General features: G+C 51.9%; 15 protein-coding genes across 55 annotated transcripts in view; 6 read left to right on the top strand and 9 right to left on the bottom strand.

The window, feature by feature from the left end:
- Positions 1-501, bottom strand: part of ANHX (anomalous homeobox) — a gene marked incomplete at its 5' end in the record, with an annotated part of 8,682 nt that extends 8,181 nt beyond the window's left edge. Inside the window, one exon of the mRNA XM_081122786.1 lies at positions 253-501. Coding sequence (XP_080978912.1) covers positions 253-501 — 249 coding nt within the window. The remainder of the gene's footprint in view (positions 1-252) is intronic.
- Positions 502-5,861: 5,360 nt separating this feature from the next.
- Positions 5,862-16,518, bottom strand: LOC308550079 (uncharacterized protein). 3 transcript variants are annotated; one of them, XM_081123464.1, is made up of 5 exons: positions 15,854-16,518; positions 14,806-15,006; positions 12,344-12,470; positions 11,938-12,030; positions 5,862-8,755 (listed from the first exon to the last, which is right to left on the bottom strand). In XM_081123464.1, exons 2-5 carry the CDS (start codon positions 14,839-14,841, stop codon positions 6,300-6,302), a joined length of 2,712 nt encoding a protein of 903 aa, XP_080979590.1. In that variant the 5' UTR covers positions 14,842-15,006; positions 15,854-16,518; the 3' UTR covers positions 5,862-6,299. The 3 variants fall into 3 exon arrangements, with proteins under 3 accessions (XP_080979590.1, XP_080979589.1, XP_080979591.1); XM_081123463.1 differs by having other exon boundaries at positions 16,047-16,518; XM_081123465.1 differs by lacking the exons at positions 12,344-12,470; positions 14,806-15,006; positions 15,854-16,518 and having other exon boundaries at positions 5,862-8,751; positions 11,938-12,018.
- Positions 16,519-17,750: 1,232 nt separating this feature from the next.
- Positions 17,751-42,806, bottom strand: LOC308549597 (uncharacterized protein). 11 transcript variants are annotated; one of them, XM_081122423.1, is made up of 13 exons: positions 42,662-42,806; positions 42,305-42,359; positions 41,929-42,051; positions 40,605-40,731; positions 39,896-39,991; positions 34,996-37,721; positions 34,674-34,761; positions 25,267-25,376; positions 24,457-24,546; positions 22,399-22,525; positions 21,947-22,042; positions 20,303-20,480; positions 17,751-19,900 (listed from the first exon to the last, which is right to left on the bottom strand). In XM_081122423.1, the coding sequence occupies exons 9-13, from the start codon at positions 24,487-24,489 to the stop codon at positions 19,024-19,026; spliced, it is 1,311 nt and encodes a 436-aa protein (XP_080978549.1). In that variant the 5' UTR covers positions 24,490-24,546; positions 25,267-25,376; positions 34,674-34,761; positions 34,996-37,721; positions 39,896-39,991; positions 40,605-40,731; positions 41,929-42,051; positions 42,305-42,359; positions 42,662-42,806; the 3' UTR covers positions 17,751-19,023. The 11 variants fall into 11 exon arrangements, with proteins under 11 accessions (XP_080978549.1, XP_080978548.1, XP_080978545.1 ...); XM_081122422.1 differs by having other exon boundaries at positions 41,929-42,000; XM_081122419.1 differs by lacking the exon at positions 41,929-42,051.
- Positions 42,807-45,115: 2,309 nt separating this feature from the next.
- ZNF84 (zinc finger protein 84) lies at positions 45,116-55,657 on the bottom strand. 5 transcript variants are annotated; one of them, XM_081123454.1, is made up of 6 exons: positions 55,594-55,657; positions 54,290-54,534; positions 53,169-53,363; positions 50,455-50,581; positions 49,680-49,775; positions 45,116-47,774 (listed from the first exon to the last, which is right to left on the bottom strand). In XM_081123454.1, the coding sequence occupies exons 3-6, from the start codon at positions 53,181-53,183 to the stop codon at positions 45,793-45,795; spliced, it is 2,220 nt and encodes a 739-aa protein (XP_080979580.1). In that variant the 5' UTR covers positions 53,184-53,363; positions 54,290-54,534; positions 55,594-55,657; the 3' UTR covers positions 45,116-45,792. The 5 variants fall into 5 exon arrangements, with proteins under 5 accessions (XP_080979580.1, XP_080979581.1, XP_080979584.1 ...); XM_081123455.1 differs by having other exon boundaries at positions 53,169-53,356; positions 55,554-55,652; XM_081123458.1 differs by having other exon boundaries at positions 53,169-53,356; positions 55,594-55,646.
- A 4,555-nt stretch (positions 55,658-60,212) lies between these two features.
- Positions 60,213-66,835, bottom strand: ZNF26 (zinc finger protein 26). Of its 4 annotated transcripts, none has more exons than XM_081123461.1 (5): positions 66,636-66,835; positions 66,421-66,473; positions 65,433-65,559; positions 65,078-65,173; positions 60,213-62,378 (listed from the first exon to the last, which is right to left on the bottom strand). In XM_081123461.1, the coding sequence occupies exons 2-5, from the start codon at positions 66,451-66,453 to the stop codon at positions 61,027-61,029; spliced, it is 1,608 nt and encodes a 535-aa protein (XP_080979587.1). In that variant the 5' UTR covers positions 66,454-66,473; positions 66,636-66,835; the 3' UTR covers positions 60,213-61,026. The 4 variants fall into 4 exon arrangements, with proteins under 4 accessions (XP_080979587.1, XP_080979585.1, XP_080979586.1 ...); XM_081123459.1 differs by having other exon boundaries at positions 60,213-62,375; positions 66,636-66,736; XM_081123460.1 differs by having other exon boundaries at positions 65,433-65,541; positions 66,636-66,719.
- A 1,932-nt stretch (positions 66,836-68,767) lies between these two features.
- ZNF605 (zinc finger protein 605) lies at positions 68,768-81,901 on the top strand. 4 transcript variants are annotated; one of them, XM_081123245.1, is made up of 7 exons: positions 68,768-68,961; positions 69,930-70,048; positions 71,895-72,064; positions 73,918-74,038; positions 74,265-74,354; positions 76,062-77,702; positions 79,919-81,901. In XM_081123245.1, exons 3-7 carry the CDS (start codon positions 72,050-72,052, stop codon positions 79,993-79,995), a joined length of 1,944 nt encoding a protein of 647 aa, XP_080979371.1. In that variant the 5' UTR covers positions 68,768-68,961; positions 69,930-70,048; positions 71,895-72,049; the 3' UTR covers positions 79,996-81,901. The 4 variants fall into 4 exon arrangements, with proteins under 4 accessions (XP_080979371.1, XP_080979372.1, XP_080979369.1 ...); XM_081123246.1 differs by having other exon boundaries at positions 69,999-70,048; positions 79,919-81,900; XM_081123243.1 differs by lacking the exon at positions 79,919-81,901 and having other exon boundaries at positions 68,777-68,961; positions 76,062-79,834.
- A 3,174-nt stretch (positions 81,902-85,075) lies between these two features.
- Positions 85,076-102,905, top strand: CHFR (checkpoint with forkhead and ring finger domains). Its single transcript, XM_081123169.1, has 17 exons — positions 85,076-85,314; positions 87,346-87,445; positions 88,655-88,764; positions 89,585-89,644; positions 89,766-89,972; positions 92,725-92,892; positions 94,290-94,449; positions 95,298-95,452; positions 95,541-95,703; positions 96,282-96,424; positions 96,631-96,747; positions 97,152-97,235; positions 97,738-97,808; positions 98,739-98,826; positions 99,780-99,887; positions 100,322-100,394; positions 101,677-102,905. Exons 1-17 carry the CDS (start codon positions 85,182-85,184, stop codon positions 101,717-101,719), a joined length of 1,983 nt encoding a protein of 660 aa, XP_080979295.1. The 5' UTR covers positions 85,076-85,181; the 3' UTR covers positions 101,720-102,905.
- Positions 102,906-104,189: 1,284 nt separating this feature from the next.
- On the top strand, positions 104,190-131,889 carry GOLGA3 (golgin A3). 2 transcript variants are annotated; one of them, XM_081122907.1, is made up of 24 exons: positions 104,190-104,274; positions 107,231-107,532; positions 108,764-108,922; positions 111,133-111,245; positions 112,247-112,902; positions 113,284-113,395; positions 113,686-113,992; positions 115,259-115,461; positions 117,254-117,391; positions 117,996-118,157; positions 118,460-118,828; positions 120,106-120,183; positions 121,348-121,611; positions 122,379-122,473; positions 122,819-123,035; positions 123,489-123,632; positions 124,150-124,347; positions 125,000-125,116; positions 125,354-125,493; positions 126,025-126,157; positions 126,365-126,487; positions 127,142-127,306; positions 128,071-128,234; positions 128,764-131,889. In XM_081122907.1, exons 2-24 carry the CDS (start codon positions 107,400-107,402, stop codon positions 128,981-128,983), a joined length of 4,410 nt encoding a protein of 1,469 aa, XP_080979033.1. In that variant the 5' UTR covers positions 104,190-104,274; positions 107,231-107,399; the 3' UTR covers positions 128,984-131,889. The 2 variants fall into 2 exon arrangements, with proteins under 2 accessions (XP_080979033.1, XP_080979032.1); XM_081122906.1 differs by having other exon boundaries at positions 108,764-109,042.
- A 2,024-nt stretch (positions 131,890-133,913) lies between these two features.
- Positions 133,914-148,607, top strand: ANKLE2 (ankyrin repeat and LEM domain containing 2). 2 transcript variants are annotated; one of them, XM_081122530.1, is made up of 13 exons: positions 133,914-134,143; positions 135,246-135,722; positions 137,190-137,393; positions 138,903-139,102; positions 139,182-139,370; positions 140,938-141,060; positions 141,181-141,247; positions 142,659-142,831; positions 143,747-143,853; positions 144,656-144,846; positions 145,244-145,865; positions 146,525-146,656; positions 147,040-148,607. In XM_081122530.1, exons 1-13 carry the CDS (start codon positions 133,957-133,959, stop codon positions 147,260-147,262), a joined length of 2,895 nt encoding a protein of 964 aa, XP_080978656.1. In that variant the 5' UTR covers positions 133,914-133,956; the 3' UTR covers positions 147,263-148,607. The 2 variants fall into 2 exon arrangements, with proteins under 2 accessions (XP_080978656.1, XP_080978655.1); XM_081122529.1 differs by having other exon boundaries at positions 137,187-137,393.
- Positions 148,608-150,043: 1,436 nt separating this feature from the next.
- PGAM5 (PGAM family member 5, mitochondrial serine/threonine protein phosphatase) lies at positions 150,044-156,346 on the bottom strand. Of its 2 annotated transcripts, none has more exons than XM_081123516.1 (6): positions 155,943-156,346; positions 153,654-153,832; positions 152,897-153,022; positions 152,727-152,815; positions 152,465-152,598; positions 150,044-151,068 (listed from the first exon to the last, which is right to left on the bottom strand). In XM_081123516.1, the coding sequence occupies exons 1-6, from the start codon at positions 156,131-156,133 to the stop codon at positions 150,918-150,920; spliced, it is 870 nt and encodes a 289-aa protein (XP_080979642.1). In that variant the 5' UTR covers positions 156,134-156,346; the 3' UTR covers positions 150,044-150,917. The 2 variants fall into 2 exon arrangements, with proteins under 2 accessions (XP_080979642.1, XP_080979641.1); XM_081123515.1 differs by having other exon boundaries at positions 152,465-152,595; positions 155,943-156,229.
- Positions 156,347-156,788: 442 nt separating this feature from the next.
- On the bottom strand, positions 156,789-163,959 carry PXMP2 (peroxisomal membrane protein 2). Of its 7 annotated transcripts, none has more exons than XM_081123517.1 (5): positions 163,792-163,958; positions 162,436-162,549; positions 160,917-161,115; positions 159,275-159,394; positions 156,789-156,997 (listed from the first exon to the last, which is right to left on the bottom strand). In XM_081123517.1, the coding sequence occupies exons 1-5, from the start codon at positions 163,911-163,913 to the stop codon at positions 156,872-156,874; spliced, it is 681 nt and encodes a 226-aa protein (XP_080979643.1). In that variant the 5' UTR covers positions 163,914-163,958; the 3' UTR covers positions 156,789-156,871. The 7 variants fall into 7 exon arrangements, with proteins under 7 accessions (XP_080979643.1, XP_080979644.1, XP_080979647.1 ...); XM_081123518.1 differs by having other exon boundaries at positions 160,956-161,115; positions 163,792-163,957; XM_081123519.1 differs by lacking the exon at positions 156,789-156,997 and adding an exon at positions 157,972-158,290 and having other exon boundaries at positions 163,792-163,957.
- A 335-nt stretch (positions 163,960-164,294) lies between these two features.
- POLE (DNA polymerase epsilon, catalytic subunit) lies at positions 164,295-200,657 on the top strand. Of its 2 annotated transcripts, XM_081123514.1 has the most exons (49): positions 164,295-164,440; positions 165,152-165,287; positions 165,774-165,854; positions 166,241-166,285; positions 166,437-166,529; positions 166,828-166,982; positions 168,212-168,353; positions 168,464-168,544; positions 169,401-169,508; positions 169,833-169,943; positions 170,211-170,296; positions 170,563-170,682; positions 171,325-171,457; positions 171,553-171,666; positions 171,752-171,964; positions 172,183-172,290; positions 173,533-173,661; positions 173,737-173,839; positions 173,931-174,077; positions 174,411-174,556; positions 176,344-176,492; positions 177,532-177,624; positions 177,781-177,925; positions 179,789-179,946; positions 180,290-180,485; positions 181,383-181,597; positions 183,626-183,728; positions 184,074-184,159; positions 184,270-184,387; positions 185,095-185,307; positions 185,567-185,773; positions 186,016-186,159; positions 187,115-187,255; positions 187,466-187,619; positions 187,694-187,800; positions 187,992-188,168; positions 188,248-188,471; positions 188,634-188,854; positions 189,125-189,329; positions 190,408-190,581; positions 191,165-191,290; positions 192,265-192,397; positions 193,420-193,591; positions 194,306-194,437; positions 194,599-194,792; positions 197,659-197,859; positions 198,163-198,288; positions 198,872-198,961; positions 199,080-200,657. In XM_081123514.1, the coding sequence occupies exons 1-49, from the start codon at positions 164,379-164,381 to the stop codon at positions 199,191-199,193; spliced, it is 6,831 nt and encodes a 2,276-aa protein (XP_080979640.1). In that variant the 5' UTR covers positions 164,295-164,378; the 3' UTR covers positions 199,194-200,657. The 2 variants fall into 2 exon arrangements, with proteins under 2 accessions (XP_080979640.1, XP_080979639.1); XM_081123513.1 differs by lacking the exon at positions 166,437-166,529 and having other exon boundaries at positions 164,310-164,440.
- Positions 200,658-202,067: 1,410 nt separating this feature from the next.
- Positions 202,068-205,101, bottom strand: P2RX2 (purinergic receptor P2X 2; the record flags this gene model as incomplete). 3 transcript variants are annotated; one of them, XM_081122814.1, is made up of 12 exons in its annotated part: positions 202,070-202,473; positions 202,657-202,734; positions 202,831-202,896; positions 203,021-203,111; positions 203,344-203,474; positions 203,790-203,928; positions 204,000-204,080; positions 204,200-204,296; positions 204,377-204,452; positions 204,531-204,602; positions 204,691-204,826; positions 204,926-205,101. In XM_081122814.1, the coding sequence occupies 12 exons, from the start codon at positions 205,099-205,101 to the stop codon at positions 202,369-202,371; spliced, it is 1,248 nt and encodes a 415-aa protein (XP_080978940.1). In that variant the 3' UTR covers positions 202,070-202,368. The 3 variants fall into 3 exon arrangements, with proteins under 3 accessions (XP_080978939.1, XP_080978941.1, XP_080978940.1); XM_081122813.1 differs by having other exon boundaries at positions 202,068-202,734; XM_081122815.1 differs by lacking the exons at positions 204,377-204,452; positions 204,531-204,602 and having other exon boundaries at positions 202,068-202,734; positions 204,994-205,101.
- A 2,429-nt stretch (positions 205,102-207,530) lies between these two features.
- On the top strand, positions 207,531-213,371 carry LRCOL1 (leucine rich colipase like 1). Of its 2 annotated transcripts, XM_081122726.1 has the most exons (6): positions 207,778-207,840; positions 210,149-210,263; positions 211,669-211,794; positions 211,913-212,038; positions 212,140-212,262; positions 213,207-213,370. In XM_081122726.1, exons 2-6 carry the CDS (start codon positions 210,162-210,164, stop codon positions 213,207-213,209), a joined length of 480 nt encoding a protein of 159 aa, XP_080978852.1. In that variant the 5' UTR covers positions 207,778-207,840; positions 210,149-210,161; the 3' UTR covers positions 213,210-213,370. The 2 variants fall into 2 exon arrangements, with proteins under 2 accessions (XP_080978851.1, XP_080978852.1); XM_081122725.1 differs by having other exon boundaries at positions 207,531-207,840; positions 211,669-212,038; positions 213,207-213,371.
- Positions 213,372-214,793: 1,422 nt separating this feature from the next.
- FBRSL1 (fibrosin like 1) lies at positions 214,794-255,947 on the bottom strand. Of its 6 annotated transcripts, none has more exons than XM_081122999.1 (20): positions 255,580-255,943; positions 248,169-248,366; positions 242,132-242,236; positions 240,197-240,232; positions 231,060-231,089; positions 225,262-225,307; positions 224,110-224,446; positions 223,659-223,873; positions 222,975-223,043; positions 222,590-222,804; positions 221,857-221,907; positions 221,559-221,654; positions 221,023-221,091; positions 220,881-220,910; positions 220,635-220,706; positions 219,971-220,103; positions 218,100-218,177; positions 217,809-217,892; positions 217,378-217,582; positions 214,794-216,881 (listed from the first exon to the last, which is right to left on the bottom strand). In XM_081122999.1, exons 1-20 carry the CDS (start codon positions 255,856-255,858, stop codon positions 216,032-216,034), a joined length of 3,198 nt encoding a protein of 1,065 aa, XP_080979125.1. In that variant the 5' UTR covers positions 255,859-255,943; the 3' UTR covers positions 214,794-216,031. The 6 variants fall into 6 exon arrangements, with proteins under 6 accessions (XP_080979125.1, XP_080979127.1, XP_080979126.1 ...); XM_081123001.1 differs by having other exon boundaries at positions 219,971-220,100; XM_081123000.1 differs by having other exon boundaries at positions 223,659-223,870.
- Between the last annotated feature and the right edge of the window lie 20,046 nt (positions 255,948-275,993).

Below are 275,993 nucleotides of genomic sequence, written 5' to 3'. Positions count from 1 at the left end.
TCCAGTGCTCATTGATTGCTATGCCGGCCCTCCAAGCCAGGACCAACACTCAGTAAGGATTTGATAAATGGATCATTTTTTTTCTCAGATTACCATGCTATTTAGAACCTAGTAAAGTGAGAGTGGACCATCCTGGCTTGTTAATAGCACCTCTCCCCAGGCTCTTGCTGACTTGTGGGTTTTCCGCCTTGTTCAGGATGCTAGTGGCTGCTGCCCCTCTCTCTGCGCCCTGACCCCCCAGACCAGTCCTACCTCCAACAGCCGGCAGGCGGCCTGGTGCTCCTCCTGTTGGGCCAGCATACGGGCACACACCAGGGCCACGTCCTTGTTGTCCAGGAGGTACAGGCGGAGCTGGCTCTCCAGCACAGCCGTGACCAAGGGCTGCACCTGGGTGAGGTCATCCTGGAGGTCCCGGCACAGCCTGCCAGCCAGGCTCACTAGCTCCTCCAAGGGTGGGCTGGCACCTCCACTCTCCCTTAGCAACTTCAGGAAGCTCTGCATCCTGTGTTGGGTTGTACCCCTCTGCCAACAAGGTAACAGTCATGACAATGGCCAGTGCTGACCGTGGGCTGGTTGTACATCAACCCTCAGACCAACTCTCAGAGGCCCCTCCTGCCACGAGCACTTGTAAGATAGCAATAATGAGAAATTACCTGAGAAAAGGTAGGGAGACTAGACGACCATGGTATTTCCTTTTAGTCCCCCCAAATCAGGTTCGCCCCAGGCTGTGCACCAGCACGGAGCTAGGGGCTGCCGCTCCCACCCTGCGCCTTCCACCACCGTGTCCTCTAACCCTCCTGTTTCCACCTGCCCTTATACCGTGTTAGTTATGTTTTGTTTCACTCCTCTGGGCTCAGTGGGTCATCAGACTTCCCCAACATCTGCCAGATGGATGCCGAGGCCTCTCCCAGCCGCGGGGAGGTAACCTGGGCCGGGGGCTGGGCAGACGCCATTTACATGCCTATGGGGGAGCCATGGGGCCCGTAGGAGCACCGTCTGGTTTTAACTATTTTGACTTTGGGGAAGAAAAAAAATCTGAAACTTATCATTTGAAACGCACAAACATTTAAACGTTGCCCTAGTCACACAAATTAAAAACCACCACCCAGCACCACGGAATGAACCCCTGACGCGCCTCCCGCCGCTCCCGCGCCTGCGGGGCTGTCCAGCGGCGGCGCCGAGAGGACGCGGCTGGGACGCCCGAGGGGACTGACCGCCGTCCCAGAGCGGGGGTCGGCGCCCAAGCAGAGGACTTGCCCGTTACACCCCGAGCCCACGCAGCTCCCCAAAGCACATAGCAAGTGGACGCGAAGGCGCTGTGAGTCTCTTTTTTATCCAAATCTGTGCACACACGCACCTGCTCTTAGCGGCACCGAGGATGCGATCGCGGCTAGAGCCACGGGCCCCCTGGCGCCTGTGCGCGGGGTGCGCGGGACCCCAAGAGGACGGCTGTCCCGTGTTGAAACGCCTCCCGCCCGTGGGCGTTTAGGCAACTTGCTAGTGACCGCTTTTCAAAGACAGTACCTTTGAACCGGTCTATGGGCCGGACGCCCGCGGGCGAAGGTACCGCGCGGAGCTGCGGGACGTGGTCTGCGCCGCGGCCGAGCGTCCACCTGCCCGGCCCGGCCGGCTCCCGGCCCGCGCCCCGCCCGGGGACGCGCGCTCCTCTGCGCTGCCCCTTCGCCCTGTCCTGACGCGGCCCCGCATCCTCCCGGTCGCGATGGGCAGGCGGCCCCGGACCCCGCGTCCCCGAGGGAGCCGAGGCTCCAGGGCCTCGAGGGGGCGGGACCGGGAGAGATCCGCTCAGGACCCGGGTTTCTTCGCGCGCCGACCCCACGGGCTCCGGGAGAGGCGGGGGAGAGGCTAAAGGCTGGGCTCATGCGGGCGGAACCCCAGACACTGAGGGGACACGGCCCTGGCGGGGGTGGAGGGGACGGGAGGGGGGCAGGTGGCTTTGTCGGGCGGCCTGACCCCTCCACCCCCCAGGCCGTAGCCGGAAACCGAGTACCTTTCACGGCCGTGCTGCTCCCCGCGGAGGCCGAGTCCCGTCCGGCCGGATCCGCTTAGGGGCCGCGGGGGACCCCCACCCCCACTTCCGTGCCCGCCCTGCGCGCACGTGCTCAGCCCGCACCTCCGGGGAGGAGGCGCCGCAGTGGCGGCAGCCGCGCAGCGCGCAGGGCGCGGTCGCTACAAAGTATCGAGGCCCCAGCCAATCCGCGCGAAGGCGCCGCCCGATGCCCCCCGTGCCTGCCTTGGTGCCCCTGTGTCCCCTGCGCTCGGGGCCGTGCAGTGCGGGGTGCGCGGGGAGGTCCTGGGGTTCCGAGGTCAAGCCTGGCTCTGCGAGCCTTCAGTCCCTGGACGGAGCGGGTGGGTCCCGGGGAGAGTGGCCTGCTGGGGGGGAGCGGGCGCCACCCCCCACTCCCCTGAGGCGGGGGCGGGAGGAGGGGGTGACCCTTGGTTGACCCGAGGCCACCGGCCCGGGCGGACCGCGGAGCCGAGACCTGCGAGGGTCGCAGCCTGGGGCAGACGCCCGGGACTCGCGTGCCTTCTGCGCCCCGCACCCGGTCCCTGGCCCCCAGGGCGACTGCACCTTTCAAACCCAGAGCCCAAGGACACAGGGTGGGAGCAGGCCTTGCAGGGACACACGGTTCAGGAGGGGGCTCCCCTACGCCGGGCCTGAGGAGCACACTGGGGACAGCCCCCGGCGACACTGGCCCGGGCTGACCTCCGCGCGACCCCGAGCGTGGGCAGCGCGCTTTGAGGACACCTTCACGGGCGAGGAGGGCGCGGGGGTCCTGGGCTCTCGCGGCCCCTGGTCACGAGGGGTGGGAATCACAGCGCCAGCGTCCTGCTCGGACCGGCCCTCCGGCGGCGCGCGCCTGGAGAGCTGCGCCGCCCAGCACGAGGGAGGGTGCTGCAGGAGGGAGACCAAGGCTGCAAGTTGGTTCCTAAAGAGTCAAGGTCTTGCTAGAAAGAAAGAAAAAGTTCTCTGACTTCCAAGCTTACGCAAAAGGCTTTGACACAAACACAAACATTTCAGCGTTTGTTCAAGTGAAAAAGCTGGAAACCAAGCAGTTGGTGGAAGCTTTGCTGAATCATCACACCTAAGGGTCCCAGGTCCCCGCGGGGTGGCCCAGCGGGTTGGACCAGTCTCCTGGACAGCAGGAGGCTGCAGGCTCGATCCCGCTCAGGACACATACCTAGCCTGCGAGTTCCATCCCTGGTCGGTGTTTCTCTCTCTTCCTCTAAGAAATCAATAAGCTTATCCTCAGGCGGGGATAAATATTAGTAATTATGCTGAGGAAGGGTGCTTGCTGAGGCAACGGGACGGTGACACATTGTACAATACAAATGGCAGTTACAAGGCAGACTGAGGCCATGAGCCCATTTGAAAAGTGCAGACGTAAGTGCTAAATCCTGGTTGCCCCCGGGGTTTGTTTCCCTTTTTTCTTCTAGTTTCTAAGGTAGTTTACTGAGTGAGCTTCATTCTTTTCTCATAGTTAATGCTACATATTGACCTGTAAGCTCTGCTTTTTCAGCTCATAATACTTTCTTTAAATTTCTGACTTGTGGATTACTTCAAATTGTATTAACTTCCAAGTGTTGATACGTATTCTTTTTACTATTGGTTTCTTGTTAACTTGCATTACAGACTGAAGACATTTTTTATTTCAATTACTTTTTTTAAAATTTAAGATTTTATGACCCAGGACATGGCCTATGCATATAGGTGAATGATTCGTGTGCAATGGGAATGTGCAATCTGCTGTTGGACGTTCTAGAAATGTCTTAGCTCTTCTCTGTTGATGGCCTTAATCAGTTCTTCCATAGCCTTACTGATGCCTGCTCTCCAAGTTATTGAAAAATAAACGTGTCGTGTCCAACTAAAATAGAAAGCGTTTCTTTCAGCTGTTTTTTGCATGATTTTGAAGCTTCATAGTTAAGTGCATGCACACTTAGGATTGTATTTTGGTGAAATAATGCTTTTATAATTATATATTTCTTTATTCACAATGATTTCCTTTGCCCTGGGTATATACTTATTTCCATAAAAGGGTACATATTTTCAAATGTCAGCTGTGAAATTGGACATTGGGCGAGACTGAATCAATCTGACCTGTTAAGCTGGAACGGACTTTGTTGCAGTTTTAGGTTAGATTTAGTTCGCAGCTTCTTTCAACTATTTTGAGGGCAGGATCAGAATGTTTCCCTCAGCAGGGCCTGGGATCTGAACCTAGAAATGTTTGAGATCTGTCTGTGCTCACAGACGACGGGTGATAGTGTGAAATATCCCCTTGCTTTACAGCCCGAGTGCTTTCTTGGATCCTGAGGTCCCTTTGCTTCCCGGTTCTGACTTCTGAACTCCCAGCCCTATGAAGGCCTAGAATGCATTGGAGGAATCTGTCTCAGTGCTCCTGAACCTTCTCCCATGTTTTGTAGTAGAAAGTCCAGGGTGCCTTGGGATGGTTTTCACGTATGTGGGGCGTCACAGGGAAGGGATGGCATGTTCTCTAGGTTCTTTACCCATCCCTCAGACTATAAGTACTGATTGCCTCTAACGGATCTTTCCAATGCTGCACTGTCCTTCCCCACAGTATCTGATGACTGTCTTCAAGGTTGCATGTGCATTTGCTTCACACAATACAGCGACTTTTAAACCCTGACTGACCCTGGGTAGTAGTAAACTGAGTTTAGACTTTCCCTTACATGCTTATTCTTACTCTGTGTATACTCATTGGAACATCAATGACAAAGTACATATTTATGGTATCTTCCAGATTTAGGGGATATCCTTTAGCAAATATCTAAAATTCTTTCTTTATCCAAGTTTTCTCTTTCCTTCTGTGAATCATCATTCTTCATCCCAGGTATCCTGAGATTGTATCCCGTATAATGAGCTAAACACAATAAGGATTAGTCATTCAGAAATTATTACATACCGCCTTTAAGGAAAGAACAGTTTTTTCAGGGGTAAGAGATGAATTCTCTCCTGAAGTAAAGAATACAAAGTGGAGCTCGGCTGGCATGGCTCAGCGGCTGAGCATCGACCTAGGATCCAGGAGATAGCAGTTTGATTCCCAGTCAGGGCACATGCCCGGGTTGCGGGCTTGATCCCCAGTCAGGGGCCTGCAGGAGGCAGCCGATCAATGATTCTCTCATCACGTTTCTCTCTCTTTCCCTCTCCCTTCCTCTCTCTGAAATTAATAAAGATATATTTAAATAAAATAAAAGCACCCAATTCTTTTTTTTAAAAAAAAAAAGAATACAAAGTGGAGGACGCTTCAGAAATGTTTGTAGTTTTGAACCCTCATATCCCTCCAAGACAGGCCTAATCTGATTGCCAGCGACCCAATTCCTTCCAAGTTAATGCTTATTTGCATAAGGAAACTGTGAAGAAAACGGACTTTGTAAGTAAGGGACTGGCAGAATAATCTCCCAACACCCTGACTCTACAACTATACGTACATGTTTCAGCATCACATACAAAAATACCACATAGCTAAAATAAAGACAAGTGAATTAAAATTAAAAATGACAACGAAAGCTCTACTGGGTAACTGACACAGAAGGAACCAGTAAATAACTGCAAGATGATACTAGAAAACAAGAGCTTTTCTGTACTTTAGGAGTCCATTAAAAATTTAAAGTCTCAAGTACTTCAGCCTACTTAGGTGATAAGGTCAACTCCTTGGCAGGGCACCTTGAATGATGATCCCATCATGAGTGCATATAACGTGAGGAATTACGAATTTAAAGACATCAGAATATTCTAACCAGTTACAAATACAAACCACATTGATGTATATAAATAAAGGTAGATGCCAGGCCTACTTATAAAGAAAAACAAATAATATAAGTGGTTTCTATTATTAAAATGCATTTTTATTAAGTCATTTTATTCTAGTATACATTTGCATGTTAAGAATATTGCAATGCAGAGCAGAACTTTTCTATAATTAAAATCCTAATGTTTAATAAACTATGAATTTCAAAGGAGTGTATTCTATATTAATTTATGGAATTTCCTCTGAGAATTTTATCATGTTTAAACACTGGCTTTCCAACATTCATTTCATTCACATGGCTCTTCACCTGTATAAACTTGCAAAAAGGTATGACTTACAGCTAAAAAGTTTCATAGGGTTCATCAAATTCATGGAGTTCATGTGTGCATATACTGTTTTTTACATGTAAAAACAGCTTTCTGTGCATGCCATTTCACATGCCGTATCTTCATAAGGTTTCCATTCAGTATAAGTTTTCTGGTGCATGGGATGGCTTCACTTACAGTTTCTCTTCTACATGAATTTGCTGGTATTTCCTGTGAATTGACTTTTAAGAGAAAGTTTTGCTTTTAATTCATCAATATGTTTCTCATTTGCATGAGTTCTCTGATGCATAATGAGCTGTGACTTCCAACAAAAGGCTTTCCCACATTCAGTGCACTTACAGGGTTTCTCCCCTGTGTGTGTCCTCTGATGTGCACTGAGAATTGATTTCTGAGAGAAGGTTTTTCCACACTCATCACATCCATAGGGTTTCTCCCCTGAATGAGTTCTGTGATGTACAATGAGTTGAGATTTCCTAATGAAGGCTTTTTCACATTCACTGCATTCATACGGTTTCTCTTTTGCATGCATTCTCTGATGCACAATGAGCCGTAATTTTCCACTGAAGGATTTCTCACATTGACTGCATTTATAAGGGTTTTCCCCTGCATGACTTCGTTCATGTACAGTGAGTAGTGACTTCCAAATGAAGGCTTTCCCACATTCATTACATTCATATGGTTTTTCGCCTGAATGCGTTCTCATGTGTATAACGAGGTATGACTTGCTACTAAAGGCTTTGCCACATTCGCTGCACCCGTAAGGTTTTTCCCCTGCATGAGTTCTCTGATGTGAAATGAGCTGATCTTTCCTATTAAAAGCTTTCCCACAGTCACCGCATTCATAGGGGTTTTCTCCTGTGTGAATTCTCCGATGTACAATGAGTTGTGAATTGAAACTGAAGGATTTCCCACATTCATTGCATTCATGTGGTTTCTCTCCTGTATGAGTCCTCATGTGTATAATGAGGTATGACTTGCTCCTGAAAGCTTTCCCACATTCACTGCATCCATAGGGTTTTAAACCTGTGTGACTTCTCTGGTGTACAATGAGCTGTGACTTCAAACTAAAGGCTTTTCCACACTGGTTACATCCATAGGGTTTTACCCCAGTGTGCGTTCCCTGATGTACAATGAGCTGTGACTTGAAGGTAAAGACTTTCCCACATTCACTACAACCATAGGGTTTCTCCCCTGTATGGATTCTCTGATGTACGATAAGGTTTGACTTAGTAGTAAAGGCTTTCTGACATTCACTGCATTCAAAGGGTTTCTCTCCTGTATGAATTCTTTGATGTATAACAAGCTGTGACTTCAAACCAAAAGTTTTTCCACAGTCACTGCATTCATAGGGCTTCTCCCCTGCATGAGTTCTCTGGTGTGAAATGAGCTGATACTTACGATTGAAAACTTTCCCACATTCATGGCATTCATATGGGCTCTCTCCTGTGTGAATCCTCTGATGTATAATGAGTTGTGAATTAAAACTGAAAGATTTCCCACAGTCACTGCATTCATGAAGTTTCTCTCCTGTATGAGTCCTCATGTGTATAATGAGGTATGACTTGCTCATAAAGGCTTTGTCACATTCATTGCATACATAAGGTTTCATTCCTGTGTGACTTCTCTGATGTACAATAAGCTGTGACTTCAAACTGAAAGCTTTCCCACACTGAATGCACCCAAAATGCTTTATTCCTGTGTGAAGCCCCTGATGGACAATGAGCTGTGACTTGAAAGTAAAAGCTTTCCCACACTCACTACAACCATATGGTTTCTCCCCTGTATGGGTTCGCTGATGTACCAGAAGGTTTGACTTTGTATTAAAGGCTTTCCGACATTCACTGCATTCATAGGGTTTCTCTCCTGTATGAATTCTTTGATGTATAATGAGCTGTGAGTTCAACGAAAAAGCTTTCCCACATTCATTACAACCATAAGGTTTCTGTCCTAAATGAGTTCTCTGGTGAGAAACAAGCTGGTCTTTCCTAATGAAAACTTTTCCACATTCACAGCACTGATAAGGAGTCTCACCTGTGTGAACTGTCTGATGTATAAGGAGTTGTGAATTGAAATGGAAAGTTTTCCCACATTCACTACATTCATATAATTTCTCTCCCATATGACTTCTCTGATGTTCAATGCGGTGGGACCTGCTGTGGAAGTCTTTTTCACATCCATCACATTTGTAGGGCTTCTCCTCTGCATGAGTTCGCTGATGCACTACAAGGTATGACTTACTGCTGAAGACTTTCCTACAGTAACTGCATTCAAAGGGCTTTCCTCCCAAATAGATTTGTTGGCACATGAGTTGTGACTTCTTGTTTACAATTTTTCCAGATTCATTACTTTCATAGTATTTTAATCCAAAAAGAGTTTGTTCATGGTCAGAATGAAGGAATGATTCCCGTTGTGCATAAAATCCATTAGCATTCTTTCCAGCATAATTACTATCCAAGTTTATATATTTCAAACTCTTCCCATGTGTGCCAAATTTATAAAGCTTTTGTCTTGAAGAAACAGAATTTGTAGTAAGAAGACACAGTTTTCCAAATGCAGTACACTCACAGTATTTTGCCATACTTTCCAGCTTGCCTTGATTTTCCTGATACCATTGCTTGTGATTATCAATTTCCCAGACTCTGTCTAGAAATTAAAATATGTTATAAATAATAACATGATCCTGGTATAGCATAAAATTGTCTTAAAAATGCCATGTCATGAGGTCACTGTTTTAATTTCAGATATCACATCTGAAAATAAGTAAAATCTCAAGTATAAATGTCACCAAACTCCTGGGCATTGGAGGAAAAAAAGCAAAACTAAAAATAAAGATAGGCATAGGCAACTGACAATAATTGAAGATTGATTTGAGTTTAAACGGTTTGCATAATGGGTAAACAAGGCAAATAAGGCAAAAGGAAAAATGAGCAAAATATAAAGAGAATGGATGAAATCGTTAACCATGAGAATTATTTAATAAATAATTGTTGAATACTTAGTATGTTGCAAACACTAGAAAGCTCAGGAGAAAAAGCTGGAAACACTGCAAATTAGTTTACAGTCCTCTCAGGAATAAAGTTCCAATGAACACCCATACAAATAGATGAAAATAAACACACAAGAAACATCATCATGATGTTTCAAAATACTGAGGACAGGAAAAAGCTAGTAAAAGTTTCCAGAGAAACAAGAAACAAAAACAAAAACAAAAACAAAACAAGCCCTGGCTGGTGTGGCTCAGTTGGTTGCAGCATTATCCTGTCCACTGAAAAATAAGATTATGGTTGGTATCTCAAGGAAAAGTTCAAAGAATTCAAGAAATCAGAAAAGGGTACCAAAGCCGGTGACTAGAAGACAGGGATTCCTAAGTTTAAAGGTTACTTAAATACGACTGCAAACTACACTAAACATGGCTTGTGGGATGGAGGAAATCCCCAGGAACTCACCCTGCAACAACAACTGATATTCTGAAGCTACAGAAATGTATTCTCCCCAAAGAACACCTGTAGTTTACATACAGAACACAGAGCTAACTAGGCCACGGCAACACCTGAAGTCCTGGCATGGCCATCTGACCAGGGTTTCAATGCCCTGAGAACTCAGGTGGAGATGCCTATGTGCTATTCACTGCTGCTGCTTGCCCAGGGTGGAGATCCTGTTGTTCCTACCTCTACTTCCACCACTCAGTATTTGTCTGTCTGGTTGTATGTGGATGACTTATCTTTGTTTAAACGTGACCAAACCACAAAGAACTACCACCAGGTATGACTGGAAACAAGATCCTAGATTTGTGTTAATATAGTACAAGAATGAAAACGGGCGGCAGAGTAGTTTTGAAAATGGGAAGAAAGGTGTGACCAGATGCTGCCTAGTCAGAGAGGTTGATGAAGATGCACAATGCTCCCCTTCCCTGGCAGAAACCCGATTTGTTTCCCACACTTCAAGCTATGAGCTTCAGTTAGGGAAACAGTGGCCCCTCTCCATCCCCACATCCACCCCCATCCCCAGAAGGTAAAGCTTGATTTATCAGAGCCAACACGGGGGGTCCCTTTCCTGGACAGAGTATTCTTAGACAGGGGTATGTGATAAAAACCTATCCTGCCAAACACAGTAAGTCTGCTGGGGCTTCCCAGGATAGGTTTTACTGTCTGATACTAATTGTGATGTGGGAGGAAACACTTAAGTCTCTCTTATTCCACTGGTCACTGGGATATCTGCATGTGTTGGCAGGAACTGTAACAGCCACTTGACGACAATGAGAGGAGGGAACCTGAGGAAAATGCTAATATACTTGGAACAGCAGGGTAGATGGACCTCTGGTGATTGAGTCACTTAGTTATCCCTAGAGCTGCCCCACTTCAGGACGTTTGTGACCTACGATGATAAATCACTTCTGCTTGAATAGGGTGATTTAGTATTAATCAAAAACTGCAACTGAAACAGTGAGAATGAAACAAAGACTGACTGTTGATTAATCCCTTCCACGCTTGTGACGGAAGCAGCAAGTGCTCAAGGAACCATCTAACAGCAACATCAAGAACTAACAGCCCTGGCCTGTTTGGCTCAGTGGTTAGAGTGTCAGCCCACAGACTGAAGGGTCCCAGATTCGATTCCAGCCAAGGGTATATACTCAGTTGCAGGCTCGATCCCTGGCCCTAGTTGGGGCTCGTGTGGGAGGGAATCAATCGAAGTGTCTGTCTCACATCGATGTCTCTCCCGATCTTTCTCTCCCCCTCCCTACCCCTCATCCCCCCTCCCTTCCATTCTCTCTGAAACAGCAACGGAAACAATGTCCTCAGGTGAGGAAAAAAAGGACTAACATAAAAAGACACAACTGAATACACTTGACTCATCAGCAGAACAATCAAGAAATGAAATAATGTTAGCCTTGTGGGTGGAAACAGACGATTCGGAACTTCTTTTTGAAAGGACCAAAATATTAACAGACCAGAGCAAAACCAGCAAAGAGAACTGCATGTAAAGATGGAAGCTGGCTCCCTGGCACCAAGAAGAAGAATCAGAGCACAGCAGAAGGAACCAACAGCAGTCAGAAAGGTGAGACGTGACACGTGGCTATGGGGCAATGGGAGAGACGATTCCATTTTCCAAAAATTAGACAAGGGAGTGGCATAGGCAGCAAGATGCCCTGTGGACCAATCACATCCAGTAACGAAGGGCAGATGAAAGAGGGATCGACTCTCAATAACCAAGAGAGAATAAAGAGCTTAAATTTTCAGAACAGAAGTCTTTTAAAAGTTACAATAAACAAAGTGGTGAATCTAAAAAGAAAAGGCCTCTGTGGACTCAGAGGGAACAGCAAGAGCAGCCCACAAGCCTCCGCAGGACATTAACGTCGCCGTACAGTGCAGCGAGGTGCAGTGGGACGTCGCCTGACGAAGGGGAAGGGAAGGGTCCAGGCAGGAAACCGAACCCATCCAATACTGCAGGAATGCCCCTGGCAAGCACCGTGAGGACATCGCAGTGGTCAGCATGGAGAAACTTGAAAGGGATGGTTTCAGGGAGAAGGAAGGAAGTTGGTATTGTCGTTGTGGAATGTAAGTTTGTAAGGCACGTAAAATTATTTTAAAAACAGGAAGGAAGTAGAAGGGACATGGACGTCGATGTCCAGGAGACGCTTACTTGGATGCACAATGGAGCGTCTGCTCCGTGGGAAAGTGAGGAGACTGAGACAGCCTGAGAGGAGAGCACCTGGGAGAAAACGGTTGCCAGTGAGACAAGGAGTACAAGCATGAGGTGCACATCGCTTCAGAATTCACAGCAATTCTAAATAAAAATTTAAGAACAGAAATGTCTCAATCAATCACCTGGATGGCCTTGGCTTGGAAGTTGGCCCTGCGTCGTCCACAGCTCTTCTTGTTCCAACTGGAGGATGACATCAGGCTTGGTGTGCTGGTACCCTGTGAATGAAAAATCACCAACAGCCTAGACCACAACCACCCAGGATTCAGAGATGCTGAACAACGGGGAAGTTTCAGTTAAGAGGCAAGAGGGTGAAGCTGCCTTTTTGTACTTTGGCTGAAGACCATTGAACTAGCATATTCTAATGAAAAAGGGAGATTAAGAAAACCTGGCCTTTAAATAGAAGTCTAAAATCACTAAGTATTTTGCAAAAGCCCCACCCCCACCTCCCAGCTTTAAGCAACCAAGAAGCTCACCCTAAGCAAGCAGCCTGGAGATCGCACACACTCCTCCCAGGGCAGCGGCACTTACCCAGGGACACCAAGTTGCTATAGTTTTCCAGCATCACAGTCCTGTACAGATGCTTCTGAGCTGGGTCCAGCATCCGCCACTCTTCCCAGGTAAAGTGCACAAACACATCCATGAATGACAGCGGTCCCTGAAATAGCATATTCCCAGTCAATCTCAGATTATCTTACTGAGTTTGTGGGAAACAGCAGACTGCTTACTTAGGGTTTCCATTAATTGCATTCTACTTTGTGATAAAAGCAAAAAATTATTGAAAACCTTCCCATCAATATGTACTGTATTAGTCAGCCTTTCACTCAACACATAAGAATATCAGGTGCCTGGTCTTCGGCTAGCTGCAGATGATATAACAGCGAGTGATACAAAGTCCTGCCCACAAGTGTTCAACAATGCATAGGAAAGCAAAGTTAAACATGTATAAATGCAACTGGGAGTCAAAGAAGCTAAAACAAAAGAACATACAGAGTACAACAAGGGCACAAAGAAGGAAGCAAGGAATGCTGCTCATGAAACACACACAGGCAGACCTAGGAGATGCTGCAGATCAATTGCAAACTACTGCAATAAAGCGAGTATCAGAAAATAGTCACATACATGTTGTGGTTTACCAGTGCATGTAAAAGTAATGTTTACACCACACTAAAGTCTAAGTGTGCAATAGCATTACGTCAAGCAAAATAAAAAAACAATATACATGCCATAATTTAAAAATACTTTATTCCTAAAAAATAATAAGCAACATCTGAGCTTTCAGCAAGTCATAATCTTTTTCCCGGCAGAGCATCTGGAAAAGAATGCAGCATCTGCCCTGGCTGGTGTGACTCAGTGGTTAGAGTGCTGTCTGGTGCACCAAAGGGTCTCAGGTTTGATTCCCGGTCAGGGCATGTATCCAGATTGCAGGTTTGATCCCCAGGTGGGGCATGTACGGCACACAACCAATCGATGTTTCTCTCTCTCTCTCCCTCTTCCTTTAGAATCAATGAAAAAAGCATATCCTCAGGCGAGGATTAAAAAACAACAAAAAAACAATATCTGCAAAACACAAAAAAGCAAAATACAATAAAACAAAGTATGTCTGTATCTTCAAATGTTTAAGCTATTCTAGGACCCATCTGCACAGGGTAACCAACTATCCCAGGACTGAGGGATTTCCCTAGACTGGGAACTTCAGTGCTAAAGACAGGACAGTTGTAGGCAAACATGGATGGTTGGTCACACTGCTTCTGCAACAGTTATTGACCTGTAGGTGCTTGGTGCTAGGTATTCAACTAGGTGCATGTGATATAAAAATGGATAAAATAGAGTCCTGCTTCCAAGAAGTATTCAGCATTGCAGAGGAAAGGAGAGTTAAATACACACAAATAAAATAGGGTGTCAAAGAAGCTAGGATGAAACAACATACAGAGTACAAGACAGGCACAGAGGAGAGCAATGCTGCTTGAAAATGTCAGGCGGAGTCTGGGAAAAGGTACTAAAGGCAATAGCTTAAGTAGTGGCCAGTTTGTGGGGCAAAATATCTGAACATGAAACTACATGCGTGGGAAATAAGCACTTAAAAGGATGCTCAGCATCGCTTGGCCATTATAGCTTAGTGGTTGAGCATTGACCCATGAACCAAAAGGTCACTGGTTCGATTCCTGGTCAGGGCACATGCCCAGGATGCAGGCTCAATCCCCAGCAAAGGGCATGCAGGCAGCATCCAATGGATGTTTCTTTCTCATTGATGTTTCTATCTTTGTATCCCTCTCTAAAAAAAAAAAAAAAAAAAAAAAATCAATTAAAAAAATATATTAAAAAAGGGGGGAAAAGATGCTCAACATCATATATACCATTAGGGAATTGCAAGATGAAACAATGAGATACCATTACACACCTATTAAAATGGCTAAATTCTTTTTTAATTGCAATGCTAAATTTGTTGAAATAGAATAACATAAATATCAAAGAAGGTCAAAAGGCTACAAAAACCCAGAGATATATTATAATCAAACTTTATAATGGCGAAGCCAATATTGCTGGGAATGTGAGGCATGTGGACGCTCCAACCCTGCTGCCACTAACATAGCAGATAATGCAGGAGCATGAGTGCTTCATGAGACAAGCACTCAATGAAAAATGCAAGTGATACAGCAAGATACGCATGTGCACACAGCACTGACAGGAACTAAAAACACATACACAGCAATAACAATGCATGTTATAAACACATCAGTGAAACAATATCCATTAAAAAAATAATAATTTTAGGGGGGTAAAAAAGGAGATGGAAATGGAGCATGGGGAAATCAGGAAATACATAAATAAAGGTACACAGGAACCTTACAGGAACCATAATGATAAGCAAGCCACAAACTAAGGAGTGATTAACTTAACCCTTCAAGCTAAGAATCACATCTCTCTCCCCACCAAAAAAGTAAATAAATAAAAGTAATAAAGAAGTGGGCATCAATCAACAAGCAACTCACCTGGGACTCGCTGGTTTTCAGTTGCTCCTGGGACATAAACAGCCACTCGAGGACCTGCTCTCTCCTGTGGCTCTTGTGCCTCTGCTGGGGTCCTCCAGAGACAGGCTTCTGGTCAGGGGTCCCTTGACCCACAATGGGTTCCTGACCTTGAAGCTTTCTGATCCTATTGCCTGAGCTGCCTCCTTCCTGGAGGGGTGGGACCTGCAGCCTCAAGAGCAAGCCACAACATTGGCTCCAGTCAGGGGAATGTCTATGGGGGCTCCACGCAAGTGGTACAGGCCAGGTGAGTGCCCCATGCACCCCCAGGCAATAGCACCATGACCGATAAGCTGAGAGCAACACAAGGGAACCTTGAAAACTTCATGCTAAATGAAAGAAGCCAGATACAAAAGGCCGCATTTGGTGTGACTCTGTTTATACAGAAATGTCCAGAATAGGTAAATTCATAAAAACACAAAGTAGATTAATGGTCGCCAGGGACCGGGGAAGGAATGGTGAGTTACTATGGATGGGGACAGGGTTTCTTCCCGGCGTGAGGATAATGTTCTGGAATTAGATGGTGGTGATATTTGCACAACTCTGTGAAGACAGTCGTCAGCCCTCATCGGCTGTTTCACTTTCCAGGGTCAACTACGGTCCAAAAGCATTAAATGGAAAATTCCACAAACTAAGCAGTTCCTAAGTTTTACATTGCACAGTGTTCTGAGAGCATGATGAAATCTCGCGCGGTTCCCCTTTGCCCACCGTACCCCCAGCTGTTATCAGATGGGCTGCAGCGGCAGCGCAGTGATTGTGTTCAATTAGCCCTCCTTTTACTTAATAATGGCCCCAAAGCGCAAGAGCAGCGATGCTAGTGACTCGAATGTGCCACACAGAGGCCACAAAGGGCTTCCTCGGGGTGGAAACAGGTGCACGGACTGGTTGGAGCTCGGGGCGCCCGAGGCTCCGCGCTCCCGGCGTCGGGCACCGCGGGGCTGGGAACGGCGCCCCCGGGGGAGGGGCCACCGCACTGAGGACTGAGGCGAACACTGGACGCGGACGGACTTACGGCATGTGAGCTAGCCCTCAGCAAAGCTTCTACGGAAAGAGTATTTTTCTAACTTCGATGATTTCTAGTAATTGGACGGTTTCGCATCGATCGCGTCCCCCGATCGGGGCATTTCCACCGCCCGGGGGAGGCGGGTGTGCGCCTGACGCCAGGCTCAGGGGCGCTTTTCACAAGCGAGAGGCCGCCCACTCACCCAGACGGCAGCCGTGCGGACCCTGGTGGCCATCCCCACGCCGCCGGTGCGCCCTCGGAGCCGCGGGAGAGGGGACGTGAGGGGAGGTGTCCCCGCCGCCCGCCGCGGACGGAGGCCGGGAGCGCCGACGCCGGCCCCTCCCTCCGGCAGCCGCTGGGCTCGCCACCTCCGCCGCAGCACACGCGGGCCGGAGGGAGCGAGGCCAGGCTCCTCGGGACCTTCCGCCGCCTGGAAATGAGGGGTCCGCGCGCCGGCTCCTCCAAACCCCGAACGGGCAGAGGAGGGTCGGGGGCGACTGGCTGCCGCCACCTCCCGGATCTGCAGCCAGGTCGACTCGACCTCGCTCCGACTTTGAGGTGCCCCCGGGCGCTTGCGCCACGGCCCTCGGGAGGCGACAGCAGCCCACGCCCGCGCGGGTCACCACACCGGGTAACGGCTGCCAGCGCCGGCGCGCAACGACGCTGTCCGGGCCGGGCGGAGCCAATGGCGGCTGACAGAGACGCACAGGAAATGCGTCAGTGAGAGCAAAGGCGGGCGAACTACAACCCCCAGAAGCCCCCGCGGAGTCCCTCCGCGCGGCGCCGCGGCCCGGAAGCGCCGGCTCCCCCCGGGGCCCTGGGAGCCTGCCCTGGAGGCTTCAAGAAGAGTGAGTTAATTGAGTGACAGCACAAACGCGGCAGTGGTGTAGGTCAAGTGTACTAAGTTCCTTGCTTTTGGGTAGAAGTCCTAATTTACACTTTAATAACTCAAAAATGTGTAACACATTAACGTAACATCTCAATGGAAATTAGTTTTCCCCGCCCGGGCCGGCGCCCAGCGGTGAGAGCGCCGGCCTGCGGTCTGAGGGACGCGGGTTCGCTTCCGGCCACGCGCACCTAACGCGGGTGCGGGCTGGCCCGGGACGGGTGGGGCGGCCAATCCGTGTTTCTCTCTCCCCTCTCCCCTCCCCTCCGGAGAAGCAGCGGGGAGAACATCCTCAGGTGAGGGGGAAGTTGGTGGTGTGACCCTCGGCGGGGGCGTTCGCCCGCAGCAGGCACCTGCCCTCGGCCCAGGGGGGCCTGGGACCCTTCAGTCCCCCGCGGAGGCTCATCCACTGAGCCCGACCAGCGGGGAAGCCAACACTGCTCTTTTAAAAAAATTGCTTTGGTTGTCCTAGGTTCTTTAAATCTCTATAAATTTTTGATTAGCTTGTCAAATTCCACACAAGTGCCTCTGAAGCTAAAAATCTGGAGAGAATTGCTGTCCTAACAATATTGAGTTTTCCCATCCTTGACCACAGTGTATTACTCCATTTACCACATCTATGTATTCTTTATATGTCTTTTACAACTTTCACTGCACAGGCCTTGCTCATGCCGTTACCTTTATCTATTTGTGAGTGAGGCTGCATCTCTGGCTTCATTTCCAAATTGTGCACTGCTGGTACATAGAAATGAAATCGGTGATTGTACACTGACCTTCTATTCTGTCACCCTGCCCAGTTCCCTTAAAGTTCTAGCTTATTTGTAGACAAGAACTTTGGAAGAAAAAATATTCCATCACTGATGAGATTGTTTTCCTGATCTTAAAAGTAATATGTATTCTTTGAACAGACTTCAGGAAGAACAGAAAAGTTAAAAAAAAAAAAAAAAGTCAATGCCAAATCCCAATATGTACATTAACTACTACTATTAATCTTCTGAGAAGTTAGAGTTCTGAGCAGGATTCACTTCATTTTGCAGTTCATTTATTTACATATTTGAGTTTATTCCATATTTACATTTGTTATTGTTTCATAACACATGACAGCATCAACATTTTTCCTGTTACCAAACTTTGCATACTTTTAATGTCTGCATATCACTACATGGATACACTATAAATAACCATTTTGTTATTATACATTTTTATATTGCAAATTTTGCACTATCATAAGTAGTGTTTCAGGGATCGTCCATAGACACATCTCCTCCCACATTCCTTAGGATGTTAATAATAGTAATATTATTATTGTTACTAGGCAACACATATAGTGCTTACTATGTGCCAGGCACTGTTTAAAGTACATTATACACATTGTCACACTAATCCACACAACTCTCTGAGGTAGATACTAGTAGTACCTCCGTTATAAGTTGAGAAAAATTAAGCCATAGGTTATCGGAAAGTCTAAGGGGCTCAGTTAAGGGGCTAACTTCGAATTAATGGGAAAGTTTGCTAGTAGATGCTTCTCAAGCTTCCTTGAAGATGAAATAAAGAAACTAAATATCTTTTTAATATTTAAAAATGTTTTCAAAATAACATTAACAATAAACTGTAGAACTTGTTACCCTGTTATCAATCAAGTCAATTCTATTCACTAATCCATATTTTTTCAATTCTTGTCCACATGCAAATATATTTTTAAATGGGTACTACTAATAGTAAATGTATCATTTCTGCTTTGCATTATAAGCATTTTCCTGGCTAACCAAAATGTGATTACATCAGACACATAAAACCGACTAAACAGCATTAAGTATCCGAGAAGAGAGGGACAATCAAGTAAAAATGGTACATTAATTCACTGAAACCTTATTTTCCATCTTGTTACAATAACTATCAATTTTCTGTTCTCATGCAACAACTCTCATTTATCTTTCTGAAGTAGCATTATCATCATTTTTTTGAAGAAGCTAGATCATCTCTCAACAACTCACCTACTTAATGGTTCCTTCTCAAATTTTAGACTTTAAGGCTTGGTCAAGAATGCTCCAGGCCTATGAATTATATGAATCTTTGTGGAAAGAAGAAAATCTAAAGTATTTGTGTACTAAAGTGAAATCTGCGGGGAGGTTTTCCACACTCCCAGACCAATTCTCTAAACATACACACAAAAAATAGTAACAAGGCTGAAAGTTCTTCCACATGGATTATATCTGTATAGCTTCTCTCCAGAAGTTCTCCAAACCTAAATAAAGTTACTGTTCTTTGTGAAAAGTTTTCCATATTCATTATATTAATATGTGTTTTCTCTAATATGACTTGTGTGGTACCTAATAAGGTTAGGGCTATTAACAAGCGCTGTCCCACACCGATTACATGTTAGGAACTGCTCTCCAGTGTGAGCTATCTGATGTACTATAAATGGAGAGTTGTGGCTGAAGGTAACTCCACACCTGTTACATTTATAAGTCTCTTCTCCAATGTGGATCTTCTGGTGCTTAATAAGGTCATTCTTCCGAATGAAGGCTTTCCCACACTGACAACATTCATATGGTTTCTCTCCAGTATGAATTCTCTGATGCACAATGAGGGCAGAACTCTGGCTGAAGGATTTTCCACAATCATGACATTCGTATGGTTTCTCTCCAGTGTGGGTTCTCCGGTGTGAGAAAAGGTGAGAACTTCGACTGAAGCATTTTCCACAATCTTTACACTCAAAGGGTTTTAGTCCAGTGTGAGTTCTATGATGCACAACTAGGTGAGATCTCTGGCTATAAGACTTCCCACATTCATTACATTCATAGGGCCTCACTCGAACGTGAGTTCTCTGATGCAGAATGAGATGTGTGCTCTGTCTGAAAGATTTCCCACATTCAGAACATTCATAAGGTTTCTCTCCAGTGTGAGTTCTCTGGTGCCTAATAAGCCTGGAGCTATGAACAAAAGATTTCCCACACTGATTACACGTGTACAGTTTGTCTCCCGTATGGGTTCTCTGATGGGTAACAAGGTGAGAGAACCAGCTGAAGGACTTTCCACATTCTTTACATTCATAGGGTTCCTCACCAGTGTGAGTCTTTTGATGTCCAATGAGGTGAGAACTCCGGCTGAAAGATTTTCCACATTCTTTACATTCATAAGGTTTCTCTCCGGTATGAATTAGCCGGTGCCTGGTAAGATTAGAACGCCAGCTGAAGAATTTTCCACATTCTTTACATTCATAGGGTTTCTCTCTATGTATACCCTTTGATATACCACGGGATGTGCCATGACTACGGGAGTTATCGTTATTGGGGCATTTGTAGGGTTTACCTCCTGTCTGAGTTTTTGCAAACTGAGAAAGGTGAATGTTCTGACAGAGAGTTTGGCCACATTCACTACTGTTACTTGCACAGCTTTCCTGATGACCATTAAAAACTACATCACCTTTTAAACTTTTAGTACGTGAGTCATGTTTATGAAAATACTCTCTCAGTACTAGTTCAGCAGGAAGAAGACAGTTTCCCCCAAATTTACCATTATCACTGACTCTTTCTGGAGAAAGTACTTTCTTTTGGGTGAATGCCACTTGCCTCAAATGTCTCTCCTGGTTTTTCTGATACTTGTCCAACTGGTCTTCACAATTCCAGACTTCTTCTAGTGACAGATACCAGATATCACTCTTTGCCATTCCTTCCATTTTAATGTCATAGGAATCTAGAGAAATGCTCTTATTGGAAACTGATTTAATTTCAACCGCAGTATTCCAATCTGAAAGAAGACATAAAGAGTTGCTTTCAGACATGGTTCTGTAACCTTGACAGAGAATGAGAAAGAGAAGACTACAGCAGTACATAAAGGAGCAAAAAGAGTAAGGAGATGCCACAGGACTGGGTATGACACATGGGATCAGGATATTTGGGATGGGGGAAGGGGCAATAAAGGAAATCCCACAGAAATAGCTGCACTCCCAATATCTAATCCATCTATTAATGACATAAGAACCTAATGTGTCTTCCTGTTGCCAGGCCCTCCACCTGATATGCATTCTCCACACTACAGCCAACTTAATGTTCCTGAACCATGAATGTAGTCACGTCAGGCAATGCCTTTTATCTACATCACTAAAGCATTACAGCATGAGACACTGGGAAACACCTGACAGGCATAGACATCAGATATCACACAGAAAAGACTGCATGATGCACTGGGCTTGGAAAGCTTACTCGGGTCACTGGCAAGTGTCCTGGCTGTTCTGCCCATGCAAAGTTGGCCATTTGCAGCATGACTCAAACAAGCAACACCCAAGGGGGCTGAGGAGAAAAATGACTGAATACTGAGCTCAGAAAGGAAGAGCAGGGAAAGGATCGCTCACAGGGAATAGAGGAGAAAGACCACTTTCTATTTCTTAACGTAGACGGGAAGAAAGGGAAAAGTGACGTTAGGAAACTACACAATAATTTCATTTTTACGTATAAAGTTTAAAATAAACGAGGTATAAATTTAAAAAACATTAAATAAAGAGCCAGAGTGTGGTGCGAACACAGATGTGTGAGAGCAGCAATTCTGGAGAAGGAGAATGAAGCAGCCAGACAGGCAAGCTCTGTCATCGTTTCCTAAATGGCAGAGACAACTCAGGACAGTGGCAGGTGCTGGAGTCCCACGGCAGAGCCAACACACTGAGGCTGTAGGAAGGAGCCACATGAAAGGGAAAAGACAGGCAAAGACAGAAAAATAATTCTGTAAAAACGTGAGAATGAGGATGCTACACTTGGTGGTAATAAGCAGGTCTCAAACCAAGCATATCAAGAGAAAGGTCGATTTTAATAAATAAGATAGATACCTTTGTCTCTGAATGCTAATGCCAAGGTTGTAGAAAGACTGGAACAGGGAAGTACAAGGTAAATAAACTGAGACTTCCCCTCAGAAATGGGAACTAACGCCCGGCTGGTGTGGCTCAGTTGGTTGAGCATCGTCCCATGCACCAGGAGGTCTCCAGGTTGATTCCCAGTCAGCGCACATGCCGAGGTTGCAGACTTGATCCCCAGTAGGGGGCATGCAGGAGGCAGCAGACTGATGTTTCTCTCTCTCTCTGTCTCTCTCTCCCCCCCCACTTCCTCTCTCTGAAATTAATAAAAACATTTTTTTAAAAATGAGAACTAGTGACCATATCTCCAGGGATGCTAGCACAATGGGTCATCTAGGCTACTGCCTGCAATGCCTCGTCTGATCCTCACCTGGACGGGTATCTTGGTGAATCCCTCTCTCCACCAGCCATGGCTCTTCCCCTTTCTCCAACTGGAGGATTACATCTGGCTTGGGAAGTTGATGTCCTGTTCACAGTAAAAGATAAAGAATTGGGCAAGGGTAGGGGGCCCTTGAGCTGGACACAGAGAAGCATCCCAGATTCAACCTTAACTCCTTACCCCCAGCCCTGGGGAACTCTGAAGGACAGGCAAGGTAAGGCTACATAGGCAGCAAAATGTGCATTTTAAAAAATTCAACAAATCAAAACAATTTTTTCCACAATAGCAGGAGTACAAGAATCCTGTTCTATGCCCCCAAGAAACTAGGTCCCTGAACCCAAGCTCACACTCTGATACATGTTCATGGTCTCCATACCTTTTGATCAATGAAGAACCAAAATCATCGCAGGGAGTGCATCTCCAAAAACGGAAGTTAGTCTTACCCAAGGAAACCAGGTTCTTATAGTTCTCCAGCATCACATCCTTGTACATGATCTGCTGAGCAGCATCCAGGAGCTTCCACTCCTCCCTGGTGAAGTTCACAAGTATATCCTTGAAGGTCACCAGTGTCTACAACATGAAACAAGTTTGTATTAAGCCAGGTGTGTATCTATGCCCTACCTTTCCTGAATACTGGCAGAAACAGAGTTTAGGCAGATAGCACTGGGGTAGGGAAAGAGGATGGGCCAGAATTTATTCCAGGAGTCAGTAGTATTTGAGTTGGACTCTGGTCAAATTCTAAAAGGAAGAGCTATTTGGTGCCTAATGTCCAAAACAAGTTCTGTTACGCTCTAGGTTTGGAAACTGTCAGAAGCATTTTATTTAAACCAAGTTTGCTATAAACAGTTATAGCATGTAGAACCAGAAACCAAAAGTTAATCTATACTTATATTATGTGAAATAGAGAATATAAATCAAGGCAATAAAAGAGGGGAAAACAATCTTGAGTTTAGAACAACTTAATGCTTAAAAGACCAACCTAGCCATGTATTATGACCCAAAATAATTATCTAAAACATTCTGTCTAAACACTTACATGCATAAAAATAGAGATTGTATTTTTATAGTATCAAAACAATACTACAAAAAGACAATAGACACAGAATCGAGGCCTTTATTTGCCTCATCAAGAAGTGATTATGCCCTGGCCAGTGTGGCTCAGTTGGTTGAGTATCATCCTGTGCACCAAAAGGTCAGGGCACATGCCCAAGCTGTGGGTTTGGTCCCTGGTCAGGGTGTGTACCAGAGGCAACCAATTGATGTTTCCCTCTCTCTCCCTTCCTTTCTCTCTAAAATCAATAAAAACGTTTTTAAAAAAAGAAGTGAGAGCCCAGCCGGCGTGGCTCGGGGGTTGAACATTGTCCTAGGATCCAGGAGATCGAGGTTTGATTCCCGGTCAGGGCACATGCCTGGGTTGCAGGCTCGACCCCCCGTAGGAGGCGTGCAGGAGGCAGCCAATCAATGACTCTCTCATCACTGATGTTTCTAGTTCTCTCTCCCCCTCTCCCTTCCTCTCTCTGAAATCAATAAAGATACATTAAAAAAAAAGTGATAATTACATATAAGGGAAAAAAACACTTTAAAGACAGGACTTCTCATCAAAGGCCATGAAGGTTAGATGACAGTGGAATATTTTTTTAATGCTGAAAGATAACAACTGTCAAGCAGAATTTCTATGCACAATGAAAACATCAAGAATGATGCAAAATCCATTTCCATATAAAATAAAACAGCATGTTACCCGCAGACTTGCCCTAAAAGACATACAAAAGGTGGTTCTTCAGGCAGAAGGGAAATAACACCAGAGAGAAACTTTAAAGCTCATAAATAAAGATGAACAACAAAAACAGTAAATATAATAACCTGGTTTTGTTATCTTAAATCCTTTCAAACTATGCAGGACAGTTGAGAGTAAAAACTGTAGCATTTTCTGGTGGTTTCCCATGTATGTGGAGGTAACATGTGAGGGATCCTTGGAGGAAGATGGGTAAGGTGCAGGAAGCCATGTCCCCCTCCAGTCTCACGGAACAGGCTATTCTCAGAGGTTCCATCTTCAGAGCTCTTCCTGCCTTGGTTGCAGTTACCCCGTGATAATCATTACGTGTCCCCAAGTTCCTCCAAACAGCCACCCCCCATGGAGGAGTTAACATAGCCAGAACCACACCCCCCCTGGACAACCAGGGTCTAGAGAAACACTGACAGGCACCAACATTATCAGTTCTTTTGCCTTCTTTGGAGAAGGAAGCTTGCTGTGAGCTCAATTCCTTAGTGTGGACAAAAGTGTTTCATTCCTCAATATTACCTCACCTGATTCCTGCCCACATTACTGATAAACCTGTTTCTTTGATATGAAAGAAAATAAAACTATTTCTACAAATATTTCTCTCCTGGAAGAGAGCATCTGAAATGCAATTTCTGAAGTTCGAGGCAAAGGAACTTCAGAACTTAAGCAGAAAGGGATTCTCAGTTGGAAAATAAAGAAAGAAGGCAGCTCAGCTTACAGGGAACCGGGCAGTTAATGACTTGGCTTCCATGCCCTCCGAGAGCTTGTTGATGCTTCCTTGAGTAATGAGAGGTCCAAGAAGGCAAAGCTGGGAAAAGAAAGAAACAGGAAAGTTTGCTGTGGCTGGGATGCTTCATGAATCCTCAGCCTAGACTCCCTCTTACCAGCAATATACAATGCAAAAACCACCACACAGAGGGACATCCAAGGTATTGCAGAAGTTCCCAGGACTAGGAAGAAAAGAGCTATGTAGGTTGCCTCCCCCCTCTAACCTCCAGAGTTCATTGGAATCACACTGTTCTACCACCACAAATCCTCTTTTTTTGAGGAAATCAAACAAAAAACAAAACTTGACCTGATCTAGCATCCTCACTTTAGAGATAAGAACAGTGTTTTCTCCAGCTGGTCACAGAAGGTAAGTCAAAGATTTGAAGCACAAGAAACGTGAGCATTACTGGCCTCAAGGCAGAAGGTGCCATGTGGCAAGAAGTGTGGGTAGTCTGTATAAGCTAATTGTACCATGCTGACAGCCAGCAAGGAAACAGGGACCTCAGTCCTACAGCCATTTGGAACAGAATCCTGCCAGCAGAGTGAGCTTGGAAGCAGATTCCCCCCACACACACCCTCCAGTTGAGAACTCAGACCCACCAACACCAAGCCACACTGCATCAGATGTATACCTACAGAACTGTGAGCAAGTAAGTGGGTGCTGTCTGAAGCGGCTAAATTTGTGGAAATTTGTTACACAGCGATAAGAAAACTAATGGCTGGCCAATTATCTTTTAAAGGTATTTAAATATACATTTACTTATGTATTTGGCAGTGCCTGTCATTCTTTCTTGTAGACACTGGTTTCCATTTGGTTTCATTTCCATTCTCCCTGAAGGACATCTTTTAACGTTTCTTGCAGTGTGTCTGCTGGTAATAAATTGTTTCAGCTTTTGTAAGTCAAACAAATGTCTTTATTTTGCCTTTGGACCTTTTTAAAACAGCTTTATTGAGATATAACTCACATATACAATTCACCCACTCAAAGTATACAAATTCAGTGGGTTTTGGTATATTACATTATTAATTTTTAAAATTACGATGAAATATATACAACAAAATTTGCCATTTTAACCACTGCTAAGTGTACAATTCAGTGGCATTATACTCACAATGTTGTGCAGCCATCACTGCCAATCCCAAAACTTTTTCCTCCTGCCACATAGAAACTCCTACACATTAATATTCCTCCCTTTAAACCCCAATAACCTCTACTTTGTTTCTATGAATTTGCCTCTTCTAGAAATATCATGTAAACAAAACATACAACATTTGTGCTTTTGTGTCTAGCTTATTTTACTTAGCAAGGTTCACCCATGATGTAGCATGTATAAGAACTTCATTCCTCTTCATGTCTGAGTAATATTTCATTGTATAGCAACCACCTTTGGTGTATCCATTTATCTGGAATGTTCCCATCTATTGACTATTGTGAATGCTGCTGCAATGAGCACTGGCATACGAGAATCTGCTGGAGCACCTGCTTTCAATAACGTTGGGAAAATACCTAGAAGTGGAATTGCTATGTCATATGTTAATTTGGGGGTTTAGCTTTTTGAGGACCCACAAACTTCAACTGCAGCTACATGATTCTACTTTCAGCAATACACAAGGGTTCCAATTTTCCCACAAACTTGCCAACATGAGTTGTTATTCCATTTTAAAAATTATTATAGGCATCCTAGTAGCTGTTAAGTGACATCTCCTTGTGGTTTTAATTTGTGTTACTTTCATGTGCTATTGGCCATTTGTATGACCTTCTTTGGAAGAATGTCTGTTCAAGTTCTCTGCCCATTTTAAAATTGGGTCATTAATATTTTCTCCCATTCTACAAATTGCCTTACCTTTATTGTTAAAATATATTTTTGCAAGTAGACAGTTGTTTTTCCTTTCACTGCATTATAGATACAGCTCACTCCCAATACTCTGGGCATTAGAAGAATTTTCCAGTCTGGCTAGTAGTAACGGGCAGCATTACCCCTGAACGCCAGGCCTGCGCGCTCCGGGTGGGCTCTACGGCCTCCTGGTGTCAGCCTTACCTGTGACATGCCCACTAGCTGTTAGGCGGTACACATATCATCTCTACTTAAGACCTCTAGTGTCAAGGGGAAATAAAATTATTATAATTTATGAGCTGTATCTGAAAAATAAAACTGGGTTAAACACAGACCCCACTAGTTAATCTATTTGAGTTGAAAACAAAACAAAGCTGAAGGCGAGGGGGCTGGGGGCGAGGGATGTGCGTCGTTTCTCACGACCGCGCACAACCCCGCTTGATCGTAACACTGAAGCTACTGATCTGACACTTCCAATGAATATTTTTAGGCTAAACCGAGAAACAGAAATCTGTCGAGCCCTTTCTGCCGCCAAACTCATTAAAGCACATAACCTCCCCAGTATCCTCAGGCAGAACCCAGCAGTGCATACAGGGTGCCCCCCAAAATGAAGCGCACTTTACCAGTCGACAGCGCAGACTCCGTTCCACTTTGGAAATGAAATGTATTTTAGAACGCTGGTTTTGTGATGTGTATACATTTTGGGACACGCTGTATATTTAAAAACCAGTGTAACCACTTCGGATTCCTCCCAGGAAGGTAACTAACCACTAAGAGACGTTCTCATTCTCAGCGGACGCCAGGAAGGCGCCGGCGCAGTAACGCGCTCGTCCCGGGCGGGGGCGGCGCGGGCCGGAGCCGCCTGGTGCCGCAGCACCCAGAACGCGGGCCCGGTCACCACCCGGGACTGTCGTGACTCGGCCCCGGGAACGTCCCCACTCACGCCACGGGAGCGTCAGCGAGCACCGTCCGGGGAGGCGCCGCGCCCTCGAGGGGCGCAGATCCCCGTCTAGAGCCGCGCGCTGACGAAACCGCCGTCTGCTCGGCACGAGGCTCCGAAGCCGCCGTCGCACTGCGGGGGTCCACGCGTGTCCGACTACCAGGCGAACACGCACCCCACTTTCGCGCGTACCTGCGAGAAGCCCTGGAGGCTCGAAGCGGGGCAGTCCTGTCACAGCCGCGGCGGCCCCGGCTCTTCCCGGCGAGCCCGGCCTCGGGGCGCCGCGCGCAGCGGCGTGGGGCCGGGCCGGGCGGTCTGCCCGGGCTCAGCCCCCGCCCCCTCACGCACGCGCCGGGGCCGACACGCGCGTCCTCGCGCCCGGAGCCCTCACGCCCACAACGGCCTCCGGCCCGTCCACCCGCACACCACCCGCGCACCACCCGCGCGCCTCCCGCGCGCCTCGCGCCCACTTCGAGTCGCGCACAGCGGCCCCGCCGCCGAGCGCGGCGCCCGGGACGTGAAGCCCAGAATCCCTCCGCGAGGCGGCGCGGGGGCTCCCGGGAAATGTAGTCCCGGCCCGAGCGCTGCCAGCCCCGCCTTCCCCGGCCGCCTCGGGGCGCCGCGCGCCTCGCCCTTCGCGCGGAGGCCCGGGAGCTCCGGCGCGGGGAGCAGGTGCGCAGACGGCGGGTGAGCGCGGGGAGCCAGCCGGGAGGCCCTGGGAAACGCGGCGAGCGGGAGGGGAGTTGGGGGCGGTCCTCCGAGTTCCGCAGGGCACCCGGGCCCTGCGGGAGAGGCGGCGGACGGGCTGAGGCGGGACGCCCGGCGCGGCGGGCCTGGTCCCAGGACGGCTCTGCGGGACCTACCCGAGCGGCGGGACCGCGCGCGCCGGGCACCGGGGCGGCCCCGGGGAGGCTGGAGCAGGCTGGGTTGTGACGCGGCGCGCCCCGGGTACACGAATTTCTTTATCCAGCTTTCCGGGCGGTCTTAATCCCTTAATCTGTTAATGATGGCGTCACAGTGATATAATTTATCGAAGGCAAACCTTGAAAGACTCGAAATTGAGCAATGAAAAAAATATTGTATGAACCTTATGTGGACCATGAGTGGAAGAAAACTTTTAAAGCATGAGATAAAAATGTTAATGCCTATATATTTGATATTGAGGAATTACTAATTTATTCGGTGTGACAGTGGCCTGGTTATGGTCTTTGAAAGGCCATCATTCAGACACATTGAAACTTGCAGATGTGCCCGTCCCAGGAGCTCCGCAGGCGTGACGGGCAGACGGCCGACACTGCGTTTGTGCCGAGCGTTTCCGCGGCTCCCAGCCCGAGCGCGGCATCAGCCCGGTGCACGGCCGTGTTCAGTGTATTAATACTTCACGTACGGCTTTTTCAGGCTCAGAATTATGATTGCACTTTACTCTTTCTTTGTACGCTCCTTGGTATTGTCCTAGAAGTTTTTACAGGCCTTTCCCTTAAAAGCTTTGGGCTTAAAATCTTCAGGGGTAGATACTGTACTTCTGATCCAATTTTTTACGGTAGTTGACTGATTTATGTTTTGTAGTCTTAGTCAATTTTGGCCACAAGTTTTTCCAGAAAATTTTTCATCTGATCTGAAATTTTAAGTTTGTTTGTATCAAGCTGTTCATGCTATTTTACAATGATTTTTAAAATGACTGCTTTTTAATGATATTTAAAAATCACTAAATGCTGTAATTGTAGCATTTTTAGTATAATATTTATCTGGGTCATCAGTTTTTCTTCCTTGATTCATCCTATAAGATCTGTATCTGCATTATTCTTTCCAAAGCAGCAGATTTGGGTTCATTTTTGTGGTCTGTTCTCTGGTTTTAGCTTATGTCTTTGTATTTTGGTTTTCTGTTCTCTAATTTTTGCTGTCAGTTCTTAAACTTTACTTTGTTGCTATTTTTCTCTTTTTTTTTTTTTAAATATATCTTTATTGATTTCAGAGAGAGGAAAGGAGAGGGAGAGAGAGAGCTAGAAACATCAATGATGAGAGAGTCATTGATCGGCTGCAGCCCGCAACCCGGGCATGTGCCCTGACTGGGAATCGAACCCTGATTGCCTGGATCCTAGGTCGACGCTTAACCGCTGAGCCACGCCTGGCCGGGCTATTTTTCTAATTCTTGATTTGTTTTAAAAATTATTTTCTCAATAATTTCTTTTCCAAGAAATGTGTATATACATTTTTTTAAGTCTCATGTTAAAAGGCACATAATAAAAACAGGAAGCCCTGTTTCTTCTCAGTGCTGGCCCATGTAAAATGCCTTTTGATACATTTTTCCTGAAGGTAAAAACCCATCGTAAAATCTAACCATTTTTCCCTCTTCCTGAACACAATCCCCAGGAGCCTGCCTGCCTTCTACTGTCCAGACCACCGATTGTCAACCTTTCCATCTCATGTCACATAGACTAATTACTAAAAATTCAGCACACCAAAAAATAGGCTTTTTGCTGATCTGACCAAAAAATAGGTATAATGTTGATTCACTCACATCAATGGCTATTGTTGTGTTGCTGCTGCTGTCATCTTATTTAACCATCTAAAGGAAAAGAGGTCCGTGCCCTTGATTAAATAGTCAGGTGTTGCATGTCTTACAAGGCCTGGTGGCACAGTGGCTGAAAATCACTGATGTAGCCTCAGCAGTTCTTTCCTTACCTCATCCAAGGGTATGTTTTTATTGATTTGAGGAAGGGAAAGTGGGGGGAGGGAGAAACACCAATGTGAGAAAGAAACATCAGTCATTTGCCTCCCGTACACCCCGACTGGGGTTGAACCTGCAACCTAGGTATGTGCCCTGGCGGGGAACTGAACCCACCAACTTTTTGGTGTTTGGGGTGATGCTCCAACCGACTGAGCACCCAGCCACAGCTGATCAGTTATCTTTGGGAATGCAGCACGCTGGCCTCCTGGGACTTACCTTACCCTCATCCATTCCCTTGTCTCATCTCTGTGCTGGATCCCTGTTTCCTTTTCCCAGGATTATAATCCTATTACTTTCAGGCAAATCTATTTCTATATAACATACACTAAAGTAACAGTTATATGTGTTTCTGGTTTAAGGACATAAAACCTGTCTAAATTAAAATACTAGTTTTATAATTTTTGTCCATTAAAACTGAACTCTTAAAGTATAATACTGATAAAGGGTTGCATTTGAAGGTTATCATCTAACCTTCAAAAAGTGGGATCTGTAAAAATATTAGCATAATAAATTATCACATGATTTGCTGTGATCCTTAAAGTTTCCAAGCATCCATCTTTTGTATGCTGTTTTGTTTTGTTTTTTACTTTAAAGCTACCGTAAAAATTATTCAGGAAAGTTCTGTACCACCTAATATTGTTCAGGCCTCACTCTCAAAGCTTGGAACATAATTCATGCTTCTTTGTTGCTCCCATTCAAGTTTAACATAGACTAATTAATCAAAAGGAAGTATGGACTTTGGGGAAAGAGATTAAATGGAGATAATCAAATGAATGTTTGTTTCAAAGTTGCATATTTACCTTTATCAGTTCTTAAGGTAACAGCCATATCATCAGTCCTATTAAGCACATGTGAGGTTATTCAGCTCCAAGCTAAATGTAGATATAAATGAATTTATCTAAAAACAGTTGTTTTAAGCAGGAAAATTATTTTTCAATTCCAAAAAAAATAAAAAAGTAACAAAGTATGCATGAAATTTAATTAAACTATGCCTTTTTTTATGGGTTCTCTTTAGCCTTAACTTCTTTGTATTGATGCATGCTCCTTCCACCCAGGGCTGAGAAGCAGTCTGCAGAAGTCAGTATAAGTAACCAAGGTGACAGTTGTAGAGGGTGGCCAAGGGTGACTATTGCAGTAAAGACTTCAGCTGGCCAGACCTTCAGGGAGGGAGGGAGGAGGCTATACTTCGTTACCTTGCCTCTCATGGGCCATTTCCACCGTCTTTTAACTGAACCTGCCTCTTCACTCACAGGGAAGATGCTCAGTGAAATGCAGCCTTGCCCTGATTGGATCAGAGGAACAAGACAAGAAATATTCTGATCTCTTTACCCTATTGTGCTTGCAGATGTTACTTCCAGACTCTTAAGATGGCAGCTGTTGACCTATCCCCCATATGGGCTTTGACTGCCCAGGACTCTGCCTGTTTCTATGTTAGAAATACTGAGGAGGAAAGGATGGTGGCTGGGTTTTCAGGAACCTGGTTACAGGGACCGGTGACCTTTAAAGATGTGGCTGTGGAGTTCACACAGGAGGAGTGGATGATGCTGGACTCTGCTCAGAGAAGTATGTACAGAGATGTGATGTTAGAAAACTACATAAATCTCACCTCAGTCACATGTCAATTATGCAAGTCTTCTGTGATCTCCCAGTTGGGTCAAGATGAGATGAGAGCTATGAAAAGAATGATTCCCAAGGGCACCTATCTAGACTGGGTAAAAATATCCAGTGGTAAAATGGTAAGATTCATGATGGATGATTGGTCTTCCACATTAAGAGAAGACTGGGAATGCCATAAGATGAGAAAACAGCACAAGATCCCAGAGGGTAATTTGAAGCAAATGACATTTACCCAAAAGAAAACAGCGTATCAGGAGAGATTCTATGACTATCATGAATTAGAGGGAAACTCTAAACTTAGATCAAAACTTGTTTTTTCAAAGAGAGTTTCCACCAGCAAACACTGCCATAACTGTTACTTAAGTATTGAGTGCTTGAAGCATAATTCAATCCTAAACAATTATGAGAAAAACTCTGTGAGTGAGAAGCTCTGTGAAAGTCATGAATATGACAGAACTCTGTGGCATCTTGAACAAACTCAAACAGCACAAAAAGAGTACACATGTTCTAAACATGGTATACACTTCAAACATAATATGCTTCCTTTACATAACAATTTTCATTTGGTGGGAAATTCCTATGAATGCAATAAAAACAAAACTTTTTGTCATTCATCCCTTAAACAACAGGAGCAGTCTCCTAATGGAGAGAAACATGAATGTAATCAGTGTGGAAAACCCTTCAAAAGGACTTCTAATCTTATTTTGCACAAGAGAAGTCACATGGGTGAGAAGCAATATGAATGTAAAGAATGTGGGAAAGTCTTCAATGATTCCTCAACCCTAAGGAGACATGTAAGAACTCACACTGGTGAGAAACCCTATGAATGCCATCAGTGTGGGAAAGCGTTCAGTCAAAAAACATCTCTTAAGGCCCATGTGAGAACTCACACTGGAGAGAAACCTTATGAGTGTAATCACTGTGGAAAGTGTTTTGGAACAAGTTCTTATCTTATAGTGCACAAGAGAATACACACTGGAGAGAAACTCTACGAATGCAGTTACTGTGGAAAAGCCTTCAACACAAGCTCTCACCTTAAAGTTCACAAGAAAATACACACTGGAGAAAACCTTTATGAATGCAGTGACTGTGGGAAAGGTTTTAGTGGTCTCTCATCCCTTAGAATGCACATGAGAACTCACACAGGAGAGAAACCCTATGAGTGTGAGGAGTGTAGGAAAACGTTCAGTGCTGCTTCTTCCCTTAGGAGACATGTGAGAACTCACACTGGAGAGAAACCCTATGAGTGTATCCAGTGTGGAAAAGCCTTCAGTCAGAGTTCTTCACTTGTTATACACAAGCGGATTCATACTGGAAGAGAATCCCTGTGTGTTCTGAATGTGAAGTCACCATTTCCAGTGTCCTAAGGTGGACTGCAAATTCATTATTTAGTCTTTGTTCTCTAAAATAAGCATTTATGGCTACATACAGTCTTCTAAACATTCATTTAGCTACGTAACATATCGGTCTATGTTAATTTGTTTAATTCTAAATGTGTATTATGACTTTTTGATCCACAGATATTTAGAATCATGTATTTGTAATATGTGAGGCAAGGTTTTTAGTTACCTTGTTACTGATTTCTAAGTTAGTTGCATTACGTTGAGAGTATTTGGACTATAATACTTTATTGAGAGTTGCTTTCTGATCTGCTGTGGCAGATAGGGCTGTAGCCAATTAAACAAGCTCATCCTTCCCTCCTGGAGTCCTATTTTGGCTCACAATACCAATATGTCCAGTTACAAAGCTCTTCTCAGCCTCCTTGCAGCCAAGTGTAACCATATCCAGATGGTGTCACTAGTGACAGACCTGCCTTTTTTCCCTGTTTGCCTTGTGCATTTTGCCTTTCTGCCTTCCTTTCTTCTCTCTTTGAGTGTCCCGTTCCTACAGCTGAAGGAGAAATCTTGTGACTATGAGAATAATTATGGCCTAAGGATGAATAGAAGATCCTGGTTCCTCAAAGACATCTTTAAATAGTTGTATTAGCACTGCACTGTTATATCTGGACATCTTTTTATGTGGGGAAAAAGAGCTTACTGATTTTCTTAACAGTATATTAGATACAGTAACATTTGTTTTTTTGAAAAACAAAAAAACTGCCAAGATAAGTAGAGTTAAATATTTTATGTTCGGTGTACAATTGTAGTCCTTGCAAAAGAGTACCATAAGTGGTACTCAGAAAGAGTGGTTATGCTCTGCTTGGTTGGGGGTTGAGATTTATGTGCAAGTTTGAGTATACCAAAATCTTGGCAGGCCAGCAGCTGCAGACTCAGGCTCAGTCTCATCCAACACGTCTCAACTGGATTTTATTGCAACAGCCTCATGACTGGTTTCCCTGACTCAAATCTCACTTTGTTCCAATCTGTTTTCTATGCAGCTGCCACAGTATCCTTTTATTATTTTTTATTCTTGGTGTTTCTTAATTATGAAACTAATGCATGCATGTGAGAAAAATATAAACCACCTCTGCTCTACACAAGGGAAATCTTCCCTCCTCAGATTTTACTGACATACAAATGTAACACTGTATATGACTGCATTCTCTCAGACTGTATTCTATGTACATACAGTTTCATCTTGAAAAACAGGTAAATTTTATTATCTTCTACCTTCGGAAAGCACCACAGCTTATAACAAATGATGTGTTAAATATGGAAAGATATAACAGATTTATGTGTAAAATCAAGTGAAAGCAACTATAAACCTTACCAGTACCTTCTTGCAATGACAAATAAAGCACACTGTATAAACAAAAACATCCAATCAATTCATTTTCTTCTTTCAGTGGCAAGAGTGTTTTGACATCTCTTTAACTGTATAATCTAGGAGTTATCTGTATTTTAGGTTAAGTAAAAATAATAGTTCTCACTTTCTAAAATATCCTGCCACAGATTAAGAAGAAGACTTTTTGGATGAGTTATGTAGTTTAAAATGAGGTTGCATGGAGGGAGGAGAAAGTTCTTATTTTTGACAAAATAATTCAGGTAATATATCTGTGAGCTAAACTACCTGTAAAGGCACTGCCTGCAGGATTGCCCTTCACTTACCTGGTCAGAGGCCTGTCTTCACTTTTTTCTCCATCACTCTTTCCCTTGCTCCAATAAGGAGGTCACATTGGTTTAGAAATAGAAAGTCCTGCTTACAAGAGAGAGAAAATAGATACTTCAAAATACAGTTTTTCTCGGCTCCAGACCCAATCTTTTAGTAAAGGGGGAAAAAGCTATTAATTACAAAAACAAGAGCAGGAGGAAAATGCATCCACTTCCCACTTGTGCCCATTTTCAGTCATCTCAAGAACATGGAATAGGAATTCAGCCATGCAGTTTAGAACCCACCCCCTAATATTTCCTATGGAAATAAAAAATATACCTAAGTTCAGATTCTGAATTTGGAGGAATGGTAACCTCCTCAGACAAGGTTCCCATAGTTCTGCAACACTGCATTCCCATATAGACTCTTTTGAATGGGTCCAGTCAGCCCCACCCCTCCTGAGAAGTCTATGGCCACATTCCTGAATGTTACAAACCTCTGAAATGACAAATACATTCTTGGTCACCAGAGGACCCCCCCCCTCCCTAGGGCTGGAGAGAGTAACGATGCTGGCTATACCATAGGAAAGGGAGGATTTGTGCAACAAAACTATTCTATAGTTTGAGGCGTTGGGTAATTCTAGAAAAGTAATTCCTCAGCAGCAGCTACGTGTTCTGTTGCCACACTGAATGGGAAAGACAAATGCTAGCCTCTTGTTTTGTGAATGATTTACATATACATGAGGAACTTATTCAAGTACTAAATTGTATATTATACACACTATATGTGAGGAAAGTTCTTAGAAGAGGCAGTCAGTTGCTTCAAAGATAAACATTTACCTGGGGCATTAAAAAATGGGCAAGTTGTACGTGAAAGTGAACATAATATGATTTATTTTCACAAGTATAGGCTTACAAAATAAATGTTCTCGCTGTAAATGCAACAAAAGAGGAAAACTACCTTAAAAATTTCCTGATATACCTTATTTACATTTATTTCTAAGTCATGTCTAGTCAGATTCAAGGATAAACATGAGTTAACATAACCTTAAATCCAAACACTACCTCAGTTAAAACCATAAGACACCTAAAAATGTTTCTATAATTATGTTTGTATAATGTTTCCACAGAAGCACACTACTCTCGCTGATGTCAATATTGTGATCGTTGCATTTTCAGAATCATATGCTGTGGGGGGAAAACTCAGCAAGTACCAGATTAACTATAAGTCAAAAGATTTATTTATAGCTCTTTTCAGAATTTGCTTTTTTAAAATGACCAAAACAAACATCTCCTCTGTAAAAAAAAACACAAAACTTTCCCACACTGATTCCCTCCGGTATGACTTCTCAGAGCTCTAAGACTTTCCCCCACCCATTACAATGCTACTTTCCCCCCAGTATAATTCTGTACATTTAAAATATTGCAGAAAGCCAACCTATATTCAGTTCATTTACAGGGATGTTTTTTCTCCTTAAAAGAGTATTTTAAATTTTAATAAAGAATGCATGGTCCATGAAGGCATTCCCAAATCACTGTGTTTTTATGTATGACTGCTTCATTATAAATTTTCTGATATCCAGGAAAAAGTGCACCCTTACCCATGCATTCTGTCCTGCTTGAGCAGACAAATGCAAGATGAGAGCTAATCTCTAATTAAAAGCTTCCTCCCTCACATTGAACTTGTACCCCTTTCCTGGTAGGAACCTATCCATGTAAAGGGAACCCTCCAGAAGAAGATTCTTCATGCTGAGTGCACTTCCTGACATTCCAATTCCCACATATTCCTAGGAGTTTTCCTCCAGGTATGGACCACATATTTTCACATTTCAACACATTCACATAAGGCTCTGAAGTCAAAGTAAGGCATTAGCTGCTATATTTTTAAATGCATACATCTTTAGGTTTTCTCAACAGTGAGAATTCCCTGGTGTTCAGTAAGGAATGAGTGGTAATTAAATGAATTTCCATATTCATAGGGGTTCTCTAGATTGTGTGTTCTCTGATGTTTCGCAAGGTTTGAGCTCCAGCTGAAGGATTTATTGCATACCTTACATACATAAGGCTTCTCCCCAGTGTGAGTTATCTGATGTAGAATGAGGGAAAAGCTCCGACTAAAGGCTTTGTCACATTCAGTACAGGCATAGGGTTTCTCTCCAGTATGAACTTTCGTATGTTGTATGAGAGATGCGTGCCAAGTGAAAACTTTGCCACATTCATCACATTCATAGAGCTTTTCTCCAGCATGAATTCTCTGGTGTTTAATAAGGAATGAGTGGCAGCGGAAGGCCTTCCTACACTCTCCACACTCATAGGGGACTCTGGTCGTATGAACGCTCTGGTGTCGAGTCAGGTGAGAAGAGCGGCGAAAGGCCTTCCCGCACTCACTGCACTCGTAAGGTTTCTCTCCAGTGTGCGTAATCTGATGACGGAGAAGTTCTGAGCCACTGCTGAAGGCTTTCCCACATTTCCTACATATATACTGTTTCTTTCCTATGTGAATTCTCTGGTGTCGAGTGAGGTTTGAGGCACGGCTAAAGGCCTTTCCACATTCTGTACATTCATAGGGTTTCTCTCCAGTATGTGTTCTCTGGTGTTCAATGAGGAATGAAAGGTAACTGAATGTTTTACTACAGTCCTTACACTCATGGGGTTTCTTTCCCGTATGTATCATCTGATGTTTCACAAGGTTTGAGATTTGACTAAACGTTTTGCCACATTCCTTACATACATATGGTTTCTCTCCTGTGTGAGTCCTCTGATGTAACACAAGAGAAAAGCGCCGACTGAAAGTTTTTCCACATTCATGGCACCCATAGGGCCTCTCCACAGTATTGACACTATGTTGAGACAGGGCTTCTTGATGAGAGACTGTCACTTGCCTGATACATCCCCGATTTCTTTGTAGCATCTCAGTAACATCCTCACATTTCCAGTCTCCTTTAAAACTGGAATGTTCAGGGTCTTGGCTCAGATCCCTTTCCTTTATCACATACTGGGATAAATCATCTTCATATATGACATTTTTTGGAGAAAACTCTCTGATCTCACCATTTGACTCTGAAACTGAAAAAACAAAGCAATGTTTCTTATTTTCTGTATTGAGTAAAATAAAAGCCATTCTTCCTTTTTTTGAGAGAATTAAAATGGAAAAGAAACTTACTATTTCGTTGCTTTCAAATTTGTCATAAGTGGCTCTGAAATCTAAGCATTCTGCCCAGAAATTCAAAAGACATCAAACAGCAGAGAGATTTAGGTGAAGAGGGAGAAAGATTAAATATAAGTAACTGAAAGTTAGGGGAAAATAGAACTATGAAGAAGGTAAGTAATTGGGAAGGATACGTTGTTAGTCTTGCTCACCTCCATTTATTTGCTGCCAGAATGACATAAAAATGAAATTTTCATAGTGCTAATGAGCTGCAAGTGCTCCTCAGGACCCACAGAGACATCAGACTGTTCACCTAGTGCCTTTGGAATATCTTACAGTAACTTATTCTAAATAAATAAATAAAGGGTTTCCCTGAAGACCAACTTCTATGATGCTCACTCTAACTCTACTTTTCAAACTGATATCTGAAGCTCAACTTTGATATAACAGCCTATCAGATGCTTCTGACAGACCTAGTCCCCAGTTTTCTCCAGGCTAAGTTTTTTGTTGTTGTTGGTTCTCACCCAAGGATATATTTTTCCATTGATTTTGACAGAAAGTGGGAGGGAGGGAGCGGGGAGGGGGAGATAAGGGAGAGAGAAAGAGAGAGTGAGAGAGAGAAAACAAATATCAATGTGAAAGACACATTTCAACTGGTGGCCTCCCACATGCATCCCAACCAGGGCTGGGATCGAACCTGCAGCCCAGGTACGTGCCCTTGACTGTGAATCAAACCCGAGACCCTTTGGTGCGCAGGCTAAGGCTCTAACCACTGAGCAACACCAGCAAGAGCACCAGGCTAAATTAAAAAAAAGACTTTATCATTGGGGGAAATTTTATAATAACATGAAATGTCATTATAAATATAATAAGTATTATTTTAAATATATATTATAAATATTAAATATATATATTCTTTTATATCCTTACTCTTATGAAATATATACAGTTAAAAATCCATGATGTATACAATTTATGCTCAAATGTCTCCAAAAAAAATCATATACCAAATGATTAAAAAAATCGGGCAAAATGTTTGCAAAAGGTGAATAGGAATAAGAATATATGGGTATTCTCTGTACCAGTCTTGCAACTCTTATGACAGTTTAAAATTATTTCCATATTACCCATTAAAAATTTCATTTTCTCTAACATAACTGACAGTTATTTTGTTTGGAGGGAATGCTGCCTTTTATAATCACCAACTGCATGCTTCTAGGGAAAAATAAAAAGACCTCATATTTCTTTAATATATATCTAAGCAGTGATCTTCACAGATGACACTACTGTCTATGCAAAGAATCAGAAAAAAATTTACTAAAAAACTCCTGGAACTAGTAAGTGTGTACAGCGAGATTGTACAATACAAAGTTAACACACAAAAGTCAAAACTTTCCTACATTCTAGCAATACACAAATGGAAGTTGAAATTAAAAACACATTACCATTTATAATTAGCAATCCTCAAACATAAAATACAACCCCCCCAAAAACAAAACATGTACAAGATTTATATGAGGAAAACTATGAAACTCTGATGAAAGGCCTCAACGAAGAACCAAATGGAGACAGTCTCTGTTCATAAACAGGAATACTCAATATTGTCAACAGGTCAGTTCTCCCCCAGCTGATCTATATATTCAGTGAAATCCAAATAAAAAGTATTTCATCTCACCAAACTGATTCTAAGGTTTATATAGAGAAAGAAATGACTATTGCCATAGAACAAAGTCAGAGGACTGAGCTACCTGACTCCAAGGCTTGTTATAAAGCTACAATAATCAAGGCACACAGACCCATGAACCAAGTAGAGAACTCAGAAATATACCGGCATAATTACGGTCAGCTGTGCTTTTACAAAGGAGGAAAGATAATCCTTTCAATAAATAATGCTAACACTGTGCATCCACATGCATAAGAATGAATCCAGACACAAGCCTTACACGCTTCACAAAATTTAATGGATCACAGACCTAAATGTGATACCCATTTAAAGGTAATTTTTTTCCTTTTTCTCTCATCTCCTTGTTGCTTGGCTGCAGAGGCAGACACAGCAGGAAGTACATAACAGAGGAGAAACTAACTCACTCACCTGAAAAGAAATCTGTTTTCACATCTCCTTTCCCCAGCCAGGGCTCTTTCCCTTGCTCCAATAAGGAAACCACATCTGGCTTAGAAATGTTAAAACCTGCTTGCAGAAAATAAATTCAAAGTCAGTTCCTGAATCCTCAGAAAAGAGGTACCATTAAAAGAAATGCCAGATATAAGTATGAAAGGTGTCTAAAGATTAGGTAGAGTTACAATCCCCATCTTAAAAACTAATAAAGCCCAGCCGGCATGGCTCAGCGGTTGAGCACTGACACAGGAAACAGGAGGTCACTGGGTTCTATTCCCAGTCACAGCACATATATGGGTTGCAGGCTCGATCCCCAGTGGGGGGCGTACAGGAGGCAGCCGATGGATGATGTTTCTTTCTCATCGATGTTTCTATCTCTCTATCCCTCTTCCTTCCTCTCTCTCTGAAAATCAATAAAAACATTTAAAAAAACTAATAAAAACCCATAGACACAGACAACAATGTAGTAATGACCAGAGTAAAGGGGAAATGGGGGCTGGGTGGAGGTGGGCAAAGGGGGGAAATTGGGGACATCCGTTATAGTGTCAACAATAAGAATAAAGTTTAAAAAAAGACTAATATTAAAAAAATACCTCCCTTGGGAATATTCAGCCAGATAATCAAGATTCACAACAGCCACACTAGAAGGCGCATTCTAACAGAGGGAGGTGAGGGGGACACTTACCCAGAGAGACCAGGAGGCCATAGTTCTCCAGCGTGACGCGTCTGTACAAGTCTTTCTGAGCAGGCTGAAGCCATTGCCACTCCTCCTGGGAGAAGTCTATGGCCACATCTCTGAATGTCACTGACCCCTGAAATGACATATAGGCATCTGCACAACGAACACCAGTGCTCCCCAAAGCCCTGACGAAGGAATAAAATGACTTGCAGAGAGGAGAGTGGGCAGTGTATATAAGCAGCGGCAATGGGAGTTTTCAGAATTCTGAGTGATTACTGAGAGTATAACTAAAAGTAGAGCTATTTTGTTTTGCTCTATAATGGAAAAAAAGAAGGAAAAATATATGTGACTTGTCCTGAGATGATTTACAATTATGTGAAAGGTTAGAGTGATGCATGTGAACAGCATGAATTTCTGGCTTTGGTTGTAAAAATAAAGACAATTCTTTGTGTTTAATAGGCAATGGGTACTGTCCTTAATACCAGCCTATTTTTATAGGCTTTGGCAAGAATTTCTTCTTGATAACAACTGGCTATAGCAGACAGCAGCGGCACCCTTGCAACGGGGCATGCACTCTTGAGCTTATCACACCATCCCATTCCTGAAGAAATAGCTGTGAAACTCAAAGGCTGTTCTAGCGATGTCACAGAACAAAGACAAGCAGTCAAGTACCAGGACCTCCTGAGGAGGGAAGGGACCACCTCCCTCCAAGGAACCTAACAATTCTTCCCTCAGGGTCAGAGGGAGTAAGCAGCCCCTAGTTTTGAACGGCTTAAGTGACCTATAGAACTGTTAGGCACAAAAAGGAATTTTAAAAGGTCCCAAACTAGTAACGGCCCCAAATGTATGGCAAAGTTATACTTTACAGTTTAAAAAAAATTTTTTTTAATTTATAAAGAGTACTGAGTAACAGAGAAAGAAGCCGTTTTCCTAGAGTAAACAGTGGGATTTGCAACTTGGACTCCTCAGCAAAACTCGGAGAGCTCTGGATTTGTAGACAAGTAAGACAAAAAGTAAGACAGAGAAGTGGAACTAAAAACAGAAGACTAATTTGGAATGGTTGGCCTTCTTATCCACCTCTGAGAAGCAGGAATGCCTGCCTGGTATTTAGCCACAACCGAAACAAAAGTGTTCCTTGCTAAATAAATGTAATGTCATGTCTGGAAAACGAGCTCTGTGAGTTCAGAGATTTTTTTCTGCTCACTGCTACATCCCCAAGACCTGGACTGGGTCGTGCATTAGAATCCCTTGGAGGAGCTGCTAAAACACAGGCTGCTGAACCAGACACCCAGTTTCTGGTTTAGGTGCGGGGTGGGGCTCATGAACATACATTTCTAATGAGTTCTCAGGTGATGCTGATCCTGCTGATCCAGGGATCACCCTCTGAGACCAGGTACAGGTGCTGAAAGTAGATGCTCAATAAAAACACGATGACTACATGAACCAAGGGCAGCTGGAGCACGAGACACAGAGCAAAGCACTTCTCATTCGAGTAACGGCTGGCTCCCTACCTTCAAGCCCTAAGGCGTCCCTGCCCGGTCAGCAGCCCCACCCGCACGGGAACAGCGGCCGGTCGGCCCCTCTCACCCCCCGAGTACCAGGGCCTGCAGGAGAGCAGCGGGGGAGCCCCGAGGCTCTGCGCGGCAGGGAGTCCCGAAGGGCTGGCAGCCACAGCTGCCCCTGGAAGAAAGGGGGCTCCGGCTTACCTGCGACATGGCTCCCGGCAGGGCCAGGCGGGCGGCGCGGCGCCGGCGGGGAGAGCTGGCGGGAGGGGAAGGACCCTGAGCGCGCAGGCCGCGCCTCCCCGCGGGCTCGCGCCGCTCACATCCACCCGCCCCGTCCCATGGCGTCAGGGAACCCCGCGGCCCGGGGGCCCGAGAGCGCCGCCTTCGTGCCAGGAGTCCAGCCTGGCCTGCAACCCAGCACCTCCGCCGTTAACGGGGTCACAGGGCCGCGCGCGTCCTCTGCGGCTCTGGGCGGGTGGACAAGGGTCCGAGCTCCGGACGGCATCGCCGGGCCAGCCGGCGGGGGCCCGGCGCAGAGGGGCGGGTCCCTTTACCTACCTCCGGCCCAGGAACCCCAGACTCTCGGCTCGGCCCCGGCGGGGGAAACGGCGCCTTCCGGAGCCCCGGGCACCGGACCCCACGACCAGGCCGCGGGCCCCGCACAACTGCACTTCCCAGGATCCACCGCGGCCTCGGCGCGCGTGGGAGGAAGGCTCCGGGGCACACACTACAACTCCCAGAATCCCCCACGCCCGCAGAGACAAAAGGCGGGCCTCAGACAACTGCACTTTCGGAGTCGGAGAGCTGTGGGAGGAAGGCTCCCCGTCACAAACTACAACTCCCAGAACCTCCCACGCCCCCAGAGACAGAAACGTGGGGGCCTCAACTACAATTCCCAGGATCCACCGCGTCCTCAGCGCTGTGGAAGGAAGGCTCCGGTCACATACTACAACTCCCAGAATACCCCACGCCCGCAGAGGCCGAAACGGCGTGCGTCAAACAACAGCCCTTGTCCGTCCACCCGCGCCTCAGCACACATCGCACGAGGAAAGAAAGGCTCTCGGTGACGCGCGAAAACACCCAGAAAGCCCCGCGGCGGAACTTACGGCGCCTCCAAAGGCCGTTCTACTCGGGCAACTACAACTCCCAGAACACCCCACGGCCTCAGCCTCCTGAGACCAAAAGCCCCACCCTCGTACAACTACAACTCCCAGAACCGACTGTGGCCCCGGCGCTTCCGTCAAAGACCTGCCCCTTCCGGCCTCTGTGATAACCAGAGTCCCTCGCGGCGAAGGACCTCGGCTCGCAGGGAACCTCGCGCCCGTGGGTCGGCCCCAGCTACCGGCGGCGGAAGCAAGAGGCTGCCGCTCGGCAGAGCTGCGGGCCCGCGACCCCCATTGCGGGAGAACGCGTGGGTCTGGGCGCCGCCGCGCGGAGTCGGGACGGCCCGCGGCCACGCGCAGTGACCCTCCGCGACTGCGAGCGCAAAACCGCCCTGGGCGACGCGCGTCGCTGAGAAGACGGAGCAGGTTTCTGCTTAATCGCAAGCGGCAGGCGCCGCGCGGGAACCGTGCTCCTTCGGCCCCACGGCAGCCGCTGACCTGGGGCCGGGTGTCGCGCGGGCGCGGAGGAAAGCGCGTGGACTCGGGTGACGCTCCCGGGGCTCCTTGGGCCCCCTCGCCCGGTGCGATGGCAAGTGGATGTCAAGTCCGGGACGAGGGGGCCCAGTGGCCCGGACTCAGGAACGAGTCGGGGTCAGTCACTTATGTGTCACTCCCTCCGCAACACTGATCCTCAGTACGCATCGGGCCCCGAACTCCGCCTCAGTATCTGCTTCCAGAGAACCCAGCGTTCGCCTCCTATTAGGAATATTTGGGTTGTAACAAACACGACCTGAACCGGCTGGGCAAACTCGCTGGGTATTTATGAAAGGGTATTGTGACCCTGACAGGACCCGGAGTGGCATGAGAAGGGCAGCGGCGAGGATGCGTATCACGAGCCAGACCTGGGCCTCGGTCAGGGCCGTGCCTGGGCTTCGCTTCCACGGTGGCTTCGCTGTTCTCATTCAGACTCTGCTTCTCCGGGTGCTGAACTCATAGCTACTGATAAGCACTCAGGTTTACATACAAGGCTTCAGTGGCTAAGATTAAGGAACGAGACTGCCCCTGCCAGAGCATCGATGACTTCATTATCCCAGTGACAAACGCACATACAGGGTCACATAGGTTGGATTGGCATGAATAAGAAAGGAGGGCTTTTCAGTGACAGGAGATTTGCAAAAAGCATCCGACAGAATGTAGAAATTTCAAGGAACTGCAAGTAGTTCAAGTTGGCCAAAAAATAGTGTGTAAGAGGGAAGGTAGGGTACTCAAATGATGGACAGGCACGGAGAACTGTCTCCAGGTCAGTGGAGCAACCCAGGTGGGAAAGGAGGAAGGTGAGGCTTCCCATTTTGTCTCCTTAACTATTCTGTCTCAATGTAACTACTGAGCACCACGAAACTAAGTGAATCAGCTCTTAACTTTGATTCACTTTATATCTATTTTACACAGAGGCATCTCACTAAATGAGGGAAAGGTTTTGCATAGCTCTACTGCCATTATGTTGGAAAGCTGAGTAATTTACTTCACATACCTCCTTGCTTTTGCATGCTCAGTATAACATGAGTTTCTACTGCAATTCTGTGGTTCCTGCCTTTGAATACTTATTAACTGGGTTTTATATAAACTGTGTCTCAGATTCTGAGGACACAGAAGGCTTTATATAACTGAAGAGAAAGGTCAGTAACAACAGACCCCTTTTATATGCCAACAGTGAAAAGAGATGTGGTGTGATTACTATTCAGCAGTAAGACATATGAGTTAGTTACCATTTTTATGCGGTGTCTTGACAGACTATCAGAGGCAGAACAAGGCATGTGCATCTCCAATGACATTGTCATCTGCAGTTTCAAAATACAGAACACATTATGTGACAAAAGAAAGGAAGCCATAAATACCACTAAGAAATTACTTAGATTTTTCCAATGATTCAGTTTATTCATATATATTTTAAATGTCATACTTCTGAGTGAAAATCTGTCAACCACGTAGAATGGGGTAATTTTGGTACCCATGTCTATAGCATTATTTCTAGGGGCACATATTTCCAATGTCTTTGTGAGGTTTACTCACAATATGAATTCTCCAAAATACAATGTGGTTGCATTACTTGCTAAAGGCTGTCCCATATTTAGTATTTTCATATAATTTCATTTTTGAGGGTATTTTCTTATGTACAATGAGCTGTAATTTCTTGATGAAAACATTACCTCAAATGCCACATTCATGGATGTTCCCTTCATTCACTGGACTAGGATGCATCCCCAGTGGGAATATTTCTAAGAGCTAATGAGATTTGCCCTCCAGAAGGCTTTCTGATATTCATAGTATTCTCTTTGCTGTTAATTTTCTGTTTAACGTTTGACTATAATTTGAACGGTTTTTAAAACACACTGCATTTCATAGGCTCTATGAATGCTGATATATAAAATTGTTACTCTCCTGAAACTCCCTATATAACCTCACAGTTCCTACCGCCAGAGAGCAGACATATAATGTGATGCATGAATATTATCTGATTTACCATAATGCATTTTATGAAATACAATGAGGCAAGGTCTTTCTCAAAGACTAATATTAACTCCATGTCTATGATTTCTTTACTGTATGCGTTCTCTGGTGATTAATGAGCTGTGACTTTTGGGAGAAAGCTTTCCCACATTCATTGCATTGATAAGGTTTCTCTCCAGTGTGAATTCTCTGATGATTAACAAGCTGTGACTTCTGAGAGAATGCCTTCCTACATTCTGTGCATCCGTATGGTTTCTCTCCTGTATGTGTCCTCTGATGAGGTATCAGGTGTGATTTCCGAGAGAAGGCTTTGCCACATTCATTGCATTCAAAAGGTTTTTCTCCTGTATGTATTCTGTGATGATTGATGAGACTTGATTTCTCCCTGAAGGCTTTTCTACATTCACTGCATTCATAAGGTTTTTCTCCTGTATGAGTTCTCTGGTGCCTAATTAGCTCTGACTTCTCAAAGAAAGCTTTCATACAAAGACTGCATTCATAGGGTTTCTCTCCTGTGTGAATTCTCTGGTGAGTATTGAGCTGTGACTTCTGGGCGAAGGCTTTTTCACAATCCCTGCATTCATAGGGTTTTTCTCCCGTGTGAGTTCTCTGATGAGTTGCAAGACTTGACTTCTCTCCAAAGGCTTTCCCACATTCAGTGCATTCATAGGGTTTCTCTCCTGTGTGTGTCCTCTGATGTGATATGAGATGTGACTTCTGACAAAAGGCTTTCCCACATTCACTGCACACATAGGGTTTTTCTCCTGTGTGAATTCTCTGGTGATTAGTGAGGCTTAATTTCTCACTGAAAGCTTTCCCACATTCACTACATTCATAGGGTTTTTCTCCTGTGTGTGTCCTCTGATGTCTAACAAGCTGGGATTTCCTGCTGAAGGCCCTTCCACATTTACTGCATACAAAGGGTTTCTCTCCTGTGTGTGTCATCTGATGCGATATCAGATGTGACTTCTGGGAGAAGGCTTTTCCACACTGAATGCATCCATGAGGTTTCTCTCCTGTATGGGTTCTCTGATGATTAATGAGACTTGACCTCTCTCTGAATGCTTTCTGACATTCACTGCATTCATAAGGTTTCTCTCCAGTATGAATTGTCTGATGTCTAATAAGCTCAGATTTCTCAAAGAAGGCCTTTCTACAGTCACTGCATCCATAAGGTTTTGTTCCTGTGTGAGTCCTGTGATGTGTAACGAGTTGTGACTTCCTGCTAAAGGCTTTCCTACATTCTCTGCATTCAAAAGGTTTCTCTCCTGTGTGAATTCTCTGATGATTAATAAGATTTGACTTTTCACTAAAGGCCCTCCCACACTCATTGCAAACATAGGGTTTCTCTCCTGTGTGTGTCCTCCAATGTGATATTAGATGTGACTTCCGGGAGAAGGCTTTCCCACATTCACCACATTCATAGGGTTTCTCTCCTGTGTGTGTCCTCTGATGGGATGTAAGTTGTGACTTTTGGGAGAAGGCTTTTCCACACTGGCTACAATTATAAGGTTTTTCTCCTGTATGAGTTCTGTGATGTGTAATAAACACTGACTTCTGGGGAAAAGTTTTGCCACATTTACCACAGCCATAGGCTATGTCTCTTATATGTCTGCTCTGGTGCTTAATGAGACTTGATTTCTTATTGAAGCGTTTCCTACATTCACTGCATTCATAAAGTTTCTCCCCTAAACGAGTTCTATGATATATGATAATCTGTGACTTCTTATAGTTAATGTTATATTTATCACACTCATAGTATTTTAACCAAGTATCAGTTTCCTCAGGCTTGGTATGGAGAAACAATTTATCAAATACATTTAAGTCATTTGGTTCCATTTTTCCATAATCGGCTTTTGGAAGAAGTAAGTCTAAATGATGTTTTAAAATTAATCCATCTACATCACCTTCATTGCTTGATTTCCTTAAAGGAACAAAGTTTATGCTCACATTGAAATTTTTTCCAAATGCATCACATTCATAATCTTGTTTCATATTTTTAGGCTTCTCTTGGTTATCCCGATGCCACATCATGTCACCATTTACTTGCAAGACTTGTTCTATGAAGAAAAGAAAAACCCAGTGAATCCTTCTATGGTTGTGCTGAATAAAAAACTAGAAATGCTATTTGAGAGGATGAATGTTTTTTAAGGCTTAGTTTCCTATTCTGAAGTAAGTCCTATGAATAATGTCTGTACTCTAGTTATCAAAAAGTAAAAGAAATGCTGTAAACAGGAAACATACAGTAGATTAAGTTATCTGTGTTGTTAAATGTTTGTAAAATGGGGAAAGAATGTGAAAATTACACGCAGAGCAATGAGTAAAGACAGAGATTGAAAGGAACATTGATCCAATGTTCTGAGGAAGTAATTTACTCAATACCTACTGAATACATACTATGTTCCAGGTCATACTGGAGACACAAGAGAACAAGCTCCAACCATCATGAAATGTACACTCAGGTGGAAAAGATAATAGATAATATCTTTTAAAAACACAACTGGCCCAGCGGGACATGGCTCAGCAGTTGAGCATCGACCTAGGATCCAGATTGCCATTCAATTCCCAGTCAGCACATGCCTGGGTTGCAGACTCGATCTCCAGTTGGGGGCATGGAGGAGGCAGCCGATCAATAACAACTCTCTCATCATTGATGTTTCTGTCTCTTTCTCCCTCTCCCTCCCTCTCTAAAATCAATAAAGATATATTTTTTAAAAACACAGGTGTATACTGTAGCAAGTACTATAAAGAAAATTAACAGGTTTGACAGAGTAATTGCCTAGCCATTTCAAACTTGAAGTATGAGAAATTTTTTGTGTACTTTACCCCATTCTCAAATTGTGTTAAATTTTCATTTAACCATATTTAGTCTCCCCCGTACTTGTGGGTTCCACCTCTGCAGATCCAACCAACCACAAATTGAAAATATTCACCAAAAAAAATGTTATGTTGTTGCTGCAGTGCACTATGTAATTAGGCCAAACTGGTTGCACTATACTAAATAAGTACAGACTTCCTTCCATGTCATCATTCCATAAACAGTAAAATATGACTATTTACATAGAATTTACATTGTATTGGGTATTTTAAGTAACCTAAAAATGATTTAAAGTTTATGGGAGGCCCAGCCGTGCATGGCTCAGTGGTTGAGCATGGAACTAGGATCCAGGAGGTCATGGTTCAATTCCTGGTCAGGGCACATGCCTGGGTTGTAGGCTCCATCCCCAGTCAGGGGTGTGAGGAGGCAGCAGATCAATGACTCTCATCATTGTTTCTATCTCTCTTCCTCTCCCCTTCCTCTCTCTGAAATCAATAAAGATATATATATTTTTAAAAAGAATCATTTAAAAAAATAAAGTTTATGGAAGGATGTGTGTAGGGTATATGCAAATACTCTGCCATTTTATATAAGGGGCTTGCGCATCCGCAAATTTTGGTATCCCAGGGGTTCCTGGAACCAGTCCTCCATGCACACTGTGGAATGACATTTTCAACACAGCAGAACCTAATCAAAAGGGAAGGAAAACAACAAAGACTTCAGGAGGGAGAGTGACAACATTCCTTAATGGAAGACTGAGCAGAGGGTGGGCTTCTATAGGGTATTTCTCTAGGCATCAGACACTCCCAAAATGAGGAAAAAGATTAAAATCTTAAATGTATAAGCAGAAGTGTCTTTGACCAGAAGGGAAAGGACAGGAGAGTACACGTCAGAGGGAGAAAACCAAAGAGTCAAAGCCCCAGATGTGACAAATGGGGAAGGACATCATGACCCAGACAAGCTGGAAACATTTCACTTTAAGCTACAAGCAAGAAGCCACATGTAAATGTGATTTACTTGAGTGGCTCATGTCAAAGGTTTAGAGATTTTGAAAGGACCTCTCTGCAGCACATTTCAGATATGCCACCCCACTGGCCAGCTGAGATTGTACTGCTTTCTCCCATCTGCCTGGTTCTTACACACTCACCTGGAGAATCTGAACTCGGAATTCCTCCATCTCCTATCCATGGCTCTTCTCCTCGTTCCAACTTGAAGATGACATCAGGTTTCATAAATTCATACCCTGTTCAAAGGAAATCACAAAGGCTTTGGCCCTGAATGTTTGGGCTTTAGGGCCTCTGAGGAATGGACAAGGTTTGGCATCAGAGTTGACCCAGTTAAGTGAACCATTTGTATATCGACAGAGTAAATGACTCTCAAAGAAATGGTAATGGTCTCCCTGGTGGCTAGGAGGGTATAAGAAACTTTGAGTTTTATGATTCACTTACAAAACCATTGAACACTTCAGAGGCTCTGGAGCCAGTCTGCCTGGGTTCAAATCCGTTCACTTCCATTTAATAGCTATCAGTCCTTGAGAAAGTTACTAACCTTTCTTTGCTTCAATATCCTTGGTAGAAAACAAAGGAGAGTAATCATGCCTGTCACACAGGATTGTTCTAATGATTAATGGAGTCAATATATGAACAATATGTGGAATACAGTGAGTTCTCTCCATTAGGTGCTACCACTACCACTGAGCATATTATTAAAGTTTCAGAGGCTGCACAATGAAATTAAGACATCATTATTTGAAGGTGAGATCCAAATACTTTCAAACCTGGTGTCAAAGTCCAAGAAACCTTGATGTCCTGTATTTAGGTACAAAATCATTAACAATTTCAGAAGCCCCACAGCTCTCAGCAACTAAAAAAGAAAAGGTAAGGTACTGGACACAATGAGGTCCTCTGGGAAGCTTTTTTTACCTAGTGCCACTAGGCTGCTATAGTTCTCCAACATGACGTCCTTGTATAAGTCCTTCTGACAGGGGTCCAGCAGTTGCCATTCCTTCTGGGTGAAGTCCACTGATAAATCTTCAAATAAGATTGACTCCTGTAAAAACACAATCCTAGTGAATCTGAAGCACTTATCATTCCGTGAGGTAGAAAAGTATTGGAGCTTGAGCACATTCTTCTTACACTAGCAAGTTATAGAGACCGCCCACTCTGTCCCTACCTTTGTATCATGTTATGGGACAAAATGCCATTATGCATTCTTCCAACCATTCCTTTATACAATACACAAGAATTGGACCATACGACTTTAAATCTTCTAACCACCAACAAAATACTTACTCAACCTCAAATTTGGCACCAGGAGAGGTAGTGGCAAAATAAACATAAAATTTCTCATATTCTGTTACATTAAAATCTATTGTTTTATCTTGTTCTGTGAATGAATTATTTACCCATTAATGATTTTATAACATATGCATTGGGCATGTGGAAAACATTGGTTCCCTGAATTAAAATCTTCTCACACACAAAAATAGGCTTTACCAGTTAATTCTGTAAACATTTAATGCAGAATTAATTCCAATTTTACTGAACTCTTACAGAATATGGGAGCAGGAACATAACCCTAAATTTTTGATACCAGCATAACCTTGGTCACAAGACCCAATAAGGATACTGCAAGAAAGGAAAAGCAAAAGCCAACTCACACATGAACACTGCTGTGAAATTCTTCAACATATTACCAAACTATAGAGAGCAATATATAAAGAATATATTAAGACCAGGTTGGTTTACAATTCTTTTTTAAAATCAATGGTATTCACTATCTTAATAGAGTGAAAAAAATATATAATCACTTCAAGAGATGCAGACAAAGTATATCTGCAAATGGAAGCATGTATATCACAGGAACTGCAAATACAGAAAAACCTAACAGAATTTTAAAAAGCACATTTAAAATTTTCAAAAAAAAAAGGCCCAGATTTCATAAGGAAGAAACAGTATGAAAAAGAACAAGATGAAAAGAAGAACGAAATCAATACACCAAAAATTGAAAAATACTCAACAATTAATCGTTACAAAGTCTCGATAAACTAGGAATTCAGTGGAATTCCTTTTTACTAAAAAAGTATTGCTGCCCTGGACAGTGTGGCTCAGTTGGCTGGAGCATCTTCTCATGAGCCCAAAGATCATGGTTCAATTCCGGGTCAATCCCTGGTTGGGACGCATACAGGAGGCAAAGGATCGATGTATCTCTCACATCGATGTTTTTTTCCTCTCTCTTTCACCCTTCCCCCCTCTCTAAAATCAATTAAAAAAAAAAAAAGTATTGCTGATATTTTTGTGAGCATGGAAAATCTAATCAAATCTAAAGAAAAATTATTAGAATAAGTGGGCTTAAGAAGTTCTTGGACGCAAAGTCAATATGCAAAAATCTATAATATGTCCATGTTTGGCAATAAAAATTTAAAAAAAACAAATTTAAGATACTACTAACTGCAGAAATAGGTAATTGCAGGTCTGGGGCAAAAAAAGAAAAAGTAGAAACAGCCTTGATATATCTTGCCAAGCTAGAAAGTACTCTAGTTCGTAAAGAAGGAATGATGGAAGTAGGATGTTATTATCACTTTGCAACCCCTAATGAAATACTCCATTTGGCAACGATTATCTAAATCTCTGAGCATGATAAAAAGAGAGACAAGTAGGCATCACGAGCCTCCTGAAAGGACTGAAACTCGATCTGATCGAGTCTACATCAGATCTGTCCAACTTTCAAAGGTGATGGAAATATTCTTTATCTGTGCTAATTACCTGAATGGTAATTTCATGCATATTCAAATAATAATTCATGAAACCAGTTTTACCTTTTATGTACTTTTCTGCATGTGATTCTTTTTTTTTCTTTTAATTTTATTCTGAATGTGATCCTGCTTCACAATTAAAGAGGTAAATACATAATTATGGTTACTAAGTTTTGCTTTGTCATTTTTACCTTGGATCACACTCTATGGAAAACTATGAAAAATGGCCATAAGACCTGTGCATTTATTACAGTGCTTCTTTTTAGGACACTACCCACTATTATCATTTATTCAAAGACTTCATCAAGGAATGACCAAGAAATATTTACTCTTTTTTTTTTTATAATATATCTTTATTGATTTCAGAGAGAGGAAGGGAGAGAGACAGAGAGAGAGAAACATCAGTAATGAGAGAGTCACTGATCATCTGCCTCCTGCACGCCCCCAACTGTGGATCAAGCCCAGGACCCAGGCATGTACCCTGACCGGGAATCAAATGGCGATCTCCTGGATCCTAGGTCGATGCTCAACCACTGAGCCATGCCCGGCCAGGTAAGAAATATTTACTTTATATGAAAAATCAACTTGCTTTTCCCTTTAGATAATACAACGCACATAAATGTTCATTTATTACATCTGCCAAAAATTTGAAAACACTGCAGCTCATATTCAGTATTATGGCTTATAAAAATTAAAGCCTTAAGAATGTCTCAAGGCACTATAATTATTGTATTACTGCTTCAATTTTGTCCCAATCCAGATCTTCTCTTCTGAGGCTATTTTCTGCTGATTTCTTAACTATTTGTATTTTTCTTTTTCACTGTAAGACTTACACTCTTCTAATCTCCAGGAAAAATAATGAGAAATAAACAATCCACTCACCTGCAACATGGTCATTTTCTGTTCCTTGCGTGAGATGATTAGCAAGTCTGAGATCTTTCTATCTTGCGTTTCCTCTGCTTATGCCGCAGAGCTCTGGTGTGAGGTCTTGGCTAGGTCTTTTACACAAGGAATGAATTCCTGGCTCCAGGAAGTCCTTTATCTTGCAAGAGCAGACTTATTTGTAGGATCTGTAGACTTAGGAACAAATGCACTTCAACTGGTATATTCACACTGCACCTAAAATATCTTCCTCTTGCTAAGAACTAGGAACTCACAACCATCTAAGCCCAGAGTGTGTTTTCTATATAACTGAAACATTTGAAAGAAAATAAAGCTAGTTATCTATCTCTTACATTACAACAAACTACTTACAGGTGGGTTAGAATTTAAAGTAATGCCAACCACAATGATGCCTGAAGAAAACACAGGTGAATATTTTGGTAATTTGGGGAAAATTTTCCCTACACATGATACAAAGGTAAAAGCAATAGAATTTTTTTTAAACAATCAATAAATATAAACATCAAAAAATGTAAACCCCTCTGTTTGGTTAAGAAAAAATCAATCATAAATCACACACACACACACACACACACACGCACGCACGCCAGGAAAATATTCCCACTACAAGTATGTCACCTCCTTTGAATTACACGTTCAATTTTCATTCATGTGATCAAAACTCTGGCATTGTAAAGAACAGACTAGCTGATCATTGAAACCATTTCCTTAAGCACAAAGCCAAATTCATAATGTGATTTTAAAATGTCCTTTGTACTTGTCAAAGACTTAGTGAAATTTACTTGGGTTTCAGTGAAAACTTGTAAAGAGACTTATGTCGAAAGCACGTAGATTTATTGCAGAGAATATACAGAATTGTGAATTTCAGGTGAACAGGGAGTGATAAGCCATCAGCACAGCAGTTTAAAAATATTTCTGATGAAATTTAAGTTTGTTACTCAGAACGATGAAGATTCACCCTTATTTTACTTGAATTTTTAAAATGGTTTTGGAAGTTGGCCCTTTCCGGAGAAGCCGCCTGAACGCTTACGCTGGGCTCTCCCGTGTCCCCCGCCCAATGGAAACACACGCTCCCCGCTGCTTTCGCTGTTTGTTTTTACCCGGGCAGCTTCCTGTGTGATGGCACGGGCTCCGGGCAGCTTCCTGTGTGACACTACAGGCTCCGGGCAGCTTCCTGTGAGATGGCACGGGCCCCGGGCAGCTTTCTGTGTGACACTACAGGCTCCGGGCAGCTTCCTGTGAGATGGCACAGGCTCCGGGCCGCTCGCACATTTATCCCCAGAAGGAAGCGGCAGCCTTCACCACCACCCCGTGGTGCACTCAGCATCAAGTCCTGAAGGGACTCCTGGGGAAAGGCATCGAATAATTAGAATTAACACATACTTATTAAAAGTCAAAGTTTTCATATGAAAATCGTGAGAGGAGAGAGAAGGATTTCCGGCCAGTGAGGGTGTCCCTGCCACACCAGCAGCTGTCAAAAGTTGGGGGGGCAGGTTGCTTTTTCTTTTCCTTTTTTTTTTTTTTTTTCTTTTAGGAGAGACACCTTTAAAAAAAACTGTTGATAAATGTAAAGCTGAGCTGGGTGAAGTCAGGTTGGAGGGGAGATAACAGGCCCAGCAATCAGTCACCGTCACCACTGGACTAGCCTGGGTGCCACAGACACAATAAACTTTCTGTGCGGCCACAGGGCCCCAGCCCCTCAACGGGACGCGACCCGGGCTCCCAGCCGAGCACATCCAGGGATGCCACGTGCGGGAGACACCGCTTTAAAAAGCCCACCTGGAAGAGAATGTCCAAAAGAGGTAAGGACCCAGGGGACCACGGGGTTCAGTGAAGCCTCGGGGGAGAGAGCCTGCGGGCTTCCCGGAGGCGGCGTGCGGACTCCTCTCGCCGGACTCCCCGCACGCACTCCGCGGGCGCCCTCTCTCCCAGCCCCGTCAGGTCCCGACAGGGCCCCCAACACCTCGGTGAGCCTGGTACTGTGCGCGCAGGTCCTGGCCCTGATTCGAACTCCCCACGCCCTCCGGCCAGGCCCATCAGCTCCGGCGGAACCCCACCTGGGACCCCGGACACCCCGCCGGCCTTGAAACCTGCAGCCCAGCGGCTCCCCGAACCTCCTACCCCGGGACCCAGGGGCCTCACAGGCCCCAGCCGCCGGCCCCACATTGAACCCCAGGCCCGAACCCGCAACAACGCCGACAACGCCCCCCAAGTCTCCGACCTCGGATGCGCTAGACCCGGAACCACGTGACCCGACCGCCGCCCCCAGACTCGCCGCCACCCGGCCCGCGGCCAGCACAACGCCCGCGGCGGGTCCGTGGGATCCCGCAGGCTGCGGCAGCGTGGGTGTCCGCGCGCACTCGCCTCTCATGGGGCAGCGAAGGACAAAGAAAAGGGGCTCTACCCGCAAGCGTCCGTCACCGTGCGAGTGCGCGTGCTCGTGCGCGAGAGGAAGGCGCCTTCGGACTACATTTCCCAGAAGACGCCGCGGCCCCGGCGGCCCCGCAGCCCAGCAGCGCTGGTTGCCTGGAGACGCGGGGGCCGCCGCGGGCGCTGCAGCGATCTGCCCTCGCTTCGGGGAGAGACGTAAATGCGAGGCTTTTAAAAGCTTAGGAATCCAAACCCAGCAGTAGACTGGAAGAAAAAGAGTTGGCTTAAAAATTCAGTTGTAAACAAAAAAGAAGTTAATGCATTTGTGGGAAGCAGATAGGCGTTAATCATCGGGAAAAGGTAAAGCTCATCCGTAATTCCTGAGCTGCGGGGGAAGTTACAAATGTGTTAGTAACTGATCTCATGAAGAGAGAAAAGGGTGGGAGGGAAAAGCAGAAATAATCACAGACACAAAGTAAATTGAATGAGAATCCTCTCAGTGCTAATAAATTTGAAAAATTTTTATGACACATATGTATCAAATTTGACCCAAGAAATGAGAAAACCTAATGAATGGATAAAAATGAAGACGATTCCAGAGATTCTCTGTCAAAAAGCATCAGTCATGGAGCCCTGGGCGGGCAGCTCAGTTGGTTAGGGCGTCGTCCCATGTGATAGGGTTGTGGGTTCGAGGATTCAATGGACGAATCGAGCCACAGGACAGTGATCAGTATTTCTCCCTCCCTCCCTCCAAATCAGTAAGTTTCAAAATAAATAAAAATACGGGGGGGAGGGGGAGGAGGAAAAGCATCAGTCATTGAGTTTCTGGTGAATTCTTTCAACCAGCAGAGAATTATTATATTTAAATAGTTGCAGAGGAATTAGAAGGAACTTTTAAATTTTATTAAATGGACACAAAAACCAACAAATGTTATGACTTGAAAAGGAAGCTTAGACAAAACTTAATTATGACTATTCATGCAAAAACACTGAGATATTCTTAACAAAGAGAAGCTGGCAATACTTTACACACAAAAAAAATGTTGGCGTGGCTCAGCGGCTGAGCGTGGACCTAGGACCCAGGCGATGGGTTGGATTCGGGTCAGGGCACAGCCCCGGGCTGCGGGCTCCAGGCAGCCGCTCAGTGACTCTCATCACTGATGTTTCTCTTTCTCCCTCTCCTTTCCTGTCTCTGAAATCAATAAAGATATATATATATTTTAAAATGCTATAACCAAGTGGATTCTATTCTAGACATACAAAGATGATTAAGCTGTCCATTATTACCTTATCAATAAGTCAAAGGAAAAATATAATCTCAAGATGAAAAGAAAATTTAGACCTGCATTCCAGGTTTTCCAAAAATAAATTATAAAACTTTGCTACCTTAGCACGGTAAAAATATACACTTTATAAAGCCCGTATACTGCTTAATGGTGGAACATTAAAAGTCAGGAACAAGATATGGATCCCCAAGATCAAGATGTTTGAAATTGGATGAAAGTTGAAATACAGAACATATGGATAATGTGTTCCCATGATGTCTGCTGAGGTACACACATTTCTACACCATTTCTGGTTTATTTCATATATTGTCAATTCTCATTTGCCTGTTTTTCTATTGGGCTATTTTTTTCTACTCAATTCATGAATTTGGATGTATATTGTTTACTAATCCTCAATATGCAGTATATGTTTTAATTTTTTCTATCCCTTGTCTTTGAACTTCGTTTATACATTTGTTGGCCTCTTAGTTTGTTCGGTTGTGGTTTTTTTTTAATCCTGACCCAAAGATATTTTTCCCATTGCTTTTCAGAGAGTGGAAGGGGGACAGAGAGAGAGAAACATCCATGTGAGACAGACACATTGACACAGTGCCCCGACAAGGGCCGGGATCGGGCCCACAACCTTGGCTGGGACCAAACCCGGGACCCTTCAGTCCCCCGGCAGACACTCTAACCACTGAGACAAACTGGCTAGGGCTAGTTTTAGTTTTGACATTATAAATTTTATCTAGCTTTTCCTGTATGGTTTTCATGTGTGTCTTAAGAAATCTTTCTCCATCCTGGTATCATATTTCCTCAGATTATCTTCTAATAGTTTAGGCATTTAGCTCTGACATGTACATTTTCATCTATCTGGGTATATTCGTGTGTGAGATATTGATCTAATTTCATTTTGTTTCCACCTGGATAGCCAATTTCCTAATCCCAAGTGTATTCGTTTGCTAAGGCTGCCATAACAAAATAACAGACTGGGTGAGGTAAACAACAGAAAATTTTGTCACAATTTTGGAGACTGGAAGTCTGAGATAAGGTGTCATCTTTCTGAGCGTATGACCTAATCTCTTCTTCTAAGGACACCACTCGTTTTGGGTGGCAGCCATCCAGATAACCTTATTTTACCTTAATTACCTCTTTAAAGTCCCTGTCTCCAAATAGTCACATCCTGACTCTGCTGGGGGTTAGGACTTGAACATACGAATCTAGAGAGGAGATACAATTCAGCCGTAACACCAAGCATCACATACCCCATTCTTTCTTCAATATTTGCAAATTAACCTATTTTGTATCTGAAATTCCTGTATGTTCAAGGGCCCCTTTATGGAATATCTTTTCTGTTGCATTGACCTATTAGTCTATCAATATATAAATACCATATTGTTTTATTAATGTGACATAATAAAATCTCTTGTATCTAGAAGGGAAAATTCCTGTAATAATTGTGCTTGTTAGTTATTGTGTTGGATACTGTGAGACCTGTAAACTTTCGTGTAAATGTGTCACATTTCAAGAAAAATATTTTTATTGGAATTGTACTATATTTTATGCAAAATATTTTTATTATATTGACTCTACTCCAATATATGTTAATTTTCTTTTCAGTTCTTCTGTGAACTTTAATACCATTTTAACATTTTATTCATAAATTCTGTTTATATGAGTTTTTAAGGATTTATTTCTGGATATAATTTTAAGTCCAACATTGTATAAAATGTATTCCCAAGTAGTTTATCATGCCTATTGATATTATGAAGGTAAGTTGTTCTCCCCAGTATATTTTCATATTGGCTATTGTGCTATGAACTGAACGTGTACCTTCAAAATATTTTGTCAAAGTAGAACTTATAGTGAACTGGAATATTTAGCTGAAGAGATTTCCTAGGGCTCTTTGGCTAAATGCTCTGTCCACTGAGCCCACTGGGGTGGCGGCCCTGCCCCCTCTTCTCTGCATGGTAGAGCAGCTCTCTGGAATTTAAAGAGCTTCATCTTCTGGGACCAAGATGGTGGTCCGGCCTCAGGTGCTCTCTCCACAGCATGCTTTCTCATTTCTAGCAATATGAATGAGCTGAGTCTTCCAAATCTTTAAGATCTAATACTCTTCAATTTATCTGTCCTCTTGCATCTTTCTATTAGCAGCAAGCTGCAGCTGGCCTGTGGGCTGTAGTTTGCCAACACGTAGTCTATGTCTTTGAGCAAAGAGTACAGCGCAAAGTATCAGCTTGCTGGGCTGTTCTCTGAGTCCTCTCAGATATCTCTACTCGAATTATCAGGAGACTTTTTCTAGACCAATGCATGTTTACATAAGGGATTAGTGAGCATTTGAGATGGATGACTTTTTAAATTCAGCAAGCCAAATATATATTTGACTTCTACCATCTCAGCCTTACAGCTATGAGAAAGCAATTATTTCAGCAGTCACAGAGAGTTGCCGAGTTAATACTCTGCCTTGAAGTGAGATTTCAGGACTTCAAGTCTGTCAGTGTTGAATTTAAGAGCTGATGTGACCAGAGGTAACCGTCTCATCTCCTGTCCAGATTGCCTCATAAATATAAAATTCTTTTATGGCAATAGTTCCTCAGAGTTCTCAGAATCTTATCAGGGGCCACAAGGTTTTTGGTGTACACAAACAATAACACCATTTCATACTATGGGCTAAAGTTTCCATCTTGGAATAAAATCAAGAATCTGAAAGATTATCTTCATTTCAGGAAAAAACCTAAACCACATACCACACCTTTCTCTATTTTGATACCTACACACTGCTCCAGAGCAACAATTTATCATTTAAAGCCCTGCAGTTACAAGAGTAATTAATTCTCTTTTAGAAAAAAACATTTTTTTAAAAAGATATGAGGAAGCACCCATAAAGCCAGAAATCCAGGTTCAAAAAGGGACAGTATCCAAAGTTATTCTAGGAAATCAATACAGCAGGAAGGGGTTGATTACGTCAATAAAATCTGGGACAAGAACATATGAGTTCCCACATTTCCCTTCTGGTTCATTTCAAATTGAATTAAACACAAAATCCTGGAAAAGAGGCTACCACCACCCAACAATGGGCATAATGCCCACCTGTAGCTAGTGGAAAGGACACGACCTGAAAGACACGACCACAAGGATGCACACTACAGAGAGGTACGTCTCCAGAGAAAACTATGGTGTTCTTATCAATCAATGGAAATGGACAATGAACTGCTACAATATATTCGATGTTCATTACAATGAGTTTTCTTGATCGGCCCTGTAATAACTGCCAGACCCACTTATGTAGACTCCTGAATAAGTGAACTCATTTGGAGAACCATATCCTTCCATTTATTAAAAGTCACGTTTGTATTAGCTATATTGCTAAGAAAAAAATAGACAATACTGATACTTAGCATTTAATATGGAGAATACTGGTGGATGTTACTCCACAAACTATTAAATATATGTATATGTTACATTAAAAAATAAAATACCAAGATTTTTAAAAATGTTTTTCTGGCCCTGGCCGGTGTGGCTCAGTTGTTTGGGCGTCATCTTGTGCACCGAAAGGCTGCAGTTTGATTCCTGGTCAGGGCACATGCCCAGGTTGAGGGCTTGAGCCCAGGGCTCTCATATTAGTGTCTCTCTCAGTTCCTCTCTAAAAATCAATTAAAACATTTTAAATACACTATTCAGTGCTGTTCAGGAAAGTTACCCTAAATATCCTTTAACCTGCAGAATGTCCCATTTTCCTGACATTTTATTTACATATTAAAATAAAAACTTTTATAGTCCACCATGAAAAAGTCTACCATCTATAATTATTTTCTTCACTCTAAAATATAGCATCAAATCTGGAATGTGACTCTCCATGTAACACATTTTCTATGGCAAAATACTTTCCCAATTGATTAAATTTAAAAAGTGTTCCCATTATGAATTCTCCAAATCAAATCTTCATAATGATGCCAGTATATGTGATATAGTTACTGCTAAATTCCTTCAATTATTCTCATCTATAAAGTTTGTAAAAGACTTATTTCTAAAAGCTTTTGCACATTCATCCCAAATACAATTGGTTTCTCTCCTATATGAGTTATTTGATATGAGTGTATTTTTTGGACTTCCGGCTTACATATTCTGTCTGTATTATCATCTGAAATCTCTTAAGGATCAAGTTTTATTAGAATGCTTATAAAATCTACTTCACTCCAATTTCACTTGTGAGTTTTTCGGTGTATACGGAGCCCTGAATTCCAACAGAAGGATTTCCCACATTCAGAACATTTCCATGGTTTCTCTCCTGTATGAACTCTTTGATGTTCACTGAGAGATGACTTCTGAGTGAAGGCTTTCCCACACTCATTACATTTAAAAGGTTTCTCTCCTGAATGAGTTTTCTGGTGTATCTGGAGTGATGCCTTCCTAGGATAGGCCTTCTCACATTCACTGCATTCATAGGGCTTCTCTGTTGAGTGAGTTCTCTGATGTATAATTAGCTGTGACTTCCCACAAAACGCTCTCTCACAGAAACCACATTCATAGGGCCTCTCTCCTGTGTGTGTTCTTCTGTGTATGACAAGGTATGATTTGCTGCTGAAAGCCTTCCCACATTCACTGCATCCATAGGGTTTCTCTCCTGCATGAGCTCTCAGATGTGCAGTGAGCTGTTCCTTCCTCCCAAATGCCTTCCCACACTCACTGCATTGATAAGGATTATTTCCTGTGTGAATTCCCTGATGTACAATGAGCTGTGTCTTCATATTGAAGGCTTTCCCACAGTCACTGCATTGATAGGGTTTCTCTCCTGTATGCATTCTGACATGAACGAGAAGGTATGACTTGCTTCTAAAGGCTTTCCCACACTCGTTGCATTTATGGGGTTTCACTCCTGTGTGAGTTCTCTGGTGTACAACAAATGGTGACTTCAAACTAAAGGCTTTTCCACATTCACTACATTCATAGGGTTTCACTCCTGTGTGACTTCTCTGGTGTAAAATAAGCTGTGACTTCCAGCTGTAGGCTTTCCCACATTCATTGCAACCATAAGGTTTCCCTCCTGTGTGAATTTCCTGATGGACAATGAGCTGTGACCTGAAAGAGAAGACTTTTCCACATTCACTACACGAGTATGGTTTTTCTCCGGTATGAACTCTCTGATGAGCATTAAGGTTTGACTTGGCACTGAAGGCTCTTTCACACTTAGTGCATTCATAAGGTCTCTCTCCTGTATGAATTCTGAGATGTACAATGAGCTGTGATTTGCAACGAAAAGCTTTCCCACATTCACCACATACACAGTTTTTTTCTATACTGTGAGCTCTTTGATGCTTAAGAAAATATGATTGTTCATATCCATGAAACTTATCAGGATTTTTTTTTAGATAGCTTCTGGTTAAACCTGAGTTTTGTGTCAAACTTTTTCCATGTGTATTATACTTATGGACTCTTTGTCTTGAAGAAACGTGAGTTTTGCTCAGATGAAGTTTTCCAAATGAATTACAAGCATAGTTTCTCTCAACCCTTTCAAGTTCATCTTGATTCTTCTGGTACCATTCTTTCTGACCTTCTAGAAAAAAAATATTTTTTAATTATAACATGAACTTGATATGGAATGAAAGAGCTTTAGAACTTGCATATTTTCAGAACTTCCATATAATCCTCTTGGTAACAGGCTTCTGACACTGGTTCAAAGAAATATTGGCCACGTGCATGGGCACCAGGGACCTAAGCATGGGGCAAAGAGAACCAAATCAAACTAAACCAAGCCCCATTATGGAAATGGTAGCAAATTAGCAGTCATCAAAAATGGCTTTTAAAAGGGACATTTTAATAACTTCTAGATTTTAGACTTGAGAAATAGGGGGTCCTGCTCTTTGAAATGGAAAACACGGGGAGAGAGCCATGTTTGGAGGGAAAATAGACTGCTCTGGATCTTATTACATTAGAGATCTCAGTTAAATATTACAGTGAAGAGAGCAAACAGGCAATCAGACCTAAGTGATCAGTAAAATGTAGGAGTCAACAGCATATGAAATGTATTCGATGGCATGCTCTCCTAGGGAATATGTGCCGGAACATCCCTGGAGCAGATGACATTTAGGTTGAACAGAACATACAGAGATAACAGGAAAGTCCTTCTGTGAGGCCCCAACAGTAACACGGCAATGAGAGTGATTGATGAGCAGACAGAGGTTAAAGGGAACAGCAGCAGGTCCAGCTCTGGACAGCTGCTCATCTCACCACAAGATTACTGAGGTGGATCTTCAGCAGCTTCCCACCCTCAAACCTTCTTGCTAAACATCTTCTCAACTGTGGTGGAACAATTCAGGTTACAGTCTGTGCCTGAAAGTGGGGTCACTGAACTCAAGGTTGAGGGGTGAGAACATGAGACCAGTGGCTAGGAGAGAGGATTTCTCAGGCTGAAAGACTATGTCTACACAACTTCAGGATGCTGTTACCGGCTTAACAGAATTAGTCAGAATAAAAGAAAATCAACTGGAAGCCTGTTAAGTTTTGAAGGGAACCCTAAGCCTGGTCTGATAACAGCCTATGAGTCTTCAACCCTAAATGCCCCAAATCTTGCACCAACAGAAGTGGGCTAATGAAACTATAAGTAACCTCCAGAAAGTGCATCTCCCCAAACCTTATTTCATCTGTGGCCAAGGAGGACAGCAGGAAGGAAGACCCTCTTGGAGTGAAGTGCCAGGAACTGTGAAACTGACTAATAATGGAGTTATACCACTCACACCAAAAAGTCTGCCCTCATCTTTTTCTAAAATAAATGAGGTGAGCAGTGGACCAGGGATGAATATTGTCTCCTCTCCTCCCCTTCTGGAAAGAATGGCTTCTATAACAGTGTTGAGGTTCCTTCCCCATCCAATGGCAGACAATTTGCCATTTGAAACTATAAATCCTTATTGATTACTTTGGTTGAACCAGTGGTATAAGATACTTGTTTACATTCTCAGACTAGTGATAGGATGTCTCCAGCAGCAACAGCTAAGGAGATTTGAGTTCTCAAATACAGCTAACATGAATTATCCAAGTATGAGAGAATACTGATCTAGTCTGGGTGAAAATCAAGGAGACAGGAATTATGAAGATATTTCAAAGGATTAAATACCAACAGAAATGAAAGAAGTAGTGAGATTAGCAAAGGAGACAGGAGTCCCAAGGGGAGCTCCAGAGCCAGGATACAAGACTGGAAGTGCAAGAACAGGTATCATAACAACAGGAAAACTGAGGGAGAGTAGTGATTTCAGAAGAAACGACCCTACTTCCAACTAGGAATAAAGGGTGGAAAGCACAGGGGAGCTCTCCTGCAAGTGTATATGACCTGGGACTAAGCTGCAGAAGAAGAGTTGGTGAAACGTCAATTCCGATGTTACAACACTAAGGGGAAAAACTTAAATTTTCAGAATGGAAGAGCCTTTCAATAGTTATAACATAGGAGCAAACAGCCAAATTTGGGAAATAAACCCTTTTGGACAACTCAAAAGGGAAAAGGGGCCATGGAAATGTAAGGTGATAAAATCAATAATACAGGGGAGACCAGGCTAGGTTTCAGAATTGTTAGAAAGTGCCCCGCTGGCCAGAGTGGCTCAGTTAGTTAAGCACTGTCCTGAGCACAGAAAGGCTGCGAGTTCAATTTCTGGTGAGGGCACTTAGGGAAGGCAACCAACCGATGTTTCTCTCTCTCTTTCCCTTCCTCCCTCTAAGCATGTCCTCAGGTGAGGATTAAAAAAAAGGAAAAAGGGAAAAAAAGAGCCCAAGACAGGAACAATTATAACTTCAAAGTGACCAGTGAGAAGAGAGAAGGGGACAATAAAATCTCCAAGACAGTCAAGGCGAGAGAGGGAAGTAAAAGACTGCAGGTAATGTCTAAGGGATTCAACCCTGATGGGAAAGGAGAAAAAGAGATGTCAGGGGAGTGGAGGCATGATTGACCCCAAGGAGAGGCCTGGAAGCCTGCTGCAGGCCATGACCATGGAAAGGAAGGCAGAGATAGAAGGTGCCAGAAGTAAGGAAACTAACCCAGAAAACAACATTTGTGCAGACTGCACAGCCTCTCAGAGGCAGGAGAGGAGAGCCCAAACATGGGCAGAACGACATCCATTTCCTTACCTGAGGAGTTCAACGGCTCCCCACAACCTCCTCCCCAATGTGGTTCAAGGACTCCAGGCAAAAATTTCTACACGCAATGCTGTCTGAGTGCTGCCTGTGTACTCCCACGCCTCCTGTCTTCCTGGTTCCCCACTCACCCACCTGGACAGCTCTGACGAGAAAGTCTGGCGTTTATTATCCATGGCTCTTCTCCTTGCTCCAACTTGAAGATTAAATCAGGTTTGGTACCGTGATACCCTGTTAATGGAAAATCAAAGGATGTGGGCCAAACTGCTGGGGACTGAGGGATCAGGAGCTACAACGTGAAACTGCTCATTTGTACTTGGGGAAAGATTACAATTAGGAGGTGACACCCAAACAGGTGTGAGAGCACTTGACCTCTAAAGTTCAAGCCCATAATCATTAAGTACTTCAGAGACCCCAGAGTAGATCACCAAAAGAAAAGGGAAAGCAACTTATGACCCACAGTCTGAGTTAACAGAGAAGTTGTACCTACCCACAGACACCAGGTTGCGATAGTTTTCCAGTATCACATCCCTGTACAGGTACTTCTGTGCAGAATCCAGTAACTGCCATTCTTCCAAGGTGAAGTCCATAGATATATCTTTGAATGACAATAATCCCTGTAATAATACACACCCCATTCAATCGGACGCAGTTACACTAGGTGATGTCGAAAAAATGCAGAGGTACTGGGGCAGAAAGAATGTTCCTCCACAGATCGCCTCCTCCAGGCCAGCATTCATTTTGAGAGAGTTGTAAAAAGAAAAAAGAAAAAATCATGAGCTTCCACGTGCCAGATGCTCTTTGGGTCCTAAACATTTCAAGATGAATAAAATCCACTTCTACCCTCAGGAAGCTTTCAGCCCCGTAGAGGGAAACACACATCTATACATGCAAATGAAATGGGTGTTTCAAGTCTTTGATAAAAACATATTCAGGGTGGGGGGAAGGGGAGAAAATGGGAGACATCTGTAATGCTGTAAACAATAAAATAAAACAACAACACACGTCCAGGGTATATTTTGCAGGGAGACTGAGAGAACCTGCCAGACCACAGCTCCTCTAAAGCAAGAACTGCACATAATTTATCTCTGCACAGCCAGCCCCAAGGTCCAGCACAGAACACGACAGAAAATAAGCATTTGAACAAACAAATGAACAAAGAAGAGGGTAACTTCCCTAAGGAGGCCCTAAAGGTCTGGATATAAAAACAATTCATTACTTGTGTGTGAAAAACCTGAAATGATAGAGGGTCGTTTCTGCAAGGACCCTCCTTTCCCTCGGAGTTCGGGGTCCGTAGCTCGCAATCAAGTGTAGCTGCGGAAGGCGAGGGCCCTGGACACAAAATGCTGTAAGACGTCGTCTCTGGAGACCCCGGGCCGGGCCGGGGGCAGCCCGCGAGCTCGGGCCCCGGAGGTGACCGTGCAGGGATGACCGTCCACGCCCAGCGCCGTCGGCTCTAAGACGCGGCCCCTACTTACCCAACACGCGGCCGCCGGGATCCTGCTGTCCATCCCGCGCTGCTTCCTGCAGGCTGCGGGGGAGAGAACCGAAGCGTGAGGGTCTCCCTGCCGCGCCCGCCCGCGCCCACCCCGGAGGGACCTCGCGCCGCGCAGACGGAGGGTCCCGGGCTGAGCCCCTCGCAGGGACGCGGCCTCCGCGCCTGGGCAGAGGAACCGGCGAGATGAGTTCATACCGTCCCGCGGCCCGCTGGCCCCGTCCACGCCCCGGACCGACCGTGGAGGGCTCAGCTGGGCAATACCCTGGTCCGCACGGGCGCCGGGCCGGCTGCCCTCCGCGCCTCCGCGGGCCCGCGGCCGCGGCCACTCAGCACGCCCCCCGCCCCCTCGCGTCCACTGACAAGACGCCAGGGAGCACCGCCGCGCTACCCACACCCGCGGCCGCGCGGCGCACGCGGAAGTACGTCATGCGTCCTCGAGCCGGACGCGAGGGCCGCGGAGAAGACTACATCTACCAGAGTCCTCTGCGGAGGCGGCTCCCGTCCCGACCGGCTTCCGGAGGAGGCGGGAGTGGGGAGAGGGGCGGAACCTAAGGGAACGGCGGCGGGCGGGCGGCGGAGAGCCCCGGGTCCGTTCTCCGGGGCACCGCTCTGCCAGCTTCCGCACGGCCCACGCAGCCCGGGAGCAGTGCGGCCTCGGTGGAGGGACAGGCGTGCTCAAGAGTTGATGTGAAACAAGAGAGTTCAGACCGTAGCAGAGGGACCTGCGAGGCAACGGGCTGCAGCTCCCAGGGTAACAAAACAGCCTTGATCATCGGTGCGCCAAGTAATGCAGCCGCCAGCTTCATAAAGGAGAAGCTGCGGTAGATGAGAGAACTACACAGCCGCCGGCAATGGACATGAACATGCCCTCGCCCAGCACCGACACGCGATCCGCTCTCCTAGCAATCCAGTAAAACTATAAATTAACAGCATAATTTTAACAGGCCTTTCCGTCTGAGAATCTTTTTTTAAAAAGTTTTCTACTCAACAAATAGTGAATGAAATTGGAAAATACAAACAAAACTGCAAACAAGAGTATATAAGAATTTATGGGAGAAACAAAGCAATGAAGACATGAAATTTCATAATCTTGAGTAATTATAACAGCAAAAACAAAACACGTATATTAATTCTCAAAAAGTCATTAAAGAACAACAAAGGAAGCCAAAGGAGAAAGCAAAGCAAATTTAAAGATAAAAGCAAACAACTAGACAAAATTAGCAAGAACAGAAAAGATTCAAATAATACTACGAATCCACTCAAAGCAATTGACAGAGAACATGCTACTAAAAGACAATATGCGTAATTTTTATGTGCACATGGGACATTCTCCAGGACAGAGTCTATGGTGGACCACAATAAATTTAAAAGGACTGAAATCATACGTTTTCTGACAAGAGTGGAATTAAAATAGAAATCAACCCCAGAAAAAAATGCAATAAATCTCCAGATATTTGGAAATTAAAAACCACACTTTTAAGTAAGCCCCTTAACTCAAAGACGAAATCACAAGGGAAATTAGAAAATACTTTGAGCTGAATTAAAATGAAAATGCATATATAAGGATCATACACTACCTGTCTTTCTCTGCCGGAATCACTTCCCCTTAGCATAATGTCTCATTTTCCCCGTTTTTGATAAAAATTTATAGTATTTTAAATTTTCTTTTTAAAAACTGGATTTTTAAAGGTTACTTTTTCCTATTTTGATTCCTTAATTTGTTTCTATATTCATTGTTTCTCTTTCCATAATTGCATTTAATTTCTCCCTAAAATTCCTTTTTATTTATTTTCATTCTTTTTATTAGTACTGTTGGATTGGATGAAGTAAAACTTACCTACATTACTTTAACTTTATGAATTAATCTATGATCAAAGATGAAAACGACAGAGACGTTCCCTCCTGGGGACACATTTATGTTGGCTCACACGCTTTTTTAAAAATGCATTTTAAATTGTTTTTTTTTTTTCTTTTAAAGAGAGAGGAAGGGATGGGGGTGGGCTGGAGAGAAACATTGACCTGAGAGCGAAACCTTGATGGTCTGCCTCCCCTACACACCCGACCAGGGACCAAGCCCGCAGCCTGGGCCGGGGACGGGTGCCCGGCCAGCGCCCGACCAGCTGGGCCGCACCGGCCAGGCGGCTCGCACTCGGCTGGAGCCGCGCCACCGGTTTCCCCCATCTCTGAACCTAACATCCCGGGCAGCAGCAGGCGGCCTTCAAACCTCGAGCCCGTCAATCCCGCGAGGCACGCCGCAGAGCGCTCTGGGAAGTGTAGTTCCGGAGCAAGCGGCACTCCGGGAAATGTAGTTCTGCGCAGACACTTCCGCCCTCGGTTGGCGCCGGCGCGGTGCGGCGGCCCCAAGTTGTAAGGCTGTGTGTGGGGCCGCGGCGGGACGCTGAGGTTGCCGGCCCCCGTGACCGCCCAGTCCCTCGGCGACCCTGGCGCGCGCGAACCGACGCCGGAGCCGGTGCCAGGCAGGCCCGGAGGACGGCCCCGCGGCGCGGCGGCTCCCGTCCCGGTGGGTGGGGGCCGCGGGCGTGCGGGGGAGGGAGCGGGAGGCGGCCGCGGTGCGGGACCGGGACGGGTGCGGGGCGGCGGGTGTGGGCCGCAGGGCAGAGATCGGGGAGCTGATTAGTCTGCGGACGCTTGCGGATTAAATCTGTGAAAACCGGTAGCTTGGGGCTTGGCGGGGATGCGTGGTCGCGAAGCCCCTGCGGGGAGTTAATTGGGTGACGGGGCCTCTGGGGTGAACCTCTGGGAGGGGCTCTGCGAGGTCCGCAGACGGGTGGCAGCTGTGGGGGCCCCGGGCAACAGGGGTCGGCAGCGAGGGGGAGCCCCGCCCTGTACCCCGAGCGCCAAGGAGCTCCGGGCCCCTTGGGAGGAGGTGCCTTCTGCGTGTTGCTGGACATTTTCCCTCCGTCAAGCCCCACACCCTTCGCACTGGACTAAGAACAGTCCGGCTTCACTCGAGGAATCTATCCTTGCTGGCTGCGTGGGAGGGCGGCTCCTGAGTGTGTGGTGATGAGAACAGGCCTGTCTGGTCCAAATCCAGCCCTCCCCCAGCTCCGGGGCTGGGTCCTAACTGCCTCTAAGGGTCAGTGTTCTGACTCCGCTCCTGGTAGCTGGCCTGGGGCAAAACCTGGCAGTTTGCTAACACCCGGGTTTAACTTTCTCCCCTCATTTGTGGCAGATGAGTGTACACTTCACCCACCTCTCTCTATACCCATTTATATCCACAGGGTCAGTGAAGACACCTTTCCCCGTTCTTTAGTAAAACAGTGCCTCCAAACAGAGAGCTCTTGCTCTAGCAGGTAGAAGTCTCTCCTTGCTCTGTTTATTTGCTGGAAAGATTCCCACTGACTGTCCACCGTGTTCAGTCTCCCTAGTGAGCTGTCTGCCTGTGGCAGGAGTGCTAGGAAAGGTGGAATTTGTCCCTCCTGTCCCAAAGTTTACCAGGTACTGAGTTTATTGGACATTTCCCTTCAGGTGTGTTCTTATGAAGGAAGGAAATAACCTTGTACGACCTGTGTCCATGAAGTTGTTCTCTGATCCCAGGTCTGGCTGAGTGTAAGTGACTTGGTTGATGAGCAGTGAAGAAAGTCAGTGTAAGTATTTTCATGCATCAAAACGTAGTATTTTTTATTTTACTTGTCTTAAATCTTGGTTTGTCTGTCCCAATTATTCCACCTAAAGTGGTATCTGTTACAGAGTTTGTAATCTTTCAAAGGTAGTAAAAATAGTGGTGGTATTCACTTATCTGGTTATTTCACCTGTTAGGGAAATAATTAAACCGTAATCTGAAAACCCAGAAAACCTCCATAAAAGTAGAAGAGAAAGAAAAACAATTTTATTATTGAGTAGCAATTAAACCAGAATGGGATGAGCATTGCAGGCAGTCCCCTAAAGAGACTGCCAGGAAGGGGAGAAAGCTCACCCTTTTCTGTAGCCAGGTAGATACAACCCACCATACATATGTTCTCAAGGTAAATTATCATTTGTCACACGTAGCCCATACTAAATTTACCTGGTGAGTGGGGTGGTCATCTGTGTTAGCTAATTGCCTTTATCCAAAGAAAAAAACAAACCTTTCATATCTTTATGACGGGAAGTAGTTTTACCACTTGGAGCCTGGTGCTGAAGCCGTGTTGATTAGACTCCTGCCGTCCCAGAGACTGGGAGATGGCTGACCTTCCTGGAGGATTTCAAAGAGATGGCTTCCAGGTCCTTAAGAAAGACATTTTTGGGTTGTTAAACTGGACAAGGCTTATTTAGCTTTAAAAAGAGTAACATATATTTCAAAGGGGCAGAGAAGGAGGTTACAGTTACAGGTTTTCTTAAGTAAATGCTCTTTGAATAGGGGTTGGGAAGTCTCCCTTTTGTGCATGAGGGAGAATTAGTTTTTTTAAATTTATTTTTAGTTTACATTTGCTGTCATAGGACTCTGAGCTCTCTTCCCCTAGAGGTGTTAGCTTCTCTCGGTACAAGCTCTGGTAATTTGCAGCAGGGAAGGGCTGAGGCCAGGCCTCTGAAGAGAGGGAAAGGAACCTGTAGAACCACTGGACAGCGGAGTCCCACCACCTCTCCAAGCAGCTCTTCAGGCCAGGTGTCAGGGACCCTTAGAAGCCCTGGTAGAGCATTTTCCCTGGGGAATGGAGGGGGAGGTAAGAAATAAGTTAACTCCCAAAGGCAGCTGGGCATTGCTTGCCATTTGCATGATTCCTTAATTCAGCAGGAGGTTGATACTCCTCGATTATCCCTGGAAACCTGTGTCCGGGGCTGTTTGTGCTGGTTTCTGAGGGAATAGGTGGGCAGTATCTGCCCCAGTGGGAGCCCAGAAAGCAGCAACATTACAGGTTTCCTTAGGCCTCTTGCTGCCTTCTGCTCTAGGCTGTCACACATGCGATGTATGTCAGCTTCATCATAGCCTGTCTTCCCCATGGTCTCTCTTCTTGTTGCTGTTTCTGTTGGTTCCTCTGATCTGTGCTCTTCTATTGCTCCAGGGCTGAATTTGAAATAGAGAACCAGCATCCTAGGCTACTTCACCATCTTGATCTAAAAGCCAGTTCTATTTACCATCCTGCCCAGAAATGAGTTGCATTTACTATGCAAGTAATTTGATTTAAGTGCCCCCTAGAAATGTTGCTGCAGAATGAGTGAGCCAAGATTGTATGTTCAGACTTTGCTGAGGTCTCTGCTGAGCATTCTGGCGGGCGGCTCTGGGTGTGTTTGGTTGAACAGATGAGTGGCTTCAGTCTGGCATTTCCAGGTGGGAGCCAGGGCTGCTAAGGGCAGTGTAAGCCTCAGCTGAGATCTACTGGTGACTTAGATTTAATCCTGCTTCTGATTGGAGTGCAGTAAACAACTGGTCTGAGATCCCAGTAAGAGAGAACCAAGATTTAGGTTCCCAAATTAATTACACCATCTAAAATAAAATTCCCACTGCATCTCCAGGCCATGGCTCTCAGATACAAGATGGCTCAGGTGAGGTAAGGAAGGCAACGCCTCAGGACTGAAGTACAGTTTACAGCTCTTGACCAGAGGCTGTTCCCAGAGCGTCAGGACAGAGAGAAGGCCCAGAGCAGCAGAATTCCCAAAAGCAACAGAAAATGATCACGTCACAGGTGAGTTATCTGTTTATTCTCCAGAAGTTTTTCTGTGGTTGTGATGAGACTTACGGGAATCTCTACAAGCAACAGGAACAGTATACATACATTTATATCATAACCAGAGAAAACAGGATAAGCTTGGGAAGAATGTTGTTATGCAAAGAGCTGAAATTCTAGAAGACCTCAGCATATTGCTTGCTGGTTCCAAAAAATAACTTGGAGGACTGGCTGTGAAAGACGTGGCTGCAGCTCCTTCCGAGTCTGCCTACCAGGTCTGGTGTCAGGAGGGCAGTGTCCGCTGGAGGCCTGCCAGGTAAAGCCTTTGTCATTGTCTAGTTGGGCCTGAAAAATCCTGGTTTTTAGCCAGGAGCCGGATTCCTCATATGAGTTTTAAAGTGTGTAAATTCATGTAATCAACATCGCAGCCAGGACTTGGCAGGTTCCATTGTACCTTTGTAAAAAATCAATTGAAAATAATTAATGTACACGTCCTACAATTTAATTAAAAGGATGATCATCCCAGCATTATTAATAATAGCAAAAAAATGAAAAGAAGAAAAAAACCAGAACAAACAGAAATAAACTAAAAAAAAATATCCAACCAAAAAAATCAATTGAGCATATTTGTGGGTGTCTGTTCCTAGGCTCTCTGTTCATTCCCCTCATCTGTGTATTTACTCTTTCTCTAATACCACCTTGTTTTAACTCTTATGGTTTTATAGGAAGTCTTGAAATCAGATCATGTGAGTCCTGCAGCACTTTCTTTTTCCAAATTGTTTTTGCTGCCCTAGTTCCTTTGCCTTTCGTCCCCATGCCCTGTATGTCTTTGTTTCATGGCCTCTGTAACATCTTATTGCCTCTGGTCCGAAAAGGCAAAGTATTTGTGAACATGATTTTTTCCTCAATCATCTTTATATTTCTAGCACCTATCACAGTTCCAGGAACCTTATGTGCACAATGTCTGTGTTCTAGAAGATATCAAAGGAACTAACTAGTTGTTCCTACTTGGGAGCAGAACCACCCTGGGGGAAGAGAATGTTTTAGATATGTAGATGGGATTTGGGTTTGAGAGCGACTGAGAAACGGTGCTGTCATTTAGCAGGGAGAGCCCAGGCTTGCTGAAGGTTCTACCACGTGAGGCAGCTGAGCTCAGCTAAGAATTGTTCCCGAGTACCAGTGACACCTTCCTTAAGAAACACTGTGCTTGTTTAAAGACAATCTATTTCAGTTTCTTATTCAATGGATAGATGAATGAATTAATAATGATAAACATTTTAATAACATTTTGTATCTCTCTCAAGGCATAATGCAAGATTAGGATATTCTTTTAGTTGTGATACTGCTGTGTAACAAACTTCCCAAAACTTTAGTGGCTGAAAACATGAAGCATTTATCTCGCAGTTTCTGTGGGTTAAGAATCTGCCAGCTGCTTACCCATTTGGTTTCGTAATCAAGATGTTGAGAAGGGCTGCAGTCATCTCAGGGAGCAATAGGGGGATGATACCCTTCCGAGTTCACTCATGTGGCTGTGGGCAGGCCTCAGCCCCTTGCCTCATGGGCTTCTGCACAGGGCGGCCTCTCAGCATGGCAGCTGGATTCCCCCAGAGAGAGCAAGAGAGGGTTCACAAGATGGAAGTGCATTCGTCTGTAAGCTAATCTTGGAGATGACATCCCATTACTTCTGCCCTGTTCTGTTTAGTGGCAGTGAGTCCAGCCCATATTCAGGAGGGGAGGATTACACAAAAGCATGCATAACAGGAGTTAGAGGTCATTGAGGCCAACGTAGAGGCTGCCTACCTCTATAGAGAAGAAAGCCTGCGTTCTACATGAGAATCACTTCAGATTTAACAGGGATTATGCTTTTCTAGATATCTTTTGAGGATGTGGCTGTGGATTTCACTTTGGAGGAGTGGCGGCTACTAAATCCTACCCAAAAGAACTTGTACAGAGATGTGATGTTGGAGAACTATAGCAATCTGGTATTCTTGGGTAAGACATTTTTATGTAATACAGCGTGTGCCCAATAACTGTTGGGCCTCTCAGATTTTACTGAATTTGGATTTAAAATTTAGATGTCAGTTATTTGATTTATATACCCAACTGAAATATTTTTATTCACTTTATTTTGTAGCCTTTGTAGCAAAATATTTTTCACATTTAAGAGTCCCTTAGCACGAGCAACTGTGACCAAGTCCTCTGTGTTTCCAATTAATAGGTTATCAAATTATCAAACCTGATGGAGTTTTCAAGCTGGAGCAAGAAGAGACCTGGAAAATAAATGAAATCCTAAGTCACAACTTCTCAGGTGAGAGGTAATCTGGTGTAAGTCTCAGGTTTTTAATGATAGGTTGGCACACTTGAAATGTTATGTATAAAACAGTTTAAAGTCTGTCTTTAGAATTGAATCAGGACTGGTAACATAGCTCTGTATCATTTTTAAAGTGCTCTAGATCTTGGTCTCGAAGTTAGAATGTGTCCTCTCTGCATGGAGTTGATGATGAAATGCACCCTTGTCTTACCCATGTTGGTGACCAATCATTTAGGCCCTTGCTTCTGTGGATAAGGTTCTTCCTCCAGCCTCCTCAGTCTTTGTTTCCTTCTTTCCTGCCCTAGAGGCAAACGCCTCTCCTCTTAAAGAATTTGTAGGTTTTCCTCATTTTAGGTGGCACTGATTACGTTTGAGTTCCCTATATTATTTTTCTTTTCTCCCTCTAGTTTGTTAGGTTTCCTTTTAAACCCATAGAGGGTAGATGACTCCGTGACTACAGGACAGAAACTGAATACCTGAAACAGTGAGCTTTGTTTTTCCTGGCCTCCATGCAGAATCGTACATGGCATTCAGGTTCCAGAGCATCTGTTTGGTGCATTTGACCTTTAGCTTCTCTAAAGCTTCTCAATCATCCCATCAAATAGTCTGCTAGGTGTAAGACCCCATTAGTCATTACCTGCTGTGATTTTTCCTTTTTTAGATTTTTTATTGATTTTTAGAGGAAGGGAGACAGAAACATTGATGTGAGAGCAAAACACCAATAGGCTTTCTCCTGCATGCCCCCTACTAGGGGTCGAGCCCACAACCCAGGCATGTGCCCTTCCTGGGAATTGAATTGGCAACTTTTTAGTGCACAGGAAGCCATTCAACCAAGCCACAGCAGCCAGGGCTGTAACTTTCTAAATAAACTTTCTCTTATAATTTTTTTTTTAAATCCCTTTAAAATATTCAATACATGGTTATGTATTGGAAATTACAAACAATTGCACTTATTTTTAATGTTATGCAAAGAATTCTTGTGGTTTGGAATAATTTCCACTGACAGCATTATATATAGATTCAATATGTAGGTTACAGATTCAATTAAAAGGTAAAAAAATCTAAAAATGTTGAAGCTGCGCTCCAGAGAACTCTTGGATAATTCCAAGAAGCAGCTCTAAGGGTGGTGTATTACTGATATCAGTGATTCATACCATGATCTTGAATGAGAATGTTTTTTTAAATGTAATAATAAAGAAAACTAATGTTTCTCATTTTTCAGATGTAAAGTTGATAGCCTCCACTTATTGTGCATTGTATTCAGTAGTACTTCCTTTAAAACATTCAACAGTGTGTATCTTGCTCTTTTATGGATTTGTTATTCTCAGTCTTCCCTATATTGTAAGCCCTCTGATGGAGTACTTATCTGTCTTCTTCTCTGATCTGGTACTAACAAATTTAAGTAAATTAACCAACCCAGTATTTTATTAGAAATTACTTCAGTCTTTTTTATCTCATGATCACTGTTCCTTGAGTATATTTTATCTTTCCTTATTTAAAAGTTTGTGCTTATTATAAACATTTGTAATTTTTAAAACTTGTTTTAATTTTTTAAAAAATTTTAATGGCTAATAAGTAAACATTGTATTTGGGAGATTTGGGGGGGGGAGTACTGGGAACCTAGGCTTCATTTCAGAAGTTTTATATAGTAAGCATAATCATTGAGGGATTTACACAGTATGGTTCGTTTTTTTTCCTTTTTAGGAGCACTCTGGCTAGATGATAATCTCAAAATGTGGTACTACAATAATCAAGACAAGCTTAAAAGTATGGAGAGAGGCCATCAATATGATGTTTTGGGGAAAGTATTTCATTCAAGCATTGACTTTGTTCATTTAGGAATGAGACTCCATAAATGTGGCACAAGCGAAGAAAGTTTGAATCATGCTTTTGATTTTCTTGTTCCAGAAAATAACTGTGGAAGAAAAAAACTTGAGCTCAATAAGAAATTGTTGTTCTATATCAAAACTGACAGAACCCATGGTGAAATAAAATACTGTGATTGCAGTAAATGTAGAAAGTCCAGCAATAAAGAGCCATGGCTCCTTACAAACCATAGAAAACACAGAGGAGTCTACTTATGCATGGGATGTGGTAAAGTTTTTAACAAGAAGTCACAGCTTATTATACATCAGAGAACTCATACAGGAGAGAAGCCTTATGGGTGTAGCGAATGTGGGAAAACCTTCTCACAGAAGTCTTTGCTCACTATTCATCAAAGGACACATTCAGGAGAAAAACCATATGGATGTGGTGAATGTCCGAAAGCTTTCAGTAGGAAGTCACTGCTCATTTTACATCAGAGAACTCATACAGGAGAAAAGCCCTTTGGATGCAGCGAATGTGGAAAAGCCTTCAGCAGGAAGTCACAGCTTAAAAGACATCAGGTAACCCATACAATAGAGAAACCCTATGGTTGCAGTGACTGTGGAAAGTCTTTCTCCCAGAAATTAAAGCTCATTACACATCAGAGAACACATACAGGAGAGAAACCCTATAAATGTAGTGACTGTGGAAAAGCCTTCTTTTGGAGGTCACAGCTCATTACTCATCAGCGGACTCATACAGGGAAGAAACCTTATGCATGTAGCGAGTGTAAAAGAGCCTTCAGCAGGAACTCACTCCTCATTAGGCATCAGAGGATTCACACAGGAGAGAAACCATATGAATGCAGTGAATGTGGTGAAGCCTTCATCAGAAAACCACAACTTATTAGACATCAAATAACTCATACAGGAGAGAAGAACTATCAGTGCAATGATTGTAATGAAGCATTCTTTAAGAAGTCAGAGTTAATCAGACATCAGAAACTTCATTTAGGAGAGAAGCCCTATGGATGTGTTGAATGTGGAAAGACCTTCTTTGGGAAGTCACAGCTCCTCACACATCAGAGAACACACACCGGAGAGAAACCTTTTGAATGCAGTGAATGTGGGAAAGCCTTCACCCAGAAGTCAAGCCTGATATCCCATCAGAGAACTCATACAGGCGAGAAACCCTATGAATGCAGTGAATGTGGGAAAACCTTCAGTGAGAAATCAAGTCTCATTCATCATCAGAGAACCCATACTGGAGAAAAACCCTTTGAATGTAGTGAATGTAGAAAAGCTTTTGCGTGGAAGCCACAGCTTCTTAGGCATCAGAGAATTCATACAGGGGAGAAACCCTATGCGTGCAATGAATGTGAGAAAGCCTTTGTTCAGAAAGTGCAGCTCGTTAAGCATCAGAGAAATCATACAGGAGAGAAAACCTATGGATGCAGTGATTGTACAAAAGCTTTCTTTGAGAAGGCACAGCTGATTATACATCAGAGAATTCATACAGGAGAGAGACCCTATAAATGTGGTGAGTGTGGGAAGTCTTTCACTAGAAAGTCACATCTTATGAGGCATCAGAGAATTCACACAGGTGATAAATACTATGGGTGCAATGAATGTGGGACTACCTTCAACAGGAAGTCACAGCTCGTGATCCACCAGAGAAATCATGTAACATAGAAACCACATGAGAGCAGTGAGTATGGAAAGGCTGCTAGCAGATGTAATGTCTCTTGATACTTCTGAGGACACACACAGGAAAGAAACTATCATTGCAGTGACTTTTGCAAAAAATTGTTATTGGTAAGGCAAGTGTCACTAAACAGAATTAGGGAAGAGAATTTTTAAAAAGTAGACAATATAAGAAAGCCTTCTGGAAGACACAACTTATTGCCCATTGATAGCTCATTTATCAACATTGTGGTAGTACAGAAACTTTTGGTCAAAACTGAAAGCTCATTAGACGTTTAAAGACCTAAACAAGTCATAGCAAGTGAAAAAAAGATTTCATTAAATAAGGGTAACATACAGTACACTAAAGAATACATACATAAGGGAAATACTGAATATGAGAGCTTTCACATGGAATTGTAGTCTTAATAAGTCAAAGAATTTTATAAGCTCCATCCTATTGAAATAATTCAATGATTAAGTTGTGTTTGTTGTACATAAGTTACAAAAGATGGTTATTTTAATTTTTTCTTTTTAATTCTCACCCAAGGATATTTTTTCTGTTCCTCAGAGACAGTGGGGGGGGGGGGAGAGAAACATAGATGTGAGAAAGATACATCTGTTGGTTGCCTGCTGCATGCACCCTGACTGGTGCCAGGGATTGAGCCTGTAACTGAGGTACATGCCCTTGACCGGAATCTATCCCATGGACCAATACTCCAACCGCTGAGCCAAATTGGCTGTGGCAGGATAGTCATTTTAAAGTGGTAGATATATTTTCAGTGTGAAGACATCTGCTTTCTGCTGTGGTGTAAGAACAAGGACCAGGTTAACTTTTCCACCTTAAGTAGCTAAAAACCACAATATGTATGAGGTAATGGTTTTTAGACATATGATAAGCACAAGTTTGTCATCCCTGGCAGAAGGTGGTGGCAGTTAAAAGGCTGTAGTTCAGGGAAGGGAACAAATGAAATCTTGCTGAATTGGCATTTGGGGAGGCCACGGTAGCTAGAATATGCATGGGAATGTGCTTGAGAGGAGGGGGGCTTTTCGGGAGAGGACTGAAGAAATCTACAAGGAGGGACTTAAGTCTTTTGGCTTAGTGCCAACTTGCATATCTGGGAAAAGAAACTTCCTGAGACCAGATAAAGTAGGCTGGAAAGCAGTAGGCTGAACAGTTCCTGGAACTTAGTTCAGGACTTCTAACAGTTCCCACCAGCCACAGTGGAAACAACTTTTAACACATGGGGCATCAAGTAGAATTCCCAGAAGACTGTTGCCTTGGTAGTGATGGTAATTCACTCTAGATTAAAAGCCACTCTGGACCCACAATGCCTGACTTCCAAAAAGCTACTGGCAGGGAAATGAGACTTGTAACCAGTAGGAAAGTAATCAGTAGAAAGAGACCTAGAAGAGACTGACGTGGTTAGAATTGGTCAACAGGATGTTCATGTAGGTGTTACAGAGTGAGGGGAAACAAATTGATGAAACTTGAAGTGGAAGACATATTTTTAAAAGCCCAAATGTTATTTCTCAGGATGAGAACAACTTAAAATTTAAAACCTATCTGGGTGGAATTAATTTCTTAGAGAAGAAAAAATAGTGAACAGTGAGAATAAAAACTATCCAACTATGTACACAGAGAAAAAAGATGGAGGGGAGCAAATGGGGGGTGCGTTACAGTGGTGTAAAATACACATGATTAGAGTTCCAGAAGAGAAGAGAGAAGAGGCAAAAGAAAGTACTTGAATACGTAATTGCTGAAAATTTCCACATACACTGAAAAGTATAACTCCACATATTCAAGCTCAAAGAATCCAAAACAGGAAAAACAAAAGAAAATCATGCCAATGGGTATCATGTCAAATTGATGAAAACCAATGAGAACAACAGTAAAGCAACTGAAGGAAAAAAGACAAAGAATGACAGCACACTTCGGGTCAGAAACTATGCAGGCTAGAGACAATGGAGTACCACCTGTAAATTACCGAAAGGGATAAAAAACCTTCAACCTAGAGTTTACCTATCAAAGCCATCTTTCAAAAATGAAAGCAAAAAAATTTTTTTTTTCAGAAAAACAAAATCAAAGAGAATTTTCATCTGTAGACCTGGCCTTCAGAAGTTTTGGGGCAGCAGGAAAAAAACACTAAGTGGAAATTTGGATCTGCAAGATGAAGACTTCTAGAAATGGTGAATATATGGGTAAATATAAATTTTTCTCATTTTAAAATCTTTTTAAAAGTAATAGCCCTGCTTACAGCCAAAGCAATGACAATGTGTTTTCGGTTATGATCTATTTAGAAGTAAAGTGTATGACGACAATAGTGTGTAAGTATGAATCTAAAAATAGTTGAATAGACTGTGTTATCTGAGTCAAACCTGTTTCCTTGGGGATCAGGATGACTTACATTTGTAACAGCTGCACAGTAGGAGTTGCACATGTGGATCTGTGTGCTGGCTGTTCTCTACATCTCCGTACCTATTTTCCTCCTTTCTCTGCTCTGCATTCCTGGGGCTGTCCAGGGATTATCCTCCAGGGACTGCTAGGGTTTCTGCTTAGTGTGAACGTGGGAGGTCCTTGTGTGAGATGAGTGGATGGGAGGAGAGAAGCTGGAGTATTTACTTGTCTCTCCTGCTGGGCTTTGGTTTGAAGTGTCTTTCCCTGTGTCTCTGCAGCAACTGGGGAGCAGCCCCAACTTTATCTTTTGACATCCCTCTCCTTGCTCTTCAGACTTAAGGGTGATCGCTGCTGCTGGCTGCTTCACCTGATTAGTTTCCTTAATTTGGACCACATATCTGTAAATAGTCCCTTTATCAAATGTTCTTGAGCTAATATTTTGAATGTGCCATATGCTAAGTGATGAGCATCATTTACTGGAACTTGTGTCTCATGGGGCATAGACGGACCTCTATTACAATTTCACATTAAACATCAATATTTTCTTTTTGTGTTTTAACAACTCAGTAGAAATTACAACAAATATCAAAGTTTTTGTGTGTGTGTTTTTGTTTTGCTACAAATGTAAATGCTCAGGAGGCTGTTGCCGTCTGCTACATATGCAAGTGGTCTTGCAGCCATTACTCACCCTTCTTCAGTAATAACACCAAAACATTTATGAAGTCTCATGCTACCTCTGGGTTAGCCAAACAACTTACAAGAAAGCATTGTTATTATGTTAATTATGTGGGCAAGAAAAAAACAATAACCCATTACTGAATGAAGAAAGAAATGAGTGATCGATACTTCCCAGTACTCTCGTTCTTAAAAATTGTGCTGTGTAATTAAAACATCCTCATTCATGTTCTGCTGGTTTTGTGTATAATTCATGTAATCTGTAACCACAGACAAGATTTCTCACCTCTGTAGTCACAATTAGTATAGAGAACCTCTTCAAAGGCTCCACACCAGTTTCCACCACAAACTATGCCAAAAGAGAACCAACTTTTCTAGGATCAAACCAGAGTTGCTGCACTCATAATCTCACGAAGCATAGTAAGTGTAGTCTATGCTAATAAGCTTGTGTGTCACTCTGTCCTGACTTTAAGGAATTAGCTAGCAAGTAAAGTAAGTATTTTGAGACTTGGGCATAATTGGAATATGCACAGTGACAGTTCCCTGTAATAGTTTCCCTAGCAGCAGTGTGATCTATATGTGAAAATAATGTCGTTTCCATTGTCAGGATTCTCCCTGCCCCCTTTTCTTCCACATAGTGAAGGGAAAGGCCATTCTCAGGCGTAAGCAAGTTCCACAGATTTATCCTATTACATATGTTTGTATGAAGCAGAGTGCATCAAGTGATGATGTTTGAGATCTGGGACCAGCCATGCTTCCTGTACGAGAATGGGGTAAATAGCTAAAAACAAAGGTCAGGCTGATGTTCCTTTGGTGAGGCACAGCCTCTGTTTGCTGATGACATTTGCTCCCACTGACAGTGCGTCTACGGGTCAGGGGGCTGCATCAGCTCAGACCTATTGCTGACACTTGCCTCTGTGCTGTATTTGAAAAGAAAATCTCTGTGCCCATATGTTTACTGAGTAAACTGTTTGATGAATTGAAATGTGTAAGTGTGATTATTAGGAACAATAAACTCTGGCTTCCATTCCAGCTCGGTTTCCCAAACCTAATCTGAACTCCTACCAGTTCCCAAAAAGTTGTGATTAGCCACACCTAAAACATCAAGTGAAAAGCACCGCTCAGTTCAGTTGGTGGTGGTGGTAACGCACAGCGAAGTCCTTTGCTCACCTTCGCTCTGGTATCTGCACAGAGGGAGAATGGCTCCTTTTTCGCCAACTAAACTTGGAGACTCCCTCATCCTCTGAGACTTAACAGAGTAGAAGATTCATGGTTTAGCTGTACCAACAACGTAATTCCCAAGAAGAGATGAGGCACAGCGTGTAAGGCTTACCCACATCTTCCCTGTGCCTCCTGATGATGAGGGTCTGGGTAGGACCACAGACAGTTAAAAGTTGGAAACGACATGGATGTCACCAAACCAAATCCCCGTTACACAGATGGCAGTGTCTTGCCAAAGATCACATAGTGGCAGAGTCAGGCCTGATTCCATATCCCCATGTCCAGTGCTTTGCCTAGGGGACACACAGTTGTCCTTGGCTTCCTCTCCAGTCTTACTGTCTTACACCCTGCTGTCGTAGGTACAGCCAGATCCCAGCTTTGATTAGTGCCTGAGTGTAGGTGTTAAATTACACACTTTTGCCTTGTTGAGAGGGTTTCCCCATGGTAGGAATGAGAAACACTAACTAGCATTTGTTAATGCAGTGGCATCTTTGGGGGATATGGGGGGGGGGGTGCTTATGCTATGTAAGCTATGTGCTTAGTGCTTTTTTTAAAAAAAACATTTAGCTCACCACTAACTCTGAGGTACTTTGCTCTACCTAGGTTACTCAGCTACCAGGTGGCAGAGTTGGGTTGGAACCCCTCTATCTCCCTAGAAACAAAGCACTCTTTATGATTAACTACTGTTAATTACTCTGTATTCATATCTGTTTAAAACAGCTAATTTCCTCAAGTAGCTCAAAATCCTTACATTTACTTTATTTCACAGACTAAAGCCAGAAAGACCGAGGGTCTTAAAAAGTCAAGAGCACAAGAGGCATACCTCATTTGCATTATTACCCATTTTACTACTATGTAGTTTTTGACAGATTAAGCTTTTGGGGGCTCAGATTTCCAAATCTGTAAAATTAAAATGGGATTGTAGTGATCTTACAGTGTCTGATCCATCCATGCTGTTCCTGGGCCTGGGGATTGTGGCCCACCCCTCCTTACTGCAACTGTGACTGTCTGACCTATTGACCAAAGCTGCATTCTTTTCTTCTGGACACAGTGACTGTCCAGGTTTTGGGTATGTGCCTCAAGTGTATTTACCAAGATTGTTTAAAATGGATGCTGGGGGGCAGTGGCCTCCCTTTGGGTTTGAAAACTAGAAAGTTCCCTACTCGTACAGGGAACCATATCTTCAGGATAAAGGATTCTGAGACCTAGAGTGAAGCAGAGAGGCAGAAAAGTGAGTGGGTAGAAAAAAAGTCCCAGTGATGTCACTTAAAGTATGACCCATTTGTCCATTTTTCATGACTGTCCATTGACTAGCAAACATATTCTAGCAGATGTTTTCTGATTTTCATATATCAGATGAAGAACAAGACTTCCTTTCAGTTAAATAGATTATGTTTTAAATAAAATTGGTTGCATGTGAAATACAGTCTGAGTAACACCAAGGAAAAGAATTTAGCATGTTTGCTGCACTGCTCTGAGGTCAGATTTCGACGCCACCTGCATCTTCCTTCCTTTGTGGCTGCAATCTCAATTGTCGTTTGAGCCATTTGCCTCTCAGCAATGGGTTTTTTATTTTTGCTTACATTTAACAAAAATATGTTTCCTTATATCATTAGCTAATATTTCCACAAATAGAACAATTGAGGAGTTTTTTTATAGGTATCTATAAAATAATAAAGTTTTATACATGTATAAACTATATTATCACCTTTCCACCTAGTACCTTACTTCCATGTAACAATGGCCAAGTTTATTGGCAAAACTTCCCATGTGTTTTATTTTGAGATGCTCCATTCTGTATGCAGCCAGAGCTGAGGTCCTGATTCCGGACTGGGGAGAGGGAAGCCTGGCTGCTGCTCTGGTTGCACCATTTGCCCATATTGGGAAATTTATAATCTGCACATAGGAAATCCCTTCCAACTACTACCCTTACCCTGTCCTCTTCACCCAGTGAAATTACGTGAACATAAAACATCATTTTTCGTTGATTCATAACTGAGTCACTAATTTTTATTTACTTGTTTAAAATATGTCTATTGATTTCAGAAAGAGAAAGGGAGAGGGAGGGAGAGAAACGTCAATGATGCGATGTGAGTCCTTGATGGGCTGCCTCCCGCACGCCCCCTGCTGGGGAGCCCGCAACCCGGCTCCTGCCCTGACCCGGAATCACACCGAGATCGCGCGGCTCCGAGGTCGGTGCTCAGCCGCGGAGCTACGAGGCTGCGACGTCGCTGGTTTTTAAATTCAGTAATTTCAGCGTTACACGCAGCAAGGCCTTCTACTTTGGAACGCCTTCCTCTCCCCACTCATTGTTTTCTCGAGGTTGAGAAACAGACTAGATAAGCAGGGCTGGGCTGGGCTCACCCCGCTTATGAGAGCCGCGCCCAAGGCTGCGATCAGAGCTGGCAGTGCGTAAAATCGGGAATTTTCCCCGTCACTCCGCGAGTAGATAAGCATTGGCCTGAAATTACGGTAATGGGGTAGAAAAGTATCTCAGATTTTAACACGACTCTCCTGGACTCTCGGAACTGCTGAACGTGTGTGCTCACCTCCACTTCCAACACGGCTTTAAGATTTTGGGTCCGCGCCCAGGGTCCAAATTACTCCGTGCCTTTTGCCCTGACTTAACATGGCGCGGGCGGCAGCTACCGCCAAGACGCAGTCGTCGGGCCAGTATCAAAGATGGCGTCCGGGCCCTCAGCCTCCAGTCTGCGCACGCTCCGCCAGCCCCCACACGCCCACTCCCGTGGCCGCTCTGGGGTCCTCTCTAGCCGCCGCGCTCGGTGGGCGCCGCCGCCAGCCAATGGCAGGGCGAGGACGCCGCGGACCCCGCCTAAGGATCAGCTGAGGGATCCGCGATGTCTGTTGACAGCGGCGGCGGCGGCGCAGCCGGTTCCGGGTTCGGCGCTGGGCGGGGGCTAAGCCGGGCGGGCGGCACGCGGGAGGCGGCGTGGTGGGGGCGCTGAGGCCCGGAGGCCACGGGGAGGAGCCGCGGGCCGCAGCCCGTCCCGCCGTTTCCGGGTGTCGGCAGATGTGAGTCCGATGGAGCAGCCCGGGGAAGGCGAGCAGCCGCCTCAGCGGCCGCCGTGGGGGAGGCTCCTCCGCCTGGGCGCCGAGGAGGGCGAGCCGCAGGTCCTCTTGAGGAAACGAGAGTGGACCATTGGGCGGAGGAGAGGTGCGCCCGGGGCCGGGGAGGGGCCGGGGAGGGCCGGAGGGCCGGGGGAACCGGACAGCGACCGGGGTGGGGACGGGCTGAGGGACCGGGATGGGGCCGCGAGAAGGGGACCGGGGACGGGAGGCGGTGAGGGCCGGGGGCCGCGGCTGGGGCAGGCGGCGGGCGGGGCCGGAGGACGGGGACCCGGGGCCGGCGTGGGGGCCGGAGGGCGGGACCGGCGCCCCGAGGCCCCGGGCGGGGCGCCGTGCGGACCAGCTTTCCCCCGGGAGCCGCCATTTACTCCCTGGGCTGCGCCCCGCGACTTCCGAGGGCCTCCCGCAGGCGGTTCAGCCCGGGACGCCCCAGCCCCGGCGCGGTCTCCGCGGCCCCCCGACGGCGCGGCCCCGGTGGGAGGCGCGAGGAGCCCGCGAGCGGGAGATCGCCGCCAAGGTCGCGGCCATGTGGACATTTAAATGTCGCGCTCTTAGCTCTTCTCCGGTGGGTCGGAGGAGTCACAGGGAAGATGAGTAGAGTGGAAATGTGCCAGAGCCGATGGGATGCAGCCAAAGCAGGGCCTCCAGGGAAATGTGTAGCTGCGGCCCCTTATTGAAGAGACCTCAAGTCCCAGCCCCCACAACCCCCGAAATCCTGGTTGGTCCCGGAAACGAAGCCGGAGGCGCGCAGCTGCCCGAGGTGCCCCTGCTCCCTGCGGGTCAGGCCAAAAACGGCTTCGTTTGTCTGAAAATAATTTATCGCTCTGACTGTATACTTTAAAAAGGAGAGAATGAGAAAGACTACTGTTTAACCTCAATATCAAGTTAATTTTTCTACAACTTTGGACGTGCTTACCTATCATTAGAAATTTTTGAAAAGCAACCTAATTGGCTTTAATTGATGTAATTGGAAGTTTGGTGAAGACCAGAAGCCCTGAAGACAAACTGCTGGGTTTCCACCCGGCATCACCGTGTAATTTGCTTTGCGGTACCTACTTGCCTTTCTGTGAGAAGTCACTGAGAAGGTTAAATGAGATCACCTGTGTGAAGTGCTTAGGCGAGGCCTTAGCATTAGCCACTGTTGTTATGGCACAGTATTATAATTACAGCGTTTTACATGTTAATACAAGGAGCAAAAACGTGTTGGCTTAATCTGCTGCTTAATAGAAGTCATTCCAACATTAACCTTTCCAGCAAAACCTAAATTGCTGTAATGAAAGCTTTTATTCTTTAGATTTAAGGACAGAACAAAGTATTTGAAGGTTTTCTCCTTGCATTTAATGAGGATTGAGGGATTGTGTTTAGCTATAACTGCATCTCCCTTCTGTTTTTAATTTTTTTTTAATATATCTTTATTGATTTCAGAGAGAGGAAGAGAGAGAGACAGAAACATCAATGATGAGAGAGTCATTGATCGGCTGCCTCCCACATGCCCCGACTGGGGATGGAGCCCACAACCCTGGCATGTGCCCTGACCGGGAATGGAACGGTGATCTCTTGGATCCTAGGTCAGTGCTCAAACGCTGAGCCATGCCCGGCCAGGCTGTTTTTAATTTTCTTAAACGTGCCTATAATAATTTTCTCAGTCATATAGTCTGTGACTCTGACATTGCTTCACTTTAGTATGGTTTATGAAACAGGTTACACAGAGAAGAAATTAAAGACTAAGTTAAGGTACTGAAGAATTACATAACTAAACCTCTTAGTATTTTTTAAGTTCTGTAATATTTAGCAGGCTAGCTACAGATGTGTGCGTATTGTAAAATTGTCACCCAGGATCTGTTGCTGTTTAGCTGGAGGTGTTGATGGGGTATCCTATCCCCTAATGGGCAATCAGGAAGGTTCAAGACACAATTCCTGTCCCTTTACATTAGATTAACACTTAAATCCTTTAAACATTTTTCTTTGTACCTTCTTGATTAGGTGTTTTCTCCTTAAGTGCATACAACGTGGGCCCTGATTTCCAGCCACATGCAAACATTCCTCTCTCTGGTTCAGCAAAGGGCAGTATTGTGCACGGTACCCACAGTCATATTCAGGTGTCCCCTCTGTGTTTTAGGTTGTGACCTTTCATTTCCTGGCAATAAACTAGTCTCTGGAGATCACTGTAAAATTATAGTGGATGAAAAATCTGGTCAGGTGTCACTGGAAGACACCAGGTAAGCGCTCTCTGAGCTTTTCCATTTCCTCTTGTAGCGTCAGGAACCTGACTTAAAGCCAGTGACTGTGGAGGAGAAGCGAGGGTTGGTTTTCTGTAACACTGTAGTTAGCAGGCCCTCAAGGTATCAGGAAGTATACCTTCTCTCCAGGATGAGAAGCTCAGTGACACCTGGGTGTCTGTGACCCTTCTTGAATGTACTCAAATTAAAGCAAAAATCTCTCAGAAATAAGACTTAAAAGACAATGATAAATTTTTGGTTCTTGCAAACCTAAAATTACACTTCTTCCCCCAAATAAAATTTTTTAAAAATCTTTTATTATTATTTCTTATACAGCATGTGGACTATGTAAAAGAGAAAAGCTTCCCAAAATCCCACTTACCCGTGAACAATACATATATATTTTGCATTAATGAGATTTTACTACGTGTTGTTGTATCTGCTCTTTTCATTTATAATGTCTCTGGAGTCTTGACGTGTCAGTATGTCTAAATCTGTCTCATCTTTTCCATTATTACTATGTAATAACTGATGGAAATTTATTATTTTGACTTTTCTTATAAGTGACACTGCAGTGATCCTCCAAAAACACTTTGCAGTATTTTATTAGTTTCAGATGTATGTCATAGTGATTCAATATTTATGTGCATTATGATCACCATGACGACTCTTTACCATCTGTCACCATACAAAGCCACTACAGTATTACTGACTGTAGTCCTGTGCTGCACATGACATCCCATGACTCGTTTATTTTATAACTGGAACTTTGTGCCTCTTAGTCCCCTTCACCTATTCCAACCGGCCCCTCAGCCCCTCCCCACTCTAGTAACTGTTCTGTTTGTTTTGTTTTCTAGATTCTACATATAAGTGAAATCTCATGGTATTTGTCTTTCTCTGTCTGACTTATTTTCACTCAGCACAATACCATCTAGGTCCAACCGTGTTGTCGCAAATGGCAATATTTCATTCTTTTTTTGGCCAAGTTGCTTTCCATTGTGTACATGCACCACTTTTTCTTTATCCAGTCATCTATTGATGGGCACTTAGGTTGCTTCCACATCTTGGCTGTTGTGAATGATGCTGCAGTGAACCTATGGGTGCATGTATGAAAGTGCCTATTGAACTGCTTTCCTAATGGTGGAAAAAGAAGTTTTTAACTCCAGGTGGTTTTAAGTAGAATAAATTGCATTTTTGTTGTCTTTGCAGCACCAATGGCACAGTAATTAACAAACTGAAGGTTGTTAAGAAGCAGACTTGTCCTTTGCAGACTGGGGATGTCATCTACCTGGTGTACAGGAAGAATGAGCCGGAGCACAGTAAGGGGGAGACCCTCTGGGTGGACACAGGTGCTGTGCAGTAGGGAAGTCCTGCCATAGCTGGGATGCTTCTTGAAGAGTCCATTGAAGCAGACTTTTCCTGTGGGAACATCCATGTTAGCGACACTCTTCTCACAGTTACGTAGAGTCTGGGTGTGAGTAATGTCTGTCAGGAGTGGGAGCGTTGACCTTGCAGTCTGAGCCCCAGCGCTTCAAAAATAGAACCTTGGTCTTGAGCCGTGAACCTCAGAACGGCAGCCACGGAGAAGCGAGTGGGGATGGGTTAGGTCCTAGTAGAAAAAATCTGTGTTGTGGGAATAAGGCTTAGAATAGGGGACTGGAGGCCCTGGGTAGTCCTGCTTTGGAGACTGTAGGAGACAGCAAAGCTTAGACTGGCTCCCTCAGGGCTTTTCCAGCTCTGAGTGTCTGTCTGTGGAAGAAGGAGGACATGGGGCAGGGAGAGTCAGGGTGAAATAGGAGGGAGGGGGGATATTCCCAGGTTGTCTGCAGCATAATCCCAGCCAGCCCCTGGCCACGCAGGAAGGTCCCAGGTCTGTGCCTTCTGTGAAATGACAGGAAGGCATTGATTCTTTGCCTGGCCAGTGCCTTGCCTCCTGACTCCAGACATGTTTTCCTGGGGCTTATTTTAAAGTTGGTTAAGATGTTTTGGGTCATTTGTGTTAAAATCCCTGAAACTGGTGAATGTTAGTGGCTGACAAGTGAGGACAGTCGACGAGGACAGAGGGACAGAGGGTGGGGGGAGAAAAGTGACCCTGGCTGGTGCACGGCCAACACCGCCCCACGGGGTTGATCCTTGCAGATGTGGCGTACCTCTACGAATCATTGCGTGAAAAGCAAGGAGTGGCACAGGACTCCTTTGGTAAGTGAGATCACAGTAAAAGACTTTAGTGTGACGAGGAAGCCCCTCCATCTGCTTGCTGTGTGGGAAGCAGTGGCACTGTGAGCCCTGACGGCTCCATCTGCCGCTTTTGTGCTTACAGAAGCTAATAAAGAAAACGTGTTCCGTGTGACCAAAGATACCTCAGGTGCAGGGCGAGGGGACGAGCCCCAGGTCCTGCCGTCCTCGCCCACCACTCAGGCATTCTTTGAGGAACCACAGCCATCGACATCGACGTCGGACCTCTTCCCCTCGGCCTCTACCTCTTCCATGGAGCCCCCTGCAGGGCGAGTGCCACCGTCCAGCTCTGGTGAGATGAGGGTCTCAGGTGGTAGGTCCATTAGTTCCTGTTCACTAATCTTGACCTATGTTGTTATGAGACAATAAGCCACTAAGGAATTCAGAGGTGGCATCAGGCTCTCAGTAGCAGGATTTCTGTGTAGTAAATATTCTTGTTCCAGCCCTAGGAGAAATGCTAAAGGTCCAAGACTGGTACCATGGTACTTCTCACAGTTTCATTGGGGTATAATTCACATCCATGAAATCACCTGGAAACTGCTGGTCTGCTCTGTCTTTGGATTTGTCTCTTTGGACTTTTCATATAGAGGGGACTCTTCATCATGTGGCCTGAGTCTGGCTTCTCACTGAGCAGCATGTTTTCATGACTCCTCTGGAGTAGCATATTTCAAACCAGTTTTACTTATTTTGGTCTTTGTAGCATCAATTTTTACTTTCATCCCTGGTTTCTGGGAAAAAATAACTCCCTAGGTGCAGTATGACGTGAGCGTTCCCTGTGGTGGTGTTACGACCTAGAATATGTGTGCATTTGTTCCCTAAATTGGACCGCACTATACATATTAATATTTTTAGCTACTTCCACATTATCTTTAGAATTACCTTTTCAAGTTTTAAAGTCTTTTTGAGATTTTGATTTGGGGAGAGTTGACATTTTTGCTCTACACAGGAAAAATGGCGTTTCCCCCTGCTTATTAAGCTCTCTGGTATTCTTCAGTCAAGTTTTACACCCTCCTCCACCTAGTTATCCCTAGAATACCTGTTCTCACATTCTTACATTATAGCCCAGTCTGCAGATTTTATGGAATAGAGACCCTTTTAAATCTCAGTGAGGGTGTTTGGATGTGAGAAACAGAAAACCTGGCTTCCAGAACAAAGTCAGGGATACACAGCCCACCACAGGCTCATCAGCTGCTGGTGTCACCACCCTCTCTGTCTGCCGCATGCTGCCTCATTGTTCTTCTCTTTTCATCTTGTGGTTGCCAGAGCTCCAGCCATCCCACCCACATTCCAAGGCAGGAACCAGCAGAGCCTCCATATCACTAATAATCAGAGAAATGGAAACTAAAACCACAATGAGATATCACCTCACCCTTGTTAGAATGGCCATCATCAAAAGACAAGAGATAACAAATGATAGTGAGGATTTGGAAAAACAAACCCTTGTGGGATTGTAAACTGGTTCATCCACTATGGAAAACAGTATGAGGTTCCCCCAAAAATTAAAAATAAATCTATCATGTAATCCAGCAATCCCACTTCTGAATATACATCTGAAGGAAATGAAATCATATCTCAAGGAGATATCTGCACTCCCTTGTTTGTTGCAGCGTTATTTACAATAGCCAAGGTGTAGGAACAGCCTAAGTGTCCACTGATGGATGAATGGGTAGAGAGAATGCGGCACAGCCTGGCCAATGTGGCTCAGTAGTTAAAGCATCGGCCTGGAGACTGAAGGGTCCCAGGTTTGGTTCTGGCCAAGGGCAAGTACCTCGGTTTCAGGCTTGATGCCTGGCCCTGGTCAGGGCATGTGTGGGAGGCAACCAACTGACGTGACTCTCTCACATCTCTCTCTCTCTCCCCCCCCCTTTCCCCTTCTACTCTCTGAAAAGCAATGGAAAAAATATCCTTGAGTGAGGATTAAAAAAAAGAAAAACTGGCCTATATTTACACATGCATGTATATAATGGAATTTTCTGCCATAAAAGGCCAATGTATTCATATATTACTTGTATACTTTTTAAAAATATAAGGAGGATAAACAAACAATATTACTGTAAGCAAATTGTTCAGATGGAAACTTAGGTCCAATTGTGTAAATTTGGGGAAATTTTTCTAGCTATATGCCTAAGTGTAGACATACGAACAAAATAACCACAGTTAATACTCCCAGGGCGCCTGCTATATGTGCGGTAGGGTGCCAGGCACTTTTGTTAATTCTCACCGTGAGCATCATTATAATCTTCATTCTGGAGTGAGAAGCCTGTCTGAGCATCAGAGGCTTCAAGACCATAGTGGGAGAGAATCAGAGCCAGGCCCCGCTTAGGAAGCTGCTGCTTTTCTCTCAGTGTACAAGTAGTTTGTTCCCAAAACAATTCTGGCTTTTCTCTTTCAGCTGCAGGCCATTTTTTTTTTTCAAAATAACAGCACTTAATTATTTGAATGTTGCAGACTAGATATGTATTATAATGTACACAAGGTCTTTATTAAGATAAAGGTTATCAGAAAGTTTTTTTACCTTTCTGTCGAAGTTATCCTGATTTATGACTCTGTTTCTTGCTATGAAAACCAGTACTTTCCCCAGGAGTTACTCTTCCCTGTTTCCCTTTGTCACCCTTGGAAAACAGTTCACACCCTCCATCCCCACCTGTCTGGTCTTCCTCTTGCAATGAGGCCTGCTGCACCCTCTTCTGAAAGGTCTCTACGTGAACTTCTGTGTCAGCAGTGTGTGTTCCATGGTGATTAGCATGTGGATTGTCCCCAGTTAGACTAAATGTTTAAGATTGTTCCCAGTCACAGACATCTGTACCTTTCTCCCTGTGAATGTGCTGCATGCCCCCAGCTCCACCAAGCACAGCGATGGGCATGATGCACACAACACATTTCAGATATTAACTGAGTGGATGCGTATTTCTAGGAAGCACATATCATTCTTAAACACGGCATCTTGGACTATCTGCATTTGGTTTGGACCAGTGGCGTTTCACCCCTGTGTGCACTCCTTCTTAGAGGGATGGATCAGAACTTTTCTTATTTGTCTCTCACAGCTGCCAGAGGTGCCGGTGTCTCCCTGAAAGGGTGTGGTCCACCTGTGACAAGCCCTGGAACCTCCAGTGTCCCTTCAGTCGTCCCCAGCAGAGAGGGAGCACCCCTTCCTGCATCGGAACTGCAGGGTCAGGAGGGTCTGGAGCCCATCAAAAAGAGAATGAGAGGAGGTCAGTCTCACGGTTCCCTGTGCCCCTGGCCCTTTGAGCACTACAGGGCACCCATCTGCCCCTAGTGGGGCCTCACCTCCTACAGAAATGCAAGTGTGCATCTCAGGCTGACCCTTGTGGTACCTCAGCATTTTCTGATTGTAATTCAGGACTGTTTCCTTCCCGTTTATTATCAGAAGATGTTCTTGGTCTGGAAGCAGTGCATCCAGAATTGTCTCTCTTCTGATCTAACCAGTTCCTTAGAATATGTCATCTCTAAGATATGTCATCTTCACACTGTAAGTGATTTAGAGAAAAATTTGTACTTTAAAAGACAAAGTTAAGCCCTGCCGGGCATGGCTTAGCGGTTGAGCATTGACCTAGGATCCAGGAGATTGGGGTTCGATTCCTGTTCAGGGCACATGCCCGGGTTGCAGGTTAGGCAGCCAATCAATGACTCTCTCATCATTGATGTTTCTATCTCTCCCTCTCCCCCTCCTTTCCTCTCTCTAAGATCAATAAAGATATGTTTTAAAAAAATAATAAATAAATAAAAGACAAAGTTCAGAAGAGTGTAAAAAATATTTGGGTATGTTGTGACAGGACAACAGCTATGCATCAGGCCTGAGAGCAGCGGTGGATTGGAGGGCAGGACAGGAAGGTGATAGTTTACTGTTTGGCTGAGCAGTAAATACTTAAGCAAATAACCTGCATACATTATACCAAGCCAGCTGTTGTTTTACAGTCAATTGGGAAGGGGGCCCTGAGGAAAGAATCCTTCTATACCTTAGAAGGTATCAGGAGATGATGTCTAAAATCGACCTAAAGGTAGCTCCACAATTCAGAAACACGGGCCACACGAGGAGGAAAGGCTAAAACACACGAAAGCAGTTTCCTCGAAGAGAGGTTGACAGTGAGGAAAGGCTGGGCAGAGGTGCTATTTGTGTTCTCTTTTAAATACTTTTAAACTTTTTAACTGCACACAAGTATTTCTTTAATTAAAAATAAAAATCATGATTAGCAACACCTGAGCATCATAGGAAAAAACACCAGCAGAAGAAAGGAAAAAAAGTTTTAAAGCTCCTGGTAATGCCTCAGTCTATACTTTCCAGCCATCTCCTGTGTATGCAAGTCATGTTTTTTGTTTGTTTAAACAAATGAGAGTAGACACAGCGACAGTTTGACAGCTCGACCTTCCCTCTTGACTGTGTCTCCTGAACATCTTTTTTACGTTATGAACTATTCTAAGACAAAATTTTGGCATACTAGAATGAGACTGATGGGACTGATTTAAAATGCCATTAAAACACTGGCGAGGACTGTGTTCTGTCTGCACATTAAAACTTTTGTAAAAGAACAAGCTAGCACCTGTTTCCTCCTTGGTTGTGATGGTCACAACCGGTCCCTTCCTTTTGCAGACGGGGAATCCAACTTGAACCTGCACTTGTTGGTCACAGACCAGGGTAGGGACACCCACAGTGCCCTCGAGGAAGTCAGAGCTGCCACCGAGAAGCCTGACAAGATGGAGGAGACACTCACGTGCATCATCTGCCAGGACCTGCTGCACGACTGTGTGAGGTGTGCACGTGTGGGGAGGCTGGATGCCATGGATAAAGCAAGCTTCTGGGTCAGGTTTGGGTCGAGTCTGCTGATGTTACCATTGTCATTTTCCTTGAATGGCCAACAAGCCAAACACCTGCCCCAGTGACCAAGGCTGTAGAAGAACCCATGGCACTAGTGTGGCTGTGGCCTTGGTTGACATGGTCATATGTAACCTAAGTGCTTGGTCCACCTCAGGTGTCAACCAAGTGAACTGTACCTAGTTAAGGAAACATAGTTAACAGAATGAAGGTCCCGGGGTGGCTTCACCTCTCTCCTTTTCTGTGGGAAGACTTAGCTCCTCTCTGAGTTTCAGCTTAAATGCAGACCTTTTGGGCTTGGTGTCTCTGTTCCTCGTATTCCTGAATTCAGTGTGCTCTCTGAACCTCCTGGAACAGAATCGCACATGGCTTCTAGTTTCTTTTAATTAACAGGGACTGAGTTAAAGTAGCTTAGGTTGAATGCTGTGTTTTCACGTGAGGACCGTTTTCAGGTGGGATATGGGAGTCAGGCGGCATTCCTGGTCACTAGCCAAGGATGCAGACGCTGCCAGCTGTGGACAGCACAGAAGTACAGGCTCCAGGCCCTGCAGAGGGGAGAGCTTGGGGGCTGGTGGTTTGCTCGCTTTTCTGTTTTGTTACCAACCCACAGCCTGGGCAAGGCCACGTCCTCCTCTGGGGAGAGAGGCAGCATGACCCGGAATCCTGGCTTCTAACGCTCCAGGCAGGCTGTGCCCTGGGGACTGGGGGCTGCTGTGGCTTGGTGGGCAGACGCACCACCTGCAAGTGCCCTGCGGGGGTGTCTGAAGACCCGTCCTCGTACCTCAGCCTGCAGCCCTGCATGCATACCTTCTGTGCGGCCTGCTACTCGGGCTGGATGGAGCGCTCCACGCTGTGCCCCACGTGCCGCTGCCCGGTCGAGCGGATCTGTAAAAACCACATCCTCAATAACCTGGTGGAGGCGTACCTTCTCCAGCACCCAGGCAAGTGAGGCAGCCACTCAGCTCCCAGAGACCACTGTGTGTCCCCAGAGGCCTTCCCGCCAGCAGAGCTGTGTCCTTTGAATTCCAGACAAGAGTCGTAGCGAGGAAGATGTGCAGAGCATGGCTGCCAGGAACAAGATCACGCAGGACATGCTGCAGCCCAAAGTCAGGAGGTCTTTCTCGGACGAGGAAGGCAGTTCGGAGGACCTGCTGGACCTTTCAGATGTGGACAGTGAATCCTCGGATGTTAGGTGAGCCTGCACCTGTCAGGGAGCGGGGCAGGCTCTGCACTGAGCAGTCAACTCCCTTGTGTTCTGGGCTCGCTTCTGCTCTGTGACTTTGGATAGTGATGCTCCCTGTTTTGAGTGTGGTGAGTAGGGGTGAGCACTGAGAACAGCCCTGGCTCCCATGACTGTGAGAGCATGTCCTGTTCCAGGTGGGGACTGAGTGGCCGTGCCCCTGGGGATATCATGCAAAGCAAGGGGTAGGCAAAAGATACCTCAGGACCCCCAGAGTAGCTCATGGGCGAGGGCTCTGGAAACCATACAGGAAAGGGGAGCCTGGAGGTGGCAGAGAGCAGAGCCTTCTGACTGCTGCTGCTCTGGGGTGAGCAAGGATGGAAGGAATGCTCACCCCAGAATACTCACTGGGTGACAGCAGGTGCTACAGGGCTCAGGCCTGATGAGGCCTGAAGTGGAGATGAGGTCCACAAGTAGAGAAGGCACTGCCAGGCTTGGGGACCTGGCCATTGTCTTGTCACCATCACTCGCTTCCCTGAGACAGCTGTTACCGGTCCCTCTGAGTTCAGGCCTGGGTGCTTCCCTTGCAGCCAGCCGTACATCGTGTGCAGACAGTGCCCTGAGTACCGGAGGCAGGTGGGGCAGCCACTTCCCTGCTCAGGGCCTGTTAGTGACCAGGGGACACCACAGGCCTCCGGGGACACACCATCGACATCCACCAGCATCACAACAGGTGAGACGGCCGTGCCTTCTGTGCTGTGGCTCTGCTATGAGGATGCAGCTGGCATTTCTGCTGGCTCCTCTCTGCTTTCCTGTTCCCTGCCTCTACTGGTCCTACCACGTCTCATAGCTTGTTGCTTCTCGTATCTGTTTCTAATCTGCTCCTTCTGCATGTGTCCCGACACACACACTGACCTGAACATCCTGTCTATTCTGCAGCCCAGGATTATGTGTGTCCCCTGCAAGGAAGCCACGCCATATGCACCTGCTGCTTCCAGCCCATGCCCGACCGGAGGGCGGAGCGTGAGCAGGACCCCCGCATCGCCCCCCAGCAGTGTGAGTTAAGGGCATGTGCACTGTTTACAAAGCCTCACCTGTGTGTCCTTCAGGCTCAGAATTCAGTGTGGTGGGAAGTAAGGATGCAGTTCTGTTTCCATTGCAAAGTCCACGGTCCCTGTGGCCATACGAGTCGCCCAGCTTTTCCCACCAATTGGTGAGGCCATCCCTGCCATACACCGAGTTTCCATACTTGGTTTTCTTTCTGGAGTCTGCATCTCACATCTGTCCCCACATCCAGGCCACAGTCATTCTATCGTGTCATTTTTGTGTCTGGTAGATAAATACGATGCTTTAATTTAGAGTTTGGGGGTTGCTATTAAAATTGAGCTTGTGTATTTGATGGACCTTTGATCTGATTCCTTACTGAGGTGTCCTGCCTGGCGATTATGCTGTTTCCACAGGTGCCGTCTGCCTACAGCCTTTCTGTCACCTGTACTGGGGCTGTGCCCGGACCGGCTGCCTCGGCTGCCTGGCCCCCTTCTGTGGTAATGCCACTCTTCAGCTGGTGGCTTCAGCCTTTGCATGTTGCCTTGGTGCATCTGAGGGCTGGACAGGGTGGTGTGGCCTGTTGTGTGCCCCAGAAGGGTAAAGCCACTATAGGTCATCACAAATTAACTACCTTTTCCTGACATACTGCATGGGTTTGCCATTTAAAAGTGTTATCTGAGAACCAAGCAATAATAGGAGAATTCAGGGGCTCCTGAGTTCAAAGTCAGGAGGGTTTGTTTATGCACAAGGATCACAGTCCGTAAAAGGCACATCTGGCTACAGCCTTCAGACGTGTGACGGCAAACCAGGCGCTGAGGAGACTCGGAAGCTGGCTGTGTTGGCAGGGTGGGAATGGACGTTGTAAAGTTGTATTTGTCCTGTAACTTTTTCTTCTGTATAGACTGTGATGAAGGAAATGTGGTTACCTAGCTGTCAGGTGGACGATGTTTTCATGACATGGGTATGAAACCAGTAACGTTGCTTCCCTCCACCCGACAGAACTCAACCTGGGTGACAGGTGCCTGGATGGGGTGCTGAACAACAACAACTACGAGTCCGACATCCTGAAGGTACCGGCTAGGCCAGGGCCGAGAGGGGGCCTCCCCAGGACTTTTTCAGTTACCTTGATAACTTTGAATTTTCTCAGTCGTGTGATACTGATTATCAGCACCCTGTCTTTCCCCATGTCCCAAAAACCAGGTGTTTCCTTTATGCCCATTATCAATCCACAGGAATTGCTTCCGTGGTTCGACTCCTTGCCCCACGTGGGCTTTGTGGACTGGGCCAAGGCACCACCAGGCCTTCTCTCTGGCTCTCTTCCTTTCTGACCATTTCCTTCCCCGTGTCCAGAAGCAAGCCTGGCTTTTAGGATTTTAGTATGTTTACTGTGCACATTAGTCCCTTGACAAGGACTTTGCCTTCATCCCATGTACGTGCAGCGTTACACACAGGACTGAGGGCCTTCTCTCCTGCATGGCTCGCTCCTCAACACCACTGCCCCTGTTAGGTGTGCACGTGGTACTTTCTTGTGGGTTTGTACAGAAGGAGCTGAGTAGCTCCATATGTGAAGGGCAGAGCACAGATCCAGGTCCTCAGCTTCCTTGTCACATGGTCATGGGCCAGTTGCTACACTATGGCTGCTCTGGCCAAGAGTGTGTCTCACACTCCTGTGCTGGGAATGTCCTTACAGACTTTTAGAAAGTATGTGTGACTCTATACTAAAGGTTCTGGAAGCTTTGAAGGAGCATCTGGACAGGAACCCTTGTGCACTGGTTTGTGGTTGTGTTGCCATGTTGGGCTGGGTGGCTTGGTGTACCGGCTCTTCTGGCTGTCCTAAGCCTTGGTCTTGGAACCAGGGCCCCATAAAGATGTGCAGCTGCCCTCTACAGAGACCCACCACGTTTTCTTTGGCTTTACTCACCTTTGAGGACCTTTCACAAGCCATTTACCCTCTTGTCCAAGCTCATGTTTTTCCTGTTGCCTTTGTTTCCCCATCACAGAATTACCTGGCGGCCAGGGGTTTGACGTGGAAGAACATGCTGACTGAAAGCCTGGTGGCTCTGCAGAGGGGATTGTTCCTACTGTCTGGTAAGCTCATTGTACTTGCTGTCCTGGCAAGAACTCTGGTGCTATCCATGGTCCTTTGGCCTCCTGTGAAGCAGTCACACTGCCAGGCCACCTTGACACTGCTACCGGTCTGCTCTCCCACATCCACAGCTCCAACCTCTGCCTACCCTGGCAGAGGCAGGAAGAAAGGCCCTAATACTTCTGAATATTTTTAAAAATGGGATCCTGGCTCCTGTTGTTCCCAAACCCTCAGGTTCCTCTTTGGCCTGTCATTCGTTGTGTTGGTGACTGTGAAGGCTTGCCCCCTCTACCACGGACACCTGGTGCCCTGTAAAATGTGATTTTTGTCGCTGAGGGAGGCTGTAGAAAAATCAAGGGATTTTATTTTTATGAAAGACTTGAGAGGTTTGCTGGGAATCCTTCCAAGCTGTTTCTGTGTCTTGAGCACACTCCAAGGAGTGTCTCGGGTGTTCTCTGCTTGGCAGCTGTGTGGTTGCCCAAGTATATCAGCTGGGTCTTAACTCTTTCCCTTTTTAATAAGAATGGCATGGCTTCCCTCAAAATGTAAGTGGATGGGCAAGTATGAAGGGTAAAATAAAAACCTTTGGAAATTCTACCACCTAAAAACATACCTAGTGACAATATTCTCATGACCACATAACCCATGTGCACATAACTTTCATAAATAAAATCCTACCACCTATTTTGTTGGTTTTTTTAAAGATTTTTTATGATTTTTAGCGAGAGAGGGAGGGAGAGGGAGAGAGAAAAACATTGATGTTTTGCAGTAAGGAAATACTTGGCGTCTGAATTGGTTTTGTTCTTGTTTCCCAAACATCTAGCCCACTGTCTCCCCCTTTTATGGACCAGTGCATTAGTTCCCCAATAGTTTGCACAGCCATGTCTGTCCTGCTGTTCCAGTCACTGATGTTCCTTATCTCTGGCCATCCCCACATGAGGCTGTGTTCTTCCAGATTACAGAGTCACGGGGAGCACCGTGCTGTGTTACTGCTGCGGCCTGCGAAGCTTCCGAGAGCTGACCTACCAGTATCGGCAGAACATTCCTGCCTCCGAGTTGCCAGGTAAGGGACCCTCCATTCACCCCCCATCTCACTCCTGTTTGCTGTGGCTTCCTCGCTCCTGCATGGTAGATAGATACTGTCTGGGCCTTTGTTTGGTGTTCTTAGCAGAGGGCTGCCTGAGGGCCATGCTCTGTCAGGACCATCACCCATCTGGTGCTAGCCCAGGCCCTGGGTGTTGGCTGTGCCATAGGTCTCTAAATCAAGATGCACAAAACACCCTGGAGATAGCTGGAATATTCTCATTTCCTGAATTGGGTTTTCAATAAGCATTTTTTTCTTTTCCTGGAACAGTGGAAGGAAACTAGTTGTTATGCGTGACAAAGTGCTGTGCATTTCAGCTGCAGTTTCTCTTTGGGTCGCTAGGTAAACTCCCTGAGCTGTTTGTGAGTGTGGGGTACAACATAGTACTCATTGTGATGTTTTTCTCTTCCTAGTGGCTGTAACTTCCCGTCCCGACTGCTATTGGGGTCGCAACTGCCGCACTCAGGTGAAGGCCCACCACGCAATGTGAGTGCTGCTTGTTCTGCTGGGTGGGGACCGTGTCAGCTCAGGTCCTCAAGGCTAGAGGGGGTGACACAACCCTGCAGAAAAGCAGGCCCCTGTTCTGCTAATGGGATTTTTCAAGTGTTTTGGCCAAGTTGATATCTCAGCTTTTAGGGATGTTCATGAACTAGCCAGCTAGTATCTACTTATAAATATACCACTTTAGTCATGTAGTATACAAAGTAGTATTATCATTTAGGGACTCTGCTTTCCTGTAACCTCATTTTGTGAAACACTTGCATGAAAATGTCTGCCTCTATTTTCCTCCTATGTAAGCACAGCCGTCATTCCCAGCCGACTTGTTGGAGAGTTAGCTCTTTACAGATCAGTGGCCATAGTCACTGAGAACACCCTACCCGAGCCAAGGGATTGTGTACATGCCCCTGCACCCCTGGGTCTGTCACTGGTGCTGTTAGGGAGTGTCTGCGATCACTCTAAAATGGTCGCTCACAGGGTGGGTATTCCCTTAAAGGACTAAGCTCCTCACCTCCACTTTTAAATCGTAGGTGAGGTGTTCATATAATCAATCAGTCACATGGAGTGATGCTGTGTGGGGATACTGTGGTCCCCAGATATTTGTGGTTCAGATTACAGTACAGATGACCCTTGAATGACGAGGGTTTGAACTGCACTGGTCAGTTGAAAACCTGGGCATCAACAGACCGCACAGTTCAATCTCACGTTGCTCGAGGGTCAGCTGTAATTGAGAGTCTTAGTGCAAGAAACATGGTAAGAACTCAGGTAAGGGCAGCTGCCTCTGAGGTGTGACTGGAATAAAATTCTTGCTTTATGTTTGAGCAAAAATAGTGTGAGGAACAGACCATTTTATTATAAGAGAAGGGATTTCAGTAGAAACTGGCTGACCTTTCTTGATAAAAACCTGGGTAAGGATGGTAAAGCCATAACCGTCTTTCTTGGGGGATGCCTTGTTCTTTGCAGAGAGGAAGGTGGCCACACTGTCACCCAGCAGGCCTGTCCATCAGCGCCATGGGGATGCTGAGGACTCGCAGCTTTGAGTCTCTTCTCCAAGAAAATTACCTAAAATGTTCTGTTTCTATTTTAATATTTGAAAGGAGAAAAGACAGCTGCTTTTGATTAGTTTCTGTGATAGTGTTAAACTTACATTGCCGTGAACCCCCCGTGCACACAGTTCTCATGGGGTCATCCAGTGGGCTGTTGTAGAATTGACTTACTTGAATACTTCTCTGGTGCTCACCTGGGTAATTTGATGGCTTTCTCTCTGCAGGAAATTCAATCATATCTGTGAACAAACGAGGTTCAAGAACTAAGCATCTGAGGAGGCACCGAGATGGCTTAGGCGTACAGGGGACAATGACAGCCTGTTTCAGGAAATACTAAATACAAACATGTTAAGGGCATTTTATAGTCCCCCTCAGGGCATGCTGGGGTCTCTGTATCCAGCACTCTGGTGTGACTTTTTCTGTGGAGGAGACCCTGTCATTGAGGCCCAGCCACAGCCTGGGAGACATGGGACACATGACCGACCTCTGAGCTTGGGGTCACCCATAGTGCTTCAGCCAAAATAGCCATCAGCCGTCCTCTCCTCCTGAGGTGGTGATGAGCAGATTTGCTCTCTGTATCTTTCCCACAACTATGGTTAAAACACACATCTCTCTTCAAGAAAAGTTTCATGGGAGGAAAAGGAAAGTTTGTCGGAAACGTTCTGTTGTTTAAGGAAAAGGTTTACAGCCCACAGGCTGTGCAGTGCCCCTCGGGGAAAGCCACAGCTCTTACATGCTTTTTATTTTAATAGAGTTGGTGCTTATCTTCTAGTAAGATTTAAATACCACAAACTGTAGCACAAATAATATAATTTATAATATACAAATTGACTGAAATTGGGGATAGTATGGTATTTGAAAGAATAAATGTATGTTTCTCTTTATTAATAAAAACATCACCTGATGTCCAGAACTGTTAACCCTGGACACTGACATTGAGTACATGGCCCCCTCACAGGCTTGGATAAGTTGGATTGCCACTACCCCGAGCCTGGGAGGAAACAGCGCTGGTCCCTGCTACTCCTCTGTCAGCAAGGCTGCAGGTCCCACCCACTCTCCCCATGTTCTTTATTCCTTCCTGTGGGGCAGTGGCCATAGGCAGCCAAGGTGCCAGGTGCAGGTCAGCCCTGGTGGCACCCCAGTCTCCCTGGAGTAGCCCCTTCCCAAGAGCATGAGGAGCGTTTGCTTCCACTAGTCCTTGCCCTTTTCTCTGGCGTTGGGTTTGCTGTCATCTGGAATAATACTTGAAATTTTGTTCTTTGTAAAAGAAAAAGTGTTTTTTATCTTTTGTTAAAATCACCTGTAATTTTTTTTTGCAAAATTGTAACTTTTTTGCTTCTTCTCAGGAATACGATTTTCAACTATTGTCTTGCTCTTGATACAGACTGAGAAGCAGCACCTGTGTGTGAGAGAAGGCCTCCTTCCTGTATCTAATAAACAAGCCTTTTCTGTTTCTCTCTCCACATGTTTGTTCGTGTATGGGTTACGACATGCCCCTTCCCGTCACAGGGACAGGCAGCTATAGACATCACTGGTTACTACTTACTACTAAGGAGATTCCACCGAGCTGGCTTTCAGGCACAAGTAACCCAGGCCGGGGGCCCAGGTATGAGCACCCCAAAAAGGTACAAGGTTTCTGCCATCCCAAAGGAGCCACAGCCTATTGGTCCACGTTGAAGCCACAGGCTGTGTTATATCTTTGTTGCAAGTGTGTGCCCTTTGCCTCTGTTACCCACATTTCTATCCAGTCCCTTGGGAAGTCAGCAAAAGTGAGTGCAGCAGAGAGAAGTGCTTTTGGTATCGTGCCTGGGAAAACAAAGACCAAATATGGAGAGGCATACCATGTTCATGGATTGAAAGACAACATGGTAAAGATGTCAGTTCTCCCCAAATCAATCTATAGTTCTGTTCTAATTCCTATCAAAATCCCAGGAAGGATTTTTATAGACAAGTTTATTCTAAAATGTATGTGGATGGGCATGGGTCTCAGAATAGCTAGAACAGTGAGGAAAAATGACATGGGAGGAACACCCCTCAAATACTACAGCTTCCTGCAGAGCTCTGGGGGTAGGCTGGGAGCTGGCAGCAGAGCAGAGACCCGGGAAACACCCACACAAGCAGCCAACTGGTTTTTGAGAATGTGCAAGTGAATGGAGGAAGGACAGTCCTCAAGGGTGCTGAACAATTTGATGCGCATAGACAAAAGAAAAAACCTGACCCTCATGCCATATGCTGACAATGCGTTTGGTGTTTTTGGTGTGTGTTTTTTTTTTGAAAAGGTAAAACGTTACTAGGATCCAAAGCAGGATCCGTTTTGTATTGGCGCGCTGGGAGGTTTGGGGAGCCCGGGGCCGAGGGCCCGCCTCTGCGCCTCCTAGCCATGCCCCGACGGGTCTCGCGGCAGGTGCGTGGCCACGCCCGCAGCTTGACAGGTGGGGCGGGGCCGGGGCCTTGGGCACGCCACTTCCGCCGGAAGTCCAGATGTCCCGCTTCCCGTCGGAGTTGGTACTGCAAGTCCGGGAGCTGCGTTTCTAGACGGGGAAAAGCCGCAAACTCATTTTCTGAAACCCGCCTCGAGCCACTTGTGAGTGGGCTCGACACAGGCCCAGCGGCCGGAGAAGCCCTTGCCCGAGGGCGGCTGCTGACGAGAAGAGGTCCTCTCTTCCGGAACGAAGGCGGCGCGCACAGGCTGTTTCCGGGGGGGAGCCAAAGCCGTCGCCACACCCCGCCCCGCCCCGCCCCGCCCCGCCCCTGGCGCGGCCACGTCTCCACTGGTGCAGCCGGGCCGGGCCGGGCCGCCGCCGCGGTTCCTCAGCGCCGGGGTGAGGGTGGCGGAAAGCTTCCAGGCCGGGACTCCGCCGGGGAGGGCGCGGGGCTGCCGGGGGTCACGGCGCGGTCGGGGCGGAGGCCGGGCGGCGGGCGAGGGCCGGCGGGGCCTGGGCGGACCCGGAGGGCCGGCCGGGCCCCTCCGGGAGCGGCGACGCCCGGTGCCAGCCGCGCTTCGCACCGTTTGTAGACCTGGGGCTGGAAGCCGGCTTGTGCAGGTGTCAGCGGAACCGGCCTCCTGAATGTCCCTTTATTTGAGGCCCCAGAGCGCTGTCGCGCGTGACCGGGCGTGACTTGGGGCAGAGGTGCCCGCAGCTGCTGTGGGAGCCGCTGAGGAGCCTCGGGCAGCGCATGGGCCCTTCTGCAGACGTGCTGCCAGGATGACAGGCGTGACGGTGTCGCGTGGTTAGTGTGAGGCTGGGTTTAAAGAACCCGTGCGTCTTTTTGCCTCTCCACCTGGATCCGTCTCGTTTCCCGGTGCTTAGAGCTGTTTCTCCGGGGCGGTGACACTTTCCAGAGCGAGGGGGCCAGGCATTGTCTCTAGAACGGAGCAGGTGAACAGCTCAGACTTCCTCCTTCAACAGGTATTTGTTGAGTGTCAGTCGTGTGCCGGGCACTGTTCATTGTAGGTCCTGGGACACGCGTCCTTGCCCTCGCGGAGCTCACGTTGTGGTGGAGGGATGGGGACAGTCAGTGAGGCGACTGCTGACAGTGTTGGCTGGCGCTTGGGTGGGTCTGGGCAGCTGTGTGGGGACGTGACTTTTGAGCCACCGACTCTATGGCGGGAAGGTGGCTGTGCAAAGGTGTGGAATAAGAGCGTTTCAGGCAGAGTGAAGGGCAAGCGTGAGAACCGTGAGGGAGGAGGCAGTTTGGCGTCCTTAGGTGGAGAAGTGTGGCAGAGGCATCATGAGAAAGGAGGAAAGTGACCAGCAAGGGTGCAGTGGAGGGAGAGGCCAGATGGGGTGCAGCTGCCTGGTTTATGGTGGGAGGCTTGGATTTTATTGCCAGTGTGATTGAAAGCCACTGGGACATTGTAAGCCATATATAGGTGACTCATGGATTTTTTTAAATTTTGAATTGCTTTCCTGGCCGGGTGGCTCAATTGGAGCATCATCCCATATTCCAGAAAGTTGTGGGTTTGATTACAGGTCAGGGCCATACCTGGGTTGCGGGTTCAATCCCCGGTCAGGGTATGTGCAGGAGGTGACCAACTGATGTTTCTCTTTCCCTTCCTCTCAAAAAAAATTTTTTTAATTGTCCCATTAATATTGCAAACATAACCCTTTGCAGGAGTGAGAGCTCTTTCTACCTTGAATAGTGAAAAAAGGAAATAAAAATCATCTGACTTCACTCAGATTCACAGTGGCCCCTCTTTTTTGTGGCTGGTTGCCTTAAGTTGCAGTATACTTTAAGCGATAATATATTCAGTTGGCATGTACCTATCAAATTTTTTTTTTAAATATATCTTTATTGATTTCGGAGAGAGGAAAGGAGAGGGAGAGAGATAGAAACATCAATGATGAGAGAGTCATTGATCGGCTGCCTCCTGCACGCCCCTGATTGGAGATCGAGCCCGCAACAAGGGCATGTGCCCTGACCAGGAATCGAACCCTGATCGCCTGGATCCCAGGTTGATGCTCAACCGCTGAGCCACGCCTGGCCGGGCGTGTACCTGTCAGTTTTGACAAGCAGCAATTGAAAGGAAATAACACTAATGATAATAGTGGCCGTTTTGTGGGCATTGGAGAGACCCTTTGCCTTGTTATTTTCTCCTCTTACTGGTGAGAGTGGTTAAGCGATATGCCCATGCTCTCACCTCTCAGGCAGTGGGGTCTGGATTTGAAGCCCAGACATCTCTGCCAAGCCTGTCGAGGCTTCTCAGCAGTTCACTCTGTGTATTGGTCTCTGTGTACTCCCATCACTAGTCATTGGCTACATGGTAGAGCAGGTGATGTCAATCCCCATGGGTGCCTGTTCATGGGACAGGGTAAGAAAATTTTCAGAGCAAATGCCCCTGGAAGAGCAGGCACACCTATGTCAGCCCTCCTTGTGAGGACCACTGCTCCACTCTTATCCAAATGTGTGGAATTTGTAAGCTGGAGAGGAAAGTCTTGTAAAGTTTTTTCCTGAACCATGCGAAACACAGAACAGTGCATAGGATAATATGAAACATATTTTAAAGGAAGTAAATACCAGCATTCCCACAGAATGAGTAACGGCTAACTCCTTACCTGTTACAAGGAAACAAGGTGGTAATGTCCTCCGCCACTTTACAAGCCATAACCAGTTGCCAGAGTGTGCAGAGTTCTGTTCCCTTAAGCTTGGCCTTGCAGGATGGGCTAAACGACGCTGGTCACCTCCTGTGAGATCTCTCTCTGCCCCCATTCCATGGTGGCTGCCTTTCCATGTCCTCAACCGTTCTGCTTCCCCAGTGCAGAGGACAGTGACCACGTTCCCACAGCCGGTTCTGAGAGGTGGCCTCAGCACCTTCACACCAGGTCTCCTGGAAGGGGGAGCCTGTGAGCCCTTTGAGTGCTTAGTCCTGTGTGTCCTACGCAGAAGTCCCTGGCCACATGTGGCTATTTACACCCAAATTGATTAAATTTAAATTGATAAGTAAAAACTCAGTTCCTCAGTTGCCTAAACCCTGCCCCCAGCCCAGTGGCCACCTGTGCCAGTTACAGAGCTTCTCTGTCCTGGCAGGATGGTCTTTGGCCTGCACCAATAACAATAATAAGCACCTTTAGGAACAGGCCTGGGTGTGGCTGGTTCAGCATTTATCCTCAATACCTAGGAAATTGTATGCGCTCAAGAATTTTTGTTGAATGAATAAATCTGTATTTGTTTCTTATATATATGCAAATTGGGAAGCAAATATTAATCTTGGAATTGTTACTTCAAATCTGGCAATGAAGTTCCATAATATCTTCTTCCTATTTTCCCTCTTATCAGGTATCATGATATTACTCGGTTTGATTTCAAGCCATTTATGAGACCCTAAATCTCTCAAAAATGGAAAACATAGTGCCATCCTTCCTGGGGGATCCTGACTGTTGGTGATGGCAGAGCTGAGCCTGCCAGCAGCTCACAACGTGTCAGCCCAGTCTGAGTGGTCCTGACCATGGACGGAGCATCGGCTGTTCAGGGGAGCCTCTTGGAGGATGGATCCCACAGTGGCACCTCAGCCCTTCCTGATGCCCTCCCAAAGGCCCTGGGCCCACAGGCACCACCTGACCAATGGGACAAAGCCCAGCGTAAGTCACCAGGCACTGTGTGTACTGCTGACACTCTGCCTTTAAACAAGAGGGCGTGGATCAGTTTGCATTTTGTAGGGAGACCGTGGTGTATAAGACAATGAACTTTTCATTCTAAGTGTGTTTTTAGTAATCAGATGAGTGTCTTTTCTTAGTTGATGCCAACTTTAAATCAAGTACCATGCGTGTTAAACAGAATAGGAACTGCTCCACTTTCTGCCCCAGCAGGGTGGGACTACAGTGATTTCCCTTAAGGTTTCTGTGGGTGTCTCTCACACATTATTGTCCCCCCACCTAGTATTCTACCTTTCTGCTTGGTTGGCTGTCAGAATTTTACTAACTGGGGTCCAGAAAAGCCCAGTAGTGATCTAAGGATTATCACATTTGCACATTAGCTGATGGGTTATTTGTTCATGGTAAGTACAGGGTAAATTATTTGCTGAGTCTTTATGACCAATTCTGGTCAGACAATACAAACACAAGCACGTGCGAAGTGTCGTCATTATTTGTTTATCCATAATTAGGCTTGTATTTGGAAACAGTCTTGTTTATTGGGCCTTCTCACTTTTAGGTATTTTTAAAGTACAATATGATGCTCTATGATGCTCAATAATTACTTTGTTAACATAAACTGAGCTTGATATTGGTATATTGTCCTCTTTGGATAAACGTGGGCCTCTACCTGACAGGTGTTTGTTGAGCAGAAGCACAGACTTGGGGCTCAGCTTTGCCAAAATCATTCTGATCAGCTAATCCACCTCTTTGCCTGAGATTTCTCTTTTTGGAGGATGAGTTTATACTTTGAAATGAGGCTGTGGCTCTGATTAGTACTGTGGTTTCCGACACCCATTAGAAACAGTGTCAGCTATGTTTTAAGCATTTGTTTTCTTTTGCTGTCTTGTTAACACAGACTTTCACAAGATTTCTCATTGGTCTTGTTTAAATGAAAGAAATTCTTCTGGTTTAAATTGTTCAACCAGAGTGTGAGGGTGAGGGCATTCCACAGAAGAGGATAGCAGGCTCTGAGCTGTCGAGCAGCCTGTCTCACGTCCCTGCCCACAACAGGACAGCCAGGGCCTCATGAGCAGATGCAGGGTGAGGAGATTGCTCCTGCTCAAGTCACCAGGTTCTCTTTTGTCCTGTTTTAGCTGTACCTGCAGAATGACCTGATGGGGTGGTTGCCATCGTGATGGCCCAGCATTGTGATGGCCCAGCCTGCCTTCTCTTCCAGGTGCCAGCGTCGCGGTGGACAGAGCTATGGCTGAAGAAGAAAGCCCAGACGTGCCCAGCGAGGGGGACGCATGTCAGAATGGGCCGACATCACAGCTCCCAGGCCCTCCATCGGCTCTCAGTCCCATCAGGAGCCCAGTGGGTCCTGATGCCCCTCCAGGTGTGGCTGGTTTCCATGACAACCTAAGGAAGTCTCAGGGGACTAGTGCTGAGGGCAGTGTTAGAAAAGAAGCTTTGCAGTCTCTCAGACTCAGTCTTCCTATGCAAGAAACGCAACTGTGTAAGCATCCGACCCTGCGCCACCCACCCAGCCTTTCCCCCCACCCCCTCCCCTACCCGCCATCCCCGTGTCCCATCAGCCACCACCTTCAGAGGCATTCTCTTTTGTCCACATGTTGGACTGCGTTTATCAGATGGCTCCATTTTAGAGAGAGAATACACATCTTCATGGTCCGATATCAAGGGATTTAAAGGGCACATCCTGGATGGTGAGCAGGAAGCCCATGGAAAATTAGTTTCAACAGTTACACTTTCTTTTATGAATTATTTTAATCAGTGTTGATTTTGTGCTGATCCTTGGAGATTCAGAGGTGAACAAGTCACAAACTGGCAGCCTGTGAGCCCAAGAAAGTGCCAGGCCGTTGTCTAACCCTTTGTTCTCATACGCAGACATACACTTTTACACAGTGGGGTCATATCACCCCTCCAGGTTGGCCACATTCTCACATGACCCTACATAGGCCTCTATAAACAGACAGGGTGGGGTCATTGCTTTTTTAGACGGGCTTTGTTGCTCCCATCATTGCACGTTTTCTCACACACACTGCCATGTGGACTGGCCCGGGTCGTCTGCTGCAGTGCGCATCTTGTGCTCACCACAGCATTGCCGCTTCGGCTTCTGGGGCTGCGTCCCGGGAGCAGGCCTCTTGGTCCAAAGCAAATGGCATTTTTATTTTTTTCCCTCCTATGTAGTCATATGGTTATACCACTAACGACCCATGAGAGCATGCTGTCATCCACCCCTCCTGCACCCAGACACTCTTTTCCACTACACTGGCCTGGTGGGTGCACCCTGATGCTTCCTGTGACTCTAATGTGAACCTTGCACTTGCCTGATTGCTGGAGGGCCTGGGCCATTCGGCCATTCCTTTCTGTGAATTGTCTTTTCATATATTTGGCCCATTTTCCTCTGAATTGCTTGCCTTTTTCTTCACAGGCATCATTTTGTTAAGACCACAGTATGTTTTAAAAATTTCTAGGAACTCGTTGTCAACATTTAAGTCAAGAGACATCATGTAAAAGCCTGGATTCCTGCTCTGAGGAATATGTGAATATGTGAGCTCTGGCCTCAGGGTGCCCACGTGGCAACAACCTGCGGCTATGTGCTACACTTCTTGGGGAGTGTTCACTCATGACCCTGGCTCTCAGGCTGTGGCCCTCGTGTTGAATTTGCAGATTTAGGTTCCTTGCCTGCAGCCACAGGCCTCTGGGTTTCTGACATCTGGACCACTTAGCCTTGAGAGAAGTACTAGAGGTCTGATAAACGCACAAATTAGTGATGACATTGGTGAATTTCTAAGGAAATTATTGGAATTCCAGTGCTCAGGTCTTAGGGGTTATTTAAAACAACAGCTACTATCTTGTCGTAATCAGCATCTGAAGGTGGTGGTGTCTATGAAGTGGTTAAGTGAGGACATTTATCTGCTCTCATCAGATATTCCGTTAGCAGCCTCCAACACATGTGTCTGCTGCATGTGGCAGAAACCTGCATCTTATACCATTTTACACACTGTCCACCCTTTATCACCCAAAGTGAAACTTTTCAGTTCAGATATTTTAAATTCTGTTATTGGCCAGAAGTATAACATGACTCATTATTGCAGGAATTTAGGTAAGCTGTGTATCAAATCATATCTCCAGATATAACTGCATAAAGAAATCACGTTTGGTGTGACACGCTCACGTGGCTAGTGTCATTCCATCAAGACAGCTCTTCACTGGTTCCTCTGGAACCTCAGAGGCCAGAGTTAGAGCTCGGTGAGGGCTCACCACAGGCACCGACTGAGTTCAGTTCTTTTGTTACTAAGGGGCAAGTTGCCCATGTCCTCTCGTACCCGCTTGGTGCTGTAGGGAGCCCAGGCTCAGCATGGCCAATGCATCTTTTACTAGATGGGTCCCTCTGGCGGCCAGTGTCCAGGGCTCCACAGTTTTTCTCCACCTGGAAGGAGGCCTCTCAAACTAGACGGTGTGCATTGTTTAGAAGCTAAATCATATTGGTAATTAAATGCAACACAGACAAGCTCCTGTCCTAATTTGTCCTTTGTGCCCTGGTGCTTCCTGAGTTTCTAAGTGGCTGTCTCCCTGCCGCAGGCTCCATAGAGGCTTCGCTGCCCCTGGAGAAGGAGGAGCAGGTCCGACTTCAGGCTCGGAGGCGGCTGGAGGAGCAGCTCAGACAGTACAGGGTGAAGCGCCAGCAGGAACGAGTGAGTCCCATGCTCAAGCAAGCTGCTGGAGAACTTCCGTGTAACAGGCCGTGATTAGTCAGACGCAGTTCTAGGATCTGCTAGTTACTTCTCTGAGCCTGTCTGGAAAGTTCATTTCTCTCATTTGGTTCCCAGCCCTTGGGGAGTTTCCACCAGGGCCCTGGCTCCACCCCGTCAGCTCCTCTTGCCTTGAGCCAAGTGCCTTCTGTCCCTAAGGCTGCTATCTGGGGAGCAAACAGCAGCACTTGGGGGTCACTGCTTGTGCTTGAGCAGCCAGCAGTCCTAGACCTCTGAGGAGAAATGGTGTTGTGATGTACATGTTGGTAATGCCTTGGGAAACTAGAGAATCAACTAAAAATTATAAATTTGTAAAAATATAAAATTATTAAAATAATTAGGGTTCAGAAATTTGGTTTAAAAATACAAATATTAAAAATCAATAGTTATCCTAATAGGACCAGTTACACTGTTAGTAGGAAAAGGTAGTATTTGTCATAGAGAAGGTAAAATATCTAAGCATTAGATTAAAATGGCAATGAAGTGGTTTAGAATCAAGATGAGCGCTATGTAACTTCCTTTGCAAGCAGTTATGAATAGGTGGAGGGAAACAGCTCATTATCTTCTAAGTAATTATAGATTTAAGGTAGTTGTAGTTCAACAGGACTTTTTTTTTATAACTTGAAGAAAATTAAGTTTATCTAAAAGTACAAACATGGGAATGTAGCCAGAAAAATGTAAAGAAGGCGTGAGGAGGAAGGACTTGCTGATAGCTGCTTTTAATTGTAAAGCAGTCACAGTCATTGATGGCATGTGCTTAGGTGCTCCCTGGACGGGACTCTGGACAGTGAGACTGCAGAGAACAGCAGGCCAGGCTGGGGAGGGGGGATGCATGCAAGGGGTGCTTGTTTGCCCTGGGAGGGAATGTCATCTGTGCAGCCTGTCGGGGGGCACGTCTTGAGTGCTGCTGTCAACTTCAAACTAAGTGTTTTGCTTCTCCTCAGTCCAGCCAACCTGCAACTAAAATGAGACCTTTCAGCACACTTGATCCTGAACTCATGTTGAACCCAGAAACCTTACCAAGGGCCAGCACTGTGGCCATGACAAAGGAGTATTCCTTCCTGCGCACCAGTGTGCCTCGGGGGCCGAAGGTGGGCAGCTTAGGGCACCTGGCACATTCTAAGGAGAAAAAAAGTTCCAAATCAAGCAAAATTCGGTCCCTGGCTGATTATAGAACTGAAGACTCAGACGCTGGGAATTTGGGTGGAAATGTTCTGGCCACAGACCCCACTAGGGGCTCCCTGAAGCAGAGCCGAAGCAGCGTGACAGCAGTGGTGTCTGAAGTCAGCCTGGGCCCCGAGGCCGATGACCTGGAGAACTCGTCCCTGACTGGAGACAACACGTCTGAGGCTGATGGGAATGAGAGTGACAGCTCTTCCTATAGTGGTGTCTCCACCCGGGGCGTGCTCGGCCTTCTGGTGAACAGTGCAGGTAGGCGTGAAGCCTCCTACGTGATCAACGGCCAGGAGATTGCCGCCAGTTCCCTGGGCCAGTTCCCGTCCATCACGGATGTCCTCCAGGCCGCTGCAGCCGAGCACCGAGACCGGGGCCCAGAGGTCAATGGGGAGACGCGGAGCCGGACAGACAGCATCTGCAGCAGGTGGGTGAAACACCTGATTCATAGTCCTTCACGTTTCACTTACACACAAATCTTTTGCTTTGTAAGAATGGTTTAGAGCCGCTCAGCCACCGTCTGTGATACTAGGACATCCTGTCTTCCAGCATTTTATGTAGACCTGCCTCTAAAAGAGCACAGGTGCTCACCCTGTCTCACATCTCCATACAGGAGTTCCAGCCACGTGAGGCTGAACATGCCCAACTGCAGTTGGGAGTATTTCCAGGCAGCTCTCCACTGGAATCTTTATTTACTTTAAACCTTTGGGGGAGAGTAACGGGTATGAGGTTTGGCGAGTGTGGACAAAGATAAAGGTAATGATCACGGGTGCTCCCTCTGCCTGACCATTTGTGCCTTTTCCTCCAGTGTGTCCATGGAAGGCTCTGTGGCTGAAACTCATGATGAGATGTTGCAGATTCTTAAAGAAAAAATGAGACTTGAAGGACAGCTAGAAGCCTTATCCCAGGAGGCTAGTCAGGTATGGGGTGTTTGGTGGACATGTCATGTGCCGTGTGCTTCCTGATCATTGGGTGGAGTTTCACTTGTTTTTCTGAATAAGCTGCAGCACCTGTCTGGAGAGTCCACCTTCTCTGGGGTAACCGTCTTGTTAGACGATGGGGTAGTTTGGAAAACATGGTGCTTTCCTGGAAAGCTCACCTGTCGGCACCTTTTTTGTCTTGCTAGTTAATGTGGCAGCCTTCTTAATGCACAGGGTGGAAGTGACTGAATTTCCTGGCAGTCATTGTAGCTGTTTGGCCATCTTTCCAGGCACTAAAGGAAAAGGCAGAGCTGCAGGCCCAGCTGGCTGCCCTGAACACACGGCTGCAGGTGCAGGAGGAGGACAGCCACAGCAGCCAGCGGAAGCAGGATGCGCTCAGTTCGGAGGTGGACACCTTGAAGCAGTCCTGCTGGGACCTGGAGCAGGCAATGAGCGACCTGCAAAACACACTAGAGGCCAAGAATGCCAGCCTGTCGTCCTCCCACCACGACCTGCAGGTGGCAGAGGAGCAGTATAAGCGACTCCTGGCCAAAGTGGAGGAGATGCAGAGCAGCATGCTCAGCAAGGACAGCACAGGTGGGTGCACTGGCCTGGCGTCTGTGGGTTTGACCGGCATGTGGGGTGCACCTCAGATGCCTGCTCTGGGGATCAACCTGTTGTCACATGAATGTGCTGGGGGTTCTACTCCCTTCTGATTTGTACACGAGGTGCCCACTTTTCTGCATGTGCATCAGGGTGGCCTACATCTTAGAAGTGGACTTTGACCCAAGTCAGTCATCGTTTCCCCTCACTGCCTGTGGCATCCATCGCCGGTGGGGCTGGAGTGGCCTGCTTGTTCCACAGAATTGCAGGTCTGATTTAAAATATGTAAAAACCTACCTTAAGTTCAGCTGTGGTTCTAGCTAGATCCCTGTGGGGACCGCCTATGTATGGAATGACATGTGGGAGAATAGTGGAGTCCAGGGAACCCAGGCAGCAGGCCATGCATGGAGCACTTGGGGGTGCTCCACATCCAGACAGGCACTGAGAAGGCTGGCTGCCAGCTCGGCATCTCGGCATTGGTTGGATGTCACACCCTGCAGCACAGGCTGTGTAGATGGGCCTCTGCTGGCAGAGTGGCCGTCTGGGAGCTGGGAGCAGCTGGTGGGGCTGCTGTGAAGGACCATGTCTCTCAGTGTAGAGTCTTGGCCTTAAGGCTTGTGACACTAGGTGTTAGGTCTAATGACATAAAAAGAAAAGTGACAGACTGCTGTCACAAAGGCTTTTTCCTGACACTAGAAAAAGAGCACACCAGCTAAGAAACAACATGGTAGACTGTAGTTTTTGAACATTCTACGATACCCAGTTCCTCAAAAAAGTTATAAAATTGAAAAAGTTCTGAACACAAAAATAATTTTATAATTCTGGGTTGCCAGGCTTGACCTGACTAGAGCTCATCGGGCAGCGAATGGATCTACACTCACATGAGGCGCAGTGACATTTTTGGCATTTTTGTGCACTTTCATGTGGTTTGCTGTTTACAAGGAACCTGAATCACTGTGGTGTTCCTAAGTGCAAGGAGGCTGCGATGTGTTCTGTGGAGAAAATGTGTGTTGAGCTTCATTCCACGTGAGCCCTGGTGCTCATGAAACATGTAGGTGACAGACATGCCTGACAAGGACCAGTTGATGAAATGTTGTGATGAGAATCTAAACCTGCACCCCCAGGAGCCATGGCTCAGCACCGAGACTTGGACGGGCTGGGTCCCTGCTCTGCAGAAAGGTCGGCCTGACCTGGACATTCAAGCACAGCTGCGGGCTCCTGCTTTAGGCTGGTCTGAGCGCTGTGCTTTCTTGCTTCTAGTGCACGACCTGCGGCAGCAGATGACAGCCTTGCAGAGCCAGCTGCGGCAGGTGCAGCTGGAGCGCACAACGCTCACCAGCAGGCTGAAGGCATCCCAGGCGGAAATCACGTCTCTGCAGAGTGTCAGGCAGTGGTACCAGCAGCAGCTTGCCCTGGCCCAGGAGGCCCGGGTCAGACTGCAGGGCGAGATGGCCCACATCCAGGTATGGCCCTGACAGCACTGGGGAGCTCACACTTCATGTCCCATGTGGAGCAACTGCTTTTCCCTAAATTAAAAAGACTTCTTTTAGATTTCACAGGTACATTTTTTAAACATCTGCTACCCACCTGTGCCCCACACCCATCCTGTACAGTAAGCACCTTTGTGACCAGGGGATCTCATAGCCCCTAAAAATGCCCCTCTCTGGAGCATCCTGTGTTCTTAGTCTGACTGCTAACTCATTGCCCTGTGAGGGTGCCTCTCAAATCCACGTCTGCCCAGTCCCTGCCTCCCTGTGACGTTTCCAACACGCACAGAGCATAGCCTGGGCTCCCTTCCCAGCTGGACAAGGACCAGATCCTCCCTTTTGCTTTGGGAGCTGGCGCAGGTGCGAAGTCGCGCTGGGGCCGCTCCTTCTGGGCTGTGTTCTGCTCTGGAAGACTCAGAACGCCAGCAAGTGGCTGAAATGCACTTTGCAATGAACCTCAGTGTTTTGGACTAATTGGGTTAATCATGAGGGTGACGAGTGGTGCCTCCATCGGCCTCAGGCTTCCTTTTGAATTTAGCTGTGGATCTTGTCTCCGCCCCTCCTTTTTTGTCCAGATAAAATATCAAGAGTTAAAATTTTATCACGTAGAGGATGTGAAACACTAATTCCACCAAATGCTCCTTTTTTAAAAAACCCAAGTCAACACATGTACAAAGCAGAGGTTTTCTTAAATGTATATCACATGTGTAAGCCGAAGGACCCCACAGACCAGCATTGATTCTGCTTACAACATACTTAGAAATAAGTCATTTTACAACTCAGTTTAGTTTTGAAGCTACGGTGCATTTATATGAAGCATAAAGTATTTAAAGAACCCAGATTTATATAAATGACAAAAGTCAGAAATGGAGTTTGGAAGAGAAAAACAGGCAGAGTCCAGGGAGTGGCAGTTTGAGAAATGTAACTTTTTTTTCAAATCCCCCTGGGACCCAGGTTCAGCATTCCTTAATTAGGGTGTTTACTGCATTTCCCCCTTGTCCCGTAGCATAGACATGCTCTCAGGACCATCCAGCAGGGAGGAAAGTCAGGGTGTTCTTTATTCTCTCCTGGCCTCAAGACATGGTCCCCGTAGATGGCGCCTCCCTTGCTCTAGCACTCTCGTCAAGACCCCGGAACACGTGTCCTCCTAGGGGTGTTCCTGTCGCAGACCTGTATATCCTCTAGACTTCTCTTTACTGACCCCTCCTCTGGGCGCCGATGCGTTCAAAGCTGGGCTCCTTTTTCTCGAGGAGACAGTGGTCAGAGGAGGCCTGCCTGACGGCCTCGGTCATACCTTGGGCTGGACTGCCAGTATTATTTCCCAAGAATGGCTGGGGCCAGCCTGGTGTGTCCAGGACAGCCAGACACTGAAATATGTCTGGCCACAGCTGGTCAGTTCACCTGACGGGCAGATCTCCAGCACCAGCTTCACCTGCCTTCCAGATGAGGCCCCTCACTTAGGGCTCACAGATGCTGAACCTTCAGTGGGAACTTCTGTGTAGGTCTCGTCACAAACTACATATTCTCAGGGGAATGACCCCTGGCTTCTGGGCTGCCAGCCTGCCCCTCTTAGGCACACAGAACCTGCTGGCCCTGGTGTCAGGTGGCTAGCAGGAGGGTGGGCAGTGCAGACCTGTATGGTGGGCTCCTAGGGAGCAGCCTCCCAGGGGCTATCACCAGGCAGACCTCACCCTGACGGCCTTGGGACAGGCTGGTCTGCGCTCATACTTGAAGTCGATCCACTTCCCACCTTATTTTTTCTTTGCAGGTTGGACAGATGACCCAGACGGGCCTCCTGGAGCACCTGAAACTTGAGAACGTGTCCTTGTGCCAGCAGCTGACAGAAACCCAACGCAGAGCCATCAGGGAGAAGGAGCACGTGGCCCTGCGGCTCCGGGGCATCGAGGTGAGTGCCCTCTGCCATGGCGTGTGAGCGGGTTGTTTTTGGTGGTTTCTTTGGATTCGGCTTTTTCAGGGCCACTGGTCAAGGGTAAGAAGATACACAAATGCACACATGCACGTAAATGCTCACATCACATGCACACATTTGTGTGTCTTATAAAGTGTTGAAAAACCTGAGTGGTGAGGTGCAGGGCTAAGTTCCTCATGCACGCTCTCCCTGAAGGTCAGTGGTACGTTGTCTCCCCTGACCCGCAGGGGCCTGCGTCCCAGCGCTCAGCCCGGCGGTGTATGGTGCTGGGCAGAGAGTGGGAAGGGAGGGAGGAGTTGAGCGTAGTGCCTGTCGGAGAGCATTTTAGAGTCTAGCAGTGATAAGCGTATTCTTGTCTCTGAGCCCTCAGCCTATGCTCCTGTTGAGTCCTCCAGCACGTGCACTGGTTAGGGTCAGGGCAGCTGCCTTCCACCCCGTGGCCCTTGGCTCCTTTGTTTGCAGGTTGGGGACAGACAGTTCTATGGTCGAGGACCCCTCACTACCTGGCGGGTTTTCTGCTCAGTCTGCTGTGGCCATCAGGTTACCCTGCTTTTAAAAATACACTCTCTTCTGGGCCCAGGCTGACATGTTGGACCAAGAAGCTGCCTTTGTGCAGATTCAAGAGGCGAAGACGATGGTGGAGGAGGACCTGCAGAGGAGACTGGAGGAGTTCGAGGAGGAGAAGGCACAGTTGCAGAAGATGGCGGCCTCAGCAACGGCCCTGGAGCAGCAGCTAGACAAGGCAAGCACCTGCCGTGGCCTCCCACAGGCGCCAGGCCCACATGGACCGGCCTCGCGTGGCTGTCCTCACTGTGTGCATTTCTTCTGGTCTGTTTGTCGAATTCATTTTAATGTCACATCATCAGACCTGCTGCTTTCACAGACCCGGCCAGGCTCTCGCTTCTGCGAGTGTTATTGTACACCAGATCTTTACGTACAGAAGATTGGCTGTTGCAGTGTCCGTGCAGATGGTCTAAAGCCTAAGCATGGGAGCAGTATAAATTCTGGAGCGGGAGGTCATACTGAGTCTAGTCCCTTTTCCAGGTGAAGCTAACGCTGCACCAGCGAGACCAACAGCTTGAGGCCTTGCAGCAGGAGCACCTGGACTTGCTGAAGCAGTTCACTTCGACACAGGAGACCTTGCAGAGCCGGGAGCAGGCCCTTGGTGACCTGCAGGTGCGCTACGATGAGCTGCAGGTCCAGCTGGAGGAGCTGCAGGGCGAGGGCGGATCCAAGGACGACACCATCCGCTTCCTGCAGAACGAGAAGATTGTCTTGGAGGTGGCTCTGCAGGCGGCCAGGAGCTCTGGGGAGGAACTCAACAGAGGAGTCAGGAGCTTGGAAGAAGGTGCCGAGGAAACATCAGAAATTTTGGAGCAGTTACGACAGGAATTAGCCATCAAATCCAGCCAGGTAATGCCATTTGCCCTCATTTTGTACGAGTCACAATCATGCGTGTGAGTATCGACGCTGTTGGTTTGGTTCTTTCTTTGAACCCCTTGTTTTGTAAACATGAAAGTGTGTCCAGGGCTGGGCCCAGGCTCAGCTGTGGAAGGATCCACTCCTGCTGGTGGTGGGCTTCTGGCCTGCTTTAGCTGTTAGGCACATAGAGGCTAAGAGCTGGGAAACAGTTCTATTTGGACTTTGAAAGTAATGTGCCAGGAAACAGTTTCTGTCCACGGATGACATGGAGCTCAGACAGGGAAAGCTGTGTGGAACTTTTGTCTTCTTCCTGTGTGCCTGAGTGGGGGACCCACAGGACTCGGCACAGGATAGTCGTGTCGGTGGGCAGACAGCTGAGTGTCTGGGGTTGTGGACTTGACCTAGCACCCCCACCTGGGAGCCATCATGCTAGCAGCTGACTTGACTTGACATAGGCGAAAGTTAAAAATACAGACAGGGCAAGGAGGCTTCAGGGTATGCAGGAAGTAGAGTTGGTGTCAGAGAATAATTCTGTTCTGATTCCACCCCATAAGCATCACAACAAGAAAAAAATCAATGACATTTTCCCGTTGGGAAGTAAAACTGAGGGAGGCTGTTTTCACTGCAGATGTTGACTGAGCTAAGTTACTTCCTAGGACAGAGGCAGAGGCAGCTTGTCAAGCCGGCAGGGGTGTAGTTATAGGGATTGTGCAAGTTCTTTTGATAAACTTGAATTTGACTTTACCGACTATTGGTAAGAGGTACACCAGCAGACACTTGGAAAGCTCTGGAGGAGGCATTTGTTGGTACTAGGCATTATTGATCATGTCTGAGTTTTACCTGTGGTTTTTTGTTTTTGTTTTTTTTAAAAATATATCTTTATTGATTTCAGAGAGAGAGAAAGAGAGAGAGAGAAACATCAATGATGAGAGAGTCATTGATCGGCTGCCTCCACACCCCACCAGGGATCGAGCCCACAACCCAGGCACATGCCCCAACCAGCAATCGAACCCAGGGTTTTCCTGGATCCTAGGTCGACGCTCAACCACCGAGCCACACCCGGACGGGCTACCTGTGTTACTAACGAAGACACTGGTAGCTACTCTGTGGATTAAGATGATTATTCTAAAAGTAGTGGGTAGGTGGCATTCCCATCTCCCTGGAAGGTCTTTCAGCCCTGACTTGGGGACTGGAGTGCCCCCATGTCCCTCGTAGGCACAGGGCCCTCCTGGAGCCATCATTAACTCTGTGCACGCCTTCCCTCATAGGTGGAGCACCTGCAGGAAGATGCTGCCTCTCTAAAAAAGCAGATGCAGAAAATAAAGGAACAGTTTCTTCAGCAGAAGGTAAAGTTGGGTTGTTGGTCTTCTTTACATGAAACAAGTGTATGGAAACAGTCTTGTCAGTGGTCTAATCGCTTCATCAGAGCCAGTCGATCCAGAGCAAGGTAGCAGCTGGACACCTTCGGGTTTTTGTTATTAATCTTCGCCCAAGGATATGCTTACTGCTTTTAGAGAGGGGGGAGGGAGAGAGAGAGAGAAACATCAATGTGGGAGAGACACAGTGATCAGCTGCCTCCCCTGTGCACCCTGACAGGGAATCAAACCCACAACCTTTCAGTGGACAGGACACTGCTCACCAACTGAGCCACAGCAGCCAGAGCCCTCAGGGTTTTTTTGTTTTTTTAAAAAAATACATCTTTATTGATTTCAGAGAGAGGAAGGGGGAGAAAGAGAGGGAAACATCCATGATGAGAGTCATTGATCGGCTGCCTCCTGCACGCCCCCAACTGGGGAGCGAGCCCGAAACCCGGGCATGTGCCCCGACCAGGAATCGAACAGCAATCTCCTGGATCCTAGGTCGATGCTCAACCACTGAGCTATGCCCGGCCGGGTGACGCCTTCAGTTTTAAAGGCACTTGCTTGATTCTCAGGCATGCCCCTCACCCTCCCACCCAAACGTCTCCAGAGTCAGGTGTGTCCACAATGGGGTTGACGTCTGACTATGCAGATCATGCCCTGTGTTCACAGCAGAATGTCACCACCACACAAGCTGAGTTGCTGTTTAATGTGCTGGAAAGTGACCTCACAACCCAGCATTGACACAGGTTGTGGGGCGTGTGGTGTGTTTTTATTCATGAAGCCCATTCGTGTGGGAGGAATGAGAGTGTCACCAGCTCAGGGTATGAGGAGGGCTGGCCCTGAGGGAGCATGCTGAGTGGTGTGGGCCTGATTACAAGGGGCAGCCTGTCAGCCAGGAGTGCAACTCGGAGAGGGAATTGCCAGAATTCAGAGGAGACAGGCATTTGAGGTGCCAGCAACTGGCTTGGAAGCTCTGCACTTTGCCCAGACTTATTTAGGAGCGGAATAACGGGGTATCTCAGTTGATGGTGTCTTTGGTTTGGTGAGATATATTATCTTTAGTCCCAGGTAAGTGGTGAGCATTTTTGTGTAAGCCGAGTATCCCCAGGGTGGCCCTGCCGGCACTGGCTGCAGCTTCTGTCCTGGCAGGTGATGGTGGAGGCCTACCGACGGGACACTGCCTCCAAAGACCAACTCATTGGCGAGCTCAAGGCCATGAAGAAGAGGCTGGACTCGGAGGTGAAGGAGCTGAGGCAGGAACTGATTCAGCTTCAAGGGGACAAGAAGTCTGTGGAGGCAGAGCAGTTGCGCTTGCAGAAAGAGGTGTCCCAGGTCCAGCAGCAGATGGCGGCTCTCGAAGGGCATCTGGAGTCAGTGCAGAGGGAGCGCGATGAGATGGAGACCCACCTGCAGGTCTGGGGATGCACTGATGGTGACAGCTCAGCTGTGTGGGGTTCCGTGGTGGGTGGGGCACTGGGGGTTTATCCAGATGACTGGGGCAGGTGGACATACAGCTGTGAGGGCGACAGGCACCTGTAGGGAGGTGGCGTTGATCTGAGCACTGGAGGAGGGTGTCAGCGCCATGTAGCAAGCTAGGGGTAACGTGGCTTTGAGGGACAGCATGGAGTCCCAGGCTGCAGCAGCTGTTTGAAGCTCTGGGCAGTGGAGCTGGAGAGGGGTGTGGAGCAGTACGGGGGCTGAGGTTCACGCATACAGGTCCCGTGGTTGAGGGGAGGCCAGCGTGCACGTGGGAGCCAGGTGGGGATGGCAGTGACAGCCAGGGGCAAGGATAGCAAGACCTCAGTCCAGAGTCCTGTTGGGTCTGAGGGGCGTTTCCTGAGATGAGAAATGTGGGGACATGTCCGACTAGGGCTGTCTGACGTGAGGTTTTTGAAGTCCCAGGAAGAGGCCAAGGCCCCTGTACCGGTTCACAGTCAGTCCTGTGGGTGCTGGGGTGCCCAGGAGGAGGGGAGTCCCACCCAGTGTTCCCTCCATCTGCCTGTGCAGCTCGGAACACTTGACCTCTCTGAAGTGGCCATTTGTAAAAGGCAAAGCTCTCTCTCAGGACTTTCCAAGCCCACATGCTTGAGGCAGCCCTGAAACGGGACTGTGTACCTGGGGTGCTTCCCGAATCGGGCAGGTGGGGCTTGTCCTCACCTGTCTTCCTCCCTCCTGTGCAGTCTCTGCAGTTCGACAGGCAGCAGATGGCTGTGCTGACGGAGACCAATGAGGTGCTCCAGGCACAGGTGGAAGAGCTGCGGCAGGCTGCCACCAGGTGAGCACTGGGCCACACCCTTTCTGCTTGTATTTTCATTTGAGTTTTGTATCCTGCTCTTGTTGGGCCCCCACCTCACCCCAGCACATCCCACACGTGCACACATGCTATGTTCGTGTCAGCCGTGATTTATTCGTGAGATTATGTTCAGTGTATTGCTTGCTTTGTTGGGTGGGAGGAGCAGCTCCAGGAACTGGGAGGGTCTGAGCACAGTGCTGGGTGCTACAGGGCCACCAACACTGGCCATGTCTAGGGCTCGTGAATCGGGGCACAGGAGTGGGAGAGGTCGAGCTGGGGACAGGTAAGGGAGACTTGAGACAGTATGTCCCCTCCGCCACCCCTCAGGGCCATCACAGAACAGAAGCAGAGGGTTACGCGGTTGGGCTCAGACCTGAGCAGCGCTCAGAAGGAGATGAAGAGCAAGCATAAGGCCTATGAGAGTGCCGTGAGCATCCTGAGCCGCCGTCTGCAGGAGGCCCTCACTGCCAAGGAGGCAGCCGAGGCCGAGCTGAGCCAGCTGAGAGCCCAGGCGGCTGACGGGGCCAGCAACCTCACGCTGCATGTGCGTACTGCATCTGCTGCAACCCATCTCAGCTTCTCAGGGTGGGGACATGAGGGGCTACAAGCACTTCCCCTGAAATCCTCATAGAACGCTAGGGAAGGGGCAGAGTAAGTGTGTGGGCAGCATTTCTCTACAATTCAGTGTAGTGTCGACGTGACCAGGGACGCGGACTGCATGCAGATCCTCTTGCATAGTCCCTATGAACCTGCAAGTCAAAATTTTCTGTATTTTCAAAGCATTTAACTTTGGTTACTTTGTACATGAGTTGCCGCTGTGCACACAAGGGTTAGCTGAACCTCCTGAAGGGAAGAGAAGGGCTGTGGGGAGCACTCACCTTTCTGTGGGGTCAGCTACCTCTCAGGGCTAGGCGACGTGGGGCTACACGGGAGAAAGGTTAGCACCTGTCATGCCGTAGTGAAGACCGTGACCTGGTTCACCTTGTCCTACTGTTAGGAGAGAATCCAGGCCCTGGAGCTGGAGCTGCAGACTGTGGGCCACAGCAAGGTGATGCTGGAGAAGGAGCTGCAGGAGGTCATCTCGCTAACCAGCCAGGAGCTGGAGGAGTACCGGGAGAAGGTGCTGGAGCTGGAGGACGAGGTAGGTGAGCTAGTGGTTGCGCAGTGAAGTGGACAGGCCACACTCCTCCAGGCACAGCTCTGGAGCAGAGAAGAGGGGCCCTGGAGTGTCAGAGCCCCGGCCTGTGTGCCCGACCTGACCGCATCTCTGGATCTTTAGCCACCCAAGTGCCCAAGTGCTAGATTCCCCCCCCCCCCCCACTCCACACACGGTAACACCAGCCTCTAGCAAGGACGAGTGTGTCCACTATCTCCTATGTGCTGGGCATCAGAGGTCTTGTGGCAGCTGTGCTCCAGACTAGTGCACTCTTATTGTTAAGGATCCTGGCTAAGACAGGCTGGACCTTTAAAGATCCCATTTGACTGTCAGGCCTTGAGACAGGCGCAGCCCCACCCGATGTGGGTGCAGGGTGCCTGTCGCTGCTGCATTTTAATGTCGCATCTTTTTCGGCTGCATCTTAGCCGGCTGTCCCTTTCCCGGGGAGGGCTACTCCACTCACCAGAACAGGTGACTGTAACTTCACTGGGATCTGCCTCAGCTTCAGGAATCCAGAGGCTTCAGCAAGAAGATAAAGCGCCTTGAGGAGTCGAATAGGAAGTTGGCCCTGGAGTTGGAGCACGAGCGAGGGAAGCTCACTGGCCTCGGACAGTCCAACGCGGCTTTGCGGGAGCACAACAGCGTGTTGGAGACAGCATTAGCCAAGAGGGAGGCCGACCTCATGGAGCTGAACCTTCAGGTACTCAGACTCGTGCCCCGTATGGGAAAAGCCAAGTAGCACTCACCTTACTCTATTGTCTGTGTGGTTATCACAGCTCTGGCAGGGAAAACATGCACACAGGCTCAGGGTCGGCCTGTAGCTGAGTGCCAAGAGAGCTCGGGGTGGGCGACTCCTGCTGGGCCAGATGGGCCCTCCCCAGCTCAGGGCAGTTTCCCTGTGTGGAAGGGCCTAACCCCAGTGGGAGGTCTCAGTCCAGACCCTGTTCTCAGCTCAGGCTCCACAGCCTCTGGTCCCTGGGGAAAGCTGAGCATTTCGGGGAAATCCTTCTGTGGCCATCAGAGAGCTTACAGACTTTTTGGCTCTGGTCCCCCCACCGGTACCTGTTGTATTTATAACCCTGACTTACGTGCATCTTCGTGGCCTTGTGCTTGAGCATGATCATATGATCATGTTCCTGAGACTTCAGTTGTGTGTTTGTGACCGTGTCTCCCGAAATGGAGTTTTCGTATTTCCTGTCTCCTATACCTGGTGCTAACATGTCATGAGGCCTGTGCCACCGGCTGCTGGGCCTCCTGTGTGCCACTAACCACAGTGGCCCATGCTTTTTCCAGTGTCTTCAGGCTATGGCATTGGGTGTCCTCCCTGAGTGGTCCCCTCTGCTGTCCTGCAGGTTCAGGCCATCATGCAGCGCAAGCAGGAGGAGGACCGCCAGATGAGGCAGCTTGTGCAGACCTTACAAGTGGCCCTGGAGAGAGAGAAGCTGGAAGTGCACAGCCTCAGGGAACAGGTATGTGGCAGGCGCCTGACCATGTCCATAGTGCAGCTGTGTGCAGCCTTTGCAGGGCACATTTTCAGCATCTGAAACTGGACATGAGCACCTTGATATAGCCTTTCTCTCCAGGGTGTAATCAGCGTGTGGGTGATGGTGAGGGCTGGAGAGCCCTAGTGCCCATCAGGACCAATCAGGGCAAAGAGGATACTGCTCCTGCCTTGGCCCCCGCTGAAGCTGGTGCCCATCTTCCAGGTGGCTGCAGCCAAAGCAGAAGCAGGACACAACCACCGCCACTTCAAGGCCGCCTCCTTGGAGCTGAGTGAGGTGAAGAAGGACCTGCAGGCCAAGGAGCTCCTGGTGCAAACGCTGCAGGCAGCAGCCGAGCATCTCCAGTGAGTGTCCACGGGCAGAGGGCTAGCCGCCAAAGGGTCCCACCAGGGCTTTCCCCCATGTCCAGTTAATACACTGAGCACTCTGAGGTCACTATGTGAGTAGGTCTGGGAAGGAGAAGATGTCTGACCCTGTCTCATGAAGCTTATACTTAACCCCGTGTTTCAGTCCTGATGCTGCAGTCCCCTCTGCGCCCTCCCAGCAGTGTAACTGCGAGTCCGTAGTATGAGGGATGGGCCCTGAGGACAGTGCCCACCTCCGAGGCTCACTGTTGGCTCCAGTGAGGGCAGCCACGAGCCGCATGTGTATAGGGATGCGCATTGGTCCCTGTGACACTGTCCCTCCCACCGCAATCCCGTGGTGGGGGGTGAGGCTCAGTCGAGACAGTACATGGAACCTCCTAGACAGTTCCTGCCCAGAGTGAGCAGTATGTGAGTCCCACCCAGGACTGGTCACTCTGAGCTGACACCATTTGGGCAGGGGTGTCAGGTTGGAAGAACACTGTCATTGCATCTGCTTGCTTTCTCTGCCAGGCTTCAGGAGGGGAGACAAGCCCAGGAAGTAGCACAGTTCCAGGCAGAGCTTGAGGAGGCACGCACCCAGCTGCAGCTCCTGCAGAAGCAGCTGGACGAGCAGCTGAGCAAACAACCCGTGGGAAACCAAGAGGTGATGTTCGTGGTGGCTTTGCATCTCAGCCAACAGGACCGCCAGGGCTGGGCTCTGCTGCTTGGCACACTGAGCCCCTTCATTCCCTGTCTGCTTGCACAGAGACAGTTATTCTGTGGGACATCAAACGAGATACAGATAGAGCGCTTTCTGTGCAGGCAGGCCACTGTGAAATTCTTTTGCTCATGTGACTTTTCCCTCGTGTAGATGGAAAACCTCAAGTGGGAGGTGGATCAGAAGGAGCGAGAAATCCAGTCCCTGAAGCAACAGCTGGATCTGAATGAGCAGCAGAGCAGGCGGGAGCTGGATGGGGCTGAGCGGTCTCTGCAGGTACTGGGCGCACGGCCTAGGGATGTTGGGCAGATTTCACCTTAGGCAGTTGTGACTCAAACCATTACTGCGCCCTCCGTGTCAGTGGTAACAGCGAACTGTGGAGCTGTGTTACCCCGTTTCACAAGGATGTCTGGGTCACACATCTGACAGAGGCTGAGGACACCAGATCCTGGTGCCACATCTGGGCCGAGCCAACATCTAGCTGTGATTGTCACAGCACGTGTGAAAGGCCACCAGTCGGCACACAGCTACACACAGGCATCTGGGGGAATCCTGACTGCTGAGGGAGGGTCAGGAGCATGACTTACACCTGGTGGCTTGACTAACACCTAGAATGGACTTTCTTCTTTCCTCAGTAGCTGAGCCTAGGAGTCACACATGGGATTCCTGGGGCCCGTTGTCGGTGTGGTCAGGGCAGCGACACTGGCTCCTAACAGAGGCCCTGGCACTGGAGTAAGAACATGGGGGACATGAGTGTAACTGCGAGTGTCACAGTCTCTACTGCTGGGAAGAACCAGAGCCAGGAAGGGGCCTCCTACAAGAATCAGTGCCTTAATGCCCCCCCTTAGACTCACGACAAGGACACTGAGACCTTTACAGTGCATTTGAGATCTTTTAGCTTTGAAAACTCTCTGGCTTGACTTCCCTTAGAACATCAAGTCTGAGCTGGAGCTGGTACGGGAAGACCTGTCTGTGACCCAGAAAGACAAGTTTGTGCTTCAAGCTAAAGTGTCAGAGCTGAAGAACAACATGAAGACCCTGCTGCAGCAGAACCAGCAGCTCAAGCTGGACCTTCGACGTGGCGCGGCCAAGATGGTGAGCGCTAAGGATTGGGGTCTGAGGCCTGTGGGCAGGGTGGGCGGGTTCTCAGACACACAGTTGTATGTGACCCACATTCAGCACCCACTGTGTGAAAATATGTACTAGAAAATTCTGCTCAGACAACAGGCCACCATTTTATTTTGGTGCTTTTTCCAATAGATTGTTTGCTGCTTTTCATGAGTCCAGGTACCATTTTGTTGACTGGGCTTTATGAACCCAGTGAGGCCCTTGTACGCTATTAACAAGATCCTGGCCACTCAGCGAGCCCGGCTGGGCCGCAGCTCAGGCCCAGGGACCCGGAACCCCGAGGTCACCGGCCCCTCCAATTGCATGCTGGCGTGTGTCTCCCCTCAGTGTTTCTCCATGTTTTCCCAGTCAGGGAAGTAGCTCATATTCAGACCTTTATTACCGTTGTTTGTCTATCTGTGCAAAAAACTTGCAGTGTTAAAAGGGAAGTTGTCTGAGTTGAAAAATTGACTTAATTCCTTAAGGAAAGTAAGAGTCAGGTTAGTGGTCTTTCGTGGAACGTTTCGCATGGGATTTCGCATTGAAGGCTCAGCTCCATCCTGAGGCCAGGACTGTGGTTCTGTTCTGTGCAGGAGGAAGGGTTTCTGTTAGGCCAGCGTTTCTTGAACCCCTGTGGCTGCAAGCTTAGTGGGTGCAGATAAGCAGATGTGCCTTCCAGGGTGTGTGGAGCTGGGAGGCAGGTCTGGAAGCACCTGTGATGGCAGAGAGCTAACCCAATACTTTGTGAACAGAGAAAGGAGCAGAGAGGTGAGGCCAGCCCTTCCAGCCCCCTGACGCCGGTGAAGGTCCCGGACTGCCCCGTCCCAGCCTCACTGCTGGAGGAGCTGCTGAGGCCCCCACCCGCCGTGAGCAAGGAGCCCCTGAGGAACCTCAACAGCTGTCTCCAGCAACTGAAGTACGGCAGGCTCTGTCTATGTCGCTTAGTCTCTGAGTCATGTGTGTAACCTGCAGTGTCTCTGTTGCAGCACTGAATGCCCACCAGGGCTGAGCAGGTCTCTGTTAAGTGGGGTCACATTGTAAGGTGAGAGCTGCCTGCAGCTAAATGACCCTGAGAAACCCTAAGTCACCAGGACCTGAGCCCTTAAACCTGTCAGCACAAGGCCTTTTGGAGGGCCTGGCCATGTTGGGACATCTTTTTTGACCATGTGAGTCCCCCGACTCTGTCTTCCTTACATTGTGCCTGAGTAGAAGCCCCTGTGTGTGGAGGCTCACGGCCTATTGGCCTCTGCCCAGTGCTGAGAACAGTGTCGGTATTGCTGGTGCAAATAGAGATGTTCCTTTGGTCCATGAAGGCGCCACTGATGTGTGAGCGGACGGCCATCCAGTTGAAACTTGTTAAGCTCCACGTCCATCTTGGGGAAGTGATGGCATCTGTCCTGGCTCCCCTCTGACTGGCCTTCCTACCTTTGCCCCTTGTGTTGCAGGCAGGAGATGGACAGCCTGCAGCGCCAGATGGAGGCCCACACCGTCACTGTGCATGAGTCGCTGTCCTCATGGACCCAGGGGGACCCTGCCGCCAACCCCGCTTCCTTGGGCGAGCATGCCAACCCCGCAGGAGACACAGAGCCACCTGGTCCCAGCAGCCCATCCAGAGACGGGCTGGGAGCAGCTGCCACTGAGCAACCCCACGCCCAGTGTGTATAACTGCCCAGACTTCCCCTCACCAGGTTACGTTTCTGTTTCCCTCAGTGATGGAATTTACGTTCTGCATTTGTCTTTACAAGGAGTAAAATAACGGGAGGGAGCCACCTGCTGATCACAACCAGCTCCCCACAGTGACCAAATCCTAAACTCCTAGTTGAGTCTCAGTGATAGTGTTGGAAGGTGTCTGGGGTGATTTGCAGGAGGCGAAACTTCACCAGTGACGTGGACACTGCTCTGCAGCCACCAGTCCTGGGGAACCTGGTCGCAAGTCCACGTCCTCACTTCCCTGTGGGGCCCACAGGGGAGGCTTTACCTCCCCACAGAAGTGAGACTTTATTGCACCTTTGGTTTTTATTTTATTTTATTTTCATAGCCATCCCACCATAGGACGTGTAAATACTGAGAATCATAACCTAACCTTTAAAAAGTATGTTCTCATATTATTTAAAAATGACCTGAATTGTCTGCTTTTTGATTGCCTTTTGAAAATCTGCTATCAGGAAATAATGTACATGTAGGATTAAGGGATGTCAGTCAGAAAATTATATTTTAAGAAATATAATTATTTTATTTACCTTCTAAAACCAAATACTCTTAGAGCATTCTTTCTCGGTTTTGTTCCACTTTACTTTTGAGGGACTTTTTCTTGTCTAAGTGCACGATGCCCAGCTATACAACCCACCCTGCTTGGCCTCACCTGGACCACCCCCAGGCAACACAGCTTGTCCAGGCCAAACCTTCTGTGCCCCGAGCGGTGGTGTCCACCAGGCCCTGTGGTCATCGGAGACATGCTGGGCTCCGTGGTGACAGCCGTCAGGAGATCCGAGGCCCTGTAACGACCAGGCACCATGAGTGCTTGAGGTTTACCTGTACAAATGTCCCATCTAAAGTACTTACACCCAGTAGACACTGACAGACTGTGGGACTTGAAGGCTGCAAGTTTGTCTCCAAGTTTGTTAAGAAAACCTAAAATAATATTTATTGTAATAAGTTAGAGAACAGCGAGGTGGGTGCATGTGTGCCCTGTGTGGCTCTGCTGCTCTGAGGGTGCGGTGACATATCTGGATCCAGCATCACGGTAGCCCGTGTGCTGAGACTTGAGTCTTGTTTGTGGAGGAAATAATATTTTTAAGCTGTCTTTGTTCTCGTATAATATGCTTTCAGAAGGTTCATTGATGAAATAGTGTTGACCACAAAGATGCTTAGTGTTTCAGAAAGGTTCTCTACAATTGGGACATCTACATACGTGTCTCGTTTGTACAGGGTCACTCTTGAAACAAAACTTGAAAACTCATTATAAATGTGTCCTACTTTTCAAAATAAGTTGGAAATCATTTTTGACAAAATTGTTTTTGTACCATTGGAAGAGAAAGTTGATCATTTATGTTTATTTTGGCTGCAGTGTGCAGGTTTTCATTTCAAAACCAAGAAACAGCACTCAGCCCCTTGCCTCAGTGGCTCTCAGACTCCCTGTGGAAGACCTGCCACTCTTTACTGTGTCCTTTCTCTTAGGAAAAACTACTTGAGTGCACCCATCAAGGGGAAGCCGGTCTGTCGGCACCCCCTCCCTGTGTCTGCCCACCCTGTGTGCGTGAATGTACACACGTGTTCTCTGGCTTCCTGTCATCGCCCCGTGTCACCTTCATCCTTGGTTCCCATCCTTCAGCTCAGCCAGCGCCCAACTGGCTTTGGTCTGGGCTTTGGGTGCTCATGTGGTGTTTTCTGTGGCTCTTGCTTTCTAATCCCCACGGGACTTACTGTCACTGCTACCTCCTAGTGTGGGAAACGTTCTTCTGTTCTGGGCAGAAGTGGGAATTGGGTCTTGCCTCATGAAAAACAGCGGTCAGGTCTGGAGCACGTAGGACACCAGGTTCTCTGCAGCAGTGTTTGTGTACCTTCCATCCTGTGTGATGAAGACTCTGTTGTGTCCTCACCAGAGAATGTTGGCTTGGGTACCTTTGATGTACTTGTCTGATGTTTCAAAAAACTTACTGCAGTGTCATTGTCACTGATTTCTCCACAGTACACATCAGGTAGACACCACGGATCTGATTAGTTGTTCTGCGGGGGGGGGGGGGGGGGGGGGGGGGCAAAAGCAGGTTTACAGTTGTTTGTATAGGAAAATAATACAATAAATATTAATACAAGAATTTTGTGTACTCACAACTGTAAACCTACTTTTGCCCACTCCATTTGGAGGGAGGAGGCGTTTTAGGGTAGGGTGTAAAGCAGGCTCTTGTCCCAGGGCCCAGGGAGCAGTGCCCACTGGGAAGTCAGCCTGCGGCCAGGGCGTTAGGAAGTCTCACTAAGCTTCTTGCAACTTGGACCTTTCTTGGTCTAGGGTTACTGCCACCGTGACACACGTTTCTACTGCATATCTTTCTTAAAAATTCAATGTGTGTGATGTGTAAAGATTAATGGCAGTGAGAGGGACCAGTGTGTCTAGAGAGAAACGCCCCTTTCTCAGGGACCCCACCCCCCCCGACATGGACAACGCTGTGACGTGCGACACGAGCCTTACTCACACAATGGCCACATCCCAGGCAAATCCCGCGTGGTGGTCTTGGGTTTTAACAGGGTCCTCGGGGTATGTTTTAGAGGGTCTAGAAAACTCGGTGGTTTATTCATTTCTATTAAAAATTTCCTCATAAAAGGGAGTCCTCAGGTTGGTGCCGTTCAGGGGAAGGGTGTCACCATGCACAAGTTGTAACTTTAAAAAGCATGTTGATTTTTTACAAATTTAAGCGTGCTTGGGAATTCCTTAAATTTTGTGCAATAAACTATTTTTTGTTAAAGATTTTCATATTTCATTGGGAAGTGGGGTTCACATATTGGGAGTGACTTTTATCTTATGTTGTTACTCTGTTCAGATACTTGTATTAAAAGAATTTTACTGTTTTACCAGTTTCAGACAGGTTATGAAATGCAGCTTCTTGTGGTGGCTCGACCACAGCAGCACAGCAGTGACTTACCCATATTTTTTCCTCTGTCCCCACGCATCTGCTGCCACATGCAAGTCACTATCAGGAGGGGAGTTTACAGGAAGGGGGGATGCTACGAGTGAGAGAGAGGAAAGGGTGGCAGCCACTTTGAGCTGCGGAGGGTCCACATGTGCGTCCTGTACTGGGGTGTTGGTCAGCCCCTGGCCCTGCCGATGCTCATTCTGACAACAGTGGGACCATAACTCTTTTTTTACATTGGTTTTTAGAGAGAGAAACATCGATTGGTTGCCTCCTGCACACGCCCTGACGGGAGAGAACCTGCCACCTTGAGTGCAGGGTGACACTGCAACCAACTGAGCCACACCTGCCGGGGCTGTGTCTCAGTTTTGAGGCTCCCTGGTTTCACCTCTTTTGTACTTTATTCTTCACCAAGAACGATCCTGATCCAGACACAGCATCTTCAGTGAAATGTGCAGATGAGAACCAGCGATCAGACTGTGATTTTTGGGTGGGAGGCCCTGGTCTTTTCCTGTGACTGTTACTAACCCTTTGCAAACCCAGCCACCTTTCTTGATGTCTGCTCTGGCCACTGGCTGCCTTAGACGCTCACACCTGCCCTATTCTACAGCGTAATCTTTCCCCATCACGCTTTTCACACCTTGATGAGTTCCCTGTCTTCTTAATCTAAATTGTGCTGATGGGTAAAACGAAGGTGCTGTTCTGAGAAACACGCACTCCCCTCGGACCCTGGGGACCTGAGCTCCCTGCTGCTCGCAGACGGGAGTCGGTGAAGCCTAAAAGCTGCCACAAGACAACAGACTCAGTGCGGCAGCCATAGGGGAAGGTCTGTCCCAACCGGATTACACCAAAGTGTATTTTCAGGACGAGTTTCTTACTTCTCCCACCTTTTGCAGTAAATCAGTTTCCTGCTTTCTGAAAACAGAAAAAACCACCCCCACACGAAAGAAAACCACAGGCCCGGGCTGGCGTGGCTCATGCTGAGCCCGATACCACGCCTGCCGGCCAGGCCGGGCCCAGTGCCGGCTCCGCTCCCGAGCCCCCTTCGCCGCCGTCGGGAGCCTGCGGGTCGGCGGCGACATGGCCGCAGGCGCCCCCCGCCCCCCGCGCCCCGGGCGGTCGGCAGCCGGCCCCGCGCCGCCCGCCGCGTGCCGCTCTCCAGCGCGGGGACCGCTGTTCCCGCCGAGGCGCCGGCGCTTCCCCGACTCCCTCGGGCCGCTCCCGCCTCCAACCCGCTCGTCCGCCGAGCGGCCGCCCCCCCTTCTCGTCCTTTTCTTTTTTACCATAAAAGCTGTATTTCTTTAGTTTTCTTCCCCATCGACGACATTACTGCCGGGGGCAGCCAAGTCCACGCCCTCGCGGCAGGACGAGCGCCACACCGCCCCCAAGCCCGCCCCGCCGTTCCCTGCGCGGTCGCAGCCGGGTCCCAGCAGCTGCCCGCCGCAGGGGGAGCCCGCCGCGCCCCAGGCGAGGGGCCCGCCGGGGGTCGCGGGCACCGGCGACAGGGAACGTGCCCCCGAAGACGAGCCGCGGCTGGCGGTCTCGGGCCTCCCGCTCGCAGAAGCCGCTCAACCGACAGGGCCGCGGGAAACGGGGCCGTCCGGAAGCGCTTCGGGAGGGTCGTTTCCAGGGAAACCGGGGCCTCCCGCCTCACCTCCCCGCCGGCCGCCCGGACACGCCCCCCGCGTAGGGACACGCCCCCGCCCCGGGGCTCGGCCTCCGGCCCGCGCCCGCTTCAGGACCCCGGGTCGCGGGCTGTCCGCGCCATTGCCTGACCGCGCGCTTGCCCGTCCCGCGTCATCAGAGGTAGGGGTCGCGGCCTCGCTCCCTCGCTGGGTCGCCGGACGCGGGTTCCAGCGCCCTGGCCCAAGCGTGGAGCCCTAGCCCGCAGCCGGCCGCCCCCGGGAGCGGCGGCGCCGTCAGGCAGTGGCACGGGCAGCCCGGGACGCGGGGTCCTGAGGGGCGCGGGCCTCCTCGGCGGCGACAGGGGCGGCTGCCGGGAGGGCGGTGGCGATGCTGTGGCCGCGGCTGGTGGCCGCCGAGTGGGCAGCGCTGGCCTGGGAGCTGCTGGGCGCCTCGGTGCTGCTGCTCGCGGTGCGCTGGCTGGTGCGGCGGCTGGAGAAGCGGCCGCGGGGCCTGGGCCGCAGCGCCCCCCCTGCTCCGCCGCCCCGCGCGGCCGTGGACCCGGCGCCCGACTCAGGTGAGGCCCCTCCGCTCCCTCCCCTGGGCCCACCCGGTGAGGCTGCTGTTCCGGGGAAGGCCGGGGGCACCTCGGGGCCCCTACCGTGCAGACGACGGCCCATCGCGGAGGCCGCCGCCCGCGCCGCGTCTGTGGGCCGTTTCGTCTGCCTGTCCGCCTGCCGGCCTGTCTGTCTGCCCGCCCGCCTGCCGGCCTGTCTGCCTGTGCGCCCGCCTGCCGGCCTGTCTGGCGGAGCCGGGTTGGCCCAGGAGCGGCCCCCGCGTCCGGCCGCCCGCCCCCTCGGCCCGGCGCGCCCCTCGGCGGCGCGGGGTTGCCCTGCCGGGTTAGGCCGGTTGCGAGGACAGCAGCCCTTCGGGCGTTAAAAGGGAAGGTCGGGTGCGGGCGCCGACGGCGTGAAGAAGCGGGACGTCGGGCAGAGCCCGCTCCCCGCCCCGCAGACCCCGCAGCGCGTGTGGCTTTCCCCGCCCCGTGCCTTTCCCGCCGGGGCCTGACCCCCCGGCCGCCGTGGGGCTCTCGCGTCCGGGGGGAGCCCTTGGGCGCTGAGAGGGGCTGTGCAGTAGCTGGTGGTTTATGTTGGGGGGAGTTCCCAAGGGAGAGACGTACCAGGCCTGTGGGGAGTTAAAAACGCGTTTATTGAAAACCACCGGGGTGCAGGAGGCCTGAGGCTCAGTGGGCAGTCACCTCCCCCGGGGTGAGACTTGGGGGGGGGGGTGACTGGGAGCTGGGTAAGGAACCGGTTTTGTTGTCTTCGTGTTTTCTGTGGGTCCTGGAGTCAGGTACCGTGTTCTCACTGGTCGTCTGTGGTTGGCAGGGCCTTGTGGTCACGTTGTGGTTCGTAGGTTGCCAGGTTTCTGCTTCTCTGATTGCTCCTATCAAGATGGGAGTTTTGGACTCGGGTTGCCAGGGACCTCATAGTTTATAAGACTAATTCTCCTTTGCAAAAAAGTAATAGTCATTTTTGAAATCTTGGAGTTGAATGGGGGGAGGCAGCATCATAGAAAGTGTTTTGGAAAAAAACACACAAAAATAGATAGGGTAATATAACAAAACTCTTATACCCATCATCCAGCTACAGCGGGTATTTGTGTTGTTCTGGGCCTAGGTGCAATGACAATGGATGCCATCTTAGCTCGACTGAAACTCCTGAACCCAGATGACCTCAGAGAAGAAATTGTCAGAGCCGGATTGAAATGTGGACCCATTACTGCAACCACAAGGTTCATTTTTGAGAAAAAATTGGCTAAGTCTTTATTAGAGCACCAAAGAACCCTGCCCTCACACCCTCCCGACCAGGCTGCCCCAGGTGCCACAGCTCTCAGCCAGGACACACACGGGATTTTGAAGTCTGCCCTACGGAGCCCAGCTGAACAGATCGGCTTTTCTGAGGACAGAGATTTTGGTTATAATGTGGGCTTGAATCCTGTGGCAGAAGAGGACCTGAAGTCTCTTAAGACCTGCTCAGTGCCCCTCAGTGCTGTTGCTGAGGTTGACAGCCCCAAAACGGTGGTGAGGGCCTCCACTGAGCCCCCTCTGTACTACGGGGTGTGCCCAGCCTACGAGGATGCCCCGGCAAGAAACGGTAATGTCACAAGCATGATGTTTCTTACACAGGGAGGGGGTCATGGACAGCAGGGGTAAGGAGATCTTAAAAATTCCAATAGCAGAGGAGAAGAAAAAATAATTTAGTCACCATAATCTCATCACCCCAAATTAACCTCTCCGCATTTTTATATAGATGTCTCTTAAGACATTTTTTAAAATCTATATCTGAATTTTTTAAAATCAAGAAAAATATTTATTGGCTGGCTACTATGTGTTAGTTAATCATCCCCCCTTTTTTTCTTTTTCAACATAATCTGAACATCTGTTGTCTTAATGAACGTGCATGGCCAGTGAAGGTATAAATAATTTTCAATGTCAAAGAATTGCTGTTTCAAACAAGTAAAATAGCATTGGAAAGAACTGATGAAAACTTGTGGGATAGAATTTAATACATATACATACAGTACATAAAGTAAAGGTGAAGTTTCTTTCCTCCTTCCCAGTGAAATCTCACTCCCTAGAAGTAACCACTTAATAACTGCTTTTTGTATATAGGTGTGTGTATAGGTCTACATTGTTTCATTTTAACTTAAAAATGTTAAGTAAAAGTGTCAGGTCAAAGGGATGCATTCTTAAACTTAGAAAGCTGCCACACTCTGAGAGGTGTTACCCTTCAAGGTGTATGCGAAAGTAATTCTCCAGTCTCTCTGCAGCACAACATTGAACTCACTTTTCTTCTAAAAAGGGAAAACAGTATCTTGTGCCCATTCTGTCGCTCATACTGCACATTATTGAACTCTTTCTGTCGCTTGCATGAGAGAGTTTTATCTCGTTTTAGGTTGATTACCTTTTTATATGGTTATATATTTATGTAATGAAATGCTTGGTCATACCTATTGCCATTTTTACTGGGCAGTGGATGTTACCATTCTTCTGTTATATCAGTTAAAAAATTTTTCTCCCAATCTGTGGTTTGTACTTTATATGTTTATGAGAGTCTCGTACAAAACTTGATGATGATAGTTCCCCTACAGAACTTTAGTATTTTTATTTAATCAGGACGAACTTTTTTTTATGTATTCTAGATTTCTTGGCATGCTTAAAAAGACATTCCCTGCCCAGAATTATGTTTAAAATTCTCTTACATTGTTTTGCTAATATGTTCATAGTTTTAAAACTCACTTTCTTTGATATTATTTTTGTTTATTAACCCATGAATTTTATCTTTAACTATGAGTAGTATCTTTGGATGTAAAATCACATACATGTGTAAAATGTGTATCGTATTACTTGTATCCACACCTGGATGATCAAGCTTACTGTGCTCTTTCCGCTAGCTGAGGCCCTTTTCTTCAGGACTAAGACATGAAACATTAGTACCAGAGAAAAGTCAGGCAGCAGGGTAGCAACTGTTCGCTGTTAAACACGGTACCTTTGGGTGTGGCTACCTGGCAGTGGCTCCAGTTCCTCATCTTCACTTCCCATCTGTTACTTGCCCCAGCAGAAAGGATTCATGTATATGAAGACAAAAAGGAAGCATTGCAAGCTGTCAAAATGATCAAAGGATCCCGATTTAAAGCCTTTTCAAGCAGAGAGGATGCTGAGAAGTTTGCTAGAGGAGTTTGTTGTTCTTTCCCTTCTCCGAGCAAAGCTTCACTACTTTCTCCTGTGAAAACAGCATCGCTCTCCAGCAGTGGCGGGTTCAGAGGTAAGTTATGTAGCAGTTCACAGCTTGGCATTACTTCAGATTTGCCCATGAGTGTTTTGTGCTCTTTCCTTATATATGGGAATCAATTTTCTCTGCCTTTAAGAGAAGTCCAGTTTGCCAGGAAGTGAAAGCCCAGGCCGTGGAGCAGCTAGAAGAGAATTGGTCGTTGGTCTGGTTTCGGGGAACCAGGGACCATGAGTGTGTGGAGCCGAGGGGAGCTGAGTGGGCCAGGCCACAACTCTAGACCTCGACACCGATGAGCTGTGGGAGAAGCAGCGAAAGGACCACTGCCAACCCTGCTGTCCTGTTCCCTCTGTCTTCTGCTACCTGTCCTCTTCCCTGTTACCTGTTGGATTCGGGGGCATGTTTTGATGCTGAGACCAGTCTTTTTCCCACCTAAAGCCACACCTGCTTCTAGGACTGTGGCACCAGCTTTGATCCAGACGATCCATTCAGTCAGAAACCTGACCAGCCCCCTCCTGGCTCAGAACCTGGTTTTGTGAGGGGGCCTTTGTCATCAGCATTGTGCAAAGCTGTGGCCTCAGTCTTGTCCCCTCTTGGAGCTCACAGTTGTCCTGCTTCCTAGGCCAGCTGGGGTTCCAGAAAGGCCCTCTCCTAGCAAATATTGGGCTATCAGCCGAGAGTTCCATCTGCTTCCTTTTTTTTTTTTTAAATGTATCTTTATTGACCTCAGAGAAAGGAAGGGAGAGGGAGAGAGGTGAGAGAGTCGTCATTGATCGCTGCCTCCTGCACACCCCCAACTGCTTCCTTTCGTCTGTTCCCTTACTTGTCCTTACACACATTCCTTATGTGGAAATCAGGATGATTTCAAACACAGGTTTTCCTCTGCGCAGTTTGTGAATATTTCCCTCAAGAAGGTCTCTTTTAGACTTCTTCAGGTGTTGTAGTTAAACCAGTAGAAATCACTTTGACTCACTGCCTTCATGGGAATGCTCCATGCGCTTCAAAGATCTGGGGGCAGTGCTGGAGGCCATGTGCCCCTATCCCCTCCAGCTGCTAAGCTCGATGCCCCCTCACAAAGCTTTCCCAGCTGGAGTCCAGTAGGGTTTTACTCTCCACTCACATGCTGCCATGTGCTTGTGCCACTGCTGTAGACTAGGACATTGTCCCTCTAAGCACTGTCACTGTTCCTTACCTATCGCTCCTACTAGATCATGGGCCTCTGGGACAGATTTTTATCACCCTCAGTGTAGCACATGGGGGTGCTAAGAAAATGTTTGTGAAATTAAATGTTCTTTTTTTTTTTTTTTTCCCTTTTAATCGTATTTATTGGGATTATATGCCACAGGTTTTTTTCAGCTAACTGGTTTTTGGCTTTCATTTATGTGTTCTACTGTTTCATTTCTTGTTGCTGTTACTAATGACTTTAACCTTTATTTTTATTGATTTTTTCTACCTCTATTTCTTTATTGTTAGTTCCTTTTCAAATCTGCATTAGTTATATATGTAACTTATTCAAATTAAATGTTCTTAAATTCTATCTCTTAGCAACAGATGGTTTATGCTTATCTGAGTCAGAAACAGTAAACAAAGAGCGAGCGAACAGTTACAAAAATCCCCGCACTCAAGACCTCACTTCCAAACTGCGAAAAGCTGTGGAGCAGGGAGACGAAGAAACCTTTTCCGACCTTATCTGGAGTAATCCTCGGTATCTGATTGGTTCAGGGGACAACCCAACCATTGTGCAGGTAAGCCTGCATCCAGCATCGTTAGAATCAAGACTGTGGGTGAGAAAAATGAAGCTAAAAATGTGTGGTTTTTCTGCAGGAGGGATGTAGGTACAATGTCATGCACGTTGCTGCCAGAGAGAATCAGGCTTCCATCTGCCAGCTTACTCTCGAGACACTGGAGGACCCCGAGTTTATGCGGCTCATGTACCCAGATGATGCCCCGGACATGCTGCAGAACCGCATTTATTACATCCTCGACCTGTACTTGAACACGCCTGACAGGGGGGTGAGTGCACCACCGGTCTTTCTTTAGTAACATTATAGCCAGTCTTACAGTTAAAACGAGTCGTGTGTCTGGTTTTGAGTATTTACTGCATCCCTGCACTGTGTCAGTGCACATGGAGGGTGAGGAAGGAGACGTGCGTTCATTGAGCTCAAGGAGCTTCAAAAGACGGAGACGCTCACACACACAAGTCCACCCCACCAGGCAGGCTGCTGTGACCTCAGGCCACTGGGCTACAGGCAGCAGAGGGAGGTGCAGCTGTGGGGAGCCTGGGGAAGGATTCCAATGCAAGTCAGGAAATTGGGAAGCATTGTGAACTGAGGGGTGGAGAGTTGTTTGTTGTTTTAACTTTTCAAAACTATTTTCTCTTTCTTAAATTTTATTTTTTAATTACAGTTTATATTCAGTTATTTTTACTACTTTTAGGTGTACTTCATAGTGGTTAGAAAATCATACTTTACAAAGTGGTCCCCTGATGTTTCTAATTTTTTTTTCAATTACAGTTGACATACAATATTATATTAGTTTCACGTGTACAACGTAGTGACTAGACATGTAACTTACAGAGTGATCCTCCTGATAAGTCTTGTGCCCACCTGACACCTTAGTTTTCACAGTATCATTGACTATATTGCCTATGCATCCCTGTGAGTTTTTGTAACTGGCAACTTGCACAACTTAATCCCATCATCTTTTTTATCCAGCCCACCCATCCCTTTGGCCATAAGTTTGGTTTTTGTATCTATGAGTCTGTTGCTGTTCTGCTTGTTCATTTATTTTATTTTCTAGATTCCACATAAAAGTGATATCATACTGCATTTGTCTTTCTCTGACTTACTTCACTCAGCATAATACCCTCTCAATCCATCCATGTTGTCAAAAATGACGAGATTTCATTATTTTGTTTTTTATGGCTGAGTAATACTCCTTTGTACACATGTACCACTCCTTTTTTATCCACTTGTCTATCAGCGGACACTTAGGTTGTTTCCGTGTCTTGGCTGTTGTAAGTAATGCTGCAATGAACATAGGGGTGCATATATGTTTTCGAATGAGTGACTTGGGTTTCCTCAGATAAATACCCAGAATTGCTGGGTCATAGGTAGTTCTATTTTTAATTTTTTGAGGAACCCAGGAGTGGAGAGTTTGGTTTACAATGGTATTAGTTGCTAGAGAGTTTTCCTTGCATGCAGACCAATTTCAAAGGCCTTGCTTTATTCTGGACATTACCTTCATCTGTTTGTTTGACATTTTGAGCATTGATTATAAGATATCTTGCCAGTCCCTGAATTGTTAAAGCTCTTGTTTACTGGGCAGGTGTCACACCCCAGCTTAGTTGTCAGCTCCCCAGTGGACCTGGGCTCCCAGGTGCTAAGGCACTGTGCTGGGCTCCAGCCCTGGCATAAAATGGATACATGGTAGCTGCCAATATTCTTCAGTTATAAAAATAATGTCTTTTGTTTTCAAGGATTTTGTTTCTAGTGCTAAATACCCATTTTCATCATATAGCAACCTTATGAAACAAAGGAGCGTAAGTAAGAAATAAGTGTTGTTCCTTTGCACCTCTCAGGGCTACGACACCCCGTTGCATTTTGCTTGTAAGTTTGGGAATGCTGATGTGGTCGACGTGCTTTCTTCACACCCTTTGATTGTAAAATGCCCACGGAATAAATGTGGTAAAACACCTGAAGATGTAAGTACCTATTAAAATGCTGTTACTGTGTAATGTTAGAAATGAAAATATGTAAAATTACATCTATGATCACAGCCACCGTGAAGTCAGAAGTAACTCTGACTGTTATTTTTTTAACAGGTTATTTGTGAAAGAAGCAAAAATAAATCTGTGGAGCTGAAGGATCAGATTAGAGAATATTTAAAGGGTAAGGAGGGGCATCGGTGCTGGAGTGTGGGGCCATTGTTTGGCAGGACCTGGACAGCGTCCGAGCCTGGCTCTGTTTGGGGAGTGAAGCGAGGGTTGCGCTTGAGCTCCACTTGGCAGCTCTAGTCATGCTTACTCTTTCCTGAACTCCCCAGCTCAAGTTCCACCTTTGTCTTCATATAATCCCTCCTTTGATTCCGTGAGCTGTTCTCAAAGACCAAGCTGTTGGTCATTTGCCTATTGTTCATAGCCCTACCCCTTACCCTCTGCAGGCCACTTATGCATCAGGTGAATCTGACCTTTTTCAGGTAGAAGCAAGCAGGAGAGGCTGTGCCCAAGCTCACTGGTTGCTCAGTTGCTTGTCAGGAGTTTCCCTGTCATCCATTTCTGCACCAGCCCTGCCCCTCCTTGGCAAAGCAGGGCTGCTCCTCCCTTTGCTCCCTGGGCAGTCCCCACTCTTGTGGCCTGGTGGCCCTGGGTCTCATCACTCTGGATTGGGAGTTAGATTGCCTGCTCTGCTTTTTAAGACATGACCTTTTGGGTCTATGGAGGTCCCCTGCCACTCTCTGTGGCCTCGCTCCTCTGGTCAGGAACTTGTGGGACTTGGCTCTGTGGCTCCTAGCTTGCGGGCTTCTGGAGTGTGAAGATGACTGGTTTCAGAAAGGGGCCTTTCCCACTGTCTTTGTGTTGTTTCCAGTGAGTTTCAGGCGATGCAGCCTTTCCTCGTCATCTTTAGCCAGAGGTCTCTGACCTCCACGGGTGCCTGTCTCTCCTGTCTTGGTTTCCATTCTTATCCAAATCCCCATCCATAGGTCTCCATTTAACAGACACTGCTGCCACCTCCTGCTTTTGTCAGGTTTATTGGCAGCCGTCTGTGTATATGTTGTTTCTGGGAGCTTTCCTGCTGCACCTGCCCGGTGACCTCCCACACTCTCCCTCATGACCTCACTCCAATCTCCCTTTGTTCTTTCCAGATCTCACATCAAAGTGTCTTGTGATTCTGCATCTGTTTAGAGATACGCAGTCAATGGTACAAAATCGTAACATACAAAAAGGATAGGGAATTGGGAAGGGAGGGGGTGAAAATGTACCTTCTTTTAATATTTCTCCACTGCCCACTTATGCTAATCTTGTTAACACAGTCCCACCTCTCAATCCTTTTAAGTACCTGGGGTGAGGAGTTGTTCGTGCTCCCTTTCCCCAGCAGAGGAAGAGTGTGAGGCTCACTAAGTGAGTCTGGCACAAACTGGCCTCTTGCCCAAGTCCTTCAGCCCCAGAGGTGTGCAGCCTTTTTATTGTTAATATCATGCAGTCACTTGTATTGTTTCTCGGGCTGTTTACTGGATGTTGCACACGTGCACTGAGGTGGGGAGCTGTCTAAGCAGATGCAACTAGCCTTGGTGTCTCCCCAGGTCACTATTACGTGCCACTCCTGAGAGCAGAGGATACGTCGTCCCCAGTGATCGGGAAGCTGTGGTCTCCAGACCAGATGGCCGAAACCTCTTACATTGGCCATGGTGGAGGTGGCCCCAGAGACCCCGTTCTGACCCTGAGAGCCTTCGCGGGGCCCATGAGTCCAGCCAAGGTGAGCTGCTATGGTAGCTTCTGGAATGAGCTCCTAGCTGTCCCCACCAGAAGTGCTGAGTGTTCCAGCTTTTTCCTTTGTAGTTGGTCTTAGAGACCAGGGCGCATGGGACCCCAGTGAGTTAGTGATGAGGCTTCAAAATGTTTGCTGGAGAAACAAGAGTCTTTATCCTGCTCCTCAGCGGCTAGCAGGGTAGATGTGGTGTGGAGCCTGCGCACCTCAAAGAAGCAATGTTTCCCTTCACTGACCCTTCCCATGCCATTGTCACTGGGTTCTCCCATCAGTGTGGATGGCCCTTCTCACAGGGCATTGCCCAGCTAGCTAGGCTGTCCTTTCCAGCGTTCTGAGACCAGCATCGTCACGGGGAGACTTCCACTTGCAAACTTTGAAGTTCAGCTTCTGGACTGAGGTGTTTTATACAGTGGCCTATCTAATCTTTCCTCTTGTTGAAAAAATTCTGCGTGGTTATCTGCAACTTTAAAACATCTCCAAAAATACGTGGTATCAGTTGGGATTAGATTCAGCTGCATAAAACAAAACTCTAGTGGGTTAAAAAACATAATTTATTTTTCATTCGTGTGGTGGAAAAATAGAAGACTGGAGGCCTCGGTGGCAGCTCAGTGCTGCATTCCTCAGGTGAGGCTTTTTCCTCGGGCCTCGTGCTGCAGCTCCAACCCCACAGCCCACCCAGGACTGCAGGAAGTGAGGAGGAGGGCCCCTCGTCCCTCCTCCCCTGGGTCAGAATGCAGCCCTACTGTCTCTCTTAGCTGCAAGCCAGGTGGGCACATTGCTCCGGGTGCGTGGGAGGATGGGAAGGGACACTGGGAGCATCCAGGTGGCTCTGTGATGCTGGTGGTTTACATTTGACTGGCAACCTGGACACGTAGCCCAGTGCAACCCATTTTCTCTTCACAGGCAGAAGATTTTCGCAGACTCTGGAAAACCCCTCCTCGAGAGAAAGCAGGCTTCTTTCACAATGTCAGGAAATCCGATCCAGAAAGAGGCATGGAGAGAACAGGAAGGTGCTTAAATGCGTCACAGGAGTGACAGCTGAGTGGGGAAGTCATTTCCTGCACTGTGTGCACATGTGCTGACTGGGGGTGGGAACTTGTGATGTCTGCCTTCAGAACCAGAGTTCCCAGGAAGCCTTTTCTCCTGAGGCTCTGATTCTTTATAACCTTTAACATGCTGCAGTCCCTCCCCAAGGGGACCAAGCCAGGCAGCCGTGTCTGAGGGGTGGTAGTGTTTGAAACGAGGTGCCCTACGTTGGGTGCTTCCTTGACAATGACAGAGAACATAGGACACAAGACTCAGTGGCTAGAAGCTGCAAGGAACCATCAGGGAGCTAAATTACAGTGTAATCAAAGCATCATTGATTTGTTTTAGAACTTTTTCTCAAAATCTGTGCCCAGCTTCAGGTTTACAGCTTCAACTTGAACTTCTAAATTTTTATGTGCCTGGCCAAAACCAGAATCATATCCAACTTTTTATCACTTATATTAAAACTAAAAGGCTGTCTGTTGGTGGAGTTTTGCTGTTCACCTTTTACCTCTACCTTTTTTTGGTGAAGATGTGTTTTGGCTGCGGTCTTCCTTTCCAGTGACTGGTTCATTCCATCATGTTACAGCTATGAGTGAAACTGCTTGGTCCCACCATTGGGGGGGCGCTGCTTTAGAGGATGCAAAGTACTCTATTAGCCTCAAATTTAGGATAAAATAAAATTGGAACCAAGATTCCAGCCTTAATCAGCTATTTGCTGTGTCACCAGCTCTGGGAGTTTTTGTTCCGGTTTCACAACTGATCACTTGCGCTTGATTCTCACAGGCATCTGGCTCACGAGCTGGGGTATCCTTGGGTCGAGTACTGGGACTTCCTGGGCTGTTTTGTTGACCTGTCTTCCCAGGAGGGCCTGCAGAAACTGGAGGAATATCTCACACAGCAGGAAGTGGGCAGAAAAGCCCAACCAGACACAGGAGAAAACAAAGCCTGTCTTCAGGAGAATGCCTCTGCTTTTGGTAAGGACTATGGGGCGTCCCTGGGCTCATGGGACCTCAACCCCATCCTGTAGCCATGGACCAAGAGCCTGTCCCTGTGAATGTATGAACACCTGCTGCTCCTCTACGCATCATGTTCTCAGCACCCTGATGTCCTCACAGATTAGAGGGAGGCACCAGGCACTGACCACTCCTACCTGTGGCTGTCCTTGGCTTTGGCTTCCTTCTCATTTTCCCAGAGGCTCTGCTTCTGTTTGCTGGGTCCTGCTTGCCCTTTCCCTGGAGCATGGTGGGTGGTTTTGTCCTATGTCTGAGGAGGAGGCTTTGATGAGGGGTTGGTTGGTCTTGGGGTCTGTGCTGTGCCAAGTGCACGTCATGCGGACTCCGTACCTGAGGAGCTGCTTTGTCTCCCTGACAGGCTGTTGTGGGAATTGCAGCAACTCCATCCCTGTGAGGGCCTTTCTGAGCGAAGACAATTCCATGAGCTTGGAAGAGATTAAAAATCGGCAGAACACAGCGCGAAACAACAACCAGCCCACAGACAGGGCTCTCAGAGACTCGGGGTGCGACATTCTTCCCTTGGAGCAGAGGACAAACCTCATAGAAGACTCAGCGCAGACCTGTCTCCACAGCAGCAGGAATGGGTTCTACAGCCCCCCGAGCAGTGGCAAGAGGACCATGGCCGCGAGCGGGGAGGGAGCCCTCTCGCCACCTGTTTCCGGCTTGACTGTCGAGTTCAATAAGCTCAAATTGCAGAGTCTAGGAAGTGGATTTTCTGAGACACCAAGTAAATGTGTGAAGACGAGAGATAAGATCCTGACATCTAGAATGGACGCAGTGAAAAGTGGTATGTTAGAGCCTCCTGCTGATGACAGACTCGGAAGCAGCCAAGCAGGGACGGAAAGCGAGATGTCAGCGGGGATTGCTAACTTGTGCCTGGGTCCCCACAGTCCTGGACACGAGGCCCAGCACATCTGCACCTCCAAGCCCTCGGGCGTCCCTGCAACAAATGAACCTGCCTGGAGGCTCTTCCTTTTTGGGTATGAGTTGGGGGTGTGAGGATATGGGTGACACTGTAAGACTAGAGGGTCTGAGTGTGGTTAATGCTGTAGCACAGGTCTGAGCACAAGGTGACATAGAGCAGGGATGTGAGTGTGGGTGACACTTTTAATTCTCTGAAAGCTTTCCTCTGCCCACAACCTGACTGCACGTGCACCCCTAGTTCCCACGTGTCATGTTTGTAGCTTCTTGAGACTTCTGTCCCAGGTGGGTCTTCAGGTTGGTGGGAGATGCATCCCTTCCAGCCCGTCCTTGCGTTGCTGTTCTTCCTGGGGAAGTAGCCCTCAAAATGACTGGACCTATCCTAAGAATGTAGCTTGTTTTAGAAGAAAGATCTTCTGGGGGTCAGTCTCCGTCTCCCGGGTTGTGGCCTGTCCCAGGTCGGTGGTTCTCAGAAGTGGAAATAGAACTGCATTTTCACAGTGGGGGTGGGTCCTTGGAGTGCTCTTTTGCCAGGGTCAGCATGTCCTTTCCGACGCCTTAGTTTCAGCTCCTCCGCAGCCTGGGTCAAGGCCCAACAGCTGGTGCTTGAGATGGCAGTGGTGGACCAGCGCCCACCTGTGCTGGTTCTTGAGTTAGGAATGCAGTGGTGTATAAGTCTGTTTTAGTCACACATGTTCTCTTCTCTGACACCATCTAGGGAGGAGCCGTCCAAACTGGATTGTGATGTCTTGGCAGCTCTGGAGGGTGCAGACGTGGACCCTCAGCGGCACCCTGCTGTGCACAGGTGGAGGCGTGCCATCCTGGGCTACCCGCCCTCTGACAGACAGAGGTACCCATGGGCCCCTGGGGTTGCTGGTACTAGTGTCCCAAAGGCTTGATTCTGACCCACATGCATATGGTGGTTCCCCTAGGACACTGGCCAAGCTAGTGTGTAGCTCCCGACATGTGTCATGGCTGGGGCACCGCAGAAGAGAGGTCTGCAGTAGGTGCAGAAGCAGAAGGGGTGCCAGGGTTCCTGGTCGAGGTCATGTGGGATTCCTGTGGACAAATGAGCTTTTAATCTTCAGGGCCTATGTTCTGAGGTTCTAAGGGCCTCTTGTCAGATCCACAGTGGTCCCTTGGGTTCAGGTACAGGAGCCCAGGTCCTGTCATGGCCTCTACTCTCCCCGCACCCCCACTGTCATGCTGACAGACCTTTCTTGGTTTCTTCAGTTGGCCGAGCCCTGCGATAAAAGGGAAGTTGACATCTCAGCTGCCGGATCTCAGTTGCCCTCCCAGCTGCAGCCCAGGGAGAAGTGGGCCCTCTGGGGGCAGCCCCAGGAAGCCTGGCTCCGCCCCCCACTCCCCCCGTATGGGCAGCCCCGGGCGCTACAGCCCTGCCAACGGCGGCCACCTCCGCAGGATGGCGCACCTGGCCCAGCTGGCAGCCATGTAGGGCTGGCGCGCATTGCTGGTTCTCGCTTCATTAAAGAAGGGTAATGTGTTTTTTGCTAAAATTCATAGAAAGTGTATATTCTGATTAATTTATTAATCCTCATTTTGAGAGTAAAAACTTTAGAAAATGCAAATGTTCCGTATAAAATGGAGGTTTCTGGCATTTTGGGAGAAGTTGATGAAAGCACATTCAGATACTAGTTTTCTGAAAACTGTCTGCGGTGACAATACAGATCACAGTTACCATCCTGGTTGCCTGTGAAACAGTCGGGAGCCAAGGCTGCTTGTGCTCCCAGGAATCCCGGTGGGTGCCGGGAGGTGGGGTTGCCGCGCTGGGAGCAGCCTCCCTGCAGGAGCCGTCCTCACTTCAACTCAGTCCTGAAAACTGAGGTGAATTTTGTTCACCTTCCTTTTGTGGGGAGGGTTTTTCACTTCCGGGTTCTACTTGGTTAGATGAAGATAAAGCTTTTCTCTCGGACAAAATCTGTAGTGAGTGGGAGGCACATAAATGTCACCCAGGATTTGGCAGCAGCCACAAGGAGGTGTTTTCTCTCTCACCAGCACTGGACGTCCGTGTACTTTGTCTGTTGTCAGTGCAGTGGAGATGGGATGGTCTGTAAGTTCCCTGTTTTTGAAATTATCCCATATTTTAGAACTTATTTCAGTTGAAGTTCCTTCATAAAAGTGTCACATTTTAGTACAGAAACTAGAGGTTGACTTTTGACAGGTTCGATCCTGGTTTAGTTACTAGAGTGAGGTTTACATTAGCCTCCACCCCACCCCCAATCTGTGCGCGGAGTGTGGGGGTCACAGCTCCCTGTGCCATAGTGGACGCCCAGGGACAGACACTGGAGTGACAGACGACTGCTCACGCACCAGCAGTATTTTGTGTATCTCCAGAGTGAGATCAAATGAAAACTCTACCAGTGCTTTTACTGACTTCAGTGCCTTTTGTAAATCATTTTTTATTTTCCTGAACTTGCTCTTTGAGAATGTATAGTGATACTAAGTAGGCGTGAGATTCTTTTTTACTCATAAAAGTTTTATTTCTTTCACACGATAACAAGGGACAGGTCAGGAATATTAGAATCAAGATTTAGATTTAAAAATTCTAATGGCTGTTGGACAAGGTGTTTTCACATGTAGTGTGGCCGACAGTCTAGATAGAAGACAGAAAATACATCTTCTAAAATCCAGGGGCATTTAAAACCGCATCTTTGCTCTCAGAAGAACTCAGAAAACAGATGTGTTCACAGTGCTGATCTGTTTTTTCTAGAATCTTACCCTACTGTCCTGTATATTGCTGTAAATATTCAAGTGGAATTAAAATAGTGTTTTTGCTGTAATTTTGCTGACTGCTATTCCTGTTTTGTGAAGTTTTGGCCTTTGTTCCCCATTTGTTTCTATCAGGTAGCCCAGTCCCAGTGATCACATCACCATGAGACCTGCGGTGATCTTTTTAAAACCACTTAATGAATTGAATTATTTTTAAGACCATGTGGTAATAACTCTTTAAGATTTCAGAAAGATCTCTCACCTGTTAACAGGCAAAATGCCCTTTTTAGTTGAATCTTTAGTGTTTGGTGAAACTTAATCTTAGTCATTTCCTTGCTGGTTTGGCCCTTTCATTCCTGACACAGGTTGTGAGCATGTGGCATCAGTTAAGTCTGCACAGATTCCTAACTGCCCTTTGTGACATTAACAATTGGTGTGTGATCTCTGCATTTGGAAAGGGGTGACGTGAACTGCTCTTCTGGGGGTTGGGGTGCTGGGCCTCCTTCAGTTGTGAAGTGAGTGTCCGTCCATGTGCAAGGACCACAGACAGATCCTCTGCATAATTGTTAGATGTTTCCTTAAACTTCCACAGCTTCTAGAGGAAATGATGGGTAGTAGGGTACCTCCCTGTTGGTGTAGTCTCAGACGTTCCCTGAGCCAGGTGCACTCACTGGGCTGCCGGAGGCACACGCTTTTCCTGTGTCTAACACCAAAGTTTTGCATGTGCACAAACACCCATGAGTGTTCTCCGGCTTAAACTTTCCTGTCTTCAACCATCTCAACAGAAAACATTTAGGAGTAAACAGCAGTACAGCACAGCAGGAACCAGTTGCCTGCCTTCCCACTGGTGTTGGTTCAGGTCCCCTCATGTCACATGCATTCCTGGTTGCATCTTTGTTTTGGCCAAATTTAGGATGTTACCTGCATTTCAGAAGCCTTTGGTCACCTGTCCTGCCTTGGGACAGTTTCCATCGATGTCACTCTACCCTGTAATTGAATGTCCAGGTGCCTCCCACTCCTTAGCTGCATCCCCCGTGGGTGGGCTCGTTTCTGGTTTCTGAAATGCTGCCCTGCTACCAAAAAGGCAGGTCTGCAGACAGGGAAGAGGACCTGCCACCTCCACCTTCAGGCCTGTAGCTCCCAGGGCCTAGGGCTGAGGTGCGAGGCTCCCTGGCCTCACACAGGTCAAATGTGAGCATACATTTTAAATTTGTGGTTTTAGAAGTTGGGAGATTCTGGCTGAGTTGTCAAAACTATTCCTGGGAAACGGTGTATGTGGTTGCTGTTTCTAAAAAACCATTTATCGTGTCAGGCCCACTGTCCTGGGTCAGGGCTGGTCACTGATGTCCCTGGTGGCAGCTGCCCAGCAAAGCCGTCAGCCCTCAGAGCACAAAATACTGCGGAAAAGAGCTTTCTGCTGAAACATGCAGCAAGTTTGGGGTTGCCCTTCTCACGCTGTACAGGCCTCCCGTTCTCTTTAAAAACATTCGCAGTAAGCACTTTGAAAACCAGTAAAATAAAATTTTATTTTGTACTTATTTCCAAAGTTGACAGAAATGATGAGATACCCCATTTAGTTGCGCTGACTACAGAAAATGTTCATAACCACTTCATAGAAACTGTACTGTTTTTGTAAATATCAATGTTTGGGTCGACACATCAAATATTTTAATCCATAAGCATAAAAGTTTAATAGCCAGAGGCAAACAAAGAATGAGCTGTCAGTTGGGACATTTTACTTAAAGAGGACTCTTCTGGGCTGTTACCACCCGGCCCCTCCCGTGAGACCAGCAGATTGCATCTGCTCCCTCGCCAGCACAGGTGCTCCTGTGTCCAGAGGCCTAATAGCGTAGGTCAGTTGAGGACCAGCAGCATCGGGGTGCATGAGTTTGGAGACATTGGTTTTCAATGCAAGAACCCAGATGGAAAATCTCTGACAAATATTTAAGTGACAAAGGGGTTTTAAGAAATGAAGAGAGTGTATGAAGCAAAATAACTGATGAATGGAAACACCGAGCCCTCCTCCAAGTCCCTGGTGCCCAACAGGCTTTACTGAGAGAGCCTCAAGGGGTCGCATGGCCAGCTGCAGATCTGCCATGGTCCTGGCAGTGACATCTGTGAAGCCTGCTTGAACCCCACAGGCTTGTCCTGGATGAGACTAAGGCAGGAAACCTCGCGGAAGTATCAGGCTGGCCTGACCTGAACGTTCCCCTTTTCCATCCTGGGCCAGAAAGGACTGAAACGCAGTGTTTCAGACACTTCACCGCCACCTGGTCCTGGAGAAATTGACTGCAGCGCAGCCTGTGGAGTGGACAGGCAAGGCGGACGCATTCTTGGTGGCTCCCACGCCAAAGCCAGGCATGGGTGAGAAAAGCAGGGCCTCAGGAGCGGGAGATCTTGTCAGGAGGCATGAACCCCGTGTCCCCAAGGGCCCTGAGTGCCACACGGCCATCAGGCCGGACCACCAGGTGGGTGATGCTGCCGTTGTTGAGCGAGAGGCGGAGCCAGCCTTCTGGAGGGAACTGCAGCGCCCTGGGGGGGAAGGGGGGGCGGGATAACATGCTGAAAGAGGCTTGCAGAGCTACCAGCCCCCAACCTGCAGACCAGACACTGGGCCGATGCCAATTAAGGGGCTGGTGACAGCCATCTATGGGATGGGATGACACACGTCAAGACCTCCACGAGTTAGAAATACACTGGTTCCCCCTAAGCACACACAGTTTGTTTCTAGTGTGACAAAGACAGGCAGGGGCAGCCCAATAGAGCAACACCCGCCCGACCCTCTCCCCAGGGACCATGGGGCAGTGACAGCCCACAGCCCTGTAGCATTTCTATGCTCTTAAAAGCGCTGTTAAGCACAATAGTACTTGCTAAAAAACCCTAAGTATTACTGGGTCACCAGGCATCCTCTATGCCCAGAGCTTGGTGGGGACGAGCAGCATTGTCCAGCTTACCCTGCAGCTGCTGTGAGTTTGTCAACTTAAAGGAATAACCTTGGGTTGCCCTCACTGTCCTCACAGCGTCTGTCCTAAGTTAGCAGCAGAGCACCCTCAGTCATGATGGAGATGCTTTGGCACTGGTCTAGCAGGGAGCCCGAGTGAGCTGGGACGCTTGGGCTTCTCACTGGCGCTGTGCATGTCACATCTGAGTGGAGATGGCCCCCAATAGCCCAGGCTACAAGCCCAGGTGTCAAGCATGGCAAGCGGAAGGCCTGGGCAGCTGGCTGTGCTGTGTCCTGTCCTGACGCTGTCAGACTCATGAGAGGAACCTCCTCGGTGATGGAGTGCCAGACAAATTTTCTAATGGATTGGGACACAGTCCCAGTTACTTTAAGCAGCCAGTTGGCCTCCCCACATACAGGCCCTGTGACACGTGGCTGCAGCTCGGGGCTGGTGTCACAAGGGCCCTGGAACTTTCTGTGGAGCCAGGAAGTAAAGACACCGAAGCCTGGGAAGGAGTTCCCAATGACCAGCACCGGAGCAATGAGCAGCAAGATTACCAAGGAGGTGGACATGACTCAGCACAAAATAAAGATCCGAAGCCCATCTGATACAAGCAAACGGAGGCAGAGTCGGCTCCTACACAAGAACTAAGCTGATGAGAGAGACCAGGAGGCCCTGTGGCAGGAAAATCAGTTGGTATAAACCCAAGGGAAACAGGATGTGGGCACTGTCGCCACAGAAGGGCAACGATGGCCATGCCATGACAAGTCCAGCGCATATGGCGCCTTCAACCAGGGACGTTTGCATCACCCAGGACCTATGCTATTGCTGACAAAAAACATGTAATCATGAGAAACTCCAAGTGAAAGACATTCTACCAGACGTGCAACCTCCAGGAGAATGTGAAAGCCAGAGAGGTGGGCGGAGGAGCTGGCACTGGCTGGCAGGAGAGGAGGCTGGGCCAAGGGCACCCAAGGGACCCTCACCGGCACACGATGTAGCGGATGACGTTGGCATGGCATATGAAGATCTCATAGCTATCCTCCTGCTGTTTGGCATCTGCCCGGTGGATGTAGTTCCGGAAGGCGGCCTCGATCCTGGCTCCGTCTTCGTAATACTGCTGGGGGCAGAGTGAAGCACCTAAGCCTGGAAGTGGCCAGCCAGGAGTGGAGGGAGCAGGGGGAGCTGCCCAGGGTGAGGAGCCAGCAAGGAACAGGAAAGGAAACCACCACTGTAGGGGCATTTTACCACAGCCTCCGGCTTCCAGTGAGACACAGGTGGGTCAGGCTCGATGGGGGCGCCTTCCCTCAGCATGTCTGTGCTGACCGTGGAGACGCCTGCGGGGCAGCAGTGACTCAGCACAGTGACTCTACGTGTCCCTTCAAGCTGCTGAGGGACCTGAGGAGGGCCACACTCACCTGGCAGGTGTTTGCTGATGATGTCGGTGGTTTCTACTGCGCGGGTCATGGAGGAATGCACAATTTTATTAAACTTCAACCCCAAGCTTGCGAGTCGGAGACCCGTTAGCTCAGCCTGTTCACGACCTTAAAGGTGAAACATGGAGAATCACATACCACTGGAGTCCCTCCTGCTTACCCCACAAATACTTCAGTCCTACCAAGTACCCTTAAGGTCAGAGGACAAGAGATAAAACAATGAGACAATCTAGTTACCTTCAGCCCCATGCAGAAAAAATTAAAAACAATGACAAAGGTAGAGAATCTCTAAATGTCTGGGTGGGGTCCTGCCTACTGTTTCTGAGCCCCTCAAACCAATCTCACTCCACTTTGTACAAAGACTGAGTCTGGAACAGGCTGGCTGTGCAACCACAGATGTGAACACGGGTGTCGTCACCTGTGGCAAGACCCCCTGCACAGGCAGCCTCGTTTACTTGTGCTGCACAGACATTTCGTTTTTTACAAATTGAAGGCAAGACGCTCCACCAGCAAAAAATTACAACTGGCTCTACTGCTGTGGTCTGGAACCACACCCACAGTATCTCTGAGGTCTGCCTGGAATGTGTTTTTAAAGTTGCAGACGTTTTCAAAGCCTGTGTCAGAGGCTGATAACTACCGATAATGACAATGCTCAGATCTGGGCCAAGGGTGCCTGGCACAGGTCCAAGGAGGCCAGCCCCAGGGGTCAGTTGGGGCTGAGCCCTCACCACGGACTTACCCAGAGGTGTAAGGGTGCGGTCCTTTTCCCGGGAGGCGTCCATGTGGTACTGGGAGTGTCTGATGAGGAAGATGTGCCGCGTGGCCTTGGTCTTGTAGTGGTCTATCCTGGTCACAACGTCATCGTCCCCAGAGTCCAGGTTCCTCTTCCGCAGGTTGACAAGGGAGAGTGGTTCCCGCCTAACGTTGAAACAGGAGACAGAGTGTCCTTGTGACCCCTCGTCACACATAACCCTTAAATATTTCTGACAAGACATTTCTCTGTCCTGGGAAAGCACCTGGAGGAGCCAATGCCCTTGCCCAACCCAAAGCTTAGTGCTAGGCCTGTTGTGGGCAACCAGACAGGGAGCAAAACAGATACAAGAAGCCCGTGTGAAACTTACTCTGTAGGGACAGACTGATAACAGCAGGGTGACCAGTGATGGAGAAACAAAGCCAGGTAATAAGGAGTGGCTATAGGAAGGTGGCCAGAACTACCTCGATGAAGGGGACACTGAGGCCGAGTCTGGAACTGTGCTGTCCAATAGCCATTAGCTATGTGGCTACTTAATTCAAAATAATGAAAATGAAATGAAACTGAAACTCCACTTCCCCAGTCACACTAAGCACATTTTAAATGATCAGTAGCACGTGGGGCGTGAGGAGGAAATGTTCCCATTATGGAACATATTGGATGGGACCCTGGAATGTTGGGAACTAATGGGGGGGGGGGGGCAGGGACACATCAGCAAGGCCACTGAGAAGCGACATGTGATGACAGGCATATCTGGTGTCTCAAAGGACTGAAGTTAATAGAAACGTCTGTGATGCTGGCAGAGCCGGGATAAGAAAATACTCAGCTGGAATAAGTTCTGGGGCAGCAGTGGTTCTAGGCTCTACCTGGGCCGTGCAAAGCCCACGGTGCCCATACCAACCAGGCTGCAAGGCCACAATGGCAGGTGTGTGGGAGCCAGGGCTGACCCAGAGAAGACACCTAGGAGCTGCAGGCACAGACAAGAAGCCTGCACTGGGTGAGGTTCCTAGGAAGAGACTGCAGATTTGGGACTTCCCAGCACGGACAGTTCCCCCTCTGAATCCAGGCTTCAACCTCAGAGTGAACCTGTTTCCTTAAGACGGCCTAAGGCATTTGGAAGATTATACTGATGTCTGCAAAAGAGATGGTCCCCGTCTAATCGTGAAAAACAGACAAACCTCAACTGAGGGACATTCTACAAACTGTCTCAATCATCAAAACAAAAAGTGAGAAACTGTCACAGCCAAGAGGAGCCTGAGGAGACACAAGGACTGTCATGTGGGACTCTGGAAGAGACAATGGACCTGAGTTAATAAAGCATGGGCGTCGCTGACTGTGACAAAAGTGACACGCTACTGCACGATGTTAATAATGGAGAAAATTAAGTGTGGAAAGCACAGGAACCGCCATCTCTGCAATTCTCCTGCAAATCTAAAACTATTAAAAATAAGTTTATCTTTTAAAAGGTTAAAATAAAGAATCCCTACTGCATTCCTGATACAACCAGGCTAAGACTAAACGTTAGTCCTGTGCCCCTCACCCAGCAGAGTGTCCCTCGGGAGCTAGGATGTTTGTCCAATAGAAACACAACACCAGCAAGGCTGGTAATTTTAAACTTCCAAGGAGGCACATGTAGAGAGTAGGAAGAAACGGCCGCAATTTCAGTAACTCACTTTATTTAATCCGACGTGTCACAAGTACTGTCAGCACATAAGTACTACATATCTGCACTGCTTTGGTTTTAAATTTTAAATTAACAGTAAATGAGACTAAAAATTGCTTCCTGATCAGGGCAGTCACCTTTCAAGTGCTGAATGAGGACACGTGGCTGGGGCCAGGGACTGACCCGAGGTCCCCGAGGCCTCTGCTCGTCACCCCGCGCGCCCTCCCCGCAGAGCCCCGCAAGCGCCCCCTCGACACCCACGCGCCGCCTCTCAGCGCCGGGCAGGGGCCGGCGGCCACCTCCACCCCGGGGAGCCGGAAGTCGAGGGAGGGAAAAACCGTGACAGCGCCACCGCGAGGTCCTCTGCCTAGTGGACCTGAAAGCGACCACTTGGGTCAAAATGACCACTATCGCGGCCCCCACCTACTCGCTCCGCGAAACGACCCTCTGGGCAGACGCGGGGGCGGGGGTCGCCCCACATCACAGCCCGAGACCCCGCACAAAGCACGCCTCCCTCTGCTGAACCGACCCCATCAGACCGAGCGGAGCGGCCAGGGACCGGGGGACCCACCGCCCGCCCGCCCCGCCGCCCCCTGCACCCCCCAGCCCCGCACCTGTCCCAGTTTGGGTCCCAGACGCCCGGCCCGGGGCGCGCGGCCCCCGCCCACGCGGGCGGCTCGACCACGCGCGGCTCCGCATCGCCGCCCGCGCGGGGCTTCCCCACCGCCACGGCGGAGAAGAGCACGGCGGCCGAGCCCCCCGCCAGGCCACAGGCCGCCAGCTGCAGCGCCTGCCGGAACGCCATGCCCGCGGCCCCGCGCCGCGCCGCGCCCGCTCCAGGCACACGCTTCCGCCGAGGCCGCTTCCGGCGGAAGTCTCGCCTCCCGGCGCCGGAGTCGCGGGGGCCCCCGGGATCGCTGACTTCCGGAACAAGGCGCAGCCGCGAGGTGAGTGGGCTTTTGTGGCCGGGTGTCTGCGGCGGGTCCGGGTGTGAGCGAATCGCTGCGCCTTCGAGCGCGAGTGTTCACGCGGCGCGCCCGGAGGGGCACGACCGCAGCACTGAGCCCCGCCCTGCGGCCGGGCCAGCGCGGGGCCCGGGGTGCCCGCGCTGCGGGAGCGGAGGGAGTCGGGAGAGGCGGCCGAGGAGATGAGAACTTGGGGTTCCGCTTAGTGACTGTGGGGCCTCCGCGGGGTAGTAAGATGCGCACGTGAGGGCCGCTGGCTCCGCCACGTGCAGCTGCAGCTCGGGGCGTTAAGCACGTTCCCGCGGTGCGGCCGTCACCACCTCCATCCCAGCTCATCTCCCCCGGCCCTCGCCGTCCCCGTTAAGCTCTCCCCATTTCCCGGCCCCCGCCAAGCTCTCCCCATTTCCCCCCTCCCTGCCCCGCTCCCACCATCTACTCTGTGCCTATGCGGTTGGCTCCAGGGACCGTGTACTGTTTGTTCTTCGGGAGCAGCTTATTTCACTCCGTATAGTGTCCTCGAGGTTCATCCGTGTTGCAGCAGGAGTCCGAGTTCTTTTTTAAGACCGAGTAAGATTCCACTATGTGGAGAGCCCACGTCTTGTGTATCTTTCCATCCGTCCATGGACACGGGTTTCCACCTCTCGGCTGCTGTGACCGATGCTGCTGTGGACGTGGGTGTGCAAATCTCTCTTGAGTTGCCTGTACTGAGGGAAGCCAAGAAGCAAGCTCACTTAGTCCAGTGAGTCTAGAAAGGTCTGGGCAGGTACAGGCATCAGCCCCACCTCTGAGGAAGGATGGTGGGTGGGCTGAACAGGAGGGTTGCCCTCTACATCCCTTCCACCACCTGTACATTCAGGTGAGTACTTCACCTCCATCATGGCAGAAGACTAGAGAGATTGCATTCCAGAGGATTCGAACCAGAAGGACTGGATTTGAGACACCAGACAGTTGAGACTGGGATGCAGTAATAACAGTGAGGTTATATGAAGGTCACATACTAATACTAGGATCTGTAACCCCTTTCCTCCAGTTAGCCACAAGAATGTTGGCCACTAGGCTTATACCCTGCTCCACTACAAACGCCATCCTTCCCCCAGATGAGAAATAAAAGGATTCCTCTCTGAGGAATCTGACCAGCCCAAAAGGAAAGGCCTGAGTTATTAAGAACAGGTGATTCTCCACAAAACCAGATCCTTGCTCGGTGAGCCCACAAAGTGCTGTTTGACAAGTGCGGCCCATTCACACTGAGCTTCCAAAGAATTCCTGAGTGGCTTTGACTCAAACACTGATGCACTGTCAAGGATCAACAGACATTTGAGGAGATCCTGATTTAAAAGAAACAGCACATGGGACAGAAGAAAATTTAAAAATACATATGGTTAAGATTCCCAAGGGATGGTGTATCTATGACACTAGGTTGGGATACTATCAGGAAGGAATGTTCCAAGAGTGGGGAGGGTTATTGTAACTGAGCAGCAGGAAAGCACAAAATCAGCTGAAGGTCGGCATATATTTATATAGCCTCTCAGAACATCAGAGTCAAGTCCTGGTCTAGAGGGCCTTTTCCTGTGGCGCCTGGTAGCTAAGCAGTGGTAGTGTATGTTTTACCATGATTTTTTTTTTAAAGTAAAAGATGTGAGGGCAGCCCCCCCCCCCCAGTCACAGTCATTCAGATACGTTAAAATCACCCCTGAAAAGGGTACATTATAGTTTATTATGATCCTAATTCAGTCCAAGGTGACAAGTGAAATCATCTTTACTGTATTTTTAAGAGAGAGCTGTTTCTCCATCATTTTAGGGCATGTTGAGTCACATGATCTGTAGTCTGATTAGTCCTGACTGGGCTGTTTCTGCTCTCACCCTGGGCAGGGGAGCACTCCACCTAGATGCAGCTTGGCAGTGCGCGTGACATTGTCTCCAGGTCATCCTCACTTCCCCAGGGAGGCCAGGTAGGCATACCAGAACAGAGCCACCAGGTTAGCAAAGAGCACCCGGAACTGCCAGAGAACACAGGCCGAAGTAAGTGCAAGGCCCTGGCAACACTTACCAGACACCAGTCCCCTAGGGCAGAGCTCCTCCGCTGGTGGGTCCAGCTGGCCCTGCTGTAGTGACAGCACTGTGCCTGGCCCCCAGCTGAGGGACAAGGGCGAGGACAGGCCAGCAGGGAAAAGCAACTGCCCCTTCCCCTCCTCGGGAACAACTGCCCTCCTCAGGAGCACTTCAGTGTCAGGTCCTGACCCAGCCTCTTGCCCCAGACCCAGCCATCACGCAATGGCTTCACCCAGTCTTGACGCCTGCATGGCCTCATCACTCTCAGCTCTGTCCCACTGCCCCGCTTCAATGATCTGACAGGCAAACCCCCACCTGAAATCACCTCCAGTCAATGAGCTCACCCCACAGATAAGCTCCATGGAAGAAGCAGCCTGGTCTATCTCATTAATCACTATCCCAAGTCTAGAGCACTGGGACATACACTGCTCAATAAACATTTGTTGAATGAACCACTGCCCCTTAAGCATCACCGGCAACCATCTAAAATGGAAACTCCAGCCACACAGCATTCTGTCCGCACTACTTGCAGAGATTCAATTTTCCAGCCATCCTGTCTTCTCACATCTTCATTTCCTTCTCTGTATACCTTAGAGTCTATGGCCATAGTCCTAGTTTCCTTACCTTCTTGTTCCCCAGTTTCGCTCTTGGAAAAACCTGGACTCTCCCTGCCTCTCACCTCCCAGAGCCCCAGGCCCATGCACGTGTGGGTCTTTGGCCTCTATGGCTCCCATCTCCAGTCTGCTCCCTCCCATTCTCAAGTTTATAAGCTTTTACCCACCTTCGGTCTGGCCCCAACCAACCCTCTGCCCTCTCCAGTAACAATCACCTCAAAGAAAACAAAGATTGTTGCAAGGGAAAAGGCGGCTGATGGGAACCCGCCTTTGGTGGAGCTGACACCCTGTGGCCCTGCGCCGTGCAGGTGGCCTCACCTGCAAGGGGACGTAGTTGATGTTAATGAACTGCACTGGGGTCCAGACGCGCCAGTTCATCTGCAGCGCTGGCCAGAATGCACTCCTCACCTTGGCGGCACTGGCGGCTGCGTCTCCACCCTGGAAAGGAGGGAAATACAGTGAGCGAGCCCCACTGCCCTTGGGCTGAGATTGGGGCACCAGGACCTGGGGACCCCCAAACCCTAACACAGTGGGGGTGTTAGACAGCAGATTTTGTTCTGGTTAAACATGGAGCACACGTGTGCGTAATGAGCAGTGCAGCTGTAAGGAGCTCACCGTCCAGCTGGGAAATCACCAGAACTGAGCACTCCTCACACTGGGCGTGATGTCCACACCCCTGGTACAGAGCTGACCTGATGGCATTGGGGGATAGAAGTGAGGCCAAAATGACATGAAGCGCAGGAGGCAGAGGTTGGGACGAGGCAAGTGCTCAATAAATGTCAGCTGGTGCCGTCCTGCATCACTGCAGGGAGGACAACTGGGGATGACCTTTTCAGACAACAGCTCTAGGAGCTGACCTAACAGGAATCCTCTCCAAAGGGGACAGGTGTGTGGTGGAATCCTGTGACGTGATATCTGATCACAAATGCTGGCTGCCGCAGCAGCTGATGTGTGACTGCTTGTGTGTGTGTGGTCTAGTGCAGTTTCCACATATCATTCACGTGTTCTGTACTTTGGTAACACTTGACATATATGTACAGGTTTTTACTTTTTAATGAAAATATACTCCATATTTGGAAGTAAAAAGAGAAACAGCCATGGTACCTTCACTTCTAATGCGGGCCCTTTGCTTCCTCTTGGCTCAGATTTCCTAAGGACTCCCCAAACACTTCTGTTTATTATCAGGGACTTATTAGCAATCACAGATAAGTCTGAACACCTGCCCTACTTATCCCCAGGGTCACTTTACACAACAAGGTGTATTCTGCTTACTAACAAAAACTGGAGAGGTGGTTTCAAAATAAAACCTGAGAAGCTTTTACCTGGTGTGATTGGTTTAAACTAATATTGAGGCAGAACATCACTTGTTTGGGGCACATAGTGGGTGGACAGAAAGCAGGTGGTGAGGGGCTGAAGGGGCTGGTGAACTGGGAAAAGGGCCTTGCGCTGGGCACATTAAAGCAGACCGCTCATGCGGTAGGCTGTGACATGAAGTCTGTGCTGGTAAGTGGGCCTCTTCAGAGCACTTAGGATGTCCAGGCACTGAGTTAGCTCAGGTTTCTGCAACGTCATTGGGGTCTGAAACTCCTGGGCATAGGCCCCATCGGCAATCTGGTGAAGTGTGTGGACCCTCTTTTCAGAACCATGTTTTACAATGTATAAAATATACAAGACCCCAGAGGAAACAATTACAGTGAGTACAGCTGTCCAAGTACTCAGAAGTTTTATGATAGGCTAGTCTATGTGCTTCATTCAGTGACAAGACCAGCAGCAGGTGCCAGGAGTGGAGCACAAATGATATTCAGGGACAGTAGGTTACATAATTTCCACTGTGGACCCAGGCACCACTAATACGACTGCTTGGCTTCCATCAAGGAAACTGAACCTTAAATTTGAGTTTTGCAAAAAGTTCGCAGACCCTGCATTCCACCCCTTGATGCCAGGGTAAGAACCCCTTTACCCAGTGAGGAGCCAGGGCAGTGCTGCAGCAGAGACCAACCTCCAGGAAGCTCATGCCGATGAGGAACAACAACAGGAAGGCCGGCGCAAAGAGGAGGCGGTCCAGGAGCAGCCTCTTGACCCCTGCCCAGGGGACCTCAGGAGGGATCCAGTACTCCATGAGGAGGTAGAAGAAGTGACTCAGCGGCCCTGTGAAGAACCTGAGGCCCACGGTGGGTGAGCTGGACTGCCTTTCTCGGGTCTAGGATCACCCCCAAACGCCAAGCCCCAGACCCTGGCTCCCTCAGCACTGACCACAGACCTGTGGTCCTTCTACAAAGTGTGCTTGCTTTGAACCGGTTTCAAGCATTCCTCTTGCCTGACAGACCAGACTTGGTCCTGCCTTGGATCCCCACCATCTTCACATGGCCGGCTCCTTCTCAACACTGTTGGCTTGGACAGTTCTTTTCTAATTGTTCTAGGTAACAAGCCCACTGCGGTTTCCGCCACTCTATTCCAGGCCCCTCTTGGTTCTTCGTCATAGCATTTATCACTACATGTCATGATCTCATCTGTTTAGTTATATCGTTGTCCTAGAAGGTGACCCTCTCCCGCACGAAGCCAGGATGAAACCTGGAGCTGTGCATGGCTTGTCTGCATCGCTGCTATTCAACCCAAAGTGTGCAGAGAACTGGGCCCAGCTACAGCATCTACAGACCTGCAGCTCCATAACATTCAGCGATAAAAAGATGGGCCGGGACCCAGGGATCTTCCAACTTCTGACACTGAAAGTCTTTAAACAAGTGGTCCTCAGTTGTCCATTCCCACCCTAAGAACCAGTGGCCTAAAGCAGGGATTCTCAGCAGGAGAAGTCTGGAGGATGGGAAACTGGTTGGAAAGCCTCCCAGGTGATTCTGATACACTCCCCTCTCTGGGGTGGGACAGAATTATGGCTTTAAATACATTATGGAAAAAAAGGCTGTGATGAATAAAGTTAACAATACTTACAAAATTGGTATTTGTGAATTTTGAATTTAAAAAAATCACTTGTTGCAAAAGACTTCAAAATAATCCATCTATACAAACACTGTTGTTGGCCAGAGAACTCGATGGATTTAATTGGAAAACTCGTGAATTTCTGTGCTTTTGCAGTTTAATAAGTGGTTCAGAAACTGGACATTTCTCAGGACACTTAACTCTTTTTCTGGGTGTTTACGCTACGAAACTAACTGGCCATATTTGAGTCTGTCTTCCACTTTCAGGGTCTCTGAGTCTTGAAGTCGGGCTTTAGGTTCAGGTGAGTTATCTGCTCTTCATTCTCTCAGCACAGAGAAGAGGCCACTCCCACCCATGAAATTCAAAATAAATGAATAGAACTAGAAAATGACATTAACGTGACTGCTGTTCAGACTTCCCCCCATGATTACTTAAATGCTTTTTAAAGTTATTTTTCCAAATTAGATCGTTCCAGAAACTTGACACCATAGCTTTGCTGCACTTAAGTCTGCTGCTGGGTGAGCCAGCCCAGTTGTGGAACTCACCCGTAAATGGCATATCTGAGGGGCCCAGTGACATCTAGCCTTTGAGAGCAGTTTTCTTTTTTCCGCTTCTTAATCATCTGGGCCAGCAAGTTCCCAAGTGCTGACAAAAGGCCACTGTGGACAGAGAGGTAGTAAGAGAACAGCCCACCAGCAGGAGGGCGCTGTTCCTGCGCGGAGTTAGTCATGGGGCGTTCTGAGGTCCTGCTGGGGATGAGTGGCGTCTCATCCAAGCAGCTGACATGCAAGGTCCCTGCATCAAAGGACAGAACAGCAGAACCACACGCACTGGAGCACAGCAAGATCTCCGCTGCTGGGCTGTACCAGTGTCCATACCGAGGGCGGTATTGTACTCCATTTTTTGCAAAAGGTTACATGTGCGAGAGGGAGGGATCCTTATGATGAAAACTTTCTGTATTTTGACGCCAGTGGTGGCTAAAACCTGTGCACGTGATAAAACTAGAGAACTAAACACACACACGAGACAAGTACAAGAAAAGCTGGGGAAATCAGAGGATGGCCTGGGGACTGTCCACGCCAGTGTTCTGGTTGCAATACTGTATTATTAGTTTTACAAATGTCACCAATGCGGGAAACTGGGCAAGTGTATAAGAATCTTGCTGTATTATTTCTTACAGCTGCATGTGAATCTACAATTATCACTAAAAACTTCAATAAAAAGATGGAGCCCCGAGGCTCGGCCTACAGCTGCCCTCTGAGCAGCTCTCTGCGCTAAAATACCCTAAGGTCTTGGTGTGCGCCTGAGACCCTCTCCCCCTCGCTCCTGCCGTTTCTTAGCCACACGGACCTTCCCCCTCCTTCGTTCGCTCGCTCCCCGCTCCGGACCTGCGCTCCGCCGCACCCTCTGCCCTCCACTCGGGCCTCTTCCAACGTCGCCTCCTGGGTAGGTTTAAACAGCGACCTGCCCCTCGGCTCCTTCGCTAGCGAGCGAGCTCCTCAGGGCCCAGCCCCAGGCGCGCTCGGCACGGCCGTGAAAGGCTGGCCTAGGGAGCGGGAGCCGACGTGGGACGCGAGCCGAGTACAGCGGCCAAGGGGCCGCGGCCTCGCGAAGCGCTCAACGCTGCGGCCCGAGGGCGGAGCCCGCGACACCCCCGAGCCCCGGCGGGGACGCGCCCCGCGCCCGGGGCCCCGCCCGCAGGAGCCCTCCGCGGCGCGCGGCTTCCCTTTCCCCGTGCCCGGGCTCGCGTGGCGCCCACGAGTTACTGCCCGGGCCTCCCGGGCGGTTCCGGGCCGCTGGAAGCTCGTCTCGCGCGGGGCTTCGCCTTCCGCACTCGGGCCCCAGGAAGGCGTCCCCGCGGCTGGGGCCCGGCCGCCCCGCCCGGCCCCGCCCGCGCCGACCTGGTGGCCGCCTTGGTGAGCACCGGGTAGAGCCGCAGGAGGAGCAGGTACCGGGCGAGCGCCCGCCGCGGCAGCGCCTGGAGCCCGGCCTCGGCCCGCAGCCTGGACGCCGCCGGCGCCATCGCCTCCGCTCGGTGCGCGCCCGCCCCGCCGCGCCCCGCCCCAGGCCCGCCCGTGCTGGGCGCGGGGACGCCCAGACACTTCCCGCCCGGCCGCGGCCCGCAGCGCCGCCCGGCACCGAGCCCGCCGTGCGCGGCGCGCGCCTCCGCACACTTTTCCTCGGGTCCCTAACCTGCCGCCTCCCCTCGGGCGCGGGCGGCGATTGGAGCTCGACGCGCCTGCGCACTGCTCTCCAGAGGCCAGGACCGGCCACCTCCCCTCGGGCGCGGGCGGCGATTGGAGCTCGACGCGCCTGCGCACTGCTCTCGAGGCTAGGACCAGCCCCTTCCCCTCGGATGCCGGCGGCGATTGGAGCTTGAAGGGGTGGGGCGCGACGAACCTCCTGGTTGGGCGGGGGGGCGCTTCCGGTCTCTCGCGAGAGTTGGTGGGAGCGCGCCAAATTTCTTCGGGGCGACTGTGGCGGCGCGATGGTGCTGAGGAACAGCGGGCGGCGGTACGCGGAGCCGGGCGCGGACGGCGAGGCCGGCAGGTGAGGGGCGCCCGGGGGCGGCGGGCTCGGGCCCTTCCTCCGCGCGGGGCTCGGGGCTCACGCTGAGGAGGCGGCGGGCTTCCGCGGAGCGGGGCGGGGACGGGCGCTGGGCTGCAGTCCGCCCCGGTCCCCGCGGCTGTAGTGCGCCCCGGGCATCACGCCGCTCTCGGCCGGGCTTCGGGTGGACGGGCGGGGCCGTGCGAGGCGGGCGGCGCCGCGGGGAGCACACGTCCCCGTCGTTCTCCCAGCCGGGCCGGCCCTGCTCGCGCCGGAGGTCGCGGTGACCGGGGCTCCCTGGCGCGCAGCGAGTCCGCAGGGCGGGGCGGCCGCCGCGGTGGCGGAGCCTCGGGCACCTGAGCGCCGGGGCCCGGGTTTCGCTCTCCGGCCGTAGAATGGAGCTGCTGTGAACTTGTGCGCACAGCTCTGGTGCGAGTGCGCGACCCTCCCTCCAGCGCGGCGCGGGCGAGCTGTCCCGTGGGCAGCGGCGTCCAGCGCGACCGCTGCGTTCGTGTCCGGCCCTGTTCGTGTCCGGCCCTGTTCGGGTCGAGTCGGAGCCGCGCGGCTGAGGGTCCCGCCCCTCGCGCTTTTCCCGTGGCTCCTGTGCCGTGCAGGAGCCGCTTTGCTAAGCGTGGGGTCGTTCGGGGGGTGCATCCACCGCGTCTCCGCCGCCGCGCGCGGTGCCTGGAGGCTGCATTGCCCTGCTCTCTCCAGGGATGACGGCCCCTCTGTCTCCGCGCTCAAGCGCCTGGAGCGCAGTCAGTGGACGGATAAGATGGATGCTCGGTTCGGATTTGAGAGGCTCAAGGAGCCAGGAGAGAAGACGGGCTGGCTGATCAATATGCACCCTGTGAGCGCCTGGGCTCCCCTCCTCCTTCGTCCTTCCTCCTTCCTCCTCCCTCTTTTCTCCTCCTCCTTCCTCCTCCTTCCTCCTCCTTCCTCCTCCTCCTCCTTCCTCCTTCCTCATCCTTCCTCCTCCCCCTCACCCCTGTGGAGTCACAGCCCTTCTCTGAGGAGTGGGTGCACTTGGTGTGGGGACCTGCTGTGTGGGTGGCACGGGTGGGGATGGGCGTGTGTGTAGTGCTGCTTTTTCACATCTTTGGGCCATAGAAGACATTGAGAAGATTGAGGAGGGGGTGTCCTTGTTACCTGTAAGAGTATAACTTTCAAGAATGAGAGAGAAATTTCCCCTGGAGGCAGTTAGGATGGGGTTCTCGTGAATGGGGCTGGTGGTGGTGGTGCAGGGCAGGGAAAGGTTTTGTTTTTCAAGAGGAGGAGGAAAGGGCTCCTACTGTGTAGAGGATAACCTCGTGCCCATGTGGACTGACTCTTGTAGACTGAGATTTTAGATGAAGATAAACGCCTAGTCAGCGCAGTGGATTACTACTTTATTCAAGACGATGGGAGCAGATTTAAGGTAAGCCGCTGAACCCCAAGAAGGTGAAACCCACTCAGTGACAAGGCACAGCTGAGCCCAGAATGATGCGTGGTCGTTTAGCTCTGTAGCTGTGAGGAGAGCTTGGGAGGCTTCCAGTGTGCAGCTGCCCAGAGCCCATTGGTCACCACTTAGGGTCTGCTAAGAGTAGCTGGCTGGAAAAGTACAAAAGATGGGTTCTGTCATATCCCTTAGACCCTTGCCCTGCAATGTGTGCAGCCCCAAATCCTTATTGCCCCATCTCTCTTAAGAGATGTCAGGGTCAAGGGTGCACTGAGTCTGGGCTGCTCACAGGTATAAGCAGCCTGTCTTCACCACTCCCCCTTTTTCTTTCTCATCGCCCTTGAATGGGTTGGTGACTCTTGCAGGTGGCGCTGCCCTACAAGCCATATTTCTACATTGCAACCAGAAAGGTAAGTCTGGCTCATAGAATCCATTCAGATGAACTGTGTCTCCTCATTCTGTGGGGGGCATCAGAACTAGAAATAAAGAGGCCTCCAGAGAAACAACAAGGAAGTAAACATTTTACTAACGGAAAGTCCTTTCATTCTGATCGTGATTTAGGGTTGTGAGCGAGAAGTGTCATCTTTTCTCTCTAAGAAGTTTCAGGGTAAAATTGCTAAAGTAGAGACTGTTCCCAAAGAGGATCTGGACTTGGTGAGTGTCACTCATACCTTCCAGGGTATGTGAAGCTGGGTCCACTGTGCCAGGAGTGACATGGCAAGAGGCCAAGCTCGGCCCTGTGGGTGTGGGGAGCTATAGATGGTGGGGCCTTGATGACTAGACGTCCTCTTCAGAGAACTCTAGTGCCATAGTTGATGCCACACTCAAACTTGGACAAGGTGCTTTGAGGTTGACAAGTATATTTACCTCTGAGTCATTCTGCCTTCATTTTCTCTCCCCAGTAAAGTCCTTTTTCTCTGGAACTCATAAGTGCGATCTCTTCACTCTGTAGCCAAATCACTTGGTGGGCTTGAAGCGAAATTACATTAAGCTGTCATTCAACACCGTGGAGGACCTTGTCAGAGTGAGGAAGGAGATCTCCCCTGCCGTGAGAAAGAACCGGGAGCAGTGCCACACCAGCGACGCCTACACTGCAATGCTTTCCAGGTAGGCTTCATTCTCGTAGGCAGAGCAGCAAGTCAGTCCATAGGACTGTTTCCCATTTTTCCTAAGTTGACAAGGTAGCTAGGAGGTGGGAAAACTCAGCATTTAAGTTACCTTAAGGATTGACTCTGTTCAATGTGGAAACACTTTTAAGCAATTAAGTAGAATTTTTTTATATCTTCCGTTTGTCTTAAATGAATGGTGGTTTCCCATGTTGTATTTTATTTTATATTCTAGCTGTCCCTCTTTTCTTACACAGGGTGCATTTGCCGCTCTAAAATTGAGTTGCTGTAATAGTAAAGACACTTTAGATTCCTAATTCCACCCCCTTAGCACAGTCTGTTTTTATGGTTTATGGCAAGTGTTAAGCTGTCTACACATTTTATTAAAGCCTAGATTTACATAGCACAGTTTCTCCAGAGAACCTTGGGCATTATACAGAGAAGTTTAATAGAGAACACAAACACTGTTCACAGACGTTTAGATAACAGTGATAGGGAGCAGGGAAAGAGATTAAGAAGAGGGAATCTTGGCAAATTAAAAGTTATGATGACTTCCAAAGAACTAATAGTAAGTATCCTCTGACTGAAGAAGATAGATTTGGGACCCTGAACATTTCTGTGAACACCCCACCCCCCCTTAGTGGCCCATAAATTGCTTTTTGGAATATTGGAAGATATAACCAGAGACCAAATCCCCAGAGGCCTGAGCCTTCTCTAAAATTCAGTCTTTCTTTTTCCACCTTAAGTAGTTCATTCAGTATTTCCAAGCTGAGTGTGCTGACTTGGGACAGTGTTTTCTCGGTTGAATATGATAGGGTAGCTATGATACAGAAATAGTTACCATTACCTGTCACTTGACCTTACCAAGAGCCTTGTGACCGTTACCTGTTGATGCTCCTGCAGTTTTCTTGATGAAACGAGCTCAGTGAAGGCGGGTCACACTTGTAGACGTGTCTCCCAAGTAGCAGTTTCCTTTCTTTATTCTTCTAATTGGGGTGTAACCTACGTCCTATAAAGTGCACATGTTCTAAGTGTACACTGAATTTCCTTGTGTCTGTGATCTGCTGTTCAGCTAGGGTGTCATCCAAGGTCACCCTTAAGAGGGGCCTGTCCTGGTCCTCTCAGCCACCTTGGTTTAACTTTTGTGTTTACTCCATGCGGACTCTGGTCCCCCAACCCCAGCCCTTCGTGGAGTGTAGTTGAGTAAGCTGCTCTCTCTTTATTTTGCAGTGTTCTGCAAGGGGGCAGTGTGATTATGGACGAAGAGGAAACCTCTAAGAAGATTGCCGACCAACTGGACAACATTGTGGACATTCGAGAGTATGACGTGCCCTACCACATCCGCCTCTCCATTGACCTGAAGATCCACGTGGTGAGTGGGCTCAGCTCGAGGGTGGTGCCCGACAGCCAGAAATGGGACTGAAGGGTGAGTCCACAGAAACAGATGCAGAGCTCTCTAGTTAATGGCTTCCCATCCTGCAGGCGCACTGGTACAACGTCAGACACCGAGGGAGTGCCTCACCAGTGGAGATCACCCGCCGAGATGACCTCGTTGAACGACCTGTAAGTGCTGCTGTCTTTTCCACCATCCCAACTTTCCCACTGGTTTCTGGAGAGAGCTAATTCCGGGCTGAAAGGTGAATTTGGTTCAAAGATCTGTTTGCTGCATTTTCCCAAATACTTTCTGAAAAGATTATGGAGCAATCACTTCTGATCAGTTTCTGACCCATGAGTATAATTTCACTCGCACCTGTGATGTGTTTGAGTAGGGCTGGATTTGAGCATTAGAGGGAGCTCCCCAACTTCCATTTGGGGAGTTGATAGCGAGTGATGTGCTGAAAAATGGGTTTGTAACTGGAAAGCCTTGGTTCAGGGACAGCTTTTCGATTGCGTTTTCTCAATAACAAGATGGAGATTGCACCTCTGAACCACAGTCTTCTGTCAGGGTTGTCACAATGGTAAAAATGAGGTCATGCTTTTTTTTTCTCCTTTTTTTTTTCTCTCTAGAGAGAGGAAGGGAAAGAGAAAGAGAGAGAATCATCGATTTGTTGTTATTTATGCACTCATTGGTTGATTCTTGTATGTGCCCTGACCAGGGATCAAACCAACAACCTTGGGGTATCAGGAGAACACTCTATCCAACTAAGCAACTTGGCCAGGGCAAGGTCATGCATTTTAGAGAGCCTTGAGACTCGGATGTTGTACCATTCTAGGCTTTTCCTATGATCTTGCCTTTCTTATATGTGTTGCATTGTCATTCCACCACTGAATTATGGTATTCTTGATGTGGGCCTCTCAGCCCCAAGATGCCTGTCCCGCATTTTTGGGAAACTTTCCCTGTGTTAGCTCAACTCTTGATTTTTGCAGCTGAAGGTGGGTGTGGTTTGTGGCCAACTCATGCTATATTTTGTCCCTCCAGGACCCTGTGGTTTTGGCATTTGACATTGAGACAACCAAACTGCCCCTCAAGTTTCCTGATGCTGAGACTGACCAAATTATGATGATTTCCTATATGATTGATGGCCAGGTGAGCAGTGCCTTTTCGGGTGTGATCTCCCTGGAAATGGAGACCTTGTCTGGTCCCCAAACCAAAACAGTGTCTACCCCACAACTTGTATTTTTTGGGTGAATAATGAGTGAGTGGAAATCCAAGAAAGTGAGCAAGCGAGCTGTTCTGACACCCAGCCACGCTCCCACCTTCCGATAGAAGCCTGAGACACTTGGAATATGGGAAAGCTGGGCGCTGTTCAGTTGCTGCTCAGGTTGTTACAGTCTGAGTTTCTGGGCCAAGTGCCAAGAGGTGTGCCTCAGCTTTGTGTCTAACCCACGCAACTGCTGGTGAACTTCCCAGGGCTACCTCATCACCAACAGGGAGATTGTGGCAGAGGACATTGAGGACTTTGAGTTCACCCCTAAGCCGGAGTATGAAGGGCCCTTCTGTGTCTTCAATGAACCTGACGAGGTAAAGAGGTGTCACTGGAAAGCTATCCAGTACTGTGGTAAGATGGGAAGAGGCATGCTGGCCCTTCTAGGCCTCGGCGTGCCTGCAGTCAGAGCAGCTGGGATCAGGTCTCCTTGATGTGGGCCTTGTCCGTGTGCGAGCTCTAGTGGGGACAGAGATAAAGGGTTGCCATGAGGTTGCTTTTCCAGCACTTTGGGAGAGGTACTTGGAAATAGTTTGAAGAGGAGGGAAAACAACCCTCTGAGTGCTGTGATTTGTTGAATTCAGGTCCATCTAATCCAAAGATGGTTTGAACATGTCCAGGAGACGAAACCCACCATCATGGTTACCTACAATGGGGACTTTTTTGACTGGTGAGTCTAATGTCTAATTTGTGAGTAACTGAAAAGGGTTTGGGAGGGCATGTTTCACGACATTGTGAATATACTTTAGCTACTAAACTGTATGCTGATAAATGGTTATGATGGAAAAAAGTGAGAGAGGAGGGGCCACTCCAGTTGAGAGGTTGGTGTGAGGGCTCCTGGGATAGGGAGGCCTCCCCTGGGTGCAGTCTTCCCTGTCCCTGAGGGGATTAGAGACTTAACTGCCTGTGTGCTTGTTCATCCTCTCTCGTCCCTAGGCCATTTGTGGAGGCCAGAGCGGCTTTCCACGGACTGAACATGTACCAGGAGATCGGATTCCAGAAGGACAGCCAGGGGGAGTATAAGGCGCCCCAGTGCATCCACATGGACTGTCTCAGGTACGCTCCACAGCTCGCCTGGCAGCTTGTCAGTGTTTCAGGAGGGCTTTCCACGAGTGCAGTCCTGTCCATACCTTTGAGGGAGGAAGGTGGCCTCTGAGAAGTAGCTTTCTTCACTGAGGACAGCAGCTGCAGGCTCTGGCCAGGTCCTGGAATGTGCTCTTTCGTCATGTGCTCATCATGTAGCACACACATGCTGAGCGTTGGCCTTGTGTCCGGGATGCCAGACCAGAAGGAAAGGCCTGTTAGGTACCTTGGCTTCCCCACCTGAGCTCAGGGTGCAACATCCCAGCTGTCTCTTGAAGGACAAGCACTTTGCCTGATAGGCTGGGGCGTCCGGGCTGAGGCTAAGCATCCAAGGTTGCCCAGAGTGTCGAGAGGGAGGCTCGAGAGGACTATGGTTTCATGGGCTTTTGGTGCCCCGTGGAGAGGTGGGTTTCATCTTGGCCATCATGGGGAGCCACTGACACATTTAATGCTTGGTCCATTCCCCCTTTTGCCCTGGTGTAATGGCAAGTGGGTTAGAGGGGGGTCCCCATTAGGACTCTGCATCTTGGTGTATGTTTCTAGCTTTGCCACCTTTTACAGGTTCCTGGACTTTGTCTCAGAATCACCTCTGGCCTTTGCTCTCCCCCTTTCCAGGTGGGTGAAGAGGGACAGCTACCTTCCTGTGGGCAGCCACAACCTTAAGGCGGCCGCCAAAGCCAAGCTGGGCTACGACCCCGTGGAGCTGGACCCTGAGGACATGTGCCGGATGGCCACTGAGCAGCCCCAGGTTTGTGTGCCCTGCTGACTTGGGGATCTGGGTGTCAAGGGGGGCCAGTACCTCTGGATGTGTCGTTGCCCTCATTTCTGATGTTCTCTCCTCAGACTCTGGCCACGTACTCGGTGTCGGACGCGGTGGCCACGTACTACCTGTACATGAAGTATGTCCACCCCTTTATATTTGCCCTGTGCACCATCATCCCCATGGAGCCTGATGAGGTCAGTGCCTCTCTTGGTCCTGGGCAGCTGATGCGGCCGCGCCATGGGTTTGGGTGTGGGTTTGAACCCTGATGTTTCCCCATAGGTGCTGCGGAAGGGCTCTGGGACCCTGTGCGAGGCCTTGCTGATGGTGCAGGCCTTCCACGCCAACATCATCTTCCCCAACAAGCAGGAGCAGGAGTTCAACAAGCTAACAGATGACGGCCACGTACTGGACGCCGAGACTTATGTGGGCGGCCATGTGGAGGCCCTAGAGTCGGGCGTGTTCCGCAGTGACATCCCCTGCCGGTTCAGGATGGTGCGCCCCTCCTGTGTCTCCCGAGGCTTAGTGGCATGTGGAAGCCACAAGGGCTGAAGTAAAGCCCTCACCCCTTCTCACCCTGTGGGCCCCTCACCAGGAGTCCTCTGTCTGGCCTGCCCTGGTCCAGAATAGTGCAGCGTCCTGCCAGGGGTAGATTGGTTGGTGCCAGAGTGTTTTCCCATCTCATCTGTGTCCCTCTCGGTCATTTGCGCTAGAATCCTGCTGCCTTTGACTTCCTGCTACAGCGGGTGGAGAAAACCATGCGTCATGCCATTGAGGAAGAGGAGAAGGTGCCCATGGAGCAGGTCACCAACTTCCAAGAGGTAGCTCTTGGGAGGGAGGAGAAAGTGTTCATACATGCTGCCTTGTAGACTGGCTTCTTTCAGTAGTGCACTTGCGCACCTACTGTGTGCTGGTGCTTGGGCCCCGAGACAGGTGACAGAGTGTCTTCTGGTCTGGTTCGTAGGACACAACAGTGTTGTCGCAGTCAATGACCTGACCTAGTGGAGTGGGGGAGCTTCACAGGCCCTGGGAACATGGTGGTGGGTCTCGTGTCCAGCCCACTTGGACTCTGTAGGCCGCGAGGAGCTATTGGAGGCTTTCGGCTTATTTTCTTATTGTTAAGGAGACTTTAAAATAATGACAGTACCTGGCCGTAGTGGCTTGTGGGTTGAGCATCGTCCTGTGCACTGAAAGGTGGCTGGTTCATTTCCCAGTCAGGGAGCATACCGAAGGCAACCTATGGATGGTTCTCTCTCACACCGATGCATTTCCTGCTTTCTCTTCCTCTCCCTTCCTCTCTAAGCGTGTCCTCAGGTGAGGATTAAAAAAGAAAATTAAGCCCTCTCAGGTTTGGCCCAGTGGTTAGTGCATTGGCCCGTAGACTAAAGGGTCTCGGGTGTGATTCCCGTCAAGGGCATGTACCCTGGTTGCAGGCTTGATCCCCAGCCCTGGTTGGGGCATGTGTGGGAGGCAACCAGTTGATGTGTCTCACATTGATGTTTGTCTCTCTCCCACTCTCTCTGAAAAGTGATGGAAAAACTATTCTCGAGTGAGAATTTTTAAAAAAAATTTTTTTTTACACGATGACAGTAAATTCCTAGAAATTACAGAGTAGAATATAGTGACTATAAAATCCATCAAATATGAATAGGAAGTGTCATTTGCAGAGCGTCACCTGACTGGAGACGCCAAGCACCTTCCCCTGTGCTGGTTCTGGTCCCTCGGACATGGCACATTCCAGGTTCGTGTTGGGCTCCGCTCAGCACTGCAGTGTATTAGCTGACTCCCATGGGGGCAGAGTTTGTACCAGTTTTAGGATTGGTTTCAAGAAACATCTTGTAACAGATTCATTAGTTTTCTCCCAATCTTCAAATTCTTCTCACGTGGCGGTGGCTGCTTCCAGCCATGCTGTCCTCATCAGGGCTCTGTCCTTGCAAGCCTCCTGCACCTCCAGGGCCGGGTAGTGCCTTCTGTCTGGGTTCTGTGGTGCTTTTTTTGTTACTTTGTAGTCTCCAGTTTTTGTCTTAGTCACACACCTCCACCTCCTTCCCACTTCTCTGTAGGTGTGTGATCAGATTAAGACCAAGCTCACCTCCCTGAGAGATGTTCCTAACCGTATCGAGTGTCCCCTTATCTACCACCTGGACGTGGGGGCCATGTACCCAAACATCATCCTGACGAACCGCCTGCAGGTAAAATAGATTCCTGCATCAGAATGGAGTTCCTTCTGCCTGACCCCTAATTGCTCCCTCCCATCTCCTCCGCAGCCCTCTGCCATGGTGGACGAAGCCACCTGTGCGGCCTGTGACTTCAACAAGCCCGGGGCAAACTGCCAGAGGAAGATGGCCTGGCAGTGGAGGGGCGAGTTCAGTGAGTGCCTGCCCGTGCTGGGGATGCTCAACAGGAAGCAGATGGGCTGGTCTCTGTCACAGACTCTTCTCCCACCTGTCACCCCTCTTAGTGCCGGCCAGTCGCAGCGAGTATCATCGGATCCAACACCAGCTGGAGTCGGAGAAGTTTTCTCCCTTGACCCCCGACGGCCCAGCGCGGGCCTTTCATGAGCTGTCCCGTGAAGAGCAGGCTAAATATGAGAAGAAGAGGCTGGCAGGTAAGCAGCCTGAATAACTTTGGGGCCTTTATTGGGCTGTGTTGGTACTATTAGGCCTGAGGTGAGTTAAACCAGTTGTTGAAGCTATGGTGACCTAGCTCCTCCTATGGGCTTCCTGTCTTCATTTCTCCTTCAGTGCTCACCTGCTCAATCTCCTTTCTGTGGTCTTGGCATGTTTGCCCCATTCATACTGGGACTGCCCTTTTTTAGATGTGATAAACTAACCGTAGAGAAAGCTACACATTTGTTGGCCTCCATTGCATTCTGGCTTCCTTTGGCTGTCCCCTTTGTGGAGTCTCAGTGCTCGCCCCCCCCCCCCCCATTGTGCCTCAGATTACTGCCGCAAGGCATACAAGAAGATCCATGTGACTAAGGTGGAGGAGCGCCTCACCACCATCTGCCAGCGGGAGAACTCCTTCTATGTGGACACTGTGCGTGCCTTCCGGGACAGGCGCTACGAGTTCAAAGGTCTTCACAAGGTGGGCCTCTTTTTCTCAGATATGGGCCCTTGCTGGGTCTGTTGGGCAGTCGTGGGTGTACAAACATCTTGAGTTCCTGCTTTTGGTTCTCTTGTTTACATTCCCAGGAATGCAGTTGCTGGATCAGACGGTAATGGTATTTTTAATCTTTTGGGGAACCACCAGACCATCATAAGTTAACTCTTAAGTTACTAGTTCATCTGTCTCCCTCATCAGACAAGCACTGACAGTGTAGAGACTGTCTTGTGGCACTCAATAAGTCTATTAAGTTTTCCATTCCTTACCAAACCTTTTTTTTTTCTTATTGGATGGAGAATTTGCTGAAATACTTTTGGTCTCTTCATTTATCAGTTGCTTTTACCAGGGACTCCTAAGTAGCTCTCATTCCCCTAAGTCCATTTAATAGACAGGCCTGGCTTCTTGGCCTCAGGAGGTTGCTGACAGTGTCCCAAGCCCACCCCTCAGCCTCTGTAGCTAAGACTTGCTACATCACACGGAGCAGGTGGAGATAATCTGCCAACAGGAGCCTAACCAGCACTCGGGCCTGTCCCTCCACCTCTCCTTTGAGGCTCAACATCCTGGAAGGTGTAGGCTCTCTGTTAGTCTGAGGACCAGGTGTCGCCGTGTGCCCCCTCTGCTGTCACTAAGGGTTACTAGGGTCCTGTGCCTGCGCAGGCCCAGCATTCATGTTCTGACAGCTTCTGTTCTGAACAGGGAGGAAACGCAGCTCAGGGAAGAAGTTCTGGTGCCCGAGTGCTAGTGTCTGTCACCCGCCCTGGTAATGGTGGGGCCACTTTGTTGAAGTAAGGTTGACACTGAATAGATCTCAGCCTTTTAGGGGACAGTTCTGTGGCTTTTGAAAAACTCAGCTGTGTAAGGACCACCACAGTGACTAGGACATGTCCTTTGCCTCCCAGCATGGGATATAGTGTCTGACAGGCAGTGGTGGTCCTAGGTTCTGCCTGATGAGTGCACTGGTACCTCAAGGGCTTGCCACCAACTGTGCACTCCCTGCTCTCTGCCTGTTGGCGGTGCCTGAGTTCTGTTGTTTGAGCATTCCTGTAACTCAGCTTGTCAAGTGCATCAGGTAAGAGAGTGGATGGAATCACAGGGTCCCGTTGAAGCCCCTGGGGCTCTGGCGAAGCGAAGACCCTGCCTCTGTTGCTGCTCTTCAGACATGCATTTCATTTGCTTCTCCAGGTTTTCGTTGTCAAGTCCTGGCCTCTGTCCCAGGAGGTTGAAGTTCATCCAAGTGTGAGGTGTACAAGTTGCTTGTTGCCGTAACAGAGTATTTTCTCCTAGCCCTGGCCTCACAAGAAATAAAAATGGAGCATAGACATGTTTCTTTCTGTTCAGAAGTTCTTTCAGGACATCTGCCTTACACGGGGTGGTTCTAGATTAAAGGTGAATTAGGACATGGGAACCACCTGTGTGGCTCTGGCCTGGCTCCTGGGTTGGAACTGTGCGGACCTGATAGGGGACAAATAAATATCATATCTGTGATAAATTTCTTTGAGGTAGCAACAGCATTGTGGTTATTCAGGAGTATATCCCCGTCCCTGGAAAACGTGTGCTAGGGTATTTAGTATCTACAACATCAATGGCATTGCCTGGGGTGGGGGTTGGAATAAAGGAAATGTGGCAAAATACCAAGTGTCCCTCTAGAAGTGCCTACAGTCTTCTATTTGTTGTTAAGTTTTCTATACATTCTAAAATTTTCAAAATGTATCATAGCTGTGACTGTAAAACGTGAGCTGCTGTAATCTAGGAGGTGTGTGTGTTCCCAGGTGTGGAAAAAAAAACTCAGTGCAGCTGTGGAGGCAGGTGACGCGGCCGAGGTCAAGCGCTGCAAGAACATGGAGGTGCTGTACGACTCCCTGCAGCTGGCACACAAGTGCATCCTCAACTCCTTCTATGGCTACGTCATGCGCAAAGGGTATGCTCCTGCCCCAGCGCTCACTGGGCCATGGGGCAAGGGAGGGGAGGGGGGCACCTGCGGGCCTCCATCCAAAAAGTGTGGTTGAAAGCGGGTTAGGGCAGTGGGGAGGTGTGGGCCACATCAACTCATGGGTCTGGGGCAGCAAGAGGGATGGGTGTCACTGGATGTGTTCATCTAAACATCCTGAGCAGGAGACAGCGATTTGGTAGTCTCAGTCCTGTGTGTGACTTACAGAATGCCATCTCTAGGGCCATGGAGACGGTCCCAGTCATTCAGCAATTGCGAAGCAGCACCGTGGGGTTAATGAAGGGGGTAAAGTTGATTGAGGGGTTGAGTGTGGGGTGACAGGGAGAGCCAAGGTGGAAGCTGTTCCCGGGTTCAAGTCAGGAGTTGGGTGCTGCGTGGAGATGGGGCCTGAGTGTGTCCATTGGACATAACCAGGTGGATGGGGCCTCAGGAGGGTCAACAGGGCAGCTCTGGAGAGAAAGGTTGTGGGTGGCATGGGAACTGGGTTTAAGGGAGGGTCATTTAGTTTATTTGTGTTGCTTTTTAATGGCAGAGGGGGCGGGGCGGAGAGCAAGGCTAGAGCCAGAGTAGAGTTTTGGGGCAAGAGGAGGCACCTCTAGATGAGACAAGGTGTGGGGACATTGAGCCAGGTGGGAGAGCGGGAGGCTGAGGGTGCCTTCAAGCGTGTTTTCCCTGAGAAGTTGGGGGATACACATGGGTTTGGGAAAGTGGAGAAGGCTCACGGGGATGCCAACCATCTGGGCTGGTATGAAGGGTCCCCTGAGGCTGAAGTTGATCGTGACCCATGGTGCTGCGTCCTTCCAGAACTTTCCAAAGCCACGCTCCACACCCTGAAGTAGGGACAGAGGGGGGTCCTCAGCACAGCTAAATTCCCCCCTTATAAGGTCTTCCTATCCTACTTCAGAGTTCCCTTCTTGGTATCCTTCTCTCCCTCCCCCACTTCTCCTCTAACCTGTCTAATGACCGTCTGGAGGGAACCCCACCCGCAGCCTGTGACTCTGCTTCCCAGGGCCCGCTGGTACTCCATGGAGATGGCTGGCATCGTCTGCTTCACAGGGGCCAACATCATTACCCAGGCTCGGGAGCTGATAGAGCAGATCGGGTGAGTCCTCAGTCCACTGCGGGGGAGGCCTGGAGTGGGAGGGAACAGACCAGTAAAGATGAGCTGGAAAGTGGGAGGCTCTCGTCTGCTATCAGGACTTGACACTGGCTTCTAGCCACATGGGGCCGCAGTCCTCACTTCTCTGTTCCTCTGAAGGAGGCCCTTAGAGCTGGACACAGATGGAATATGGTGTGTCCTGCCCAACAGCTTCCCTGAAAACTTTGTCATCAAGACGACTGGTGTGAAAAAGCCCAAGGTGACCATCTCCTACCCTGGGGCCATGCTAAACATCATGGTCAAGGTGAGCCTGGGTTTCTAGCACCACCACTCTGACATGGATTTGGGAGGGGACTGTGCGGGCTCTTGCTCTGCTCCTTTCTAATTTCACACATGCCCCGTGCCTTTAGACTGTTTCTCTGTAGCCTGAGGACGTGTACAGACAATCCTGTCTCAACAGTTACTCGAGTGTCTACATTCTCCTCAGCACAGCACCCACACTGTTCTGCTTTTAGCTTTTTATTTTGGAATAATTTTAGACTTACAGAAAAATTAAAAATAGAACTGAGAATTCCTATATACCCTTCAGTCCGCTTCCCCTAATGTTAACATGTTCTTTAAACCAGGGCATGTGCATCAGAATTGAGGGATTCGGGGTGGCACAACACTTTAACCAAACTACAGCCTTTATTTGGATTTTCCAGTTTTCCCAGACCCTGTGCTGGGCTCAGTTGACCTTCTCCTTAGTCCCCTCCAGCCTGCCAGTCCCTCCGTCTTTCCAGTCTGTCCTAACCAGGACCCTTCAATGAGTACTGGTCAGATGTCCTGTTGACTGTACTTGATTTGGATTTGTCTGTTTTCCCTGTTTATTAGATTGAGGTATTTGGGGTATTGGAGGAACGCCCCAGAGGTGACGTGCAGTGTGGCACTGTCGGTTCATGGTGTCGGTATCTGACTTAAGGTCACCAGGCACCTATGCCCGCTTTCCCGTGGCCTTGTTCCTGGGGCAAGTCCCTCCCCTGCCCTGAGGGGGAGTGTCCACATCTGCTCTACATCAAAGCTCCACAGTAGCAGTCCACTGAGCATCATATGGTCTGAGACTGTCGGTGTCCCCTGGCTCAGCACCATCACCCACTCACTGCAGCAGTTATCACCAGTGTTCTCTCTGCTGGTTTCCCCACTGCTAATTCCGTTTCCCTCCCTCCTGCACATTATTAATTGGAACCCTTGTGTAGAAAGAATTGTCTCCCTTCCCTTCCTCACTCACCGATCTCCTAGTTGTGTGTTTGTGTCCGTGTGGGCTCGTGGACATTGTTGTCCTGGGCTGTAACCCACCACTGTCCTGCTGTGTTTGTGGCTCAGCTTGCTCCCCTGGCCACTGGCTCCTTCACAATTGCCCCTGTGTTCCTGAGACATGCCCATCCTGGGGTGTGGGTTTGGGGGGTTTTTGAGCACTTTCTTACTTCCTGGTAGTACAAGACACCGGCCTCATCTTTCATTTTCCTGTTCCAGCCCTGAACCCAGCATTTCTCCAAGGAGCCCGGTTCCTTTTCCTAGAGGTGGTGTAGCAGTGTTTGTGCACCTTTGCTTTTGTCCTCAGTCTTACACTACCTGCTCAAAGCAGGGTCTGTCAACTACTTAGCTCAGCCCTTTTTCAAAACCCAGACCATCAGCAGCGTTCTGTCATTTGTCAATCAGACTGTCCCAGCCTGCATTCCCTCTTGGGATCTCCCAACAGCCCCGCTGAATGCTTTCTAATTTCTTACGGTACATTTCACTCTTTATAGACTGCAGTTCTGTGGAGTCGTGTGTCCCCGACCACAGAGCCACAGAGCAACTCCATGCCCCAGAGTTCCTGAGTCTGCCGCTTAGTTATCAGCCCCCCACACAAACACACCTGGCACACCAGTGTGTTCTTGTGTGGTCATTTTACCTTTCTCAGAATGTCCTATGGGTGGAAATGTGTGTAACAGATGGACTCTGCAGAATGCACTCTGGTTCGTCCACATCAAACGCGAGTCAGAACTTGGCCCCCTTCTCTTGCCCAGTGGTGCTCATTGTACAGACAAGCCTACTTGCTGATCTGTCTGCTGCTTGGAGGGCAGCTGGTGTGTACAGGTTTGGACGGTGATGAGTGAGGCTGCCCCTCTTCCTTCTGGTCTTGCAGGAAGGCTTCACCAATGATCAGTACCAGGAGCTGGCTGATCCTTCCTCACTCACCTACGTCACTCGCTCAGAGAACAGCATCTTTTTTGAGGTTGACGGACCCTACCTTGCCATGATCCTTCCAGCCTCCAAGGAAGAAGGCAAGAAACTGAAGAAGAGGTAGGAATCCCACAGCTTCTGTGCTTGGGAAAGGAAACGGAAAGATTAGATTTAACAACCCTTCCAGGAAATGGCCAGGAGTTAGGATGGGGACAGACCTCAGTTCTGTCTTTTGGCCTTTTTGATTTGATTTGGAAAGCTACTGTTGACACTGATGCCACCAGCTCTGTTCCCTACCTGTTAGGTTCTGGTTCCACAAGCTGCAAGCCCTTAAATCATTTTTATGTTGGAGAGATCAACCTCAGGGTAGAGATGTATTTGCTGCCAGGGGGATACGAGGGGCGGGGATCAGAAGGGCAGTGAGAAGCAGCCAGCATCATGGCTGTGCTCACTGTGCTTCCAGGTACGCCGTGTTCAATGAGGACGGTTCCCTGGCTGAGCTCAAGGGCTTCGAGGTGAAGCGCCGTGGGGAGCTGCAGCTCATCAAAATCTTCCAGTCATCTGTATTCGAGGCCTTCCTCAAGGGCAGCACCCTAGAGGAAGTATACGGCTCTGTCGCTAAGGTAGCCGACTACTGGCTGGACGTGCTATACAGCAAGGTGAGGTCGCCCTCCCCACCTGGCTTTGAGGGATCCTGCAGTCAGAGGGACCTGGTGACAGATGAACTCGGGGCTAATTCTGACGAAATCCCAAGGCTTGCTGACTGCCAGTGCCTCCAAATCTCCTTGCTTCTGTATCCTGCCACAGGATTCTGTGAAGGAGACAAAGAGCATGATGAGAAAGGAATCTAAGGGGAGAATTTGCCAACCATCACACCAACTTTGATTTTTAAGTCATTGTCGGCCCTATAAATGCACATACAATTCCTAAAGTTTAAATGACAGTGCTGGCTTATCTTTAATACACTTTCTTGTGGAATTTGTCGCTCTTCCTGTACTGCTCTGTAGTGTTTGTGTTTCATCAAGTTTACCTGGGTTAATACTGAGCTAGTCCTTTACTGTTGGGTATCATGTAGGCTCCAGGTTTCCATTGTGATAAATAGCGTAGCATCAAACATCTTTGCACAGATGCCTCTCCCTCCTGCATTGTTGGCTAGGAAGAGGTTTTGTGGGTAAAAGGAAAATGGGATATTCTGGAACAGTGGCTGGCTCCCTTTGCTTCACAGGCGTCTGGTTTCCTGGCATGCCTTGTTCTGTGTAGAGTTGAATCACACGAGCGTGAGCACCAAGGGGAAGTACACACAGCACTCGTGAGCTGGCGAATCTTACAGGCTGTTGAGGGCAAGAGGTCAGGGGCATGTAGTCACAGGAGCACAAACAAACATTAAGGCTTCGTGTGTGGTTTTTAAGTTTTGTTGTGCCTGGTACGAGCCAGCCCTTAGAATTACACTCCTTCAGCTCATCCGATGGGAAAGCACAATTCCAGGTGGGGAGGTTCCAGATGTGCTGGGAATGCTCCTTTACCTCTGCGTGGTGTTCCTCCCATTCTCTCTACAGGCAGCTAACATGCCTGATTCTGAGCTGTTCGAGTTGATCTCTGAGAACCGTTCCATGTCTCGGAAGCTGGAAGATTATGGGGAGCAGAAGTCTACGTCTATCAGCACTGCCAAGCGCCTGGCCGAGTTCCTGGGAGACCAGATGGTGAAGGATGCGGGGCTGAGCTGCCGCTACATCATCTCTCGGAAGCCAGAGGGCTCACCCGTTACAGAGAGGTGAGGGCTTCCAGGGTTAGGGAGGGACTGGGCCTCGGACTGCCTGCAGATGAGATGACAGGAAGGTCTTGCTGGGCCCTGGCAGGACCCCAGAGCAAGTGTGGTGAGCCCGGCCACCTAGAGCCCCAGAGAACCTGGGTTCATGGTGGGACAACTATGATGGGCCCCCTCTCAAGGTCCAGTCACACCCTTTGAGGACGCTGATGAACCCTGGCTGGAGATGTGGCGGTAGTGTGCCACAGGAGCTAAGGCTCCGCACACTGCCACTGCCGCATCTCCCAGCCGTCATGGCAGGAGGAATGTCCTCTGGATTCTGGAGCAGGCCAAGGGGGACAGCAAAAGACTCCATCCCATAGCATCTTCCAGTTCTGCCTGGAGACCTCAGGGTCGACAGGCAGTTCTCCCTCATCTCATGGTCTTTGGGCTGTTGGAGCTAAGCAAGGCCTATACAAATGAAAAGGGAAATGCAGTGGATCCAAGACACCCATTTCCCTGTGGGTGGCACATAGACTGCAGTTCTGCTCTGCCCTCTAATTTGCTGGTGTGCCTGGAGAGGCCCAGACCACAGAGCCTGAAAGGTTGTGTGCAGAGGGAGGCCACCACAGCTACACAGTGACCCCAGACAAGACCACCCAAATTACAGACTCATAACCCAAAAAAGCGGTTATTTCAACCCATCGATAACTGATAAACTAGAAACTTCAGTAGTCAGTGTTCTCACCTATGCTAAAAGACCTGCGGGGGGGAGAAATGGATTAAGTATTTTCTTAAAAAGAAACCCTCAGTCATAAAAAAATGGAATTTGATACAAAGCTAAGGTAGACTATATACAGAGTAAAATAAAGGATTCCTATATATCAGCAAAAAAAAGACAACCCAGAGGTAAAATGGGCAACAGATAGAAAATGCAATTCACAAAGGAGACGAGTGGCCAGCGCATGTGAAGATCTTCAAACGCGCAGCAGTCAGGAAATGGACCTACTGGTTGGAAACAAATCTGATACCAGTTGTTGGTGACCATGCACACCAGCGCTCACAATACGCATGGGGCTGTGGGCGACAGTCACTTTGGAGAGGAGGCAGTGTGTGGTGAGGGAGAGGACGCCTGGCGCACCCCACAGTCAAGCACTTCTGGGGGTGTGGCCTGCACAGCTGCCGTGTTCACATTGTGTTGAGCAGCAAAAGTTGGGAACACCCTAAGTGTCCTTCAAGCAGAAAATGGATACATGTATCTTTTATGCAGTGAGATGCTGTACAGGAGTTGGAGTGACTCACGGCCACCTTAAGACACCGAGTTCAAGAACAGAGCTAGTTGAAGGGGGGGTGCAGTACAGCACCTCTGTGTTCACACCATGGAAAACACTCCTAGGTGTTATGGATAGGTGCACGTAGCGGGTGTAAAGACACACACAGGATCTGTAACAAGGACCCAGCTTCCTTCTGTGAGGAGAGTCAGTGGGGCTTTGTCCTCGTGTCTGCTTTTTCACACAGAAAGTGACATGACAGGCTTGACGTTTGCCCCCTAAGTGAGGGATGCACAGGTGTTTGTTCTCTCCCTGAGTTTACTTATGCTCATGATATTTCACAGTAACAAATATTGCCTCCGGCTGCCCTCTCACATTGCTGATGACTTGCAAACTGGCTCATTCTCCCAGAAAAGCAAAGGGCTCTCCCTGTCCATTACCCAACGAGGAGCCCTTCAGAAGTGGTTAGCTATATGCCTGCACATGGGTGTGTCATTTATGTGAGGGCATTTGTCAACAGCCCTGTTCAAGGCAGCCAAACAACAGGCCATGTGGCCACTGGTGGGTGGTGGTTATTAAACCATGGTATTCTATACAGTGAAGTCTTATTAGTTTTAGATATTAGGTATAGTGTATACAAAATAACAACATCAAATGAAAACAGGCCACAAAGTAGGTGTTGAGTCCTTATTTCCATGTGAAACTGTATGTACTCTGATGAGTGTGGTTCCAGTGCCAGGTGAGGAAGACATTCTTTCCGTGAGCTCTGCCTCTTGTCACCCAGGGCCATCCCGCTCGCCATTTTCCAGGCAGAGCCCACCGTGAGGAGGCACTTTCTCCGGAAATGGCTGAAAAGCTCTTCCCTCCAGGACTTTGACATTCGGGCGGTGAGTGCTGGATTTTCCTATTCTCAGAAGGTCAGTAGGAAAACCAGACAGAGCAGTGTCCCTGACTCGTCAGCTTTTTGCCTGGACTCTTCACTCTTGGCGTCCCCTTTCTGACGTGTGATGTGAGGAAATAGCCTTAGGGAAAAGCTGGACGTGGGCCTTTCACTGTGGTGTCAGACTGACTGAGGCTTGGTTCTGGTGCAGGGTCCTGGTGCTGGCTCTGTGCCTGTCTCCTCCTCTGTGAAATGGGCGCTTTTGTCGTAGACTTCCTAAGAGAAAAAGTAAGGCACGGGGAAGCACAGTACAGCTGCTTCTGCTTTTCTCATGTGCTCCATTCCTGTACAGATTCTGGACTGGGACTACTACATCGAGCGGCTGGGCAGCGCCATACAGAAGATTATCACCATCCCCGCGGCTCTGCAGCAGGTGAGGTCAAGAGCCACGGAGGCAGGACCCCGTGTGGCTTAAAGGCCACAGGAACCTGGGTGTGGCCCGAACTCCACATCAGACGAGGGATGCCTCTCACCTTCGTGCAGGTGAGGAACCCAGTGCCTCGTGTCAAACATCCCGACTGGCTGCACAGAAAACTGCTGGAGAAGACTGATGCCTACAAGCAAAAGAAGATCAGCGAGCTCTTCGTCCTCGAGGGCAGGAGACAGGTAACGGGGCTGGCCCGGGACAGCAGAGGCCATGTGGGGGATGGGCCGGTCCCACAGGCACACAGGGCCAGAGTCCCCAGGCTGCCACCTGTGAGGTTGGACACTTCTACCCAGGTGTCTGGGATTTATTTTCCCTGTGAATGTGTGCCTTGGCACTCTGCCCTTCCATGTCCCCACTGCGCCCTGGCTGGGTGGAGAACCATCTCACCACAAGTGTGGGATGTGCCTACAGGCCGAGTGACCTGGAGTGAATCACTGTGGCTTAGACTTCTGTTTCCTAAACTGCAAAATGAAAAATATTAGAAACACTTGAAATTATTAACAGCAGTGTAATGAGAGGTGTGAGGCTAGGAGGTAGGAAGAAGGGTGCTTACCTGTTCTTTGCAACATATTGCTTATGAAAAGGAGAGTTCTGGGGCAAACAGAACAGTAGCACTCAGTAACATTTTTATTTGACCTCCTCACTAGTAAAAGTTAAAAATAGTCTGGCCTTGGCCAAGTGGCTCAGTTTCTCTCATATGGACATTTCTCTCTCCTTTCTAAAAAAAACATCAATAAAAGCATATCTTCAGGTGAGGAAAGTTAAAAAGAGTTTAGTTTCTAGTGAGTAACTTTGTGGACAAGTACTTTATCCCATTCAGATGGATTCCTAGGAGTGAAATTTGCAGAGAGAGCCTGTGTTTTAAGTCCCCTTTGGGTGCTTGCAGGTGGGCGTGGCCCAGGCTCCTGATGGCACCCAGAGCCTTGGTGCTCCCGACATGGAGGACTTTGGCCTCGAGAAGCCACCACATGCAGCCATCCCCATTGCTACGAAGAGGAAGCGGGCCCTCTGGGAGAGCCAGGAGGATTCGCAGGACCTGGGGCTGACAGAGCCCTGGCAGGAGATCCTGGGGCAGCCTCCGGCCCTCGGAACCACCCAGGTTAGAAGCCTCAGGGTGTCTGGACTGGCCAGTGGGCAGAGGGAGCAGACTCCAGTCAGGCCCGCTCTGGGGTGTGCTGTCTCCTGCCGGGTCTGCTGAGTAGTGCAGGGACCCCAAGATGGATCTTGATCCTGAGAAGGCACTGGCAAGATGCCCAGTCCTTGCAGAGCACTCAGAAGGTGTGGTTTCATTGCCATAGAAGGGTGTTCCTGTTTTACTGTGTCTTTGTCTCCTTGACCTGTCCCATCATCTGTCCCAGGAAGAATGGCTGGTTTGGCTCCGGTTCCACAAGAAGAAGTGGCAGCTGCAGGCCCGACAGCGCCTGGCTCGCAGAAAGAAGCGGTGTCTGGAGGCAGAAGGCATGCTGCAGCCTGGGGCCATGCGAGACAGGCCCACCACGGGGCTTGGAGGCTTCTTGCGGAGAACTGCCCGCAGCATTCTGGACCTTCCCTGGCAGATTGTGCAGGTGTGGATGGGCGTCCCCAGGAGGGCGGGAAGCAGCCTGGCTGATAGGAAGAGGTGTCTGCCAGCTCGGGGTCCTGTGGACCATCCCACAGTTGGGGGTGGAAAACAAAGGGCAGACCTTGACCTTCACACCTCTGTGATTGCAGCTGGCTCTGGAGGTCACCCCAGAGGTGGCCTGTCCATGGGTGTTGAGTGCTTTCTGTGACCGGCTGGCATACGCTGCTGTACCATGTTTCCTTTCAGATCAGCGAGACCAGCCAAGCTGGTGTGTTCCGGCTATGGGCTGTCATCGGCAGCGACTTGCACTGCATCAAGTTGAACATCCCCCGTGTGTTCTACGTGAACCAGCGGGTGCCCAAAGCAGAAGAAGGGCCTGCGTATCGCAAGGTACAGGAGGCAGCTGGTACCTCTGAGGTTGTCTCCACAGCAATGAGGCCACAGAAGGAATCGGGCTTTACAGAGACTTGTGGGCCGTGCAGCCTTGAGTGAAGTGTTCTGGAGCCTCGATCTCCTAAGAGCCTTCTCAGGTGCTGCAGTAATTATTGAAACGACATCTGTGAAGGACTGAGCTGCTGGTGCTTTGTGCTGGGTGCACAGTCCTCTGTGTCTGACGTCCACCTAGCAGGGAAGGGAGGGGGTGGACAGTTGCCAGATGGCAAGCTTTGTCTCCATAGGCTTTTCTGATGTTAAAGCTTTATTGGTATATAACCCACACACCATATAGCTCACTCACTAACTACAGTTTCGTTGCTGATAGTATATTCAGGGTCATGCAGCCATCACCACAGTCAATCTTAGAACATTTTCACTGTCCCCAGAAGACACCCTGGCCCCTTAACAGTTTGTCCTCCACCAGCCCTCGTAACCACCTGCCACATCTGCCTGTGGATGTTTTGCTATAAGTGTTACCCAACAGTGGGTGGGGCTCTGCCTCCTTCTCATTTGGGTCCTTGTTTGTTCTCACCTGGTGTTTCCGAGCTTCTAGCTAGCCCCACCCAGAGCGTGGTCACAGAGGCTACCCTTGTGCATTTTTCGGTCGGGTGCTGGGAATCACAGGATGAGCTAACATGTAGTTGAGACGAGACTTTCATGCTGGGAGCTGGAGAGGAGGCTCTCTGAAGAAGGTGGAACTCTGACCCGGGTACTCAGCAGAATGTGGACATGGAGAGAGACAGGGAGGGTGAAGCACAGCAGGTGGCCTAGAGCTCCTGGAGTTTTCTTGGATGTGACGGTGGAACTTCGTGGGAGAATGCTAGGACTGTTTAAACAGCGCATGTGTGTGTGTGTAACAAACATCACCACCTAGCTAGCCGCATGATGAGGTCATCACTGTTGTTGCCAGGTAAATCGAATCCTTCCTCGCTCCAACACGGTCTACAATCTCTATGAGTACTCGGTGCCAGAGGACATGTACCAAGAACATATCAATGAGATCAATACTGAGCTGTCAGCCCCAGACATCGAGGGCGTGTACGAGACTCAGGTAACTCCCTTCCCAGCTGAACTGAGCAAGGATCTAGCTGGGTGGAATAAAGAAACCCCACATAAGGCATGGATGGGCTAGCAGCAGCCACTGTGGACTCCACCCCAGGGACAGAATTTCAGCAGCATGTCTGCCAAAGACAGCCTGGAGCTAAGGGTGTGCCCCAACTGCGGCCCCCAGTCATCCCTCACCCACCCTGCCCCCTTTCAGGTGCCGTTACTGTTCCGGGCCGTGGTGCACCTGGGCTGTGTGTGTGTGGTAAATAAACAGCTGGGGAGGCATCTGTCAGGCTGGGAAGCAGAAACCTTCACTCTTGAGCAACTAGAGATGCGTTCTCTAGCCCAGTTCAGCTACCTGGAACCAGGTAAGGCGTGTGCCAGCTGCTCTACTTTGCCCTGTCTCTCTCAAATCTCAGGTGACTTGTGTGTCCTCCTGTAGGTAGCATCCGCCACATCTACCTATATCATCGCACACAAGGCCACAAGGCACTCTTTGGCATCTTCGTGCCCTCACAGCGCAGGGCGTCTGTGTTTGTGTTGGATACTGTGAGTTCCTGATGTGGGGGTGTGGGAGGGACAGACCACTGGGCAGGGAAATCCCAGTCCCTAGCCTTGTTTTCAGAAGTCTTTGCCCACGAGTGCCTATGGCGATTGAATTAGAAGTGAAATGACAGGCGGGGCTGTCAGCCATGCCTCCTTTGGGGGGGCACAGTGGGGCTGATGTGGGCCTTGTTCAGGTGCGAAGCAACCAGATGCCCAGCCTTAGTGCCCTCTACTCAGCTGAGCACAGCCTCCTGCTGGAGAAAGTGGGCCCTGAGCTCCTGCCTCCCCCCAAACACACATTTGAAGTTCGGGCTGAGACTGACTCAAAGACCATCTGCAGAGCCATCCAGCGCTTCCTCCTGGCCTACAAGGTGAGTGAGGTTGGGGCGCTGCCGTGGGAGCCCCTCCCCCAGGCCAGGTCCTCCTAGCTGCTTTCTTCCCTGTGCCCAGGAGGAGCGCCGTGGGCCCACCCTCATCGCTGTGCAGTCCAACTGGGAGCTGAAGAGGCTGGCCGGTGAGATTCCTGTCCTGGAGGAATTCCCACTGGTACCTATCCGCGTGGCTGACAAGATTAGCTACGGAGTCCTGGACTGGCAGCGTCATGGAGCCCGGCGCATGATCCGCCACTACCTCAACCTAGACACCTGTCTGTCTCAGGCCTTTGAGATGAGCAGGTGAGCAAAGCACAGGGCTGTTTCTTGGCTTTTCTGTGGCTCTACCCACCTTGGTTGTTGGTGGCCAGTGGTTTCTGACAGCAGGTCGGTGTTCCCGGTTTCCACCCACTCCTGGAACCAACCTGGGACTCATCCTATGACTGTGACCCTGACCCTGTGCAGGTACTTCCACATCCCCATCGGGAATCTGCCTGAGGACATCTCCACCTTTGGCTCCGACCTCTTCTTTGCCCGCCACCTCCAGCGCCACAACCATCTGCTCTGGCTGTCCCCTACATGGCGCCCAGACCTGGGTGGGAAGGAGGCCGATGACAACCGCCTCATCATGGAATTCGAGGACCAAGCCACCGTGGAGATCAACAGTTCAGGCTGTTACTCCACAGGTTGGTGGGTGAGGCCCATGGGGATCTCAGCTGCTGTTTCTGCCCTTTGTTGCCATTCCTTCATGGCGAGAACACCCAGTGCCAACCATCAGAGCTCGGCAACACTGGTGGGGAATGAGTGCAGGGCAGGCTCTGTGGTCAGCCCAAGTTGGGTACTCATCAGCTACCCTGGTGGCCCCAGGAAGCAGTAATGTTTGAGGTAGTGCTTACTGGGGTTGGGCTCTAAACCCAGGGGCTGGCCAGTGCACAGGTGTGTATCTTTGTGTGCAGTGTGCGTGGAGCTGGACATTCAGAACCTGGCCGTCAACACCATCCTGCAATCTCACCACGTCAACGACATGGAGGGGGCTGACAGCATGGGCATCAGCTTCGACGTGATCCAACAGGCTTCCCTGGAGGACATGATCACCGGCAACCAGGCTGCCAGCGCCCCGGCCAGCTACGATGAGACAGCCCTCTGCTCCAGCACCTTCAGGTGCCCAGGCCTGCATCCCCAGAATATCTGACCTTTTGTTCTTACGCCCTCTCCTCTCAAGGCAGAGTCACTGAGTTGGGGTCCGGAAGGGACAGTAGAAGTCCTTTCATCCTTCACCCTTGATTTGGGAAACTAAGAGCTAAGACAGTACCACTGGGGCTCCCCCACCCGCTCAGTAGAGTCAGAAGCCACCTTGGGTACAAGCGATGGTTCCTCGAGCTGTGTTCTGGGCTCCTTTCTGTGGCCAGAGGCATACCCTCAGGAAACCTCCTATTAACTCGGTTGTAGTTGTTTATCAAATGTCTGCTGTGGGATGCACTGCAGGACACAAACGTGGGTTCAGCCAGGCAGAATGTGGTGTGAGTTACAGGATTTGGGTGTCAGGAGAATTGCTGTGACAGGGAGCATGCATGCTCTTCACGGCACTACATCGCTCACGCTAGAGATGAGGAAACTGAGGCACGGGGGCAACAGCATGCTTGTGGTCACACTGCGGCTGAGTGACAGGGTTGGCATCCGAGGGCAAGTGCTGTGATTCCAGAACCGAGTTCTTCAGCCACCAGTCCTGGTGCCTTCTCACAGGAGGGGGATAGGACTTGGGGAAAGGCAAGGAGCGTGGCAGAAAGGCTCAGAAGCAAATGTGTGTGGTGCAGTTGGGTCCAGGGGCTATTGTGAAGAGAAGTGGACATTTTAGTCCTGAAAGGTGGGGTTGGACCACAGGCAGCAGAAAAATCCCTCTGAGGAAACGGCTTCTTGGTGCTGTGTGCGGAGTCATCCAAGTGGTGTAGCAGGGGTGGTCGTGGTGAGGTGTATGGTGAGGGTGGGACTGCCGTGCCAGAGAGGAGGCCCTGGTGGTCTCCGTTGTCCGTTCTGGTTCTCCTGGCAGGGTGAGGCTCCTCACAAACACCCGCCGATTCTGGTCTGTGTCGTCGCTGTGAGGGTGGGGGAGGGTTGAGAAGTGTACGGGGAGGTGGTGGGGCCTGGCCTCATCCGAGGGGTGCAGGTAGCTGCAGAAAGCTGAGCAAAGGGGTTTGGACAGGGTGACCATGGGGGACACGCATGCTCTCACCCCTTACAGGATCCTGAAGAGCATGGTGGTGAGCTGGGTGAGGGAGATCACACAGTACCGCAATGTCTATGCGGACAACCAGGTGATGCACTTCTATCGCTGGCTGCGCTCCCCATCCTCGCTGCTCCACGACCCCGCACTGCACCGCACACTACACAACATGATGAAGAAGCTCTTCCTGCAGTGAGTCCACTGACCCCCATGTCCGCAGACCCAGCACCTTTGGGATCATAATGGCCTGTTGCAGATTCACACGATGCATAGTCTTTCTGTTGCGTTTTTGCACAAGCGGCTATATGCTGTGTTTGTTCTGCACCTGCTTGTCGTGGTTAAAGGTTGATCTTGAGGTCTGCGTGCGGGTGTACCATCCATATTAGCAAACAGTAGGCTGTTCCCAGAACTTAGGTTGTTAGGAATAACCAAGAAACGGCCTTGTGCCTGAGGTCATACGAATGGACCCCTACGATGATCTCCAAGAAACAGCCCTGTTGCAGGTCTGATAGATTTTACGACAGCAAGAATGAGTTCTTTCTATGTAATAATTAACCATTTTCTGTGTTGTGAGTTGCCCGTTTTTTCCTGTCTTTGATTCTGTTTGGCTTTGTTTTTGGTGGGTTTTCCACACAGAAATCTTCATGCTTTGTTGCTTCTGGGTTCTAAATATATTTAGATGGCTTTTCTGCTTCAGATCATCCACTTTTTCCTCATAGTGTCTTCTGGGATTCTCTGTAGCATCCTGACTGTTGATTCTGCACTTGTTCCTCAGGCTCATCGCTGAGTTCAAGCGTCTGGGGTCGTCGGTCGTCTATGCCAACTTCAACCGCATAGTCCTGTGCACGAAGAAGCGGCAGATTGAGGACGCCCTTGCCTACGTGGAGTACATCACCACCAGGTGTCAGCACCTCCTCCTCCTCAGTCTGCTCCACTGCTGTCCTGTGCTTCCTGCTCGCAGAGCTCCTGTAACATGCTGTAGCTGGGTTTGAAGCAGCCACATCCTTCTCATGCCCTTAGATATCTGAGAAAGCCTTTATTTCACCTTTGTTTCTGAAAGATATTGTAGGTGGATCTTTTTTTAATTCTTTTTTCCTTCTCTGTGTTTCTCTCTGTTGTCTTTAAATTCACCAATCTTAAGCAGTGCTTAATCTGCCCTTAATCCAGTTCAGACATGGTGCTGTCTTCCCAGAAGTTTGGTTTGGGTCTTCTGTTTCCGGAGTCTCCCTAGCATGTTCAGTCCTCCCTTTAGCTTTTTGAACACATGGAGTAAAAGCTTTCGCATCCTTCCCTGGTCATTCTAACATCTGGGTCAGCTCTGACTTGTTGCAGTTGATATCTTGGTCTCCTCACTCTGCTGCTTCTCTGCTACTTGCAAACTGGTGGCGTTCCACTGGGGCCAGACACTGTGGGTCTTGCCTTGTATGTTGCTTTTCTGTAACTTCTGGAGCTTTATGTTCTGTTGCTTGGAAACAGTTTGATCCTTTGGGGCATTTTTGAGATTTATAGGCAGGACCAGAGCAATGTTTAGCCCAGAGCTCACTATTCCCCACCCTTGAAGACTCCAATGAGCACAGCCTGGTGCCCTGTGAGCTACGAGGCTCTCCAGTGGCAGTGGAGCAGGCGTGTGGGATTGGGCTCTGGGGAGAGCTCGGGGACCAGCCTGGGAGGACTCAGCTTTTCTATAGCTCTCACCTCTCCTGCCCTCCATGCCCTCCCTGTTACTCCTGTCCAGATGCAAAAGTCTCCTTACTGTTTGTCATTTTCCATAGGAAGTTTGAGGGTTTTTAATCAGTGGAGGGTAAGAAGGAAAGTGGAGGAAAGAGGGAAAGCTGTTGATTTCATTTAAACAGTCTCTGTTTTGCTTCTTTTTAGCATCCATTCTAAAGAGATCTTCCATTCCTTGACAATTTCTTTCTCTCGATGCTGGGAATTTCTTCTCTGGATGGATCCCTCTAACTATGGTGGCATCAAAGGAAATGTTCCATCTGGTATCCACTGTGGACAGGTGAGGTTACCAGTCCTGGAGACTGAAATAACTTTGGGGTCCGCATCTGTCTGTTGGGCACACATTGTGGTCACTGGCTGGGTGCAGGAGCAGCTCCAGGTCTTGGTCATGCAGCAGCAAACACGGAGTCCCTGCTGTCACACATGAGGGAGAAGTCAAGAGCAAGCAGACAAGTAGGTGCAGGATCAGAGTCAGCAGTGGTGAGGGCTCAGAATCCACAGCCAGGGGCAGGGGCCAGTTGAGACGAGGCGATCCCAGAGGGCTCTGAGGACGTGACAGGAAAACAGAGTTTGAAGGGAGCAAGGCTCAGTGACTGGTGTGAGACAGCTGTGAGTCCCAGGGCGGGGTGGGGCAGTGGTCACAGGTGTGGCTGAGAGTGGTGGGGGAAGGCCACGTGTGCCCAAGGCCGGGATGGAGACTGGGCTTTTAATGATGGGACTCTCTGAGTGGGGCGTGTCACTTGGGCCCCAGGTGGACAATACTGTAGGAGCGCAGTTAATGTCATCCCAGGCGAGAGTGTAGAGCAGGACAGAGTCAGGGCGAAGGACTCGGTGGGAATGAAGTGGAGGGGACAGGCCATTGGGATGGATGTGGGGTGACACACGGGCATGGGCTATGTGTGTGGGCTGTGCCTGGGCATGTGAACCCAGGTGTTTATTATGGAGTGGACGGGACAAGAGCAAATGTGGGGTGAGGGTGCCATGCTCTGTTGGTATTTTTCCACACCTGATGTTTGCTCAACATGCACAAAGTGGAAGCACAGGTCAGGTGGTAGCAGGGGCATCTGGGGAGTGAATCCTCAAGAAGGGTGGAGTGAGAACTACCATCTCCATGGGCTGAGTGTTGGTGAGCACCAGGTACTCACACAGACGACTTACCACACCACTAGAGCATCTACGGGAATCTAGACAGGTTCCAGCAAGCTGCTAGACAAGGTAGAATCAGGTAGACCAGGTTCAACACACTCAACTGGGGTGCGCTTCCCACTCTATGGGCAAATATGGCTGGGACTGTTACTGCAGGACTCCCAGAAAGAGGGTAGAGTGGAGGAGGAGGAGCCTGAGGCCGAGGGCGAGGAGGAAGACGGTGTGCAGGACCCGGACGTGGAGGACTTGCTGGAAAACAACTGGAACATCGTGCAGTTCCTGCCACAGGCAGCCTCCTGCCAGAGCTACTTCCTCATGATTGTCTCAGGTGAGCCCCCACACCAGCTGTCACATCTGCACGGTCCATGGAACAGCATGGTCCTGGTCCATTTGCCTCATAAGAAGGTAAACAGTTGGGAAATCAGGGCTGCTGGGCACGTGCCCAGTGTCCGGGTTCCTGAGAGGAGACCCTTGCCCTCTTGCTGAGCCTGGTGAGGAGGATCTAAATGGTCTAAAGCTTTAGTGTTTACAAACCAGGTTATCCAGGTTAATGTGCAAATGAAGCACATAAATGACGCGCTGGTCGTAGTTCAGAGCCAGTCATAGAGCAGAATAGTGAATGGCGAGCTCTGTCAAGCTCAGCACTCAGGCATAGTCACATAGCTACAGAAGTGGTTTCATTTGTGATTATTACATTTTTTCTACTTGTCCGAGTCTCACTTTCTCAAGTTCTTTTGAAACGTGGGTCTGGCATGCTGACCCTGGAGTTGAACCTTTGTTTTTGTCACTGTCCAGTGTGAAGATTGATGGGAGTTGCGTTACGTAGACAGTGCTCTCTAGCATGAGCTTGGGCATCAGCATGCCTCACTTATTGCCATTTCTGTAATGGACTCTGGCTCATCTAAATGCATCAAATAGAATCATCACCAGTAACGACGTTTCAGCACAGGCTGGCCGGCGATCTGACCAGCCACAGGGTCTCCCTGGACTCTGGGTGTTCTGGGCGTCGCCAGCTCTCAAGGCCTCTGCCTCTCCTCTGCAGCATACATCGTGGCCGTGTACCACAGCATGAAGGAGGAGCTGAGGCGCAGCGCCCCAGGCAGCACTCCCGTGAGGAGGAGGACAGCCAGCCAGCAGTCGCAGGAGGCTCAGGGGACAGCCGGAGCCCTTCCCGGTGAGTGCACCTTTGCTGCACAAGGCCACCACTGCACCTGTGACCTGACGCCCCTGTGCTCCTCAGAATCCCCACCTCCAGGGCGGGGTCCCTGAGTCCTTTCCTCGGCATCCTCTTCACTGTGGGAAATGGGAGCAGCACCATGTCTCCTCTCTTCCCAGGAATGATCACCTTCTCTCAAGATTATGTGGCAAATGAACTCACTCAAAATTTCTTCACCATAACTCAGAAGATTCAGAAGAAAATCACGGGTTCTCGGAACTCGGCTGAGCTCTCAGAAATGTTTCCTGTCCTGCCCGGTTCTCACTTGCTGCTTAACAACCCTGCCCTGGAGTTCATCAAGTATGTGTGCAAGGTGAGGACACTAACGTGTGTGCAAGATGAGGGGCCACTCAGTTATTTCACACTCACTGTGCACCATTCTGTGCAGCCACTGTGTGAGCTCTTTGGAGCTCTTGGAGCCTGTGCTCCAGTGAGGCAGATGGCAAATCAGTGAGGTACAGGTGAGTTCAGGGAGCACAGGTGTTGTGAGCTGGGCTTGGAGAGGTAGGGCAGGTGACGGGTCCTGGGGCTGAGACCACAGTGACCAGGAGGGTACAGCTGTGTGTGGATCCCAAGAAAGAATGATGTCTGGGCAGAGGGGATGCAAAGACCCTGGGGTGGGGTGAAACAACATGTGTTCAGAATCATGTGGGGCAAGTGGGCCAGATGAACCAGGGACCAGATAGAGCTCCCAAAACATCCAGGCTTCTGTGGAGCCTCAGAAGAGAGCTTGCTTGGATGCCAAATTCCTTTCAGGGAAAGGAGACTGAATCAAACCTGGGATAATGTTACCAGACAAGGACAAGCAGGCGCCTTACTGTCCATTAAGTCACCTCCCGGCACACTGCATTTCACAGTGACGGACACTCTAGGATCAAGTGACTTCTGATTGTCATGGAGAAATGGTTTAGTGGACCATTTCAATTACTCGGTAGACTTTAGAATTTTTAAATTTTACTTTTATTAAGGTATAACTTACATACAGTAAAACTCACTGTGAGGTTTGGCACAGGCACACAGTGGGGATATGGGTCATTCCATCACCCCTGCAGTTCCCCATCCCTGGCTCATGCTGATCCATCTGTCCCTGTTTGTCTGCTTTTTAAAATTTACACGCCGTCACTCTCTGAGTGCAGTTGTTGGATTTTTAGAGCGATAGAGCTGTGCCACCAACAGCAAGGTATTGAGCAGTCACCCCTGAGAAGTCCTCGTGCTGCCCTGTGGGGCTCACCCCTCCTCTCACCTCTGTCCCTGCATGGTGGCTGCTTCCAGAATGTCATGAGTGGAATTGTGGACCCGGCTTCTGTCACTTAGCAGAGCCTGCTGTGGTTCTCCATGTGGTGTGTTTGAGCACGCTGTTCCTTCCCAGCCGGGCGGTGCTCCCCTCCGCAGGAAACAGTTTGTTGTTCACTCACTAACAGGCATTCGGGTTGTTTGCACACTTGGGCGATTATTGATAACGTTGCTATAAACATTCATGCAGGTTTTTGTGAGAACGTGTTTCATTTCTGGTGGGCAAAAACCTAGGGAGGGATCACTGGGATGTATCGTCCGTGCATGTTCTGAAGGGGCTGCTCTATTTTGCATTCTCGTTGGTGGTGCCACGAGTCCAGCTGCTCCACCCCTTCCAGGACTTGGGCTCATTCATTTTCAAGGTTTTGGCTGTTCCCACAGCTGTGTGGTAGTATCGCGTGTTTTCACTTGCATTTCCCTGATACTGATGATGCACTTTTTCATGTGCTTATTTGCTGTCTGTGCACCTTTGATGAAAAGAGTATCCTTTCTCCATTGAATCATCTTTGCACCTTTTTTAAAATGTAACTGGCTGTGTGGGTCTGTTTCTGGATCTTTTTTGATCTGAACGTTTGTCTGTCTTGATTTCTGTAACTTTATCGACAAGTCCTGAAACCAGGTGGTGTGGCTGCTCCAGCTGCGTTCTTTTTCAGAATTGCTTTGGCTGTTCTAGTTCCTTTGCCTTTCCATATACATTATCAAATCAGTATATCAGTTTCTACAAAAAAAAAGTCCTTCTGGAATGTTGGTTGCGGTTGTTCTGAATCTGTAGGTTTGTACACACAGAATTTACACCTTACTATTGAGGGTCCTGGTCCTTTTCTTTCCTTCATCAGTGTTTAGGGTTTTCAGCTTATAAACATTGCACGTATTTGCACTGTTTTCATGTTTTTGGTGCTGCTGTAATGGCACTGATTTTTTTGAACTTCAGTTTCCAGTTGTCCACTGCAAATATGTAAAAATACATGGTGTTTTTTTAAAAAATATGTCTTTATTGATTTCAAAGAGAGAAAGGGGAAGAGAGAGAGAGAGAGAAACATCAATGATCAAAGAGTCATTGATCGGCTACCTCCTGCAGGCCCCCAACTGGGGATCGCGCCCACAACCCGGGCATATGTCCTGACCGGGAATCGAACTGCTATCTCCTAGATCCTAGGTTGATGTTCAGCCGCTGATCTATGCCCAGCTGGGCCGTGGTGTTTTTTATATTGACCTTCTATCTTGCAACCTTGCTGAACTTTAGTTCTAGTAGCCTTTTTGTAGATTCTTTCGGAATCTACAGGCTGTTGATCCTCATTATATGTAGTATTTGCAAACTCACCTACTTGCTAAAATCTGCTTCTGTCGCTGGCTAGCGTGGGCTTCAAATTGGACCTTAATCAATGCTCCCAACAGTGTCCCCTGCGTCGTGTCTGGTTCTGGCTCTTGGCATTGTGCTAGGGCAGCAGAGTTTTAGGGGTGGGAGAGGCCTCTCCTTACAGACAGGAGGGTTAGGCAATTCCCCCTCAGCTCTGCAGGCCTCGGGTGGCATGGGAATCCCTCACCATGAGAGGTGGACATCAGTCACTTTGCACATGAGATTGTAAATCTCCAGTAGATTTACAACTGCCTGTCATTTGGGAAAAAGGAGCCAGTGAGGATGACAGGCAGAGCAAACTTTGGTGTGTGCCTGAGTCCCCGGCACTGAGGAAGCCCATGAGACCTGGGGCAGGCCCGGGCCTCCGCTCATGTGGCCACATTGGGGAACCACTAATGTAGAGGAGGCAGCTCTGCCCTCTGACAGGATAGGAAGGCATGAGGTGATGGTGCTGGCTATAGGGTTTTACAATCCAAACAGCAGCAGGGAAGCCCCAGGAGCTGTCCCTCACCCTTGCTGTGTTCTGCAGGTCCTGTCTCTGGACACAAACATCACAAACCAGGTAAACAAGCTGAACCGGGACCTGCTCCGCCTGGTGGACGTCGGCGAGTTCTCGGAGGAGGCTCAGTTCCGAGATCCCTGCCGCTCCTACGTGCTCCCAGAGGTCATCTGCCATAGCTGTAACTTCTGCCGGGACCTGGACCTGTGCAAAGACCCCTCCTTCTCTCAGGTAGGCCTGGTCCACTCATGAGTGACACATCCCCACCCTTTTTGGGTTACATCTGCTAGCTTTGACATGAAAGGTTTAAAAACAGACCCCTTTCTTAAGGCATTCAACTACCACATGCTAGAATATTGTCCCAATAAACATGTAAGGATGATGTCGGTGATGTGAGCGTGCCCTGGAGCGGAGGGAGCTGCCGCACGTGGTTACACACCTCTCCAGTCTCAACACTGGTCTTCTCAGCCTGATGTGGGGATGCTGCCAGGGAAGACTGGGCAGAGAGTGACCTGCTCCCTCTCCTATGCCCAGGATGGGGCTTTGCTGCCCCAGTGGCTTTGCTCCAACTGTCAAGCTGCCTATGACTCGTCAGTAATCGAGATGGCTCTGGTGGAAGCCTTGCAGAAGAAACTGATGGCCTTTACCCTGCAGGACCTGGTGAGCAGCGGGCCTGGCTCTGGGACTTCCCTCCACCCAGCCCACCCACCTCACAGGGCTTCTCAATTAGCTGTTTGCAACCATGGGAAGCCAGGGCTGTATGCAGGTCTCAGGTCATAACCTGGTCCTTAAGGTGACCACCTCTTGGGTGGTCCATAGGCCCAAGTGATTCAGTCTTATAGCATCTATTGGGCACCTGCAGTGGCCAAGTGCTGGCTTTATGGATGTTTCGTTGTAATAGAGGGAGATAGACAGCAAACAAAAGCAAGATAAAGTGTGTAAATGGGATGAGTGTCAAAAATGCAAGGGGGGGGCATGTGGTGTGGGTGTGGGTATGAGACACAGAGGGCATGTTCAGCATTAGATGCAGGGGACCTCTCAGCAAAGACCTGAGGGAGGCATGGGGTCTGGGCAGGAACAGCAGTGCCTAGTTTTACCTGGAGTGGGTTGGTGCCCGCAGCAAGGGTGCTGGGAAGCAGCTAGACATTTGGATGAAGCCCACTCTGAGGTCTCTATTTTATCCACAGTTGAGGTGCAGGCTGTGGGGGACAGGGGACTCCTGACGGGCTTTTTCTCGTTTCAGATCTGCCTGAAGTGCCAGGGTGTAAAGGAGACCAACATGTCCGTGTACTGCAGCTGTGCGGGCAACTTCGCCCTCACCATCCACACCAAGGTTGGGGCTGCTGCCCCCTTGGCCTCACGCACACCTGCTCTCTCCTTACACTTCCCAGCCTCAGCCTGCATCCCTGCATCTCTGGGACTGGGTCTCATGGCAACTGGTTATTCCACAGGTCTTCATGGAGCAGATCAGAATCTTCCGAAACATTGCCCAGCACTACGGCATGTCATACCTCATGGAGACCCTGGAGTGGCTGCTGCAGAAGAACTCCCAGCTGAGCCATTAGCAAGGCGGGCCTGTCCCCTCTTTCTGCCCCAGCTTCCCAACTCGTGACCATGTCCAGGACTCAGCACAAGAGAAAACGACCCTCAGGGAGCTTTCGGGGAGTGGTCACTTGGCCCAAACCAGCCAACCAGCCAGAGCAGGAAGTGGCCCACCTCCTGGTTCCCAGCCCCAGCCTTGGTCAGGGCAGCGTGGGCCCAAGAGCATCTCTAGCAAGGGGTCCTGACAGGTCGTTTCTCGCTGCATAAACACGTGTGGCCTCTGCTGTTGCTGCTGCTGCAGGGCCCTAACCCTGCCCCACCTCTGTGTCCCAGCTGCCCTTGGGGGTCTTCTGTTTGAGCTGAGACCTGAGGGTGGCTGAAGGCCAGACCCAAGGCAGGGTGACAGGGGTTTGCAGCCCATGCTCTCCAGTAGTTACCTCGAAATGCCGCCCCACAGCTTTGCCCCATGGGTGTGGCTAGTTCCAGGAACCAGGACCTGCACCCTTGGGAACCTGGGCATCTTTTGTACAGTGGGTCTCCAGGACTTGGGCTTCTCTGTGGAGACTTCCTGGTGAGAGCAGGGGCTGCAGGGTTTCCCATCAGGTGCAGTCACCTCATCTGGGCTGGGGCTTCTCGGGTGGAGCTGGGCCATAGCCACCTGCCCTCAGAACCTGCGTGTGCCCAGAGGAGGGCCTGGGGAAGGGTGAGGCGCACCATTGATCAGGGACTTTACAGCCTGTGTTACCACCTGGATTTTAGAAAAGTAATTCTTCACCCACAAGATTTTAGGTTCTTTCCTTCGTGGGAGGAGGGGGAGGAAATGGAAGCAGCCATTTTGTCAGGAGGAGGCGGGTTCTGTTCTGCTCAGCCCCAGGGGTTGCTCCAGGACCTTTGACCCTGCAGGCACCACACTCAGGGTTTCCAGCCCCAGGCAGGGACTCAGCACCAGCTTAGTCAGAGCCCTGTCCTGCAGAGCTGAGGTGGGCAGGCAGGGCCTTTGCTGAGCACCAGCTTCTCCCCCCATTCCATCTTCAACCCCAGATATAAGACATGCCCTGTGCACCTCATTTTTAACAAAATACAGCTCGGAACCGGACAGGAAAAACCACCAAGTAGGTGAGGCAGCAAACTCAGACACCCCGAACAGTGGGCTTGCAGGAAGCCCAACCCTGGCGGCTGTGGGGCCTCCTGGAGCCTGGTTTAAAGTCCTTGCTGGCTCACTTCTGTGTCAGTTACACATCGAATTTTCATCTGAATTTTACCTCTTAAAACGTGCTGTAGCCTGGCCAGCATGGCTCAGTGATTGAGCACTGACCTATGAACCAGGAGGTCAAGGTTCAATTCCTGGTCAGGGCACAGGCCTGGGTTGCAGGCTTGATCCCCAGCAGGGGGCAAGCAGGAGGCAGCCAATCAGTGACTGTCATCATTGATGTTTCTCTCTGAAATCAATAAAACCTTTTTTTAGGTAAAACAGGAGAAAAATCTTAGTGATGTAAAGTAAAATATTTTTTTAAGTGTGCTGTTATGTTTGCACACAGTCTTGGTCTCTGGGAGGGAAGGAGGGAGGCTAAACAGCTAATATGTCTGTGCAGTTGCATTGGCCCCTGGGTATCGCCTGCTGGGCTGGGCCAGGCCCAGTGGCCAAGAGAAACCTGACGCTGGCTGGAAGGTGGATGGAGACTAAGTCGGCCCCAGATGGAGATCAAATCAAATTAGGACCGGGGGCAGGGGGGGACTGGGCTTCCTGGTAGTGATGCTGGAGACATGCGGGGGCGGCGGGGGGGGGGGGGGGGGCTGGTCCACAGCCTTGCCCTGGATGCTGCACTCCCTGTCCCTGCAGCAGGATGGGGCCCTGGGCACCCTGGCCTCTGCAGCTCTCAGTGGTTCCCCAGAGGCCAGCTCAGGTAGGGGCATTTGGGGTTCAAGGCCCTGGCTACTCGTGCTTTGGAAACCTGAGCCCCTGGCTCTGGTTCTTGAGCTTACAGCCCAGCCCCAACTAGAAAAGCCAGTTCCTCCGAAACTAGAGCTGGACATCTGTGAGCCAGACACGGGATGTCACAGGCATTGGGTGACCTGTGCAGCCAATGTCCCAAGGGTGGGAGGGTCTGTGGAGGCGGCTGAGTGGGGGCTTCTGGAGTGTTTGCTGGTTGCAGCAAGTGGGGGAAGCCCAGCTATCAGGTGTGGGCAGGTGGGAAGGTCATTTGGACTTGGGGACTCCAGGGCTGAACCCTCCCTCCCCTTGAATTTGGGACTGATGAGGTCACAGGTGAGATCTGTGCAGGGCACTTGGCTCATGCCTCCACACCCGCCCATAAGCCATCACTGTTGCCAGAGAAACCACTGACCAAAGAAGTTCTGCTGTCCCCCAGAGCAGGGTCTGGCCAGACAAGGCCACTCAATGTAGTGACAGTTGTAGCATCTGAGGATGCAGTAACCAGGTTACCCACAGGCCTGCCTGGGCTAGCTCCAGCTCCCTGCACTCGGTCCCCCCGGCCCTGTCCACCCCATTGCCCAGCACCGAATTCCCGCCCTCCAGTCTCCCTCAGAACCTGGAAAGGCATTTTGGTTTAAGAGCCAGTGGAACCTAAGCTTTTGTTTCCTTGGGTACAACTCATCACCTCCCTCCTGGCTCCCATCCTGTCACCATCCTTGTCCCTTGTTTTGAGGCTGGTGAAGGCACCAAGGGCAGTGCTGAGATGAGTTGGGGTCAGCCTCTGTCCCCCACCCCCACTGTCCCCTGGTCAGACGTGACGGGGACCGGGCTGGACGTGGAGGGCAGCAGTGAGCCTGCACACTGCTGGTCAAAGCACCCGCGGCCCCCTGCACAGGGACCCACCGTTGCATACTTGTCTTCGTGGCCTCAAGACACTTTTCCCCAAACACAAGGCAAGACGGTTCTGGACACAGGTTTATTGGATTCTGGATGTGATTTCTTGGCTAGGAGGCAAGCAAAGGGTCTGGGCAGGTGACCCCAGGCTGTGTGGGTGGGGAGGGGTGAGGAGCCTGTGGAGGACAGCTGGGAGCAGGGTGCTGCCCCCTTTCTGTTGGCCCACTGCCCAGTTGGATGGGGCTCCTTTGGTTCCCAGTTGTGAGGAGGCATGTTGTGGGGGCAGGGCCTGGGTTCTTCATACTGGTCCCAGCCATGCTTCAGGGCCAGACCCAGCCTTTGTCGCAATGTGAGGGGAGGTGGAGGTGGGCTCAGAGCTGGGCTAAACCTCGGGGGTCTGTGAGCGTGGAGTCCTGCTGGGAAGGCTCGGAGGCACAAGGCCCTGGTCCTGCACCCCGATCGGGAATGTCCACCATCTGCTCAGATGGGGCAGAGGTGGGACAAGGCCGTGGTGGCGGGACGGCCCCGGCCAGGCTCTGTCCCTCTTCCTGTGGTCTGCCTGAGTCTGTGGAGCAGGGACAGGGGGGAGGAGGGGCCTGGCCCAAAACAAGGGCCAGGGTTACAGGCCAGCTACCTGGGGAGTCCCTTGGCGTACACACCTTGTCAAATTTCTTATGGCTGTAGACTTTGTTTTTGTTCATGAATGTTAGCAAGATCCAGTCACACAGGAAGGAGCCCTAGGGCCAGCAAGACAGACGAGTGAGGGTGTGGCATGACCCCCACCCACCACAGACACACGTGCGCGTGCCCAGGCCCCAGTGTGTGTTCCTTACCACCCCGATGGAGGTCAGCGCTGTGGCCAGATTAATGATGGTAGGAATCAGGCTGAACTTGCCTGCCTGGGGAGAGGAGGCTGCCTTAGACCATCAGGGGTGGGGTTGTGTGGTGGAGGGTATGGAGCTGGACCAGCTCAGTTCTGGGCCAGTCCACCTGGATCCAGGTAGGTAGGGCCAGCTGGTTTACCTGTCCGTGCACAATGACATCAATGCGGATCCCATAGGCCTTGATGAGTGTGCGGGTGGTGTTGCCGTTTATCTTGTAATACTTTGCAAACCTGGGATGGAATGACCCGGAAGCACGTCAGCCTGGGACCGAAAGACTGGATGCTGAGCCCTGGCTACCTGACCCTGAGGGACTGGCGATGGGCACCTGCCTGTTGCCAGCGGGAGGCAGCGCCAAGACTCTGCAGACTGCTGGCACCGCTGGGCCTTTGAGCACCTGCCCTGTTTGCTCCTGTGCCGTCACAGCCAGGTGCAGGAGGATCCAGGGGCCCAAAGCCAAAGTACCTGAAGTTGTAGCCGGATGAAGCTGGGACGTGCTTGGGGTCGAGTCTCCGGAAGGAGTACTTGGGGTTGCAGTTTGATGCCGACAGGTCCAGGTCACAGTCCCAGTTGATAATGACCCCAATCACGCCACCCTGCCCAGAAGTGGGCACAGAGATGGGGGTCAGGGTGGGCACACAGGACCTTTAAGAGCCCTGGGGTCCCGCTGAGGCTGTGCGTGGGGTGCACATCATGGGGCACCCAGGGCAGCTCAGGGCCGAAAGCCAGGGGGGCTTGGTGAGCACCCCACTTCTGAGGCACGAGGGGACAGTTCGGGACTGTCTATGACCGGGAGTCAGTAGCTTAGCAGGAGTCATGCACAGCCAGGTGGGGCTGCCGATCGTGTTTCCCGAGGAGCGCCAAGCCGGCCAAGACTGCAACGGGTCGGCCGGGGCGGAAACCAGCCTCACCGTGTGCGCCAGCTCCGTGAAGTTCTCCCCTGCCCGCTCCACAATGAAGCCCAGGCGGAAAATGGGGCAGTACAGGTGGGACACCTCATCGAAGGTGCAGTGCCTCAGGTAGCCATCCCTCCGGTTCTCGATGTTGCCCCTAGGACGGCGGCGTCAGGGGGAGGCGTCCTCAGGAGGCCGGCCCCCCGTCGCCCACCTGAAGGCTCTTACTTGGAGAACTGGAACTTGGGGTAGTGGATGCTGTTCTTGATGAGGATGGTGAAATTTGGGGCCATCTTACCGAGGAACTGGCTGAGGAGGCAGAGACTGGGCGAGTTTAGTCTCCCCCATCCCCAGCCGCCCCCCGCCCCCCGCCGCCCCCACGGAGGAAGGAGCGGAGCCGAGGCGCCGGGTCCGCGTGGGGGGCGCACCTGACGGAGGCCCCGTCTTCCACCGGGCACCAGCCGTACACCTCGCAGGTCTTGAAGGCGCCGCGGTAATAGGGGACGCAGCGCCCCGTGCGCACACCTGCAGGCACCTGTGCTCAGGCGGAGAGGGGCGCCCCGGGCCCCCCGCCCCGCCCCCGCCCGCCGGCCGGCCGCACTGACCGTTTCCCAGCATGTCCAGCTGCCCGGCCACGCAGTCCTCGTCCGAGTCGCAGGTGGCGTTGGTGACCCTCGCGCTCTAGGAGGGCGCGGCCCGGTTAGCGCCGACGCCCGCCCGGGGCCGCCGGTCCTCACCCGCTGGGCGCGCCCGCCTCACCTCGGGGCAGGCTCCCCGGGCCTGCGAGTGGGTGACCTCGATCCTGGTGATGATGCTGAACACGCTGCCCCCCTGGGCTCGGGAAGAGGGGACGGTTGGCCGCCTCGGGCAGCTCGCCCCCGGTCGGTCCCCCCCTTGGGGCGCGGGGCCCGGCGCGCACCTCGGGGGGCTTCACGTACTCCTCCACGTCCCACACTTTGCGCCCCGACGAGGTGATGCCCTTGACCTTGGTGATGACCGAGCTCTCGGGGCCCGTCTCCCGGTCCTGGTAGCTCTTCTGCACGATGAACACGTACCTGCGGGCGGGGCGGCTCGGAGACGCCCGGGGACCCGCGCCCCCCGCCCCGGGACCCCGCGCCCTGTGGCCCCCCCGCCCCGGGACCCCGCGCACCCACCACACGAAGTAGAGCAGGATGAGCAGCTGCACCACGCGGTACACGACGCCCAGGCGCCGGTTCTTCACCACGATCACCTTGGGCGTCTCGTAGTCCCAGAAGGCGGACCAGCAGCCCCGGGCCGCGCGCCGCGCCGCCGCCGCCCCCGCCCGGGGCTTGGGCTCCGCCGCAGCCATGGCCCCGCCGCCGGGAAGCTGCGGCCGGACGCTGCGCGTCGCGGGGCGCGGGGGCGGGGCGGGGGGCCCGGGGCGGGGCGCGGGGGCGGGGCCCGGGGCGGGGGGCCCGGGGCGGGGCGCGGGGGCGGGGCCCGGGGCGGGGGGCCCGGGGCGGGGCGCGGGGGCGGGGCCCGGGGCGGGGGCCCGAGGACGCGGCCTCGCCTGCCCCTCCCGCACCAGGTCGGTCGGGGTCCGGGCGGAGGGCACCGGGCGTCCGGGGGTCGCTTCCCCAGGACGGGGCGCGAGGCCGGCACAGCCCCCCTCCCCGGAGCCCCCGCCCCAGGCCCCCCGACGTCCCCCGCGGCGCCCGGCCCCCCGCGCAGCGCGTCGGGAAAGCGCGCGGCCGCCCCCGCCGGGGCCCGGGGCCGGGGGCTGGACACGCCCGGGGCGCCCGCGGGGAGCCGAGCCCACGGTGCCCCCCGCTCGCTCCCTCCCTCTCGCCCTAAAACCCGCGGGAAGTGGCCTCGGGTTAGGATGGACAAAGAAGAGAGGCGCGCGCCCCAAAAGGCCGCGCCGCGCGCCCCGCAGGCGCCTCCGCTCTTCTCGGGAAAAGGTCGGAGCCGAGCCCGTCGGGGCGGACGGTCCCCGCCGCCTCCTGCTCTGCGCCCTGCGGGCCGGGGGTCGGGCCACGACGGGGGCTCAAGAGCATCTCCACAGGGCAGCTTTGCGACTCGGGGTCCCCCCGCCAGAGCACAGGCCGCTCCCCAAATCCAGCGGCTTCGGGGGACGAGACACGCCCCGCGGCTGGCGGGAGGCGGAGCAGCGGACACGCCCCCCGACGGCTCAGCGCCCCGCGAACCCCGACTGACAGCCGTACGTTGAAATGCGTTAAAAATTAGCCTTAGGAAGACCGAGTCTCACGGTGGTTTGTTTACTTAAAAAGGCATTTTACGAGAGAAAAAGTTATCCCATCGAATTGTAAAACCTTTGGTTAAAATGAAACATTCCTCTCGGCAAGAACAGGCCAGAACGTTATTTCCAAAAAGCCAGTGAAGTCAAGCGGCGGGGGCAGCGCCGGCAGGTCTCCTTTTCCAAACAGCCGCGCTGAGCAAGGCCCAGGGCCACAGGCTCGCCCGCGGACCGCGGCGTTGCCGGTAAACTCACGGGCTCTGCAGACACCGCCACCCAATTCGAGAACATTTTCCGCGTCACCCCGACCTGGAGGAAACCCCACACCCATGCCAGCCCCCCTCACCTGGACACTGTCCCTGTGCCTGGGTGATACCGTCCACTCCGGCGGTTTCAGCTGGCAGCTCAAGCTCTGGGCCCAAGCTCAGGCGGCTTCTTTCCCTCCCACACTGACCCGGGCCCTGCCTGGGACTCCTTCCTGACCGATGCAGGGGACATGGGCTGCCGGCCGCCTGGGCTGGTCACAGGGCCTCCTGGGACTTGGACACCTGTTCTGGGGCAGCCCCCATGAGGACGGGTGTGGGGCACCCCAGCTCCTGCCACCGTGGCCCTGGATATGCAGATGAAGAAGCCTCTGGGACAGTCAGCCCAGCTGCCATCTGAGGCCCGTGACTAGTGACTCCAAGTGACAACAGCCCCACTGAGCCCTGAGAGTAAATTGCCCTTTCAGGCCACTGAGTTTTGGGGTGCGTTGTGAGGCCATGCCCGACAACTGAAATGCTATGCTAATCCGAACCCGTCAAACCCCCTTTTCCCCCAGGGCCCACATCGCTCAACACAGGGCCTGCCCCTCCCCTGCCTCTCGCTCCCTCCCCGCCCACCGGCCTTGATTCGGCAGCTCCAGCCTCTCAGCCTGTCCTACCCATGCCCACACTTTCTGAAACACTCTCGGGTCTTGTTCTTGTGCCTAAAAGGCTCATGACCCCAGTAGTTAGGATGAGGCTTGCCCCCTCTCCAGGGCCTGGCCCCTCCCATGCGCCCCAACAGGTGGCTGGGCCCCGCCTCCAGCCTTCAACTCTCTCCTTCCTCCCATCACCTGCAGCACCCCCTCCCCACTCCTCCTTAAAATACCCTGGATCATCCAGGCCCTCCCTCTGGGCATCCCCAACAGGTCCCCAAAGGCACCCACCACACTCTCTGTGACCTGTCTGTTGACGGGTCCATTTCCCAAACTAGACCCAGAGCTCCTAGGTGAGAGGGTGGCAGGCTGTTCCTCCACAGAGCCCAGCACTGTGCCTGGCACGTAGCCAGTTACAAATAAGTCCCTAGATGTTTATTATGAACACACTGTGCAGAAATACACATGAGAGATCAGAGGTCCAAGAGAGTAAACATCATGTCTACCCTGAGCTTGGCACCTGGCCCCACCCCACCAGACCCACGGCAGGCCGGTAAGGGCCCAGGTGGGCGGACATTGCTCCAGGTGGGGAGGGGCCCACGTGATTGGGCAGGTGGACGGTGTGGCTTCCTGGGCTGGTCCTGAGTTGGAGGCAGGGGAAAACCGAGGAGGCCTCGGTCACTGGCCTGCTGCTGGCCCTCCTGGCAGTTGCTGTGCTTGGCTCCCGGGACTTTGTGTGCACCAGAGGTCTAAGGTCATGCATGACTGGACGTTGTCCACTGGACATCATATCTTTTGGGCCAAAGGATAAAAGGCACCCTCACGCGTTGGAAGGCGGGGACAGGACAAGAAAGGAGGGTTGAGAGGTCCCCCAGTTATTCTGCGGACAACTTGGCCCTGTGTGACTCTCACTTCTACGCAGCCCAGCAGGTGGACCCAAGATGAGATAAAAGGTAGGGCCGCTGTTACTGGAGCAATTGTCAGCTACCAGGGGCAGTTCTTCTGCAGGGAGCATCCGACCTCACACCTTCCCACGCATGGTTTGTTTCTCTGTGTTTAAGTCTGCAGGAGGCTGCTGCCGGCAGGGACCAGCGCCCGGCCAGGGGTGCACCTCAGCCGTGACACCTTTATCACGGTGCCCGAGGCTAAGCCAGCCTTCCTGTGCCCTGACAGGAGGGGTTCATGCTCAAAACATGGTAGCTGTGGTTTAGGGATCTGTACTGGGCATCTTAGCGTTTATTTGGCAAATTGCAATACTGTAGAATCACACCTGACATTGATGTTTGGAAGGAGAACGGTGGAAAGATGTCTGACCTGAGAGATTTATATAAGCGAACAGAAAGAGGCTCCGTACACGAGAGAGTACTTCTAATAGCCAGGGGCTGTGACCGGGTCCTTCCTCATGTTCAGAAGCAACCGTGCCTCCAGGGCCCCTTGAGAGGTGCTTGTGACTTTTTTTATTGTGACAAAAATACACACAACATAAAATTTACCATCTTAACCACTTTTTAAAAAAATATATATGTTTTTATTGGTTTCAGAGAGAGGAAGGGAGAGGGGGAGAGAGAGAAACATCAATGATGAGAGTCATTGATCGGCTGCCTCCTGCTCGCCCCCGACTGGGGATCGAGCCCCCACCCCGGGCATGTGCCCCAACCGGGAATCGACCACGATCTCCTGGGCCCTAGGTCAATGCTCAGCCGCTGAGCCGCAGAGGCCAGGCCTTGCCATCTTAACCACTTTTAAGGCACAGCCCGGGGGCATTAGGCACATTCACACTCTTGTGCAGCCACACGGCCCCCATCTTCTCCAGAACTTTGTCATCTTCCCAAACTGGACTTCCGTCCCCATGAAACACTAACCCCCCCTTCCCCGGCCCCAGCTCCTGGTGACCCCCAGCTCTGTGTCCCTGTGTATGTGGCCACTCTTACAGGACTTGTCCTTCTGTGACTGGCTCGTTTCCCTCAGCATGACGTCCCCAGGTTCCACGTCATAGCATGTGTCAGAATTTCCCTCCCTTTTAGGGTGAATAATGCTGCATTGTGGGGATGGTATGTGTTTTGCTTATCTATTCATCCTGCCGATACTTGGCTCGCTTACCTCCCCCCGGCTGTGGTGATCGGCTCGGCTGTGGCTCAGTGGGCTGTGGCCATGTGAAAGTGGCACTCCTGCGTGGGCACAGTGTGGGCCTGGCTGCGAGGGCCGGGGTTGGCCAGGCACATCTAATTGGGCCTGGAAACTTCTCTAGAGCCTGTGAAAAGGCTCCAGACTGGAAAAAAAAAATCCTGGTTTAAAGTACGAAAAAGAACAGTGCAGGTTTGACAGGTATAGATGTCGCAGTTGTGATTCAAATTCAGCTTTTATGTAGTTAATGCAGTGGCCTCTGGTGGGTTTGATGCGATATGGGGACAGGGCTTATGAAGTTCAGCTTGACCCTCGATCTTGGAAAATGTTTATGCCCCCGGGTTGTCCAGGGTCAGGGGTCAGGGGTCAGCCAGGATCTGCTGCTCGGATGCCTCTGCAGAGGGACCCGCAGGAAACCAGTGGTGCCGCTCTAACTCGAGGGCGCCCTTTGGCGGCCCCACGCTCTTGTTTAATAACCGACCCCATCGTCCCTGGGGGAAAGGGTTGTTAAAAACCTATTTCCACTTGGCAATAAAAAGAAATTTGCTACCCAGCCATGAAGATACATGGAGGGACCCTAAATGCACTTTATTGCTCCGTGGAAGGAGCCCCTGAAAAGGGCACATCCTGTGATTCGGGCTCTAGAATGCGGCAGAAAAGGCAGAACTATGGGAACGGAAAAAAGACCCGTGTTCGCCTTGGAGGGGCGGGGAGCACAGAGCACTTCTAGGGCAGTAAAACTGCTCCGTGTGACACTATTGCCATGGCCTCGTCAGACGTGGGTCCAAGCCCACAGCAAGCACAACACAGGGTGACCCTAATGTCAGCCGTGGACTTGGGGTGAGAACAATGTATCAATACTGGTTGATGGGTTGTAACAAATGTACCCCACCAGCATCAGGTGCTAACAGCAGGGAGACGGAGGCAGGAGGTGGGAGAGCACCTGGAACCTCTGCACTTTCTGCACAGTTTTTCTGTAAACCTAAAACTGCTCTAGAAAATAATGTCTATTGATTTTAAAAACATCCATTTTGCAAGAGAAAGGTGGGGTAAAGGAAGTGGGTGCCCGGGGGAGTGGTTGGGGGCAGGAGTGGCCCCGGGCATGGGGGCACTGCTCAGCCGCCTGGGCGTTGACAGGCCTGCCAGCCGGATGGCGCACGCCGGGTGCCTGCTGCTGCTGCTGTGGGTGCCGCCCATGTTCTCGGAGGTGAAGACGACGGTGACAAAGTCGAACTACATTCTGTCCCACAAGGTAAGCTCCACGCTTGTGTCCCTGCTCCAGGTGAGGCCCCCCACACTCTGCCCACTGTCGGGGCTCTTGGGGGCCCCCGACCTCCTTCCTGTGGTTGCCCAACCCCACGTGCCCTGTGCCTGGCTCCCTCAGTGACCCACGACCACGTGCGCCCCTGAAGGTAAGTTCCTCCTGTCTCTTGCCCCAAAGCTGACTCCTGGCCTCATCTCAGAGCAGTGGTCCCGGCGTTTACTCTCCATCAGTAGATTTTCTTTTAAATTGATTTTAGAGAGGAATGGAGAGGGGTAGAGAGAGAAAGATCAATTGGCTGCCTCCAGCACACCCCCTACTGGGGACCGAGCCTGCAACCTGAGCATGTGCCCTGACTGGGAATCGAACTGGTGACCTCTTGGTTCCTGAGTCAATGCTCAACCACTGAGCCACACAAAGCAAAAGGCAAAACAACAGAAGATGTTCCCCTGTGTGAACCCTGTGATGACCCTCCATGGTCCAGGCAGCAGCTCCCAGTGGGCTCCAGGCCCCAGGTCCCCAGGTTGGTTCTATTCTAAGAACCAGCTGAGTCAGTCGTGTTCTGCCCTGGCACCCTCCTGCTCCCGCAAGCACAGAGCATGCGTGGGCGTCCCCGAGGCCACAGTGCATGTGATGGGTCCAAGGCAGCAATGAGAAGTCAGCCGTTCTGTTAACCAGCCATTGGTGCACTCTGCTCAGCACATTTTGTTGTGTTTTAGATAAATATACCTATTTTTGTGAAAATTATTTCTGTTAACTTGGGATGGGTTTATTATTTTTCAATGAATGCATAACTATGTGAGACCTCCCTCCGGGTTGGGTCCATTGCAGCAGGCGCCAGCAGAGGAAACCGTAGCCCTCGCAGTTCTCGGGGCCCCCAGTGCTTTTTTGAAGTTGGTAAAATAATTTTTGAGACCAGAGGTTTGAGAACCACAGTCAGAGGCCACGCTGAGTATGGTGGCCTCTGCGTGGGAGGCTTGGTGGGCAGAGGCGTGGGCTGGACCCTCAGCCCCAGCTCCTGTTGGCTCTGTGACCAGGTCAGATTGCTTACCCTCCCCGAGCCTCAGTTTCTCACCCATGAAGGGCTGTGAGCATGTGCGAAGCTTGAGGCCAGGCTGGAAGCTTCTTTGGTAGCACTTCCTGTCCCACCCTGCTGCTCGGCCACTCTCTAACTTTCCCCATCTCTGTGCCTCGGTTTACCCTCTGTTCACTGGCCCCCTAGCCATTCACCCTCTCTGGTCTGTGAATGTTTCAGAAAACTTGTCGGGTGCGCTAAGTCTGAAGGCTGGTGGGACACGAGGCGGGGGGGGGGACCAGAGTAAGCAGAGAACAGGAGGGGCTCTTTTGGGGTCTGTAGGGACCCCATGAGCAGGCACACAGGGCTCCAACTTCGCAGGGGACCGGGGAGGCCTGTGAAGATCACGGGGAGTGCCAGAGCGAGTGCTGCACCACCAGAAGCCTGAACCCGCAGAAGTTCTGCATGACCCAGACCATCCTCCTGCGGTGCCTGTCTTGGCGAAAGGTGCACCTTCTGGTGGGCGGGAGCCGGTGGGGGAGGAAGGTGAGGAGGGGGGAGGGGAGAGGGCCACCTGCCTCTGGGAAGGGTCTCTGTGGCAGGAAGGTCTGGCCCTGTCCTGTAGCCCAGTGGCTACGCCTGCATGGACAACCAAGAGTGCAACAGCAACTGCTGCATCACCACCACCAACGGCCTGTTGAAGTACTGCACACCCAGGACCATATTCTTCCAGTGCTTGAACTGGCGCAAAGTGAGGACCTGGGAGTGGGGTGGGGTTCAGGGGGCACCTGCCGGGCTCCCTCGGGCAGATTTCCAGGCACCTGGGACACCTGGGCCTCTGTGTCTCCCCAGCCCAACAAGGACCCCTGTGTGAACCACAGCGAGTGCCGGAGCCAGTGCTGCATCTCCCTGTCCGAGTACAGCCCTATGCGCTGCATGCCCCGCAGAGGGCTCGTGGCCCAGTGCCTGCCCCCCGTGAGTCCTGGGGAGGTGGTGCAGCCAGCGGGGGGTTCGGCAAGGTGTCAGAAGGACACAGGTCATGGGCAGAGTGAGGTTCCAGGACGCTCAGGGACCCAGTGGAAACAGTATGTACGCGTTTGGTGAAGGTCAGGGACGGGCGGGACCAGGTAGCACCTGGGGACAGGTGACAGTGCCCCAGGGCTGGAGGCCTGAGAGAGGACCCTCCCCAGGAGCTTCTCTCTTCTTCCACCTGCCACGGGGGCCTCCCACTGGCTGAACCTCACTGGGTGGGGGACAGACGGAGGTGAGGGGGGATGGAGATGGGGGTGCACAGGGACCGGAGATGGGCTTTTGGGGCAAGACGTGTTGGGGTGTTTAAGTACACGCTTTGGTGGTAGAATCTGCAACATCCGTCTGATTGTAGAGGGGTTTCTGACCCTCGGTGGTTGGGACCCACAGATGTTTGGCACCTTTGTCCTCCTGTGGTGTCACCAGCACCCAGGCACAGCAGGTGTTCACAGAAATGTGTCAAATCCTGGCCCAATGAATCAGAAGGTCCCACTGGTGTCCTTGTTCCAGACGAGCTGAGTCCATCAGCAAAGTGGGAGTCACATCGGGTGCTCTTTTTTTTAAAATTTTTAAGAAATAAGTTTTTATTTTATTTTTAAAAAATATATTCTTATTGATTTCAGAGAGAGGAAGGGAGAGGGAGAGAGAAACATCAATGATGAGAGTCATTGATCGACTGCCTCCTGTGTGCCCCCTGCTGGGGGTTGAGCCCAGAAACTCAGGCATGTGCCCTGACCAGGAATCGAACCCTGACCTCCTGGTTCATGAGTTGACGCTCAACCACTGAGCCACACTGGCTGAGCATGCCTGGTGCTCTTAAGAGACCTCGTCCAGAAAGCGCATAGGTCCTCTGTTGTGCTGCACCTTCTGATTTTTGCTGTGCCCTTTAGTGACACGGAGAGGGATCTGTGTGCTGAAGAACTAGCACTAGCCTGGACCTCGCCACCACCCCTCTGCATCACGTCACGCCTGAATCCGAGGGAGCTTGCCCATGTCACGCTGCTCATCCTGGGACCTGCCACTTAATTACTTAGCATCAATAAACCGATTGCATGAAAGCGTGTTTTGTCACGTTTATTTTTTTCAGAGAATAAAGGCAAAAAAATCTGTAGACAATGAGGAGACTATGGAAAAGCAGGGTCTGCTCAGGTCTCGTGCAACAGCGACTCCCTGAGAAGCTGTGTGGCCTGATCTCACACCTGATTTCTGGTGTGACCCAGCAAAGAAAGGCCACACATGCCCAGCCAGCGTGGCTCAGTGGCTGATCATCCACCCATGAACCAGGGGGTCACAGTTCAATTCCCAGTCAGGGTACCTGCCTGGGTTGTGGGCTCGATCCCCAGTCAGGGGCACGCAGGAGGCAGCCGATCAGTGACTCTCATCATTGATGTTTCTTTCTCTCTCTCTGAAAAGCAACGGAAAAAATATCCTCTGGTGAGGATTAAAAAAATAAAAAGCAGAATTACTCTTCTTAGCTCAAAATATTCCAGAGACACCTGGAGTGGAAGCCAGACTGTCACAGCTTCTGCATGGTGTGGCCAGCTTGCTCTGACTTCAGCTCCTCTCCATGTTCCCTGGGTCCTGGCTCACCACCTCCTGGATCCTCCTGTCTCAGGGCCTTTGCACTGGCCGCTCCTTCTGCCAGATGCTCCCCCAGTAAGTATGCACAGACTCCCCGAAAGTCTATCAAATGTCAGCTTCTCAGGGGGACCTCTTTAACCATCTAGTAACACCCTTCCCTTTTTGTCTCCTTGTGTATTGGGCCTTCTGAGACACCCCATGGCTTGTTTGATTGTGCCACTCATGAGGCAGGCCCAGCACCACAGGCACCCTGGACTCTGCACCCACAGCGCCCAGGACTTGGAAGGAAAAGTTTCAGGGAAGATGCCAGCTGGGCCCCATGCAATCCCCAGGTCGGCCTCCAGGTGGCGATGTGGGCCGCGGTGGGTGGCCGTCGCCCCAGGTGGCCCCAGGTGGTCCTCTCTGATGGGATGGGGACCCGCCAGCCCCAGCCTCCTCTACAGACCTGAGAGGAAAACCTTTTCTGCAGAAAACAGCAGTTTGCTCCCTGGCTGCTGCCCTAGTGCAGGTTAACCAGGACTGAGAAGGTGCATTTGAGGAATTTCGGGCAGACAAGGAGAACCTCAGTCCAGTTTCTGGCACGTGGGTCCCTCTCTTCCCGGCAAGCCACCCTCTGAGAAGTGCCCCACGGAGCCAACACCCAGAGACCACAGCTGGGAGAGCAGGGAGGGAAAAGACCAGCACGATCCAGGTGACCAGGTGACGGTGGGGACGATGGAAGGAGAATGGAGCTGAGCACAAGATGGGGCGCCCGGCGAAGGCTGGGAGGAAGGGGTTCCAGTGGCAGCAGTGACGCTGGACACAGCGAGGACCAAAACCACTTCCAGGACAAGGTTGCCTGTCACCCCGGGGACCCCCACCTCGAGCACCACCACACAAAAAAACACTCAACCACCTTTCATCCAAAATCAAGGCTGTATTTCTCATTGACTGACATGAGGACAGAATGTTTAAAATCACCACACCCACCGTGGAAACATGGGCTGAAATCCAGAATGTGGCTGAACCGACCGGGCGTGGATGTCAGGGAGCACGAGGGGACACTGACTGGACACCGTGATGTTCGTGTGGTTACGAGAGCAAAACTGAAACCAAACAGAACCTCACGCAAGGTATTGGCCGGTGGAGGGACAACACTGGACAGACGGTGGCTGATGGCTGCCACAGAGGAAACAGACAGACACTGACTTCTTGTGATCAACACAGACTCCTCCCTTCTAAAACCCTACTTGTCAGGGACAGCTTCTGAGAACAGCACGAGGGTCCACAGAAGTGCCTATGTGGCCGGCGCGGGCGGCCGGTGCCCAGCTGGGTGCTGCTGGAACCTCCCACAGCCACCTGGCCTGGAGCCACCCCCTGGGGGCACTTGCATAGTTGAAGGGTCACCGGTGCCTGAGTCAAACTTCCAAGAGTTTCTACCAACAGCCGGTGGCTTTGTGACCACATAAAATAAACACAGGGATGTCTAGAAACTGTTTTTATAAAGTATACCTAGATAAAGAATTTAATAACATCATATATTTATATTAAGAGACTATTTACATTTGTTCCATTTGTTTTTTTACAAAAAAACAAACCGAAAAAAGAAATCTTACACTTCTGCATAATAAGGCAAAAAAACAGTTTTGTACATTAATTATTATTTTAATATATATCTGTAACTTCAGTTGCAAGTACCAAGGGAGGGCCAGGGCCGAGCCTGAGTGGGGGCCTCACAGTGTGTTGGACAAAATGACCGTTTTTTCCTCCATAAATAAGACGGGAAAAAAAACACCAAAAACCCCTGGGGCTCTGGAGAGGGCTCTGAGGCTGTTAAACCGCAATCGGAACTAAAAAAAGCAAGCCTTTTCTTTCTTTGAAATGTCTAAAGAGCACAAAATTGAAAAAAATACAAATCTATTATAAACGCTTCTCACCTGTGGGGGAAAAAATGTACAAACTTGAATTTTTTTCAATAGCCGGATCTCGGGCTCAGAAAACAGGTCACCCCCAGAAAGGCTGCCGTGTGAAGCCCCGACCCCAGGCTGCGGGCGCAGCGGGGCGTCGCCCGGACCACGGGCCGGGGCGCAGGTCCCGGGCGAGCACCGGCGGGGCAGCGGCGCGGCGCGGGCGGGTCCTCGCTGGGCGCCCGCAGCTACCGCGCCTCCACCTCCTGCGGGTTCCGAGAGGGCGAGTAGTCGGGGGCCTCGCCGGGCGCGCGGAGGGGCGTAGTCCTGCTCCTCGGCGGCCCGGGGGGCGTGGGGGGCCCGCCCGCGGCCACCAGGGGGGGCGGCGCGCCAAGCGCGGCGCTGGCCGGCGGGGTCCGCGCCAGGAGTCCGCTGTGCAGCGCGGCCGCGGCCGCGGGACCGAGGCGCGGGTAGTGCAGGGCGCCCAGCGCGGGCAGGAGCGCGGCGCCGTCCAGGGCGGGCGCGGGCAGGGGCGGGGCGGCGCCCGGGTGCGCGGCCCTCGCGCGCTCCAGCTCCTCGCAGCGCGCCTCCCGCAGGCGCTCGGGGCTGTAGTCGTGGGGCTCGCGGTCCCGGTAGGCGCGCGCGGGGGGCTCGCGGAGGGCGGGGCCCGCGGCGGGGGCGGCGGGAGGCGCGCGGCGGGGGAGCTCCAGGCCGCGGCAGGCGTCGCGCAGCGGCTCCCACGGGAAGCCCAGGCGCTCGAGGCCCGCAGGGCACGGGCCGAGCTGCAGGGGCGCGCGGCGCAGGCCGTCCCCCGGGGGCTCGGGCGCCTCGCCGTCCTCCCCGCGCTCCTCCTTGACCTTCACGCCGCCCTCGGGCGGCTTCCCCGGGTCGCGGCTCAGGAGGCCGGCCAGGCGCAGGCCCTCGCCCAGGGCCGCCTTGCTGCAGGGGGACTGCGGGCGCGCCGGCCGGGCGCCGTCCTCCTTGGCGGGGGAGCGGCTCTCCTTGACCCGAGGCTCGCCGGGGCCGTGGAGCAGGAGGCTGCCGACGGGGGCGGCCGGCGAGGCCCGGCTCAGCAGGCGGGGCTTCCCCAGGAGGTCCCTGGGAGGGACAGACACCCTCCCTCAGCCTCGGGGCAGGACAGACTTCTGGAAACGGGATGCCCCCAAAGCAAGCTGTCTGCTACCAAGTTCCCACCTCAGCACAGCGGGGCCATCAAGGTCCTGGGGGTCCTGGTGGGCACGTGGTAAACCTGCACCCCCAGGATGGTCCCGCAACACTTCACTCCTCCCTCCTTCTGTAAACAACTTGGAAACCAGCTGCTGTGGAGACGCACAGCTCTGCCCGGGGAACCGGACCACTGGCCTGGACAGACCCCCAGTGAGGAACTTAGGGGGATTCTAGAGGGATGGGGATCCTGGGATTCCTCATCCAGTGTGTCAGGCTGGGGTCCACCACAGTTCCACCTGCTGACCAGCTCTTACCCACGAGGTGCCCCCTGTGTCTGGGGGAGGGAGGTGGCCCAGGGTTGGCAGGTGTATTGGGCCTTCACCCTCCTCCTGACAAGGGGTACCTCAAGGGCACGGGGCCCACTCACCGCTCCCGATCCTCCCGGCCCTTGTCTGGCTCTCGGTCATGGTTGGTCAGGGCTGAGACCCGCTCGGCGTCCACAGGTTTGGGCCAGGGGGGCGGTGTGGGGAAGGATGGTGGTGCCCGGTGCAGCCGGTTCCAGGCCTCGTGGGGGCTGGGCAGGCCGTGCAGTGCTGTGCCCTCCTTGGGGGCAAAGATGCTGCCGCCTGCGGCTGGGGGTGGTAGTGGGAACATGAGGCCAGGTGACTCTGCCCCCCTCACCCCACACACAGGGCTGCCAGGGACCACACAATTCCCAGATCCCAGGCCAGGTTTGTGACAGGGTATGTCCTGGGGTGGTTGAAGGGGACAGTGAGCTGGGTGCAGCCCAGACCACGTGGGGAGCCCACACGAGGGGTGGGGTGGGAGATGATACGAGTGCATGTGCAGGTCACTCACTCAGCGCATGGCTGCCCAGGCCTCCGAAGGCGGTGCTGCCCAAGCTCCCCAGGCCCCCAAAGGTGCTTGGTCTGCTGAAAGGGTCTGTGGGGGTAGTGGGGCTCAGGGGCCTGCGTGGCTCACGGAGGCTCCCACCAGGCACCCTCTCCTGTGGCTCCAGAACCTGGCAGGTGCCAACTACGCAATCTGAGGATGCCCTGGTGTTAGGGTCACCTCCCCACCCACCTACCTCTACCCAGCCCTGAGGTCTTTGGAGGCCACCCAGATCACAGGGACCTTGGGGGCACCTACCTGTCAGGTGACCAGTGGGCAGGAAGCTGCTGGGATGGGCTGAGGGTCCAAAATGGTTGGTGACAGGATGAGCAGCACCTGGAGGGGGACAGGTTGGTGGAGCTGACAGCACCTGGGCCTCCTGTCTGGCTCATTCCCAGGGTTGGGGCTCCAGCTTCCTCTAGGAACTCCTACCTCCCCCTTGAAGGGTGTGACCAGACCCCAGGGGGAGCAGGAGGGAGGTGCTGATGGCAGTGCAGCCCCAAGGACACAGGCTGGGCCTTCTCGGGCTGCTCCCAATGCCCATGACTCAAGTTTCTAATGGGCAACCCTGATTACCTAACAGGGGTTTTGGTCTTGGGTCCTAGTGGACACTGCCTGAGTTACGGCTGCTAAAGATGGGAGCTCTGTCCATGGTGTCCCCCCAGCTACAGGACACAGCCCATGAGGCTACCGTGGCATCTGCCAATGGCCCCCAAAACCAGACCTCGAGGGCAGCTGGGTGTGGTGCGTGCCCTTCACTCTAGAGAGTGGGTTTCTGATAAAGACGGTGACATAGGTGACCCTCATGTCCTCCAACTCCATCTCTGGGGACCCCAACACTGGTGCATTCACATCTCCCACAGGCAAGGTCCACCCCTCTCACAAAAGTGTCTGATCTCCTTGGGCCCCCAGCTACAGTTAAATGTGCTTCTGAACAACTCATAAGCCAAAGATATCAACCAGAAGCAAAAGCCAGCCTGCCCAGTGCTGGTGGAAATGGTGTCAGACCTGGGACACGCAGGACAGTGCCTGATAAGCAGTGTGGGCACCCTGATGGCACCGCCTGGCCTGGGTGGGGCACGTCCCAGGGGATGCTGGGGGAAGGGGGGAGCTCAGGCTCCAAGCTGCACATAGGCCACAGCCCAGGCCCCATACTGAGCATGTCCTGTGGGCTCCAGCCTAACTGGGCTCTGATGGGTCTGCCTTCCACAGGACCCAGACACCAGGAGACCTCTGCTCAGGCTGGGGGCTGGAGGCTACCAGGGCATTGCAAAGTGGCCAGCCTGGGTGACCCATGCACACCCATGTAGCCAGCCTGCTGACATGGCTGCCTCACAGGCACACCCACATGTAAGGTGGCAGCAGGTGGCAGTGAGTGTGTGAAGACAGACGGGGGAGGACCCTTGGAGGAGGTGACATCCTGCAGGGGAGGAAGGAGCAGCAGGCCCGAGACACTGGCTGTGCTCACACAGGTCTGTGTGCAGGGCTGGCCCCCGGCTGGCGTCTGCGCTCTGGGGGTCAGGAGACCTTCCCTTTTTTCTGAGAGGAAGGGCTTGGTATCCGCGTTGCTTGTGTAAACACTGGCTTATGCTGAGCTCTCCTCCCAACTCTGTAGTTCGGTCTGTGCAGGGAGAGCCAGTGGGACCATCCCCAACAAAAGCCTGGGTACTGCGTCCCTGGGAGCTTCCGCGGAAGACGACACACACGTGGTGTCAGTTTGGTGCTGGGAGAATGGGGCTCGTCCCAGCTTGAGCCTGGGCTCTGCCCTGCAGGCCTATCCCCTTCCATAAGCTGGCTGTGTCCCTTCATGGTGACACATCTTAGCCGCAGGAGTGGTGTATGTTGAGTCCTGCTAGCAAATCCTTGAAACTGGGGTGCACCTGGGGACCCTGACAGAGCATGACTGTGGTGAGGCTGCTGGCAGGGGGTACATGGGGTCCTGGTAGCAGTTTCTGCTGTCAGGGGAGGACACCAGAAGCAAGGGGGTGTGGAGGGCAGGACTCAGGTCTGCTCAGGGGAGCGACTGGTAGAAGACAGAACAGCCAGAGCTCGGGGGCAACACGTGTCCCCACCTGGCACCAGCCAGAGGGAAAAGCCGCAGCCGCCGGGCCAGCCCCAGGCAACCTTACCCGAGCTGGAGAAGAAGGGTTGGGCCAGGTCCTGCGGGTAGTGGAGTCCTGGGAGCAGGCCCGGGGCAGGGGGCCTGCTGAACAAGTCCAGCTTGGTGCCCACCTCCAGCTTGTGGGGGTCCAGCTGCATCTGCTGGGGAACAGAGAGTGTCCAGGGCTGCCTGCTCAGGAGGCCGTGGCTGCCTCTTCCACGATTCACTCAGGGATCCTTGTTCGGAGCCCCCACCATGGCCAGGACACCTGGCATCACCTGCTAGATGGTGATGGTCTTCGCCCCGAGATGGGTTCTTGTTCACTGCCTGTCCCCCACAAAAGCACCCCTCCCCGAGCACTTCCAGCCTCTGTTCAGTGCTGAAAGCTCAGGTTCCCGGCAGGGTCCAAGGCTGTGGGGGAGGACTGGACGGGCATTGGTGGGACCAGCACAGGTGCCTACGACCACCCTACCCACAGGACCAGCTCCTCCCAAACCCCAGCCTGGGTCACCCTGGGTGACATGGTGGCCCCCACCCACAGTAGGCAGTGACCTTGTCCTGTCTCCCCCCCAGCTCTGACCCCTCACAACCCAGCCCAGCGCCCAAGCAAGGGGCACGCAGCAAACACCTGAGGGTCTGACATGCACGTGCACCTGTGGGTCAGGCCAGCGGGACTCGTGGCTGTGGCTCACCTTCATTCTCTGCTGATGGTGGTAGGTCTGCCAGGCGATCTGCACGTGCACAGCACACCATCTCCCCGGCTTCTGTAACAGGTGGGCGAGGTGCTCAGCGGGAGCCCCCTCACTCTCCGCACCATCACCCCCAGGTTCCTGGTGTCACAGGGCATCCCCAGGGACACCCAAGAGGTACCCAGAGTCCTCCCTGGCTGTGGACCCTCCCTTCCGCCCAGGGGATGCGCACACGTGTGCCACGCTCACCCTGACTGCTGTCCGGTACGGGTCAGACACCTGTCGTTGAGAGAGGAGCGTTAGGTGCGGGCTCTACTGGCAGCCGAGCCCGGGGGTGGGTGGGGACCTTGCCCAGGGAGGGAGGGACCACACAGACACTGCCACCACCTACCCCGGGGCCCTTCTGGAGCAGGGTGTGGACAGCGCTGGCCCGGCCTGTTACCTCGATTGGGTTTGAAGTCTGAGGGGAAAGGAACAGGATGTGAGACACTGCAGAGCCCTGGACCCTCAACACCTGGCCCTTCCTGTGTGGCCTCGCATGCTGCCACCCAGGGGTGGCATGGCTTCTCACTACCTCCCCAACCCAGGGTGGAGGAAGGGACTCATGATGCCAAGGTGCCTAGGCCAGAGTATGGGCTGCTGGGAAGCTGAGCAGAGGGAGCCCAGTCCCTGGTCCTGGGGCCTTAGGTGCCACCTGCCCCCAAGGCCTCGCCCCTGTACTGCTCCCCCACCCGTGAGCCCCTTTGCTGAGGAGGGTGAGAAAGCACAAAGCAGGGCTCTGCTGGACCCTGGTGCACAGAAGGCCCTGCCAGCTGCTGGCCAGACGGGCCCAGGGCTGAGCTCCCACGGGAGATGCTGTGCCTGGTGTCCTCCCTGCTGCTACCCCATCCCTGGGGACACGTCCCGCCTCCCGGGAACAGGTGATACCTTGGGTTGAAAAGCGCCCTGCAGGGACCCAAAGGGGCCTGGGTGTGGCAGCAGAGTGGGCAGTCCGGGGACGGCAGGAGGGAAGGATGGGAAAAACTGCAAAAGAAGGAAGGAGGGCATCCCAGGGTTGCAGCGGGCGCTCAGGCCCCGGTTGGTGCTGGCCCAGCCATCTGGTCACCCCGCCCTCCCGCATCGGGAAACACTGGTAAGGTGTGTGGAGGCAGAACCCCCTCCACCCGCAGCCCCAAGCCCGGCCCAACGCCCAGCAGCCCCCCGGGGCCAGAGCAGGGACACTCACGTTGGAATGTCGCAGGTAGGGGCTGTCCAGCTTGGGCGTGAACTTGTCAAACTGGAGGGGGAGAGAGTGAAGGGTGAGGCCCACCTTGCTCGTCAACGCCCTCCATGGGCCCGTGCCCACCTACCCCCACTGGGCCCGGTGGTGGCCTGGATGGCCACCCTGCCTCCTGGGGCTGCTGGTCTGCAGCCAGCTGTCCCAGGGGCTCCCTGAAGGTGCTGGCCCCACAGGCCCTCCCATTCTCATGGTCCCCCCATAGGAGAAGGTGCACACTCGCCCGGCTGGGCCTCCTGCTTGCAGTAACCGAGACACCAAAAGGCGGCTGCAGCGTGCCAGGGGCATAGAGCCCAGGGTGGGTGGCCCAGCTGGGGGCAGAGCCTGGTGGGGGCTGAGTGGCCCCCACCCCAGAGCAGCTGGCTTGTTGGGCAAGGCCTTGGGACCTGGGGAAAGGGGAGGGGCCTGGTTCCCGTGGCCCCACAGTCCTGTCAGGACCATCAGACCTGCTGTCTCCTGCCAACCAATGTGTCCAGGACCCTGTGTGGGGACAACTGGCCCCAAGACCATGTCACACTTGTGGGAACGTGGGGTGCCTGCCTGAGCCCAGGACAGGGGACTAGAGTGAAACCAGAAGGAGGGGCTGGATGGACAGACGGACAGAAAGGGGTGGTGTCAGTCTGCGTGCAGGTGGAGTGCGTGTGTGCCTGCTGTGTGTCCCGCCCGCTGGGGGCCTACGCACCGGCGGGGGTGCGGCGGGCGGCAGGACCGGCGTCGGGGGCAGCCCCGTGGGGAAGGGGGCGAATGTGTGTTGGTGCTGGTGTGTGTGCTGGTGTGTGTGTTGGTGCTGGTGGAACTCCGCCCGCAGCAGAGCCCCCGGGCCCAGGGGGGCGCCGGGCCGCTCAGCGCTCTGCACCAGAAAACGCGCGTTCAGCTCTTGCCTGAGCAGCTCGTGATCTACAAGAGAAAAAGAGAGAGAGACAGAGAGGCACGTCGGCCGCGGGCTCCCGGCGGGGCGAGGCGGATAGTCACCTGGCACTCCCGGGTTCGGCAGGCCAAGCCGTGGTGGCCGCTCGCTAGGTGCGGGCCCCAGGGCGGAGGTAAGAGGGGGGCCTGTGACCAAGTACCAATCAGAATCCCCGCATGAGGCTGGCAATACATGATTGGCTGGCTGAATGAGATCAACAGGCTGGCATCTAAAGGCAAGAGAGAAGACCGTGAGCCGGGCCCAGCCTTGGGGGCCTGCCCAGCCTGGCCACCCAGACCACGTCCTGGCCCCATCCCGGGGCCCCCAGGCCAGTCCGGACTGACTGACTTTTAGGAAGATTTAGACAGGAAACCCATGGAGAAATCCTGAGTGACCTAAATTTGACTCTGAGGGGGCACCTGCCAGAACCAAGCAGGGAAGGGAGGCCAGGGATGCCAATGTCCACCTCAGACTCCTCTACTCTTGAGCTCCACCGGCTTCCCGGAGAACCTCTCCCCCACAGGAAGACACACAGCAGGCTCTGGGCAGCCTCCATCCCCCCAGCTGCCTGACCGGGCCTGGCATGGGCTCAGGGTGCAGCAGGCACGCAGGCATGGGCACCGCCGAGGCCCCGGCAGAAGCCACCTGTGCACGGGCCGTGGGAACCCCAGGAACGCGGCCTCCTGGGGCAACCGGAGTTCTGGGGCCTGGGGTTAGGTGGCACCGCCCGGAGCAGGGCGAGGCTGTGCCCTGCAGGTTGGCACCCCTTCCTCAGCCTGGGAGAGAGAACCACTGGGTGGAGGGCGCAGCGACCCTGGCCCCTACAGAGGGCACCCGGACCTACCGGCGGGGTGTCCTGGGAGGACCAGGCTGTTGGCCGGCAGCGCCGGGGGCGGGGGCAGTGTCGCGGGGGCGGCAAACATAGCCGCCGCGTGGTGCTGGTGCTGGGCCTGCGAGCGGAGCGCCAGGTGTGAGGTAGACAGGTGGGCGCCCGGCCCGTGCGGCGACAGGGACACGTGCTTCGCGAGCCCGAGGCTGGCGCCGGTGCTGCTGCTCCTGCTGCGGGGATGGGGGCTCAGGGTCCCTGGCAGAGCACCCGCTTGCCCCGCCCCTCCTGCCCCGCCAGCCCCGCCAGCCCCGCCCCGCCTGCCTGGCACCACCTGCCCCACCTGCCCTGCCAGCCCCGCCTGCCTGGCACCACCTGCCCCGCCCGCCTGCCCTGCCTGCCCCACCTGCCCCGCCTGCCTGGCATCATCTGCCCCACCCCGCCTGCCCCGCCCGCCCCCAGCGCGCACCTGAGGCTGTGCAGGCCGTGGTGCGCAGCCTGGCCCAGGCCGTGGCCGTGGCAGTGGCCGTGAAAGGCGCCCAGCGGCAGAGGCACGTGTGTCGGCAGCGGGGCCCGGGGCTGCGGGGGCGCGGGCGGCGGCTGCGGGGTGAGGCCGGGCAGGGCGAGCGCTTCCTTCTTGACCAGCAGGCCGGCGGGGGCGCCGGGCGCGGGGCCGGCGGGGGGCACGGGGCCGGCGGGGGGCACGAAGGGCGGCTCGGCGCTCAGCTCGCGGCTGCGCTCCAGGCCCGAGACCTTGGGCGCCGCTGCGCCGGCCTTGGCCTCAGGGCTCTCGCCCAGCGCTGGGCCTGCGGAGAGAGGCCCCGCTGGATGCGCCCACAGTCTGCGAGGCCGCAGCCGGGCCCAGCCCCCCACCGCCTACTCCCCGGGGCCCCTGGAGTGTTCTCGCAGCAACCCCAGCTCGGGATGTTGTGACCCCATTTTACAGAGGGGGAGACCAAGGTGCAGCAGAGGCCCCGGCTCGGTAATTCCAGGCTCCTGGCCCCAGAACAAGTGTCAGGGCCAGTGGGACCCGCTGCCGTGGATGCCGCCTGCACATACCACAGGCCCGTTCTGTTCAGTCACATCCGGGTGGACGTTCAGGGCAGAGGCCCCTTTTCTGCACTGGGCCTGGTGACGCCCCCTTGGGGCCACAGCCAGGCCTGAGGCTGGTCACAGAGGCCCGGCCTGGCCTCGGGGCGGGCGGCCAGGAGGGCTGTCTGGGACAGTGGGATGCTGCACACCAGCCTGTCCTCGCAGGGCCACAAGCCCGGGGCCGGTGCGGCAGAGGGAGTCTGACCTATTTCATTTCAGTGCACCACACACATGCAGCGGTGTCCACAGCGGCCAGCCAGAAAGGCAGGGAGCTTCCGCAGGTGTGAACCACCCGAGCCCATGAGCCTGGGGAGGACGAGGGGACCCCACCCTGGGAACATCGGCAGGTGGCAGGTGCCCAGGCCAGGGCCACCTGGCTCTGACAGAGGCTCGGATCCTGGCTTCCCCGTCTTTCCTCGGGATTTTCTCTCAGGAACACTTCCTCAGTCACAGCCCAGACCCCCTGCTGACTTTAGAAGCATCCTGTCCTTCCCCGGAGGCTGGAGCCCTGACCACGAAACACACTTACCTCTGTCGGCTGCTGGGGCAAAGAGCTTCTCGGAGCCCACAGACGCCTGGAAGAGAGAGGGGAGTCAAAGAGGGTACACCTGGCCCTGGTGCCCAAGGATCAAGTTTGGGCATGTACTTTTGAGCCCACAGCTCCCACATAGGAGGGTGGCCACGCCCAGGCCTGGCCATAAGCACATGGCCACACAGGACCATGGATTCCCTGCTCAGCAGTGATGAGAGGGTTCAGCGTGGCCCTGCCAGGTGGCGGCTGGGACTTGGGAACCTGCACTCCACTGGGCCTGGTGGTGAATGATGGAGCAGAGCCCATGGTTCCCCTCACCCACAGCCATGGCCATGGCCGTAAGACACCACCTGCCATGCCTCGGACCACCCAGGGCCACGCAAGTCACAGGTCTGGGGACCACGGCCACCATTATATACTGAGTGCCAGGGCACAGTGGACCACTGGGGTCAGGCAAATAGGAGTGTCCCCACCTCACACTCCTCCTGGGGAGGCGCCCACGTGCGGCGCTCAGGGTTGGGCAGTGGCCCCTCGATGTCTGGAAGGAGGCCCCCCGTGGCTCAGGGGAACAAGCCTCATGAGTCTGCCCCTAGTAGACCTTTTATTCCCGGCTGTTCCTGTTTTTAAACATCTTCATTGAGATATAATTCACACACCATACAATTTACTCATTGAAGGTGTATAACTGAGAGGTTTTAGTGCCATTCACAGCCCTGAGCAACCTTCACCTCAATTGGTTAGGACATTCCCATCACCCATCCTCATGGCTCCCAGTCCCAGCACCACTGTTCTTCTAGGGTCTGCAGACGCCCCCACCCTGGACTTCTGAGTGCACAAGGCAGCCAGGGGTTGCTGTTGGGTTGGGTGACTAAGCACCAAAGGTGCACCCCACGAGGAAAGCCACTACTGAAACCCAGAAACGGTGGGCATGCTGAGGTCATGGAGAAACTGGAGCCCTATGCAGTCTTGGTGGGAATATAAAACGGTGCGGCCGCTGTGGGAAACAGGATGGGGCTCCTCCAAGAGTTTAACGACATGCACCCAAAGACCTGAAAGCAGGGACTCGAAGAGATCTGCACACCCACATCCGCAGCAGCATCAGTCACAACGGCCAAGAGGTGGAAATAACCCAAGCGTCCGTGAACGGATGGAAGGATATGCAAGGTGTGGGCTCTCATGCAGTGGAACCTTACGCAGCCTCACAAAGGGAGAGAATTCTGACTCCTGCTCTGACATGGATGGCCCCGGAGGACACAATGCTGAGTGATAAAAGGACAACGGACTTGCGATTCCACTTATATGAGACGTTAGGAGTCAGAGCCGCAGAGATAGAAAGCAGACAGTGGGGGAGAGCGACTGAGGGAGTGAAGGGGACAGTGTCCATCTGGGAAGACAAGCAAGTGGGGATGGAGGGGGGGATGGAGGGGGGCGGGGTGGGGGGGATGGAGGGGGGGGCATGGCTGCACAAGGACATGAATGTGCGTAACGCCCCTGAGCTGTGCACTTAAGCAGGGTTAAGGTGGTAAATTTTCTTATGTGCATCTTACCACAATAAATAAAAACTTAAAGAGAAGGAGCTCCAGGGAGCTTTCTGGGGCCATGCAGAGGTTGTTCTCTATCTGACTGTGGTGCTGGGTGCCCAGTTGTAACAAGTGTCAAAATGCATGAAACTGTGACTTGTCACAGCTGCATCTTATCACACATCAGTTCCGGGGGCTGCTGCAGGACACAAACTGACTGGGCACGTGGGCCTGTGGCTGGGGCTACAAGTCTGTGGGGAAAGGCGGGTCACCCAGACGAATGGGGTGGGATAGGAGCTCGCTGCTTGGGAAAGGGAAGCCAAGATCCCATCTCGCTCCTCGTATCAGAGTAACTCCAGCCCAATCACTGCACAAATGTGGAAAACAAAACCATGAACAGGACACACCTGTACAATCCTGCTGCAGTGGTAACCTTGGTAACCACACCCCCAAAACTGGAACCCAGAAAAGGCAGCAAATGCAGTCCTGAAAACACGGCTGAGGGAAGACAGGGACGGGGATCCCTGACAGCTGGGGACACGGCCCACAGTGGACCACAAAGGCATGAGGGTCCCTGACAGGGAAGGTGGGAGCACAGGCCCCACCCTGCCCACCTGCCAGACCACGGAGGTCACGTGCGACCTCCTCACCCACCCGCATTGAACACAGGCTCAGTCGGCTCCTACACAGGGGCACCACTGCCATGACCCCTTCCCAAGTCTGTTTACGCACTCATTTGTTTTTTCCAGCACATTCTACATGGTATCAGCTGATAGAGACCCTGAGGAGTCCCCAAGGAGGTGGGGGGGGGTCTACCTGAGCTGGGGGTCTGCCAGGGAGGACAGGGTAGGGGGTTAGCCCTGGGCAGGGGCACTGGCAATGCCTGCCCACCTGCCCTCCCAGTCCCAGGTCCACCCAGACCCTCAGGCCTTCCTGACTGGACCAACCCTAGGCCTCTCCCCTTAAGGTCTTCATTATCGAGACTCTGACAGCCCCTCAGGGTTGCAGGGATGGTGCTAACCGCTCAGCAGCCTCCAAGGTCCCCAGCTCAGACACTGCCAGAGGGCTCCCTGTAGGCTGTTAGTGATAAACTGATGAGCTCAGGGCCCAGCTGGCAGCTGTCATCACCTTCCAGGGTGGGCCTGGGTGGGGAGGTGCCAGAAGGGTCTGTGGGATCTCATGGGTGGGTGGGGGAGAAGGGGAAGCTGGTGTGAGACCTGGGTTTCACAGCACCCAAGGGCAGGTCCACCACACCATGTGCCAGCTGGTGGAACCCCTCCCCTGACAGGAGCATCTCCGTCCCAGCAAGGCCGGGTCAGAAGGGAACCGCAGACACATCACTCAAAACACGGGTAGTGGCCGTGACTCCTCTGGGTCCGGGCCTGAGATGGGGGGGGTTGGAGGGTAAGTTCATCAAAGGCCGTAGGCCCCCGCCTGGGTCTGGTTTGGCTGAAGGACCCAGCCCAGAGCTCCAGATCCCAGAACCTGAAGGTGGGACTCCAGACACTGGGACAGTCGGGGAGGGAGGGGCGGGGTGGGGGGTGGGGGGTGGGGAAGGAGAGGCCCCGAGCCCTCTAGACCCCCGGGATGCCGCCGGGGGAAAGGCGGACAGGCTGCTCTCCTAGGGTCCATCAGTCCCCAGGCCCCCTCAGCCACAGTTAAAGTTTGTTCAGAGAAGTTGAGGGACCCCAGTTCCCGCAGGGGTTCTGGGCAGAGGCAGGCGGGCTGGCACCTGGCCAGGCTCAGCCACGCCCATTTGGAGGACGGTGGTCCCTCCCAGCCCCGTCCCGGCGCAGGCACAGCGGCCGCCTGCTGCGGTTCGCCCCCGCGCCCAGTTCCGGGGTCCCTACTATTCCAGGGGGGTCTGCAGCCACCCGACCTGTGACAATTTCCCGGGATTATCTACCGAGACGTGACCCGTGGAGCCGGCTGCGCCGAGCCGGCCTGGAGGTGGGAGGCCGCGGGCTGCAGGCGCAGGGTCCCGTTCGGGGTGCGCCGGGCGCGGCGTCAGGGCCGGCACCGGGAGCTGCGAACCCCTCGGGCGGCGGCCGCGCTTTGTCTGCAGGACCCGACCGCCGGGCAGCCTCGGTCGAGACGCGGCACAGGCTCGGCGGCCGCGCCCCGCCCCAGACAAAGAACTCCCAACTCGGGGCAGGTGAGCGCGGCGCCCCGGAATCCGGGGGCCCAGCCCGCGCCGGGGCGCAGACAAAGGCGCGCGCCCGCACCGCCCCCCGCGCCCGGCCCCGCCTCCGCCACAGGCCCCCCACTGCCCTGGCCGCGGCCGGGGACCCTCTACCGCACCGCGCCCGCCTTTCGCCACGTGCGCCCCGGGCGCAGCCAGAGATGCTGGATCTTCCCACGCCCAGCTCCAGAGAGACGGGGTGGACACAGACCGGGGCTCCCCTGCACCCCGCTGCTCCAGAGGAGACGGCTGCTCCCTGGACCCAGCCCCGAAGTCCTGGGTCCCTCCCGAAGCCACCGGCGCACACTCACCGCGCGGTCGCCCCGGGCCCCGCGCCCTGCGGGCGGTCCCGGCTAGTCCTCGGGCCGGGGCCGGGGCCGGGGCCGGGCGGCATGGACGCGGGCGGCGGAGCGCGGCCCTCTCCCCGCGCCCGCCTGGCTGGAGCCCGGCCGGGGCGCACACCCGCTGCGCCCGCTCCCGCTGCGGGCGGCTCTCGGGCGCTCTGGGCCCCCAGACGCCGTCGGCGCGGCGAGGGGCCCGGCGCGGAGGGCGCGCGGCCGGCGGGCGGCGGCGAGGAGCGCGGGCGGGCGGGGCGGGGGCGGGGCGCGGGCAGCCCCGACTAATCCAGCCCCGAGGCGCGGATCTGCCGCGCCGGCCGCGGCCGGCTCGGGTCCGAGCGGTCGCCGTCCGATCTCCGCTACCAGACCCGGGCGCGCACTGCGGCCAAACGCTTTGTGGGCCCGACTCCTCCCAGGCTCAGAGCGCCCAGTGCGGGCGGCTCCCACGCCTAGTTCACTGAGGGGGAAACTGAGTCACAGAGCTCGAGGAGCTGGGGCTTGACGGATTACAGAGCCCCACACCCGTGGGACCTGAGCTCTGCCTTCCCCGCGCCTCGGCTTCACCGTCTTCCACCAGGGATGGGAGGTGGGAGACGCCGCGGTTACCCTCTGTGCAGAGTGGCTCCTGGATCCCCGACTTCTGGCCTCCAGAAATGGGAGAGAATGAATTCCTGCTGTTCAGGCTCCCAGGCCTGGTACCTGAGTCCAGTGAGACGGGAGGTGGACTCCCTGACCAGCCCATCCCCGAGAGTGACGTGTCCTCGCCAGCCTCGAAAGCAGAAGCGTTGAGCTCCACAGGCTTTGAGGACGGGTGTGTGCACGTGTGCGTGCAGGTGTGTGTGCCATGTGTGCAAGACGCAGGGGAGGGATGTGGGCTGCGGCTCCCTGGCCCCCACGGCTCCTGCAGCGGCCAGGGCCTCTCCAAGGAGGCAGACCCCGCTTGGCTCATCCCAGGCCAGGTGCTCACGTCAGGGCCTGGAATACTTGCCTCCACCCCAGGCCACAGGCACCATTATGACCCCGGTTAGCCACGAGGAAACAGGCTCAGAGGGTGGAGGGCTGGCTGCAGGAGCCTGGCCTGCGCCAGGTCTAACCCTGTGCAGTGCTGCTGTCCACAGAGGACCCCCATCCCGTCCAGCCCAGCCCCATTCCCGCAGCCCAGGAGCTGGCTAAAGCCAGGCACTGGGAGCATGACCTGACAACGAGTCTGGCACAGAGACCAGACAGACAGACATCCCTTGAGGGGAGGCAGTGGCCACAGGCAGCCGGATGAAGTGCTGGCCAGCTGGCCACTTGGCCCAGCCACTTGGGCAGACGGCAGCCAGTCCGGGCCCAGCAGGCCGCCTAATGAGTCCCACACAATTTTTCACCCCATATTTTTCCAACAAAAAAGCAGTTAAGACACAAACCGCAGTATCCCGGATGGGCCATCTGGCTGCCCGGCTCCTGAGCCTTCTGCCAGCACAGGCTGCTTCCCCACCCACGGCGGCACCCAGAGCAGGGCTGGAGTGAAGGGGGTGGGGGAGCCCTGCAGTGACAGCGCTGACACTGCAATCCCGGGGAGCCTGGGAAGTACCGCACCATGAACATCTCTGGCACCTGGTCCTCGGCCAGGTGAAGCTGGGGCCCCCACACCTGGGGAGATCGTGTGCCCCCAGAACCCCCCACAGGAGAACCCAGGACCTTCCTGCCAGGTCTCCAAGACACGCCCTGTGGGGTCAAGGTCAGCTGGAGGGGAGTCAAGCAGAGGCTTACCTTGTCGTCCCCGTCGCTCTCGCTGTCACACTGTGGGGAGAGAGAGGGGGTGTTAGCACCTACAGTACCCCACACCTGGCCAGGCGGGTTTCACCAGAGGCCACAGGGCAGGCACCAGAGCGAGGGAGTGTGGGAGCGATGGGGGAGGCAGCTCTGGCAGCCCCACAACACGACTGGGCCTCAGGCCTGGGGTGGGAGGGTGTCCTCGGACAGTGGGACCAGGAGCCCAGGCTCCAGGAGCTCTATTGAACCCGTGGAATGTCGCGGGGCAGGCAAGGCAGAGGTGAGGCAGGCAGACATACCCACCCCAGAGCAGACACGGGGCAAGAGTAAGCCATGAAGCCCCCATGCCCTAGCCAGCCAGGGCCCCCTCCTTACCCAGGGCCAGCTGGAGCCTAGCCTTGGGCAGATGGGCTCTATGAAGGGGAGGCAGGGACGGTGAGGGGCGGGTGCGGTTTGAGACCCCTGGGGAAGACAAGGGGCCAAGGCGCCGCCAGCGGGGAGGGGAGCTGGGATACCCACCCCACTTGCCCCTGAAGATGCCCTAGCAGAAAAGGCTCAGCGTTAGTTCAGCTGGTTAAGGGAAGATTGTGATAATCACACACAAAGATCTGTTTGTCAGTTAGCAGAGCTTTAAAGGAAAGACTCCTCCAAAAACCACAGCAATTTCCCCCCAAAAGAACATAAAGGAAGAAATCCCTTCCCAACAACTGTAATTACAACACATTCGAGTCAAATGAGTTATGTTGCTGAAAACACACCTCTCTGGGGTGCACGGGGGTGCTGGGCCTCACACCGTGCAGTTTCTGGGGTGGCTGCCACTTGATTAACCCAGGCCACTGGTGCTGTGACATCCCATGCGAACATGTGGGCCCAGTCTCCTGCCACACAACCAAATGGGGGGGCGGGGAGAGCATGGGTGGCTGAGAGCTGGCGGGAGGCAGGACAGGCACAGCAGGAAGGCAGAGGGGGACACAGGAGAGGAGGCGTGATCATCACTGCCCCCGAGTGTGGACTGAACTCTGCCAAGGAGCCAGAGGGAAAGTCAGGGTGGTGACAGGCACCTAGGCCAGAAGAGAGGGATGGTGATTCGGGCCGGGGCCTGTGGGACGTCAGGAACCCGACTGTGCAGCTGCTGGCGGAGCTGCCAGAAACCCCCAATCCAGCCCCTTCCTGCTTAATTAGCGGCTCTAAGCCCTGGAGGGGGAAACTGCACACCCATCAAATGAGGGGGAGTGCTCACATGCACACGCCTGTCACCTGGCACCCGGAACCACCCCCGGCCATTTCCCATCTCTCCCCACAGCTCTGGGACCATCGGTCGGTGTCACCCATGAGAGCTTAATGATCCAGCTTCAAGGAGGGGTGAGGGTGCTTTCCGGAGAGCACACAGATCCTATAATTAACCACACAGCACACGCCTGTCAGCCGCACAGGCCGCGTCGCAAATGAATTCACGTTATTAAGTCCTATGGAATTAATGTTTAACTGCAGCGGAGCTGGAATTGAACGAGGCAATTAATCAGGGCAAGGAGGGAAAAAGCCACATCTGTCTTGCGGGAGCTGCCTGCAAGAGGTGACTTTCACGGGGTCAGGCTGGGCTGCGGTGGCCCTGGGGAGTGTCACTCCACTGTGGGTAGGGGTCCAGACGGGCGTCCATGGAGGAAGGGCAGACCCCAGGCCCCAAGGGGATGTGCTGGGTATGGAGGGGAGGCCAAGACATGGGCTCTGGAGCAGATGTCTGCTCTGATTCTGTGTGTCACCTATGCTCTGCAGCCTTGGGCAAGCCTCTTGACCTCTCTGTGCCTCAGTTTATGCTTCTGTAAAGCAGAGACAATAGCCCACCTACAGGGTTGTTGTTGTGCAGCTTAAACGAGTGAATATGTGCAAAGGTTGGGACAGTGCTGGGTATAAACAGCATGATATAGTGTGATGGTGTCTTCATCATCACACCACCGTCACCACCATCACCACCGTTACCACCACGACCTCCATCACCACCATCACCATGACCACCACCACGACCTCCATCACCATGACCTCCATCACCACCATCACCACAGTCACCACCACGACCTCCATCACCACCATCACCATGACCACCACCACCACGGCCTCTATCACCACCATCACCATGACCTCCATCACCACGACCTCTATCACCACCAGCACCACTATCACCTCCATCATCACCGTCACCACCACGACCTCCATCACCACCATCACCATGACCACCACCACCACGACCTCCATCACCACCATCACCATGACCACCACCACCACGACCTCTATCACCACCATCACCACCTCCATCACCACGACCTCTATCACCACCACCACCACCACAGTCACCACCATCACCACCACGACCTCCATCACCATGACCTCCATCACCGCTATCACCTCCATCATCACCATCACCACCACGACCTCCATCACCACCACGACCTCCATCACCATGACCTCTATCACCACCATCACCGCTATCACCTCCATCACCACCACCACCACCATCACCACCACAACCTCCATTCCTCCATCACCACCAGCACCACCATCACCTCCATGATCTCCATCGCCACCATCACCACCACCATCACTACCATGACCTCAATTCCTCCATCACTACCACCACCATCATCACCACCATCTTTCCAGGCCCCGTCTCTCATTTCAGACCAGCCCTTGGAGGCATCTGAGCCCCAGTGGGGCCTGGGCATAGATACCTCTCCCGCTTGTCCAGCATCTACACAAGTGTGCTCATCACCCCCACAACTGGCCTGTGCATGCGTGGAGGCATCAATCAACACAGTCACCCAGCAGCAACAGAAATGTCTTTCCTTCTCTCAGCGTGATCGTTAATTACTGCTTCACAGCAGAGCTCAGAGGAAGGCCGCCTGTCTCCCATTTCTCAAACAAAGGCATGAAAAATTCATGGGCTAGGGGACCTTGCCACTGAGCCCGTGGCTCCCATCAGACGTAGCAGCATCCGGGCCTGGCCCAGAGATGCCCGTGGTGGGTGGGGAAAAGAGGGGCAGTGGGAGTCTCTGTGGAGCAATGGAGACAGAGGCACCAAGAGGCTGCTGTCCTGGGGGATGGTCTGGGCCCAGCCCTGGAGGAAAGCACTGAAAACCGCCCCAGCTTTGCCTCTGCCTAACCCCCATCTTCCCTCTCAGGTGACCCTGCCCCAATCTAGGAGTGAGAAGGCTGAGGGGCAGTCACAGCTGGACCGATCCTTACCAGCCTGGGACCCACTCCCAACTGGCACTGTCACCTGCAAAGGCTGCAAAGGTCCCAGCAACTGAAACCCCAAACACCAAAGGATCCCAGGCCCTGTGTGAGCGGAAGATGATGAACACTGGGCTCCACCCAACTGGACGCAGAGGCAAGAAGGTCTGAGCTGCTGGCTGGTCAGTGCTCACCCCACACCCTGGGCAGTACCCACATGGCCTGAGGCGGCCACATTCAATTTCTGTGGGCCTGGGGACACTGCAGAATCCCAGGTGGCACAAGTCCTTAGTGTGGACAGCATTCACTGGGCATGTCTTTGTCACTTATGTGCCATGTGCGAGCCTGCTGGCCTGCGTGGGTGATTGTCCCGAGACACACTGAGGATGCTCTGAGGCCTCTCACATGTAGGCAGCGGGGTCTCCTGCCCAGTGGATGCTCTGCCCCAGGGTGTCCTGGCAGGTGTCCCAGTGTGTGTGCATGGCACCTGTGCACTCAGGTGACCTGCCAAGGGGCCACGGGGCTCCACACATGTGGTTAGCAGCACAGGCTTTGCTGACAGCTGTGGGTCTCAGCATGTGGGCTCTGGCTTATCCAACACTCTGCTCCTCAGAAGAACGTGGGGGAGGGGGAGAGGGCCCACCCATTTGCTGGGGAACCCACCCTGCTCTGTCCATGCTGGCTCGAGGAGCTCACCTCCCTTTCTGCCACAAAGGCTCCATCAGGATGTAGGACAGAAACCACCTAAGGGACACGGGGGGGGGGGGGGGGGCTGGGAGAGACAGGGAGAAATCTTATTGAAAGGTCAGTGTCATCCTGGGCGTGGGCTCTGCCAGGTGGCAGCCCTGGGACTATGTGGCTGGCAGGAGTGGGGGCAGGAGATGGGAGCCCCCTTATGTCCCGCTGGCAGGAGAACCCACCACAGACCTACTGGGTTACAGATGAGGGAACTAAAGCACAGTGGTCGGGCAGCACACTGGCAACTACCTCATGGTGGCTGAGGCCCCAGTATGGCCCCCAAGGGCCTCCCGGGCACAGGAAGTCACAGTTGCACCTAAATAATTATGCAGGAACCGGATGGTGGGTCCTGAAAGCCCCCTTCCTGTTCACTCAGCTAATTCACTTTTTATGAGTGTTTAGGCTTAAAAGGAAAACAAAGCACTAATTATCCAATTAACAAGCAATTAAGTTACTGCAGCCTAATAGCCCAGGCAGGCGCCTCGTGAGCTGATGGCAAGTGAGACCCACTTAGCAGAGCCGCTCACTGCACCACCACCTGCCACAGGTGGGGCAGTGAGGAAGATGGCTGGAGTTGGCCGTGAGCAGGATGGTTCCCCAAGGCGGCCCAGAGGACACACCCCTCACGGCGGACCTCACAGCCCCTCAGGACGAGGTCCCAGGGCAGGTGGTGCAGCCTGGCCCAGCCCATGAGCACATGTGCTATCCTTGGTCAGGTGACCCTGCCCCCCCAGCCCTGCTCTTTGCCCCACCATCACTCGTGGGGCAAACCTGACACCTCCATGTCTCCACAGGCTGCCGGGGCCCCAAACCCTGCCTGCCCCAGGCCACACTGTGACAAAATTACACACATGCACTCAGTCACAGGTACGTGCGTGGTGGGAAGCCCCTGATGCCTCTTCCCACCCATCGGGCCCATCTGAGCTGCAGGGGGACAGGCCTCCCCGGGACGGCGTGTCTAACATCAAACCCATCTCTCTCTTTCTCATCAGCGGCTCTCCCCACATAGGCCTTTCGGGGCCGAATAATTAATGAGCCTGTGTCGCAGGATGAATAAAACATGGCCCCGGCTCCGCCGCACGCGGCTGACCTTTTGCAGAGTCGACTGTATTAATATATCCTTGTGTTGTCAGACTCAGAGCGCTAACTGCTTCATGAATTATTTATCAACACAAAAGTCTTAACCAGAACAGTGTTAACATTAATTCCTAACCGTGGGTCCCAGCAGCCCGGCAGTTTCACATAATTGAATCTCAGTTCCCAGGGGCCCAGCCCACGCCCACCTGAGCTCCCCAACCCGCCCCACCCTCCAGCTGTGGCTCCTGGTGCATGTGCCACGGCCTTAAGGGGCCCCTGTGTCTTGTCCAGAGCACCCACGTCCAGCTCTGGGGACAGGACCACGGCTCGTTACGCAGCATACATGACTAACACAGGAATGAGGAGCGGCATGGTGGTCCCGAGCTGTGGTGGGGCCACGTCACAGTGGGAAGCACACGAGGGCACCCTCCCATCCAGGGCTGCCCAGTGGAAATATGGAGCTGGTGTGGTGGCCCCACTACCCTACAGGAGACCCACGGATGCAGGAGAATTGCCCAGAGCTGAACCCATGAAGCCATGAGATGCAGCAAGACAACAGGACATGCAGCCGCAAGTGGGTGTTGCCTCCAAACATGTCTCGGAGCCTGTGGGTGACTGGCTGGAGGAAGGGGCCCGGCAAGGCTCTGGGGGCAGGAGCGTGGGACGGTGTCTGGGGTGGCTTCTCCTGGCAGTCCCCGCAAAGTGACGGGGAGCCCAAATCCATGGCCCACCGAACACCTGACCCCACACTGCCCAGGCGGGAGTGGTGGGCTGGGGCGCACCTGGGTCTCCCTCTTTTATGGGCCTGCTCCCAGTTTGAAATAAATGGGTGTGGGGCTTTTAAAGATGGTTGGGAAACGCCAACAAGACTTGTGGGGACTGAGGCGCCCAGCCACGAGCCCGAATCCCACCCCTGCCCTGCAGGGACCCCAAAGTGGTCCACCTCACTGTAGAACCTGCAGCTCAGGCCTGAATCTCGGGCCTTGCTGCCCCCGCCCCCCACTGGCTTTATTCACCATCCGCTCCTTAGACCACAGCCGCCTCCCACTCCAGGGCAGGGACAGGGGCTGCTCGGCTGCTTTCCAGCACCTGCGACAGGTGCAGAGCAGACTCGCAATAAATGCCGGAGGAGGAGGGAGGAAGGAACACACCCCTGTCCCACACCCAACCTGCAGGCTGACAGCCAGACCTACACCTAAGGAAGGGGAGCAGTCAGCTGAGAAGACGCTTGGAGCTGGGGCAGAGCGGGTACCGCAAGATGCTGGGCAGGTGCTGGGGCACAGTGGGGGCCACGGGGTGCGGGGCAGGTGGAGGGGCAGAGTGAGCCAGGCTTCCTCAGGGACAAGGGTTATAAGGAGGAGGATCCTTGGGTGGGAGGGGACCTCGAGGACAGCAGGGTGGGTCCTGGTCTCAGCTGGGAGCACAGCCCTTAGCAGGGCCCCTCCTGGTGGTGGATGCCTCAGAGTCTTTATCTAGAGGCTGTGGGGTCATGCTTGTAACAATGTCCACCTTGAGGTGTGGCTATGAGGACAGGAGGAGCTAAGGCAGGAGCTGAGACCTGCCCCTGGGTCATCACAGGTCAGAGGTCACCATATCACAGGCATCAGGGCTGCTGCTCAGCCTCCCCTGGTCCTTGAGCCTGGGGTGAGGGTGGAGGTGGGGGTGGGGGAGGGCCAGGTGCCTGGAGTGGGGGTGGGGAGGGCTCAGCCTCAGGGGCATATAGATCTTCATTTAACTTTAAAAGGGAAGCTGTGTCTGCCTCTTGGTCTGCTGGAGACAGACCATCGAGTCCTTGGTTGCAAGCAGCCAAATTAAGAAAATTACTTTCTAACTAATTTCACGGAGCTGATGAACATCTGATGGTGTGCTGGGGAGGCTATGCCGAGCTGCTGGGGCAGAAGCTGTCAAGGATGAGCAATAATTGGGGATTTGCTGGGGATAAATCTGGGCAAATTAAGCCCCTTTAAGTACCATCTATAAACCATCAGGTCAGATGATAAACGTCCAGCGTCACCTGGAGCAGGGACGCTGTTGGGGAGGCCAGGACAGTGCTACACCACCCCTACTGGGCCTGAGGCCCCAACCATAGACACATACAGGTGGCAAGAAGCACCCATAATGCCACGTGGCTACGAGTCTCACACACAGACACATGGCACGCCTGCCCGACAGTCACACACACACACATACACGTGCACCCAGGCCATGCCCAGACACAGCTCCTAGACATGTACATGCACACACACACATGACATGCATGCACCCACTCACACATGCAGGCATATTTGCTACATCCACAGACACACATGCAAATGAACACATACAAGAGGCCCAGGCACACGCAGATGGCTCAGAGACAAATACAACTTCTAGGTGCAGGCAAACACAACCTGCAGGGCCATGTGGAGACCTGCATGCGACAGACACGTGCCAACACACAAGCACACAACACACCCTTCCCTCGCACAGAGCAGGCACATACATACACGCACACACATGCATACAAAGGGGCCCCAGCCTGAGTGGGCACACTGGCCTGTCGAAGGGCTCCATGGTGCAGTCCTGGTGTGGAGGCATGGTTGCAGCCACCCTGAGCCCCAGACCTGCACCCCCTCCTGCTGGGCAAGGGTCACCTGGGCCAGGCCAACTCCTCCATCTTTCAGGGAGGACAGCCTCCACCTGGCCTCCACTTTGAGGGGGCCGGGCTCCTACCTGCAACCCCACGCCAACCGGACGGACAAGAGGGCACCAAAGCCAAGCTACCACCCTCAACCTGCAGTGCCAGGCAGGACTATGGGACACACCTGTCCACCGAGGTTCTAATGCACTCACCTGCAAACGTTCACGCACACACATACACACACACACACACAGCCCAAGCAGCAGGCGAGGCCTCTTCCCTGCCACCTCCTGTCGCTCCTGTGCTAGGGTTGTGGGGGGTTAAGCTGCAAGCAGCTGGCACGTTAATTACGGTTCTCCAGGAAACATCAAACCAGCGTTTGGGAGAAGACCGCAAATGCCACAGCGATGTGGGAGCAGCAGTGCCCCAAGCCTCAGGCGTGGCTCCAATGGGGTGTCCTTGGGCACAGCCCCTCCAAGACCCATGGGACCCAGGCCTGCCCTTCGCCCTGCCTGCTACTGGGCATTCTGGCCCCCCATTCTCTCGGCCACTGCCCCAGCTCTCCCCCATCTGATTGGCATCACACAGCAGGTCCCTGCCGCCTCCCACCAGGGCTGCCTGCTGTTCCCACTGGAGCCGGGTCCTGGCACAGCTCCTGGCCAGAGGTGTTCGGCCAACTCGGTCAATCCCAGTGTGGGGACAGCCCAGGCCCAGGGGAGGAAGACACAGCACAGGCTGCCAACCACAACTGACAGACCAAACGTGAGGAAAGACAAGTGCCCCAGGCTGCCGGAGAAGGGCGGGGTCCTCCCCAGAAATACACCACCGGGTGTGGAGGGCCTCCAGGGAATGAATGGGTTAGTCACACACCCTATAAAAAGCTGCAGTGATTTAGTGAGCGGCCAGCCAGGCCCTGGAGCTCTGAACTCTCAGTAAATCAGCAGCTTGGGGATGAGGCAGGCGGAGCCTAGGCCACAGCCCTCCAATGAGCCCACAGGGCAGCTGGGCAGTAAATCTGCAGGAATGGCTTTTACGGAGCTCTGGGTTTTATGGTGTCATTAACGTTCCTCCTGATACTTAAGGGTAAATGAAATAAAGTCCTGGGGGGGGGGGTTGTTCCCCCGGGACAGGGCTGGGGGGCAGGGAGGGTGGCCCCACACCGCTGGATGGTGGGGGCCCATACCTGTGTCCAGCTTGAGTGCCAGGCCTCTCTGGCCAGGCTGAGCATGGTACTGGGGGGTGGAGGAGTCAGGATGCTGGGGGGGCCGGTGCTCCATGCCCAGGACCCCACTCCCTCTGAACCTCTGCCCACTTCGGCCCCCTCTCCAGCCTGTGCAAGCCCCCCTCTGACCAGCTGCTGTCAGCCAGGACCACCCTGAGGGTCTGGCCCTGGGGGCAGAGCTCAGAAGGGGATTCTGGTGAAGAGAGAACATGCGGGGAGGGGGACAGCAGGGTGGGTGTGGGGGAGACTTACGGAGTAGCCTCTGCCTGAGACCGCCTGCGCTGAACTCTGCAGAAAATAAGAGAATAGTCAGTAATGAGGGTCGCAGATCCGCCGGTAACCCATCCTGAGGGCCGCCCAGGGGCCCAGTCTGAACGATCAGGGTATCACCATCCCTGGGCACAGATGCCATGACCCCAAGACAAGCCCAGAGACCACTTCCAGGGCCTTGGCGGGAACTACGGGATGGGGGTCAGGACTGAGGCCACAGAGAGGACACAGCCAAGCATCACAGACCCCAAGGACCTGCCTCCAGACCTTCGCCCAGAGACCCAGATGTGGCCCAGCCATCACCCCAAAAAGGAGGCGGGGAAAGCCCCCACGTCCCTCAGGGATGAGTTCACCCCTCAGCCAGGTCTCAACCCCCGCCCCAAGAGGGTCCCATGTTCCAGACACGGTTCTGCCTACATGTGGTTCTGTCCACACGTGGTCCTACCTACAGGTGGCCAACCCTCCCAAGGTGATGTGTCTTAGGGGACCCCCCTCTGTGCCCCAGCTGGCCCACCCCTTGCCACCCACCAGCCTCCCAGGGACTGTGAGGGGAGAGCTTAGGGAAGGCTTTTTGGAGGAAGGCTTTTTGGACAGGTAACCCCAGGACCTCGGCTGTCAGGTGAGCTGTGGCCTTGGGAGGTCCGGAGGGTGCATGACAGGCTTGATGGACTTGCCTCTGCCTCAAGTGACGGTTTGGGTTCAATGGGAGGAAGCAGTTGGGAGGCGGGTCTCACCCATGCCTCACAGGGAGGGCGCCTCACAAGCCCACCATGGCTGACCCCCAAAGCACAGCCTGGTGGGATGGGGTGCAGGAGCGGACAGAGAGAGAATGGCAGACAGGACATGGTGACTGGGGGCACCCACAGACAGACCAGGTAAAGAGCACAGTGGTAGGAACTGAGGTCCACTCCCTTCCACACAGGGACCCCTGTCCAGCCTCAGCTGCAGCTATGGAACCTGCCCTCCCTACGCAGACCCTTGCCAGGCAGGTCTCACTCAGCTCCGGGGAGTCCCCATTGGGCAGAGTTCACCCTGGCGGCCCCCAGCCTGGGAGGCCCTGCTAACAGGGGTGGTGAATGGGGTGCCATGGCTGCCCGATCTCGCACCCTCACGCCCGGCCCTGCTGTGCTCAGAATCCTCTCTGTTCTTCCAGGCCGACAATTAGAGGAGTTGGAACTAGGGCGGCCCTGCGGCCCCAGACAATTACCGGCCTATTTTCCCATCTTGTGGCAACAAGACCCAGCCGGGCAATCAGGCCTCCTGGGCCTCAGCCTTGCCCCCCAGGCCTCTATTTAAGTGATAATGAGGACAACTCCTACAATTCCGTCTCTGCTGGGTAGCCATTCCCATTGGCTGGGGGTCCAGAAGACAAAGGCCTCCTCTAGGGCCCCCCACCGGCCTCCCTCCCGTTTTCCCTCCCCCAGAGACCCCTCCCCTCCCCACTCCTAGCCCTCCCTGCATCTGCTCCATCCCCTTACTCCAAGCTCGGACCTGAAAGCCCCAGTGGTGAGGGTCATGCAGTCCCCCATCCCTGGTCCCAGGCCCCTCCCACTTCCAGGAACCTTAGCTCAGGGACCGGTCTTCCGGGACACCGAAGCCGTGTCCCCAGACTCAGGCCACCTCAGCATCCAGGCTGAGGCTAGTGGACACCCCTGCTCCCCACCATGTCCATTACCCTCCTGAGCTGACAGGCCGGTCCCATGCTTGACGCAAGCCCCAGGACATTCTGCTCCCTGCCCCAGCCTCCCTCCAATCCTGCCCCCCACAGCCTCCATCAGCTCCTGCCAGCTCGAACCTGGGTCATCTAAATCCCTCCAAGCACAGAGCCCTGATTAGTGAAAAGCTGTTTAATGGACAGCTGGCGGTGTCTGCGGAAGGCCTGCCCCAGGCTCAATGAGAGGCGTCTGGAGTACTCACATCACTGAGCTGGTCCCGGGAGGTGCTCCGCCGGGAGCTGGTGGCTTCGCGGAAGCCGTCGTCCTCAATGTTGCGGTCACCCCCTCTGGACACTGCAACCTTCATCTGGGGACAGAAGAGATGGCTCAGCAAGCACAGGCCTGAGCCCTCTGCATGCCGCCCGCTGCGGGGAAGGGAGAGGGTGCAGCCGGGGTCAGGCCCCCAGCTCCACCCGAAGGGGCTGAACCTGGGGAGGAGGCGGGGAGGGGGGCAAGTTGCTGTGCCATGTACAGCCCAGACAGGAAGGAGACACCAGGAGAGTACGCGGCTCAAGGGGACAAATCTGCAGCTAGCTCTGTGCCCCCCTCCAGCCCCTGGATGACTTTAAGTCTCCCCAGGGGGCCGCCACACCCCTTCACTACACCAGGCTGCCAAGACCAGCTGGTGGCTTCTCCCCCTCCCTTCAGACCTCCCCACAATCCCAGGCTGGCATCAGGGCTGCAGGGCTGGGTATGGATGGCCACGGGCTGTGTGACCCAGGGCCATCACTCAACCTCTCTGTGCCTCAGCCCTGTCGCTTGCAGCCCTCCACAGGGCAGCTCCACGGGGCAGCTCTTTGCTCCTCACACAAAAGCCCCACTGGACACTGCCCACTTCACAGGAGCACAGGCCCATGGAGTTCCAGTGGCCATGAGGGGAGTGGCCCAGAATCCTGCTCAAATTTTCCTTTTTACTTGGAAGTAACATCTAATCTCACGAAACTATGGGGAATCGACGCCATCCCAGTCCCAGGCCCTCCCCCTCCCACGCCCAGGAAACCATGTCAACCTTGCTGAGTCCTAGTCCCACGACCTCCCGCCTCCCTCCTGGCCTTCCCCTCCGTCCCACAGCTGTCTTCTACCACAGGGGTGTCCGGGCACCCGCTGACGCCACGCCTTCCCCGCAGGTCGGACCAGCATGCAGCCCAGCACCCTGTGAGGCGACCCCTGTCCCACACGCTACCAACGTCCCCACAGGACAGCAGGGTGTGGGGACACTGCAGGGGGTGGAGTGAAGGTCAGCGAGGTGCCAGGATGGCCACCTCGGGTGGGCTGGCCCAGGAGGTGGGAGACACCGTCCAGTAAGGAGGCAGGATCAGTAACAGCGGCAAATGCGGACACAAAGGCACCGCGTGTTCTGACTCAGGCTTCTGCCTCAACAGCCTGAGGCATGGGGAGTTTACCGACATCCCTGTGGTACGGACGATGGAGCACAGGCCCAGAAAGGAGTCGCCTGCCTGAGTCCACGGGGGCAGAAGTGGTGCTGGGGTTTGAGATAGACATGGGGAGGGTGTGTAGAATCCCAGATCTGCACCATGGGACTGACCCACTGTCATGGCCGATGTGGGCACACCTCAGGCTGGAGAAGCCACACACCAGGGCCACGTGGTGAGGACGGCATGCAGGGGGCAGCAGGGGACCGCAGGGGGACCCCGGGGAGTCCACTGCCAGCCCTGAGCTGCAGTCCAGGCGTGAGGCAGGGCTAGGGGAAGGAGCTGTTCACATTCATATGACCCAGACTTCAACTTGGCTACTCAGCACCCAGCACGGTTCTCACACTTTATTTAAATCCCCAAAACCCTGCGGGAGGAACGTCATGACCCCAACGTGCAGATGACAAAACCGAGGAGCCACCCAAGGTCACATGGCCAGCCCGTGGCACAGCTGGTTCCAAGGACAGATGGAACCTTCTGGAAGGACTCCACCAGCCCATCTAGCAACTGTCTTGTGCTGAGAAAACCCCAAACACGGCCAGCAAGCTGACAGGGCAGACAGGCGTAGGAGCGTGGACGGGCCAAGGCCCAGTGTGCCCAGAACTCTCCCATTGCCTCTCTGCGCCCAGCCAGACTCAAGGCTCCAGGGCTGGTGGGGGGTGCAGATGAGAAACGGGGCGATCAGCACCCAACCACTCAGGACATGGGGAGGGCCTGGAGGTGGACAGAGGGTGCGGGACCTGAACCACAGGCAAGTCAGCCAGAGGACAGAGGGCAGGATGCGGAGAGGCCCGGCCACAGAGGGCCTCCTGGGGCATGCCCAGGACTCAGGCCTTGACCCTGACTGAGGGTGGAGGGAACCTTCCAGAACAAATGGGCTCCTTTGAGGAGCCTCGCAGCGAGAGACGAGCCCAGGGGCGGGAAAACAGGAGGCCGGGAGGCTGCTGTTTCCCGGGAAGGGGCAAGGGCACAAGTTCCAGAACTGCACCCCCTGGGTGAGTCCTGGCTCAGCCGCTTGTCCTCTTGTCCTGGGTGAGTTACTGAGCATCTCGTTTCTGCTTCAGCACCCTCACCCAAGAACTGCAGGCGCAGGGCCTAGGACGGCGGGGAGGCTGAGCACCAGTGACCACACAGGGAACAGCAGAGGCCCAGGGCCCACCCACCCCAGGCTCTTGGCAGGGCAGCCAAGGCTCAGAAAGGCAGGGGCTGCAGCATCCATGCCCTTGGTTCACCCCTGGGAAGGCACCCAGGCAGGCGGGTGCGCTGGGACCGGGCAGAGGTTCTTATACTGCCCACAGGTCAGGAGGGTCCAGGGCAGGACAGGAGGCCGGTTCCTGAGGCAGTGATGGCGAGCTAGAGGCCCCACGCACGCATCTCGCCCCCCCCCCCCCCCCGGGTCAGAAGTAACAAATCCAGGTGCACAGAAAATCACTGGTCGGCATGCACTCTCACGTTAAATCACAAACGCTGATGCTGTTGTAAAAATAATGGCACGGCACTTTTATTTTCTTTAATCAGAAAAATAAGCCCCAAGTTCCTGGAAGACCCTGGGTGAGGACCAGGGTGTCAGGCTCAGGACGGACCCCATGCCCGGCTGGTCAGGACCCCACAGGGCCAGTGAGGGCCAGGGCCCCCAAAAGCAATCAGGGAGGGGAAGGCCTAGAGACCGGGCACCTCTGAGACAGGGCCAGCACTAGAAGTGGTCATCATAGCAGGGACACTGGGTACACACAGAGCTGAGCGGAGCCTGGCCAGACACCCCAAGTAGCAATGAAACAGCTGCAGCCCCTTTCCAGGCCTCTGGAGTCCAGTCAAAACTGGGTGAACTCCCGCCTCATGCCCAGGACCCCAGCACTGGTGTGGGCCCGCCCTGTGCCCAGGGTCTGGGGCAAGGATGGGCAAGAGGCAGAAAAGCTCTGTAGTGTGAGGTCTGTCCCAACAGGGGACGTGGGGTGGGGTGGGGGTGCAACAACTAGAAAGCTGCAGAGTCCGAGGACGTTCCAAGCACAGTCCAGGCCCTACAGATTCTTGGTGGAGCTGGGGGAGGGAGAAGGGAAGGGGACTGACCCACTTCAGTGACTGCCTACTGGGGTGGAAGCAGAGTCCTGGGGGAGACTTTCCTCACCACCGGGCAGCTTCTACTCAACCACAGTTGGCCCTGAGAGCCCCTGGCCCAGCCCAAGTCACAGGACCCTGGAGGTGGAGGGAAGGCAAGTGGGACCTGAGGCCCGGCTCCAGCTGTGCCCACACTCTGCCTGGGGGTGAAGAATGCACACTGACCAGAACGGGAGAAGCCCGAGGAGGTGAGGCCTGCAGCTCACACAGTCACACACAACCACGCACGCACGCACACACACTCTCGCACACCTGGGGAGCGTGCATGGAGACTCCAACGTAGGACATGTGGCACTTTAGAGGCACAGAGAAACAGGGGGACCCCCAGCAGCCCCTCTCCCAGGGGCTTGAGCGTCACAAAGCACAAAGCGGGCACAGGGGAGCAGAGCGGGCACGGGGAGAGGCAGGAGACACTGAGGTCCTCTCCTCTATTCCTGGTGCAGGCAGGCCTTGGGCTGGTGGCAGCCCTGCCTGGGGCTCCTGCCTCTGCTGAGCCTGTTTTCCAACCGCACACAGCCCGGTCTGTCTGGAGAAGACCAGTCTGGCAACACAGCTCAGGCCGCAGGTGAGGCAGCCCTGGCCCTGCCCAGCGAAGCCACAGGTGGGGTGGTCTGGAAAAAGGGCATCAGGCTCCTGGGCTCACATACGGAGCCTGGCGGGCCACCGAGGGGGTGGAGGGTCGAGTCCGTCGTGACCTCAGGGGCCAGCGGGGACGGCCCAGAGCCAGGAGTGAGAGCTGGGGCTGGTGGCCCTGAACCAGGTCCAGCAGGGACCGCCGCCGAGGCTGCAGAGACCCCAGGAGTGGCCGGCGAGGTGGGGCAGGCTCTCCCAGAAGTGAAGGACGCTTAGGGATGGGGAGCAGAGGCTGGGGCTTGCAGGATGGGCTTGGGCCCAGAAGTGACTGTGGGGCCTGACAGGGCTGTTTGGGGTGCAGCAGAGGCCGCTTTCGTCGGCAGTTCTGTTCTGGGCCCAGGAGTGGCCGCTTGGGTGGGTGAGGCTGTTCTGAGCCCAGGAGTGGCTGCTTCTGTTGGCTCGGCTGTCTGGGGCCCAGCAGTGAAGATTTGGGGGGGCTGCGCTTCTCTGGGGCCTCAACTAATTGCTGCGGTTGACGGAGGCCCAGCAATGACCGCCGGGGGTGACTAGGCTGACCCAGGAGGGACCTTCGGGGCTGGCACGGGGTTAGGAGCGCCTGCCGGGGACAGCAGCACTGGCCTGAGAGCGAGCTGCTGGGCCGGCGGCGGGGACGCAGCATGAGGAGTGACTGCGGGGGGTGGCAGTGCGGGCAGTGGGCCAGCAGGGACTGAAGGGGCCCACAACGCTGTCCTGAGGATGTCCTGCTGGGCTGGCTGTGAGGACATGGGGCCACGCACGGCCACGTGGGCCAGCAGCAGCGGTGCCAGAGGGCCAGCAGGGACCGCAGGGGGCGACAGAGGTGGCAAGGGACCGGGAGGGAGCATAGGGGACAGCAGAGGTGGCAGGGGGCTGGGGGAGAACGCAGGGGCCGGCAGCGCTGCCTGGGACCTAGGAGTGACCGTGGCCTGTAGGGCTGAGGCAGGAGTGACCGCCGGGGCCGGCTGCGCTGATCTGGGGCTGGAAGCAGCCGCTGGGGCCGAGAGGGCTGACCTGGGCCCAGAAGTGACCGCCGGGGCCGGCAGGGCTGACCTGGGCCCAGAAGTGACGGCTGAGGCCGGCTGCGCTGACCCAGGAGTGGCTGCTGGGTCTGGCAGGGCTGCCCAGGGTCCGGGAGAGCCTGGCTGGGCTGGCAGCGCTGACACGGGGCTGGGAGTGACCCCTGGGGCTGGCTGGGCTGGAGCTGCTGCGGGCGCTGGGCCGGGCCGGTCTGGTCCCAGGGGTTGGCTGGGAGCGGCCCCCCTTCTGGGGAGCACACCTGCATGGAAGAAAGAGCACGTGTCCACCTGGGCCAGTGTGCCTGCAGACCCCCCGTCCAGCCCGGCCCAGGCATGCGGCCCCGCACCAGCAGCCCCGTCCCCAGGTGAGTTGAGTGGAGTGTGAAACACCAAGAACCCCTCGGGAAAGAAGGCGCAAACCCGCGAGTCCCAGCAGAGGGAGCAGTCGCCGTGCTGAGTCACACCTGGGACAGAGCCCCACACTCACTCTGGGAGAAAGCCCTGGCCGGCTCCGCCCACCCCAGCTGGGTCCCCATGACGAGTACAGCCCCTCCCACTAAGGGCCACGCAGCAGCTGTAAGCCCCAGGGCAGCAGGCGGGCTGCTCCTCACCCTAGATCACCAGCCACAAGTGCCCCCCAGACACACTGCGCCTCAGTAAGTTGAGCAGACGGAGAGCACCCAGCAACGAGCCTGGTCCCGCGGTACAGACACACTGGACACCCCGTGGTTGGCGGAGCCTGACGGTCGCGATGGGGAGACGGGGCCAGCCTACCAGTGTGCACCCTCAGGCCTGCTGAGCACCCCCCGCCCTCCAACTGCTTCAGCCTCACTCTGGCTGTGACCCACCTGGGCTGCTCTCCTGCCTCTGCCCAGAACACAGGCTCACAGTGGGCACTACTGGCCCAGCCCACGTGTGCCCCACCCTCGACTCCCGACAATGACAGAACACTTTGCCAGGCAGCTGCTAATGGGTGGTGTCCAGGTGCTGGTGTGGCCCAAGGGCGCCCGGGGAAAGGGGCACAGCGCCCATGGTGCTGAGTGGGGTGGGGCCCAGCACTCACCTGCTTGGCGGGCTGCAGAGGGACCTTCTTTGCCCGGTCACAGGTGGGCTCGAGGTCCTGCTCGGGGCTGCCCACCTCCAGCGGCCGGCCATTCTCACTCGGCTCTGCAGACGGGCAGGTTTCTGACTCTCGGGGCTTCTTGACAAGGCGACGTTCCCATTTTTCCTTCCGCTCGTGTGGCTTCAGGGCCATGTCCTTCTGTGGGTGAGGAGGGCAAAGCCAGTCAATTAGCAGGGACACCACACCCTGGAGTCCAGGACCCCCAGCCAGCCTGTGCGCCACCTGCTCCCACAATCACCAAAGGGGACAGAAGCTGGTGTGAGGAGACCCTGAAGGGATGCCCAGGCAGGGCCGCAGAGCCCAGGGTCACGTCTACCCAGAGATCTACCTCTGCAGCCCACGTGGGTCATGCACACCCGCGGGCACACCTGACCGACAGGCAGACAGCACCACGCAGACCCCCAGCACCCACATCTGAATGCAGAGCGACCCTATGTGGCAAGCAATGCAGAGCATAGCGGTGTGTGACCCCTGGTGGCCTGAGGCAATGGCCCTGCCGTGGAGCCTCCACACCCTGGACACTCCCAGACAGCTAGGTGGACACCCGCTGCCCTGAAACCACTGATTGGGTTTTTCTGTAGCAGTTTAATGTTTTAGTTTCCTTAAACGTTAACATTATATAGCACCAACAAAATATCTAACTGCACTCCAGTAAACCAACTATGAGGATAACACTGACAACACAACCTCCATATCCCCTCGCTAGAACCATGGCTGCTGGCTGCCCTGTGGCTAGTGCCCTGCAGGCCGAAGCACGGTCCCACCCTCTGGCCAGGTGGGCACCCCACCACTCTTGGAATCACCCTGAGATCTCTGCCCCAGCACCTGGGCCCCACCCCTTCACTTCCTGCCCTTTGTGGGAAGGAGGCCCTATGGGATGAATGTCCCCCCTGGACAAAGCCAGGCCTGGAGTCCCCTCCTTTTAGGGGCCAGAAGGCTGTGGGTGGCCAAGGCCACCTGCCTCCCGGAAACTCCTGGACTGGAGGCCTAGAAGCCCTCACCCACTCAAGGTTCAGTCAACAACTCTCGTTTCAGGAGCTCAAGCCAAACCCCACCTGTGCCAGTCCACCTGCAGCCCTCACCTACCCCACCTGACAGGTGGGACTCCCTCCAGCACATCTGTCCCAAGGCCTTGGCAGAGCTATTCCCTCCACCCTGGCTGGCTCACTCCCCTAACCTGCAAGTTTGGGCCCAAACTTCCCACAGCAGCCCCCATGCCCTGCTCCACCTTCAGAGATCTGACCCCCACGGCACAGAGTACCCTGCAGGGGCTCCCTCCCTGTGGTTCTCTCCCCAGGAGGGAGCACCCTCCCACCTCTCCCCCCCAACACCTGGCCCCAGGACTCAATCCCTCTACATCCAGACAGCACATGTCCCCTGCTCCCCTCTGTTCCTGAACGGCTGCCGCTCAGCTGTCACACGCAGAGGGGACGAGAGGCACACGTCTGCCCTACCTACCATGGAACCACCAGAGAGGCTGTCATAGCACTGTCCTGGGATCAGGGACAAAGAAAGAAGCCACAGGACCAGCACAGAGAAGGGCTGAGGAAACCTCATCCCAGAGGAGGCATGAGGCTGCTGGGCTGCGTGGGGAGGAACCAGGCATTGGCCAGGCCTCAGGTGCTTCACTGGCCTCCTCCGTGCCAACCCCCCACGGCTATCACGACAGCCTCCTTTCCAGGTACTAACCCGTACAATCACCCGTCTGCCTCCCTGCCTGGAGCGAGCCCCTCAGTGGCTCTGGGCCTGGCATTCAGCGCTCAATAAATGCTCAGTGAGACCAGCCGGTGTGGCTCAGTGGTTGTGCATCAACCTATGAATCAGGAGATCACAGTTTGATTCCCAGTCAGGGCACATGCCCAGGTTAAGGGCTCAATCCCTAGTAGGGGACGTGCAGGAGGCAGCCGATCAATGACTCGCTCATCATTGATGTTTCTGTCTCTCTCTCTCCCTCTCCCCTCCTCTCTGAAGTCAATAAAAACATTTTTTTTAATTAAAAAGAAAAGAAATGCTCAGTGAGTTGTGGAGGGAAGGACAGTATGCTCTGCTGCCAGTGGTCCCTTCCTGAGGCCCACACACCACACATGAGCAAGGCCGGCCTCAGGGCCACCAATGGATAGGCCCCAATGTGAGAGAGGCAACAGGAGACCACCTCCAGCAACAGTCTGGGGAGGGACTGCCAACGGCCACCCGCCAGCTCACAAGCAGGCAGGCCTCCTGGTGCTCCATCCTGGGTGGGCCTCCTCAGTGGCTTCTCTGCTGACCCTCCTTCCAGCCAGCTGGTCCCACAGTTTCCTTTCTCGCCCCCTGCCTCCCCACTGAGAACGGAGGCGAATAGGGTCCTTAACTGGGCACTAACAAGTGAGGCTGGACCCAGGAGCTCCATCCCAGTGTGGAGAGGAGCTGACAGCTCCCCTGCCGCCCCGACGGCATAGGCAGAGTTGTGGCACGACCAGCCAACATGAGACAACTGTACTTAGGGACATGATGCCCAAATCCCAGCCAGGGCACCAGCCAAGCAACTGAAGCAAGACAGCACCCAGGGCTGGCAGGGCTGGTCTGAAGCCCAGAGACAGCCTGAGGTCACCCCGCTGGTGATGCAGGCGGGACAGAGTCCACATGAAAAGATTCACCCAAGTTGAGGGGAAGTGGGAGAGGCTCACCAGAGGGGACAGGGACCACAAGACACAAAAGGAGGTGGGCGGGAACAACACACAGTCCGGGCAGATGCCTAGGTAGCCACCTGGGAAACTGCCGGAACCTATCAGGGAGTACCACAAACTGCCCGGGTACAAATGACGTGGGGCAGCAACCAATCAGGAAACGGGAACACAAGGTAGGACAGGTCAGCCAAACGCACAGACCTTGGGCAGGAACGGCTCTGGCCCCACCTCAGAAGGGCGACCACCTCCCCACTTACCAAAACCCTAAAAGAATGGCACGTGTCACACACATATCCAGGTCTAGGAGTTTCTCTCAGAAAATAAGCACACACACAAGACTCTGGGTGGGGAGAGACATCCGTGAGCAAACCGACACCACCAGAGTCCTCGCAGGGGACAGAGGACGAGAGCCAAGAGGATGGGCTGGGAGGGGCTGGCAGTGGCCTGGACACAGGGATTACAAACTCCCTGCCAGGGGAGGGGGCAGTCTGACCCCAGCTTGTGGGAGACGAGAGGGTAAGTCAACCCTGACATTTGGGGGAAGAACCTTCTGGGTGGAGGTCAGAGTGGACAGCAGAGGCTGGAAGTGGCCCACATGTGTGTCCAAGGGTCTTCGAGAGGCAGGTGTGGCTGGAGCTGCAGGTGCCACAGGAGGGACGGGAGAGGTAGGCACAGAGGGGCCAGAGGAAGAGCAGTTTCTGAACTGGAAGCTCAGAGCTAGAGGGGCAGGGGCAAGGCCAGTGCAGTGGGGACAGCAGGGATGACTACCCCATCCTGCTGCAGCTGGTGCAGGACACGAATGGAGGAAGTGAGGCCCTTCCAGGAGCTCCAGGGAGGGGCTTGGCCAAGTGTGGCTGACCAGCAAGGTGTGAGCCTGCCCTGTGCCCCAGCCAGGCCACAGACGCCAGCCAAGGTGGGGCCCACGGGGTCTGCAAGGGCTAGATGGGTCAGGACCAGGTGTACAACAGGGGACACGGTGGAAGACAGAAATGGGGGGCATGGGACCCACAAAGGTCTACCAGGGTTTACACACACACCCTGGGAGGGCCCCACACACATATTCACACACACACATGCATATGCTGTGGACGCGACTCCAACAAATTCAGAGCAGGGGCAGAAGGAAGGTGGACTGCTCCTGCCATGAGAAACCCCACTCACCATGACCCTCAGCCTCCCTGGCACTATCCCCCAGGCAACCACAGCCTCTGGGCACTGAGCAGAGGGAAGGACATGGGGAGACAGATGGCTATGCCACCCTCCTTGCCATCAGGTGATGGGGCAGTGTGCGGCAGACAGACAGGGAAACTGAGGCCCAGAGGTCACCCAGCCACAGCGAAGCAGAGCAGGGGGATGGGGTGACAGAGCTCAGGAGACAGTCCCTGACCACATGCATGGGGTGAAAGACACCCAGGGGTGGGGACAAGCCAGCCAGCCAGCAACACTGGGCCACAGAGGCTCTGCCACCTGCCACAGCCTCAGGGCACCACACCCTGTGATCATTTGCTCTGCAGCCCCACCACCCAGGATGAAAGTGTGGAGACTGTGGGAGACACAACAGGCCCCTTCCAGCCCGTACAGCCAAGGGCCCTGCAGACCCAAGTGCAGAGCTCAGAGGGGCAGCTCTTCCCAGTGCTCAGGCAGCAGGCCCAGGCAGCGCGGGCACCTGCTGTCGCATCCGCAGACTGCATCCAGGACCCTCCATTCCACCCAGCTCAGATTCCTCCCAGAATGGAGAACCTCACCCGAGCATCGCCTCAGTTTCATCTACAGAGTGGGAGAGCAGGACAGAGCCCTCAGGACAGCACCCTCCAGGCCGGCACTGTTACACTGCTCCCGGGATGCGCACCTTCCCCACACACGGCACTGGCCCACGAAACAGGAGAGTGATATGCAGGGACCCCAGCCCAGGCTCCCACCTCACACTTAGCAAAACTGCTGCTGCCCCAGAGTGGCAGACACCCACATGGGCCACAGGGGCCATGCCATGGCTTTGCTTTCACCCTCTGGCAGGGTGCCCCTTGGAAGGAGCAGCCCACCAGAGCTGTGGGCCCTCAGCGGGCTGGGGGAGCAGGGCTGACCCCGTCTCATGACTGCCAATGGTCTCAGCCCCGTCCCTGTCAGAGGAGTGGGCGAGGCACATGATCCCCAGATCAAGACCCCACAGGCAGGACTGACAGTGTAGGCTTCCACACACTGGCTGGTGGGGCCGAATCCCAGCTCCCCACACTCCCAGCCCTGTGTCCCCAGAGCCTCAGACACACCCTGAGTCAGGCCACACCTGGGGGGGCCCCTCCTCAGCCGACAACTGCCTGCTGGGCCTGCAGTATTGAACAAAAGTGGCTATGGTCCTCCCAGCCACCCCAGAGGCAGGTACAGGTGTCCCCCTTAGGGACAGATACAGGTGCAGGCAGCTTTGGGGACAAGTACCTGTCTTGCGCATGGGGGTAGGGGTGAGTGTCCAGGACACAGAGGGGTAGGGAGCAGAGGGAAGAGAGACAGGGAATTGGTTGGGGCTGCAGGGGTATGGGGCCTGCGTCCTCAAGACAAAGGTAAGGAGAACTCTAGGGAAATTGACACTCCTCCTGAGCAGGTCTGACATTTGGTATGTCCCACGTGGACAGAGCTCTGAGCCGGGGCAGGCTGGGGCCTTGACTCATCGCCTTGGGCCTCAGTGTACCCATCTGTGCAGGGGAACAAGAAGGCACAGAGCAGTAACTGCTAGAGTACACATTCATTGCACACCAGCCACCACTATGAATGTCTAGGGGGAAAACCACTAACACTTTAGCAAGAAATGAGACTGAACCAGAGTGCCAATCGAGAAGTTATGACTCGTGCAGAAACCCTGTACTTTCCAAGGTGGGTGGACCCCTCCCTGGCTCCGAAGGGCACAGAAAAGCATATGGAGTGGTTGGGGGTGACATAGAGCTGAGCAGAGAGCAGGCTCGTCTCACTGTGACCCGGCCCGGGCTGCTGGAAGCCCACAGAAGTCCCCTGAACCCAAGGCTGCACTTTCAGTGCCCCAGGTGCAGGAGGAGTACAGCCATACAGGCATCACATGGACCCGACAGGCTCGTATCACAGGGGCATACTGGTTGACCTTTGGACCAATCTTCCTAAACCTCGTTTTCTCCTCTCACTCGTCCACTCGGTGACTCCACAGATGTCCATGGGGCACTGGGACCCCACAGGGGACACATAAGACAGGGAGGTGCCTGTTCACATCTAGCTCACAGGTACTGGCAGGGACAGTCGCAAAACAGAGTAGTGAGCGGGTCAGAAGCTAGCTTCAGAGAGAGGTGGCTGACTGGAAGGAGAATATGTGAAATAACACAGGGGGGAAGGGAAGGATGCCCGTCGCCTCAGATGGTCACCAGGAGAGCCTCTCCAGGGACACTTGTGCAGAGGCCTGAAGGTGCCAGACTACGACTCTGACAGAGAGAACAGCACCAGGTATGGAGATCAAGGCAAAAGCCAAAAGGGGAATGACATGCTGGTGGGAGACCATGTCGGGTGGGAGAGGCCGGCTGGAAAGAGGATGGTGTAACCACTCTCAGAGGCTGCAGGGAAGGACCTGACTTGTACGAAGGCAGAAAACGAAGCCCTGGGGCCACCTGTTCCCAGTACAGAGCCAGACATTGCCACCACACCACACCAAAACCTCTTAGCCAGGGACCTGTTGACCCAGGAGCCATCTCAGGCCCCACAGATGTGCAAGACAGAGGATCCCAGGGCTGTGTGCTTGCCACCAGCTCTGACAGGAGTGCCCCACCTCTGTGCATCCCCTGCTCAGACAGAAAGCAGCAAACCTGTCCCTGAGTGACCTCTGCCTGGCTGCCAGCACCTGACCCTGAGCTCTCCACAGACCTGGCAGGCCCCAAGGAGAGGGCTCACTGCAGGGATCTGTAGTGCAGGGACCTCCCCTACTGGGGGACCACAGGCCACTGGTCCGTAAGCCCCAGGAAACGACAGGGAGCTATTAAACTGAATGATCCCTAGGATCCCAAGCCCAGCAGATGCTGGTCCCTCAAAATAAGTGCTGAATGGGGCCCCTGAGGGTGGGGGTGCTAGCTGGTGGAGACTCCCAGGGCTGGGCCAGCATTTCTGCCCAGGCCAGTCCCAGGAGAGGGCAGCTGCCCACACACCCCACTCGCCACCTCTCTGACAGTACGCATTCTCCTCTCCACGCACTTGGACTCAGGCGAGCAGGGCAATATTTGCTCAGCAAATGTTGTCCGTGATAAGTCAGGCAGACAAGGAATATTTGTTGCCATCCTCCTGACCACGCAGCGAGCAGCGGTCACCCAGAGAGATCTGAGATAGGACCCTCCCTCTCTCCGTCTAAACAGAAGCCTCGAGGGGAAGGGAAGGAACAGGAAGAGCCTCCAAGTATCCATTTTATCACCGCCTCCACCAAGTCCCAGCACACGTGAGCCCAATAAAGTGATGCTTTCACGAGGAGAAGGCCACGGGGGAGGGCCGACAGCGCAGAAGGCGGGACCCCCGCCCCGACAGTGTCACTTAGAGGGTTCCCCCAGCAGCTCCGCGCACGGACCCCCCTCTGCACCCCGCGGGCTGCCGGGTCCTCCGGGAGCGCCCGCCCGGCGCGCGGGGAGCCCCGAGGGGCGGCGCGCCGACGCCCCGGCGCTGGGGTTCCCCGGGCCGCCCGCCGGCCGCGCACCCACCTCCAGGGCCTCCAGTGTGCTGAAGCTGGCGATGGCGAAGCCGTCGATGACCTCCTCCTCCTGCGAGCTGGACTCGCGGCGCCGGCGGCGCGGGGGGCGCGCGGCGGCCGCGCGGGGAGGGGGCGCGCGGGGCAGGCCCGCGTTCTCCTTGCCCGGCCCGGGCTCGGGCTCGTCCCCCGACGAGGCGCTCTGGTCCCGGGCGTCGCGGGCCGCCTCCCGGCGCCGGCCGCGGTCCCGCTGCGCGCGCGAGCGCCGGCTCTGGCGGACCTTGGCCTCCATGGCGCGCGGTGACCTTGCGGCCGCGCCGTCGGGCTGCCGCTGCCGCTGCCGCTGCGCTACGCGTGGGCGCCGGGCGCGGTGCGGGCGGCGCGGGCTCGGGCCCTGGGCGGCGGCGGGCGGCGGGCCGGGCCGGGCATGCCGCGCGGGCGCCTTCAGCTCCGGGCCCCGAGCGGCCTGGGCGCCCCGGCGCGGGCGGCCGCGCGCATCGGCGGGGCGGGCGGCGCTCAGCGGCTGCAGGCCGCCGCCCCGGGGGCGCGCCCCATGCGCCGGGCGGCGGGCGGCGGGCGGCGGGCGGCGGCGGCGGGCGGGGCGCGGGCCGGGTGAGGCGCCCGGGATGGCGAGGCGGCGACGGCAGCGGCGAGGAGCAGAGCGGATAACAACTGACGTACTTCCGCCCGGCGGCCGGCGCCAGAGGAAGTGGGCGCCTGGCGGAACCCGCGCGAGCCCCGCCCACCGCCCAGGCCACGCCCAGGCCACGCCCCTCCCGGCCACGCCCCCTAAAGCCCCGCCCCCGGGGTCTCAGGGTCTCCAGGTCGCGGGCTGCGCCACCCGGAGGGGCGAGGGCGGGATGCCCGCCTCTCCCCGCGTGCGGGTCGCGGGGCACCTGGGCCTCATTCTGGAGGAAACTTTGAACTTTTTTTTTTGTTTTTTTGTTAATATATCTTTATTGATTTCAGAGAGAAGGAAGGAGAGGGAGGGAGAGAGAGAAACATCAATGATGATTGTCATTGATCGAGCCCGCAACCCGGGCCTGTGCCCTGACCGGGAATCGAACCCGATCGCCTGGATCCCAGGTGGACGCTCAGCCGCGAGCCCCGCCGGGCTGGAGGAAACTTTAAGCGAGAGCGCCTGGGCCGGGAAGTGGGCCCTCTCCAGCCAAACCGGACCCGTGGCGGGGGTCCCGCTCACCGTCACCCCGAGCTGGGGTCGGAGCGGGGAGTGAAGGGTGGGATGTCCTCGTACCCACGCCTGATGGGGGCTGTGGATGGGGTCCCCGCTGCCATCCCCGCTCCTGATACTGGGGTGGGGTGGGGTCTTACTGGGCGCGTCCTTCCGGACCCTAGAAACGCCGCCCACCTGCGTGGGGCTGTGGAGTCTGGGTGAGGGTCCCCGCTTCAGTGCCCCGCCCCTCTGTCCAGGCTGCCTCCCCCTTGCCCCTGCCCTTCCCCGCAGGCGCCCCCTGCAGGCCGGGCGCTGCCCCTGCCGCTGCCCCTCCAAGGCCTGCGTGCCCCCTGCCCCCTGCCCCTGCTCAGGCAGCCCCGCGTTCAGGCTTGAGGCGGGGCGTCCCACAGACAGCACATGCGCTTCCCTTTCGCAGGACCTGGTTCCCAGGTGTTTAAGGTCCAGCAGCGGTCCCAAGGCCAGAGCCCCCCCCCCCAGGGCTCCCTGGGACCGCCTTGCCCTTCCACGTGGGAGGCCCCACGGGTGAGGCCCTGGGCTGCCTGGTTTGCACAGAAACAGCAGTTTGGGCTGCAGGGGCTGCTCCCTCAGTCCTGGGCCCCCCAACTTGCCCCCTCCTGGGCCCTGCCACCTCATCCCATCCAAGAGGACCCATCCTTCCCAGTCCTGTACCTGAGAAGGGAGCACACGCATGGACACTGCCCACTCCAGCGGGCCTTGGAGGTGCGGGCCCATCACCCTATGGCCTGAAGCCCAGATCTCACCTGGTCCCACCCCAGAGCCAGGCCCTCACCTGCTCACTACCTGCAGCCTAGGCCCTCACCTGGCCTGGCTCAGGGAGCTCTAAGAGGCACTATGGTAATTAGTCTTTTCCAAGACCGCAGTCAGCCCCCTCCTCTGCCTCTTGGCTCCTCTGTACAGCTGGGAGCAAAGTTAATTGACATGAAATTGTATGCAAAATTCAATTTGTTCTCACAGACCTGATTCAGCCCTGTAAATCAGCAGAGCCAGCTGCTCCTTTGGGGCTCAAACACACTCTCTGCTTGTAATCTGGCTAACAGGCCAGCCCCTGATGCCACATCTGGGAACCAGCTGTTTGTTCCACCCTGGCAAGAGACTGGCTGGTTCCCACCTTCCCAGTATCCAGGTGATTGCACCTTAGTGTATTTGGGATACTTGGCCGTCTTCCCTGGATGCAGTCTTGGTGGGAGGGAGGCAGCTCACTGAGGTGCCCCTCCTCCCCTAGCCAAGGAATGGGCAGGTATATTGGCTCCGGCAACAATAATGCTGTGTAATGAGCAGCCCCCAGAGTCCCTGTGACAACACCACATTTTTTCTCTTGGTGATGGGCCGCAGGGTGACTGAGGGGCCCTGTTTCAGGCTGTGCGTCAGGTTTGGATCTGTTCCAAGGGTCTCTCAGGGACCCAGGCCACCTGGGGCATGCTCTTTATAAAACCCCACAGACACAAGGCCAGCCTCTGCTTCAGGCCTCGCATTATCTGCTCACATCCTGCCAGAAGCAAGGACCGAAGTTGATGCCTCCCACTCCAGCCGGGTGGGGGTGGCAAAGTCACGTGGCAGGGGCCAATGTGTGTGGTCCTGCTCTAAAGAGGAAGTAGGGATTGGGGACTATATTCCCATTTGTCACAGCAGGTGTCCCAGGCTATACCAATCTGATGGCCTGTTCCTGGAATTAGTCTTTTTTTTTTTCTCAATAAGATGTTTTCTTTTAAATTGATTTGAGAGAGACAGAGAGAGAGAGAGGAAGGGAGAGAGAGAGAAAGAGAGAAGCATTGATTTTTTTCTGCTCCACTTAGTGATGCACTCAGTGGGTGCTTCTTGTATGTGCCCTGACCTGGGTCAAGCCTGCAATTGTGGTGTATCGGAATGATGCTCCCACCAACTGAGCTGCACCGGCCACATTTATAACTCTCAGGACCCGCACGGAAGCCGTTTTCTGGTCCTTCAGAGGTCACACGAGGTCTCAAGTCTCAGGTTAATTCGGGCCAACGTTATTACCAAGCACCCTGTGCTGGGCTCTCTGTGGGAGACATGACACCATCCCTGCTTAAGGCACAGTCTCTATTTCAAAGATTCCGAACCTGATCTGAGTGAATTCTGCTGCGAGCTCACCTGTTTGGCAGGTGGATGGTCACGGGTCAAGGCATTTGAGACCTCCATACGGCCTCTCCCCTGCCACAGTCCCCACCGTGCCCTACCCCCTTCCACCCATGGGCTTCACTCATCTGTCACCTGCCTATCTCCACAGGTACCTGTGGCACCTGGGTTTCCTTATGTACCTATTCTTGTTACCCTTTAGGACTCGTTACGGATATTTCCAGAGAATTCCCCAAACGATGACTTAGCCTGGCCTGAGCTGACCTTTCGAGATTCAGGCTGAACATGGTCATTCCAGATGCAGGCTGTGGAGCCTTCATGCTGGAGGTGGGTGCCCCCTGGAGGTGCGCACAACCTGTGTGGTATGCCTAGCGACCAAGGTCTGGAGGGGACGGAGAGGCGGGCCAGCTCTGGGACCTGGCACCGCGGCTGTGAGCAAGCTCCAGCCCCCCAGGGCCAGGTGGTCCTCTCCCAGCTACCTCACTTACCATCTGCCCTCAGGCGCAATGGAGGCTCATGGGAATGATGGGGGCCCTTCCTGACTCGAAAGACCTAAACCCAACCCCACGGATGTAGGTGTGGCTGACACGCCCAGGTCTCCCTGGCTGTGAACTCAGGTGGTCGCCTTTGCTGAACATTTGTGCAGCCCGGGAGCTGGTCTCAGGTTACCTGCTGTAGCTGAACCAACCTGGGGAGGGAGATGGGCACCCACTGGCTAGGCAGATCTGGCTCACATTTTGGCCAGGTTTGGCCAAGGTAAGGGTGGGGCCCCTGAGAGAGTACTCACAGGGGGCAGGTGCTCCACAAAACAAGCTGAGGTGCTGCCAGCATTAGGGAGAGGGAGGTGGGCAGGCAGAAAGATCCCCTCTCCTCCCCAAGGGACTGCTGGGGGCCCCTACAGGTTGGGGTGGAGGCCTCGAGCCGTCTGCCCCTCCCAGGGAAGGCTTCTGGCTTTTCTACTGAGGCTGCCGGCAGCAGGTCCCCTGTCGCGTGTGACCTCTGAGCTCTGGGCCAGCAGCCCAGCTGGGGGGCCCCTGGGGAGCGGGTGGATAGGCTGCCAGGCGGCCCACGCGCTTCAGGCTTTTCCATGGCAACAGCTGGGCCAGCGGCTGGCTCAGCAGCCACTTCAGGAGCCTCTCAAGGAGGCGAGGCCGAGCCCTGCATCCTGAGAAGGAAGGAGCCAGGCTTGGAGAGGGAGATGTATTGCTCGTGCAGTTATGACCCTGCCAGGAGGAGTCACTGATGCCCGGGGTTCTCCCAGGACTGAGGTTTTGTGGGTGAATGACCATAAACGCTGTTCATGCAGCAGTCTTGGCCTCAGTTTCCACATCTGTGGAACAGGAATACTCGTGCCCATGCCGTTGGTTTGTTGGAAATCACAGGTTTAAATGAGACGGAATCAGTCCGGCACCCTCCGACCGGGCACTTTGAAAAAGAGACACAGGCGCCAAGAGACCTGCCTCCGGAGAAATGTTAGGAGGTGATCTTCAGGCAGATGGGGAGTAACTTAGGTCAGAGACTCGGGTCTAGAGAAAGGAAGAGTTTAGAGGAGGGATAAAGGACGACAGAATAAAATCTTTTGCTTGGCTGATGGAACAGATAAGTTTCTCCAAAATGATACAATATCCGGAGACATAGCTTACGGATAAGTGAAGAGCCCGGCACTGTTGCAGGCGCCCAGGGGTTAGTCAATTCCTGGTAAGGTGCCGGCCCTGGCCCTGGCCCTGGCCCTGGCCCTGCCCCTGTGGCGTTAGTGAAGGTGGACTTGGGTCAGTGCTGAACGTGAGCCGCAACCTCTCGGGTGACCCTGAGAAAGTTTCACAAGGAGTACAATTGATACACTGGAAAGGGACAGGGGTACGTTTGGGGCGTGGGGACAATACAGGTGGAACAGTGCTTGGAGCCGGTGCAGGAGGGAGCCTGGTCGGTGGCCGATGCCGTCACTCACTCATCCACCCACCCACCCGTCCATCCATCAGGCAAGTGTTGACTGTGGGCCTGACACACAGCAGCTTCCGGGCTCGGAGGAAGGAAGTGACCCGAACCTCTATTCCTAAGAAGGCCCAGAAGGACACATTGGAGGGAAATATAGGGCCTCCTGCTAAGGCCTCATAAGGACAGGGACACTGGGAGCCTTTGTAGGGTGTCATGACGGGGGTCAGGCAGGGCTGGGGTGCAGACCCCCAGGAGCTCACAGGCCTCAGCATCCTGGGGTCTGGGAGCGGGAGGTTGGGGTGGGAAGTGTTGGGGCCCTGGCCTCTCCTTGGGCAGGGCAGTGCCCTCCACACAGGCAGCATGGCCCCGGTGGCCTGGGTTCTGCTGGCCGGTTCGCCCTAGAGCCCTAGACAGGCCGAGTCTAGCTGCCCTTCAAACTGTACATTTTCCTCATTTGTTCAGATTTAATTAAGTGGGGTGGGAAGAGACAGGTTTTCTTTTTCTAACATTTCCTTTTTTGGCCAATATTTTATTATAAAAACTTTTCAAACACATGGGGAAGATGGAATAATGTACCAGTGCAGGCCGTGTCCCCACCACGCAGGCCCCCCCCCCACATACGCACACTGACCATCTGCTTTCCATCCGGTTCCCAACAGCTGGCGTCTGGGTAGTCAGCTGGGGCGGCGGGACAGATGACTACAAACTGGGGAGCAGCAGCCTGTTCCTGCCCTTCCACTCCCTGCCGACATCCTGGGCGTCCCTGGGCCTGTGGCCGCCTGGCTCGCCTCTGCTTCCACAGTCCCGTCACCCCTTCTGTGTGTTGTGTTCCCTTCTCACCTCTCGTAAGGACATAATTGCACACAGAGTTCTTTGTCTAGACGAGGTCACAGGAGCAGGTTCCCGATGGCCACGTCTTTTGGGGGGACCACCAAGTAGTAAACGAGATCCGGGACTCAGGAGGAGGGCAGCCCCTTGGCCCAGCATCCATCTGAGCTGACCTGCGCCATCCAACATGCTTGGCGTCTCCTAGTTCATTCATTCCTGGGCTGAGGGGCTCCTCCCGAATCTCGAACCTCCCACTTACTATTTGATGTCCCCCTCCCCAAAAAAAGACTTGTCCATCAGGAATGTTGAGCGGGGCTTACAGACAGGCGTTGGTTTGAGGAATAAGCGGGTAAGTGGGTTTGGTCAGGGTTTTTAACCTCGGACGGGACCATGTATATTGAAGATACCGCAGAGCCTGCTGGCAGGGTGGGTTCAGGGGCGCGAGGAAATGCCGTTTGGAGAGTCACACACGTGAAATCCGAGAACTCTTCTCAGAGACAGGGACGCCCCTGCCTGAGACAGGCTCCCCGGGGTCCTTGAACAGACAGGCTTCTGGGCTCTGAGAACCTCAGAGGAGGGTCACAGGGACGCCGTTTTCTCCCCACCTGGTGCCTGGTGCCCGTTTGCCTTTCCTAAGAGCAACTTGACTGATATAGGGGGTTGTGGGGGATCCTGTCTCCCGGGCCTGCCGTGCCCATTGCCCCCACCCTCTAGGGCCCTCAGATGCAGGAGGGTGGTTGGGCTGCAGAAGGGCCTCCTGCCAGCAGGGCCCTGGGGTGCACAAGGAGCAGGGTGGGAGCGAGTCTCCATGTGCATCTCCTCTGCCCTGGCCTCACCTCCCGCAGCACAGCCCCGAGTGGCATTTGGATGTATGGACAGCAAGGGGGACCTCAGTTGCCAACACACAAACCAGGGCAGGGGTTCAGTGCAGGCCAGTTTGCCCCCCAGGGGACATCGGCCCAGGTCCCGAGACGTGTTTGATTTTCACAGTGGGCGGGGTGACATGTTTCTCACGCTCTCTCTGTCTGACTTCCCTCTCCCATTTAAGGGCCCCTGTGAGGACGTGGGCCACCAGGAAAATCCAGATAATCTTATTTTAAGGTCAGCTGATTAGCAATGTTAACTCCATCTGCAACCTTAATCCCCCTGCCGCAGGCCCTAATATATTCATGGGTCCTAGGGATTAGCATGGCAGTGAGACCGCACTTTAACTCAATTACATCAGCCAAGACTTTTGCCAAATAAGGTCAGGTTCACAGGTACCGGGTGGGGGAGGTGGGGTCAGGGCTAGGGCACATCCTGCTGGGGGCACTTCAACCCATAATGAGCCCTTGGATGAGTGTGTGACACACTGTCAGCGCTCTGCTGTGTGGGTGGCCTGGTCAGAGCTGCCACACACCACCCAGGGCTCTGTTGCCTGCTGAGCTGGGAAAGACTCCCCCCAACGTGGTGGCTGTGAACCTCTCCAGGTCCGTGGTCGGTGCAGCTGTCTGTGGGCCTCTCGTGGCCTCTCACCCTCCAGCCGGCAGCCTTCCCAGGGGTTCCCCTGAGGTCAGTCCTGAACTCACACGATGTCACTCCTTGATCCTAATGGTCAAGGCTGGACACAGGCTGGCCCTGATTTGGGAGGGGCAGGAGTGCAGGGCAGGAGGGTGCTGGCCAACTTTGCAATGGTTGTCCACCAGCACACAGGTGTCCACCAGCCACACACATGCCTCATCCTTCGTGTCCAGGAGCTCGGAGAGAGCCTCCCAAGGGGAGCCAGCCTTGAGCTGCCCTGCACCCCACTTGGGGCTCAGACACGTCCACCTGGTGGTCTTGGTCACTCTGCTGACCGAGCCCTGTTTTCTAACTCCACCTGCCAATCGGCAGGTGCATCCCCCGCACCACCTCTTAGATGAACTTGGAACAATTGAGTAGCAGGTCAGATGTTTCCATAACCCCTTCCCCTGAAGGCCAAGTATCTGCCAGAGAAAATGGCCAGGGAGGGCTGTGTGCCTGCCTTTATCCTTGGGGCCTGTGGCTGGGGCAGGGCGGGGCTGAGGGGGCGCCCATGCCCACAGCCCAGCTGCCCAGTCAGAATTCAAATAAAGAAACCTTACAAATAGAGCATTTACAGACCTGAGGGCAAGGCTTAGGATGCTGACATACCCGGAGACAGGCAAGGACTGGAAGCCTCACCTGTCCTAAAGTGAGGGGCAGAGAGCATCCATACCTGAGTACCTGAGTCCCATGGGTGCTGGGTCCCCAGGCAAGGACACCCACCTCGACTGGCTGGCCAGGGCAGGAGCCAGCCCCACACACAGGGGCCTGGGCCCTGGCTCTGTGGGTCTTTGTTTCTGCCCAGATGGAACAACTCTGCTCTGTTCTGGAGGTGGGGGTGGGGCAGAGGCTGGCTCCGTGGTTAAATGCCTTTGGCACAACCCCCAGGGCTAGAGGAAGTGAGGGCTCAGCCCCTACTCTGGAGGGAAAGGCCCCGAACAGCTGCAGCCCTGCCCGCTCTGGGCCCCGTGGCACCGGCTCCAGCAGTCGGGTGGCCTCTGAGCTGCTGGTTCTGCAAAGGCAGGTGGTGGTTGAAGGGCTGCAAATGCAGGGCCCTCCCAGGACGCCAGGAAGCAGGGGCCCAGGCATCGCCAGGCTATGATGGGGACCCCGGAGCAGCACCCACCGAGCAGCCAAGCTTCCTGGCTGGGGCCGTGGACTCTGCTGGGCGGAAGGGGGGCATCCTCAGGGCAGGTCCTCCCTCTCCCCCGCCATGCCCACAGTATCTACACTCTGCAAACCAGGACACTCTGCAACAGTACCATTGTCAGATAGCACCAGGGTCTCAAGGTCTGGGCGGTTCTAAATGTTATTACTAAACGTTAGTCTTGCTAAACGTTACAATGTAGCACAGTATTTTGCAGATGCTGCTGCAAACAGGATGGGCCTGACAGGAACTTAAGAAACGTGTAGCCAACTGCAAAGAAGAAATCGCCCAGTATATGCAGTGCTAAGCCTCCCTGTCGGGGGACAGAGCTCTGGATGGGCCGCCCCGTCTCCTTCACCTGCTGCAGGTAAATAAAACAACCTAACGACGGCCATGTCTCCTTCTTGAAAAGAACACCCCAAGCGGTGGACCCCTGGGGTTGGGAAACACCACCCACCAAGGAGGAAGGTGCTTTCTAGAAGATTCTACCACTGTTAGGAGCTGTGCACTGCAGGGAGTGGGATTTCGTTATCATGTTAAAGCCAATGTTTCCATCCCAGCTCCAATCGGCCGCGGATGAGCAGCACCGGCGCCTGCCTCGCCCTTTACACAGGTGTGAGTTCTTAAGGTTCCGGCCCCTGTGACCAGTCGACACACACGCCGAATGCCCTCAGGCCACTTTGTCCCCAGATTGGAAGTCCCAGAAGTGGGAATGGCCCCAGCACTAGATCGGTGGCCTCAGGCCACCGAGCAGGCCCATCCGGTTTCAAAGGGAGGGGACTGGGCTCCACCACGTGGGGGCCGGGTGGGGGGGGGCGGCAAGGTTCAGGACCAGCGTGTGGGACTGAACAATATTGGGTTGGCCCTTTTCCATACTATCTACAGCCAGCCCAGCCAGAGTTGCTCAGGGTTGAGCATCGACCTATAATCCAGGAGATTGTGGTTAGATTCCCGGTCAGGGCACATGCCTGGGTTGTGGGCTCGATCCCCAGTAGGGGGCCTGCAGGAGGCAGCTGATCAATGACTCTCATCATTGATGTTTCTCTCTCCCCCTCTCCCTTCCTCACTTGGAAATTAATAAAGACATTAAAAAAAAAAAAAAGACATGAAAAATAAAACAGCCAGTTCTCTTACCTGCAACATGGGTTTATTCAGAAATAGCTGAGAAATTGCAATTTCGGACAAGCAAGCTGTAGCTAAACGATAGGCCAGTCCAAGGAGCAAAGGGGGGGAAGGTTACTTTAGAGAGAAAGTCAGGAGGGGCGATTTTGAACAAAAGTGCTTTGGAGAAAAGCAGAGTCGAGGATGGTGGCGGTTTCTCACTGGCTGAGCTGTTGGGCAAGGGAAGGAATCTCCCTCCCGCTGGAGGAGTCAAGTTGTGTCAGCCTGCGCGGTGTGGGGCCTTCTGGCGGGTCCCTAACCGAGAGGGTCTTAACTGACGGGGCGGTCCTGCGTGAGGGCGCCCCCTCGTGGCCTCCTGGCCGGCTCCACTTGAAACGGTTTCCTTCTAAGTTTTCACACTACCTGCCATCTGGGGTTAGGTGGGGGCTGGGCTGGGTCCAGCGCCCCACCCCCTTCACTGTTTGGCCGGATGCATTTCCTGCTAAGTTCTCTGCCTGGCCGCTGGGGTCCTGTCCCCATGGCCTGATCTAGTGCTGGGGCCATTCCCACTTCTGGGACTTCCAATCTGGGGACGGAGCTGGGCTCTGGGCGAGGGGTCAATTTCAGGACAAGTGTCCTGAGGTGCAGGAGAGTGACTGGGGGCCCACTGCAGATGGGTGTTCCAGGAAGACAGGTGAGAGCTGAGACCTGGTGATGAGGCCGCAGGTGTGAGAAGTGGGGAGGCTGGAAGGGACCAGCAAGTGCAAAGGCCCTGAGGCAGTGGAGGGAGGAGGGGAGGGGGCCACGAAGCCCCTGGGGCTCCTTCCCAGGACAGTCCGCAGAGACTGGAACTCTGGGGGAGGGGTATGTTTTTTCTGGCCTTAAATTTCTTCCCTGGAGAGTGTTCTACACCTTGGATCCATCTTCCCCTGGGGGATGTGCTGTGAGGCTTCCCCCCACACCGGGATCCTGGCCAGAGACCATCAGTTCAGGAGATATTTTGAACCGAAAGGCACACGAGGAAGCCCAGACCGGCAGAGATGAATTCCTGTGTGGGTGTGCGTTTTTCCCACACCAGTTCTTGCTGTGTTCACACGCTGACAACACAGCCCCAGGGGCAGCAAGATAGATGGTCTGCAGGGGAGTAATCCAGTCTGGGCCTGGCTCAGCCTGCACGTTGCCCTGGGCAACCACTGGAGTGGGATGTCGTCTGGAACCTTAAAAACTGATTACTGCCGCCTACGGTCTTAAAGGGGATTAAGTGGGAGGGTTAGCTGGTTTAGGGGCTCGGGCAGGGCCTCCGAGGCAGCTGCCTCCCCCTTGCACCGAGCGATGAGCTCAGCTAGTGGAGTGGCCCAGGGAGGCAGAGGCATTGACGGGTGGGGTGACCACATGCTGCCACGTGGGTGGGCATCTGCTCTTAGGGGCTCTGGGTCTTGGGGTTTCCCATGGGTTCTCCTCACCTCTCTCTTCTGCTGGGAGGAAGGTCCCCAGGGCATGGGAAGGTCCCCTGTCCAGTGTGGGACATCACACCAACCAGGTACTGCAACCCAGGTGTAAACCCTTGACCAGGAATCAAACCCCAGAGGCTTCAGTGTGTAGGCCGACGCTCTAACCACTGAGAAACACCGGCCAGGGCTGGGCTACCTGATTTTTAACCTGGGCTGCGAGTTACTGGGAGACAGACATGGGGTCTTCCCCAGGACAGTCTCACCGGAGGTCCTGCAATGTATCTGGTGACAAGATGCCCTGGGTGCGGCCTGGGATGGACCACAGCAGGGGGCGGATGCCCGCTCTGCCCAGGAGAGCCTGGGTCACCCCCTGAAGGAGGCTTGTGGTGAGGAGCCCGTAGGTCCAGCTGCCTTGCTGGTTTCCACCTGGACTCAGCTGCTGTGGGAGGCGCACCGACACCCCCCCACACACACCGCAGCCTTCCCAGCGGGGCAGACATCACGCTGGATCCGGCTCCACGCACAGCCCCATAAAGACTCCATTGATTTGCCGCCCCCATCGCGCCCCATCACAGCAGCTGCCTGGCCTAATCAGGCCTCTGCAAACCCTTCAGACCACAGCGGTTGCCACAGCGACAAAATGATCCATAATAGTTCCTGCCGACTTCAATAAATGAAGGATGGGACGGGTTTCCGATACATAATGAGTTTAGAGGAAGGAGGAGGCGGCGCTGGGGAGGTCGTGGGGGACAGCTGACAGAGGGACCGTCAGGGACCAGAACAGGACAGGGACAGGACAGGGACAGGGACAGCCCCTCACCTCCCCCCTAGCTCCTTGGGGAGCTAGCCTGGAGGAGCTAGCCTGGACTGAGGGCCCAAGGCCCCCCTCCTGCCCACCTTGGGGTCTGCGCAGTGGTGTGCTGGCAGACAGCCAACAACGGGCTCTCTGGAAAACACCTGTGACTGTCCAGGTGTCTGTTGTTAACGTCACTGTTGTGACACGTGGGCATCCGGTTTACAAATAATAGACACGAAACTGTCTTCATCGTAAACTCCGTGTCAGGTGGGGTCTACAAACGGGGAGACTGAGGGTGGTCCGGGCTCGGGGGAGGTCACGGCTCAGCACTCCTGACGGGACCCTGCACGGCGGGATGTAGGCCTCCCAGCTGGTGGGTGGCCCTCAGCCCCTGCTCCAGGAGCAGGTGTTCCCTACAGCAGCTGGTTCAGGTGGACTCAGAGGGAGCAGCGGGCCCCATTCCCAATTCCTACCTGAGGCCCTCCCTCCCTGACGGTGCTGCCGTCGAGCTGGGGGACATAGACTCAGGGCAGGTGGGAGGCACTCCCAGTGGGGACACAGGACTGTGGACACTGCCGCCCACCACTCAGGGCTTCTCAGGGGTCCCTGGGCAGCATCACCAGGGAGCTGTCAGGAACGCAGCCCAGCCCTGACCCAGCCTGCAGGGGTGTCCAGGCCTGAGCAGGTGTGGCTGTGATGACACAGGTGGGAGGTTCCCTGGGCTCCCATTTCTTCACCAGGGGTTGGGGGGCGGGGTGCAGAGCACAGGGGCGTTGCTTTGAGCAGCAGAGCTTTGGAACAGCGAACAGCCCAGGTTCCCGCAGGTCCCGATGCCCAGGTTCCCGCAGGTCCCGATGCCCAGGCTCCCGCGGCTGGAGGCTGCACGCGGAGCACGGACAAGCGCGACACCTAGTGGACAGAGCAGGCATTGCTCCGGGGCTCCCGCAGGCTGGGTGGGCCCCTCGGCTCTACCAGGCCCCAAAGGTTTGCGCCTTTAATAGAGCCTTTGTTTGTCGGGGGTGAGCGTGGGAAGGGTGGGCTGCAGGTGCTAGAAGGCAGCCGCCACAGGCTTCAGGTCTCATCTTTCCTCAGCGAGAAACCACAGAAGACTAGCCTCCTGGGAGACCCAGTCCTGGCCCCAGACCCACAGGAGCTTGGCTGCGCTTTCCCCCAAGGCTGTGCATGCCCCTGCTTGAAGGTGCGGGGTTGACCCCTAGCCCATGCTGCTGTGGGTGTGTTCCTTTGGCTCAGCCAGGTGGGGTGGGGCCTCTTCCCTGGCTCCTGACAGCTGTTTGAAGGGCCTCGGAGCCCAGACTAGTCTGCCCAGGTCCTCCCTGGGCACCAGCAACGCGCTGGTCCTGTTCCCCCTGGTCTGTTCCTGTTCCCACCTGGGTCTTCAAGCCCAGTGGATGTGCAGAGCTACAGTCCACCCAGACCTGTGCTTCTCCAGGTGATGGACCTGCTGGGGTGGAGAGGTGTGTTCTCATCGTAGCCCTGTGACCTGAGCAAGCCACCCAGCCCCTCTGGACATCCAGAAGGAATAATGGGACAGGCCCTGGGGGTTACAGCCCACAGCCCCTCCCAGAGTGTGGCTGACAGAGGACAGGCCTGGCGGACACCTCAGCCCAGGGGTCAGGTTGACAGCATGCACCTCGATGTGATGTGACCAGAAAGTGCTCGATTCTGTGCAGTTATCCCAAAACCCAGGGCCCCAGAGACTCGAGAAAACTTCAGAGCAACCCAAATAGATGGAGGGACAGTCTGGAAAGTCCCCAACTGGTGCTCTTCAGAGTCATCAAGGTCAGGACACACCAAGAAAGGAGCCTGGATGCACAGGGATGCTGGGTCCCGGACCCGGGAGGGAGGAGAAGTCTGCCGTCTAGGTGGCCCTCCTGTGCCACTGTCACTCTTCCTTTGGACAACAAACTGTGGGAAGTGAGCTGTGAACCTACCCACAGGCAAGGACCACCTGCTGACAGGTAGGGCGTTCAGATGAGCGGGGCCTGGGCACCTCCGGAGGACTGGGGGGTGGAGAGAGGGCTCCCGGTGCCTGCAGGACCACACGTGCCCACTAGATGGCAGAGGCGCTCCGAGGTGCGGACAACTTCCCCTGACTGGGGGTGATCAGGGCTGGGGTGGGCTGGGGTAGGGTGGGGCTGGGGGTGAGGGTGGGCTGGGGTGGGGTGGGGCTGGGGGTGGGGTGGGGTAGGGTGGGGCTGGGGGTGAGGTGGGATGGGGTGGGGGTGAGGGTGGGATGGGTGGGGGCGGGGCTGGGGGTGGGGTGGGGTGGGGTAGGGCGGGGCTGGGGGTGAGGTGGGATGGGGTGGGGGTGGGGGCGGGGTTGGGGGTGGGATGGGTGGGGGCGGGGCTGGGGTGGGGTGGGGTGGGGGTGGGGTGGGGCTGGGGGTGAGGTGGGATGGGGTGGGGGTGGGGCTGGGGGTGGGGTGGGGCTGGGGGTGGGATGGGGTGGGGGTGGGGCTGGGGGTGGGGTGGGGCTGGGGGTGGGGTGGGGGTGGGGTGGGGCTGGGGGGTGAGGTGGGGTGGGGTGGGGTGGGGCTGGGGGTGGGATGGGGCTGGGGATGGGGTGGGGGTGGGGATGGGGGTGAGGTGGGATGGGGGTGAGGTGGGGTGGGGTGGGGGTGGGGTGGGGCTGGGGGTGGGGTGGGGTGGGGGTGGGGCTGGGGGTGAGGTGGGGCTGGGGGTGGGGGTGGGAGGCAGGTCCTCCTTCCCCTCCAGCGGGACATATGGGGTCTGGGCTGTGAAGGGCTGAGCCTTGGCTTGGAGGCAGCAGGAGATGGGGGGCAGCTTCCTCCTGGAGCTCTGCCTGCTTCAGGCGGCACCACGTGGCCGTTCTCTCTGTGTCCGTCTGTCTGTCCCTCTCTCTGTCTCTCTCTCTCCTGGTAGCCCGACCCATTTAGCAGGCCCTGGACCAGACCGTCTGGATTCAGACCCCAGGTTGCCCACTTTGGGGCCAATAACCTGGATTTCTGTGCCTCAGTCTCCTCACCTCCAGACGGGATGAGAGGTTGGGCTCATATGAAAGGAGCTGCTACCGGTGTGTCAAGTAGTTAAGTCACCCACAAACCCTCCACTCCCCCCTTATGGCCTGAGGGTGCCCGGCCCGGCCCTGAGTCCTTGTGTCTGAGCCGGGCCCTGGGCATGTCCAGGCACCACTCTGGTTGGTGCTGCCCAGGGATGGGGCACACGGGGTGCACAGTTTCTGGGTGTGGAATGGTTAGGTGGGTACAGGGACCGACTTTTCTGAAAAGAAAGCCTGAGGAAACTGTCTAGATAAAACCAAGGCCTAGGAGTCCATGAGATTAAAAAGTAAGAATGGAATAGGACACAGAAATCCCAAATTCTTCAGTCTAAGCACCCCAGCAAGTCCACGAGAGGGACCAGTGAGACTTACGTCCGTCCCACCCACACGGTGAGCTCAGGCTGCCCCTGGAGGGCAGTGCTCTGCCGCGGGCTTAGCTGTGTAAGCTGCCCACGCGCATGGGAGGGTCTGGGTGTGAGGGCCGGTGAGCTGGAAAGGGGGTTGGCCCTGGCCGGTGTGGCTCAGTGGTTGGAGCCTCGGCCCTGCGCACCTAAGGGTCAGGGGTTCGATTCCTGGTCAAAGGCATGCACCTCGGTTGCAGTTTCTATCCCTGGCTCCGTCAGGGCTTGTGGGGCAGGAGCCACTGGATGCTTTTCTCTCACATCCATGTTTCTCTCTCTCTCCCCCCCTCCCTTCCTTCCATTCCCTCTGAAAAGCAATGGAAAAAAATATCCTCAGGCAAGAGAGAGAAAAACGGGGGTTTGCCGTGCACCTGACCTCTCCGTGTCACAGGCTAGCTCTGCACCTGACCTGTACACTCCAGAGCTCCAGGTGGGTTTTTGGGTGATCGCCGAAGCCTGTGGTGAGCTCAAGAGGCCCCACACCTGGCTACATATGGAGAGTCCCCAAAGTCCCTGTGCAGCCAGGGGACCTGCCAGGACATCTCATCTCGAGCCAGCACCAGAGTGCAGAGGCCGGGAGGTGAGTTCTGCCCTGTTCCACCTTCCAGTCTGCAGCGGCTGCTCCCCTGGCATCTCCCCCCCCAACCCCTCCTCGTGTCCCCCACACCTGCCCCCCCACCGTCCTGAGCCCCTGAGTTTCAAACACCTTATCAGTGGCTCGAGCTGCAGGGAGAAGCTGCAGTCTATTAAGATTTAGAGAGATTTAATGTAAGGAGACGGGCAAGAGAAGACATTTAATTTAGTGATAAAAAGTAATCAAACTTCAGCTTGCGGACAGAGAGGGACAGAGCTGTTGCCGGAATGGCTGGCTGTTCCTACATGTCCTCTAGGAAGCAATTCACGTGCCTGGTGGCTGGCTCTGCAGACGCACAGGGCAGGGGACCGGTTGGAGCCTCTCCGAACGCCCGCCCGATGCTTTGTGCGGCCCTGGAGGCTCCAGTTGCCGTTTCCAGCCGAGCGGTCAGTTTGTGGAGGTGCCATTTCCCGGCTTTGTGTGGATTCAGCTCCACGCCCCCTGAGTTCCTCCCTTTTTAGAAAGCACGCTGTCCTTCTGTCTCTAAGGTCTATTCTGGTGGCTGCAGCGCCCACAGCTTCCTCCTGTGGCGGGCGTCTCCTGGGAGCCCTTCCCACACCAGCACCAGCCGTGGGGAGAAGAGGAAGGGAGGGAGACGGGAGGCGGGGAGAAAGAACTCAGTCCTGGGACAGACAGGAGGAAACCAGGCTTCGTCTGGGGCAAGGGAGTGTTACCCCGACTCCCCTCCTCACGCTCTCCAGCCCTGACTTGGGGTCTGTGCCCAGGGGTGGCTGACACCTGGACTTCACCTGCCAGACAGAACCCCTCCCTCCTCCAGGCCCCCAGCAGACCCCAGACCCATCTTCCCGGCAGGCAGGACGTTTGCAGACTGGCCTCAACCCTACCCTGGGCCATCCAGGTGCGCAGAGGTCGACGGGGCCTGAAAAGTGCTCACCTGCCCCTGGAGGGGGGATTCCCGCACTCCCACACCTGACTCCTGGATTGGGGTGGTGAAATCTATCAAACTGAGAATTAGGCGAAGGAAAAACAAGTCTGCAGGCTGGGGGTGCACCTCCTTTTAATTTAAAAAATACAGACCAGTGCAAAGAGTCACCCTGTCACCACCCAGCACTGTCAGCCGGCGAGATCCTGGTGCATTGGCTTTTCACCCTATATTTTTCCTTTGGCGAAAGGTGCTTGTTGCTTTTGTAAAAAGCAAGTATCCGCCCCAGCTGGTGCGGCTCAGTGGTTGAGCGTCGACCCACGAGCCAGGAGCTCAAGGTTCAATTCCCAGGCAGGGCACACGCCCAGGTTGTGGGCTTCATCCCTGTAGGGGGCCGATCGATGTTTCTGTCATTGATGGTTCTGTCTCTCTCTCTCTCCCTCTCCCTTCCTCTCTCTCTAAAAGAAATAAAAACATATTTTTTTAAAAAGCAAGCATTTACAAAGAATTTACTCCATGCAGAAAAGCACAAAGATAAAAATGCAAAAACTCTGCCAAGGAAACGCTGCCATCAGCATCTGGCGATGGCTATTCCAGGTAAGCAAAGCGTGGAGAGGCGGCCACGTGGAAGCACTCGCACAGGCGACCAAAGAGCAGGCCCTGTTTCCTTTTTTTTACTCTCACCTCCCGGCCACACACCAGTGTGCTCCCCGCAGGACCGTCCCTGTCCCTTCTCCCCGAGGCCAGGCCCGAGGGCCAGGCTCAGCTCCCTCCTCCTCAGCGCTCTGGGTGCTGCTGCGGGGCCCCCTGCCTCGGGCTCACCTGAAAGATCGCTTCTCTCAACTGAAAGTGGAAATAGGTTCCATCCAAGTGGCCCCGTTATTGTGTGGTGTTCAAGTAAAATTAAAATTAAAATTCCCAGTGTTGGCTCTTCTGCAACCATGAATCTCATCTCTGTTTGCTGCACACACAGTGAGTCCTGTTTGTGGGACAGTTGGGCTAATGGAGTCGGAAATGTAATTATATTTGTAATTGGAAACACAAATTAGCTGCTGCTTTTGTGGGGCTGGATCTAAATGTCGGGTGGTGTGTGTTGGGTGGCGTGTGTGCTGTGTACGTGTGCACATGTGTACATTGTGTACCTGTGCATGTGGGTGCCATGTGCTAGTGCACGTGTGCATATGCATGTGTGTGCTTGAGCATGCATGTGCGTGTGCTTGTGCATGTGTGTGCTTGAGCATGCATGTGCATGTGTGTTTGAGCATGTATGTGCATGTGTGCACATGTGTGCGTGTACACATGTGTACCCATCCAGCAGGTATTTACTGAAACACTTCTCTTACCTATCTTGACACACCCTTGGGCAGACCAGAGTGGACACGCAGAGCTTCCCTGACTACTTGGACCAGCCCCGGCCCTGGCTTCTTTCTCACTGGCTGCAGAGAGTGAAAGTGGGGGTGCTGGCTGCAGAGGACAAAACTGGGGATGCTGGTGTCAAGGAAGACAGAAGCCATTCCCAGGGGCGTGCCTCAGGGAGCCTGTGCAGAGGCCGCTGCTTGGGACAGACAATGTGACTGGCGACAGCACCAGGCTGGGCGGGCTGTGGCCCTGGGTGCACAGAAAGTCTGTCTCGGGAGTGTCACCTGCCCTCCTGGCATGGCCCCCTGCTGCCCTGGGCCTGGCTTTGCACCTCTGTGGCCGTGTCCACCCAAGAGGACAGCAGCTGGTGAGAAGGTGGCTGACACTGTGGTTGCCAGGCAACCTTCTCCCTGCCCCCCCCCATGCTCAGTGGGGGGCAGCCTTGATTGGAGCGCCCCCAGCTGCAGGCGGCCTGCCAGGGGGGGGGGACTCAGGAGAGTCAGCCAGGAGCTGCTGGGAAATTGACAGGAGGAGAGGACAGGCTCTTAGATGGAGCTTTTAGATGGGCTGCCTGGAACCTGCTGGCTGCCTTGCAGCTCCGAGACCTCCGCCCTCACCCGGCTGCGTTTACCGTCCTCAGATGAGAGCATTAACCCCCCATCATTTCAGCTGCTTCTCGGCTGGGTTTCTGTTCTAGCTCAGAACCCCCAGGTGGGACCAGGACAGGGACCTGTTGTGTGCAATTTTCACACTCAGTCCAGATTCAGGTTTATTATGTAAAAAGCTGTGGTTGTGAGTTCCCTTGTCCGCTTCTCTATCGAGGTGACACTGGCCTCGTACAGTGAGTTCTGCAGGGAGACAGCCTCCAGCTGTGATGGGAACGTAAGTGCCCGGGCTCCCACGCCCTGGGGAGGGCAGGACAGGCCCCACCCCAGAAACGGGTAACGAGGTCGGCTTCACCCAGGGCTTGGGTCCCGTGAGCTGGGGTGACTCCCCCAAGGAAAGCTGGGCTGCGCCACCAGCAGAAGGGGCACTGGGTGCTGAGCCTGCAAAAGGAACAGGTGTTTCTTACTAAAGGAATAACTTCAGGTGCGTGACTGAGCGATTAGCTGGAAACATCGCGAAGAGTATAACTTTCTTTGTTTCCCGAGCTGATAGTCACCACTGTGAGGGTGACTGGAAATAGGGTTTCCCGCCTCCACTCACCGGACACCAGGGGTCTGCCCCTGGACGTCTCCTTCCCGATTCTTTGTCCAGCTGCGGGGGGTGGGGTGGGGCAAGGCCAGGCCCTCCTGGGTGTCCCCGTGTCCTTCAGGTCAGGCAAGGAACAGAAGGGTCCAGGAGACCGAGGAGGCGGTGCTGTCCCTCCTGGCCGCGCAGCACCTGAGAGTGTTCATTAAGACCAGGCGTAGCTTTCCGGTCGTTTAATTATATGGGCTTCATTAAAAGGGGAGATCAGTAGCCAGGATCATAAAAGCTCAGAGACAGTGGTGCAAACTGCTTTGTCCTCGGTGACAAAGGATGTCCTGTCTCCGATGGATCCCTTCTCGGAGCCGAGCTTCCCGGCAATTCGGGTTAAATTAAAAACGACTGTGTGTCCAGAGCAGCGTCAAGACGGCAGACGGGAGCTTCCGGAAGGGTCACAGGCCCACTCTGATGATTTCCCCGATTCGGGTGGGAATCCCTTGAGCTGGGAACAATGCCACATGGAAGGAGCCGCAGGGCTGCGTCTGCCCCTTTATCATTCATTCATTCCACCAGGATTCAAACTCGAGACACGGCGGTGGGCGGGGAGGCCTGGCTCTGCAGCCTGGACCTCCGGCCGGCGTGTCGCTGAGGAGCCCAGCAGGTTTGGGCTCCACCGGGCGGCCTGCTGGGGCTCCCGCTCGCCCCGCGCGTAAAGGCCCTTCATGTGGCCCTTCCTTGGCACCAACCTGGCACCGCGAAGCCGCACCCGCCCGCAGGTGTGCCCGCTCCTCAGGGCCCGTTCTGCTCTCCCA

Source organism: Miniopterus schreibersii, assembly GCF_964146895.1.
Source record: "Miniopterus schreibersii genome assembly, chromosome: 20".
Taxonomy (NCBI): domain Eukaryota; kingdom Metazoa; phylum Chordata; class Mammalia; order Chiroptera; family Miniopteridae; genus Miniopterus; species Miniopterus schreibersii.
Note: the sequence above shows the minus strand (reverse complement) of the source record. Positions and strands in the feature narration are given on the sequence as shown.

Coding starts and splice junctions, on each gene's coding strand:
- LOC308549597 (XM_081122423.1), bottom strand. CDS start 24,489: ATGGAAGCCAAGTCATTAACTGCCCGGTTCCCT. Junction 22,526..24,456: donor CATTAACTGCCCGGTTCCCT/GTAAGCTGAGCT, acceptor TTCATGTTGTAG/ACACTGGTGACCTTCAAGGA. Junction 22,043..22,398: donor TAAGAACCTGGTTTCCTTGG/GTAAGACTAACT, acceptor TACTGTGAACAG/GACATCAACTTCCCAAGCCA.
- LRCOL1 (XM_081122725.1), top strand. CDS start 210,162: ATGGCGCACGCCGGGTGCCTGCTGCTGCTGCTGTGGGTGCCGCCCATG. Junction 212,039..212,139: donor AGTGCTTGAACTGGCGCAAA/GTGAGGACCTGG, acceptor GTGTCTCCCCAG/CCCAACAAGGACCCCTGTGT. Junction 212,263..213,206: donor TGGCCCAGTGCCTGCCCCCC/GTGAGTCCTGGG, acceptor TGTGCCCTTTAG/TGACACGGAGAGGGATCTGT.
- LOC308550079 (XM_081123463.1), bottom strand. CDS start 16,079: ATGGCCACCAGGGTCCGCACGGCTGCCGTCTGG. Junction 12,031..12,343: donor TAGCAACTTGGTGTCCCTGG/GTAAGTGCCGCT, acceptor TTTCATTCACAG/GGTACCAGCACACCAAGCCT. Junction 8,756..11,937: donor TCCAAGCCAAGGCCATCCAG/GTGATTGATTGA, acceptor TTTAATTTCTAG/ACAGAGTCTGGGAAATTGAT.
- CHFR (XM_081123169.1), top strand. CDS start 85,182: ATGGAGCAGCCCGGGGAAGGCGAGCAGCCGCCTCAGCGGCCGCCGTGG. Junction 85,315..87,345: donor GACCATTGGGCGGAGGAGAG/GTGCGCCCGGGG, acceptor TCTGTGTTTTAG/GTTGTGACCTTTCATTTCCT. Junction 88,765..89,584: donor GAAGAATGAGCCGGAGCACA/GTAAGGGGGAGA, acceptor TGATCCTTGCAG/ATGTGGCGTACCTCTACGAA.
- PXMP2 (XM_081123517.1), bottom strand. CDS start 163,913: ATGGCGCCGGCGGCGTCCAGGCTGCGGGCCGAGGCCGGGCTCCAGGCG. Junction 161,116..162,435: donor CTCAGATATGCCATTTACGG/GTGAGTTCCACA, acceptor CGTGGGCCTCAG/GTTCTTCACAGGGCCGCTGA. Junction 159,395..160,916: donor CTGCCCTGGCTCCTCACTGG/GTAAAGGGGTTC, acceptor CCTCCTTTCCAG/GGTGGAGACGCAGCCGCCAG.
- FBRSL1 (XM_081122999.1), bottom strand. CDS start 255,858: ATGGAGGCCAAGGTCCGCCAGAGCCGGCGCTCGCGCGCGCAGCGGGAC. Junction 222,805..222,974: donor TCATGCGGGGATTCTGATTG/GTACTTGGTCAC, acceptor TTTCTCTTGTAG/ATCACGAGCTGCTCAGGCAA. Junction 221,655..221,856: donor CCTACCTGCGACATTCCAAC/GTGAGTGTCCCT, acceptor CTTCTTTTGCAG/TTTTTCCCATCCTTCCCTCC.
- PGAM5 (XM_081123516.1), bottom strand. CDS start 156,133: ATGGCGTTCCGGCAGGCGCTGCAGCTGGCGGCCTGTGGCCTGGCGGGG. Junction 153,023..153,653: donor CCGCACCCTTACACCTCTGG/GTAAGTCCGTGG, acceptor TTCACCTTTAAG/GTCGTGAACAGGCTGAGCTA. Junction 151,069..152,464: donor ATCCGCTACATCGTGTGCCG/GTGAGGGTCCCT, acceptor CTTCCCCCCCAG/GGCGCTGCAGTTCCCTCCAG.
- ZNF605 (XM_081123243.1), top strand. Junction 74,039..74,264: donor TAGCAATCTGGTATTCTTGG/GTAAGACATTTT, acceptor TCCAATTAATAG/GTTATCAAATTATCAAACCT. Junction 74,355..76,061: donor CCTAAGTCACAACTTCTCAG/GTGAGAGGTAAT, acceptor TTTCCTTTTTAG/GAGCACTCTGGCTAGATGAT.
- ANKLE2 (XM_081122529.1), top strand. CDS start 133,957: ATGCTGTGGCCGCGGCTGGTGGCCGCCGAGTGGGCAGCGCTGGCCTGG. Junction 141,248..142,658: donor GATTAGAGAATATTTAAAGG/GTAAGGAGGGGC, acceptor GTGTCTCCCCAG/GTCACTATTACGTGCCACTC. Junction 146,657..147,039: donor CCGCCCTCTGACAGACAGAG/GTACCCATGGGC, acceptor TGGTTTCTTCAG/TTGGCCGAGCCCTGCGATAA.
- ZNF26 (XM_081123461.1), bottom strand. CDS start 66,453: ATGGACAGCAGGATCCCGGCGGCCGCGTGTTGG. Junction 65,560..66,420: donor TCCCGGCGGCCGCGTGTTGG/GTAAGTAGGGGC, acceptor GTATTATTACAG/GGATTATTGTCATTCAAAGA. Junction 65,174..65,432: donor TCGCAACCTGGTGTCTGTGG/GTAGGTACAACT, acceptor TTCCATTAACAG/GGTATCACGGTACCAAACCT.
- GOLGA3 (XM_081122906.1), top strand. CDS start 107,400: ATGGACGGAGCATCGGCTGTTCAGGGGAGCCTCTTGGAGGATGGATCC. Junction 113,396..113,685: donor TATCCCAGGAGGCTAGTCAG/GTATGGGGTGTT, acceptor CCATCTTTCCAG/GCACTAAAGGAAAAGGCAGA. Junction 128,235..128,763: donor AGCTGTCTCCAGCAACTGAA/GTACGGCAGGCT, acceptor CTTGTGTTGCAG/GCAGGAGATGGACAGCCTGC.
- POLE (XM_081123514.1), top strand. CDS start 164,379: ATGGTGCTGAGGAACAGCGGGCGGCGGTACGCGGAGCCGGGCGCGGAC. Junction 164,441..165,151: donor GCGGACGGCGAGGCCGGCAG/GTGAGGGGCGCC, acceptor TGCTCTCTCCAG/GGATGACGGCCCCTCTGTCT. Junction 169,944..170,210: donor TCTTCAATGAACCTGACGAG/GTAAAGAGGTGT, acceptor TGTTGAATTCAG/GTCCATCTAATCCAAAGATG.
- ZNF84 (XM_081123454.1), bottom strand. Junction 49,776..50,454: donor TAGCAGCCTAGTGGCACTAG/GTAAAAAAAGCT, acceptor TCCTTTGAACAG/GGTATGAATTTATGAAACCT. Junction 47,775..49,679: donor TCCGAGTTCAGATTCTCCAG/GTGAGTGTGTAA, acceptor TTTTCTTCATAG/AACAAGTCTTGCAAGTAAAT.